The sequence below is a fragment of the Motacilla alba genome, chromosome 3 (assembly GCF_015832195.1).
Source record: "Motacilla alba alba isolate MOTALB_02 chromosome 3, Motacilla_alba_V1.0_pri, whole genome shotgun sequence".
NCBI lineage: Eukaryota > Metazoa > Chordata > Aves > Passeriformes > Motacillidae > Motacilla > Motacilla alba.
In genome coordinates, this window is record NC_052018.1 from 23,528,131 (window position 1) to 23,754,902 (window position 226,772).

The window sequence follows — 226,772 nt, forward strand, 5'->3', positions numbered from 1 at the left end:
GGATTTCCAACATAGTAATTTTGACTGGGTTTGACTTAAGCTACTAGGAGAAGACAGAAGCCACTGAATGTAACACTGAGTTTTAATGTCAACTATTTCTACCATGTGGCTGCACTCTCACAGCCAAGGTGCACTCTTACACTGCCCACACGTAGCATGGCTTTTCCCTATCTTCATATCCTAAAGGAGAATTGGGCAGGAAGCCATAACAAAACCATGATGTCAACCTCTTCCCTACTCTGGCCCTCAATCTCACACTATTCCTCCCCTTAGCCTGTATCCCACCTTCCCCTCAGACTAAAAACTGCAGTAGCTGAGAGGTTTCATTACTTGAGTAGACAGGCCACAAAGCTTTCCTCCCTCTGTCCCTGGTGTCTCCAAGCAGGAATCATTGCCTCATCATTTCTAACTGACTTCCTCTGTGCCTTTTCACTCAAGAGCTATACAGATTTACCAGGGCTCAGCAGTCTGCAGCAGTTTTCAGTTCAGCCACTTGCTAGCCATTTGAAGTTTCTCTTTCCAAGGAAATGGCATTATGCAGAAAAGTGACATATGTGACCTGGGAAGCATTGACCTTGCCTTGATTTCCTGGCAAGGTCATTGCAGTATATATTTGTGTTTTTGTAGTACTTTCCTTATATAACAGTACTTATTTTGCTACGCCATCTACTTCCAGTGCTGGGTAATGTATTTATCAGTTACCTGGGGGAGAGGATCAAAGGCACCCTCAGTCGCTTTGCAGATAAGACCGAGTTGGGCAAGAGTGTTGATATGCAGAGAGATAGGAAGGGATACAGACAGGCTGGATCGATGGGCCAAAGCCAATTGTCTGAGGTTCAATAAGGCAAAGTGGTGTGAGCCTTGGGTCATAGCAACCCCGTGCAGAGCTACAGGCTGGGGCAGAGTGGTCAGAAAGCTGCCTGGTGGAAAAGGACCTGGGGATGCTGGTTGATAGCAGCCGAATATGTGCCTGATGCAGGACATCTAGCCCCCTCCCCTCTCTACCACAGGTGCTTTATGCACAGATGGTGAAAAAGAGATAACCCAGGCTGAAAGGCCCAGAAGGGAGTCATCTCTGGTGCCAAAAGGGCTCAGACCTCTGCTAAGAATCAACATCTTACTCTAGAGAGCTGCTGTTGGAAGAGATAAAATAAACAGTCTTGACTAAGAGACACTGTTTTATAAACTATAAAACACACACCAATTATGACAGAGGCAGAAGCTTTCTACACACACACATGCTGAAAGTGTTTGAGACTTCTCCCTGGAATCTGTTCCGTGGTTACTTCCCTGGGGACTGAGGGAAAGGATCTCAATGTGTGCCCCACCAACAAGTGAATGGTGAGATACATTGAATCCTATGTTACATTACTTCTTCACAAGCTGTAGCATTAATAGGTACCTTTAACCTTGTGCTGTATATATCTACTAGTAGTTTCCTTTTTGTCCTTATTCCTGTGTAGTATTTAGTTTGTTTTAGGTCTTATGTCTGTTTGTTTTCTGTCTATTAAATAAATAAATCATTCTATAATAGACCAAATCAGCCATTACTAAAGAACTTGTGTACAAGGGTGGGTTTTGGGGTGCTGGCTGCCAGAGGCCTGGGCAAAAGGCAAGGACTTATCTAAAGCCCCATATCCATTCACAACAGTGCCCAGGTGGCCAGGAAGGCCAATGGCATCCTGGCCCATATCAGCAATAGAGTGGCCAGGACACTAGGAGGACAATAGCAGGACAACAAAGTGATTTGCCCCTGTACTCAGCACTGGTGAGGCCACACCTGGAGTGCTGTGTCCAGTTCTGGGCCCCTCATGACAAGAAAGACATTTAGGGGCTGGAGCATGTCCAGAGAAGGGCAATGTGCACTCTCCATATGACAGCTTCTGATCACCACATCACTCACCAGTCCTTCTCTGTTCACAAACAGCAGGTTCAGAGGGGCACCTTCCCTTGGCTCACTCATCAGCTGTGTCAGGAAGTTCTCATCCATATATTCCAGAAGTCTCCTGGCTTGTTTTCTCTCTGCTGTGTTGTATTTCCAGAATATATCTGGTAAGTTCAAGTCCTCCGTAAGAGCAAGTGCCAGTGATTGTGAGACTTCTCCCAGCTACCGAAAGAATTTTATAGACTATTTTGTCTGCCAGTATTATAGAATATTTTGTCAGTTGCTTAAGCAAAAACAAAATACTTGAAAAATGTCTCTATTAATGCAAACACACATAGAGGAAATCACATATAATGGATACACATCCACAGTGTCAAACATCTTCACATTGCTCTATTATGAGTCATACTAAAGTACTGTCCTCAAACCATGTTTTCCTAAAATAAACTTCAGTGTTGTCTTTGTGAGCTGGAGAGCAGACATACTGATTTCTAGCAGCATGAAACATGTTAGGTTACAGGTCATTTAAACAAATTGCTTTTGACTTTTGAAATGTACAGACTGCCTTTGCTGAAGGACCTGTTGGCATGAGAAGGCATTTTTGGGATGCATTAAACCTGCTAGTTATACAAAAGAGCATGATGTAATTGTTACATTAGTACATGAAGGCACAGAGGTGAATACGAATATCATTCTCCAGATTGATCAGTTAGGATTTTGCATACCAAATTTGACCCAGAACACAAAGATCAACTTATTTTCCATTTCAAAATAGCAAGCTGTATTAATCTATCATCAACAATCCAAACATATTATAACTAGCATCCTTAAAAGCAAACTGAACTTTTCATGTGAATCTTACAGGATGGGTTAGATAAGCTAAAGTTTTAAGACTCCTTTTTCTTTTCACTGTCAAACGGTCTTCTCAAATGACAATATTTAACGCATTCAATCTCATCCTGGAGAAATGTGGTAGATCTGATAATATATTACCTTTCAATAACTTTCCATCAAACTATTTTGGGGAGCATCATTTTCCTGAAACCATCAAGAAGGGAGCCTTGCTGCTTCAGGCCAGTCATGAGGCAATTGTGTTGGAAACACAGCTTTGGACTATGTCATTTGCTGGGACAGTGACCAAGCCACAATGCAGCTCAAGGAGATCCATGAAGCAGAAGAGGACGGTCATTATGTTGATCAGCACATGGCTATGTTCCTGCAGAAACTGCTTCAATTTTATATTTGCCCTTGTATCTGAATCTCATCAAGGATGTTCTCCAGGAATAAGTTAGCATGGCTATTGCTTCTTCATATTCTCCTTCTATGTTCTCTTCTTGTTATTGCCTTGAAGAAATCAGGCAACTACTTGTTGAGGAATACATCTGAAGTTTCCTTAACACTACAAAAGGTTAGGTTATACAGCAATGAAGAGAAACAGATGCTATTTGTTTATGAAAACAAATTTCCAGATGCTTCAAGATCACCACATTGTGCGAAGCTTAAATAACTGCTTGCTTTTATTGTAATTACCCTCTAGCTCCCTTCTGCCATCACCCTCCAGTGTGTGCTATACTTCCTTACTTCAGTTTGGGTTCCAGAGTTTTATGTTATTTAAGACATGAACTTTGTCTGCTAATAAAGTTTCTAGAAACATCTGCAGCAAAAATGGTAAAATAGAAATTGTAATAATGGATCATAATAAAACCATCCCCATTTCCAGAAATACAAAAGCCCAACCAATCAGGTAGTATAACACCTATTAGTTCTGAAATTGCTTAGGAATGAAGCAGCTATGCTTTTAACAAAAAATATGTACTTTCTCATAAATGTCTTACCCCAATAGCAGGAAAATGTCAAGTTAATGCGTTGGTCACAGCCTGTTGTTCACACAGCATGTTTCCACACAGCAACAGCTTCTAAGTCCCCAGAAGGAATTTTCTGCCTCCATCTGATAATGAAACACTCTACACACAACACATTATTCTCCCTCACAGAACAGTACAAAACCCTAACTGCGACCTCAGCAAAATGACAAGTCCTCAGCCCTGAGATGTTTGCCAAGATCAATTGTGCAGTGTTATACTCTAACACCTGTTACAGTACAAGTCCCTGACAGACGCTTGGCACAGTAGTGTAAAGAAGACCTGCATGTAGTTAGTGTCCATGGAAGATATAAGGCCTCAGCACCTTGGTAAGTGCAGATCCAAAAGAAAACTCGGTGCAGCAGTTTCCCCATCAGATATAAAACACCCGTAACTCAATCAGGTTCCCACTGTCCTGAGAAGAGCCTGATCTTGGGCATCCCATGTACCTCTGTGACTCTTGTTGCATGGAATGTTGGGTACCCCTTAGAAGGCTTGATTTCATCAACAGTGACTGCATAGGTTGATTAACTTAAGGACTGACCAGACAGATGGTGCTACACTTGATTGCCCCAGCCATCTCTTACAAGGTAGTCATTTTCCACAGGATATGCAAAACTTCATAATGCCTGTACCTGCTTATGATCATGGATGCAATATGAATTTGAGACTGAATATGACATGAGTTCATGCTAAGAATGTTGTGTTGATCCCCCTGATCCTATCCACTGTGCTATTACAGCTACAGAGTGCTCTTCAGAGTAGTGCCACTGAAGCATGTTGGATACTATTAACTATGTCTATTGAAAATTCACTCTGGCATTCCTATGCCTTGGTGACGTATATACTGTAAAAGCATGCAACAATGAGTATTGCCAACCCTGTTAACATTTTCACCTGGGCAAAAATTATCCTGAAGGTGTTATTTTCAGTGCTGAAATTTTTAACCTATTATTCAATATATCATACAGATAGAGTTATTGTTTATTCTCCTACTACAGTTTTAAGTGGTGAAAGAAAAGGTTATCATTCAGATGAGCTACTTCTCTGAAACTGTGAGACAGCAACCAATTATAGATGCCTCAGACAGATGGGATTTTGCTCCTACTATGCAGGATCCCAATTATGTCACATACACACTGCCACAAGGAACAAATAAAGAACTGGAAAGAATAAGGACGTTGTTTAACAGATGCATTTGTGTAAGTCATTCTGGGCTTGCACCTGAGTAATGGTGGCCTGGTTTTCTAAAACAAGCATACGTCTGCTCATTAGTAGCATTGGAGCACCCCTCAGTGGGAGCAAAATGTTAACTTATCCCCATGTAACAGGATAGCCTAGAGATATGAAGTGTGTAAAACAGTGACTGTGCTTTCCAGGCAACACATGACCAATTCAGCATATTCATCATTCAGGTCATTGTGAACAGCAGTGTGAGACATTAGTAGTAGTACATGCCATCTGTAATTCTGGAGGGTACTACTTCATACAAAGACTTTAAATTCTTCCTTTCACCCATTACTTATAGTTTTGCCTGAATGTTTAAAAAGAAGCATCAATGAACATGAAGGGTTTCCTTCATGCCTTGTCAAACCGGAGACCAAAATGGGACCCACCTGTCACATGGCGGAGATTCTCAGAATTCCTTCATTTCCTTCCTCTGTGTCCCACTTTTTTTTAGGCCTTTTGGAAAATATATTGTTAAGAAGTAGTGCCCTCCTTTTTGATATATGGGCTTTGTATTTCTACAGAACATTTTGTGTATAAGTGTTTGAGGTAGCTGAATCACTCCCAGCCTACACTGTACATTTTCAAAGGGACTATAACCACAGAGAAAGGAAATTACAACTTGAACTTTATTGGAAGTGCTGTACCTGGCTCAAGTTAGTTAGCCAAGTGAATAAATGAATGAGTGTACAAACAACTAGAAGTGACATTTCAGTTACTTTTGCTAGCCTGAAAACCATTAATCTTTTAATTAAAGGGTCTGAGATTTGAAATCTTATTAGAGTATTTCTGTCAGTTTAATATTTCCACAATAGCTCTGGGTTTGGAGTTCAGATAAAAACTATCTTCATCATTTTCTCTCCAGCCAAAGATTCAAGCTGGGACCAGTGTACCCCCAGGCACTCATCACAAGTAATTACCCTGCAGAGGGAGCACAGCCAGAGAAATGTTACAGCATTACTATTATTACTTTTTTTTTTGGATTAAGTAATAAATATTTTAGAGACTAAAGCTAGCCCACATGAAATGACAAATGAGCATACCCCAAATCCCCACCTACTCAACTGTGCACCTTTAGGCCTGTTCTACCTGAGACAAACAGCAAAAATTATTCCCTTCCCCACTGCTGTGAGCTCTTATTTTCCTTAACAAACTAGAATCTCCTTCAAAGCTAAAATCTACTGTGATATTAGCTACTTTTATAAAAGTTTCTAGTCTGTTTGCAGAGTAAGGTTAAAACAACTTCAGACAGCACAATGAAGGATAATTTCCTTTGTAGAGCTAAGGGTATTTCTCAATCTTTTTCAGTTTGCAGATCCCCAGGCCTGTCTGAGATAGGTGCCAGTCTTTGTACAACAAAGATAGCCTTCCTGACCACAGGAGCACATTTTCTATATGCTTTTTCACAGCATTTCAATGTTATTCAGAATCCCAAATATTCATAGACCCTGGAGTAAAAATCAACAAAACTGTTCTTTTTCCACTGCCATGTCATGCTTTGTCTCTCATTTACTAATCACTCAACTGTCAGTACTTTCTCATAACTAATTTTTGTGCCAGAAAATTTGCAAAAATAGATAGCGAAGAAACAATAAAGAACTGTGAGGAGGTTATAAAAATATGATTTTATATCAAAGAAATTATTTTTAAATGACTCCATTATTTGATCTTTCACTACATTTTTTCTAAATGTAGTTAAACAACTTCAAGTTTAAAGCAACAAGTATGGTACAGATTTTGGGAAATATTTAGAGTTTGTAGAAGTTATTTCTAGTCATTCTAATATTTCTCAGTTTTTGATAAACTATCAAAATTCTACAAAAAAAAATAATGCTGATTTTGAAAATTTGCTGAATATAGAGTATATTCTCAATTCCATTTTAAACACTTTTTTTAAAAATTTTATTTGCAGGTGGTAATAATAAAAAAGATCTTCAAAATTCCAAAAATTTTTTGTAGGTTGATTTGGATCAATATTTTATCAGGAGTTTTAAAAATATTGAGAGAATGATGTGTCACTTGAGAAAATAACCTAACAAACACAAAAATTACACAGATGTTAAAGGTCTTTTTTATTTGTCTATTTATTATGTAGCATCAGCAATCTACATATTTCCTGTATCTAAACTTCTTCTGGTCATGGACACAAGAATAAAAAAAACCTGTGTTGTGTTGCCAATATTTCTAAAATGCAAAGACCTGAAACAATTCCCTGAAAGCAGTTTAGCCCCACCTGATCTATGACAAATGAAACTTTGGGAATTAGAGGTGCATGCACCATTCCTCCAAATATCTGCTTTTCATTTTGCAGCTTCTGCTTCTTTAAAATCTTGTGTCATATAATCTGCTCCAACTTTAAACCACAGTTATTCCCTCTTTTTGTCATTCATCTACAACCAAAGGAAACTTTTTACAGACATAAAAAATGAAAACTAAAAATAAGACACTGACAAAGTGTTTTCTCATCTGTTTACTACTAGCATTGCTTTGGTCTAGAAGACTGGAGAATTTCTTATTTCAAATATGTATTTCTGTAAGGAAACAGAACACGGCTTTCACATAGACTAATATCTCTAAATAAACATTATGAGGAAATTCAGGAGCAGTATATGCAAGAATGCAATCATATAACTTATTTCTAACAAAATTTAAAGTGTGGCATAGCAAAGGTGCTGATAGAGACAAGCAGTAGAACTGTAAACTTCTGTAAAGCCAGAGATTTGCCTTACTTTCACTCTAGCCTAGAAATGCAAATGCAAATCTCTTGAGAGATCCAGGTGAAGTCCAAAGAGAGAGCCTGAGTGCTTAGAGGCAGATTCTACTCACTTTTCTAAAAAAGGATATCTTAGAAACTCAGTCTCAGAGGCGTTGTTTGAAAGACACATTACACACAGAACTTGGCTACTCCTTGAAAAATACAACCTCGCAAGATCAGACTAAAAGAGTTTCAGTATGAGAAAATCCCATCTCTAATCTGTTAGAGATGGGCTGGATTCTTGAGGGGCAAGGTTAATAAATCAGATTGTAATGGTAAGTAGTAGATTGTTTCTGTCCATAGAGGAACACTGGAACAATTGATCAGATTCCTTTTTCTTGGAGCAAAACTACTATCTACTCGTACAATAAAAAACAACATACCAGATGTCACTTATAATATTCCCCAGTTTTAAGCCTCTTACCCAGACACAAAGCTTTGGGATCAGTCTGTTCATCCTTGTGGTGTTATCTGTCTATGTAAGTCCAGCAGGCGCTCAACAGAGCTTCCCTTCTCCCAGAGCACCTGTTATGGCCAGTGCTATCTCCCTGAACCATCCTCCAAGGTAACCATGCTCTCTTCTTAATCTCATGTTAGGGTGCTCTACAGCTACACACAGGCAAAACAGGAAAAAAAATTAAAAAAAAACCACAAAAAAACCCCAAAAAACAACTAAAACAAATCCACAAACATATCAAGCAACAAACAGTGTGTTTTCATCTTCTTTTTGTATTTCTATTTTTTTTTTCTTTTGGTTTTTGGTCTTGGTTTTGTTCTTGTCTTCTTCAGATTGTTCAGCTTGGAAAATAGAAGACTTCAAGATGACCTAATCATGGCCTTCCAGTACCTGGAAGGGAGCCTACAAGAAAGATTAGGAGAGACTTTTTACACTAATAAGAGGGGACGCCTACAAACTGAAAAAGAGTAAGTTTAAATTAAATATTAGGAAGAGGCTCTTTACTGGCAGGGTGGTGAGGCACTGGAATCGACGTGTTGTCTAGAGAAGCTGTGGGATGCCCCATCCCTGGAGGTGTCCAAGGGCAGTCTGGATGGGGTTCTGAGAAACCTGGTCTAGTGAAAGAGGGATTGGGACTAGATGATCTTCAGGGCTCCTTTGAACCTAGGCCACTCTGGGTGTGGAGAATTTTAAAAATCAGAGAATTAAAATCCTCTGATTTTTATTGTCAAGGACTAAGTTTTACCGTGAGAGACCTTCCAGGTCCTGAGCAGGCTCAACACAGCTGAGTGCTACAATGACATAAATATTAGGCAATAGTTTGTATCTCCTTGTCCCCAGTGCAGTGGAACTGGGCCCAGACATTTACCTTTTAGAAAAATTGTATACAATGTATTGCAACTTCAATTCATATTTATTTAGTTCCACCCCTCCAATATTGCATGTTCTTTAGAACTAAATAAATCTTGAGGTTTTTTCTGTGTTCTTAAACCTAAATTTAGTGTTGGCTGGGAACAGACTAATAAATTGTTTAGTGTGAATCTGAGAAATTCTGGAAAAAATTTATAATTTCAGGCTAGTTCTGTGAAACTTTCCATCAAAACTGACAAAAAGCCACCAGAAATAACACTTAAAAATACATCAAGCAGCTGGTACAGTAAGTTTCTCCCCAAGAAATCAACACAACTGCTGACATCCAGTGCAATTTTTTAGCAAAAAATGAAGTTCATTCTTATAAACAATAGTTATATCTCTTTAATTAAAGCTAGTTAGACAACTAACTTATATCACCTGACAGAAACTTCTTAGTGGGTAATCTTGCAGTGGCTCAGACACAGTTTTTACTTGTAAATTTACAAATTCAACCAAATCAACAAAAATTCACCTAATTTGAATGTGTACACCACAGAGCATTTGTACCAAGCCACTCAAAGCACTCAGTCACTTCAGACGTAAAAGGATATGGCTTTGTGGTATCTAAGATGTTTAAGATGCATTGAATTTTAGTCAGTACTTTGACCCGCATCCTTCTAAGAATTAATTTTTGTGTGCTCCATATGCCAGAAAAATTTGCTGCATGATCTCTCTACAACAGAGAAGCCAGAAGGAAAGGCACCCTGCTGATTTTGTTCTACTGCTTATGGCTTATTCTTTTACCTCCTTCTCTAGAGAGACCCTTGACAGTAAGTCTGAGCCAGAGTTTAGCATAGTTCTCATCTGTAGAACTCAGATCCAAAACTTTATTCAGGTCTTAAGGCATTTTTTCATATAACTTCAAATATTTAGGCAATATTAAAGGCTTAATAATGAGACTAATAGGAGTTAATAAGAGATAGCAAAAGACTTCAATTTGAGCAGAGAAGAAAGCTCTTAGCTCTGATTGACAAAAGCTGGATGCAGCTTTATTATTGGTGGCATTAACTCTATTGACCAGAATCTAAATCCAGGAATATTAATACATGCAGAAATAAAAAGAACATGAGCTGAAATTCAAATTATTTCAGACATTCATAAAAAGTCTAATTGTAATACCTTGTCAGGAAAGGAAGAGTTTACATTCTGTGGAGTGTCAAAGCAAAATGTATGTCCTTGAAGAGGATCTACTTTAAACTATTCTCTTTTATTATTTCAAAATTGTGGTTTATTAGTTAACTTTTAAGTGCTTTTCTCAATATACTTCTTTGAAATTACATGCTTATAGTTTCAATTTCAATAAACAAACTGAAAAAAACCCCAAAGCATATGTTTGGTTAATGTATGTTAAAATATACCTCAGTACATGAAAACTATTTGACATACTTCTATTGAAAAAAAAAAAAAAAAAAACCAAAAAAGCTCTAGGGGGAAAAAATTAATGTGCTATGGAAAAAAAGTATTTTCCTAAATACAAAAACTTTCACTTTATTATGATACCTTGCAAATGCTGAGACACTGATCAAATGTACTCTTTTTCTGCTGCTACCATAGCATTAATGCATGCCCAAAGCATTCTCGGTTGAATTATATATGCATAAAACTAGTAGATATTTTTAGCAACACTTTGTTCAGAGACCATCCCAGTTTCATCTGCAAAATTTCACAGTCTAATGTTTAATATTCCCACTAAATTTTAGGACAAATTAAATGGAAGATAGACTGTGGGAACTCCAAATTTTTAGAAAGCATAATCTGTCAGGTCTGCTCCCAGGAGCAATCTTGCATTTTTTCCCTTCCCTCTCAAAACACACAGTCCATGAATAGGCAAGATTTTTTCTCAAATGTCTCTACTTTTCTCGAAGAAAGGTAATAAGGATAAAAAGGCTTGGGGACAGGCAGATTTTCACTCTTTCATTTTAATTAATCCCTGAAGTTTCTGTCTGGTGTTACAGAAGCTGGGAGGTCTGACCTTTCTCAAGTGTTCCCAGAGGAGAGGTAGATAAGGGATAGGCTTCAATAGCTGGGACTGTAGTACTCCTAGGCTTATTTCTCTCTGCTGAAAAGGCCAATTTGGAAAGGGAAGGGGGCCGGGGTGGAGGGGGGAGGGCGGGGGGGGAGGGAATGGCACAAGGAGGGGAGAGAAAAGAAAAACAAAAGAATAACAAAGAAAAAAAGGAGAGAGAAGAGGAAAAATCAAAACTAGATACACTTAAAAGCATATTAAAGCCTAGCTCAGCTAGACAGTTATGCTGCTCTTTAGTCACTGGAAGGATGTGTGATGTCTGCTTCCCAAGATGATCATTTCCATTGCAGGAAAATAAACAGAGAGGTGCTTAAGACATGCGGGATGAATAACCTGGGGCAACTCCAGAAGGGACTCCACCATGATGGGCCACCATCTTCCCAAGAGAATCTAGAAAGTGTATATTTGGCACTCAACTCTTTAGCCAGCTATTATAGGAAATGGAGCCTGCTCTTTATCTGATATTCAGTGGATAGCTATGTCTTTCACGCAGCAATTCCCCCAAGCAACACAAAAATTATTCTCAAATTCAGGAGGCCTCTCAGAGAGAGTCAGTCCTATTCTCCAAGTTTCCAAATGATCCCCCTTGTGCCTGCCCCCCACACACAAAAGGACAGGCAGACAGTGCTGAGGGGCACTGTGGTGGCCCTGTCTAGAAGTTATATCCAAAGGGAGCAGATCACAATTCAGGGCACTACAGGAACTTATCTGACTCATGGATGCTTTACAGTTATAAGGCAGCAGGACAGGGTTTCCTTTCTTTTTCTATTTCAAGCTATGCAGCAGCACATAAGAGGTTTGGCATGAACATGAAGGAAATGACTCCAGGTTGTTACCAGCAGCTTTTCTGCTCCTGTGCCATCTCTGTTTTCCTGTCACCTCCAGCACTCTGGCCAAGGACAAAGGCTCATAGTTTGGTTCAACTACTGCCTCTAGGATTCCCAGCTTGATCAGCTGTCATGATAATAAGTAGATGATGGGAACAAGTTACAGAAAGAAATCCATGTTTCCACCCCTGAGCACTGCTGTTACTAGTATCAATTAAAACAATGCTTTGGAATCTACTCTCTCTGTCCAGCTGAGAGCTCCTACCCAAAATTTCAGCCAGTTGTGTCCAGCCTGACTTCCTCTGAGTCATATAAGAATTAACATGCCCAGATTAACCTCCTTCACTGGATTAAAATTCTTGCATTAGAATATCAAGTGTCTATTCCACCTGTTCTGGAAGTATGTGGGAGCTTACTGTGCATAGCCCAGTGTGAACACTTCCAGAAAGCTCTGAAAAATTTGCAAGAAAAGTCTAACAAGGCTAAGGAAAGGTCATGCAGGCAGAATAAGCACAGGGAAGCAATGAAATATAAGGGGTTAGCAAGGCAGTACCATAACAAGAGGCACAGCACGAGCAGACATGGTTTAAAGGGAGGGAGTTTAAAGACATGCAAATATCTAAGCAGCAGGGATCACCTAAGAAGAGGTGTCTGCATTTGGCAAAAGCATATTGTTTTATTTGCGTAGGTGTCGGGATAAGAAAAAAAAAAAAAACAGATCTCTTTTATAAAAATTTTTCACTTGAGAAAAATTTGCATTTTGAATGAGGAAAAAGAAGATAACAGTGTCAAGGAGGGACTAAGTATCACAACAGAGTATAATTAGCACTACAATGGGTAAATGGCCACCCTACTTAGGGTGGAAAGTCCTAATAGAGACAAATAGCACGGCTGCCTGGCATGGTACATGAAAAAATAGCTTCAGCAGTTCACTGAATCATAACAGTTCACCAAATGTAATGACTGCAGAGAAAAGGTATCTGATCTAAAGGAATGTTTTATCTATGTAGGACATTTTTGTCCTGAAAGCTGTCAGAATCACCATCCACCTGAATCCTAGAGCCTATTCATTTGAGTTGAAGAACAAAGAACTGCATCTTGCATATCCTTTGTGTTCAACATGAAAAAGTGTCTTGACCAAAAAACAAGTAAAGTGCCAGTCTTGCAAGTCAACCCAAGCTTGACTTAATTTAAGGGCTTTCAGTGAATATTGGATCAGATGTAAGCTTAACCCCAAACATCTTTCACAAGCACTTTTAGGACAGAAGTAATAAATTAACTGCATCCCTTTCACACATGTCTAGCTCTGTCCCTGCACTAGGAGGGAAAGAGTAAATCCTCTTCTGATGTCCAAAGGGCAGAAACATTTCAGGAAAGCAAAAGGAATCCTTCAGTACAGTTACCACATTGGTCTACCATATCAGTGGTGTGCAAGAACAACTTAGTTTCATGATGGCCCAGTTTTTGTATCAAGGCAATTCTAGCCATTCACAGAACACAACATGGTGGAAAATAAGAGGTTTTGTAAAAAATCCTAAAGTGAAATATACAGGGTAATGGCAGATACGATTTAAAGGGTACTCAGGAGTTTCTCTCAGGTTTTGTGTGTTGGAAAATTAGTCATTAGTCTTCCTCCAATGGATCCAAGCCACTGGTTTTCCTTTAACAGCAGTTCTACAGGTACAGTGAACTGAATCAGTACATAAAGTTACCACTATTCCCCTGAGAAGACAGCTGAAATCACATGCCAATTAAATTTTTTCTGTGTGTTCACCTAATAGAAAAATATTACACAGCCCAGTAGTGTTCCATATATAAAAATAGCTTTCCAGAAATAGCGGCTCTGCTGTATTGGAATTTCCCAGAGGACCAGTTACTGTTGTTTTATATGTTAACACACTTGCTGCAGAGTGAAAGTACTGAAACCAAATACATTAAGCAGTAGTTTTCTTATTGCCTACAAATGGCATTTCAGCAACAGTAATACTGCTTTAGACTTGAAAAGCTTGTGCTTTCAAAATTTTGGCAAGTTGTTGGAATAATTCTGTGCTCCATTCCCAGTGCATAAATCTCAACACAGTAGTTATATTCTCAGTCAAATTACTGCAAGGGGAGGAAGCCTTGCAGTTGTCTGAGTGCAATGAGTTTGGCAAGATAGCTCTATTATTGTACTTTTTAATCTGACTTGTTTTTTCTCCACTGCTCAGCAAGAGCAAGTAATCAGAACAGAAAATGATTCCAAAATGTAAATTAGTGTGTCTGATGTAGGGAACCAGTGCATACAAAAAGTCTTGTATCAAAAACATTTCTTTTCTAGTTCACTGCTGGTAATCCAACCCTTGAAATTAAAGAACTGCTTTTCTAATTCTCCTGTTACATTAGTGTTTCCCTTAACTATGCAGTACATGGGCACACACATTTCATGTATTTTTGTTTAGAAGCTGCAGTTTCTATTAAATTTAATTACTTCTTTCTAGGGTAGTGTGAAAACAAGGGCAGTTTCTATTAAATACCAAAACATTCCACAGAAACATACATGCTAAAGGCATCTGGCAAGATGTGGCTACCAGATGAAGTCTTGCCAAGGCCCTGAAATACTGCATGCACATACATGGAAGATGACAACTGTTGAGGCATCTCAATGCTAACAGCTTAGACTTTTAGCCTAATGAAGCACATATTCAAAACAGTTGAGACCACAATCCTTCAATCACTGCATCTTGAAAATGTCATTGCAGTTATTCTAATGACTGTGATAAGAGTTCAGAACTTGCAGGGTCAAACATCTAAGTAATGTTGACAGGCATTGCTTGAAATTTTGTTCAGTCATCTTCACTATTTTTCTGGCATATGATTTTCAGGTTATGGTATTTAAATAAAATGGAACTAAGAATAGGAGCTAAGCATGTACTGTTAAAAGTTCAGAATACATTACTTAGAAGATGCCTTCCACTCTTGCTTAATAATTAATTTTTTGGGAAAGAGAGTAGATAACATGTATGTAACACCACTGAGGTATAGAGATATAGAAACTACAAAGGATAAAAGTATTTCACTCAATAAATATGGAAGAGTGGATTGGTAGGTTCACAAAGAGTCACTAAACTCTGTAAAAATTCAAATATAGATCTGATTGCAGATGTTGAGCTTCAGCTCCTGCTTTGACACAGTGTCATGTGATACAGGGAAAAGGTCTGACCCTGACCCAACATATCATTAAAATCCCTGTATATCAAGGAATATGTACTGCTTCACTGGCTTTGCTGCAGCTATGTACACTATTATTATTTAATATAGACACTATTATTATTTATTATTTGCATTATGGTAACTGCCTTCAACGACCAGGGCTTTAGTGAGCTAGTCATTATAGAGACACTTACAGGGCTCACAGTTTTCATGAGAGCCAGTATATCAAAAGAGACAAGCATAATTGGGAAGGATGACATTACAAATTGAGCAGGGAAGTCTGCTGAAGTCACACAGTTTCTGTGTGTAAAATTATAATCATCCTAAAGCATATTTCAAAACAACCTTCTGTTGTTGGAGGGAGACACATCTGCACAACAGAAGTTTTTCAGTATTCTTGTTTGAGCAAAGTGCATAAAATTTCTAAGAATTTCTTCACCTTTTTGCACACCTGTCATTCTTCTATGGAAAGTTTTTTCTAAACTCATTTCAGATTGTGACATGTGTTTGGGTCATGGACAGAATGAATAAATTACAGTCACCTAAATTAATTTTTCTATGTGGTACTATCATTTTGCTTGATTTATTGTCATTATGCACATAACAGTTTTAAAAGGTAAGTAACAGATTATTGGGAGAAATAGATACAAAACACCCTTTATGAAACTGGCTTCTAGTCCCTGTTTGATTTTTAATAAGAAAGTATTTGTTGAATAAAAAGGCTTTTAACCTTGAACTAAACAGTGCTTCTTGGAAGAGCCAGTCATTATTTTTATTGGATGTGATCTTGAAAGTGAGGCATTTGCCCTGAATATAGGACAAAGCAAGAAAGATGCATTTCAAGTGCATCAACAGCATGCTTGTGTAACAAAATTGTCAGCAATAATGACTAGAAGCATGAAAAGAGTGGAGCTCTGCATTTGGCATCATGACACCATAAGGAAAAATAATTATTTCTGAGAAATTTTATTCATTAGAACTAGCTATGTTCTTTGACCATATTTTCAGCTATGCTTTATGATCATTTAGGACTTCAGGCTAAATCCCCATATTTAAATTTTCTCAAATATTAAGTGTGTTTGAAATTAAAATTTCAATCCAGAACATAATTTCTGAGGTCAGCACATTAAATCAATAGAGTAAGCCCATATCTTCAATCCAAGCATACCAGTGTAACTTTGAATTGAAATGCATTTTGCAGGTTTTGCCCAAACACTGACTCCTATAAAATGTTTTAAATATGATCCTTAGAACTTACTACCATCTTAGCTATGAGAACTAAAAATCAAGCTTCAAAAATTATTTTAAATTGTGTTTACAGCAAGTATTCATTGTGAAAATGTAGCTAAAGTTATCCAAATCACCAAAAATTCTGTGTTTAGATTACTTTACCCCTGCTTTCAGATGTCATGATTATGCTTCATACGATCTGAAAACTTCAACTATATATTTGCTTTAACTGTCTCCATAGCTAGCAAAATTTTTTCACTCTGCAAATTAATAAGCCCATCAAAGAATTCTGCAGTAGATGGGAAAATAAGCAATATGAAGGAGGAAAGAAAATCAAACAGTACTTGGTAATGTTTCTGATTTTACAGTGAAAATCAGTTGACAGCTGAGCTTTAACCATTATTCCTTGATCACATGAAAATCCTAGTTTTCTTATTTTCCTTTAAATAAAAATAAGAAAAAACATTAGAGCTACCAACTTCCTATTTCTGTATAAATGATTGAAATTATATCCTAAAAAGATTCACATCTTGTACAGCCTTCAAAACAACTGCAAGTGTTTTTTACAATTCCATTGCTTTAAAGCTATGGCCATTTTGGAGAGAAAACCAAGGCTGATTTCAGTAGTTTGGTGATATCCCAGTACTTGGGTGTTTGAAAGCAGATGATTGAGTAGGAAGATCCACTCTGTTCTCTGATAGAGCAAAGGCTCTGCTTTTAGCTTCATTGATATGTCTCACTGAAGACAAAATCTACCAGAAATTTACTGATGCATTATGATAAAAAGTTCTTACAAATATCCCTGTTGCAGTATCTGCAGCAAAGGTGAGATGTTTTTCAAAAACTACTTATACATATGAAACAATACAGGAAACTCAGAGCTTCAGCTTCAGCATTGTCCATGTAACTAAAACAACTATCATTTCTCCAGACATCTTATTAATGATTGTAAATACAGCTGAGTTTTAAGGTGAAAGTCAGAAAGCAGGTGCTGAAAGCAAATAAGTAACACTGCTTTGCTCACCTAACAACACAGCAAGGCTCTGTCTGTGTTTAGGGGGAAGTTTCTAAGAAAGAAACACACAGTAGATAAGGGCTTACAAATACATGAGGGAGAACTCCAAAACATCAGCCTTCCTGACACTGATAATAGTATTGCTTTTTAGAATAACATCAGCAACTGCTAATTCAAATGCTGAAGATTAAGGACATCTGATTTGAAAACAATACTTCTTCCTGCTTCGGGTATTTTCCTTAGAATGGTCACTGCAGGTAGTTGAACCACAATCTATCTAAGAATCTTCTAGTGTAAGGCTAGGCAAATTTGAGGAGAAAGACCAGATTACATGTTTTGCACTCAATAAAACTGTGCAAATATTTCCATAGTGGACAGTTTTGAAATCTGAAACGCTGCTATTCTCTAAGCACTATGCTAAATAAATGGTAAATTTATATTTCTAGAAATTGAAACATATCCTGTTATACTAAATGCTCTTAGCACAGTTACATAGCAATTGCAACAGGGAAACATTTCAGTAGCAAATTAAATTAAAAAAAAACTTCCAATTGAGTTTTCAAAAGGAGATCTTGGGTGCTTTTTATTTTTGTAATGGGAACAGACGATCCTTTTGGATATTCTCTCTGAGGCTGAATATCCAATTCAATTACCAAAGAGCTGAATTGGAGAAGTTCTTATGAATAAACAAAAAAACATTTCTTTTGACTCTTAAGCAAAACATACTAGAGAAGCACTCAGACTTCCTGTGTAACTATAGTGACATTGGTTGGTAGCTCATTTCTAAATATTTCCAGGAACAAACACCTATCAGGATTAACCTAAAACTCGAGGGAAGTAGATTAGGATTTTTTGCAATTCTGTGATCATTGTAACACAGGATCTTAGGCAAAGGAAACATCTATTACTTTCTTGGGCATGCTTATGCAGACTTCACCATTAATTGAAATGGAGAATATCTATTTGCTGAAATGTAACAACCTTGAGATTTTTAGCAATATCAAACCACTGCTATTTTTATTACTCTAAAAATTGATATCTAAATCCATTACATATTTGGACAGATTAGAGCAGAATAAGCATCTTCAGTGCTGTCTAAACCTCTACTGAATTGTTTCCAGCCACATTCACCTCTGCTATAATTCAATTGATAGGAATGTTTCTACAATTGCACCTAAATTTAAATTTAAATTTAAACAGCTTAATATTTTGTAGTGCTTTTTATCCAGTGCTAGACAAAGAAGGAAATTCCTACAGGAGCTATTCTCAAGTTTGCCAGGTTCTAGCTGGCAAAATTACTTGCTCGTGACACAAATCTTTTCAAATGTGATGAAGGGTAGAGAGAACTACTGGAAAGTCAGTTTCTAGATTTTAGCAATTGTGGAACTCTGCTGTAAATGGGCAGAACAAATATTCTTTGACTTCTTCCTATTATCGTGCAGTCCAAATCCTCCAAATACAAATCCTGATGTGACATCTGAAAAAGTAATCTAAAATCAAGTATGAGGTTCCAGTCTAGTTAATAATTACCAGTTATTTTATCTTTGTGATGATCAGCCATATAGAATCTATAGCTATATAGATCGGCCATATAGAATATATATAGCTGTATCTATGTACATCAGCTCAAAGTATCAGAAGAGCATTTCAGTTGCATTTCTGCTTTCCTCTTTTGTGAATTCTTGTCTCTCAGGTCTCACAAGACTGTTAATTACTAAAACGACTCACACGAAAACTATTAATGATAACCTTGCAGTGTCTCTGCCCTTGAGAATGTGTACAGCCTATCCAGAAACTTTTCCATGGGTTTCATTACCTTTCCCAGCCCCTGTATGGGTTTTAAAAGAGCATTGGAGTCAGATGTAAAAAAACAAAAGTTTTCAAACAAATACTTTTCTCCATTTCTTTTTCCCTCTGGGTCTGTTCCCAGACTATTGTATGAATTACTGGGTGTATCCTGCTGTTATTACCCTCCATGGGAGAATTGTCATTTACTTTGCTGCAACCTGGATCAGACTAAAAGTTATATAACCGAAAGTTTCTGCAAGGGGGAGAATATTTTATTGTTAACAAATGAAACTTCCTCACATAGCTCAAAACAAAACTAGATAGTAGCAAATAGCAACAAATATTTAGTTCTTATTATAACTTTTTCTCCTCATCACAAGGTCACCTCTAATAGCCATTTACTGCTGCCCTATAAAAAAAAAGTGTAAAAAATTATTCCCCAGAATTGATAAAAATTTGCCTCCAAGAAATGCCATGAAACATGGGTTCCCACTTTACAGGGAACTATACTGCTTTTTGTCTGTAATATTAATAAATCCTAAATTCTGGCAGGAAAAGAACTAATAACATGACTTGTTTCCAAGTTCCTCTCCATGGCTTTGCTATTGGGGGGTTGGCTCAACATCACAGCACTTTGTAACAGTTTTAAGCCAACCATTTACTCATCCCATGCAAAATAGGAGCCTACCACTGCCTCCTCCAGGAAAATCTTTTTCTCAGTGGACTTCTGGCACCAGCAAGGTGGAGATACACTGGTGCTGTAATGGAAAACATCTAGTTCATTTGATAGGAAAAAAAGAGGGAACTGAATTTAAATTAAAATCCTCTTGAAACTTTGAACTGCAAAATAGCATTTGTGTTCTGTTGAGAATTTAAGAAACCTCCTATTTATTAATTTGAGATCTTAAAAACTCATGATAAATAAAGCATGTTTAAAAAAATTCCTGTTGATGTGGTATTTTATTTACTTGGAAGTCATCTTTGACAAGAAAGAGGATTATGAATGTTTTTCATTTCCCTTATTTATGACAAATATGTTATAACTGGTGGAAGAATTATTTCAAAGGGAATTATGGAAGCAGGTTTACTAAAGATGGAAGTGAGCTCCAGGAAAATATAAAGAGCAAAAAACCAAAGAAAACATTTAAGTAGTGCTGGATTAAGGCAACTGAGACTGTTTGAAACCAGGAAAAAGTCAAAGATCAGAGCATGAAAAAATTGAACCTTACTGGAATTACAGAAGAATCTACTGAAGGGATTAAAAAATGAAGGTAATGAGGGGCATATAAGACATTTTTTAGCAGCATTTCAGGGATTGGATTCTAAAAGGCAATTGCTGTAATGTGGGACCACAATAAGTCCATGTAGTGAGGGTAATGAAGATTGCAGAGGTAGTTTGATAGGTAATTAAGTATAACACTTAATTCAAGAGCATTGGCAGAGGTCACTTATAGGAAACCTTCAGTATTGTAGCGCCTTCAGGAAAATATAAAAGCATAAATTTTATTTGTTTTGAATCATAAAGACTAAGATTTTTATTTAGCACTTAAGTTTACCATTAACCTTTTCATTACTCAGAGAAAAAAATACTACTTTTCAATACTACTTTTTCCATGTTAAAAAATGCCATGACTGAAAGTGATAGGTCCACAACTGATATATGTGTATGCCTGAGAAACTTCCAAGGGCTGCCCTGAAAAGGATTTGAGAATCAAGTAACCATGTAACTGAAGGATTATGAGAGAGAAGCTGAGTACAAGATAGACTCTGAGTAAACAACTCATAAGTAGTAAAAAGCAATATTAAAAAATATCACAAAAAAAACATTATCAATTAGTGAGCCAAATCAAAACTCATTGACACAGAAAAATAGGTTTACTGAGTAACTTACACCAGTCTGGTGGGTTAGCTGTTTCTACATATTTGCATTAATGAATGTATTTATGTCTCTACCTTTTCTTTTTCCTTCATGAAAAACAAGATCTTTCTGTAATAGAATTTCTTGAGACCAGCAAAAGAAGCAAAAGTCCAAGAGAGAGAGGTGGGAGTCCACAGTGACTCATCACTACAAAGCAGAGAAATAATCAGGTGAATCAAGGGAATACAAAAAGAAGAAAGGTAACAGGACTTGTGGCTGTTAAATAGGCAGTTTCACAGGCAGTGGCAATGTGACATGGGGAAGAGATACTAAGTAAAGCAAAAGACCCCATAGCAGCATTCTGAGATCCTGAATATTATCTTCTGCATTGCTTTGTTTTCAATACAGACAATATTGTGAAAGAGCTACCAGTTTATACCACAGAACTGCACAAGATGCAGAAGGCTGAACACATGGATGAAAGAAATTATAAATAAACAGTAAAAACTGTAGGCAGAAAATGCAGAGAAGATATGGCTTGAGATTTACACAAAGAAAGCAACATTAAATGAAAGCACATTATACATCATTAGGTGTAAGCTGAGGGAAATATAAGTCAATTATTTTAGGAGGAAGAGTAAATAAATAATGAATAATACTAATAATGTAAAAATATTTACTACCTTTTTGGTATGAGCCTTTGGACAAAAAGGTTAATAGCAAGCATGCATGTAACATAAACTTAATAATAGAGCAGTTCAGGCGAGCATACAGGTTACAAAATACTTAGAAATACGGGACGTAATCAAAACTGTAAACGGGATGGATTTCAATCAACTGTTTTCAAGAAAGCATCAAAAGTGATTTGTGAATCACTTGGAATTAGTTACCTAAGAGAATTTGAAAGGAGAGAAACAGAGGTGTCAGTAAAAACTGGAGGATTGGAGAACACAAAGTAAAAATTTAGTCTTTTTTTTCCCTTCAGAATGAGGAAACTGTAGGACTGGACATAATCAACCCAAAAAGATATTGTGGAAAAGTCTTGAACAATCATTCAACTAGCCCCTGAAGGAAATGTGATAGGAAACATCCCAAAAGGAAGCACAAAAGCATACCCTGTCAAAATAATCTCATTTTACACAGTGTAGAGTCAATACGGAAAGCAAAAGGTATTTCACATCTTTATTATGGAAATGCACTGCAGCTAGGATTATCTTACAACAGTGAAAAGACTGGACAATAAAGCCGATTAAAGTGTAGTGTTCAGTAGTTTCTAGCTGTACCTATCAAAATCTTTTATAGGTTTGTTCTGGGCTTTCACTAATAGCTTGAATGCTGGAGTAGAGAACATGCACAAATAATTGCGCTAAGAGCAAGCTGGGTGAGAGGAAGCACTTCAGGAAAAACAACTACCTCCAGAATTTTTTTGCTCAATTTACAAAACAATCTAAAATTAGTAAGACAAAATAAACTAAAGAGGAACAAAAAAGGCAGAAAAATGCTAATGATGGGTTGAAAGTATAATAGGAGGCTGAAATGAATTCAATATATATTGTAATCTAACATGAATCAATCATGCCCTTATAAGAGTCTTGTTTTTCTGCTGCCACACCTCTTCCCTTCTTCAAGGGAAGACCACTGGTATATAAATTCTGCAAACCATATCAAAGACACAATGTAGATGAGAAAGAACCTCTTTTGGCAGATTAGTTTTCAGTTCAAAGGCAAGAGATGAGGACAGAGAGAGGAAGGCTGCAGAGGACTAACTTATTACAAGTTTATTCACATTTAAATTGGATTAACAGTTAATTCTAAAATGTTCCAAGAGGAAGACCAGATGTAAGACATCAGAGACAGCAAGTCACACGGATGAACGAACACCTGCTCTCCAGCCCTCCACTGCAGCTCAGGAGAGCACACCTAAGAAAGGGGTAGGTGTTGTGAAAGGAATCCAGAGGAATGCAGTGAAGATAAGTCTTTGAAACAACTGAGGAACTCCTACCACTGATGGGGATGGGTTGGAATCAACATTTACAGTCTTGATATGCTGGAGCCTATTTCAAGTACCTCAGGTTCCTTATAGGCATGTTTTCATATAGTTTTTTAATTTATTTTAAACATTTTATAGTTCAAAATTTATAATTTTAAAAAACTTTGCATTTTTTAAAAAACACTTTATTTTTTGAATTTACAAAACTGTATACCTGTATATCTGCTTTATCATGTCCTGTCATCTCTATTCTATGTAACAAATTCTATGTAACACAACTGTCTGTGTAGGTATGAGTTACATTCCAGTAATCTGAACCTAATCTAATCTATATTTCTTCATTTTCTGAGTGTTTTTCAAAAGGTTTCACATTTAGAAAACCTTTTCATTTTAAAATAGAAATTAATGCATTTTCAAATAAGGCTGCTTTCAGTTGTTTTCAACAACAGAGGTGCTGGCAAAATTTCCATAACTAAGTCTTCAAAATTACTGCAGAATTACCAGAAATCTTCAGGGAAGATGGTGATATGAAATAGTGGTATAGGCAGACTCATGACATTTTGACTTTTACAGCTTCTAAGAGTATATTCAAAAGACTGTAGAACTCCACTGAAAGATAGTTTGTTGCCACCAGTAAATTTATTTGGTATAAAATCACAAGCAGATGCCTGGAAAGATATTTTTGTGAAACCCTAAAAGATATTTTTGTGAAACCCTAAAATCAAATTTTAGCTTACTAGTCTTAGTGTATTTGTGGGACTCTTGGGAAAGACAAAAAGAAGAAGTCCTTTGACACGGTCCCCCCTCAACACACTTTTCTCTAAATGGAAAAGACAGAGATTTAAGACACTAACCATTTGCTGAAGGAGGAATTGGTTGTTGGTGGTCAATAATGCAAAGTCCAGATGGGCATCAGTGACAAGTGGTGTCCATCACAGGTCCATATCAGGGTAAGTGCTGTTTGATATCTTTATCACTGCCATGGATAGTGGCACCCAATGCAGCCTCAGCAAGTTTACCAAGCTGAGTGGTGCTGTTGACATGCCTGAGGGACTTGATGCCATGCAGAAGGATCTGGACAAGCTCAAGGGTGGGCCCATGGGAACCCCATGAGGTCCAACGTGCAAGGTTCAGCATTTGAGTCAGGGAAATGACCAGTTTCAGTACAATCTGGAAGATGAACAGATTGAGAACAGCCCTTTGAAGAAGGGCATGGGGTACTGGTAGGTGAGCCAAGAGTGTGCATTCACAGCCCAGAAGGTCAGCAGCATCCTTGGCTGCATCAAAAGCAGTGTGACCAGCAGATCAAGGAAAACCATTCTACCCCTCTGCTCTTCCCTTGTGAGACCTCAGCTGGAATATTGTGTCCATCTCCGGAGTTCTCAGCACAACAAAGACATGGAACATGCTGGAATGGTTCCAGAGGAGAATCATGGTGATAAACAGAGGGCTGGAACTCTTCCCCTGTGCAGGGAGTCTGAGAGAGTTGGAGATGTTCAGTCTGGATGTGAGAAGGCTCTGGGAAGACCATATTGCAGCTTTAGAGGGGGATTATAAGAAAGGTGGGAACAGACATTTTAGCAGAACCTGTTGTAAAAGGACAAGCAGTTATGAGGATGGTGAAACACCAAAACAGGTTGTCCACTGGGAGGTGATGGATGTCCCATCCCTGGAAATACTCAAGGCCAGGTTGGATGGAGCTTCAAACAATGTGATCTAGTTGAAGATGTCCCAGCTCATTGCAGGGGGTGTTGGACTAGCTGACCTGTAAATGTCCCTTCTAACCCAAATCATTCTATGATTCTATGATTTGATGAGACTGCTGAAGGGCCTCCAAGGGCTGAGGTGTGGGAAGGAAGGCTGGGAGGAGCAGTTTTCAGTCTTGGGAATAGTCAACCAGTTATCTCCTCATGCAGAATGTAAAAACCGGATTAAATCACATCATATTGTATTGGAATTATTTCTCTGGTCATAATTTCAGCATCCCACTTCAGTGTAACATAGTTATGGCAATTTACTGACTCTGGTGGCTGAAATTCTAGGAAAGCTGTACTCTCTTTTGTGAGATGAAAAAAAAAGGAAAGGAAAAAAAAAAGAAAGAAGAAAATAAAGGCTTATGAGCTTCCCTAAGGAAAAGAGGAAAAATAGTTAATCCCATCTCCTGTTTTACTACAAAGTGAAGGCGATAAGTATATATTAAAGGTTCAGTCTCCAATTTCCATTTCTTTAATTTGAACCACAAAGTACAGGAAAAATAATTTTTCCCAGGCCAAATATAAAATGTGTGCTCATTCCCCAAAAAAGTTCAGTATTTTCTTGCCTATTGTTCACAACTCTGTAACAAGCTATTCTGTTGGCAGTTGTTAGGGCTGGATCAATAATTATCTTTGTCCTAATGTTTTGCTTAGATGGAAGCAGAATAAAGAGTCATTCTTGCCTCTGAAGTGAAGAAAACAGTGAAAAAAAGCAAAGGAAAAAACAAAATTTTATTTATCAGAAATATTTATTTAGCTGGTGATTGCCATAATACCACCAAGCATTATACTAATATTAAAAACTCTGGAGGATCACTGGGGTTTTGGTGACCCGGATAGGGAGGAGGTTCTCTCTCTCTTCTCCATTTCAAAACCTCTTGCTGCATGGCTGGTCTCAGTGGGGGTGCTTGTCACTGAAGGCAATGGAAGCTTGCAGATCCCAGAGGCAGCCCCAGTCCCTGACACAAGCACCGACTCCACTATCCCCATGACAGGATTCCTCATCATCAGGAAAGCTCTGCTTTGCCATTTTTGCTGGTGATTTCTGTCAGCAGGGAAAGTGAAGAGAGCTGGAAAAACAGAAAAGAAAGTGGTGAAAGCACCTAATAACTATTTTCTACTAAAGGAAGCGTGCCTGGAATCTGTGCAGGTAGCCCACATATCTATTCTCCCTTTAGTAAAGGCAGTGTGAGTGATTATTGAGTTAGTAATTCTGCATCTGTCTTTGTGACTGCTCTGGGCTGAACTGCAAAACCCAAAATGTAGTTTAAATGCTCAGAAGTTTGAAATAGTCCAGGATTCTAAATATCTCTGTCCAGCTTTCCAGAGATCTCCCCCTCATCCTGCTGACAGCACAGCACCCTATGCCCGTCCCTCAGTGCCATCAGCCCGTGCCCCAGGATGCCGCAGCGGAGTTGGTCTCTAGCTTCCCACAACCCAGCGCAGCCCTGCTGTGGGGTATGAGCCTTGCTAAGATGCGCCCAGCCTCTGTCCAGCCTCATCCCCAGGGAAGTGTCCAGTATCTGGGGCTGGTGCTGTCTGGTGTCCCTGCCTGCTCTGCTCCCAGCTGGGATGGTGAAACGGGCCAAGTTGCCCATCCCTGCCTCTGCTGAATGAGATCTTCAGTGACTTGCAAGGGAACTCATACCATTTCCACCCCTGCATGCAGACACCTTCATTGCAGACAAATAAATGCAGATGTTTTAATCTGAAGCTAGCTCTCATTCCTGGAGGTCATTTCAAGAAAACATCTGGTATGAGGTTTCCTGGAAAAAAAATCTGTTTGACTTTGACTAATGTGAAGTTTTTATTGGTGATAAGGAATTTTATATAGCTCTGTACTACTTCATAAAGCCCTGCAGTTTTCCTCTGGGTGAAATACCTGGACTTCTGAATCATTCAGCAAGATGAGTAACATGACCCTGTCAATCAGCTCGGTATCTCCTAAAAATCCATAAAAGTTTATTAAACTTTTGAAAGGCAATAGTTGCTCTGTAATTCTATCAGAGGCTTTGTTTCTCTGGAGTGACCAGCAAGAATACTGGAACAGAAGGATCTCAGAGGTGCAGCTGAAGAAATAAATGGATAATTATGATTTTTTTAGGATGCCCCATGTTTTCTGACTAGTTGTTCTTAAAGCCTATAAGAGCCCTGTATTTCAGGGTTCAGTTGTATATTGCTACTGTCTGTATTTCATTGCATGGAATTATTTTATAAAATAAAAATCTTATCTGGAAACCACAGTCTGCTCTTAAATGCATTGACTCTTGGGCAGAAACAGACCTAACATATATTTTAAAACCTGAATGACAAGAGCTTTGCTAGTATTTTATCAAGAATAGGTAAGAGACAGCATTGATGATTTTCAGTCTGACATGTCACCTTTTCCTTGTGTAGAAAAATAGCAATTGTACTACTATAATCAACTAGTGAGGTGTCATATTCCCAAACAGATACAAATCACAGTTTATGTCCATGAATAAATGCTGCGGCACCATAATTAAGAGGAGCAAGAGGCAATGCCTTTATGGTCTGGTGAGCAGGGACTTGAGCTGATGTATAGCTTTCTGATTTCTTCTGAAGATGGTGCTGCTGCTAGCACTTGAATTGTCTCTGCCTGTGTTTCTTTTTTTTTTCCTCAATTGCCCTCTGCAGAAGGTTAATAATAGGTTTACAATGCCCAAGTTTTGTAGCCAGTGAATCACCATTTCAGATTTGTCAGTTAGTGATGTGAAACCAGCTGCTATTTTAAGTGGAACACTTACACTTCCCCCCACCTCACTCCACAGATGCTCTTCAGTTGTATGAAGAAATTGATCATTTTGTTTCTTCTGCAAGCTTTCAGAATGTCACTAATTTCTTATTTACCACAATTTTTCATCTTGTGTAAGTAACACTGTAGAAGCATTACAGTTACCCTATATGCTCTTCACTGTTCTCACAGCTGGATAATGAAAGAATGAATGATATCCAGCACAGAATTAAAATTCATAAGTATGGAACTTGATGTAGACATAAAACTGCATTCTGTCTATAAATATCCTGTAATGATGCTGTGAATTACTATACTTAAGTTATTTCCAGGTTAAAAATTCATTACTCCTGCTATGAAGAACAATTACAAACAGATTAGTAAAACCAAGCTGATTTTACAATTATTATTTTCTTCTGACAGTCATGCTATTTGCATTTTGTATTTCCCTCGACCTAGACAACTTTTATTAGGAAATGTCAGCCTGAAGCAGCTGCAGAGAGTCAACAGCTGAGATTTGCATTGGTTTCTTTATGTCTTCTGGAGATTTTCTGCTCCCTGTTGCACATTATAAATATTAACATAAAGGAGCAAGAAGAAGTTTTAGACATTTTAATCAACCTCAGGAGGAGTCACTGTCAACAGGATTTGACCAAAACCCTCTATTTCCAGACCAAAGAGGGAAATGGCTGTCACTACAGAATAGTGACATTTTTAAGCCTCCTTGCTCCTCTTTTTTTTTCTACCCTATCATTACAATACTACATCATATATGCTCCTCTGATCTCCAGTTTCTCTCTGCTCACAGATCATTCTAAATTCAGCTTTTGATAGGTCATTGCAACAGTGAAGAATATGCACATAGTTCAACAGCTACAGTGTCATTTTTATTAGTAATGAAAACACAACTATTTAAAAATAAACTCTGATTGTACAAAAAAAAAGTATAATTTAATTGATTGCTTAAGAAAAATAAGAAAATATCTTCCCCAGATAATAATTTTAAAATTATGGCTTTAAGTTAGGTTCTTTGTTTTTCATGAAGAACATTATAACAATTACTCAGCTTGAAATAACTCTCTACATGATGTGAGAGAAAAAAGGATCTCATAAGTGGAGAGATTCATGTACTCTGTTGCCAGTGTTGCCAACTCTTGTCTTTCAAACTATATATCAGTTGCAAGTAATTGAAGCCCATTAACTGATGCTTTAATGTATCTTCCAAAATTTAATCCAGATTTCAAGAATCCATTGTTGACATCCTTTATTCAATAGAAGAGCTAAATAATATACATTACTGTCTTACATCCATCATCATGGTACCTAAAATCATGGATAAAATTTGTTATTCAACCTGAAGACATCCTTGCTAATTCTAAATGCTCAACAATGCCAAATAACAGGAAAATTAACTTCTATCCATGAACATAAAATTAACTCTGATAAAGACGATTTAAAAAATAATGACTAGTATTAACCACTTTCCACTGTGTAATTATATATATTTTTAAATTGTGACTGACACATCTTCATGATCAGAATAAAATGTTTTTTATGCATAATAGCACAGGAATATACAGTACTCCAGCAAAATATTGGTATAGAAAGAGTTGGTATAGAAATAAATAATAACGATTGGAATAGACAGGGTTAAGCTAGTAATTTCATGAAGGTTGAGAATTTAAAAAAAATTCTAAATACTTTTTTCGAGTATATATGTGACTTCCACATATTTAGAATCACCAGATACATCCAAGTATTATTTGAACAAAACAAACAAGTATCTGATTTCTCTTTAAACTTGGCATAGATTAATTCAGCACTTGAATCTTTGTCACTGGTATTGATAAGGAATAGATATCCAAAAGCCATTGGATTGATGCTGCATTTTAGAATCAGCATTTATACTGTTTTTTCATCATTTCTTAAACTTTTCAAATTGGATTACTAAGGAAGTATTATTAAAAACATACCTTTGGAGAAATTCTTTACCTGTATGAACTTTTTTTCTTTTGCTTTCCATCCTCAAAGTACTGATACAAATTAAACAGCCAAGAATAAACTTTTCTAAACCTTAAGAATGTTTTGCTGGATTTGATTCACAGTTAGGATGGATTCTTATTTCATAAAAATGAGTTAATTCCTCTCAATATACCATGTCTGGCAATGTAATACACATTCTAATGGAGACACATGTATTAAAAATATTGAAGTTCAAATTAGTAATTGCTTTACGTAAATAGTTGCTGTGGGGAAGAGGAGGGAATATTACCTGTCAGCTTCCAGAAGCAGCAGAGATACAGTTTGAAGAATGTGTGGCTGATCTGCAATGATTTATTAATACTCTATATTGCCTAGTTGTGGCTGTATTAGCTTGCCAGAATGTTCACTAAATGCATATGTTGATTTTCGTTTATAAGAGAGTAGTTAGAAAACTGCCAAGAAGGGGAAATAAAGATTCTCAATAAGCATCCTGCTGGTAAACATTTCAAAGGCACTACAAAGCAATTTCTGAATTATTAAGCTATTCCAGGGAGCAGTCTGGTCATTTCTTTTGCTAACAGTAAGAGCAGTAAGATAGAGGAACAGTAACATAGTAAAGCAGACATTTTAGAAAGAAAGTGGACGCTTTATCATGCAAGATTAAACTTTGAGCTTCTGACAGTGATAAAAAGAGGCAAAATCTATAGACAAAAACTTTCTACTAAGCATTTTAGCTCTAGTGAGAATGCAACTGACCATAATTAGCTTTTCCGTGATTAAATTAGCAATATGAAAGGTGCAAAATCCTGACCTTACTTGGTACAGACTCTGAAGAAAAAATATCAATTCTAAACTCCCCTTTACAAATCAAAATCTTTAAATGAAGGTCAAACCATCAGTACATGTAGACAACAGTTTTTGCAAAGCTTTTTTTTTCCTAACTTTAGTGATCACTAAAATCGATGACCAGTAAAACCAAATTGCACTGCAATATGAAAGGACACATATTTTTACTGGGTTTGCATTGTGGGGTTTTTTCCCTTCCTGCTGGTTTGGTTTTTTTTATACTCTCCAAAGCTTATAATGGAAAACTGTTCTTTAAATGTTTTTCTATGTTTAAACTTCTCCCTTCATGAAGCAGATTGCTAAATAAAATTACTGCCCTCAAACTTTGAATACAATTGGAATGCATTTTATTGAGTTAGCTTTCATAAATTTTCTCTCAACAGACAGGAGTTCTAAAAAGTTTGTGCCACAGTTGAACTACAGGGAGAGGAGCCTCTCAAAATCATGTAATTAGCAGCCACAGGATCTTTGTAAACAGGTAATGTCAGAGGAATCAGAGGCAAGCTAGCATGAAATAGTAAAAACAAGTGGCTTCAGCAGCAAGTAATCAGCATCACAATAGGGAATATTCAGGAAACAAAGAGAATTAATTTTTAAAGCTTTAGTCCTTCAGACTAAAAAAACAATCCACAAACTTCTGCATATCCTTCAATTTACATGTGTGAGGAGGAACAAGTTGAGTAGAAAGTGCAGAAAGTTAAAGAAATCTTGCAGACAATTCCAGTTGCTGCAGTGGCAACAAGATTAAACAAGCATGCAAATTGTAGGAATAAAGCCATGCAGTTTGCATAGACAAAATTCAAATCAGAAGGAGACTCTACTAAGTGCATGGGGACAGAAGATTGGGATCAGAACATAGTACAGTCAAAACAAAGGAAATGAAAAGGCCTAATATGCTACAGTGACTTTCTGAAGTGCTGCATAGCAGTCTCAGGAGGTAGGCACAGCCCTTTATAAAAGAAGAACAGAAAGACAAAAAAGTTCTAAACCCAAAGTATTGCTCAGTAAGGAAGCTGTTCTGGCCAGAGCAGAAATCAAAGCTCTGTGAAGGCAACTGACAAGAAAGTAGCATATAGGTCATGAGGTGTCAAAATATGTACATTAATTAAACACTTCATAAGCTTGAAAGAGAACTGGGTACAGAAAATATATATCCAAAATTCTTTGGGATTACAGAGGAGACTGAAGTATTTTGATCTCTGTCAAAATTAGGGACGCTGATTCCACAGGCAAACAAACAGCAGGAAACTCACCCTGATTGTACCTTCATGAGAGTAGAGTCTCAGCACTGAGGAGAAGGACTTTGCAAAAGCAGAACTATCTGAAAGCATATGAATAAGGTAATTTAAAACTCAAAGGGATATATGTGACTGAGCAAAGCCTACCTAAAAGGTTTAGCTGAGTCTGTCATGCAGTATTTCAGCAGCCTTCTATAGGGCATATTGCACTGACCTGCATTAACTTTGCTTTTCACTTTTGTCCTGAGTGAGTTCTCCCAAGGAAACAAGACACACATAAAGAACAAGCAGTTGTTTCCATAGGGAAAAAATGAGCAAGGTCACCCCATACTGTGTAGAAAGAGGCATTAATGGCATCTCAGTATCTTCCAAGAACAAATCCATTTATGTATTCCATCACAGTAAATTCTTAGCAATCATAGCACTACAGCCAAATATATCAATATGCAATGTATTTCACTTCAAGCAAAATTTTAGTACTGTTTTTGACAGTACCTTGAGGTATGCTTTGGTAAATGGTAGCTTACTAAAGGTAGCCTAAAACCATAAAAAACGGATAAGCACACTTGTTTAATTTTCTTTTCAAAAGACTAAAGTATGAAACGGAAAAACATATATCATGTTTTACCTAAGCAACAATGTCCTTTTGTGGCTGAGAAAATATGTGGCAGAGGTTTCTTAAAATCAAGTTGCCTGCAGTCAAATACACATAGAAAATGAATTGTCTGCAACTTTCTCACACAGGGAATAACTTCCATTAGGTCAGACTAATGTGATGCCCCTGTTGACTTACAGGTTATAATTTAAACATACCTTCTGTTTCCTTAACTGATTTCAGGCTCTTGCACATAGTGAAAGTAAGTGTGAGGACATTGACTAGAGCACACAGCATGTTCTTCCAGGGATAACTCATTTTAGTAATACTGAATAGAATCCAAATAGAATATGTGTTCAGGGTAGATTGAGTACCTGATCCCAATTTTATGGTGCATATAAAATATATATACAGTATATATAAAAATATGCATTAAATTGACTTTAAACAAGACACTAGTACTTTTGAAACCAATGGACTTATCAGTGTACGTAATGACTTTACACCGAGTAGTCCTTTTTTTCCCCAACAGTTGATGTTATCTTGGTATTTTCTGAAGGCCAAAGGCAACATGTATAAAAGTACATAAACTGCTTCTGCCAGAGGATTTACTTCATATTTGGCTTTAGCTTACCTCTGCTATGGGTTGCTCATGCTACAAATTTGTTTAAGCAGGCACAAGAAGTGTTGCACAATTCAACTTCCTCATGTCCCATCCTCTTTTATCCTAATGCCCAGAGGAATCCTACTGGCTTTCAATAGTATAGGCAAGGATGCCTCAGGATATTCTTTTTATGCCAGGCAGGTCTGTGAAGATTTTGCATGAGCACTGATAAGCAAGTGAAGGAGACTATGTCTTTGCTTCACTTCAAGTCATACAAGTACAATTTACTCATCTATTCACTGACAATTACTGATTCATGCACTCATAATTACTCTTCATGAGTTGGTCTGCATCAATATGCTGTGTTCCCATCTTCCTTTTCCCTATTCCCTACTCCCAGAAGTTTACCTGGGTTTTCTCACTGTCTATATGATATCTGGAAATCTTCTCCCAGAGCCCCAAGATACCTGTCTAGTTCTGAGTCACAGGAAATGCAGATGAGCAAGTATCTCTCCCGAAGTCAGGCTGGAGAGTCAGGACTTCAGAAGACAACACCATCCACACAGAATGCAGTTTCAAGGATCTTCCCTAGGACTGGATAAACAGGCTCTTCTGTTTAGGACTCTGGCTTCAGTAATTACAATAAATAATACATAAGGTGACACCACTATCAATTAAAACCAAAAAAACAAACAAATAACATCCCACCCCCTGCAAATCTCTTTCAAAGACTAATGTCAGATATCTATTGACAAGGTACTGCAGCTGTGACCTTAAACATAGAAAACAACTTGTTATTTTCTTGAATGCTAAAAAAGGACACCAGTGGGAGCTGTGCTTTAGGGAGACACCAACCTGTTCAGGTAGGGCTTCAGGGGGCTGCCACCAATGGCTCAGAACTCTCTGTGCACTTACTTGGAGACAGACAGCCTCTGGTGTGCAGATTCCTTTCAGGAAGCCACAATAGTCTCTGACTGCTGATGCACTTAGATCTTTTACTCGATCGATTCCGTAACCCATAGACACTATCATGAGAAATATCCAAAATAGAAAAGAAAATAATCTTTATTTTTTTGCACATCAACGTGAAAAAGAGAATTTTTATCTTCCTTAATGTAAATCTGAAACAGTAGTTTTACCCAGACACTTTATATGTCATAGACACTGGACACAGCACATTTAAATACCTTCAGAAGTCTTTTTGCTGATACGAAGCATTGCCAATACAGTCATGATACTCTTTATAATTTAAATTAATTTAAATGTGGGAAATAAAGGCAGGCAAAGAACATGAATGGGAACAATTACAACGACAGGCAAAAAGCAGACACTATATATGGGGATCTGTCAGGCTGCTTCCTCTCCCTTTCTGCACTTTTCTTTCTCCAAGCACTACTGAATTATTATTTCGTCAGCTTCTCTTATTTTGTCAACAAGCTCACTTAGCTCATCAGTGCTTTCTATTCCCTCTTCAGCAAAATAATAAAAGATTGTTATGTAATAAGTTTTCAAGGACTAATAACTTCAGCACAGGTTTTCTTGTTTGAGCAACATAAACTGCTTAATCTGGTAGGGCAGAAACTAGGTCCCCAGCTAAATTTCAAAATCTGACTAATAAAGAGATAAAGGATTCATCTCTTTCAAACAAAAGGTTTGTTTGACCACAAGGGAATAGGGGGAAAAGTTAAGAATCTAAGCTAAAGGTACATGAAAGGAAGATAGAAGATGGAATAAAAGAGGATGGAGGTGAGAGAAACACAACCCTTGCAAAAGTCCCAGGTTCTTTCTGAAGCAAACACAGAATAAAGCACTGTATACATTTAGGCCCCATCAATTTGAATAACCCAACTGTGATCAAAGCAATTGTTCATCAGAATTAAATCAAAACCACACAGAAGTGTTTGAAGCATAAGAACTGTTATTGCAACAAGATGCCAGAAAATACAGAGTCAAGAAAAGCAGGGCTTCAGCAGAAGTTTGAATTTTTTTAAGGAAAATTGTACTGCAATAACCAGTGGAGAATCAATATTTTGCTAATTGACTCTTTCCTTTCCAATTTTGAGTCTGTTTTGCCACAAGCATTTCCTTGTAACACAATGATTGACGCAAGGTTACAACTGTAATTTTAATATCAGAGGGTCAAATACTAGTTCACACAAATAATAATAAATTTGCAGCCAAAATCATCAAGACAAACATTGAGGACTGACAAATTCCATGAGGAAAAATGTGATATCCTTCTCTCCTTTAGAGGAAAACTGCACTGGCAAGGTCACTAAAAGGGTCTCTGATTAGCTTAAGAATAAGTCAACAATAACTTTTAAATTTCAAATTAAATTTAAAAAGAAAACACTGAATAATCTAGAGAAAAGCAATTTTTTTGAGCGATGTGGAATAATGTAATCAATTGTGAAGAAGTATTTAGACTAAGTATGCCCCTAATATCAGCACAAGCACAATTCTTAGAGTAATACAGGATTAACATTGTCAATGACTAAAACATCATCACTCTGGCAACAGAATACAAATGGTTTCTCTCCAGCAGGATTCTTTAAGTGATAAACCCATCTCTTGTCAGAATATATACATTACTTGGTCTTTATTTTAAAAACATTGATCCAAAAACAATATTGAAATCTTAAGTGCAGAAAGAACACTGGACTATTAAATTACATGGTTGCAGAAGGGATTGTTGCAATCTTTTGCCATGAGATAATTAGTTTTACTTCCATCTTGTTCAAATTCACTTTAAAATTAAGGTGTTCAGTTCTGAATTTCTGCCAAACACTGCGACAAAACATAGGCTGCAGCTGAAGTATCAGGAAACAGAGAGAGGGAGCTGGGAGCCATCAGCAAAACAAAAGAACATTATATTGTGATTGTGAAAAATTGAAGTAGGAGACAGCATATAAAGAGAAGAAAATATAATCGTTGTTCTGCAGAGCCCTGGGATGAAGCCATTCCACAACAAGCCAAATAGAAAAGAAGAGATGGGAAGAATTTGGTCAACAATCTAATGATGATCTCAAAGACTTTAACACAGACTTGATAAGGTACAAACAGTTGCCGAAGTGGCAGCAAAATATGGTTCAGCAGCACAGAATAGTAATTATGGAACTGAATAGAAGGTCTGGTTTAAAGTAGAGATGCATATGCCATGACAAGTAAGTAAATACAATGAGAAAGAATAGAAGACCTGCAGGAAAGTATAAACAATGTCTCAGCAATTACCCAAAAATGAGAAGGACAGTAGTTTTCTTCTTTTATTGGCATGGAAATGATCTCTTCAATTAACAGATACAGAATGGAACACAAAACAAGGAAGACAGCATATAAGATTACAGAAGCTGGCCTAAGGTGGCAGGTGGTAGGTAAGGCTTGTTGCTGCTCAGTACCCATTTGTATAGCAGCTATGTTGACACAAAAACATTCCTAATGGTCACAAGAAAATAGCCTGAAGTCAACAGTGTGAATAGACAGGGTCAGAAAAGAATAAAGACTAAACAGACAGATAAAATGACGAGCTGGAAAGGGATTTTTTACAAGGACATGTACAGCTAGAACAAAGAGATATGGTTTTAAACTGAAAGAGGTTTTTAACTGATTATATAATAAGAATAGTTAGATAATAGGAAAAAATTCTACGCTGTGAGGGTGGTAAGGCAATGGCACAGGTTTTTCAGAGAAGCTGCGGATGCCCCATCCCTGGAAGAGCTGAAGGCCAAGTCAGATAGGGCCCTGGGCAGCTTTATCTAGTGTAATGTGTCCTTGCCAATGGTAGTGGAGTTGGAACAATGTGACCTTTAAGGTTCCTTCCAACCCAAAACATTAATGATTCTGTGAACCTGTAACATGGAAAATTGAGCACCTTTTCACTCTTGCAGGCACTATATGTCATGGAGAATGCAGCACTTGGACAAAAGCAGCAGGAGGAATTCGTATTCCTGTTGACTGCAGAATTTTCACTTATGCATAATGCAGGATGGATGGTTGGACAAGCACTCTTCCAAATACTGCATTTTGCTTTATTTTGCAAATAAATTTTAAAACTCTTGCATAGCACTTGATAGTAAAATACTAGCAAATACCTGCTACCAAGACAAGAAATCATCTCATCAGCAAGCAGCTGAAGGATAAGTGCCTCCTCTTGACTAGGAGATGGAGAGCTATGAAGTCCTTGAAAGATATTATATTCAGATGCAACAAAGGACTTGTAGAGAGGCCAGCTAAATATCACACACATTTGTGCTGAGAACAGAACCCAGAGCTAGGGAATGACACACTGACTTGCCCATGCAGCCCACATTAAGCAGGATGCACTTATCAAAGGAGTACTTGGTGGCTCCACATTTCATATATTATAACTGCCCTAAGGCTGGGGTGCTCCTCTGGGACAGGGAACCCTAAATTCAGTGTCTCCCTTATCTGGCTGTCCTACTCTCTTTTAAAATTACATGTTGCATGTACATGCTTCTCCAATCTGTGAGGGAAGTCCCATCAAAGGGAAGCCAAAGCAAAAGAACCGTGCCCAATGTCACTGTAGGGAATGGTAGGAGGGAGAGAGAGACTCTGTTCCCTAGGGAATGAACTAGAAGATGCAGGCTTTTTCCTTTAACTTAGCAGGCTTTTTTCTGGGTCTTAGTTTGGGCTTTTTGGGGTTGGAGGATTCTGTTGGTGGTGGTTGAGTTTGTTTGTAACTTGTTTTTCCCAATAACAACTGGAAAAAATCCTGTCATAAGCATCCGATGATGAAAATGCAATAAGAAAAAGTTCTCCCAGGATGTAGACATGGAGCTAGTGTTATCTTTAAAGCAAGACAAAATTAATTTTCAGGTTAGTAGGATGGCACACTAACCATAAAATCACTGCTACCCGTGCACTGAGAGTGCATGATACAAAGACTTTGCAAACACCTATCAAACCAGCCCATTGAGCCTGGTTCTGCAACCTGTTCAACCTGACTCTGGATCCTAACCACTCTTAGTCCTGAAGTAGGTGCTGATCTGCTCAGCACAGCGCATGCTGTGCTACACCTGCTCAGATGAGCAGTCACTTCCTAAAGAATTACATGTACAAGGGATGAACCATTAGGACAGAACACATGGAAAACTTAGTATATCTTACAACAAGAGCAAACGAATTGAAAATGCATAATAACACTCCTTGACTTAATCCAGCACTAAACAAGACATCAGTCAGTTTATTTTCTTTGTTTTCCTATAAATGACCAAAAAACTTTAATATTCGCCCTTCACAAAAACTAGGCATATACAGAAAATTTTGAGTATGGAGCGAAATTTAATAAAATAATCAAGCAAACTAGTGTTTTCTCTTTAAAAAACCCTAGAATTAAATATAAATTATATAAATATAAATTATTATATAAATATCTATAAATAAAGCTGATGGCTGCACAAAGGACGGATCCCAAAGAGTGAGATATCTGCTTTCATAAGTCATACATTGCAGGGCTCACAAAATAAGACAGAATTTAGAGGGAATGTGTTCTCCAGTTCAGGTGAAAAAACATAATGAAAGCGATTTTCCCTGGGTCAAAAAATGTCTGCACTTCAACATCCAGAGCAACAAGCATCAGAACTCATATGGTGTCAGTTGTCTCTTGAAATAAATTACTTCCATGTTCCTACAGATATGGTTACTATTAGCAAATGGAAGTGTAGGATTTTATAAGCTGTCAAAAGTATATACATACATCTTGTCATCTTGAAGGTCATCTAACCAAACTTTATTCTGTTCTTTCCTGCATGTAAAAGTGAGAACAGATTCCAGAAACAAATCTTTTTCTATGGACTAAAATAAAACATTGAAGTTTTAGCCTAGTCAGTGTTTATTTTAAAACACAAATGTTCATACTCATTAGTATTAATAATAATAAATCTAATTTTTATTGTTGTTATCATTAATATTACTTTTTCAGAAAAGGCACTGAAAAATATTTATGTGATTCTGTCCTAAATAATTGCTTGGAGAAACAGGACTAATACATGCATATGTTGATACCATATGAAGCATGAGTAATGCGCATTCTGCAAGTAGTGTTCAATCTGACTCAAAACAGTAACCTTAAAAAGGATGCTTCAGAGTTAGAGAAGGATTTTTTCAAATGTGAAAATTTCAGTTTATTATATGTGGGGGCATAAATAAAAATTTAATAAAATTTAAATTGTATTTTAAAATGTCTTTTGTGTAAAAATGCTAGCCATAAACTTTGCAGCTGACCTTTGGGTAGAAGTTATTTTTCCTAAGTTCAAATAGCTACAGTATGGACATTTACCTCTGAACTTCTCCCTCTGTCCTTCCCACATAATTGATGTAGAGCAACAGGCACGTCCAGGGAGTCATTCAATTGATCTGTTTCCACTGAGTAGGGTAGGATAATACACATCACACCCTAGGGATGTCTTTGCAATGTCTATAAAGGGAGCTTCAGGTGACTAATTCACAAAGATGAATTATATAAAACTCTATTCTATAGGTATATAGATTTGTTTAGATGAAACCCACCCTAAACATGTTCTTGAAGAGAAATGTGATGTATCTTAAGGCAAAGAGAATTACGTAGGATAAAAAGAGCACATTGAAGAAGTAGGTCAGAAAAATAATTTAAATTTCCAGGATCAGTTACTAAGAAATTACCATAATCAAATCTCCTGTAAGTTCTGAATTAAATCTCATTATATTACCAAAAATCAACTTTAAAACAGAGTTTATTAGCTTACACAGCCTGGTAAAATATATGGAGAAAATGTGGAATGGAAAGACACAATCCATGAGGAGCAGCTGGAATAAGGATTGCACAACGAGGTATGAGATATAAAGACCATATACCAGAGAGGGGACACTTGCCTCTTGATTTCTATTTGCAACCTGAAGAGAAAGGTTTTTACATTGCTAAAGCTATCAAATTCATTCTTTGAATTTCCATCACTCTGCTAGGCCAGCATAACCAAACCCCGAAACATTCAGTAATGTATGAATTTCACTGAAGTACTCCAGGACAATGTAAATAAATGTTTGCCTTGGTTTAAACCATGCACACAGGCCTGGTAGAAGGCAGAAAATGCCTGAATTCCTGCTGGCCAGGACCTATCCCTCTGCTGGGGGTGGGACTTTCCATCAGCTGGGAAGGCAGGAGAAGCTTTGAGGACAGCCAAGCTGTCAGGGAAATCAACCAGAGGAGATGTGCTATCCCTGCTTTTGGAGGTTTTCAAGACCTGATGGGACTAAATTAATTTCCCCAGTCACTTCCAACCTACATGATTCTGTGCGCATGTGAGCCTTTCAAATATGCACATATATTAAAAATCAATTATCATTAATTATTGATTGTTATTAAATATTCATTCATATTAATTAGCATTAAAAACTGATTTTCAAGGAACAATGCATAGTACAAATCTTCTAAATGAAATAGGGGCAAATATGTAACACCTATGGAAAATTGAATATTAGAACTCTCTCTGACATCTTTATTTTTCTTTTTGCCTAGCGCTGAAGCTGATATTGCCTAAACATAACTAGAAAAAAAAATGTATAAACATGCTTTTATTACATGTCCACACACAAAGTCAAAATATAAGACTTGTTTCAACTACTTACAAGCTATGACTAATCAATTTCTGTTCTTTGTGCAGATAGAGAGATGGTCCTCATGAAACCATTTCATTTACAGCTACTTCTATCAGAACTACCAAAATTTTGTAAAAATTCTCCTGGTTAAGTTTCTTTCTTTTCTACTTACTTCTTTTAGGTTATATTTATTTTCATTTTTTTGAGAGGACCATTCAGAAATATGCAAAGAAAAATCTATATCCAGTTTATATTCTTGTATATAAATGCTACTTACTTTAAAAGTAAAATCTTGAGCACAGACTAGTTACTAATGTGAAGTCTTAAAAAAAAAAAAAAAAGATATAAACCAGAAATCTTAAACTTAATTAATTAATTAGTAATTACACTAAAAATCTGCAGTAACTTCATTCGGGTAGAGCAGCATCTTTCATAATGGCTATAGATTTTATACATAGACAATCTGTAACACTTGCCAATATTTAATTTAGCAGTCTATGCCTTAATAAAACAAAAAATGCTTTTCTTAGTTTGAAGACTTGATGCTGTAGTGTAATCAATGATATGGAAGGACAGCAGTGAAATCAAAGTACTTCTTTAAATATACTTGATAAATTAAGGGGTTTTAGGAGAGCAGTAGTAACAGTACTGACTTTTGGGGGTTTTTAAATGTACACAATTTCATGGGCCATTGCTCTGTACTCACAAATAGTAAGTCATAAACTTCTGTAACCTCAAAGAAAGGAATTTGCATTTTATCATTGAATGAATTTGCATTTTGTCATTGAAGTTGGGAATATTCTCTGTGGGATCTGATTTTGCCTTAATTCTAGCCTCTATCACTGTAGTTAAACTTCAGTGGTATTGCACTTGATATTTTTCAGTGTGATAACGAATTCAGCCCCTAAACAGTTGCATTTATTATGTAATGGTAGCCCATTAATTAAATCTGAGGGAAACAATCCACTGATCTTTTATTTCAAAGCTAAAAGTCTTTCTGAGGCAACCAGTTTAACCTCTAAAGATAATTTTGATATTGTGGGTATAATTCAGTCCACATTCATTTTCATCTGAAAAGTAATCCAGGTATCTAAACATGGGTGTCTATACCTATTTGAGATTTTCCAGGTCTAAGCCACCTACATGGAGCTAGAAGGAAGGGCACAGAGCTGATTTAGAAACACGTATCTTTCTTTGCAAGAAAGATGGGGATGGGGGTTTCTTGAATTCGAGAGGACATTCAACACCTAAGTTAGGCAACAGAATTCCATTTTGGAACATATTTATTGGTACAAATATTAGCATTAGCTAAGTATTATTTAAGTCTGAACTGTTTTATAATGTCTTTTTATAGGCAACAGGAAGAAGGAAGAAGTAAACAAGTAAACACTTCAGAATATATTGCTTATTTATTATTTTGCATCTCTATATCAAGGTCAAATGACATACCAGAAGCAGTCATTTCTTTGCACTGAGTATAAAGGAAACCCAGTAATTGCCTGTCCCTCTGTGCTTTCAATCACTTTTATATCTACTGAGTATATAAGTGGGCATTATGATATCATATGATTCAAGTAACTTCCTTTCTACTATCTAATCTAAATGGCCTTTCCATTAGTTACTACAGCACTGCATGATGAACACGGAGGAAAAGAGCAGAGAGAGAGAGCTAAGAGATGTCTCTTTTAGACTGATAGCACACTTCAAGAGAAGGAAAATTCCTAACAAGGATGAAGGATGCATTTATTCTGCTTCTCCATGTGTTATGTTATACAAAAGCATAATCACAATGATATTACCAAAAAAAAAAAAAAATACATCAACAGTTGCACAGTATCTCCTGGTGTAAAGTAAGAGTGTGATACATGAGGCAACTGATAGTCTCAAGTGTACCTCTCAAAAGGGGTTATTTCAGATATTCTGCTCAGAGGTGAGCAGTTAGTGATCACACGCTGGTTTGTAAATGGTTTACATTGAAAGATTTGTGTAGATAACCATTTTAACACAAGACATTTGTTCCACCAAACCTTTGTTTAAATAAATTGTGTTTGATAGGTCTCCCTAACTTTCTGTGGCTACTGATTACAATACATCTGCTAAAAAATTGCCACAACTAGCAATCTAGCAAGGGAAGTAAAGCTCTGCTGATGAGTCAGGGATGAGGCTCAGTGAGATAAAATGAACAGTACAGGCTCAGCTCAGGACACTGATTTCGTTCTGCCATCAGATGTACAATTATTGATCTCAGCACTTTAAAAGAAAAGCATGTATTTGAGGTAGCTGGCAGCAGCCTCCCAGTTAAATTGCTTGTCAGCTGGCAGACTATTCTGTGAGCTTTGTTACAGAGCAGTTCAGTAAATGGACACTGGTTTTGTATTTCTCACCGTACCTAAAAGAGTGAGTAATCTGAACAATTATTTAAATATTTTCAGTCATAGCTCTAAAGGGGTGCAAATGCAGACATTGCCCTAAACAGGCGTAAATGCAGCCTGTGTACATGGAACCTGCTGCTTGCCAGCTGATCTGGAAGAATTCACCACACCAATGTAGTCTTCTGTTCAGCTCAAAAGATGTGTAAGAGAACAAATAGAGAAAATCAGTGAGTCCATCACAGATTTGGGCCTAAAATGCTTGGGAAGAAAGTCTTTGGGAATAACATATTGTTGATATGTGCTAAACTTTGGCTTAGGTGTTTCATAAATAGACTTACACTGTCAAAGGTGCAGTCTTCCTCATTTCTTTTTCTCTTGCCTCAAAGAAATTCAGGATAAGAAAGACGAGAAGAAAGGGACAGAAAAAGCTTTTCCTAAAAATGTAGAAAAGTAAAATATTGTCAGAAAGGGATAATGAAAGAGGTAGATATAAAACTTCAAGCTACTTCTGTGCAGGTTTGTACCTGATCTTTACAAAAACACTCCTGCATCACATGTTGTTAATAGAGTATCTGTAAAGGAATTAAAGCATGGCTTGTATGAAATTATCTCATTCCCTAAAAGAAATCCCAGCAGAGGTCTGACGAATGAGAGCACAAAGAGCTAAAATCTAAGGGGCTGAGAGAACAGAAATACTATATAGGACTATATAGAAAAGGTTGTTGTCTAAAGAGAGATGTAGAGGGTGAGAAGAGTCAGAAGAAAAGTAGCAATCAGGAGAAAGAAAAACCTCAGAGAAGGAAAAGCCCAAAAGACAGAAATAGGTCTTAAGATGGCAGTCCAGCCAAGTGGAGGGATAGCAGTTGTACAAACTCTCTAATGGGGTATATATCTAGTGTCACTAAGAGATTTTCTTGCAGGAAGAGCTTAATGAATAGAGAAGGAATACATTGTGGAGACAAATACAAGTGGTGTCAAGTGAATCAATCTCCAGGGCACACCACTACCCACCCTTCCAGGAACTCCCCTTGAAGTTATAGGTATATTTATTAACACAGTCTACAGCACAGTGACCATGTTTTATTTTGTGCATATATAACATCATATGCAGAGGCCTTGATTGCTTGAGAGCACCTTGATATTAACATGATACAAGTGCTTCCTACAAGTATTAAATGCAGTAAACAACAGAATGGAAGGAGAGAAGGAGGAACTAGGTGACCATACATACTCCTCACCCAAGCACACCCTAAATTAAAAGGACTAAATGTGAACTGTTTTAATGTCTCCCCTTCCAGCTCCTTCCTGGTCAGGAAATCCACACCTAGATGACAGTGAATGTTATTGCAATAGCAGAAAGGTTTTCCTACCTGTTCCAGCTGCTAGGTGGGAATTAGCACAGTGATGTTATGTATTGCATGTTTGTAAATGTTCATAAGAAAGAAACTAGCATGATTATGTCATAAATCACTGTATTTGCAGAAAAGGACGGTGAACTTTGATAACTTAGGAGCCAATTTACATGTATGCTTATCACTGTAAGTACATTGTGACATGTCTTTCAATTGCTCCTCTGCAGAAGACTGAAATCCTTACAAGCAAGGTCTGAAGTTTGGGTTATTCTGATTATATAATGCCCAAATGTGTCCTGCAGCCACTGCTGTTAAGTGGCTGACAAGATGTATGACCCCACCAGGAAATAATAGCTCAGCATGTTGCAAGAAGCCCACTTGAACTCTTCTGGCAAGAACAAGTGAGTCATTCATTATCCCACAGCTGAATCTATTGATGACTTATTAACACTAATTCACAAGAAAGGGGCTTGTTTCATTCCCAGTAGGGATGGAAAAGCTGGACTAGACTGTTATTAAAAGGCACCTGATATTAAGGTAGTACCTCACAAAGTAATACAATTTTAAAGTGGTATTAGTAAGATTGTCTGAAATACATTTGACCTCTCCGTAAATATTACTATTGTATTACCATGTAATTACTGTTCATTGCCAAAACAAACTTGCCTTAACTATAATATTTAGAATAACCAAAAATTATCTGAATTTACTCCAGTTATTCATGACCAAAAGCTAAGTCTGCCTGTTAAAATTTCTTTAGTGCTTATTTTAGGAATTCAGACTGATTACCATATAAAAATCTATCATGAACTAATCCAGAAGGAATTAAAGAACATTGCAGTTTTTCAAGGTATAATCAAAAACATTAAAAACTATGAACGCTTCCAATTTAAACATGGCTATCATAGGAAACCAGAAATTAGAACAGGAATTAATTATATTGATGATGATTTTTTTTGTCTATGGAAGCCAACTGTAAACAAAAGCTCTAGACTGAAACTGGAGACAGAAGTTGGAAATACATTATGTATTCCCTAAGAACTTTGAAAACCCAACTAAACACTTAAGAGTTAGGTTTACTTGTGTATTTGCATTAAAAAAGCAGTTTCCATTCTAGTTGCACTGGTTTCCTCTGTTTAAATCCACATGAAGGCAATATTTTGGGATAAAGCCACCTTGAAATATTTTCTTAGTCAATAAAGATGAACTGAAAAGAATGATAGAGCACTTTGGAAATCCATAATGGGCTACATTTTCAATTTAAAAATGTCTTTAGACCATTAGTTAAAAATACATTTTTAAATATTTGGTAATAAAACCATCTTCATTTTACTTTCTAAATCATTCATTGCCTAATCAAACTTTAACCTTCTCTGCCATGATTGTTTAATACAGTTTGATGCCTGCTGGCATGTTTTGAAAAAAGCTGAAATGTCTAAAATAGAGAGAAATTATAGATGCACAATGTGGATGATGCACAATAATGAAATTGCAAAGTTTAAAAAAATTATCAATGCACCTTGCATTTTCATTAATGGTTTCCCAAATAACTTTTCTGAACATCATCTTTGGATTTCATTTAGTCTTAGGAGCATCCTGGTGCAACACTCAAGACTGACAAGGAAGCATTTATTTGCTTATATTCAGGAACAAAGTATTCTCAGGGTGTCTTTAAATGTAGTTTAGGCTCAGAGTACCCATCTATATGATGTGCAGGTTGGTTCTTTTCTATCTCAGAATCTGAAGAAATAAATGGTCCACAGAATAGGATGGGATTCAGACAGTTAAGCCCTTTTAGTTTCTCATATTTCTTGTGCTCCTTCAGAGCTAGGAGCGCTTATCTTGGCACACCCCTCTCTGGAATCCTGCTCTGCCGTGCCCAGCCCCTGCCCTGCTCAGCTCTGGCAGCCTGACGCGCAACTCTGGCGCCCGCTTCAGGGAGCAGGCTAAAAGGCTCTTTTTGTTTTCAAATGAGATCATTTGCCTGACAAAAGAGAAAATATTCCTTGTAGGAGGAAAACATTTTTTAATTTGAGTCACTGGCGTTTTTTATGTGCAGATACAAAAGACTTCATAAAGATCTTTATCACACCAAAATGTGACAAACAGTGCAGTTGGCACCAGGTTGACAGAATGCTGTATTATGGTATGTGGAGTCAATACCCTGTAACACTCAAAGCACTATTTATGTTGTAGAAGGCTTTCGCTCTTTAAAAGAGACTTTAAAAGAATGATCACTTTTTAAATGTGAATAAATGGTTAGAGAACAACAAAGCTTTTTCTGAGCTGTTAGGAGAGCCTCATAATAAAGTGATTATGTCTGGTTGTCTACTATAATATCTTCCTGTTAGTAAACCACTTTTAATAGCTCATACTGAAGTTGCACACTCAGGACCTACAAGCATTTCCAAAAGTGGCCATGAATTTTCAAACTGATTATAGCAACCTGGCAGAAACATTTTTAAAAGCTTGACCTGGAAAAGTGCTGAGCAGTTTTCTAAAGTGTTGGACAGCCTCGAACCTAATTGTTTTTAGGGAAAGCTGTGGCTACTCACTGAATTTTAGGAATACTCAGCATTTTGCAGGATTTAACTCTGAAGATCCTTATTGAAAGTCAATGAAAGTTAGTTTCCTAAAACTCAGTGTCTCTAAAATATTTCAGTACTTGAAATCAATGTATTCAGCTCCCTAAATGCATTTGAAACTTGGAGTTTTCTCTTTGTAAAGTGCAGATGCCTGACTCCAGTGTAACCGTTCAGAATAACTGAAGGATATACAGATAGATTTGCATCTCTGCCGTTTTCTGCAACATGTTTATAACTGCCAAGGAAACAATAAGTTAGGAAGGGAAAAGGCCTTTAGTAATAAGCCCAGACAATTTCTTAATGTGTGCCATTTGTAGCAAGAATATCTCAATTTTGCAGTGCTAAAAGAAAACAGAATGGATAAAAGGAAATAAAGTTAACACTAGAAGGTAACAATGGAAATTTTATTTATTAATCTAGGTGTGTTTGTGCTCCTTATAAAAGCAATACAGGTGCATTCCAGTTATTTCACATGTAAATAGTATGACACTTTTAAAATTTCAGCATTACTTTGGAAAAAAACATCACTACAGCATTTCTTCATAGGTAATACCAGAACTGGGTATTCAGCAGACACAGCACACTGCCCCAAAGGGAATAAGCATATGAAACTTGCATGCCATTTGGCACAAGACAAAACTAACCAAAAATATCCTTCTGCTATTTGAAGAGCCTGACAAGGCCTTCACTGATGGTCTCAGATCTAAGGCCTCATCTTCCATGACTTCCCTCTTCAGCACTTTGCAAAGTCATCAGTGGGGAAAAGGAAGAGGCCACATCAGCACAGTAGCAAAGATATGGACAAGTTCAAAGTCTCTCCAAAATACAGTCTCTAAGTGTCTATTTGGCAGGTGGACCAAGCTTTGTTCAGAAGTTTCCTCCTCCACCTGCCTCCTCCACACTCCCAGCAGTGTAGCCTCTTCCCCACATCTCTCAAACAGGAACAGGAAAGATCACCATCCAAGTACTGGTAACTCCAGCAGAACTGCCTACAGCAAGGTCATTATTACTCAGAATATGTTACGAAATATTTTGTTAGACTATTATAATAATCCATGTCATACCTGTGCCAAGCCTTAGAGGAACAATTTGGGTGTGAGTCTGATTGTCTCTAATTAACTGATGTGTCCCACACTGCAGCACCAGGAGCACTGGCCTTGCCCAGGCAGAGCCCTCCTCAGCCACCTCCTTGTGCAGACCCTGTGCAATAAGAGGAAGCACAAAGAAAAGACAGCTGTTTTGATGAGTTTGCACTGTGTTTTCTCTATATAAAAACAGAGATTAGCATTATAGATTTTGATTAATTTGGGATAGGCATTTTGTCATGCAATTAAAATGCAATTAGATGACTGTCCTGCAATATTGACTTGATTTATAATCTGCTGCTCAAATAAATTGTTTTACTATCTCTCTTGAGTCTTTCTCCAGATACTACTTTTTATTAATACATGTATTTTAGGAGACATTTAATCTCATTTGAAATAGAAGGAAAAGAGAATTTGAGTGTAATACATATAAAAGCGGATGTTAACCATTTTTACATTAAATTAGTAAACCTAATCAAGTTACAATTGGGATGATCTCAGCAATCAAGGGTTTTCTACATGGTTCTGTGTGGTTCCTTTCTGTCCCCCGGATCCTAGCACCTGGGCAAAAATGAACATAGTCTATAGTCTCAGCAAATAAAACCCAGAACACTCAAAACCAGCAGAAATGCTTGGACACCCCAAGCAAGCAGTGCAGCTCTGGTTCCACCTGCCCTACCTCATCAGCTTGTGGAGCATGGTGCTGGCTGTGAAGGGTTGTGGCAGCTGTCACTGCTCTGCTCTTTCCTTCAGGGACATTGCATTTGATTTTGGATAATTCTCCCACCAGCTGCCACAAGAGCTTCTCTTCACACAATGCATAGCAATCTGGAAAAGTTGTGAAGTTACAATTTATTGCTAAGTGAGCTATTTGTATTTGTAAGCTTAGGCTTATTCTGAAGATGATGAGTCAGTCTTATCCTTAGTAATTCCAGCCTATGACCAGTAATATTTAGGTCTGCTGTATATGTTTGGGATTCACCACACAAACCTCACCTGCTAAAGCTACATCTCATCTTGCAGCCTCATGGGGTTAGAAACTGGGCAGGAAAGAATTCAAACCTTGAATTGTCTGAAGTGTAAACCCTAATTGTCTGAAGTGTAACCTCAGCTAGGTCCACCTCCCTTTCACTTTTAAAAGCAGGACTAAATATTTTCTAATTTAGAAATACTTTTGAGGGTTTCCATTCTTTAATATAAACAATTCATGGTGAAGCACATAAATCTGTACTGTAGTAATATTTTTATTATGTCATGTCCACTTCTACTGATCCTTTTCTTGCATGAACGGCTGAAAATATTTATGTTGTACAAAAACAATTTTTAAAATCCAACTGCATCCATTTCCAGTTTAACACAATATCAGGTAACTGTTAAATAAGTGTACATGCTTGTGTATATACAATTAAGCAAAGCTAAATCTCAAAAGCTTACCAATTCAGGAAAAAAAAAAAAAACAGCATAATTCTTATTGCTTTTTTATTTTTTTTAATTATTTGAGGAAAACAGTTCTCTTGTCTGTATGTATTTACCAACAGTGCACAAAAGTGTGCTTCAGTTGCTTTTCAATGCTTTTATCTATTTTAAAATCAATCTGCTCACCATCACATCCAGTGTAGATGACAAATTCTGTACATGTAATAGTGTAATTTTGAAGCAGCTTATCTATTTTTTAGAAAAAAACAGCCATGCTGTAATGTTGTAACCACTTATGTGTTGTCATGTACATAAAGTATTTTAAGGGTGATTTGAATCACATAGGACCAGCAGGCAGTTCATTGAAATGCCTGTGAAAAGACAGTTAACACACATTGATTTTAACTTCTGCAGTAATAAACACAGCAGAAACTAGCTTAAAAGCCAGTTAAAAGCCAAGATACTACAGAAAAAAAGAATAAAATAAAGTTTAAAAACTAGTTATAGATTTTTTTAGGCTAGAGTTCCTTGCTTCTGGCATCAACTGTATTTCACCATCCAAAGAAGTTTCAATTCTCCTTTAGCTGTTAGCAAAAATCACATTTAATGGAGTCTACAGTCCTGGGTAATAAATGAAAGACTATGAATTTCTAAACAAGCACAGCACTTACAAGAAGGAGTAGAGAATTTTGATATAGCAGTGACTGAGGCAAATGTAGCTGCCGAGAAACAGAAAAGTGAAAAAAGGAGAAATTCAGAAACAAGGAAATAACAGGTTCATTCACCTGAGAGTGGAAGTTGATGTTAGATGGAAGGAAAATATCTTCAGAAATGCCTTTGCTAGATGGATCCCTATGCTTTAAATAAAGCCATAATACATATTATGCTGGGAAACATGTTGAGGGGGCAGCTGAAATAGCAATATATTCCCAGGGTTGCTCTTGAGAAAAATATTTTCAGAATTGAACACAGAAGGCTCAAAATATCATACGTACCTTTTTTATTGGCAACTGAAATCCAGTATTAGATTTACTGTAAAACTGTGTCAAATAATTTCATAAGTTTTAGAAAGATTACCTGATTGATAACAAATTTTGCAAGGAGCTAAAAGCACAATACTCCAAAACCAGATCCAATAGAATATATTTATCTCCAGAATAATATGAGGTGTGGAAGCAAATAATCAGGCCATCAAATTAGATGCCAGGTTTAGAGCTGCCGATTCCTTACTGTCAAAGTTTGCAAATATTGGCCTTTGTCTGTAGTACCACCTAGTGTCAAAAACCCTCATCTCTGAGCTGAAAAGAATTGGATTGCACTCCATCTATGCTCCTTTATTTCCTCCATTCAAAACAACCAAACCATACAGGAAAGGTGCCCAGAAGGCATTTTTCATTATATTGAGCCCAAGGAAGAGTCATTCATACTTTTGTTTGCTTTATGGAAACAGAATTTTGAGGCAAAATAGAGCTTGGGGTTTTGTGACAGGAGACAAAAATCCCCCAAATGTTATGCACAATTTTAAGTATGGGTAATTTTTTCCACAGTGTGAAGTAGAAGAAATGCTATAGGGCTTCTCTGCACTGGAAGTGAGAGAAAAGCTACAGTGAGCAAGGCTATGATGGTGCACTCTGGGCACTGCTTTTGTGGGCAAGCCCCAGAGTGGAATCAGAGAACTCACTAAGAGAGGCACTGCCTGCACACCAGAGAGCCAGCAGCTCCAGCAACAGTCTCAAAATTCACCTTCCCACTCTACACATGTTAATTTGCCCATGTGCACTTTTTTTTAAAAACCAAAATGTTCTCCCCAAGATCCCAGGTTCCCAGATTGCCTAGGGAGGTGGCCATGCATGGAGCCTGCCTTCTGTCTGTCCATCTGGCAGGGAAGCCTGCAGGGCACAGGAGCAGGAGAGCTGGGGAGCCCTGGAGCCAGCGCACCTGCGTGCCTGCGAGGCAGAAGAGCTGCCCGGCTGCCAAGGCCGGGCACCTGGCAGCTCCTCAGGAGCAGAGGCTCCAGGCAGCTGCCAGGCTGTGGGAGTAGGGCAGCCCTGCGCTCCTGGAGCCCTGGGCCTAAGGAGCAGGAAGCAGAGGGAGAGACTTGATGGCCACCCACTCTGGGGGTTGCCATGGAGTTGGGCATCTCCCAAGCTTGGCAGCTGGTAAACAGCCAGGCTGGCACGGGGACAGCTTGCACCTCACTCAGCCCAACCAACTCTGCTGGGATTTCCCCCCTCCAAACCTTTCTAGTGGAAAGTGGCTTTGCCCCAGAATTTCTTGCCCACTCTGTGACTTTCGAAAAACAGTGTGTAGAAGAAAAGTTCTTGAAGTGTCTGTAAGTGCAGACAACTCACACACAACATGAATTCAAATTAAGCTAAATCAGATCCAGCAAATGTGAAAGGATACGCAGCAGGTACATTTACTAAACCAGAACGGAGTGTGTTGACTGTGAATTCCCTGGAGATGCAGCCAGCCTTTGTATAAGGGCCTCATGTTACTAATGAGTAGATGCCATGGCAGCTCAATGTATAGCTTTAGGTTTAAAGACAAATTTAATACAGGAGCAGGGCAGAGAAACAACATAAAGATTAAATATACAACAAAAATTTGCAGCAATATCAGTTAATTGCAAAGCTGAGGCAGGAGGTGTTAATTACAATTATAGATGAGCCATTTAGTAATTCAAATTAGTGAGCATAGAGCAATTATCAACCTGCTGGTTTTCTTGCTACTTATAATATCCATGTTTTCCTATTTTTTATGAAACATAATAGCTGTATTGAACAATGTAAAATAACAGTAATGGATATAATGCCTTTTTAGGTAACCTACAGCTGTGATGCTCAATATTATCACAAAGACATTCCATTTGGAGTAAGACTCTATCCAGAAAGCTAAGTGTTTCTGTTGCTAGAGTCAGGTAGAAAACACATAATGGGTATTTCACAGATGGACAGATACACTTTGTTGCATTAAAATTTACACATACAAATTAACCTTGACTGGACCTGAGACAAAAGTACAGTTTAAATTATACACCAGTAAAAAATTAAATCCAAGAGTTTCGACATCAATACATCTGCTCTGGGGAAAAAAATCACCATCAATTGATTGAAGAAATGAAGTCTCTAAGCCTGGCAAATATATGATTCCTACAAGATTCCAACTGACTTGGTTTAACATGGCTTACCCGAGAGAGACCATGCCATCATTATATTAGCATCTTTATCATATAATATATCATCATGTGGAGTACTAGAACAAAGGTGTTGAAGACAAGTGACCGTCTCAGGAAAGGTCACTTAGCGCTTACAAGTCACAGCCATGTTCTTCACCATGGATTTACTTCAGCATCAAGGCACTTGTCACACTGATAGTGCACAGGTTCCCAGAAGAAGACAGAATGCTGGTATAGCCCAAAGGTCCTGGAGATAGAAGACTGGCAAAACTAACCTTTCTCAGTGTACTGAAACACAAAGCTCTGTTTTATGCTACTAAGACCTTGTGCTTTGTCCTGTGTACACACTATAATGAAAATCCTTTCCAGTCAAAGGGGAGCTACGCATCTGGAACCAGGCTTCCTTGGAATGAGCTCTGCCCATTCAGACTTACAGGATGCTCCACTGGTATATTCCTGACAGTGCCTTACCCTTGATCAATCAAGCCTTAAGAAATGTTATAAAACCAGTTATTCTGCTTCATACTGAAGCAGAACATAAGCCACATTTTGAAGAAGTAACACTGTTGTTTCACATGCATTTCATGTATTTATGCCATTAGTTCTGTCACACTGGAATTCAATACAAGGATATCAAGCAACTACACAACTTGTCTGAAAGACAGTACCTTTTTTGGCAGATGTTTATCAACTAACAGATATAACTAGGATATTAAAACTAATTACTCATTTTCTGCTTGTTTAACAGTAATTGAAGCTCAAATCATTGAGCACAAATGACATTCCTCCTTGGTTAATGTACAAAGCAAAACTTCGCCCCATTAGCAATATTATTGTCTTCCTATTCATGTTTTGAAGTATTTGTAAGCTTCAATGCAAAGAATAATGGTTCAAACTAACTAAATATTTTTAACTAATTCCATTACTATTTACTCATATTTTAAAAGAAATTTGAGTTGCATCTGCACCATTTCTGTGTTTCATTTCTGGATTACATTTAACAAAACCACCTGCCCAGCAGAAGATTTGTGTATTATATGAGTCAACATGGCTGCTATTTTGAGAGCTTAGCCGAAATAGAAAGGAGCCTACCCTTCATACTTTCTATGCAGCAGAATATATACCTAGAGATATGATATATCTATGTGTTCTTCTTCCTCCATTATGAAATAGACTGTCACCCTGTCTTAATCTGGGGCTCTCTGATCAGCGTTTGATCAGATCAAATTTCCAGGAGAGACATTACCATTTTCAAGCCTTTGAGTCTGAATGTGTTTCAAAGAATGTTTCCATCCTCCCCAGCCTGAAATTTCCAGTATTTCTGTGATGGCATTGGGACTCATGTGATGCCAGAGCAGAGCGCTACAAACAAATTATGATTTTCATCTTTATTTCTTCCTTCTCTAAAACTCAGCCATCAGAGGGAGATATGTAAATGGCAAGAAAGCATAGAGTCATGTGTGACTTTTCAAAGAATTTCTGAATCATAACACATCTTTCACTTGTGAACATCACACAAAAAGTCGGAAAATTATTGCAAGGATTTTTGGGATTGAGAATACATACATTGTTAAGGATAGGTCAGTGTAATTCTCATGCTGTAACCTCATAGATGACACCAATTTGTGGGACAGTCATAATTCATATTTTGTTTGTATAGGCACAGTTGCATTTGGCTTGGCATGACTAAATGCTATAAAAAGAAGTAGTCCAATTACAAGAATCTATACCATACAGGAGAACTGAAGTGAGGTAGCTGAAACACTGAGCACAATCCACTTCTAAACAGAAATTGACTGTGTTGGGGACTAGACAATCTTTAAGGTTCCTTCCGACCCAAACCATTCTATGAATCTATGATTTTATGATTTTATGTCCTAGTTACAAAAACCAGCAAAGACTTACCAATCAGACTTTTAAAGCCCTTGATGTTTGAGGTTACAAGTGCATCCCTGAGGTGATCTTGCCCTGAACAGCATTGTAACTCATAGAAATATTGATCCAAACAACATTTAACCTGAGTGGGGGCAGGTCTGTGCTCTGCTATTGTGTCTGTAGACCCTGGCCTTTGGGCTGTTGTGCTGCACATATCCCGTGGCTGCAGGGCAACCTCATTGTCACAGCAGAGCCCGTGTGCAGCTCCCACACAGCACCAGCATTTACATCACGTCTGTGACCTTCCCTTTAAAAAGTGCAGCAAGATGGTCTCATGTGAGCACCCTTTTTTTTTCTGACAGTAGAAATTCATACAATTGTTTTCTTTTGAGAACAGTGTGTAAGATCTCAAATGATCAAAAGGAATGTACTTCCCATGGATAGGATCCACAGAGTATGCACCCTGGTTGGAGACCTGTTTGATGCAGTGCATCTAGGGTTTCCCAGCATCTGAAGGTGCATAAGATTATCTACACCATCCTCTTTTGCTTTATAGTGTTAATACCAAGAAAAAAAAAAAAGGGGGGGGGCGGGGGATTTTAAATAACAGTTGACAGACTCTGAGTGCCTTTCATTCTGGGATCATAAGATATCAGCACCTTCTGCTGCAAAACAATACCATATTTTCTTTCTAAAGCCAGCAATAGGAAAGTAGAATTGGTTTTTATTCTTTTAAGTTTATGGGGCTTTATTTTGCTTCATTTTCAAATATCTTAAAATGTATCAGAAGCTAGTTACTGAAATAAATCAGGTATTAAGGAAGACTGATCATCCATGTTTTATGAACATCCAAACATCAGTTTTAGCAGCACTAGGAAATAGAAATGTCATTTTGTTGTAGCTCCTTGGCACTTATGATCACAGCATGTCCAATTGCTGGCAGAAAGACAGGCAGCTGAGAAGCCCTGACACACCACAGTGCAGGCATCCATCATCATGTCACCTTTTGCTATCGCCTTTTATTAAAAACTAAATTAGAAGATTGACTTAAATGTTATCAAACTCGGTCAAAAGCTAACCCTTGGCCACCAACCTTGCATGCAAATTTTGAAGCAGAAAGAGCAATTTTTAAGGGTTTCTTAGGATAAAACATGGAAGGTAGGCTTATAATGACAAAGTACTACACCTTTTCAGTGACAGTGGTGTAAAGCATTATTAACAGCTCTATTTATACCATGGGGAAAAAATAGACCTGAAAAAAGAAGATGCAGGAAGTTTCAAATAAAAGATAATATGAGTTTTGTACCTAGGATAACTCTCTATTTCACTCCATAATTTTTAAAGTGGAAGTTAAAAGTGGCTGCTAAAATAGGCATTCTTTTGATATATGACAGAGTGAGAGAAAAGATCTAAAGTACAATTTTTTTCAGCTTTTCTGGAGCTTACCATGGTATCATTTTTTGCTATTAATACCTATTTAAAGATGCACAGCTCAGACACTGAAACCCTAAGCACTTGACTGAATGTGCAGAAGAACATAAACACTGTGTCTCTGGCTGCTCTCTTTCCTTCTCCCTTAGTTCATGGGAAAAGAAAATTAGATCTGCTCTGGTAGCAGACTCTTAGCTCTTGATATACTTGTTCACCTGTTCCAAGCAGGACTCTGTGGGCAGAGATAACACTTTGACTTGTAAGACAGAGCCCCTGCCTCTACCACTGATTATAATAGTGACATAAAACTCCAGGACCATTACTGTAGCTCTAATAGTTTGGCCCAGGTAGTTTTATAAAGCAAGTCTGAGAGAAATATGATTTCATTTGTTTTATGTACTTCTTTATAGAAAACTGATTGTGACATAAGATACTCAGGTCCAGAAACAGTTTCCATCAATCACTGGTGTTTGATGGGGGTGTTTTTAATTGCTATTTTTAAAAATAAATAGAAATTTTATATTTTAAAATAATTAAAAGCATTGGAAACAAAAACATTTGTGCTACCAAATCTTTTCTGATGCTCTGTAAGAAGAAGTGAGAGAAACAGTGACAGAATGAATGGCATCACATTTTCCTTGGCTCTGCAACATCTAACAAAGGGAAGAACGAAGGTTCTGCAGAAAGGTTATTTTCCTTATTCAAGGTGTATTCATATGGTTACATGTGTAGTTAGCTATTACATTCACTAACACACTGGTTGGCTAACCACATTTTTACATGCAAAGTTACCTGTACTTCAAAGTGGACAACTGGAACACAGCCTAAGGTTCTGTGCCTTAAATTAAAGCAGAGTAGGGATCACATGAGATGACAGCCTCGAGATGACAGCCATTACCCAGTACCAAGGATTCACTTTAATGTGCTAGCAATAAAAGTTAATAATAAAGAACAAAAAAAAAATCTTTTCAATTATCTCCTTCTGATAATCAATCCACTTTTTTTTTGGGGGGGAGAGGGGGGAGGGAGGGCCAGTGAGAGGGGAAAAAGACAAACTTTTCTCTACAAAAAATAATCAGAATTTATAGTCACTTAATAGTTTCTCTCAGTCACAGAAAGCACACAAAGTTTAATGATCAGTGAAATATTAGTCAAGAGAAAAAGTTGAAAGACAAAACCCATATTGGATTTTGTTACTCCCATCTATTCAAATGTAATGCACACACTTTACATAATATAATCAATAGTGATTTATTTTCCAAAGGTCCTAATGATAGCAAGAGAAAAGGCATGCTGTTGTCAGATCTTATGTTGCTCTAAATAAATGCCTAATCTATAAGCAGCTCTAAAAATGATCTGCTTAAAGGAACTGGTCCCAGAATACTATTTGGTAGTATGTCCTATGTGCAGGTCCTGTCCCTCTCTGAAGTGCTACAAATCCAATATGAGGCTATAAAATGTAGTTTCTCCTTTCTAAATAGGGCACACAAAGCAACCAAAGTCACAGAAAGCAATCTACATTGTCCTAGTGTTATCACAAAGAGCACTTTCAAAATGACCCACTCAGAAAGCTAATGTTCTCTATGATACAGGTAAAATATAATTAACTGGAACCCTATAAAACATTCTGATAAATATCTTATTTGTTAGACTTCTTCAGCAGGATCAATCTAATCAGAAATCAGGTTACTTTCAGAATTGGCTAAAACTGCCACTACCTGGCCACAAAGCAGTGAGAAACAGACTATGTCATTTAAGCACGAAGTGTCCACTGGCTTCCGTGCATTTCCTAGAAATATGACCTGAGCTTCTGGAAAGGTCTTCAGCCACTGTTTCCCTAAAACAAGAGCAAATAGAAGGCAGTTTTCATATGGCTGCTGATTCCACTGAAGGACCCATTACATGGCTTGCTGCTTGACCTGTAATGTGTGATAAGAAGTTTCTTTTTACAGCTGAACTGTCTCCAGATCACATTTAAGGACTATTGTAATTTTTTCTTAATGAAGGCTGCTCCATTCCACAGACTCTGTACCATTAGTTATTCTGGTGCAACAGCACTGGAAACCAAACACCTTTCAAAGGAGAAAAAAAATCTGTCCAAATTAGCAAGTCTTTAAGACAAATAGAGGGTCAGTAGAATGAAACAGTCAGTGCAGATGGGGTCTTACCAGAGCAGAGCAGAGCAGAGGGGCAGAAATCCTTCTCTCTTCCTGCTGGCCACGCTACTTTTGACACAGCCCAGTCAGTTGGATTTCTGGGCAAGCACACATTGTAGCTCATATCTGGATTGTCATTTTTTCCCCCAAGGCTTTTTCAGCAGAGTTGCTCTCAATGAATTAATCTCCCAGTCTGTGATCATATCTGGGACTGTCCCAACCCAGATGTAGCATCTTGCAGTTTAACTTGTTGAACTGCATGAGGTTCTCAGGGGCCCACGGTTTCGTTTTTTTTCCTACACTCCAGTGGATTGCTTTGAGCATCCTGACATGTGCACACATCTTACTTTGGAGACCACAGAACAAGAGTACTCAACTCAAAGATATAAGTCTGAATCCTTAATCTGAATCTAAAAGTGCAAGGACTTGGTTTTTCACAAAAAATTCTTCCTCGTAGTCTTGACATTGCTTTGATAGTTAAGATGGTATATTCCTTTTGTTTGAATTCTTCCCTCTCACCACTAGCAGGAGCATGCATTGTCATTTCAGCTATCATAAGTCTTGATCATGTGAAAGACAGCTCACTAGAATTTCAGTATGTAGTAATGACATCTATATTCAGCAAAACTGCTGTTATCCAATAGAATCCTCAAAAAGTTGTCTGCTAGTACTTCTATAATAGTGCCCAAGTTACTCTCAGATTATTCTTGTTACCCAGCCACCTTTCATACATACTCAAATAACTCTCAGACACTAACAGTCTTAAAGTTGCACACAAGAATGCTTATTCAGTCTTGTTTAAGCTCTTAACATAATTGCTTAATACCCATTTCTAAGACCTAAACACAAAGGCCCCAAAAGCATACTAGTCTTTCTTTACTGAATACCTGTCTCTGCTTCTCTGATTTCCCAGTGGCTCCATTCAAGCCACTAATACATATGCAGAGTGCCTTTTCCAGAAATATATGAACCTCTTTCTTCCCTAATGGACTGCTGCTAACCAGGTTTAGCATGTGGGAACCAAATCTCTGCCCATGCTGTGGTAAGCCTGAAAAATCTGTTGCAGTCAACAACACAACTAATTTAGTCTGCTGTGATGGTAGGTTGTACACCATTTGTATAATGGCAAGCTCTTCGAGAACTCACATAATGGTTGGAAAATAGAGCTTATCCCAGGAGATGTGGGATTAACCATATGGCTTTCAGTTATTGCGAGGGGCAAGGTATGCCACCTGCCTTCAAAACTGATCTGCTGAAAGCAGCAAATAGTCAGAAGGTTGGCCAGGCTAGGTCTGGACCCCTAATGACTAAACAAATCAGGGAACAGAGACATTTAAAGCTCTGCTTATGGTCTTGATCCATGACTAAAAAGTTTCTTTTTAATAAAAAGCATTCTCACTGACACAAACAGACTTATTCCTGCTGGGTCTTCACCTGCTCCTGCAATACTTTTCACTATGTATGAGTTCAAGATGCAAAAGAAGGCACAAAGAGTCCATTTATTCATATGGGAAAAGAAAAAATAACATTCCTTTTACTCAGTAAATTTAAAGACACCTAATGCATTAATATGAAAACCTACTGGTAAGACTATAACTACAGCTACCTTTTTAATACATTGTTGTGAAATCCCAGATATTATGCACAGTCCTAATTTAATCGTGGCAATAATAACATTACCTTTAGTAATCAATGAACACAATGACTTTTACATTGCTGATAGAAAATCTTTAATATGTCTTGTCATTCCAGTGCATCAGCAGGTAGTTCATTTTGCAACAGAGTCATCCTACTATACCAGTTAAAAGGAAGCTCAGTCCAGGGCTGTATTATTCATATAGAGATCTTTCTCCCAATGGAGAGACAGGTTCCGGTCAGATCCTGGGTGTTCTGCCTCCCTCTTACATATGCAAAATTGTAGAATTTTAATTCAAAATGAAGAAAAATTATGCTATTTAAAAATTAAATTCTGCTTCACAAGGTTCACATTGTGTTTACCACTCCTTTTTCTGGACATTTGAGTAAGAAAAGTTTCATCCATACAAATGCCCACAAAAAGCCATTTCTGAATCTAAAAAATGTATGTGTTTTAGTTTGGTTCCAAAACAATAACTGTCTTAAGTGGTAATGGGAACTGCTTATGCTTCAGAGTGAATTGAAAACAGTATGATAGGCTTTGCCTGACCAGCCACAGCCTGCATATGAGATTGTGTTTATGAATTCCTGAAGGAAGAAGACACTATTCTAGATCTACACAAACTGATCTTAATGCTCTTTGACCAGAGCGAAATATTAAGAATCATGTTTCAAACCATTGGTATGTACAATAAATAAGTCATGATTAGGCAAAGTGTGCCCTTCCAATAATAAATAATCCAGAATTCATTCTAGGCCAGAGAATCTTGTTTAAAATACTATCATTCAGAGAAGACTTTTCAAAATACATATACCCACATTCCTTTCTCAGGGCAGGAACCACATTCACTTCACAGTCTGTGAAGCTCAAAGAAATCCTTATTGCTGAGGAAAAAAAAAGTAACTATTGACACAGTCATGTCTAGTTGATTTCTTGGAATTATGATGATACTTGGTCTCACTGACTGCAGTAGCAGCCTTCACTGAAGAACTGTTAAGAAATCTAAATTTAGCACAAAGCCTGGTTTGTCAAAAAATAAACATGGAGGGGAAAGGGAAAAACAAAGAGAGCAGGACAGAAGAGTCAGATCACTGCTTTAGCATTCTCCTGAGCACTCAGAGAGACAGCTCGCCAGTACACCTGAAACCTAGACTTGAAACCATCCATGGGCCCTGTATAGTGTCAGTGCAGATATTGATGACTTCTTTTGAACCTGGTCAGGGATATGTGTCGCAATATGGTCTCCTCAAATTTTCATGGGTTACATGTTCTTTCTGTTTGCAATGTCACAGACACATAGTAAACTAAAATGGCATTTTTCTGATTAAAATATTTCTCCAGCAGCAAGCTGCAGACCTGCAACAATACCTAGCACTGAGTTTTTTTTTATATATCCATTTGCAGAAAATTAAATATGTGGTTTATGTCCACTTTTATGCTTAAATTAACAGCAGCTATATAAAAAAGTTGGCATAGATCTGGTCCAATCTTTCATATATTATTCTGCAGATGACAGAATGAAATCCCATAGAAATGTTTTCAAATAAACATAAACATTTATTTAAAGTAGTTACTCCCAGGACAGTTACTTTTTCCCAGAAATACTACCTGCAGTCTGTTTCTAGAAACATCTTTGCTTTAAGTTGTTTCTGGAGTGTTTGCAAAGCCTCCAGACATACAAGCCATTCAGAATACAGCTGACAGTGTGCGTTGTCACACCTTACAGCAGTTTGTAGTGTTGCCTGCAAACAAAAGTAAAAGTCAGACCAATTATGCCTTGAACACTACCTGTGTGACACTGATAACCAGCTAACATTTTTCTTTCCTGTATTTTTGTAATGCCTCAAGCATAGGATATGCTTCCCTTTCAGGCTCCACCCACTCCTGACCTAAGAGCCCTCATTGAGGTTAGGGTGACTTTCACCTCCATTTGTTCCACAAGGTCAGGCTCACTGTCTATTTACTTTATTTTCTATCAAAATTTTCAACTTGTCCTATGCAAGCTCATAGAATACTCACCAAGCATTGCAGATTTCCTTTCTCTGCCTTCAAGTCTCTTATTGAAACTTTGATTTATAGCTGAGACCCCTGGCAGCCATGCTAACCATTATCTCAGTGTGTCCTCATGCTCACTCATTTTAGGAAACAGCTCTCCTGTCCTGAGCATAGACTGTAAAGTGCTTAGGAAGTGTATACTACCTGAGACACGGGCTATGACCAGCATTCCTATGTGCAAATAGAAAGATAATATAGGATAAAAAATAGTAATTTTTGTAAGAAACATCAAGATGAGAAGCATGGGAAAAAGAAGAGCAGTACTTCACAATGCACCACTGAGGCTTTTGATCAGTATCCACCCAAAAAAGGAGAATGACATCCACTAAGCTGGTAGTACAAATAAATCACTAAAAGCATCCTGGAGTCGTTTTATGGTAATCATTCAATTTCAGTCAGGTAAACCTACAAGATATAAGGGGAAGGAAAGTTCAAGACAGAAGATACAGAGGGGTGGGGGGATTTTTAAGAAGGAATACTTTTGTTTATCTAACATACAATTTCCCCATAAGAAGTTCAATTTTTTCCACAATGGTTACTCCACCTTTATACCAAATTACTTGGAACATGAAGTGCTCATTTAATACAGGCATTTTTGTTTACAGTGTTTAAAAATTCATAAACTTACTGCATAAGCCCACTTGTTGAGATTCATGCTAAATATTCTTCCCTGAAAACAGTGTCATACTTGCATAAAAGAAAGTTGGTCATAAAATACATAAAATGGGGGGGGGGGGGGGGGGGGGGGGGGGGGGGGGGGTGGGGGGGGGGGGAGTGCAAAAAATTATGTGCAGAACTACTTAGAATATTTAACTCCCTCAATTTACACTGAAGAAAATACAGTAATTAAATAATTATGGAGCTTATAAGAGCAATATATATTTTTAACATCCTTTCCATTAGACAAATAGTGGTTCCTAACAAGAAGCAGGATGTGCCACAATGCCTACTTGCCATGAAACCCAGTTTGCATATATGTTATATAGATTTTTCTACAGAAATAAAAAACAGATTCCTTGTTTGGTTGTGGGGTTTTTTTCCTAAAAGGAACATTCAGGAAATCAAGCATTCTTTACAGAAAATGAAAAGAAAATAATATTTGAGGGCAGCATAAGAGAGGAATAATCAATGAAAAAAACTAAAAGTTTTTTTTTTTTTTTTTTTTTTTTTTATGATAGCATTTGGGGACCTTACCCTTGGATCAGAAAACCTATGTGTTTGGAACTGTGCAAGAATATTTTAAGGGAAAAAAAAAAAAAAAGAGAAGAAAACATTCCTGTTCTTATAACCTGAACTTCATCATAACTTGATTCTGATTTTATAACACTTAGGTACACTGAGCTTTATACTCCACTCAGAATGCAAAGCACACATGCACTTTGCAGTCAAGTGCAATTTTTTTACTTTATTCAAGTTATAATAGGAAAGGTCTGTTTAGGTGTACAAGTGCTCACAAAAGCTTAAGATAAAAGCATCTCTCTTAGGTAATTCAGAATATTTTTTACATAACAAGATAAAGATGAAAGAAATTTAATTCCCAGAAATGGGACAAAATAACAAGAAATCACATAGATTTGGTTCTGTATGCTATCTGAACAATTTTTCATCATTAAAAGTCATAAAAATCTTGAAAATTTCTGATATGTTCAAAAAATCAGGGTACATAACCACTTTTTTGGAACATGATATTAGAAGAGTTCCAGCTGTGGTCAACCCTTGACGTTGTGATGATACAGAAAAACTATTGAAAAAATAGTGGTGTGACACCAGCCTCAATGTCTTAGTATCTATGGACATCAAACTTGGTAAGGACAATTTACCAAGCCTGGGATGTGCATGATGGCAGAAACTTTTAGGAAAAGAAGAATGTAAGCACAAGAAGTTAGTCATTGTGTTAGATTGAAAGCATCCTCTGAAAGTGTCATCAGGAATTCTGTTTGCTAAGACATTTGCTAAAAGGAGATCTTGGAGCTTGAAACATTGCCCATTCTATGCCTGAGTGATTCCAAGAGAACAAGATTCTCTGCCTAATGATCTCAGAAAACATGCAAAAAATTATTTTAATTACTACTCAATAAATAAATATTCCATTTTGTTGTGCTTTCCTTCATGCCTGCAATACCCTGATGGCAAATACTGCTCTATCTTAAGTACCAAGTGCCTTCTTTTCCTTGTCTGTATAAATTTGATTTTCAGTCTGGCCACCAAGAGGAACTGACATTAACTTCAGTAAGTAACTTAGCATCAATAAAAAAGATTCTTTTTGGAATCTGGCACAGCAAAACATTGAAACCATCATCCTCTGCAGTGGCCATAACCTGAATCAGAAAATCAAGATATAGATATAAACAACCACCATAAATGTATGTATGACAGGTTTATCATTTCATTCCTACACTCAGCATACTAACCCATGCACAGTTATGAAGTTCATCTCTTGTTTGTGATTAGATAAAATTAAAAAACTGGATTTGTGATATTACACATTATTTTAATGATGATGCTAAAAGCATCAATATTTAACTCAACAAAATCTGTCCACTTGCCTACTCACTAATTAAGGGAAGACACATAAGTAATTGTGGTGAAGCGTATTAATGATAAAAAGAGAATGCAAGGCTGCCTTAAAATCATAGGAGTTGCAACAGTCAGATGTTGTTGCATCTCACAGTTTTCCAAAAGCAGCTTTTGCAATGCATGATGCTGCAATACCTTCTCCTTGTGAGTTAGGAGATTGGTAATTATTTTTCTGGTCAATTCAACCAGTCAGGTAGCCAAGTTTGCAAAAGGTAAATCTTCTTTTCTTGCTGCTTGTCTCCCTTGTCACCTTATCTTGGCTCATTTCCCTTTCTCTTTCTAGCAAACAACTCTTTGCATAACATTCTATTGCAAATCTCAACGAGGGTTTTTTAAAAATTTTTCAGAGGTATTTGTTATTTTTCTTCTGCTGGTCAGACAAATTAATTTGCATTTTAAGCAAGATGAGAGACTGAGTGAAAAAGAAATCCAGCGTTAAAAGTGTGATTAGCTCTGATTTCAAGATAAGCCAATTTCTTGCTTCCTGCTCTGTGAAACTGATTGGCCATACAAAAGATTTAAAAACTAATATAGTTGTTTTGATCAAGACTCTTCCTTGGGAGCTGGTAATGACACTCAATGATTCATTCCCAATGACACCTGGGATGACTCCAAAGGAATCAGCAAACAGGTTGTGGAGCATTCTCTACTGGCTACATTCCACTAAAAAAATGGGAATATCTGTCACACACTTTTCTCCCTAGTATGAAACCCAAGTGAAGCTGGGGTAGCAATGCTTCATGGCAGGGTACTTCTCTGGGATCCCAGAAATGGCAATTTTCACCTTACAAATCTGCTGTGGCACATCCTGAGTTCCATGCTGAGCTGTTCAAGTTTAGTTGAGAATATTTAGTCTCCACTGTTAGTTTAGTTCAGTTCAGTTTAGTCTCCACTGTGTATCTAGTGTTCTCCAGTAGGTGCCATAGTCCAAGACAGGAGGAGGAGGAAGATGCTGGCACAGCAGATGCCTGTTCACACTCAGAAAGCCATCTCCAATAGCTCCCCCTTTTGCACATGGATAAAGAGAGGCAAATGGCTGGATCACTCATAGTTGCGCACTTTGACAAAATTATTCAGTCAATGAAGTTGGATCAAAGCCTTTAAGAATGATGTAGACAACAGTGCAAAAGTTAACCTTTTGGGTGAGCCAAAGCTATGCTTTCTTCATATGCTTCTCAGGGAATTCAACCTGAATACAACCTGAATATTCTGTGAATACATCAGTTAGTGAACTGATGTTTCACTGCAAATGTATATTCCTCAACTGATCTATCAATATCAAATAATGTTGTGAAAGTACTGCTTCCTCTTTTGGATTACTTCTCATGCCTGATTTACATCTTTTGTAGCTACTAACAAAAATAACTGTGGAGTTTCAAATATTGCAAAGATATGTAATTCAGAATTGCCATTGTCTCTCTTGCTTTGCCCCTTTTTCTCTAAGACCATTTCACTATCATGTTTAAAAATATCTGTTGTGACCACAAAAACTGCATTAGCTATTGCTTTCATTTGCCCTTCATTTCCCCATGCTTCATGAATTTACAAGAAAAGTATTGGAGATCAGACAAAGGCATATATCTGGCACATCTATTTCTCTTTAGCTCATACTAGGAGTGGAGAGTGAGAAGCTCAGTGATAAGCATTGGACATACTGCATCTGAACCATTGTTTTTGAAAGCAGAAAATGAAAATCTTCCCCTGGATTTGTGAAACCTTTGAAAGGATATCAGAAAATACAAAAAAATACCACACAGTCCTCACTAGTATTTTATTTTGTTTTTCTAAAGATGTGATACTTGATCCATCCTTCTATCCACAATCACACACACACACACACACACAAACCTGTATTCCAGTACAATGATGGAGTAAATCTTGTGGCTAAAAAAACCAATATACAGCTGTGAGCAAGTGATAAAGCTACCTGCCAGCTCAGCTGTAAAGGCACGTAGGAGGGGGGTTTTTTCTCCCTTAGGAACAATGTGAATAGGTTTGTGATTACTACCTGTGGAGTTTTATGACATAAAACAAAATGTCCATGTTGTGTTGCAACATTTCATCAGTGTCTCATCACTCTTTATTGGATATGTAATGTCACTTGAAAACTGCATGGCAACCTGCCTTTCAAACATGATATCAGGAACCCTGACACCATGCTAGTTCCCTCCATCCTTATAAACCTATCCTTCAGAAGTTTCAATATATAAAAAAATCCAAATGCAAGGGAAGGATTTTGTCAAAAATGCCAATTCACTGAAATAAAAATATTTTTACAAGCATTTTGGTTTCATAAATGCACAGCACATACATAGGCAGGCTTTGGAGCAGAGGAACACCTGTCTCTGATATCTATTCTTTTCCTAGCTAACCTCAACTTTGACCTTGAGTCACAAGTTTAATGATTTTAAGACGGTAGCAATATCCTTATGAAAACTGGAGATTCTACTGTTTCCAGGCCTGGAGCAGCAGAAGACCTCATTATATATACAGGACTGGGGGCAGAGATTGTGACAATGCATTTGTATCACAACTAGACTTCTGAAGTTGGTGAGTGCCAGTTTACAGCGCAGAGACAATGAGTAGGGACTCAAGACTTCTGCACCTCCTGGAGGGAATTTTTGAACCTAGAGTATCTCAAAGGAACAGTCTAAGCCAAACTTTTCTACGTGTCTACGGAGTCCAAATAATTAGAACTGGATTTCTTAGTTTGAAAGGAATTTCCCAAGCTGTCCTCTCTGAAAACAACTGTAAAAATTGTTCACCATGCCAGAATGTCTAATGAATCTTTTTCCTGGGCAAAAACCAAGGTGACAGTGTGCTTCCTCAAGCTGGGAACAAGGTTGACAGAGCCTGCAAACCTGATCATTACTCTTCTCAGAATCTTGCAACCTTGTATTATCTATCATGATTTGATGAGTTTCTGAAGATTTTAGATGTTGATAAACTCTTGCAAAAAAGATTGCTTACTATATATTGCCTCTTGGTGATTTCTATGGACTTAATGTGAGGGCCTAACGTGTTTCTTGGTTCCTAAAACACTTAAAGTTGTCCTCATTCTGTTCTGTAAACCAAAGGGAATGAGAGAGATAAAGTCATGGAATCATAGAGTGAATAAGGGTGTAAAATACCTTTAAGGTCATCGATTCCAACTCTAACTTTAGCACTGTGAAGTCCACCACTAAATCATGTCCCTAAATGTCATCTCTACACATCTTTCAAATACCTTCAGGGATGGTGACTCAACCACTTCCCTGGACTGACTGATCCATTGCTTGATCCATTTCTATGAAGAATTTTTCCTGCTATCCAACCTAAACCTCTCCTGGGCAAACTTGACCTCATTTCCACTTATCCTGCCAGTTGTCACCTGGGGAGAAGAGGCCAACCCCCACCTGGCTACAACTCCTTTCAGGCACTTACAGAGAATGATAAGGTCTCCCCTGAGCCTCCTTTTCTCCAGGCGAAACCCCCAGTTCTGGCTGGGAAGCCATCCCTCATAGCACTTACCCTCTAAAGCCTTCTTCAAGCTCCATTGCCCTGCTCTGGACTTGCTCCAGCACCTCAATGACTTTCTTCTAGTGAAAGGCCCAAAACTGGACAAAGGATTCAAGATATGGCTTCACCAGTGCCGAATAGATCACTGGTCCACACTATTTCTGATGCAGGTCAGGATGTCATCAGCCTCTGGGCTCAGCTGGGCTCACTGCTGGCTTACATTCGGCTGCTGTTGGCCAGCACCCCCAGGTCCTTTCCCCCTGGGCAGCTTACCAGCCACTCTACCCATAACCTGTATCTCTACATGGAGTCATTGTGACCCAAGTAAAGGACCAGGCACTTGGGCTTGTTGAACCTCACACAATTGGCCTCAGCCCATTGATCCAACCTCTCCAGATCCCTCTGTAGAGCCTTCCTACACTCCAGAAGATCAACGTTGCCACTCCACTTAGTCATCTGCAGTCATCTGCAAACTGACTGAAGGTGCACTAGATCTCCTCATCCAGATCACCAATAAATAGATTAAACAGGGTTGTGGCTAATACTGAGCCTTGAGAAACCTTACTAGTGACCAGCCACCAGCAGGATGTAACTCCATTCACCACCACTCCCTGGTCCTGGCCATACAGCCAGATTTTTATCCAGCAAACAACCCTCCAAGCCATAAGCAGCCAGCTTCTCTAGGACAATGTCAAAATCCAGGTAGACAAAATCCACAGCTTTTTCCTTGTCCACTAAAAGGGTCACCTTCTTACAGAAGTGGGTAGGCAGCACACAATTTTCATAAACCCATACTGGCTGGCTTCATCCCCTGGTTGTCCTGCAAGTGCTGCATGATGGCATTCAAGATGATCTGCTCCATGACCTTCCCTGGCACTGAGGTCAGGATAACAGGTCTGTAGTTCCATGGAGTTTTCATCCAGCCCTTCCTGTAAATGGGCATCACTTTGCTAACCTCTCATCACTCAGGACCGGTTAGCAAGGACTAACTGAAAAGGGCTTGGTGAGCACTTCTGCTGGTTCCCTTAGTATCCTTGTGTGGATTCGGCCATCCCTATGGACCCGTGTGTGTCTAAGAGATGTAGCAGATATAGCAGGTAGCTGACCATTTTCCCTTCGATTATGATGACTTCATTCTGCTCCCCATACCTGTCTTCCAGCCCAGGGGCTGGTGCCCAGAGAAGAACTGGTCTTACTACTCAAGATTGGGAGAAAAAAAGACATAAAGTACCTCATCCTTTTCCTCATATTTGCCACTATGTTCCACTTCAAATCCAATAAAGGATTAAGATTCTCCTTAACTGTCCTTTTGTTGCCCTCAATAGCCCTCTATACTCTTCTAACGATGTGGTTAGCCATCATGATTGTGCAAGAATAAAGATTTTACAGGCTAGAACCTATCTATATATAAATGATATACTGAATTCCATGCAGCAAAATTGCGTATAAAATGTACATAGGCTCCAAAGAGAAAAACTCATCATTCAACAAGGTATCACCTCATGTTGGTTCCAGGCAAGTTAATTCTTACACTGGGAACAACAGGTTGCTTAGCAACAGGAAAACACAAGATAGACAATCTGATCTATTATATCCAGTGCTTCAGAAAGGCTAACTTTACAAAGCTCAGGAAAATTTGAACACAGATAGGGCTGTTTAAGAGGATTCCAAAGGAAGGTCTCACCAGTGTAGTGCACAGTGGCTCTAATACTTTGCTATCTCTACTGAAAATAGTTACCAGATACAGCCTGGTGCTAAGTTTCCTTTCCACAGACTTGTCTTATTGCCATGCTGCAGCCGACCCAGATGATTGTCCTTTGCTGTCATTTCTAACTGATCAGTCCCTAGCTTCTGGAAGAAATTCTAATTATTAGTCCCTAAATGCATTACCTGGCACTTTTCATTATTAAATGTAACACTATTCTATTACTGCAGTCTTTTAGGTTATCCAATTTCTTCTTTGTATTGATAATACTTCCCAAATTTTGTCATATGTGAATTTCATTACCACATTCCTACTGCTTCTGCCAAGATTCTTAATTAAACAATTATATGAGATCAACCTCCAAAATCAATCCTTGAGGAAATCTACAGACAACTTATTTTTCATCAGAATTTTTCTTTCAACCAATGTGTTGTCATGTTGTCTTTAGCCAGTCCTCCTGTATTTTTTATCTCTTTTGCTGTTCTTCATTTTAACTAGTATCTTCCCAAATGGTGATGTATTGAATGCTCAGATGAAGATCAGATAGAATGAATGAATTTCCATTTCTTTTCGTATCATCTGAGACTGATAAAGAGGCTTACAATAGACATGTCTCATAGTTAGGAGTCTTAAAATGATTAGTTGACAAAGCTTGTATGATTTACATACATATTAAAAACACTGGGAAGTAGGGAAATTTCAGAATAGATATGTGATCAGCTAAGGAAACATCTTTAAAGAAATAAAAGTTTTCAGCACACCAATAACTAGGTTGTCATCATAACCAAGAAAAACTGTGGAGAAACACAAAAACTTAAGACAAGAATGCAATTAATGTCAAGAATTTTGCTTTTATAGGAAACAGGCCTTTTCAAAGAAACGTGATTTCATTCTTTCACAAGACTGATGAATGGAATTATATACCCTTCATATATAGACTTGAAAACAATTTGACATGCACTACATTACACTATGATTAATAAATGAGCATCACATGCTATCAATGAAGCATGTGGTATACAGTTTAAAAGTTACCAAGGACATTATATACTTGGAATCCTAGATTGACTCCTGGAGTTATCTAAAAGGATGTGTACTATTCTCTCTCATCTGTATTATATTTTGTGCCACCGAGCAAAGCAACCCAGGTTATAGGGTAGCCTTTTTTGGTTTTGTTTTTATATTTCATGAAGTGGAAAAAGATGAAGAGAGATGAAGAAAGATGAAGTAGTATGAGAAGATTCCAGGAATCATTCTTATTTGGAATTTTTTAATATGCAAAGCTTGCCTATGCAAGTGAGCCTCAAATACCTTTTGAAAATGTATTAACTTATTAACCAAGCAAAGTCAGATTCATCCTGGAAAGTCAAGGAGTCTCTGAAAAGGGGATAGACCATTCCTGTGATCATGCTAAAAAACTGACAGACAAGGAAGGCTAAGAACTTGGATGCAATGGCAATGTGGTTAAGAGTCAGTATTTGATTCTTCCTTACTGGAATATGCCTTCAAGAACTCTTCTCACTGAAGAGTTTTCCATTGACTGGAAGTGTTTTTCAGGCTGTCCCAAAGTCACTGGTTTGAGGCTTAGTTCAAAATGTTCATTAGTGAGCTAGTCAAAAATTATTACATGACCATGCAGTAAGCAGAATGATAAAGAATGATGAGGAAAAGGAATCATGCAGAACAGCCTCTCTCACTTGCTATGTTTGGCTTCTATTTAAACAGTATAGAATTTACTAATGCAAAATGCAAAGTTCTATTTGCAGAAACCAAGAGTACAGGTACAATCCAGAAGCATGATGGATTGTATCCTGAAAATTAGAGACTAAAAAGCATGTAAGAATCATAATAGAGTGCCAAAAAAACATAAACAGCTGGTGCATGCTACCACTATCCAAGAAGATTGCATCTAGGTCTATTCTACTCAACAAATTCAGTCATTGGGGAAAATGTGTCTCTTCATTTGGCTTCTCATGTGCTAATCAATTCCTAATTATCTTCGAACATATTGACCTGCTCTCACTGTTTGTGCCATATAGATTAATGAATGACATTCTAAAGAACACAATATTACACTTGGAGAGCAAGGGATTCATGTATTATTCACTCTGCATAAATATATACAGTTACCTCTTTTTTGATCTAAGCCAGACTTTGGAACTTGCAGGTTGTTTGTATGAGGAGATGCTGATAATGCAATCTTGTTTATTTACATCAACATTTAAAAACAGGAAACAGAGAACTAAACAAGTCTCTCGGTTTACAACTCTGCCCTGGAATTCTCAAATAAACACTGAATTTGAAGCATGTTGGTATATCAAGAATGGATCCAAGTATTTTGCACAACTTAGAAGGTTAATCCTGAAATATACATATTTTCAGAATTTAATACTTTTAATACTTTTTAAACATCCCTTATCAACTATCATCTTACTCCAAACCTTGGACTTTGCCAAGCATAGATACAAGACTTTATTTGCAGAAACATGAACAGTTATAGCACAGTTTACAAACCCCTCTCCTAATAAGAGATTGTATTTCTTACTGTGGATTTTCCAGTATTTTATGTATGCTTAGGTACTCTGCATCATATGGTTAAACCTTTACAAGAACATGTGTATAAAATATTCTTTACAGGAAAATATATAACTGTATCTGCATCAGGGCCCATATGCTTGCTTACTTCATAGGAGCACGAATGTGCTATTTTAATTCTCTCTTTACTGCTTTTATCTAAAGAACATTTTCTCCTTCTGGTCCATGACTAAACACATAACCACAGTTATTACAATATGAAGAGAAGTAAAAGCCAGGGGGAAGAAGAGAATGTGGCCAGAAGAAAACATGAAGGGGGAGATTCTTGTACTCTGCTGCTGTGAGTATCATGAATGGGGGCCTGTAACAAGTGCTTCTACACAATGGACACAAGCGTGAGAAACATCAAGAGAAATTACCAGTTCTTGTGTATCAGTAGAGAAATTGTATCAGGTAGAGAAATGTGGTAGAACAGCTCCCATGATTACGTGTTCCAATAGCTTCTCATGCAAGTTTTTTTCATCAGAGGACAGATCAACACAGGTGACATTGTTGTATGTATCTGTTACATATCACCTGATCAGAAATACCAAGACAAAAGCTTCTTTAGACTTTACATTTTTGTGTGCCCTGGTAACATGGGGACTTCAGCCACTCTGCTATCTGCTGAGAAAACATACAGCTTGGTGCAAACAATCTGTGAGATTTCTGGGGTGTGTTGTCAAAAAGTTGAGTTACTCCTAATGAAGAGGATCAACTAACTACGGATATGCTCTGCTGGACCTAGAACTCTCACAGAGCTAAGAACCAGCCAAGGATGTGAAGGTCAAGGGCAGCCTTGGCTGCAGTGACTTTAATATTGTGGAGTTTAAAATTCAGAGAAAAAGTGAGCAAGACAAACAGTAGAATCACAACCCTAGACCTAAGGAAAGCAAATTTCAGCTTGTCATGAATCTGCTTGGCAGGGTCCCATGAGGAACATTTTCAAATGAAAACTGAAAACTTGATGAAATACATACTTGTGTTTTGAAATACTTATAAATTCATGACACTTCTACTGTTTAATGTTCATACTTTCACTAAAGTAATAATAGTAGAGAGAAGAGAGAGGATCATTAATCACTATATACCCAGCTCTTAAAAAATGTGACTTAAAATTAGAAGATTGGGCTACATAGAGTCTAAATATGAAGACTGAGTGGTGATTAACATTTGCGTAACATATGCAATATGGGCATATTATGCATATATTTCTTATAATGAATATCTAATATTTGTATGATGATTTTTTAAAATCTGATGTGTCATAATTAGGCCCTAACTACATATACAACCATGTATACCAAGGTGGGAAGTCTATCAAGAAAATATGACACCTGCAAATGTTCATCAAAATGAATTTGGGGCTTTCAAAATTTTTGGAAGTCTATCCATTGTAAAGTACAGGAATTTGGAAACATAACCTCAAATTAACAAGTAGAGACAGAGGGTAGGACAGGATATGCAGGAGCCAGAAGACTTCAAACAAGGGAGAACATTTTCTCTAGAAGGCACATCAGAAAAAACTAAACTAGGCTCCTACTCTGAAGCATTTCATAAATGATCTCTACTAAATACTGAGGAAGTCTAGAGAAATTAACCTCCTGTGCCTGAAGCTAGTCATTGTAAATACTCCCTAATGTCCTCCTTGATACTATGTCTTTATGTAAAAGTAGGTGAAATAATTGGACAATTATAAAAATATGGCAAAGGTACTTGGGCAGAGAAGGAAGGTTTCTTTGATGTAAATTTGAATTTTGAACTTCAAGAGATGCATGATGACATTATAATAAATCAGATGGAATCCTTGTGGTTGACAAGACAAAGATAAAAGTAGAATATAAATTTACTCTACTTCCATTTCTTTCTCTTTGACCATTAGCTGGAATCCTAAACTAATGAATAAAGGAAAAAGCACTAATGCTAATATTTAAATATTAACATATTTTTTTACTTTAAAAGAAGTAGAGTCTTTTTTTCTGTCCTTTATTTGCCATTTAATTATTCCATTCTGCAAGAAATATCTAGGATGACTCATTCTAGGATACTTATGAAGGCAAGAAATGCACATTTAAAATTTGCTCAGGTACAAACCACAGGATCAGATTCTTTCTAAGTCAGAATTTAAAGCAGAAAAAAAATCTTCTGGATATAAGTTAGACAAATGTCTAATGAAGCTTGTTTACACAGCACTATAATAAAAATATAGATGTTATGTATGAGCATACTAAGCACGTCACACCACCAGTCTAAAACATTTTATATCACCTTGAAGGTCCTTTAAACAACAGTTTGAAGACAATTTTTGCTTACTCTCTTGGATTTGTTTCCTATTTACATTTCTTGAATATGTACAAGGTTAACTTTGAAAGAGCTGATGCATTCCCTCTGTGCTTTCCATATTGGGAAAGGTATTTTGGATATGTATCTGTTTTATCTTTATTTGAAAGGGTTTCACAAATAGATTGTTTTATATTTCTCGTCATGATCAAAAGAGAAAAAGACCTGGATAAGGCATGATCAAAAGAAAGTTAAAAACAATCCCATAATACTTTATTTGAGCATAAATAAATAAATAAATGCAAGTCAGATAAGACTGAAGAAACAGATGGCAAATAAAAATGACACACAAATAACAATTAACTTATGACTCTGCATAAGACCTTTCATGCAGTACAAAGAAGCTACAAAGTCAAAATCAGTAGCAAGTAGTGGGTTTATTCTTTCTACATAAAAAATAAAAATTCTGGTTAGAACTGAAAAGATATTTTAGTAAAGATATCTTGCTTCTTCTATCTTGCATAGACTTTTGCATATCTATTACAGTTTGATATGCAGAATGATCTTTACAAAGGTAAAGCCACAGAATAACTAGCATCCATGTCACAGGAATATCTTTGTATTCAAAATAGAAAGGAAAAGAAAAATTTTGAAGTGCCAGCCTCATTAGTGCAGTATTTGGTATATTGAAATTAAAATATTAATAGTATTTAAGGCTAGAAATTGATTCAATATTGAATAATCTTCAAAAGCTATGCCTTTGTCTTTAGGAAGACTTTTAACTTGTAAAGATTTGGGGATATATTTTTAGTGAACAATGTTACAGAATTGCATGCAATTTACAGGATAGAAAAGTGTATTTTTCTTATTACAGATGCTTTAAGGCAAATACAGTGCTGTAAACATTCAGTAATTTATCACTGGGGTAAGACAGCAATTAATTAAATCCACATGGCAAAAAAATCATTGACCAGTGTTTGATTAGTATTTGAAATAATTATGAATATTCCGTATTATGACAATCACCGAATCATGACATGGAATTCACTCAGCATCAAATAGGGGATGACTTATTCATATAAAAGGTGAGTTTAAAAGCTTTTTGAGAAAAAACTCTATGGGCTCTTTCTAAAATCAATGGAGAAATAAAGTTCTTCAGTGAAAAAATCAGAACAGTTTAATTAGGGTACAACTCTGAACCATCCATAAAAGAAGCCTTTCAATTAGCTATAACAAAAGCTGAGGGGAACCTGGGAAACATAAGCACTGTCAGTATAAAATTGGAACTGTGGCTCCTGAATGGTTATTACACCTTAGGGTTCAAAACTTTAAATTAATTATCATTAGATCTAAAGGAGAGAGGAGAAAAAAAATCCCTAAGGTTATATCCAAATGGATTAAAGTAGAATGGAAAATAAATGGTTTCTCATACACCTTCTAGTCCTGAACTTCAAAATAAGGACTAGGGAATGTAATTCCTATGATGTCCCAAGTGATTTACAGATTTATCATTATTCCCCTATATTCATATTACCACTGAACGCTGTGGCCACTGCCAGACTGTCCAAGATAGTGTTTAGCATCTTCACAATTTAAAGACAAGGAAGACAGGTAACATTAGGGTGGGGGGTTGAACACTAAAGGATGTATGTTAAATTACTCATCTACATCAGGCAATTTCTTGCTTTTTTATAGATAAGAATAGTGGGTCTGTTAATTATTCACTTTGGTTGACATTTTCCTAGCATTCTGCACTTAGCTGCATATAATCTTGCAAAATATTCACAGTCCCAACTGAAACTTTTTAATTCAGAGAATAAATTCTTTGGGAAAGTCTTTGTCTAGTTTAATCAACTTGTCCTGGGAGTAAATTATATTATAAACTCAAGGAAAAAGTATTTTGAGGGGTATTTGTCCTGTGAAGATCTGGTACTCAAATGCTTTGACTTAAGATGTATTTATAAAAGGTGTCTTATCCAACTTCACACAAATACATTGTCAGCCAGCACAGAGAAACACTTTCTGATAATTTGGATGGCTGTGGACCATGAGGAGTCCAGGAGCACATCCTGTTCATCTGTACATAGTGCATGAGCACTCTCCTCTGCAATCACTGAGAACTGCGGAATTGTAGACATTCAAAATGGGAGAAGAAACAAGATGAACCTAAATGGGCATGAGAGAGTGAATTAGGACTAAAAAAACACAGCCCACCTGAGGGAGAGCCGTTCAAAATTGAAACCAGAAGTGCTGTAAGTAATAATAATCACACAATGGTAGAAACTAGAAAGGGAAATCACAATTGGGTTAGAAAACATGGCAAGACAAGGGAAAAAACAAGAGCTGGGGGACAGGATGCAAGTAGAAAGAAAAAAAAAGTGGTTAGTGTGCAAAATTAGCTGCGAAGGCATTGGGACATTGAGATTGGGAAGGGATCTGGAAAGGGCAAGTGGTGAGGCAGTGGTACAGATCTCACGAGGAGCTCTGCCACTAGAGAGAACTGGGGCAATGCACATACTGTGCCACGGCTGCAGGAATGCTTTACGTGTGGCAGAATTCTGGAGTGAGAGGAGTAGCTGGATAATGCCCTGGTGCATCCTGTCACTATGGAAAAGGCATAGGAAGTGTTTTGCATAAAGCCTACCTCATCAGTTGGAAAGTCTGCTGATAATTCAATAAATTACTTAATAAAGAAGGAATCAGCAGATAATACAGTCAAGTGTCCAGAGAGGGAAAGCCCATTGTTTATGTGCTATTTGCAAAGCTCTAAGCTTCTCAATTTGTAAAAAAATTCTGGATCCCAGTACCAAGAGAGGCGTCTACAAGATTGAAGTTCACCTTATTCTCTACATCTGGCAGTGACAAATGAAACGTATGGCTAGAAAAACTTAATGTACTATTTAATCACATACTACTATAAGCCATTACTCTGGGGTCACTAAGGAAAAGATGATATCAATTTGAGTTTGATTGGTTTATGAACATGATTACTTGACATGGTCATCAGTAAAAACAGGAAACTGCCTGAGTAGCAGCTTGAAAAATTCACCATCTTCTGCTTTTAGTAAAATTATACAGAGCTAACCTTTTCTGTTGGAAAATAACACGCTTCTCAAGCCCATGCAGTGATACAGTAGCATTTTGTCACTTTTATGGGGGATGTATTTATCTTTCAGCATGATAAATAACAAGTTCAACAGAACTATGCACATTAAATGATGCCAAAGCATAAAAGTGGCAATGCTGCTTTGTATTGCAAGAATATAAGTAGATAAAATGTACGATAGTTCAAAGTATTTTCAGGACCTTTCCATTTTGTTATTGGTATGTATATAAGTGCTAAAATATGAAGAAGATAAGGCAATTGTCAGTGCTATAAAATTTATACAAACTAAATTATTGTTTTAGATATGAGTGAGAGGAGACGAGGCAATGCCTCACACATCAAACACATTACCATGACTTTTACATGCCCTATGATACCTACACTGACATAGTAAATTTCATTCACATGTTCAAAATATTTCAGCTTTCTGGAAAAGAAAGCTGAAAACGGCTTTGCAAATTTCTCTTTAAGATTTCCTTCCAAAAGACATGATAATCTTCTATCATGAAAAAAGAAAATGGGTGGTTGCTCATTACTAAACAATAACGTTAATCTTTTTCTACTGCCTTTCATCAGTCTGTTTTAATATCCTGGCCCATCTGTTTTTCATCTTGACTGTTAATCTTGCCACCAAATATCAGCAAAATCTGAAAAAGTATGCACAACCTCCAAAGTCATAACGTGGACTACACATAACACATAATCAGGAGCACATACCAAATGATCAGAAAACAGACAAAAACTGTCCTCTCATCTTAGGCAGTCCTAGCACTTTAGGAGATACATAATTTTAAATTGCAGTTGTAATTGTGAAGTTAATGGCATGCCTTTGAATGTCATATTTTACTTAAAGATAGTTTAACTTTTGGGCTTCAAATATTCAGATATTGTCATTGTTCGAGGATTTTTTCCCTCTTTGTGGCTGTCATTGCAACTAGGATTGCTTTTCAAAGGTAATATAACTAACTTGCTAAAATCCCTTAAGAATAAATTATTTTAAATTTTCTATTTTATTTTTAAAATTAATGGCATTGTATTGTATTTTTTTAAATGCTATTGTATATATTCTATGTATTATACTTCTGTTACAAAACATGTATGTGGATAACTACCTTTCAAAGAACTTGCTTTACTATAAGAAAACACTGTAATGTTTTGCAAAGCAATTTTTCCATCTTAGCTAAATCACAACCTTAACTGTAAGTCAGCAAATGTTTCTAGGCATCTGTAACAAACATCATGAACAGGATGATTCTGATTACACAGTTTTTCCTAGAAACAATATCTTCCTGCTCTAAATCACCCGTGCGCAGCCCTACAAATTCAAAAGCAGATGAGCACCATCTAGTTGTTTCTATATCAAAACTGCTGTCCTTTCCTTTAAAAGTATGTACTAGTTTTGATAGTATTCTTTTCATAAACAATAAGATGTTAAATAATCATAAATGGTTTAGGTGTATTTAAGCATGAACTTCCTTTGTACTGTTTAATATTTATTGCTAAATGAATGCAAGAAGATATTCTAATAAACCAGGAACTTAGCAGATTTGTCTTGCTTGGCTCTATTGTGTGTATTTGCAGGTAGGAATTGTGGCTAGACAGAGGACATCTCAGCATCACTCATAGCAGGAATGATCTCAGGAATTCATTTGCACAGTTCTCAGAGATGTGAGTGAGACCTGCTAGTACAGTCAGGCTCTGTCAAATTCCTTGGGAAAGAGGAAAGTAGCAGATCTATGAGATATGGCTTCCTAATGTGGGATACACAACCACAGCTCCTCAGTCTTTCCTAAAAAAACACCTATCAGTCAGGTGGATTTCACTTTCTCAACTGCAGAATGTTTTACAGTGTCTGGGGAACACAATCAAGATTTTTAGTCCTAATTTTGGCAGCATTCTCCTTGTTGAATACAGCAGAAATATTTCACGCAGACTGCATGAAAGTGCAGAGTCAGGATCTTTGTTGTAATCACCTCACCTGCAGACTAATGCAGCAGACTATCCACTAAAATTTAAAATGGGTAATTTTATGTATGAATTCTTTAGCTTATCAGCATGCTTGCATGCAGTACATATATAGCACCAGAAGAAAAAAAGTATTTGGCAAAAACTTAATACCTAATGAGACCTACATAAGCCTGCCTATAAAAAAAGTCTGGCAGGAGATCTAAGAAGGTCATTGTAGCATTTTTACAGTTACCCAAATAAAAATTATCTTCATGCTTTAAAACCTCCTAAGGCTGCATATTCAAAGGCACCTGGAGACCTACACTATATTCTAGTCATTAATTTAATAAATCTAGAAAGACAGTCATACACAGAGAAGACCTATCCTGAAATATGCGTATTTCTTTGCTTAGGGCTGTTAAAAAAAATCTCCAAGCTACAAACTAAACAAGTTCAATCATTGGACTGGGATGAATAAAATTACCTATTCTTAGAGGCAACAGAATATGAGAAATCCAAAGTTGAAGAATAGTGTACAGGTCTATAGACCTAATGAGGGAGTTCCTATGGGACAGCAAGAAAAAATAAAGCACATTTATACATGTCTTCAGTGTTATGGTAGAGCTTGTAAAGAATTATTAATTGGCTGAAGAAAAAAAAAAAGTACTAACAAGCTGGACAAACAATGATTTAACCCCTTAAAAGTAGAAGTTTGTTTTAGCCAGTTATATAATTCACTTTTATTAGTTGGTAGGCTGGGAAACATACAGCTGCTAGAAATTCAATTCTTCATTAGAAGCAGCTTTCCATGACTTTCCATGAGGTCAGATTTAACACGGAATGAACTAAAGCATTATAATATTGTAAAAGAACATTTAAAGTTAAAATCATCAAAATTTGCTTTCATGACCTAGTGCTAATGGCAGTGCTTCTTTGGCTTTGTTTCTTCAGGAACCAGTAAGCTAGAGAAATTTCAGAGACAGACAGAAAAAAATACTTTAAAACTGCAGATGGTACCTAATTTTCTATTTGGATCCTGGAATATTGAACTATCATAATCTGGATCCTGAAAATTACTCTGATCTGTCAGATAAATACAATTTAAAATAAATAAAGAAAATAAGGACAAACCCAGAAGAGCTGGTAATTTCACATTCAAAAAGTTAAAATACCCAACACATTCTCTAGACCAGTATTAGGACCATGATGCCAACCAACACCTACTATGCTTCTTAAATCAAAATGTGGTAATCCTGAAAGACAGAAAAATAAACAGAAGAAACAGTTCAATATCTCTTTCAGTCTGCTACCCCCACTGGAAGTGGAACAGTGTGTCAGAATCTTAAAACAAAGTCACTGGCAAATTTCCAAGGTAACAGCTGTAACATACCCAGCAAAGTCATAAATCATGACAAACAATGTCTGAACAAAGACAATCTAAACAAAACAAAAAATGGTTATGATTCTCTGTTTCTTGGGAAGATCTATAATCTTAGCCAATACTTAGCTAGGTTCTTGATGATCAGCCCATCCATGGTGCTCCAGATCACTATGTGCTTTCTGCATCCATGAAGCAAATCCTTTGAACATCCAATCTAAATCTACAGAGTTGGGTGTGCTTGTACGTGCAATCTCTTTCACAGATATCTGTAAGATGCCAAAGGCATTCCTATTGTTTTTTCAACTCCTTTTTGTCTATACCTCACAAATTAGTTCATTCACTTTACTGTCCCAGATGGTCCTGCCTTTCATCAACCTCACTGATCACATTGTATCAGTATGCGAAAAAAAAGAGGCAGTTTGTGAGACTGGGGGAAGTTGAGAAATAGTCTGAGCCCCAAGAGAGATCTATCTACAGAGAAGCAAAATCCACTCTGGTAATGTCCCATTTTATTCCACTCCCAGTCTTTATTCACAGTGAAAATTTTGAATTGTTCCATGGATTTCCAAGGGCAGGTTCAGTCCACATCTACTGCCAAGTTAAGGAATGAATATCAACCTTCTTGCAGACAAGAAAAGACTACAGTATAGACATTTCAAGCACTCAGAATTGCCACAGATATTTAAAAACATTCAAGCCCACTCTGTGAGCAGCAGTTTCACACCATGGCATCAGGGTTGCATTTGTTTTGAGGAGGAGAGCTGTCACTCCAGATGAACTATGAGAGAACAGGACTCCAGAGCTATGTCTAGAACTACATTTTCTACCTGAGCTATGGGTACACTTATCACCAGTATCTCACTTTCGGTTCACATGACGTGGACTCCTGCAAAGTTGCAGTCTTCTTTTGGATCCAGAGAAGCAGCCTGGGTAAGAAGAATGAATACTGCACAACAACCTCCTCACTCACACATCTTCCTCTTTGAATGCCCCAGTCAGCCACTGGCCAAGAACCAAGGGGCAGGTATCTGCAGACTCTGGCATTTCTGCAGCTGTTTTTCCTGGTCCCAAATTAGGCTGCTTTGGTTTTGGGTTTGTTGTTGTTGTTGTTGTTGTGGTTTTTTGTTGTTTTGTTGGGGTTTTTTTCCCATTTTTTTTCGAGAGAAAAGGCAGGACAATGGCAAGGTCAGAAGAGCAGCAAGGCAGGTGTTATGATACTGTGTCAAAGGAAAGTACACTCAGCATCCTGGCATCAGGGATTAGTCTTCTCTGTTAGGAACTAACACTAAAATTTTTGGTTGATTTCTAAGCTTGGGTGGGGGATTTTTACAGTCTGTACAAATCCCTGTTTACTTATTTACATATGGCTTACTGCTACAATATTTGTCTAAGGACAGATTCAGTTTAGACGTCAAGTATACATTGTAGTGAGCAGAGACTGACTTGTTTTCAGGTGGGAGAGAGAGGTGGCATTGCTGGCAGGCAGGAAGCATCAAGGATATCATTGCTGGTGCCAGGCAATATTAGTACATGCAATTTAACACTTTTCATTTCCAGTACTAATGAAAGTCCTATTTTCTCTTCCTTGTGTAATAGAAATTTAGGCCAGGCTGCATGGAGCTCTGAGCAACCTGGTCAAGTGAAAGATGTCCCTGCCTACAGCAGGGGGTTTGGAACTGCATGATATGTAAGCTCCCTTCCAACCCAAAACATTTTCTGATTCTATAAAAACCCACAGTCCCTAAGCAGTAGTTTTGCTTTGTAAAAGCCATTGACCAATTCACTAAGCAAACTATATGGCTGATGATTCTCATTACTGTTTTTTTCACAAAAGATTTTTCTTTCTTATGTTTATGAAGAAGTGTAGTAGCCAACAGCCTTTGCCAAAAATCTGCTTCCTTCCTGACAATCTTACCTGGACCTCAGCCATGTTCCTTCCCTGTTACTGTCTCATTTCCCTGAAACTGTTTTGTTCACTGTGCTTCCTTTTGGTTTCAAATACTGTTAATAAGAGAGTAAAGCTCTTTCTTAAAGAACATGTAAAAATCTATTATTTTTACTCCATGCTCTGATGAAAACAGCAGAGCTGCACCATTTTATCACAATTAATTACAGACTTTTGAAAAAAACTAGAGTTGAAATGTTTCTGCTGAGTTTAACAGGACATAAGGGCACCCAGGAAAAAAGCAACGAACAATTGGTAACAAATTAATTCTGATAGCATTCCTTTGCTTCAGGGTAGTAGGAAGGATTAGATCAGACTAAGAAAACAGATGCCTCTCCTAACATGCTGAAAATATATCATTGCAGGTTTCTCACATTAAAAAGTCAAAATGTTTATATGAGCTCCCCTATGATACTTTGTTCATACCTGCTCATACTCAGAAACAAAACCCTTTGGTCCTTATCTATGAATCACTTTGGTTAGCCTTGAATTTATTAAATAATGTCTTTATCTCTGTTGATCAGATAGCCTAGTTTCAGATCAGGAGAACAAGAACAATGTTCCTATGATGTAAAATAAAACTATTGCAAAAATTTCCTTTTAGTTTCTAGGTGACTTCTAAAACTCAGGTAATACTGAAAAGTGATAAAAGAATTGTTTTAAAAAATTAAGGAACTGATTTTTTTCTTTGTAACCAGAAGCATTTATCAGCTTTGATTTAAGCAAAGATCCTCTTCCGGCATGCTTCTTTGTTGGGATGTAATGGATACAGACTACTTTTCTAAAATCCAGTGCGCTTGCTTATTAGCAAAAGATTCTTCATTCTTGCTCCACCCCAGCCCCTGCCTCCCAAATATGTACATTTCCTGTGTTCAGCAATCAAATGTAACTTTTGCAGCAATACGTGCCAGAGCCCAGCTTCATAGTCAGGGTGTAGTGATCCTGATGTTATGATTACAGACAGGTCTGGGACTTTGACATGATTTTCCTTTTTCACACTGAGGCCAGATATGAACGAAGTCCTGAATTCATTTCTCATACAATGTAAGGTCACAGTCTGGAAAAAACAAGGATCACTACTGAATAATGCAAAATAGAAAGGCCATGCATAACACCAGTGTCAAAAAGGAGGCTGTATGAGGCTGTAGTTGACAATATGCTGTCTTTAATAATGAAGCACACTTAAGTTCCTCCTCCTGAAGACATCCTTCTGCCCCCCCCGCCCCTTTTCTCCCCTCCCTCTCCAACTTTTTCTCAAACAGATCACTAAAATAAAGTAACATTGTTAAAATAAATGGTCCTTGGAGGAGAAAGTTACCTTTAGCCTGGACACAGATTAGGCAGTGTGAATATCAAACGGCTTACTGCCACTAAGAGGAGACAGCAAATAACAATGGTATTATCATTGTGTGTATGAAAGAGATAATTTCTTAAGCCTGTTTCACCTTCAAAGATATTTTATCATGGATATATTGTATGAAAATTGTGTGTCCAACTACTTAAGGTCTCTGCATTTAAAACAAGAGGAGAGAAATGTTATCCTTGGTGTAGCTGTAGAATTCAGAATGCCCTTGACATTTATTACATTAGAATTATGATAAGTTTAATTTGTAGTAGACTTGTCAAACTGTTGGAAAGCACACATCATTCCAGTAATATTTTCTCTAGTTTTCTAATAAGATATCCACATTCTAGATCCAAAGTGCTTCCCTTAAAGGAAATAGAAAGGACATAGACCTCACTCATTCTATTGTTTCTCCCAAGCTTTGCTGCTCCTGAATTTCTTTCTGTAAGAACACCTTGTCTCTTCCTCAGCCCTAAGAAACATTAAAATACTTTTTATAACCCAATATACTGCCTGTAAGAACTCCTTGTTCCAACTGGAAGGCAAAGCAGATGAATTCCACATCACTGAGTATATTCCTAGAGTATGAATACTTTTACAATCCCATTTGAGACTCTATATAGTGCTTTTTATTCGAGCAAGTCTAGTGATGCAACTTTTTTTCCAGTAATATATTCAGTCCCTTATTGCCTGACACATTTTTGCTGCTACCTGCAAGTCCTACATGAGAGTGCCACGAACTATTTCTTGCCCCGATGTTCTGCCATTTTTGAGAATTTTGTGTTTAGGCCTCATTTTTATAAATCCTTTAATAGTTTGAGGTGTTCAACCCAAACCTCTCTACATGTTTTGTTTCAGAAGAAGGATATTTTCTAAGACTATAAGCAACTCACCAAAACAAAAGAAGTTAATATAGGCCATGAACAGGCAATGAATTTATAATTCAACTGAACAATTCATGTACATAGATTGCCTCTTGTGAATATTTTTTTTTTCAAGACTCAGTGAGAAAGGATCATCAATCATTCACTTGCTTCTAGGTAAGAGCTGAGGTTTTGGCAGCTCTTGAATCTGCTATGTTACAAATTAACAGATGAATTCCATTGTGACTTTGCTATAGGTCCATACATTAATAACAAAAATGCTCTGTATTTGCCACCCTGAAAGATAGGCCAAATTATCACAAAAAGTTTAGTCATGGTTCTGAAGCCTACTGCTCCTGCCCGGTGTTTCTATGGCTAGCCATATCATCATGAACCTCAGGCCTTAATTTCCAGCCAACAAAAACCAATGTGAAAATTTCAACTAGATGAACAGAAATTATTTTTGGAAATGTTATGCAGTGCTGCTGGACTTCATAAAAGGATAGATTTTTAAGTTTTTCAATAGGCATATGGAAATGTAACATACATGTGGCAAATTAACATAATGCAGTAAGAACAAGGTAATCTCTTAGTTCACATGATGTTTGGCTTTGTGTTACACTGTATCAGAACTACATGAGGTGAAAGAATGCAGAAATTTAAGTACTTAGATAACCACGTCAAAATTATCTCAAACTTTGTAAAACAATCTTTGATCTAAAACTTTGGGATGCCTTATTAAAGTCAAATAACAGTCCTGTTATCTGTCTCTGGGTTTCAGTATCATTCAGTCTGAGGATCTCTTCAGCTTTTTCAGTAGATCTTTGTGTCACTTTAAATTTTCATAACCACTGGGTTATTGCATAACAAAGACTATTCATATTCCAAATCCCTGCTAAGTGATCTATATATCTGTAGCTCACTCTTAACTGCAGAGCACCCTTTTATCTTGTTTTGCTATGTTTTGAACAGTCTGACAAAGTTGCTGACTCTTCTTATAGGATTCATTGTATTCTGATGATACAAATATATTTTATCTCTGCCTTGATGAAAGAGAAATTAGAATCCAACTTCAAACAACTAAAAAGCAAATGGGTTAATCTTTAGCACTCCCAAGTCTCCCACCTGCCATTTACCTTCTATCTTATAATCCATTCCTGAATTTTTTTCCATTTAATATTAGCTGGCCTATAATCATTACTAGCTTCACCTGAATTGCATATAAGATTTGTTTGGTCTCTCATGACCAAAACCATATGATGAGCAATAGAAACAATCAAAATGGGTTGGCTCTACTTGAACATAAATGGACCTTTATCTAACATTTGTCATTTGTTCCTTTGCTGCTTGCCTACAATCTACTTTCACATGTACTGTGACTACACTTTGTTCTGCTGCACTTCATCCACCCATTTACTGTGATAACAGGTTAGCTAAGCAGAGCTGGAAGCATGCAAAACCTTTTTGTAGTTCTTAGTCTAGATGCTGTTTAAACATATTTGAAAAAGAGGAGAGAAATGGACAAACAGAATTAAAGCAAAGCAATTTTTAGGATCAATCATTTTATTGGAATGTACAACACAAAAAGGCATTAAATTATGAGAATTTCAGTTTACTCTATCAGTACCTTTCATAAATGCTGCACTAAAAACTAAGTGCTTTGTAGCATTCTGGAAGATAGCATTCCTAGTAGTAAACTATTCACAGAATTCTATAATACACCAAGTTGGAAGGGACCCATACAATCATTGTGTTCAACTCCCTGTCCCTTGCAGGACTACATAAAATTAACCATATGACAAAGAGCTTCAACCAGGCGCTCCTTGAACTCTCTCAGGCTTAGTGCTGTGACCACTTCCCTCAGGAACTGGTTCCGGTAACCAACCACCCGTTCAGTGAAGACCCTTTTCCTAATTTCACTCTGAACTTCCTTTGACACAGCTTCATTCCGTTTACTTGTAACATATTGCCAGTCACCAGAGAGACATAAGCATTTCCCTCTCTGCTGCCTGCCTTCAGAAAGGTTTAGATTGCCATGAGGTCACCTCTCAGCTTTCTCTTCTCCAGGCTGAACAAGTCAAGTGATCTCAGCTGCTTCCCCTAACTCTTGCCCTCGAGAACTTTCAGCATCACGGTCCCCCATGCCTGGAGACTCTCTAATACTTGGATGTCCTTCTTATATTGTGATACATAAAACTGCATGCAATCATGTGGAGGCTACAGCAGTGAAGTGCTGAGGACAATCACCTCCCTTGACTGGCTGGCAGTGCTGTTCCTGATGCACCCCAGGACATGGTTCACCCTTTTGGCTGCCAGGACATTGCTGACTCATATTCAATTTGCCATCATCAGTGTTTAAAACAAGCAAAAAAGGCATTAGACATCTCTGCTTTGTCTATGTCCCTGCTTAGGAGGTGACTGACCCCAACAGCAACAGACCAATATTACTTCTGATTCTCCTTTTGATATTAACATATTTTTAAAGCCCTTATTGTTGTCCTTCCCAACTCTAATCAAGCTTTGGAAACAGGAATTTTATCCCTACAGTAATGACCAGCATCTCTGTACTCCTCCCATGTTGCCTATCTTTGTCTCCTACGTCCATATATTTTCCTCCTCTTCCTAAGATCTAGAAGATCCCTGCTCAGCCAAGCCAGTCTTCTGTGCCACTTGACTTCTGACATTTTGGAATTGCCTGCCTACTTGTCCTGAAAAATCTATAACTGTCCATTACAGAACCCCATCATAGGACTCATCCCATCATTTTTGTCTTATGCCAATGATGTCATAGATATGGGACAGAGCCAAAGCTTCTAGTTCTTATTTTTTATTCCTCATGCTATGCACATTTTTTTTTTATAAGGACATTTCAAATGTACTCCATGTAATGAGCACATGGTGGACCTCACTAGCACATGATCCTTCAAAACTTGGCATGCCACCCCCACGCTTATCTCTAGGGAACCTGGTTTTATCCCCTTCCCATTTTAAATCTAGTTTAAAGCTCATTCAGTGAGCTCTGCTAACTGCTATGTAAAGATCCTTTTCCCCTTTGAGACAGGTGTATCCCATCTGCTGCCAGCAGGCTCAGTGTCACATAGACCAACCCATGATCAAAAAACCCAAAATTCTGCCAGTGACACCAGGCTCACAGCTAGGTACTGATTTGCTGGTTCTTCCAGTGTCTTCTCTCATGATTTCCTGCAACTGGAAGGATAGTGAACACTACTTCTGTTCCTGATCCCTTAATCTATTGCTACAAGGCTCTGAAGTCTCTCTTGATTGCCCTCAGGCTCATTGTTGCAACTTCACCATTGCCTACAGGAAAGATCAGTAACTGATAATAATCTGAGAGTTATACCAGAGTATGAAGTTTTCTTATCATGTCTTTAACTGAAGTCCCAGGAAGGCGGAAGGCCTGTTCTTCTCTACAAGATCAGGTTGCAGGTGGTTTTGTTCCAGGTGTTTTGTTTCGCATTCAGAACTCCACAGTCCTAGTCTGCAGGGGTGAAAGATGGCATGGACCAGTTCCACAACACCTTACACTGGTGCCAGTCAGACGAGTTTCCGCTCCTCCTTCGATTATGTGTTCCTATCCCTGCTTCTCACCGGCACTGTTGCTCAGAAGTCATGCACTGACTTAATTCAGGGAGGTGATCTAGCTGAAAATTCCTAGAATTAAAGGATTAATCAGGTTGGAAGGGATTTTGGGAATTTGTCTAGTCAGGTACAACACTGAACTCAGACAATATTCGCTTGGGTCTTTGTGCACTGTGTTCTTGAACACTTTCAAGAACAGATATTCCACAACCCCTCTGGGAAACCTGCTCCATTTCTTGGCCCAGTTACCTCAATCTCTCCTCAAAGGACAAATGTTCAGTCATCCTGATGGCCCTTCACTGAACTTATTGCAGTGTCTCCATATCCTCCTCCTACAGAAAGAACCCAAACCCTACTTTAATATTGTCATAAGTTTGTCATGTCCAGGTACAGGATTGTGAATATTTGTTGAATTTAACAAGGCTCCAATCAGCTCATTCAGGTCCCTCTGAATGGCAGTCTTAAACTCAGCAGTACGGACATTACCCATCAGTTGGAGTCACAAACTTTCTTACAGCATCAAGGCTCTCAAAACTTGAAACTTTAGAAACATAAAAATATGTATTCTCAGCCAGAGTTTATCTAACCCAGTAACTTGTCTCAGAGTTTCAACCTATTTATGGTTTCAGGATTTCCTGAACTAGGCATAACTGAAATACTTAGTAACCCACCTAAATTCTGTCACCAGTTCTGCCAGCTGCAACGCTGAGCTGCTGGGTGTTCTACAGTTTAAGTCCCTCTTGTGTTGAAAAAAATCACATTTTCTTTTTGTTACGAATATGACTTCTCCTGACTTCTTTGAATGCCTGTACTTTATTGGGAAGAGAGAGCAAACAGCCTCTCCCCAGTATCCCTCTGCAGTTCACTCATCAGTCTGCACATCCCTTTTTACACATCTGCCCTCACTTAGCTGTTTTCCAGACAATATTGAGGCCCACTAAACCATATGGAATCTATCACGTACTTCTGCTCACACCAGTCACCATTCTCTGAGCCTGAACCCTACCATATCCTACTTAATGTGGGAGACAAGCTCTGCTGACAGGATGTAAGCCGACTATAAAGTATAGTAATATTCCTTGTTTTGCTGCCTATTCCCAAAGAGACAGTAACAGAAAGCTCCTTTCCTATGTATACCATGTCATCCTTTAGACTAGTTAGAAATTCTAGTCGGCAAGTAAAGCACTTCAGATACTTTCAAATGAGCTTTGATCATTCATGTCAGGGCGATCTAAGTTCACACCATCGGTCTCTTTGCTGTGCCCATTGCTGCTGGATGAGTCAGCTGCAGCAAATGTGAGTCCTGCTTCAGTTCACGGCCTTAACTCCAAATTTACCCTACCATCACTTTTCCTGAGACTCAGGTAAGCTGTGGATCTCACAGTAGGGGATGGAAACCTTAAATTGCTCTCACATGTTCAAGCAAAACCTGCCTGAACACACACAAGAGGACTGTGTTTTTAAACAGTATCTTTTGGGTGGATTTGCCGAGTGAGAGTAGAATCATGAAGCTTTGGAAATATTCATTCTTAATGCTGTGTTCCATAGTCCAGAGCTGCATATCCACGGACATGTATGAAAAGCAAGAAGCCTGTGTTCAGTAGTACAGTTCTACATTGCTTGGGAAAATCACAAACATTCACAACTGAATTTTAGTACAGAGGTGAGATAAACTGGCTTTTCAACCCCTTCAGTCTCAGCTTGAACTGCAGGCAGTGAAAACTGCTCAAAGGGGAAATGCACAAGCCTTCCATGCCATCATGAATGACACAGACACCTGCTTATTAGCATGTTGTTGAGTCATACTCTCAATTACATGATGAGCTGTTATTTTTCAGCATGTTGCTGACTTTTTCTTCCATGATAGGCCTCTGGGGTCACAGTGCATAAAATACATTGTCTTATTGGATGAATTAAAACAAGGATAGATCTCTATCCTATAATCACTGTTTCACAAAAGCAAAATAAAGCTGGTGCTGTGTCAGCACATTAGCTGTGGATGTAAAAACAGTGATTTCTTAATTACTCGGTAGAAAAAGAAAATAAAACTGATCACTGCCTCACTGAAAGTAAAAATATTAAATGCTTTTTCATTTCCTGAACAAGGTCTCATACTTATTTCATGTCATTTTCTTAATCATGAACTTCACATTGGAAAATGAACAAAATCATCTCATTGATGAGAACATTCAACAATTTTGTAAGATTACGCAATCCATAATGTTACACTTTCTTTATGGCAGGAAATAAACATCCCTCATAATTTTTTCCATGTTCCACGAAACACAAATAAGGACTGAGAGTAGCAGTAACATTTTTTTGACAATGACAAATACACATACACCTCACAAGCATATGCAACTTTTTTTCCCAGCATTGTTCGCAATGGTTATTAAAAAACTGCTTTTTCTGTTTGTCTTTTTTTACTAATATCTACTAATAGTCTACATAATATACACTAAAATACATAGGAAAAATATGAGATAGGAATTTCCTCTTGTCTATTTAGAATGAACTATTCTGCAAAACAGAATTGGAAAGTTAAAACATGCCTTTTTAAGCATCGGCCAAAGGAGGAAAACAGGAGAACAAACAAGCCACTGTTTGTTATCTCAGGAGGCATTCTGCTTGTGGAGAAGCAAAGAGACTAGAATGCCTCTGAGGCTACTGAGATGTGACTCCTCTATCTCATCATCCTGGTTTAAAATACAGGTGTCTGCCAAGGAAGGCAGGAACCTTACTGGAACGGAAAATGTGACCCCCTTCCCTCCAAATTCTCATAACTTTGAAATTATGGGGCTCTCAGGCAAAGATATTGGCAAAGGAATACCAGTTCTTTACTAGAATATATATATAACAAGACAAGCAAACAACAATACCAGCAGCAACACCAAACAGAACCAGAGACCCAGCCCCAGCCTTCTCTCTGCCTTTACCCATTACTGCAGTTCCGGCCACAGCCGGCAGGGGCGCTGGTGGCTCCCGGTGGGCAGGGCAGGTGCGGTGATTCCTCCGCGGCTGCAGGGGCGCTGTGGCGCCAGCTCGGCGTGTTTAATGGCGGGCGCAGCCAGGGGAAAGGGTTTCCTTTGTTAATTGGAACTAACAAACAAACAGTTATAATCCCAACGCTCATGAGCTTGAAATATTAGCTCATCACAGAATAGTTATGTAGTCCTGAGAAAAGGATCCTAGGGTGGAGTATGTAAAGTATATCTGTCAGTCTAGTATTAATGGCACAGAACGCTGCAGCCAAAACACTGCACAATTTTATATACTGCTTTAAAAATCAACATTCAAACTGAAAAAGGCACAGACAAGAACTGTTAGGCTTACCGAGAAAACAAGAAGTTTACCTTGTCAGAGTAGACAATGACAGTTAATGTGGGCAATCAGAGCTGATTTCTTGAGCTTCCTCCATGAAGGCAGCATGCAAGTTTGTACCTGCTCCAATCACTTCTTCCCACCTACCTCTGCATCTCTAATGGTCAAGTAGCATTGTAGAGATGATAACTCCAGTTTTCATACAAGTGTTCAGGTCTTAAATACACAAACTGATTGACTGGGATTTACTACCTTAGAGGAAGCAGCTGTTTATCTGGAACATAATCCACAGTTGGAAGTTTAAGATTAAAAAAAAAAAAAAAACACAAAAAGTTAAAGCTGTTGTTTGCACAAATTGGAAATAGGCTCATAAATCCACCCAACCAAATAAACAAACACTACTCAATAATCAATATACAAAATCTAACTTTACTTAATAATAGCAAACCTCCTTATTTGTTCTAGGAATCTTCCATATGCTTAATGTCAAGTCCCAGGGAGTAATACAGATTCCACCATCTGAACTCTGTGTCTGAGAACTTGTCTCTGTGATATAGCCCTGCGATTACCATCCCAAAGTTCACATCCAATTTACATCAATAAATTAAGGGCTGGCTGAGAAGGAATATTTTGAATTACCAAAACAATGCAGCTCTTTTTTGTATTTTACCTGGAAAATTATTGCATTGATGGATTTATTTTTTTTTGTTTAGTTTTTCAAGACTTTTTGGATGGCTGGGAAACATTTAGGTGTTTATAGGGCTTTTACTTTTTTTGAGCTATTACTTCTTTTTGATTAGGAGGTCAACTGAAATGTAACTTTCACAGTTCCTTCCTTTCTCAATATAATTAACCTGTAAAACTCTTTCTTCCTAGAACAGCATTCTATAACCTGTATGTCCTAGTAAGTACTGACTGTTGAGAAATCATGTCACTATAACAGTTAATGCTATATTCCTAGCTTTATAGACACCATGACATTACATATCATCAAGCCAAATTACAAGCCTATTTAGAGGGCATTTACATTATGTTTACTTAATGTTAGCAAGCCCCATTCATTGTCATTTTCAGAAGTTCATTGTGGCATGAAAGCTAAAACACCCTGATGTATTCAAACTGGCAAAATAGCAGCTGTAAAAATATAGTGTTGCATTCTGTAAGTACTAGACGATGATAAACTCTGAGGAGTAACTGACAGCATGACAATACTGGCACAAGAACAGACAACTATTAACTACCAGAGGAAGTTTAGACACCATCTGAGAATTAAGTTCCTAAATTAAGTTCTTAAATTAAATCCTAAAGTAACTCTAAGGTCAAAACTACAAGCGTTTAAGAAAAAAAAAAACCTGAAAATTTGTTGGACAGTTTCAGTATTCTGTGTATTCATTTCCATGATAAAAAAGGTGGGCATCCCAAACCCAGTGTTCTCATAAGTAGTCCTTGTCTGCTCTGATAATGAATTACATCTTCTTGCAATTACTACTTTTCATCATCTCTACCAGTGTAGAATCAGAACATGGAGGTGTAATTGCACATTTCAGCACATTTGCCTTTAGCATCTATAAAACCTGCTACCACCTTTCAGCTAAAGGCTCAAACATAGCCTGTGGAGTTTTTTATTGAGAGTGTTCAATGCATGATTAAATCTTCCCTACCTCCACTTTTGGACTTGCCTTCTGATGAATGTTTATAGACTCTGCATTAGACAAAACCCCCTTTCCTTGAGGCACAGTTGAGAACCTTGGTAAAAATATTTTATTATTGCCTATAACATACTGACAGAAGCACAAAGGATAGGTAAACAAAAACAAACATATATATGTAGATTGACTGGTTACTTTATACACATAGTGAATACATAAGTGAAAGGAACACATTCAGCAGAGGAAGTACCCAAGAACTTATGCTCAACACTTGCCACAGATCTAGTGCATCACCAATGCCCTGGAACTGAAACAAACTGTATCAATGCCAAAATATTACATACTAGATTAACAGATCTTAAAAAGCATTAGTAAAGCCATCTGCTCAGTAGACTCCTAGGAGTCAAGATCTGAGTCTCTCCATGAAAGTACGAATGTGCATAACGTACCACACCAAAACCTTTCTAGGTCAGTATTGTCTCTCCAGTGCAAAATGACCAGGAAAAAAAAAGAACAAAAGAAAAGAAAAACATGAAGTGTTTCCTGTACCTTCTCAGAGTTCAGCAATATACAGTTCAAGGCTCTGCTAAGGGAGAGGTGTTTTTTTACATTTTTGATAGTCTTAAACTGGTTTTCATAAATTTGCTGGATTTGCTTCAGAAACTGTGCGGTTTGCCAGCACTCTGAATACTTCCACAGCCTCATGATGCACAATATGGAAATATTCTTCTCAGAAGACCCCATCTGGTCTTTTGGTACTAACTAGCTGTTGTTGGGAACATACCTCTCCATGTTCACCTTCTGCATATACTCATGATTTTAAGACCTCTAGTACATCCCCCTTCCACCGTTTCTTTTCCAAGAAGACAAGTCCTTGTCTGAATAGCTATTTCTCATATGGAAATCACTTAGTATCCTTGTGTTGCATCTCTGTTGTTTTTCCATGTCAGCTGTATTATTTTTCAGATGATGAAATTAGCATTACATATTGAAGATTTCAGAACAGCACCAATTTGTACAACCATATAGTAGCTCCTGAGCTCTGTGAGTTGCATAATAAAGCTATGCAGCATCATTTTCCTCTATGTGCCCCTTCTTTCCCACAACAAATCTCCTTACACTCACTAATTCCCTTATTTTATTATACATTTTATCATTTTTCTCTGGGAAAAACATTACTTTTTCACTAACTTCCCTCTGGTATCACATTTGCTACACACCAGCCTTTGAGCATCAAAGCCAGCTCCTGTTAAGGTTCCCTAACTATAGTTGATAGCACAGTTGCTCTCAAGAAGTTTTACATGTAAATACTGTCTCACAGTGCTCTTTACTAACCCCTGTTTTGCTGCCTTTTTCTGTTATTTGTTTTCTCACTTCAGTGAGAAGTTAGGGCCTAACTGCAGTTAGGGCCACCAGAGAGTTTAGAGACCAGCAGTTCTCTGGGGCTGCACTTTCCTACAAACTAAAATTCTTCAGGAATTTTAGCCTCTTTAGGACTCCTTATGGCAAATGGTCACACAGAAAATTCACTCAGTATTTGGCTTTGTCAAAACTTCATGCCATCCTGGCCTCTGTCAGCAGTACTGTGGCCAGCAGGACCAGGACCAGTGATTGTCCCCCTGTACTGAGCACTGGTGAGGTCACCAAGTGCTGTGCCCAGTTCTGGGCCCCTCAATTCAGAAAGAACTTTGAGGAGCTGGAGCAAGTCCATAGAAGGACAGCAGAGCTGGTGAAGGGTCTGGAGCACAAGTCCTGTGAGGAGCAGCTGAGGGAGCTGGGGGTGTTCAGCCTGGAGGAGGCTCAGGAGGGACCTCATTGCTCTCTACAACCCCCTGAAAGTTAATTGCAGCCACCTAAGGGTCAGTCTCTTGTCCCAGGAGCTAGTGACAAAGTGAGAGGACATAGTCTTAAGCTGTAACAGGGGCAAACGGTTTAGGCTGGATATTAGGAAGAATTTTTTAACTGGAAAGGTGATTAGATATTGGAATGGGCTGCCCAGAGAAGCGGTGGAGTCACCGTCCCTGCAGATGTTTACGGAAAGACTGGGTGTGGCATTCAGTTTACAGAATGGTGTCGGGTCATAGGCTGGACTCGACGATCTCAGAAGTACTTTCCAACCTAATTAATTCTGTGACACTGTTTGCAGCAGCATTCGGCCGTGCCAAGCCTCCCCGGCGCCGGAAAGGGCCGGGGCCGGGCCGAGCACGCTCCATTTCCGACCAGGGCGGCCCCGCCGTGGTGCGCAGGCGCGGCGGGGCCATGCGCGGAGGCGGGTTTGAACGGTGGCGGGCGCTGCGAGCTGCCGGGCCGTGCCGCCAATGGAGCCCGCGCTGAAAGGTACGGGCTCGGCCGCCGTGCGGTGCCTTCTCCCGGCGCAGCCGAGAGGAGCCGCCGGGCTGGCGCGGGCTCCGCGCTGCCCCTGTCCCTGTTTCTCCTTGAGGCCCTTGTCCCCGCTCGCCCCTGCGCTTCCCGGCGGGACGGGTGGCGGGCGCTGCGGAGGCCCGGCCCGCGGTGGCGGCGTGTCCGGACTGCCCCGCGGGCTGCTCTGACTCGCCGCGAACCCGGCCGATCCCGGCCGCGGGGCCTGGTGGTCGGCCCCGGGTGGAAGTGGCCTGTGCCCGGGCAGCTGTTCCGTGGCCAGCGGGGCGGGCAGGGGCGGCCGCCTCCCTCCGCTCGTGTGCCGCTGTAGGGCGCTTCCCGGTGGGCCCGCCGACCCCTCTGTTCTTCCTACTCCGGTCAGTCGTGGCTTTCTTCTGCGTCTCAAAACTTCTGCTTCGCTGAGTTGCCCTCTCATGGCCATTTTCCTCTGCGATCACCGCCTTCTCTGAGAACTTCTGAGGCTGACGTTTACAAGAACCGATCTCAGAGCTCTTCTAGTTCAAAAAAGCGCAAAGCTCTTCCTCGTTTTCCTTTTCGTCCACTGTATAAAAACTGCAAAAAGCTTTGCCTTTTGCTGGAATATATTTGATTAGCTAAAATTGACTAATTATTATGTATGTAAAATACACCTTTGATTCTGCTGCAAGTGCATGAAGTTTTGAAGTAGCATCCCTTTAAATTCCTAGTTAGACCTTTACTGAAATGTTCCGATGTGTTTTTCTAGGAGAATTTTAGCTATGAAAGTTCTAAAATATTTGATGTAAGAGGAAGATACTATCTTTAAAAATTCAAGTGCATTGTTTTTCACAACTGAACTATCAAAGAAGAAAGCAACTCTGGCAGAATCTGCCCCAGTCTAGTACCAGAATGAACACAGTTAAAAGCACATTGAAGTAGACTTGTCTTAAACTTCCATTTATATCTGAAGTTGTAGTACTGATAATAAGATTTTTCCCAGTGCTTTGCATGAGGAAGTGCTTTGTTTCACATTTCTCTTGTATGTCAAAAATATTTCTAGTAATTGTAAAAATACTTTATTTTTTATAAGAGTATTTCTATTGTTATGCATAATTGGAACATTATTCTGGTTTTCATTTAGCAAGAAGACAGATGAGATTACATAATAATTAATCAGATATGCTCAATTATCTTAGTAGCTAAGATAATTATGCAATATTTGCTAAGGATGACCCTTTTAAAATTAAACTCTTGGTTTTATTCGTGAGTTCTTAGACTTGTCTGGCCTTTGCATGAAGTCGTTTTTGGTGAACTGCCATTTCTTCAGTTTTTGGAATTTTACTGATTTGCCATTCAATATGGGAAAGTGGCATGGCCAGTGGAACTGTAGGGCACTTTGGTGCCTGTTCTATGTAAAACTAATGAAGGGATTGTTATGAGTTTTATTTGTTTATCCCTCCTTGTCAATACTTCTGTCTTTAGTTACTTGCTTGAAGATATTCTCAAGCATGACTGACTTGATTCCTTGAAAAGTTTATTAATCTGCTTGATGAAGCAAGCTAATTAAATCTGAATATCTCAAGTTGCATGTGGCAACTGATATGAGTAGCCCCTGTTATATGTACTTAATTTGGGGTGTTTCAATATAAATAAAATGAGAATTGAAGTCAGTTGGAAACTGTTAAGTAATATTTCTGCAAAATTTTCTGGGAGTTTGGGCAAGGAATAATTCTATTGTGGTGATGACATTTTGTTCTGGAAGTTGTGTTGTATCAGCTGGTTTTCAAACTTTTAACTACTATGAAGATTCAAAGTGATTACATAATGGTAAGGGTGAGCAGTCATGTAAAGATAATGTATTGCTTGTTAAACTGGTAGTGTGTTTTAAATAGATAAAGTAGGAAGTTAGCTAATGTCAGACTTCTAAGTTATTTCCGTTACAATTAATTTAGGGGACATAAATACACTAAAAAAAATTCTGCTGTTAAAGTCTGACACTCAGTTTACTAAAAGCTGTATTTGCTACTGATTGCAATATGTATAACAGAAACTTTTATTGGAAAGGCAGTTTAACCAGTTTTACCATGGTATATACTTCATTAAGTGTTGTTTTCTGTCTTCTGATCCAGGTGTTTCTGCCTTTGTAGACGTTTGGTCATCTAACAGAACAGAAAATTACTCAAAAACCTTCGAACAGCAGCTTCTTGATATGGGAGCAAAAGTAAGAAGACTTTCAAAATAAATGGAATAGGAAATATCATAATTATAAATTAGCTTGCTTGTTCTACTTGTCACATATATTTCTTTTTAGTATGAGTTTTTAAAGGACAAGAAGGCAGAAAATTAGAGACCTGAGAATAGACCCGTGTGCTGTAATATTCTTGCTACTGACAGATGGGAAATGCATTTAAAGCCTTTTCACATCTACAGACCTCTTTGCATATTAATGTGATAGCATGCTCCTCGTGGGAAGTATTGGGCTTGCCACAGACTGTGGGCGAAGCAAATCTAAGTCTTGAAAACCTGTGGTTTACAAGCATGTATCTTATATTGTTTTGTCTCGTAAGCAGCTGCTCTGTTGTTAGCACAATGTTTCCTAACCCAAGTACCATGGCATTTTATTCTTCCATTCATTCTCCCAAAATTTGGATCAGTTCCAGAAAGTGCTAGTAAAAATGCATCTTAAGAGTTTCAGTATTTTTCAGATTTTTTTCCATACCGGATATAGTTGGTTTGTAGGTGCAAAAGATGTTTAATTGCCAGCTGTAACATTTCAACCAGAGACCAAAGTCAAACTGGCATCTTCCCTTCTTGCACATTGTTACTGGTTCATGGGGATTTTTAAAGCCCAGATTTTTTATTCTAAAAAAATACTTGTGTGGACTCTGTGTTCTTTAAAATTGGCATGTGTAGATGTCTCTTACTATAATTTAGGAAATCTTGCTGCTCTCCCCAAGTCCTCTCTTTCTGTATGAGGTAAGCTGAGTGAGTGTGACAGAACAGTTAGGGTAACTGGTTTTGTTATAAAGCAAACACAACTCTCTATAAATAACTCGAGTAAAAAGAACAAAAAATATTTCTATGCTGTACTGTCAGACCTGTGTAATTCTATTCTTATCATGTAAGACTTTTTTCTCCCAGAAAATATGGCAGAAGCATAAGGCTTCAAAATTCTTCAGAAGAGTAAAAATAACCAAATATGGTGCAGGCAGATGATACAGATGAGCCTATTTAGTATATCCCTATGACTGAATAGGCATGGTCATGCCCCTTCTCTGTTCCAGGCACTTCCCTGTTATTGGCTGAGCACGTGGTACTAAACTGGCTTGGTTCACTGTGTCAGGAACTTAAATTCTAAATTAGTTTTTTGCTAGATTGTTGATTCTGATATCTCTGAGTTCAGCTGAGCAGCAGAAGATGCACAGGGTAAGGGGAGGAGATGGGAAAGGTGAGAGGGAGGTGTAAGGTGGTGCTCCTCCATGATTTGGAGGCAAGGTACATCAAGCATCCTTAGGACATGGGCTGTGAGTCAGATACTGGCAAAAATGAGTAAGCAATTGCATCTGGAGTAGTAATTTATTCTATAAGAATCTAGTGGATCATTTTATACCTAGATACTGAAGTATCATGGGGTTTTGTCTTCTAAGAAGTCATAATCAGCTTGCCACCAGCAATGTTTGGAAAAGCTAAATAGTTTTCTTAAAGCTAAACACAAACCCAGTATGCTGTAGGCAAAGTATAATGATACAACTGATGGTACAACAGAAAGTTATGGAGCTATTTCTATTTGGCTGGGGAGATGCTGCAGTAAAAAATTAGTTCTATTGACGTAATCACATCAACAATCACAACTGATCAAGCAGTTCTGTGTGGGGTGCTTAGTCTCCACAAAGGAAGCCTTGTTTGTGAAAAATGGAGTATCTAGAACTGAAAACATTGCTTGTCAATGGAGGCTGATAACTGAAAATTTGATCACTTGTGCTGACTTCTAATCTTCTGTATTTCTCGTTTTTAAAGCATTCTCATATAATTTTAGTTTGTAAATAGCCTTTCCCTCAAAACTAAAAGTGATTTTTAGTGATGAAAAATTAGTTTAAAAAGTCAGGTTAGCTGCACCCTTTAAGCCTGAGTTTCCTTGCCTAAAAGATGTTTTGTTATTTCTTTGGATAGGTGGCATCTGCTTTCTAGGCTGGCTGTTGCATAAGAAATTATGTTGCACTATATAAATAAAATGTTGCAGAATTAGTGATACATCTAGAGCAGGGAGCTGAAAATGGTAACTTAGAGGAGTCTGGAAACCAGGGGCTATTCCATCCCTTTAGCCTGCATTAGCTTCCCTAATGAGACTGGAGTTTTGATTGGTTGAGGCTTCTTGTGAAGTTGGGAAAGATCAAAAGGGTCCTTGACATAATGTTTAGAATAAATTTTTACACTAGTGGTGTACACACTAAAAATGGACTACGCTAGCTGGTGTCATTAGCATTTTCCAATTATCAGACTTAAATATGAGCTCTCTGTGTATTTCTGCAGGTTTCAAAAACTTTGAACAAGCATGTGACTCATGTAGTCTTCAAAGACGGACGTTTGACTACTTGGAAGAAAGCGCAGAACATGGGTGTAAAAATAGTTTCTGTGCTCTGGGTGGAAAAGTGAGTACTTGTGGTTATAATGAATGTGGCCTATTTCAGAGATAGTATTTTATTAATAATTTTCTAGTATTTTTTAATTGGAAAACTTAAATACAGAAACTGTTTTATTAATGTACTTGAAATAGTGATAAATCTGTGAGTAAATGATAACTTTTCTATGACGTTGTTCCTATTATATAGCATGTGACTTACACAAAAAGATAAAATGCAAACTCTTTAAAATTGAATAATGTGAAGTAATTTCATAGTATATTTGTTAACAGTTCTACTCCTGTGCTCTCAGATAGCATGTATAGACAGTGAATGCCATACTTACATTGAATACAATTCTTCCACTTTCATAGGTAAAAGTACATTTCATCAAGGGCATTGTACTGTTTCTGTAGTTAAATCCTGTAAACAGAATAAATCCTAGCAAGAAAGAAAAAGATCCATATGTATTCTGGTTTTTAAGATATTTGGCAAGTTCAGAACAAAACTTCATGAAGATTCTCTTCTACCATATGGAAAAAGTTAAATTGATTTTTTAAAAAATGGAAGACAAATTTCCTCTGTGCAACCAGTCCTTTAGCATTTGCTAGTCCATAGCTGCTTCTCTGAATTTACAAAGTGCGTGGGAGGCCTAACTAAGATTTCAGATGAAGGGTAAAAACACAGTTTATGAATATGCATGTATCAAAGACTCCAATTGATAAATCAATGTGATGATGGAAAGTAAAATATAAATCAAGTAAAGAGGACCTTACCTATACCAGTTGTCATATGCGTGGAGAGGTAGTGGTAAGTGCAAATATTTTGGACTTGTTTTTTTAAAAAAGGGCAAGGAGGGAGGGCAAATCTATGCCCTACAGACACCTAAATGTAGGCCAGTACAGCCTGGGAACTTGTGATGCAAGTCCACTAGCCAAAAAAGAAATTCATGCAGATCTGCAGACACAGGAGTTTTCTTCTTTTTTTTTTCTTTTTTTTTTTAAAGTATAACAGATGTAGAAGTTACAGTCACACAACCCAGCCAGCTTTAACACCAAAGAAGAAATACCTCAAGTTCCTGAAAATGAGGGTGATGCAAAATTTTATTTATGTGAAAATGTCTTTCAGGGACCTGGTGCTATTTGAAAGTGTGACAGTGATGATGAATTCAGTACTGTTATAAAATTGAATATGCTCTTCAGGTGGCTAAGCATATAAATACAGAATTTGAAATCTTAGTCACATGAACTATATATTATTGATGATTTGGATGTGCTGTAGTAAAAAGGACCTCATAGAAGTCCAGATGAGTACTACCAGCAATGGAAGAATGAGAGTGCCTTACAGGGGACAGTCTAGGAGATGTCATACAGAAATACTCTTTCTGTGATAGCAGTTCCACCACAAGAGTCTTCTCTGCACTGCTGGAAAGCATTGAGTAGATGAACACTGTAGAAAGCTGAGGCATTGAAATAGCTGGACATGTGATACTGTAGGGGACATCATGGAATTTTGAAATCCAGGTGTAAAAGCCTCAAGAAACTTTAACTTTTGCTGGATAACAGCAACAAAAGATGAAGACAAGAGAAAGCATCTAGAGGGAAAACTTAGGTTGTTTGGTAGGAAAGAGAAGGCTAGCATCTTCTAAGTTTCCCTGTTATAATTTTCTGACCAAAGCAAGGTCTTGGTACACGACTTAGAAGATGAAGTTTGTTGGAACTTGGAGAGTCATCTGAAATAGAAGTATTTTATTGCAGAGCAGGACCCAAGCTGTGAATTATGATTGAACTTCTCTGTAATCTTTTTCTTCTGCTCTTTAGTTTAAAGTAAATGCCAAAGGGTACAGAAGAACATACAGCTTAAATTGGTGTATACTGTAAGCAGAATTCATGAGAATATCATATCCTTGGGCAAAATATAGGTCAAGAGCACTGAAACTTGTATAAGAGATAGTAATGAATATTCCTACTGTTCATGGGGTTATTCAAATGAGGCACAGGCAGTACAAAATTAAAATGAGTCTGTGCTAGTATACATAGAAATTTTGGGGTTTTATAATAAGAGAACCAGAGTGCCTGACTACATTATATGTCTAGTACATCCATGTCTCAGACACTGGTAGGCAGAAGATAGAAGATAGTTCATTCAACCCTGGAACAATGTAAATAGGAAGGACTGAATAATATGTACCCATAAAATTATGGTCCTGTGTGAATGGAAACTTAGTTTAAACCTGATAATTTGTGTAGGCAAATCATGCAGAGTTCCTATGAGTTGAAGTTTTAGCATTGCTAAAAAAGATTGCTTGATTAACCAGCTGCTTCATTCAGTAGCAAGTGGAACCTATTCTCAAAATGGTCAGAAAAACTCTGAAATGTTATCTCAGCAAGGTAATAGTACATTATCAGCTTTCTGGTGTAGACTGGGGGTTGGTGACTCCTGTAGAAGTGCAGTGCGAAACCAAGTGTGTTAGTGATTGCTTGGTCTTAATTGGTTTGTGGAGTGCTGTTCAAATTTGTCAGAGAACCTTTTCATAAGTATGTCTACAGTATAGGTGTTCACACTGGAACACCAAACCAAAGAAATTCTATGACAATGCTTAAATTTAAAAACGAGTTTACTTAAAATGGAAGAAGTTCTGTTAAGAAGCTAAGACTGAAGGGAATAAAATTCTTGCTGGTGTAAAGAAGGCTGTTTAAAGTAGTCCTCTTAAGCATATCAGAAAGATGATTATTGCATTTTGGTACTTGCAGTAGACATTTTCATGGTATTGTTACCTCAGTAGTAGTCAAAAATCAAATTAAATAGAACATAAAACTTCATATAGTGGAATGACAGCATTTTATCATGGTTATATTTGGAATGTTGCCAGAGGATGGCAATGAGCTTGACTGAAGTTTTAAAATAGTTTTCTTACAAGATGTGATTGAAGAGACAAGAATGCTTCAGTCTGGAAAAGGAGTGGAGGTGGGAGACTACTTTGAACACAAAGGTTTTTGTAGAGAGGCTGAATGGGAAATGAATTTATATTTTCCTTTCCAGTAGAAAAGTTGGAAAGCATTACATCAATACACGGGGAGACAGATTCAGAGAAAACAGTAAATTATGGGTTTTAACAACACAGGGTTAGGCTGTAGAACTCCTTTCTTGTTGCAAAATCATAGTGAGCAGAGATTTACATGGGATAAAAATTGCTGAAGCAATTGAACATTTCATTTTATCAAAACCCAAGTACAGTATTGCGTCTAACCATCTGACCATCAGAAATCTGTGGAACACAGTAAACTGGGAATATTTGGCTTTTGAATGTTTTTATATTCTTACATGCTCTTGGTAATCTTGATATTGGAGGATACTGCAGGGTGCTACAGTATATGATATTTAATCTGGATGCTAATTTTTGATGTTGGAGCTCTGAAAATGCCAGACAAGGAAGCAAGTAATAAACAATTAGCCCAGCATTTTCCAATACTTCCTCTTTGAAGAAAATACTCTCAGATTTAATAGCTGGTGAACCCCTATACTTCCAGCCTGTTAGACTTGTACCCCAGTGTTGCCTTCCCCTGAGCAGTGTTTGAGCCTCTCAGAGGAATAAGCCCAATGAGCTGAAAAGTGCTGTAATACTTTTAGTTTTCTCCATAAAAGCCTGAAACATTTGAAGGGTTTGTGCAGTATTTAGTGATCATTGCCTTGTTGAATTCTTACTGGATTTCTAGAGCTCTTTCCAATGATTTGCCTCCAACTTTTATTGGAAGCTTCTGCTCTAAAACATGAGCATCTATTTGAGCCTAAACTGTATGCAGTTCTACAGTTTAGGAAGTAATTTTATAAGACAACTCTTTAAGATGAAAATTAAAAATCAGAAACAGAGAAAAGTTATTTTAAATTTTAAAACGATTGTTTGCTTTTTTTCTTTTTTCACTGAGAAAAGTTTTTTACTGCTTCTTCAACACAAATACTTAGGTGAGCAGCCTCAAAGAAAATCAAAACCCAGGAACAAAACCCCATATAAAATGGAATAGCTACAATTTGCCCAAATTAGGCACACTTAATACTTGCACATCAAATGCGTAATTGTGAAGCTCTACCTGTGTTTTCTTAGCAGGATAACTCATCCCACAAAAAAGTTATATAAATCATTTACATGCAGATTTGCCTGCAAAGTAAAAGATTCATAGATTTAATACTAAAGTTTTCTTCTGTTTGGTTTCTCTGAATCAATGAAATCTCTGAATTAATATAACTTTTCATGTAGTCTACATCAGTGCTGATTATTATCCACAATTTAATAACAGTCACTGAAGTCCAGCTTCAGTGGATGCTCTCTTTGATGCTCCTGAGAACTCTAAATTCAGTGAGTTTGACAAATACTTGCAGTGATTTGTCTCTCTCCAGTCCAAGTGGAGTAGGGATGAGGCCATAACTGTACAGGCTCACACCGTGTAGCAGTTCCATCGCTAGGTGTCACCAGAGCCACGCGAGCAGCTGCTGCGAGCACAGTCCTGCAGCTGGGAAGGGTGTGGAAAATAACATGAGTGGGAATCTTGCCCTTCCAGAACAGCAATTTGAAGGGCATCATTGGCAGAAAAATTTGGATCATATTTTGGCATGTAATAAATGGGGGGAAGGGGTAACATTACAGTACTTACCTTAAAGTTACACACTTAGAAAGGGTTGGTGTTTCATTATTGCTGAGCTCAGAAAATCTTCTTGCAATAAAGTTTCTCATTCTTCAAACAAAAACAAGATAATAAAAAGCCACCAAACCTTCTCTAATTTACTGTACAGGTGTCGAGAAACTGGAGTCCATGTTAATGAATCCCTATTTCCTGCAGTAGACACTAATGAAGGATTTCTATTACCAATCAAAAAAGTAAGTATGTGGTTGTTTTTTTTTTTTTTAAATGGGCTTAGAATAGAAATTTTTAAAGTTTGAACTTGACTTTTTGACCTCAAGCATTTGAACTATTTTCGGAATATGCTGTAAACTCTGCCTGTCCATTTGAGTAAGAGTTTAAAGACAGTCTGTTGCTGTGATCATGTGACATCTTATCTGAAGAAAGTATACTACAAATCAAGTTTTTGTATTGGTAATTAAAAATATTAAGATTTAAATTCAAATTATATAACAATGACTAATCAAAAAAACACGACTACTATGTGGATTATGTTTTTCAGAGTTGCAACAAATACCTGTGTTTTTAAAAACTACCTCTAAATCTTTGCTGCAAGCAAAAAAAAAGGTCTGATATGTTCTTTCTTATTTAATATTAAAGTTTACTTTGCAAAATGCTAATTTCTGTGATTACCTGTGACTCTCAAGGAAGTGATAAGCAGCATAAATAGCAATAATAAATACTGTGACGAAGTGGTAGGCAAAATAGGAAGTGTCATTATTTTGGCAGTTTTATACATATAGTTAAGAGTTTTATCTGTCTTGTAGCACAAATGTATGCAGCCAAAAGACTATGTTGAAAAAACTCCAGAAAATAATAGAAAGCTTCAGAGAAGACTGAACCAAATGGCTAAAGAGTTAGCTCTACAAAAGACCGCAGTTAATTCTGGTAAGAACTATTTTTTACTAAGATCTGAAGTTTTTTTAAAGCATTTGATGGGATTTTGGTATCTATTGGTTGGGGTTTTTGTGAGTTTTTTGCACCTTGCCATGAGAAATTAAGTTGATGTCTTTTTTAGAGAGTTCTTTGCAGTTCAGTTGCGTTAAGGCATCTGTAATGATATTGATCAAAAAAAGAAAGAAGCTTCATATTGGCTGTTACAGCATTTAAATATTAATATATAAATACCATTTCTTTGTGCAGATACAGATGTACCAGTTTTATTATTTGAAGACAATGGTTCACTTATATACAGCCCTGTTAATAAGATAAAAGATCAGTGCAATGAAATGGAAAGAAGAATAAAGGATATGGAGGAAAAAAGAGAGAATCTTTCTCCTACTGGTAAGAAGTTGAATCTTACTTAGTTATGAACATGCACAAATGTCTGCTGGTTTTATTGCTGGCTTTTTCATGCCCCTCTGCTCTTGCCTTTAGAATTTTTTTAATCTCTTGATTGAATGTTTGGAACACATTGGTTGCAAAATAATGTTTTGATCACTAGGCTGCTCATGAGGACTAATGTTTAGACTAGACTTTCTAGTCATGTAAATTGATATTGTCACCTCTTGCTTAAACTTTACAGTGAAACTCTAAATCTTATTTCCTGTTAAATTTTAATGTGGATGCTGTGTATGACAAAGATTGTAATGTTATTACTCCCACATCAATTCCCACATCAGGTTTAAAAAGGACACCAAAACTGATGAGATATCTGTCCAGGTACTGAAGGACAGGACTTAATAAATAAATTTGAATAACCTAATTAAATAAATCTAGTCGATTTTAAAATGGATATTCAATGAATTAAATTTCAATTGTAGTTTTCAGATTTTTTCAGTGTTCACATTGTCTTACTGAGAAAATATTAAAGTCTAAGTCATTAGGTTTTGTCAATTACTATAAAAAATGTTGAATGTGGAACATCTTTTGGTGGGGCAGCATCTGTATTATTTGAAGTTTTAACATGTGCACGTTAGCTAGACTGTCAATTTCTAATTTCAAAAACAGTTGTGAAAGTAAAGAAACAATAATACATGGATGAAAAATTAAATCTCAGTTTATTTTAGTGGGGCTTGTATTTATTTTCTCTCCAAATTTTAAGGTAAACCTTCGAACATTAAAAGCATTTCTGCTATATCAAGACGCAATTGCCAATTGCAAGACTTCACAGATTCTTTACTGAAATGCTTCAACAGGCCTTAGAAATATCAGTAATAATTTCTAAATAGTTTTACATTATTCTTTAGATTCAGAAAAATGTGCTGCTGAGTTACCTTGAAAAAAATGCTTACGAATAGCTAATAGCTATCTAATAGCTTTTTTGTATTCCTAGGTTCACAAGTGACTCAAACACTTCCAAGTAGCTCATCAGGAGACTGCCCACTTTCTACTTGCGTCTTAACTAATTCAGAAGATGAGCTGCTACCTGGTAACTAATACAACTTAATATATTACATTAAAATTAATACACAGCTTTTATATATTACTTTGGAAAGTATGTTATACTGAAATGAGAACTGTATCTATTTTCTCTTTTATAATTAAAGATGAATTATCCTAGTTTTTCCTTACTAAAGAAAGTATATTGTACTAGGTCAAGAAAAATGGAGCATGAGGAATACCACTGGGTAAATGCTCTGCCTTACAGCTGTATTGCTTGCCTCACTTCCTCCTCTCTACTCATACCATTCCCTATTAATAACTTTCTGTCCTACATGGCATCAATCTTCACTGCTCTTAACAGTGATTGTATATAGAACACAGAGTGCACACCAAAGAATGTGATGTGGAAAGCTGAAAAGAGATCTGAATGAGGGTAAGACCTCAAAGAACTGAAATGTCTTCCAATTTTTGGTTGAAAAACATAAATTTGAAAGTTAGCTTAATGTGTTTTTCAGATTAAGTGGTCAAGTTTGAAGAAATAACGCGAGTAAAAATAAATCTGCTTTTTTAATGTTTTATGGTTTAAGATGGATTAAAATAATTTGTTAGCAAGTTAAGAACCTCATAAAATTATTCTCATGTATTAGGGGTTTGTTCCTGTGTTTTGGTGTATTAGCAGGGCATAAGAGAGGAGATTGTGAAGTCTGTTGAGCTACATCAGTGAACATCTTAATAGTATTGATTATGTATGCAGTAGGTTAGTGCTTCAGACTTCATGTCATCTGTCAGTCACAGGAGCAAAGAGCTCAAGTCAGATGCTGGCCTTGATCTCAGTAGAAAAGGGAAGAGAAGGGAGTCTTCAGAATTTGTAATAAGGGCCACTAGAGCAGCTTGCCTGCTCTCCGTTCTCCCTCTACAGTAAGCTACACCAAATGCTATTTTGAGGTGTTATACTTTATTGACATGATACAGGAGTTCTGTCACGTTGGCTTACCTAAGAACACAGTGGGTATCTTGCAGCCTGCAACAGCTTCTTATGTCTTCATGCAATATTAGTGAGAAGTGATAGTTGAATGCTGGAAGTAGCATAGCTCTGCCAGCAAACTCTTTTACTTTGATACATTAGTTATGTGCTGATGAGGTAGAACATTGTGATTTGAGAGCTTTGCCTTGCATATGTCCCTTCAGCTTTGCAACTGCACTATATAATTTTACATTAAGAGCAGACCACCAATTCCCATGACAGTGTTCAGTGTAGCTTCCATCTCCAGTACTCTGTGACAGTGTCCCCCATGTTTGTGCGTAAGAGATATATGAGGTTGGTTAATAATGGTTTAGAAAGTTCAAGAAGCCCGGTTAATTTGAGGATTGAAGCTGACTTTGTCAGTTGTCAGTATAAGAGACTGATCGTATAATGTGAAATTTATCTCTATATGTTTTATTTTTCTTAATATAGTTAGCTATGCTATATATTTTAAAATATTATCTATATCTAATAGGCAAATAGCATCAAGAACTTACAGAACAAGTATTGCTGTCATGTTTCACTCAACAGCTACTTAAGCAAAAGCTTCTATTGCCATCATCTTGTAGAACAACAAGATTTTAAAAAATGTATGTTGATTAATCATACATTAACTTGTTTTGGAGGAATTTTTTGTGAAGAGGTATGAGTAGATGCTGTGTAACACCTAACACAAATTAATTTCATAAGAATAGCTATAAGAAATAAGTCTTTATCCACATTCTTATTATTTTTAATACATATTTTGATGTATGTGACATGATAGTACGGTGTTGTATTTAAATCCATCTTAACTGCAAAATCTTCAAGTTGGTACTAATGCTGTGGTAGCAAAAATTATTGATTTTCCACTGTTACTAAAGCTAACTTTATCAGCATATAATCTTGCTTTCTCTACAAATGCAAGAGGAATAACAAGTTGCTCTGTGGCTTTATTTCAAGAAAGCAGAATGGGACTTATGGGTGCTTATGACCAGGTAACATGATGCAATAGCTAGAACTGTAGGTTCTTGTCAGCATAGAATGTGCTTTGTTTCTAATCCATTTTCTGTTCAGTTTTCATTGATTGCCATATAATATCCAAAGAAGTGGCTACATTTTTATGTTTTTTCCAGTTCAGGAATTCCATAGATATTTCACTAAGAAATTTATAGTCTGTTTTGTTCAATACGTTTATCTTGCCACTTTTTTTTGTTTTGCAGCAGAACAAATGGAAGAATGCTTGAACTCAAGTAGTGATTATCTTTGTAGAATTGAGACGTTAAAGAGACAGAGAACAGAGGTAGCAGAACATGGCTGTGATACTTGCTCTGATATTCATGTGTCCATGAGCACATCAGTGAATTCTCCATCACATGGCAATGAGGAGAAGAGGTTAACACCAAAGCACCGTGCCAGAAGTTTAACACAAAAACAGATTATACAGCCGACTTTGGGTGAAAGATTGTCTTTAGGAAAAAACCATTTAAAGTTTCCAAAGAAAAATCAGAACAAGAGCAAGACTACTGTGGTTGCAGATGAAAGTTCTCTTCTTGAGGGTTTTGGTCATATTACTCCTTCCGAAAAAATAGTCCAGTTAAATACTGTTCCTGCTTTGATTGACAGTCTCTCTAATTTGCCTATGAATAATGAAGACTTAAATGCATATTCACTGGATAAAAGCTTCCCTGTTGACAGAAATTATTCTCTTCTTGAAGACAAGAAACTACAAACCTTACCAAGTTTGAAGCTGGCTACCTCAGAACTGGGTGCATCAGGCTCTATGGGGTTCTTGCAAGCGATTACTACACATAGCAAGTCTTGCTGCACTGAAGAGGCTTCTTATGAAGACTTCTTTTCATCATCTAATTCAAAGGAAAATGAAGTACAGATACAAGTATCCAAGGAATCACAGAATCCTCCTGAAGTTTGTTGCAAAGACTCTTTTCCAAGCACGGACCTACATGATGTGAGTTTCTGTGAGCCACATAACACTACTAAGATAAGTAGGAAGACCTCTATTTCAGTAAATGATTTTCCAGTAAAGCAAAAAATCACACCAGCTAAACATCCAGGAAGCATACCATTAAATATATCAGGTGGTGGAAAAGATGACACTGAAGAAGCTCTGGATGCTGATGATGGGAACAGGCTGCCACAGCATGCTCATGAAAAATCCTACAACAGTGTAAATGACTCTGCTCACATTGCTGGTAAGTTACTGCATAGAGCTGGAAAATCAAAAGATATCATACTGCCTTAGATATACTAATGCAACTAAATTGCAAAATGAACTGCCATTCCAAAAGGAAAAATACTTCAGAAACACACCAAAAGAAGAAAATACCATGGTAGTGGCTTAATTACTGAGTCAAATAAATGATGCATAGAATCCAAAAGAACACCTATTTGTTTTCCCATACCTTACAAACACAAAAGTCATAGGAGATAAGGAAGCTGCTCCCTGTACACAACAAAGGTAATGTTGAGCCTTGTTTCTCTTAGTCTCCTAACTTTCTGTTGCTATTCAAAGTCTGTTTAAGTAACCATGGTCTCATCATAAGTTTCCTTGTTCAAACTATTTTTATTTCACAAGTGAAAATTGTTACCAAAATTGCGGTTAGGATCATAAAATCTCTGGTGGAAAAAAATATTTGAGTTATCAATGTGTAACTTGTGCGGTGAAATAAGACCTGCAAGAGTTTCATTGTAAGCATATTTTTCAACCATTACTTTTTTATATGGAACTGATCTTAATTTTTAATTATCATTTTAAGAGTATTTTTATACTTAAGCATTTTCAATTGGGTTTAGCATAAAGTATTTTTATGTAAATGATACTAAAATATTGAATCTCAGGAACTTCTCTGAAAGACGCTCCTAAATTGCATTGGAATAATTTTCAGATTTTGATATTTTGATCTTTGTCAAGCTTTACATGGGGTTGCTATTTGTACCTGTAATTGTGTATTTTAGTAATTTATCTTCCCTAGAAAATTCTGTAGTAGTGCATCAATTAATTATATAAAACTAATTATTACTTAAAGGGCTCAACAGACTTGCTATCAGACTTATGAAATCCAGTGGGAATGTTGAACCGTGACTGTGCCTATACATGTGAGTAATAAGCTGCTGAACTGTGAGCTGCCATTTTGAGTTCATTACACCTGTATTTTAATATCTGGAGTGCATAATTTCTTACACAGTTTAAAAAACATGGATGCAGGTGTATGTTATGCAGGTATAAATGTACACCCATAAAGGACAACTTTCTGCTCCAAGTGATGGATGAACCATGAAGTAGAGGTCCTATGTTGGATCTTGTTCTCCCCAAGAAGGAGGTGCTGGTGAGGAATTTGAAGCTCAAGGACAGCCTTGGCTGCAGTGACCATGAAGTGTTGGAGTTCAAGATCTTGGGGCAGCAAGGAGAGCATACAGCAAGCTTACTCCTGATGTGCTGGACCTAATGAAATGGATTTCCCTAACTTCACCAAAGTATATTATATTATTTCCATAGATTTACACAAAGTGTAGGCAAGTGGGACCTCAAGTTTGACGGCTTGAATGAGCTCTCTTGAAACTTGAAGGAATCAATAATGTAAAAGAAATTGTGTTTTCCCTAATAATGCAAGTTTTGTGGTAGAAAATGAAAATCTTGTATTACACTTACTCCTGTGATTATCTATGATGGAATAATTGATTTTTATTAATTATGGGTTAAGCATATCCTTTTTTAATTAAATGTAAGTTGTTTCTTGTCCCTATTAGTAAATAAATTGTAAATTGGGTCTTTTTATGTTTACTGTACATTATTTGAAAGCTGGTAAATCCAGGATATTTTTAAAAACTAATGAATTGTCTTCATTCATCATATATATATATATATATATATATATATATATATATATATATATATATATATATATATATATGGTTCTGAGTAATCAAATAGCCATATAAAATGTTATCTGTTTTAAATATCAAACATTTTTCTTGCCCATTTTTTTTGTTGTGGTTTTACATCAGTGGCACTTTTACCCATTGTCTTTAATGACATGATTCTTTGATAAGCTTTCTTTCCATAGACTACTTAGAACATTTCATTTTAAAGTAAAATATGCAGGCTAATCTGAAACCAAGTTTTCAAGGCCTAATGCTCATGTGGTAGCAAGTTTCGGTTTCCTTTGTAGGGCGCATTCAAGGCTGCCCAGTTGTTCTGCAGAAATAAATACTGCTACTTATGTTCATCTTACTCATCTACAGGTCATGTGAGTCTTCATCTGAAAGCTACAACAATAAATAATAATGCACAAAGAATGCAAGTGTATACTCCCTTAAGCTTTTATCATGTTAAAATCATTTAGAAATTTGAACTCAGACCTAGCATTACTTCCAGTCTTAAAAATAAACTTAAGGCTTATCTGAGTGAATTTTATATATTTATGCTAATGTGGAAGGCAAATATTATCTTAATTGGCAAAAAGACTTAAACTAAGATCCATTGTACTGTAGTTAATGTAGTTCAGTGTTAAGCTGGAAAATCTAGAATGTCATTCTGTTATTTGGTGCAAGAAATCATTGTGTTTAATTTAGATTATTGAGTTTTACCTGAAGTTCTAGGTGTTATGGGTCTTAATGCTGCTAAAATACTGTTTATATCTTTAAAAGCACACATGTGAAAACTGTGTTTGATGTGCCTTTTGGTTTTTTTCACCTTTGGAAGAAGATAGGCTCACTAAAAATATTTTACAATGTCCTCTATTGAGATTCTGTTATGTCCTATTAAAAAACAAAGGAGGCATGAAGAGGAAAACTGTTTCTTCCTTGATTCCTTGTTTTATTTATCATCACAAAAACTTGAATTATAACTAATTATTAAAATGAAAGAGAACAAGTATTTCTGAGTAGAGGAACAGGTTGAGAATTATTTTGATGTAGTCAAATTTGCCAAAGCCTGATGGCACTTGTCCTAGAGCACATAACAAACTACATACAATTTTTATAAACCATTAACAGGGTCTCTCTGAGGACCTGGGGGGGCACATACGTTTTCAGAAAACTTAAAGAAATTATGTTCTGTATAATAAAAACTTGTTTGCCCATGCTTCAGTAATATCTATAATACAATAACAACACAAGGTATTAAATATTCTGTGAATGTGTACCTGAAGGATTAATGATGGGAAATTTGGACTTAATTCCTTCATGTTGGGGTAAATGCCTCTATGGATAAGTATGAAATAGTAGATACAACCTTAAGTGTCACTTCATAATTTTTGAAGTAGAGAACTTAAATTTTTGTATTTTTAGATAGAGAATATTTTAAAATATTCTCTATAACATATATATTTTTAAAGTAGAAAACTGTACTATAGAAAAATATTTTATTAGATTGACATGAGCAGAACTAGCTCATTTTGCCTACTCACTGCTTTTCCATTCAATGGAAATATCAAATGGAATTCTGAAGATAATATTCTGGTTCAAAACTTCTCATAGGTGTTGAAATTATCATGAATGAATAGAAGCTTAAATTGTAAAGCAAAATCGCTCTAATTTGTGATAATGCTTCAGAGGGCTCAGTTGTTTATTTTGGTGCCAATCATTGAGCAGGGTTTTGGAAGAGGGTTTAGGGGATCTAATGGACTGCAGTGGCAGTAGTTACCTGCATATTTGAACTCAGTTTAGGGAGAACTAACACTGGATGCAATTGCTTCAAAAACTTCTGTCAACTTTATAGTCCTCTAGGAAAAGTTACTAGAGATGAAAACTCATTATTTCTGCCTGACTGCTTTAAAAAAAAGTAATCAGGAAAAAACAGAAAATAGTGAAGCTTGAGACCTATAGGATGGAAAAGCTGGAAAGTGTTTGAGAAGTGCTGCTAGACAGGAATAGAATAGCAAAGAATAGGCCTTATTAATTGTAGTGCCTAAGATCCATGAGCTGATAATCAGAGATAAGGGACATTATCCTCTCTTCCTGCTTTCCTGTAAATATGAAGAACCCACAGGAGTGATCCTGAACTGGAAAGAAGTCCAAGAGTACAGGTTTCAAGACTTTAACCCCAAGTGGAACAAGTGCTGTGGAGCATGAGCATTCAGGCCAAGAGTAGTAAAAATAATATTACACCACTTTTCACTGTTAGCCCCCAACCCAAGCTACTGCTCAAAAAAACCCCAAAAGCCTGAAATAACCTAATCAAAATTAACAGAGACTACTTTGGGTGTAGCAGTGGAGTACATGATCTCCTTACATCCTATGAAGTCATGTAATCAGTTTGGGGTTTTTTTTTAAGATTTGAAATACATGTTTAAAAGTTCTGGTTTTTATGGAAAAAGGTAAATTTTTTCTTTATTGTGTTGTAAGATGTTTTCTCTTCTACTTCATCAGTCTTCCTCAGATTGAAAATGGTTGGCCTCAGTGCAATACTAAATAAAATTACAATGCTATTAGTGATCTCTTAATTACATGACACTTTGTACCTAAATATTGAATTTAAATCAACAATTGTACCTGAAAACCCAGTTTACATTTATTGCACAAAAATTACTGCAATAAATTTTGACCCGTTTAAAGATTATAATTTTAAAGAGAGTAGTCTAATGAATCATAATCTGGTGTTTTGTCACCTCAAGGATTAAGAGTTTAAGTCGCTGTCAGAGAAAAATGATTCCTAGTTATATATGCATACTAAATAGTACCCTTCAGTATTTTCCAAAACCAATCAAAAAAACTTAGTTGGCAGGAGCTAAATTTAGGCCACTTTAATCACTAATTAAACTTCCTTTAATTGATCTCATCCATTTTTTTGAAATGAAAAATGAACAAATGTTCTAAATTAGACTTTATTGAATGGCATTTAGGAAAAATGCTCTCCCTAAATTTAGAGTAATTAAAGCTTAATTATTTAAAGGATAGATCAAAATTTTTCATCTTAGGCAGGCAAGCTTATTTCTAAAATGATTCAGAAGTTTACTATTTAGTTCTTAGGAAAGTCATTGTGACAGAGTTGAAGAATTCATAAAATACATAATGAAAAATAGTGGGTTTTGACAGAGTGCATTCTTATGGATGGTTTCTTTTCATATATAATAGGTCTTATGTGCCTTTATTTGCACAGAATCCTTGCCTGCCAACAGTTTGCTAGATTTGCATGCGAAGTCTTTGAAAACAAGTTTCAGACTTTGTCATTTTAGAAAAGCAAAATGTTTAGCGAAAGCATTGTGTCAATAAGAAAAAGAAAATCTTGCCCCTGAAGCTTCATACCCAAATATCTCTATGCAGAGAAGTTGCACATTTTATAATAAATAGCAATTTAGCAGATTCTCTACTTGTAGTTAATATATAGTTTTCAAAATATAGGAAATTGGGAGTTTTACATCTGGTAAAGAACAGATACTCAAAGATGAAATCAGATGCTTGAGTGTCATTCCTTTTCCCTAACAAATACAGTGAGAAAAGAACTGGTACAAGTTATTAAGAAGTATCTTAAGCATGCATAGTGCTGTGCTATGATAAAATAATAGGTTGCAGTCTCATTTCATAAGATTGCGTTTTTCATTTTCAGTTTCTAAATCTGGTTTCTAGGTGGTGAAGATGAAGTTTCAGAGTGTCACGTCACCGATGACTCTTGCAAAATTTTTAACGAGCGAAAGAATAAGCACACTGGGGGCTTAAGAAAAGGTGGAAGACTCCAAAAGGTCAGTTGAACTGACATTTGCTTTGTTAGGTTCTTCCATGGAGGATCACTGAGTGTCTTTGTATGCACAAAAATTAAAATAAATTCTTTGGGGTATCAATTTTAAAACTTTCCTGAATCTCACTTTTCTTGAAATACTATGCTAATGGTCTTGGTCTATAACCATAAAACTGAGCTCTCTGATAACTTGTAGTGGCTGAGTCCATGCCAAGCTGACATCATGAATGAGATTGGTAAGCCAGTTCAAACTGAAAAAACTGAAAAGCCAGTAGTTACCTGAAAGGATGCCTGTCCCTTTTGGAGGAGTTACTAAATGCAGCAGGTTTTTAAAATTTGCTTTATACTGGATAATTGCGAGTGGATATTTCTGCAGAATGAAGATTTATGAAAGATTTTCTTTTAGGTTCTGGTAAAAGTAAATTTCTTAATTTAGTATCAATTTGGCTATAAAAAAGGGAGAAAGGATTGAGTCAGTACTGAATCTTTTTTTTTAGTGTTTTTCCTTTGTAAAATCTTTTAAGTAAATATAGAACTGATCAGGAAGGAAAATAAATATTAGTCTTTTAATCAGTAAGTAGCAAGTCACAATTGAAATGAGTGGAGGGCTGAGTTCTTTTGAGAATGGAAAGTCCTAAAGCACTAAAGGATGTCTGCTGTTGTTAACAATATAGAATAATTTAGTTGTTTCATTGGTAGATACTGGTGGAGTTTCAAAGAGACTGATCACAAATTTTGAAACTTTTTTATGTAAAGCTTTTGTGTAGGTGCAATTACTAAGTTATTCAACATTTTAAACATCCTGAAAATCACATCTTAATTTCCATGGACCAGTGATCTCTGGATTAAAAAGATTATTTGACTTTCCTGCACCTTACTCCTTTTTACTTTTTTAATATGTATTTCCTTTATTTTATATTTTATGTGTAAAATTAATAACTAGAATGTATAAATCACTCTAGATGCATGTCCTGTAGAAGCATTTAAGATAGTGTTCTCTTTAGGCTAAAGTATCTCTCCAGAGTAGTTTAATTTCCTGGCACAGAAAAATGACTAAAGCTGCTGTATGTAAATCCATAAACCACACTCAATGGCTCTTTCTAAGGCTGTATGCAGAAAGTGTGCTTGGACATTTGTCAGGTTTGTTGGTACTTATTCCTTCTCTAGCGAAATTACTCAACAAGAGCATTATACATCAGTGCTAATTCTGACTCATTTGTCTTAAGATCCCAACATAATAATTATGTACTGAAGAGAAACAAAAAAACAATATGAAATTCTTTTTTATTGTTCCCCTTTTTCAGATCTGACCTTGCAGTCAGAGGTATCTTTAAATGGTTCTATGTGGTGTCTGCTTGCAAAGCATGCTCTGTGAGGTGTTTAATAGTAGCAAAGCTAAGTGGGTGCCAGAGAAAATTCCTATCCAGTGTTTTGAGATGGCTTCTTTTATCCACCCATTTCAGCTTGGTGACAATACCATTTCAAATATCAACAAAATAGCAGTGCATAGTTTCCTTCATGTCATGAATGCCTTTTAAAACTTACTTTAAAGGTTTTCATTGTCATCTTGACTATGCAGATTCATATGGAGACAATTTTGGGGAAGGACAGGGATTTGACTGAAAAGTAAAAAAAAAAAAAAAAGTCTAGCAATGAGACTGTTGGACTGTTGCACTGAAAAGTTTAAATTTTAAGAGAATATTTTTTGAAACAAAATCAGGCTACGTAAATTTTTGTAAATTATTATATTGCAAAGCCCTTCTTGTACCAATCAAAATATGTTCTTGAAGCTTTATAAAAGTAACCAAACATTATACACCATTTTTATTTAATACTTTTTTTCCAGGGGCTATGGCTTAAACATTGCAACTTTTTGCTGACTTTTGGCAATGTAAAGGTTAAGTTACAAAACGTAAGTTATTTTCCTTTGCCTAAGGAAAAAAGTGGGAGAGAAATGGTGCAAATATTTTTTAAAGTAATATTTTATTGAAGCACAGTATTATAAAGAATTTCCTAGCACTTATTTAAATCTTAAAAGAAATTCTATTCTAAAAATACAACTGTAAAATAAATGCCATTTCCTAGATACTTAGATATACAAACATTCCCACCAATGTGGCTATGTGACTCTTCAGACAGACCATATTGCTGGGAATCTGTTATAAGTGTGATCTGTTAAATTCATTACTTTGCTTCTCAAAATAAGAGACAGCTATGTAAATTGCAGCTATCTTTTTTTTATAGAAAACGGGTTTGAAATCTAATGCCCCTTTAAAAATATTTTAGATGCTTGCTGAAAGTAGTTCCCAGATAATTAGTGTGCTTTAGTTACAACTCATTCACTGTGGCATATGCTACAATGAACACTTCCATTCTAAATCATTCAGTACAGTAAATGCATGTCAGTAGGCCTTTGGAGTTCACTATGTAATGGTAAATATTAAAAAAGCCAAAGAAAAATATATTTTAGGAAACAAAAATATTTAGGTCTAAGTGTTAACATTACTTACTTCTTTGGTTCTTTCAATTTTTCATTTGTAGTTTCTTTAATAGAAATCAAGCTATAGTTTCTGTGTTCTCTGGAGTGCTATTGTGATATGGTTTTGTTTTCTTCAAAACCACATACAGGTTGAGTTTCTTGTATTTTCTTTTAGCTGAAGTCAAAACTAAGAATCACTTTGTTCAGATACTTGTATATCACAATTTTAGATTAAAATACCAATAGTTTCTTTATCCATGCTCTTTATATAGGCAGGCCTATTGTACTGTTAACGTGGAAGATGTCTAATCAAATATATGTAAAATTGTACAGTCAACAAACAAAAGCCATGAAGACAGAACAGTTTATAATGGCAGCTGCATGCACATTTGGGGAAGATGAGGAAGATTTTCAGGAACCTTTAAAGGCTTCAGAAAAAAGATTTTTGTATTTAAAAACACATCACTACCACCTCACTACCCCCCCAAAACTAGGATTTTTGGTGTGTTCAAAGGCAGTGCATATAGACAAATTTATAAAATTCACTCTTAGTTTTGAGACAGAGTTGGTAAGGATAAATGCTGTCAATTAATGCTTGTGAATGTCAGCAGGTGGCTTCCCTGGTCTAGAAATCTAAGTTGATGTTAGTGGATTGCAGGGATAAAATAAACCCTTTATGCATTGTGATGTGTTTCTCAATTATTCCATGAAATTGGATGCATAGTTCTTTGTTGCTTTGCACAGGGGGGACAAAGTGAAAAAACTAAAATTCGTCTTAAAGCCAAAGATGTATTCAAACAAGTTATTTACTGTTGAATGCTCATTTCATAGCTTATTGTCACAAAAAAGTTTACATTTATCACAACGCCTGTTGCATGTCACAAATTAAATATTTTGTACTTTAAAAAGATCAGAGACTCATTATTATTAACCAGTTAACTGCCATTTTATTCAAATAAAAATTTGTTTTATAGTTTCAGAGGGATATGAGAGGTGCTGTATGTCTTTTAAGGCATCTAAGAGTCTCACTCCAAAAGTCTCAAATCACTAGAAATACAATTGGAATAAATTGTAAAGTAAAAAAAAACCCTTTAAAATGTTGTTTTCTGAGTGAAAAGAAAAAACTCTTTAACCATGTGAAAAAAACGAGTTAAGCATCATGAGGGATGATTAAAAACATATTTTTACAAAGACAGTATGGACTTAACTGAAATTCCTTCAGTTTTGTTTTTAAAGAGATTCATCTTGGCTCGCATTTCTGTAGCTCTTGGATTTGGGTGAAGGTACATCAACACTAAACTTAAGAGATTTTTTGAGAGAAGATTTTTACAAGCAATCTAAGCTCATGCTGTGGAACAAATAGCGTGAAGCAGGCCATTGTTAGATCCTACTATCACAGTCCTTTTTTAAATTACTTTATTCATGGCAAAACAAATGTTGATTTCCTGAAAAATCTGTAACTATAAAATGTGAAGCATCTTGCCAGACATTCAGGAAAGTGACTTTATGGTCATATTTTATGTGTGCATTCATAGACTTGTCTTAGATTGTATTGGTTTCAGGGACAACATAATTTTATATTTTCCTTCCAGTTTTGATTTGTAGTTGCTTTGAATAGGTACATATTTTAAATACTGATACTTGAAATGTTACTGACTTTGAGACTCAGATGAATAGACAGTGAATTAGACAAGGTGGAAGCATACAAGCTTCATTACAGTTAACAAAGAAAAAACTGGAACTACTTACCTTTGTGGTTTGGGGAAAATGCTTGCTGTAATGGGGATGGTCAGAGGATAGCACCATGGAAGGATGCCTAGGAATCCCATGGTTTGGGACAGTTTTAAAAGTCCTTCTATATGATCAGTCCCATGACTATTGACTCAAACTTTGCAATACAATTCTGGTTCTGGACTTTTTCCAGCTAGTGAATTTGTCCCTCACTCTTCTCCCACATCAAGTGGAGGGCTTCCAGGACAGAAGCCATACCCTTGGCATCTGCTGCTGTACTTTACATTGCATGCTTTGGGTCATATCCTAATATCATCAGCTTTGTTGTCACCCCTTAGGGATGCTACCATTCTTGACAGGATTATCTCCTGTAGATGAACCTGATGGGTTGATTTAGGACCTTGGGTCCCTAGAAATCATTCTCTTTATGACAGGTTTCATACTAGCTATTTGGGCCTACCTACTGAAGTGCTGTGGTCTATTTCTTAATTGTAAAACAGTGTCTTTTAAAATCAGTGCCTTTCTAGGGCAAAAGGCACATGCTCCTTTCAGCTCAAGCTGTTTCCTGTTGTTCCAGGGACACTTGCAGCTGGTGTTCACACTCTTGTATGTGTTGCTGTTTGGAACAGTGGAAATGTGCTGTGACAGTGAAACCTGAGGTGGTTGACTGTAGCTTGTCGTTTTAGAAGGCAGGATAGATCTGGATCCAGGAACTGAATTTCCCCAATTTTTTATATCAAATTGTCACTAAATTTCTGTTTGCTCAACAAATTAACATATTGGTTATTTTTTAGAACCTTCTTCTAAAAGAAGACATAGAGGCTTAAGTAGGTGGAGGGTTTTGAAATTTTTTTTTGACTTCATAGAATTAAGGGGAAAAAACCCCATTTCACTATTTCTTTTTTTTCCCAGAAGATTGGTAGGTTTGGTGACTTTTGATTAAGATACAGTTTATGTGGCTTCACATTAATTCAGAACATGTTTTTATTACTAGTTTTAGACAGGTAGGAAATGTATCAAGATCTATCTACAGTGAATGGTGGATAAGGATAAGCAGCAAGAGTAACATCCTGGAATCTCAAGTTATTTGAAGTACATCTATGTCATCTCCATCCTTTTAAATAAAAGTCTGTGGCGTTCTTGGATTTAATTGTGGAAGGAAGGCTTCGGTGCAAAAAGCAAATGCAGCTTTCTGGCTCTGAGCATGAAGGAACGATACAAAAACATTGTGCAAGAAGCCAAATCATAGGGTCCATGGGTCCATGCTTGAAGCATACCTCATTGAAGATATGTATGTATGCTGTTCTTTTCTGATTTTGAGATGCAGTGTGTTCACAACCATCATGCCAGAACCACATAATTCACTGGACTGCAGCTGGTTTGGCAGAGAATAACTGTAAAACTGAAACTGTTTTCTCTCTTGGAATCAGCAACTGTCAGGAGGAAAAGCAACTGTTGCTTAGATCCTCTTTTTTTTTTTTTTTTTTTTTTTTTTTTTTTTTTTTTTTTTATTCTGGGAAAATGAGCAGCCTACATCAACCTGTTGGTATCTGGCCTAACTCTACAGACTGGAAATCCTTTTGTTAATGGGTCCCCCATCTAAGTTATAGTCTTGCAGCTCTTGAAAATTGTTGAAAATCAATCTGAACAAAAGATTTCCTAAACTCCTTTTCATCAGCATTTGATGTTTCTTCATTAAATTTCTTTTAATAATTAGACAAATTTCCATCCTTTCTCTGGAAATTTCCGCTTCTATTCTCCATTCTTTTCTTTGTTGAAATTAAACATTTGATAGATCATTGCTGTGATCTTTGTAGAATTGAATTATGACAAACAAATCTGTGTGGAACAGAAATATAAATATGCAATCAGTCAAATAGGAAAAAATCTTGCAACAGATTACATATGCACTACAAAAATCTTTTGTGTTTCAAATATTTGTCTGCAAATATAATTAATTCATAATCCTTCAAGATACAAAAAAAAATTATGTGGGTTTTTAAAAAATTATTCTTGTACCCTTCCTAATATTGCTGTTGCACTTTAAAGCATGAAGTAAATTTTGTCCACTTGTTTACCGTATGGTCTAGAAGGCTGTAAAGCTTTAAGTCAGGTTGTTGATTACCATCAAGTGGGTCTTGTCAGCAAAGTATTTACTGAAGTTTAAAATCTTGTGTCTTAACACAAAATTAACATAAATCCTGGACTGAGTCTTTTGGGCTGCAAACATCTTCACCTCAAATCCCACTCATTGTTGCATAGTTTGCAGTGTCCATAGGACTTCAACTGTCCAAATTAACCTCACACTGCTAACAATTGTGCAAACCCACCATGTAACATTTGGAGTGAAGCAAAATGGTTCTTTCCCTCTTAAAATGGTTCCATGCTTACAGCCTGCACAAGGAAAATATGTCTCTATGCCTAAATTCTTCTGCCCAATGACTCACAATAGTGAGTTAATGAGCCACTGATGTCTCCACTGAAGTAGCCGAGGCAAACATTCATTTCTGATGAACATTTCATGAAAGGTAGAAACCGTCATGACCAAGAATTGAATGCTAACGAGGTCTTAAATATCAAGCAATTAATTTCACTGAAACTACTCTACTGTTGTCCACTACTCTTGTGGCTTTTTTTTTTTTAATCTCAAAGGCCATAGGGTAACTCACCTGAAGCTTTATAAAATGCTTTTAAGTGGTCATAAGTCAGCTGTCTGTTTACTTCATCGGATCATTATGAAAGCATAATCAATTTTTTGTTGGAACAGATGAAAGATTCATTCTATATGATACTTAATTTTTTTTTTGTTGGAATTCTTTGTAGAAGGGTAAAAATTAGTTTTCTTAATCTTGGTGAGGTTGGCATTAGGGGGTAGAAGTACATATAGCCTAAAATTTCAGCAGAAAAAAAGTAAACTGCCTGACTTTTTCACAAATCATTTGGGAAGGTGAATATTGGACATTATTTAATGCTAATGACAGAATTAATTTGTGCCTTAGTGGTGTCTTTAAAATGCTTCTGCTTACCTATACAACTTTTCTCTGTCACATAGTGTTACCCTGTGATAGCTCTGGTTCCTCTTTTTCCTATCCTTTTACTTTTTGGGGGTGAACAAGTACCCTTCCTTCACCTGAGTTTTCATCTTGGAATCTAATCATGTTAGAATCTAAATTATAAATTAGCTTTTGGGTCCCCTTAGCATTCCACTTACAGAATGTGTTCACTTCTGTCACACTGGTAATCCTGCTGTCTCTGTCTGATAATAGAAGGTCTTCACCCAGAGAGAGGATGGTCAGGTACTGGAACAGCTCCCCAGGGCAGTGGTCACCTCAAACCTGACAGAGTTCGAGAAGTGTTTGAACACTCAGGCACATGGTGTGACTCTTGGTGGGTCCTGTACAGGGCCAGGAGTTAGGCTTTGATGATCCTTGTGGGAGCCTTCCATCTAAAGGATATGCTATGGTTTTGTGGTTTCCTCAGGTTTCACTTAATAAGGTAAAGACATCAAATTTTCCCAGTAAATTACAGTTAAGAACAGGACTGCTGCTTCTCCTGAGTGATGCTCACCAGAAAGTCAATCCCTAGTTTGTACATGCTGGAAAGGCTTGGGCTTCCCATTGGAATGAGAATTACTACTGCCTGTGCTTGTAGAAATGATAGTAATAATGTCATGCTGATTGATGCAGAAGATTTTTTGTTGCAGTCAAACTATTGGGAAGGAACATCTCCTCTCCCCTTAATTTTAGACTATCCTAATAAAAAAAAAAGTCCCTCTCCAGTTTTGCTAATGATCACAGACAGGTAAACCTTTCTTTCAAAGTTCCAGACTGCTGGGAAAGCTACAGTTTTGCATCCCTATGGTTGGAATTTTCTATTTTTCTTAAATATAGTTGTTAGCTGTGATTGGTTGCATGTGGAAAACTGAACATGTCAGAAGGTCGTGAATTCTGACGCTGCTACTCTGAAAAGTCTGAAACTATTAATTCTCTTTTATCTTGCAACAAAAGTTCTAGGGGTTCCTACGTCTGCAGTTACAGGATTTCTAATTTTTTTCTTTTATTTGGTAGTAAAGGAAAAATGATGCCTAGGCACCTGTCACATCATCTAATTTTTTTGTCTTCTGAAAGACTAATTAGTTTTTTCATCTTTCCACGTGACAATACTGGATTTGCTTAGGATGGGCTCATTTTTTTGCATCTTTCTAGGACCAAAACAAAGGTACTATATTTGGTGAGGAAATTGCAGTTGAAATTGACTTTTGCAGCCAGAGGAAACTTGAAAAATATCAGTATCAAAGGACTGATAAGAGAAATGCCAGCCAGAAAGTAAATTACACCTTTGAATAATTGCTGTTTAAAAATACTGAATAGCTATCATTCATTACAATTACCAGTTGTTTTCAGCTATGAGCCACAATTACTTGAATAAATTAATGTAGTACTACTTATAAATTGTTTCTACAAACAGCTTTAAAGTCTTGGGTCCTCATTGAATCTTCTTAAATACAAGCAGAGTGAAATTAACCTGATTTTTTAATATTGTTAAGCTACATACAGCTTTCTTTTGGTTCATATACTAATAAGACTGAAAATGATTACTTCTGAAATGCAGTTGTAAAGATCAAAATTGAGTATAAGGGTAGTAAAGCAATTTCAAAACCACCTGAGGGACCTACAATACACAGAGAAAAAAAGGGATTTGAAGATTATAATACATATAGTATAATATACTCTCCCTTAAACGATTTTTGCTCACATATCCACTGTTTTCTTCCTGCCTGCCTCCCACCCTCCAAAAGTTCTTTATCCCTGGTATATTGGCCAAACCACTTAGGGTATCTTGTTGAGTCCTGAAGTTGAAGATCTGTTTTCATTCCACTTAAACATGTATCAGAGTTTGAGACTCTGAGGCTTATTTCTTTCAGGACTTCTGTCAGCTCTAGGGCACAAGAGGAGAACTTGGATAAACAATGTAAAATTTAAAAGTGCTTTAGTTGAAATAATTTCCTGAAAAATATTTGAGACCTGGACTCTTGATACAAAGATAAAATGAGATCTAATACACATAGGCTGGAATTTAACCAGTAACAAATCTAAACCTATTCCTATCAAATTAATTCTTTGCATGAATACACTTCATTCTTGAGAGCTAGTCTGGGAAAACATTTTATGGTGTCATTTTTACTCATTTGTCACTTATGAAAAAGAACTCATGACATGCTTGACAAAGCAAAGTTTGAGTTCTTCTTGAAAAGCAGGTTGTACAAAACAGGACTTTTTCATCTTGTCCTTCAGCTCCAAGAAACACCAGCTCAAATTTAGAAGAGAGAAAGAACACATTTTGAGGTTGGATACCTCTTTTGTGGTGTAGGTCAGTTAACAAATAGGAATTATCACTTTTAAGTACTGGGGAGATTTACAAATACTGTTTCCTTCTAGCTACTGAAATGAATGTTCTATATTTCAGATGACTTAAAAAAATCTCGTTGTTGGCAGACACTAAAGAAGTACTTAATGCAACAGTGCTTCTAAGAAATATATAAAGGAAAGCTGAAGCTGTAAGTATAAGCTTCATTTATAATGAAGTCTGAATTCCAGACCTCAAAAATAATTTAGAAAGAAGCGTGTGCTCTGGTTCAGAGTATGGATATGCAATTCTTCAGGATTCAGAGATTAATGGTAAATAAAAGAACCAGTTAACTTAATACCACCTTTTCCAGTGTTTTATTAATAATAATCCTGCTACAAACATGCATTAGAACTCATAATGATGCTCACCAGATGTCTTTTTGCTGGTCAGAAAAGTAAATGCTAGCTCTTTTTTTTCAATAAAAGCAACATGTAAAATAAAACAGACACAAAAAGCACAGAAGAAAAATTGCATAGTAGGGGGTGGGGGAGAAAGCAATTAAGTTGAAAAATGTAGAATTGAAAATTAGAACATAGTTTGGCTAAGTTTTCTACTTGGTAACTGTAATTAAAGAGTACTGCTTGTCTTATTGAAGCAATAAAACAAAATATTGTCTGCTTAGCAAATGACCTTTAACTTGCAAAAATATGCAGTTCTGAATGCAAATGAAATAGTAGCTTGGAAGAAATTAAATTTATTTCCAATTTCTACATTTTGTGTGCACCCTTCTGCATTCTTGAGTCTTTGAACCACTTTGAAGTGCACAGACAAGACATTTGTTCAGAATACTCACTGCATCGTCTTGTACACAATGTGTTGTAATATAAAAGCTACAATTCAAAAGCTGACCTTGCAGGGTAAGGTCAGGACAGGCTGTAGATTTCCTGATTTGTGTGGATCCACTATTTTTACTTACTTATAGACATGGTATTAAGGAACTCCTAACAAACATTTCTGCTCTGAAGCTGAAGAAGCAGCTGTAGGATCTCAAGCTGCACTGGCCTTAGTTTATAGTATTGCTTCTTTTTAAGCCAAGTTTGGCAAAAATAGTGGTATGATTAGTGATCCTTTCATGACGTTTATAAAAAATTGCGAGGAAGGATATTTTTCCGCACATTCTGAACTGACACATCAAGATCTACTTTAGAGCTAATAATACTAGACAAACACTCTCAAAAACCTAGTACAACTGCTGTGTGTGGATTTAACTCCAGACTTTTAGACAAGAAGCTTGATTGTGATAGCAATGAGGCCTGGCTTCAGGTAATAGAGGAGAATGTCATGACCATGCTGAAGCATACAAATTTGATGTAGATGAGTTTTTCCACCCAGAAAGACTGGATAGAGCAAAGCAAAACCTCATTTGGAAGCCCTGTTTTTTGCCTTCCAAGGCTGTTACAACCCAGAGTCCTTTAATGCTCATGAGATTATGGAGATCCTACAATGTGTATTAAGACAGTATGAGGCATATACTTATAGTAATGTGGCCTCACATCTGATTTTAATCATCTGACCTAACCTGTGCAGTTATATGCAGTCCTCTTGCCACAAGAGCCCTTACTCAATATGTTACTAGATGTCTTTCTTTTTTGAGTGTTTATTGTCAAATTATGAGTGTATGTAACTTAATACTAATATATTGATGTTTTGATAGATATATTTGACATATATTATTGCATTGTCGTTACTTCTGCTCAAATTCTTTGCATATAAAAGTCCAGTGTAGAATTGAGTTGGAACTTTCAAGAGCAATTAAATGTGACTGCTTGTTTGGAGTTGGAAGTAATGCAGTAGAAATTCTTTTGGCCAAGAATAGAACCAAATATGATCAAGTGAATATTCTTTTTAGCTATCAGACTAGCAGTAGAGTGAGACATCATCAGTAGGTATTGCTGCCAACGAGTTAGAATTTGGACACTTGTATTTCCAAAAATACTGCATAGAACTTCTTTCAAATGTTTCAATGCAAAAGTTTCATCCTTTTTCTTTTGAAGTTTTATTTTGCTTTATTGTTACTTGGGTTTATATTTTCACATTGTATATATAGTCATTTTGAACTGTTGTAGAGCTTACATAGTGTGGTCTGAGTGCATGTTGATTATTAAGCTTAAAAATTATTGAATGTGCTGCATTATGTTACTTTTGAAGACTTAAATAGTATCTGGATTTTGTGTTTTTTAAATGTACACAGCCACAATGAAATTGCCATATGTATTTTGAAATGACTGCTTGTGTTATCTTTAATCTACGTTGTCAATGGTATCTAAATTGTGTTCTATTTATGCAAAGAGTGTTCATATAATGAATAGTCATGGTGCACATTCTTAGTCTACATTTTGTTAGTCTAATAGTCTACGCAGGTATTTCCAGCTCTTTTCCTAAATGTGAGAGATTACTTGGTTGTTCAATAGAGAACTGTTCTGTACTGATAACAGAGGTCAGATGGAATTGCAGCAGATTTCTCTCTTCTGTTCTGTGATTCATTACTGGGTAAAATGAGTTGCCCTGAATTTTTTTTTTTTTTTTTTTTTTTTTTTTTTTGCCTGTGCTCTCAATTAGAAATATTTTTCTACTCTTACCTCAGTGCATTACTTGAAGGAAACTGAATTTTAGTGGAGACTTTGGGAGCTTACCACTTGTGGTTGTGGTAATATATGGGGGGACAGAAGTGGGAGTTAATATTTCATATGGAGCAGTAGCTATATGGAGGAGTAATTTAAATTCATATACTGATTTTGAAAATTAGAATAAGTGTTTTGAAATCATTGTGTATGAAATTCAGTCTCCTTTTCCTACAAAATCAAAATGTTTGTGTATATATATATTTGTGTGTGTTTATGTAGCTATGAGTAATTCTTAGCTAAGATGATCAAAACCTCTTCTTACATATGTTTTTTAATGGCCATGTTCTATGTAGTTACGTATGTCTCTGATACTGCTAAAATTGATGTTCTGTCCTGCCTTTGTGCATACTGGAGGCTTTCATGGTCAGTGGTGATGAACTTCCTCCTCTTCTGACCTCTGTAATAATAATTCTTCCCAAGCTTATTTTAAGTCTGGGGCAAGCATTCCTGCTTCTCACATAAGCTCTGGGGAGTATTGCAGGAGAGGAGAAGATTGCTGTTTAAGGTGTCTCAGAATTGCTGGTTTGAAGATTGCTGTATTCTTTGAGTATGTCCTGTTTGTGATATTACTTGGACAACTTTTATTCACTAGAAAATACTGACGACTTGAAAGAATGTTTATGTAACCTTGACATGAAATACTGAAGTTGTGCCAAAACCCCCCAAAAATACAGTATCAAAATAAAAACAGAAACATTAAAATTATATTTCTTGTTTCTGAAGCATCTCAGCCAGTTTCTACCTTTCTTTTGTAAGAAACTGGAACTTTAAATTGCAGGTTTTCTTTGCTGTAGGTAAGCTTCCTTTTCCTTTCCATCTGACGAAAACTAAGTAGACCAATGCTGTCCTTATTTCTGTGGCATCTCAGGCTGGAAATCCTTTGCATTTTGCTTTTACTAAAAAAGGCTTACATTCCTGTCTTTTGCTATATTTTATGCTTTGACATAAGGGTTTGATTGAAGGGTTTTCCTTCCTTCCATATCCTCAAAGTTTAGTATTTTTAGTGTATGTGATAATTAGTACAGACTTTTCCCCAGGTGATATTATAGTTATGAAGTAGTTTGCACTTTTTAACATAACATTTTCTAATTTATTAGGGTTTTTTCAAAGGGATTTTTTTCAGATTTTTTAATGTTTTCTTGTTTCTTTCATGTCTCTAGCCAACAAGGACTCTAGTTATGACAAGTATGTCTTCTGAGTAAGTATTAATTATTTTGACTCTTTATTCAGCCTACCATTTAATTTTGAAAATTGATGAATTTTTTATGCTTATAGAAAATTAAATTTATCTTTGGGCTCTGTACTTTATTGTTTTGTATTCTTGCTAGAAACTTGTTTGTACATATATATTTTGTTGTTATTTGCACTGTATATATATGTTTTTGTTGCTCTGGTGGAGACTGAAGTAGTTCCATAGGTGAGATGAACAGGGCTTCAGAGCAATTAAACTAAAATCTTAAGCAAGTTTTGAATTTATGTGATGGAAATGTACATAGTAGTTATATATAGTAAATGGTTCAGCCCAACACAGCCCTTTCAGCATACATTTTAATTATTTCTATTTAAAAAGTCATAATCTGAAACATTAGTTTAAAATGTTTTATTTCATATGAACAGTTGCCGAATAAGTATCAGTTGTAGGCTTTCTAGTGACTTAGTTTCAAAACATTAGAAGCAGCTGCCCACTGCATATTTTGGGGGAGAGTTAATAATTTTCTGGCATGCTCTTATCATTCTCTTAAAAGTCTTAAAGCATAAGGAACATCCAACAAAAACATGATTCCATATTTTATACTACACTTGCTTACAGTTTTTGAATTCTTTTTCAAAACTCAAGATATTTATACTACCCAAAAATCTGTTTCAGGTTTGCTGTAACTAAATGTTGACAGTTACATAGAAATAAATACTCAGAAACAGCATTTAGTGGCTATGCTTTCAGAAGTTTTTTGTAAAAGGTTATCAATAGCTATTAACAAGTGTACTTATATATGTCAGAAACATAAAATAGAATTAATATTTTTCTTCTATTTAATGTGACTGGATGCTGGTAACACCAGGACTATAAAATGAACATTACAAGTCATGTCATGCAGAATCACTGTGGATCATCACTACAGTGCAGATAGTAGGGGAAAACAGAAGCTGTGGTCTGCCTGAAAGAGGAGAACAAATCCTGGCTGAGCTGGGGAAATTTATTTTTTTAACAGGTCATCGATATATGATTCCTTTCATGTTCTTATATGTTGACTTTTCCCACCACCCAGTTACTATTTCATTAAATTAAATTGTCTGGCGATAAAAATTGCTTTTCTTCAGAACCTTTTCATCAAGACTGCTTTTGGCTGACTACAATTGTAGGCATTCATCAGCTTGTAAATGGGTGAAGGGAAAAGAACTGCTTCTGAAACAACTAAAGAACAGAAAACAGTCATCCAAAACACAACCCTGTCATCAAAAGCCAATTCTACTACCCAGTAGCTACAGCCTCAAAAGTGATTCATTAGAATTTACATTTTAAGATGCATGAGTTCAATGGTTTCATGGCATTATGTTTTGAGATTATAATAAAAGCTGCTCACTGATTCACAACCATACAGCTATCTAATTTTCTGATTTAAAAATACAATAAATTTTGCTGTAAATTTTCATCCACCAGTTTTTGCAGCTGTCTCAAGTATAAACTGGTGAGTTTTCTCTGCACTTTGTAAGACATCTTCAATTCAAGACTTACACAACGGAAATTTTTCTTCTCCTTGTGAGGAATTTTGTGTAGACACAGGAAGAATTTAGAAAAGGTTCAGGTAAAGCATGGAGCATGCAGTCTGAGCAGGGCCTGCCCCTATGGGTTGCAATGTTGCAAAAACATTCACTTGTAGGCTATATCAAGCTAAAGCTCACAAAATGAAAAGGGAAAACTAAGAATTCTAGTGCCAGTAAAAGCTATATAGCCAAGGCTAGAATTCATACCACAGAGAGGGTTAGTCATAGGATTTTTTTAAAGTATCTCAACATACAATATCACCTTTTGATTTAATTGTGACATTAATTTGCTGCACTGTTTTCACTATTCATTTTTTTGTTTTAAACTTCTTGAAAAATGATTGCTTCAATTTTTGTGAATAATTTTTTTGCAGTTTTGTTGGGATTCTGTTAAGTAGTGTTTGATTTAGCTGGGATATTTTGGGAGTTCTACCAGACTTCCTTTCTGTGGAGTTAAACGTAATGAGAATGAAGCAACCCCAAAGGCTTCTGGAGATACTCTGAGTGCACTTGCATTTTGTTTGTAATTACCTCAGAAGTTTTGCCTTAAAGGATCACCACTGTAATAGTGTGCCTGTGTTCAAGGTTGCGACCAATTGCTTTCTCTTGTGTTGCATGGACATTTCCAAGTTATTATGGGGAGTAGAGAGGCCACCAGAAGTTTGTTTTATTTTACATATCTTTAAGGATCATTTGTGATTGTAAAAATAATCATTAATAAAAGCAGTAAATTGTTATCATGCAACAGCTTTTCTCTTGTGATACCAAGCTCTTCCTGTTTTCATAATTATATATTTATGTGCTCCTCTATAGCTATGTAGAGAGCTCAAATTAGAATTCCAGTTATAGATGGCCATTCTGGAATTTAGATCTAATTTTATGTATTTCATTATAATTGTATTTAAGGATAAGTGAATTTTTATTTGAAACATTGGCATAAATGTGTAGGTTGCAAGCCAGATAGAACTTTAGAACTTTTCTAAATTTAGATACGGCATTATTCAGATGCTGAAAATTTGGGGCTTCTTAATGAAAACCTGTTAAATGTGCTATGTCTAAATGTTGACATTTCTTGGTAATATTTTTATAGTACTATAAAAGAAACAAAGAATTAGGCTCTGTTGTGTTGGACATTGTACACAAACAACATAATAGATAATTCTGCACTCAAAAGCTTTTATTTAAACATACAAGATAGATGTGGGGGGCTAAAGGACTTTGATGTGCAAGTAGATGTGGTTGTGTGATAATGGAAAAGGGTCTGTTAGGACTTTGGAGAGGCTAATGAATTTAGGGCTAGCAGATGGGTAGAGGCTTAGTGAGAAAAGGATAAAAAATGTTTAGTGGGGAAAGAAATGAGGTGAATTTGAATTAATTTGTGGTGTATGTATGTGCTTTTATAATTCTGCCTTCGTCCATTCAATGTTGCATGGGCTTTTTTGTTTTACCTTTTCTTCTTTTTTAGGGAGCAAAATACAGTAATTCAGGTCGTGAAGAAACTTGGAGACTTTTTGTTCTCAAATGAAGTGTGTGAAACAACAAGTCATGTAGTCACTGGGAGTCCTCGTCGTACCTTGAATGTTATGCTGGGAATTGCTCGTGGATGTTGGATTGTTTCTTATGAATGGGTAAGTAATGCTTTCTAACTTTACTACACAATAAATTAAATTTAGTTTGTATAGCTGAAATAACAACCATGTTTGTGTCCATGCTACCTGCAGTGATGCCAATGTTAAGTTATTCAGGCTTACTTAGAGTCAGTTCAATTAGATGAAATTTGTCTGTGTGAAGACTTGTTAGTTAGTTACTGATTTTCAGTGCTTAATTTAACCGAAGTATTCCTGTGTTGTACCTCATCATCTACTTTAGAAAGAGGACTTATCTCATAGATGAGAAACTCATTTCCCATGCATTATTTTTGGACAGATTAATTTCTGCTCAACATTAGCCAATTCACATTATTCAGATTGAACTTTTTATGTCCTGATATAATATATTTCTACTATGTTCTGAAATATGTATTGTGTTCAGCATTGGAAAAAAATGAAGGGAAATTCTTAGATATTTCACTGCAAATGGGAAAAAATGTAAAATAGGAATAGTGGTGACTGGGTGGGGAACTTATCTGTCAGCCCAGGCTTAAACCCTCTCAATTGCTTACTGTAATAATAGAGATTAACCACTCAATCTGACATTGCAGATGACAGTTTCTCAGCTTTCCTCATGTTTCCAGAGCTATAAAACATAGATGGTGAAATTTATATGGAAATAGCTCTTCGTCTTATACACAAAAGGGTTGTTGAATAACTAAATTTCATGCTTTCCTATTTCTTATAAATACTTTAAAATTTACATGTTGGGTGGAAAATAAACTGCTGCCTTTTTGTTTTCAAGATGTCTGGCACTTACCAGTATGAAGCTTGTCCTATATGATATATATGCAGTTGTCTGAAGTTGTTGTGGTATACTTCAAGTTTTTCAGAAGTTCTTGGTGATTCATTTCCATTGGAATAGAGGGTTTGCATCTTTGGCCACCTTAAAGATCCAGTAATGCGCCTTTGTGGCAAAAGAAAACTAATAGCATCCTTGGCTGCATTAAGAGGAGTATATTTGAGCAGAGGTTTTGGAGAAGAACATCTCCACAGACTCATTTCAGCCTACTATATGATTCCTTGCCACTATTAATTAAATACACTGAATTATCTGTCCCACACTTAGCTTTGCATGGAGCGTTAAACAAGTTACAACGTAATTGTCACAAGTTACTTTTTCATAACAGGGTGCTCAAACATGAAAGCTGCCTTCTTGCTTGAGAAAAAGCTTCAAATAATTACTAAGATAGCTAGAGATAAATAGGGGTAAAATAGATTCCTGTCTTTGTACATAGAGCAGTATGCATAATCAATCATTATTCCAAGTGCTCTCCTAGAATTTCATTGCCCATTTTATGCCCTGCACTTCTGTGAACAAATGCATGGTGAAAATATCTCCCTATGCTCTTCATAGAGCAGTATTGATTGGAAATGTTGTCCTCCTGTCTTACGGTCTACCTTGTAGACTCATCATGGGATCATCTATAGGCCTCATATAATACCAATAAGTAGAATGAAATTGTTCCAAGGATTAGTTTGTTCCTGTAGATGTTATTGGATCAAATGCTGATGCTGTTTTCACTTATTTTATTAAGCTGCTATTTAGATGAAGTTCTGAAGTTACTAGGAGAGATGCATGAGAAAGAACTAAAGACAAACTGAAGATCTCCAGATCAAAAGTTTGTTTGATCTTATAGTATCTGCTTCTCTGGAAGATTGCTATTTTTAATATTTTTAGAACTGTGCTTATCTCTCTCATAGAGACTAGGTCCAACTTTGCCCGTAAATGTGTATTCCCTCAATTTGTTTATTTATTTATTTATTTAACTGAAATAAAAAAAATGCTTTGAACCTTTTAAAAAAATATTTCTCCACCTGTTTAAATCATTGAATCATATGATGTAAGTGCTTCATCGTCTTATTTCATATTGTGTCAATGGCCATTTGGCCACAAGATGACCAAATACTTTTGCCATCTTTTTACCCAAATTGGTTAACTAGAGAAGAGAAAACTGAAGCCTTACCTAGCTTGAACTGAGGAATTCAGTAGAAAATTAGTCTGGAAAATTTTATCTAAAAAATAATCTTCTCCTTTTATTGTTGCTACATAACTGAAGCCTTTAAATGTAATCAATCCTACCATTAGTATTTGCACTGATAAAATAGTTGAAAATGGATAATTAAAGAAAACAATCAACCTGGAAAAATTAAGTAGTACCTTATAAACATGGTATTACTTTTGAGCAGTGATGATTGTCTTTTGGAGATGTTTATCAGTGTTTCAAGAATATATTTCCCTCTGCCTTTTGACTTGTAATGTGGATATAATTTAGGATGAAGTGGATTTTTTCTTCTGAGAAAAACTTATGATGTTATTTTTAAAGATGGATGTTGAAGAAATATCAAATTTACCATCAGACTTTTAACCTTCATAGCATTCCATTTACACTTTCAAGATTAATTATTCAAGTATAAATACCATATGATCATTCATTGTGCCAGCTGGACAGGTGGGAGACCTTAAATAATAACTAACCAAATAGTGTGTTTTCAGACCCTTTGAGCTAACTCTTTTATAATTGCACATTTTAAAACTTCTAGATAGCTCTTTATTCTCAATAGAAATACACATTCGAGAGTATTCAGCTAAAAAAAATATTGCAAATCATAACTTCTTTTTAAATTACATGAATCTGAAGCATTTTTTGGTGTTGCTATGAAAACATAACTGGTTGAAAATTTTCCAAAGTCAGAAACAAACTTTCAGTGACTTGGAATGGAAAGCTCTTGTCTTTGTTTTCATGAAAACTGAATGTTTTAGTGAGTGGTGACCTAATTATTAACTGCAAGACCTGTTCATGAACTCAGTATCCAATTTTCTTTTTATCTAGGGGAGTAGATACAATGCCTTTGTAGTCAATTCCAGAACCATGATAGACAAGCATTAATCCATTTTTTGTTAAGACAAACAAATTTCATTTCTAAACAAAATTCTGTAAATACTACAAGGGTTGATAAAGGTCATTGCTGTAGAATTGGCCTGGAAAATGAAATAGGATTACTTAATCATAACTAATCTTTTGGGTTTATATTTTAATCTATTTAGGTTGTTTTCCAGCTACTTTTGATACAAACATAATTTTGGTACTATAAGGACGTGATGTATATGTAATACAGCACAGTACATCTGTTCCTGCTCAAGTTTATTTATGAAGAGTTTTTTTTAATGTAGTATGTCTATGAATTTTATTCAGAGTTACAATTTTCTTGGTTAAGTTAAAGTTTAGTTATATTGTGATTAAAAGAGAAATTACATTACCAAGTTTATTTTATGTTCAATAAATATATGCAGCTATAAGTATAAAGCCAAGAGGCTTTGATATTCTTATTGTAAATTGTTAAAAGTAATTATAAAAAATATACACAGGTACCACCCTAAAATTTATAACTTACAATCCTAAGTTGTAGTCTTAGCTGTATTTTTTTAAGAAGTTGCATTACTTTTCTTAGATGAACATTGCAATACATTATTAAGTTTTGAATATTTTTTAAAGGTCATTGATTTATTAATGCGCTTAACTCTTATTTTTGTGTTTGGTATGATATAATGACTGTAGAAATTATTTTCTCTTTTTGCACAGCTGTTGCATTTTCAAATATTTGATTGTGCTTTTTCTAAAAGTAAACAGTATTCTTTGGATGTTTTGTAATCAAGTTTAGCAGTAAGTCTTAGGATACGCTGCTTTCTATTGCCAGCAAAAAAATCACTCTTCATTTCCAATAGTCTGCAAAATTGGACACCTTTCCTCACAAGTCAGACATCACTTGTCACATCAGACAAGGCAACAGCTTTTGTAGAAGTTCACATTCGAAGTTGTTGGTTTCCCTAGAAGTCATCAGACATAAAGTACTTTGGACTGAAAACCGTAGAACTTATTTAGAAAATAATTTTGTTATGAAAACTGAATTTGCCATTCACTGCTTGTAGTAACAGATTTGGGACAAAGGAGCCCTTTACAGAAATTTATTTTCTTACAAGCAATTGGGCCATTTTATAAGGTTTACACTGCTAGTTTATGATCAATTTGTTCAGCTTAGATTTTTTCATTAGTGAGCTGTAACATTGTAAAGGATAACTTTACCATGCTCAGTATATACAATGCCAGTTTTTATCTATGGAGAATATTTAATAGACTCATTCCCAATTGTTAAAGGGGAATATTTTATAATATAAATTTCAACCCATAATATATGCATTTGTATGGCAGAATATTTCAGTCATTGTGAATCAAGCATGGGAATGATTTCAGAAACTGATGAAATTGAGCTTGTTCTAAGATTAATAATGACAACTGTTTAATAGTGCATGGCTCTGCTAATGACTTAATCTATTTGAAATGGCTAGAGAGCTATTTAGGGCAGGTATGAGAGAGGTTGAATTATCTTGAAACAGGGATTTGCTTTCTGATAAATTCCATATATCCCATTTAGGGGGGATATCCCATGTATATGTCTGCTTCTTGTTCACTAGTTAGCTTCACTTGCTCTAGGAGCAACAGAATGTCTCACTGGTTGGTAACATTGCTTTTTTTGAACTTAAGGGGTGCCAGATGGCAACTACAGAAGAGACATTGTGAAGCTCAAATACTTGTAAATGGGAAAAGTTGTTGAATTGAATGACAGTGGACAAACTTGGCAAACAAGACACCAGTGTTTTATCTCTGTGAGAAGCTTCATGACTCACCACTTATAAAACCAATGAAAAAAAGGAATCTCATCTTCCATCAGAATAGTCTTCAGAATTTAGGCTGTTTACAAATTAGGAGTAGAATGTCCTTTAATATGACTAAAAGGCATAGGAACTTTATCTTTTTCCATTTTCCCACTAAGACAATGCTTTTACCAATTGAGGAGTAGTATTTGAATACTCTCCCATGGAGCTTTTAATATTATAGTCTACCAACTGCAAGTTATGATAAATTGTTCTGAAGAATGTTTAGAAAATCAATCCATAAAAAATGCTGGATGGAGTAGTTCGGGGAAAGTTTTACTAAAAAAATATTAAAAATATCAGAAATTGGAAATACAACCATTTTAAGTAGGTTTTTTCTGTTAAACATTTGGTGCTGGTTCTGATGGGAACAGGAGTCTGCAAGTGGCACACAGTTTTAGGATTACTGGTCTCCAAAGATCATATTGGTGCAGTGTTTCAGAGCTCAGTTGCACACAAATGGTTATGTGTTTTCTGGAGTGTCAGTGTTCTGCAGTCTTCTTTTGTGCTCTGGAGTATGACACTGACAAAGGAGGTCACCACAGAGCAAGAAATTGAGTTATTCTTCTTTGAAGGATGATTTATATATGTGATGTGGATTCTATGCAATAGTTGCATAATTCTTGTAGTAGTAGGGGTCCAGTATTGTTTGACATCTTCATTTATGATCTGTATGATGGGGAAGAATGCACCCTCAGCAAGTTTGCAGATGTTAGAAAACTGTGAGGAGTGTTTGATACACCAGATGGATGTTCCTGTTCAGATGGACTTAGACAAGCTGGAGAAATGAGCCAACAGGAACCTCGTGAAATTCAATGATTACTGAACTGAGAGAACAGAACTGGTATATTATGGCTTCCCTTTTCAAATTTTTTGCTCTATATATTGCAATTAAAAATAGTTGACTTTTTGAATATACTCACAATGTTTTAAAATGTAATATAGCTGTGCATAGAAGTATAACTAATATTTCAATGGTTTTGTTTTGTTGTAAAAATTGTTTCTTTCTTATTTATTGATTTTTCAGCAAATGATTTGGTTTGGGTAAATGAAATAGTAAATCAGGTATTGTAACTGCACTGTCACTTCTAATTACACATTCAAAAATGTCTTTTAAGAAATTTTAAGATTCTGCTTACCACTTATTTTATTTTAGGTTCTGTGGTCTTTGGAATTAGGCCATTGGATCTCAGAGGAACCATATGAGCTTTCATCCAGCTTCCCTGCAGCTCCTGTAAGTTTAATGGTCCTTTAGGCTTGTGAACCTTCTTTTGTTTATCTGGGAAATGATTTGCCCTCTAAATAGGTTTGGTGAATAAGGAAGCCTACTAGAAAAATATTTTTTTAAACCAGATACTGTAAGGAGTTATTTTCTTCCTCATCCAATACTTTTTGAAGTGTGTGCAAAATCTTTAGTACATGTGGAAAATGCAAAATGTTGATTCACCAATTAACACCTGAAGAAACCAGCATCTTACTGAAGTATAAATGTACTTTAATTTTATTTCTATTTGTACCTGTGTACAAACTGGAGAAGCATGTTATTGCTAAATGGAAAGATTTGCAGGTCAGGGACTCAGATTTTTTTTGGCCCAGGAATTACTTGGGCAATGGAAAATTACTGTGGTCTTCTAGAACTGCTAAGTGGGAAAAAATGAAGCATTTTTCCTGCCTCTAATAATCATTATCAAGTACTGAATTGGGAACTAGTGCACAGGTGGGTATGTGGGGGCATAATGTACCTGTGTAGACCTCAGTGCACTTGATGTGTTGTGATTGATTAAACAGGAATTTTATTTTGGTTTTAAAACAAGTAGAATTCTAGCTGGTTACTAATCAATCATTCCAATAATTTTCCCTCCACTAAAATTAGTGTCTGCAATTTATTTCTCAAAGTTTCATACCAGCTTTGAAGAAAGTTAATGGGGTATGAAATTTATTTTTACTGTAATTTTATCGACTGGTAAGGAATTCTGTTTAGCATTCTTTCTAAATCTATAACTTATGTAAATTTACATATCCAACATTAATATGTATTATTTATTATGTGTATTATTTATTTCATGATTGTAAGGTGTATGTTCTCAAATTTAGGGAAACTGTAGCCGTTATTCTCAAATAACCTTTAAAGAAATTAATTATCCATTATAATTTCATACTTTTTATAAAATTAGAAAGTAGGTTGTTTTATACAGCAAATACAGTAAGAATGGTAAAACTTAATGTGAAAAATAAATAAGAAGCATATTCTCTTTTTTTCCCCTTTTCTGTATTTCTATGAAAAAATCTACACTGAATTTCATATTAAGTTGTTTTGAGTTTTCTGTTTCTTTTCAGACTGCCTTGATTAATAACAAAGTATGCTATCAGTAACAATGTACGTAGCATTCTTTAGAAGTGATTCCTCTTGGAGTTTTTTGGGGGTTTTTTTGAGATTCCATTTAGAGGTTTTATTCCTGAAGCTGAAGTAAGGAGAATTTGAGAGATGGTGAGAATGTAAAATTAAGGGAGGTTAGGGTTGTGCTAAGAACCTGAATCACTTCTTTTTGCAATGTGCTGTTCTTGCAAAGGAATGAAGCTGGAGTCCAAGGCAATATTTCCTCTACCATTCCTTATTCAGTCACTCTAATTTCTTACTGTAACAGATACCTTATTTTTTTTTGAAGATGCGATTATTATTTGAGCATTAATTTATTCATGTGGTTTTATTTGCACATTTTTTTCCTTGTTTCTTTCCTGCTTCCTACAAAGTGCTTAGAGAAAATGGAAGTCCATTCTAGTTTCACATACTGTTTATTTGATTACAGGAAGGAATTAAAAGCAGGGGTTACCTTGCTGTTATGTTTTACTTGTTTGCACCAAGTCGAAAGCAGTTTTTGCAGCCTTCTGTTTCCTATTATTGCCTTCCCTCTGACATGTCCTCCTGTTGCTTCACTTTGGTGCTCAAGCCATGCAATCTTCTTTAGATGAAATGTCATTTAAAGACATAGCCTCTCCAAAATGTTACATTTATGTTGATAAATTGATCCCTTTTCCCCCAAAACGAAGTCTCTTTAAACAATTGATCCATTCAGTGTCCACATCAGTATTTTTGATCACTTTCCCACAACAGTCATCAGAAAGCCTCCAATTTTATGAACTTTTTTTCAACAAATCAAAACTAGCCATTGAATTATTTTAGTCATACAGGGTGTTCTTACTAAAATAAAGAAAGTTATTGTCAACCAGAAGTTAGCACTGCTTTTCTTTGCAGGGTGAGCATTCAGATGCCATCATGGTTTTTAAGAACATTTTGGAAGATTTTTGTTTGTTTGTTTTGTTGGCTTTTTTTCTCTTTCCTTTAATTATTGGTGTGGATATGCTTACCATCTCAAATATTGGGATTATTTTCTTTAGTTGTCTGATTAAATGTACCAACACAGGAAATGCAGTAATGTAGACTCAGCATTTCTATTAAATTTCATAGCATCATAGAGTATTTTAGATTAGCAGGGACCTCTGAAGGTTGTCTAGTTCAACACTGTGCTCCAAGGGACTTGTCCAATCCACCCTGCTGGTAACAAATGAATAAATGAAAAGGAAAATTCACTTTCCCCAATTCCAAACTGTATTTACTGCCTGTTGTCCCTGTCTCTTGTCTCATAGTAGAGCACCTCCAAGAAGGGTCTGGCTTTGTCCTCCCTATGCCCTCAATCAGGCACCATTAAGGTCTCCCCTTCCCTTTCACTGTTCCAGGCTGAAAAATGACAGCTCTTAAGGCTTCTCTTGGTATGCTGTGTGTTTGTTGGTATGTGTGGCCCCTCTACTAGTTAATGACTCTTCTAGACTTCTCTCTAAGACATTTCTTGAAAATTCGTGAAAGCAATTTTGGGAAGTATCTTTTCTTTAGTTTGGGATATGTATATCCTTACAAGTTTTCTATGAAAAACAATAGAATACTAAACAGTAAATTCAAATACATAGATATTATTTTATGGAACTCTTCAGACAGTGACAATTTACATTGTTTAGGTTTATATAAAATCAGATCATGAAGTAATATTAGAAATATTTTTTGTCTCTGCTACACTTAGTAATGATGACACATATTCAGTGAAGAAGAATGGTGGTGGAGTGAGTGGCGGGGTACTCTGACAGCAGCTTTAATGATTGTCAGTATAAAATGGAGAGATTTATTCAATCTTTATCAAAACTATTTACTATTTTCAAGATAGAAACATAGGATCATCAAGGTTGGGAGAGACCTACAGGATCACCCAGTCCAACCGTCCACACAGCACTTCCACTGTAACCTGTAAACAGCATCGCTCACCAGATCCAGATGCCTCTTGAGCGCCTCTAGGGATAGTGACTCCACAACCTCTCTGAGCAACCTGTTCCAATGCCTGACCACTGTAACACTGATTTTTTTTTTTTTTTTTCTAATATTGAATCTGAATTTGCCCTGTCTCATCTTAAGGCCATTTCTTCTGGGCTTGTCACTGCCAGCAGTGTAGAAGAGAGATCAGACCCCACCTCACTACAGCCTCCTTTCAGGTGATTGTAAGGAGTGATGAAGTTCCCCCTGAGCCTCCTCTTCTCCATCTAAACAACCCCAGATCCCTCACCCCTCCTTGTACAATATTTTTTCTAGGCCCTTCACAAGCCTTGTTGCCCTAACAACACCTTTTGTTAAGTTAACTTCTGGAAATATATCTGGGGTTTTTGTTTTGTTTTGGGTTAAGTTCTTGCATTGTAACTAATTCAGTCATCTGCTGAGATCAAAGTTTTACAAAAATATTAGGCAGAGAATAAGCACGAGAATTAAAAACTAAACATAATTTGGAGAAAAACCTCCACTAAATTATTGTGATGTATGAAGAAATATCTTCCCAATCTGATTTGCAATTTTAAAGCATATAGTAATAAAATGAAGGGCGAGGGGAGGAAAGGAAAGATCACCTAGTAGAGTAATTTATTCACATTGTGGTGTACATTGAGGGCCTACCTACAGAGAATTTTTAGGGAGAAGTCCTAACCTTACTGAAAAAAAAAACCATAGTGTGACCTTAGATAATTTTCATATTATTTTTCTTCCTGTTCTTAAAATGTAGTAATTTGTATCTTAAGTCATAAGCATAAATTTAATTGTATCAAAGAACATGCATATGTTTTTTCAGTTAGGTTATTTTTACAAAACATATAGTTATATTACATCACGAGGTGATACATGATTGTCACAGACAACTGGACATCTGATGTTAATGCCGTTGTCTTGGTTTACAAAGTACTGGTCAGTTATTTTACAGGTAAATGACAAGGGAAGAAAAAAAGTGCAATCTTCATTAAAATGTATAGGAATACATGCTATATTGTAATTCATAGGGATTTTTTGTAATTTAAAGACAGTGACTGAAACAGACTGATAAAAGGATGACTTTTGTAAATGGTATTTCCCAAGAATAAATGCAAACTATTAAATGCTATTTGTCCTCTGTTAAACACAGTCATACAGGCTACTGGAAAAAATTCTCAAATAAGTGTAAAAAGTTGTTTAGGAGACTATGGGGGAAAAGAATGTATTCCCTAACTATAGGATTGAGCTAATTACAGAAAAGTTGGGGTTTTTTTATGTACATACAGGGCACACATGACGCAAATGATAAATAGTTCTAGATCTAGCTAGAACTAAGCTAGAACTAGCTAAGTGTTTTATATTAATGTTTAAAGTTCAGTGGTGAGGTGAAATGCGTATTCCTAAAACTATTTTAGGTTTTTTTTCACAGTTCCAGTTATTTACTAACACATACATAACATAAATGATCAGTAAAACAGAGTCCTTAAGTTGTCTGATGGTTTCTTGGATGTTCTTTTTATTGAGTCATTTGGCCAAATCACTGTTATATCAGGTCAATGCTTTAGACATTGTGTCTGGTTGAATAATAATGAGCTTTAGCTGATCAAGGCGATTGCAGTTCAGGAACTGTACTGAACTGACCCCTTCAGAACACTAGTGCATGTTTCTGAGCTTGAAAAAATGAGACAAGTTGCTTGGTAAAATAAGTCTTTGAGGACTATACAATACGTAATTCACATAATGACAAAGCATTTAGAAATCTGCTGGTCGAATCATCATCGTTGTAGCTTTGAGAGAGTATCCCGAGCCCTTCCAGTAGTACCACTTGATCCCGTTAAACTTGTTGTTGTTCTGTCGTAATGGATAATACATTCCATTGAGGTTAGAAGGACCACATGCGTCAAACCACCATCCTGCAAGACAGAAGACAAACATCAGCAGAAGTAATTCTCAAAATAGTATTTAAGGTCACTTTGTTGTCTGGAAATGAGAAAGGAATCGAAACCCAGGGTTTTTTCTTATGATTTGGAAGTGTCCATATAAAATATGTGCCCCAAACTCAGGACAGAAATGCATTTGTGTATCAACTCCATATTCTTGAATCTTATGCAGTACATTGTATTTGAAAAGGGAAAGTGCTCAATCAATTTATTATCCACATCAAACATTTCTGACAGTCTGAAGCAGAACACAACTTAGTTCTGAAGCAGAACTATAATGATACTGAGTTGCCTTTGGTCTTATCTCCTTTTTAGTAAACTCCTGTTTTCGCAGATTTAAACTCCTTTCTTAATTCTTTCTAGAGGAATTATTCAGTTCTCTGGGCTGTTCAGTTCAAAACCTCCTGAAACTTTGTAAGAAGGAAAAGGAGAAAAAAACAGCCCAAATGTGCTTTGTATGTGTATAGTCCTGACTTTTTAGTGGGTCATAAGAAAAAATTATTTTTATTAATAAAGTAATATTTTTATATTTCTGTTATGGTGGCAATAGTGTGTGTGTTCTGTTTTGCAGGGCAGTATTCCAACTGTCCTTTTGGATAAACTGAAGCTGTCTTTTTTTCTTAGAGCTTGTGCTATAGGAAAATGAACAACTGCTTAAGAGATAACAAGAAGAGAAGCCAAATTTACAAAGCACTTGTTTACATTCAGAAATTGGAATTCTAGATGAACAAATTATATGGAATTACTTGTGTAGTTGAAGATAAAAATACCACCTAGAACTCAAATATAACTAGTGAACAATCATTAGAAAAATGTAGATATATCTGTGGTGTATCTTTACCACTTCCTAACTATATTGAAATTAGGAATTAAATTCTTGTACACTTCTGTGGCACTTGCAGCACACAGCAGCACTTGGGGGTTTTTCTTCTTGGGTAGTTAGGGAAAGAGCTTATGCCTAAAGAATCAGAAGCCATTTCACTGACAGCTGAATCTGTGAAAGTGTTTTGGTTTTTATTGCAAGGAGTTGTATTGTGATCTCTGAATGTACCTTATTCCTTGGAAGAGGAATCTGCTGTGTGTCTGATTAGTTCCACAATTAGAGACTTGCTTTTACCCCAACTTCGGGGAATTATCTTCCCCCCAGTTTTCACTTCTCTTGTTTTATTTTAACTAACTTTTGTCAAAATACTTCATCTAGAGTCACCATATAGTATTTCTGTGAGTTTTGAACTTTTTTAATAATCAAAATTTACTAAGTCAAAATTATTTATCTCGTAGACAACTTCAGTGCCAATAAAAATAGGAAGACTGAGAAACATAAAAACATTCATACCTCCTGTTAGCATTTGTGAACATTTGCAAATACATTTGTCATTGTCTGCATCCTTTGTGCTAAAATCATTTCCTGGTTGGCTTATACTACTTATTTTGCCCGCTGTCCCAGTAAGTCCTTTAAGGTAAATCCTGTAGAAGTGAAAAATGGAAAAACAATTATTACATGGAAGTTGATGGAAGATGTCTGCAAAATAATAATGGAATAATTTGCAATAAATATCCGGTTCAAATAGTTTAATTCTCTTCTGGCCAATGTGCTGCTGTAAGCTGTTTTTCAGTACAATGTTTTCATGTGAACAGAAACAGTCAGCACAATATTCTAATGAACATGTGTTTGTTCATGTCATATTAGAAGAAAAAGAGAGCAAGTAGGCAGTAACTTCTAGGATTTTTCATGCAGATCATGTATTTATTAATGCTGAAAGTGCATTGTTGTACTTCAATGCAACAGTACATGCAATTATTTTTATTACACTCAACTATTTTTATTAAACTCACTTATTTGGTTTAAACCAAAACTTTTTTGATTCCTATTTTGCTGTTAGTACAACACAGCAATTTAATATTACAACCCCATATATATGAGATGACAGCCTTACTAGGAGTACTAGTTCTGAACTAGTAAATGATATTTTAGAAGTTTCTCAATATTTACCTTTCTATTGTCCTAGTTACTTATCCTTTTCACATCATTCATAAATTTTAGTGTTAGCACATCACAGTTTGCTTCACTCATTCAGTTTGCTTCAATTCCCTGGCAAGGTAAGCTTTCAGTGAGGCTGCTGCTATAGGGATCTGCTTGCATGAGTGCCAATGCAATCTCAGTGGGGACAGACACAGGGCACTGAACTGGGCAGGACAATTACCCAGCTGTTCCTGTGTTACCTTGAATTGGAGGGACTTCAACCCTCAGCTCCCACAGTATCTTTCTGGTGATTGCATTTCTGTATCAAATAGCTCATGCTTCTCAGAGGTATTCTATTTGTTTAAAGAGGAGATCTGATTGTCTGAGGAGAATTAACTTGTCCCCCAATCAGTCTTCATCTTGCATGTAATTCTCTGCTTATGATAGAATTTGTCTTTGGTAGTTTAACAGATTATTTTAACCCATTTTATATTCCCTATATTTCAATATAATTAATTAATTAATTTTTATTCATTTCACTTTCAAAGGATTAGTTCATTACAGGTTTTCTTTAAAATATCTTTTTAAAAATTACTGGTTTTTCTTAAGATGAGTTCAAAATTATGTAAGCCAATTTCTAACATAAATTGTATTGAAGATTCCAAGTATAAGGTATGAGCCTAGGCTGGATCTTCAAATATCATCTGTAGTCTAATATAGGCATAGTGTTATTTATTGATCATTGATAATAAATGTTTAAAGGTACAGTTTAGTATAAGAGAAGATGAGAGGCAATGGACGGAGATTGAAATGAGATGTTTTGACTGCATATCAGAAAAGCTTTCTACCATGAGGAAAGACAAGTAGGTTGTAACCTTGGGAGGTTATCAAGACCCAAATGAAAAACCCTGAGCAACCTGGTTTGACTTCATAGTTTTGAGATCAGGAAGTTTGATTCAAACAAAGTCTATTCTGATCTCAGTTTAATATGAAGAAATTTCCGTTTTATGGCCCAACTCATAATCTTTCCAGCATTCAGAATGTATTAATCTTTTTAATGTAATGGATCACAGAATCAAAGAAGCATTTGAGTTGGAAGGGACCTTAAAGATCATCTAGATCCAACCCCTTTGCCATGGGCTGGGACACCTTCCACTTGATCGGGTTGCTTAAAGCCCCATTCAGCCTGGCCTTGAACACTGCCAGGGATGGGCCGTGGAAGATGTTCTTAACTGAATTTTTTCTTTGGATTTTTTTCTTTTTTGTAATGTTAAATATATTATTTAAACCACTCAGTTTTATGATGAATTCCTTGATTGGTTGCCTATTGTAATAAAATTGCTTTTACCATCTTAGTTTTCAGTGATTATCTTTTAATACTGTAAATGGACAAGGGTAATCACCCATTTTGCAAAAGTTGCTTTTCTAAGTATTTTAAAGCATTGCTTTCAAAAAGTCTCTGCTGTAGATTCTGACTGTTTCCAGATGAAAAAATATTTGCTTTGGAGTTGAGACAACTAAAGACTACCAAGGCATTAAGATCTAGTATTTTGTGGGGGGCAGATGTTGGTAGTTTTGAATTGCTTTGTTTGCATATAAGACCTGAATTGAAATAACAGCATCAGGTCTCTCAGGTGTCAGGTTGACTTTATTTACAACAATTTGTTGCTAGAGATCTTGGAGAGAATCATCTAAATGTAGACCATTTTTCTGTCCAGTCACTCAAAGCTCCATGAATCTGCAAGATTCTTACAAAGAAACATTTCATGGACCATGTAGTAGGAAAGCATCTGTTATACTGTGAAGTGTTTAGTTTGTCTATAATAAATCAAACTATTTATTGCTTTACAGAGAGCCTGGTGAATGAACTATGAAATGCCCATATATTTCAGCTGTGGCTGGTACTGTTTCAAAATGTGTAATACTATGATACTATTTAAGTATATGATAATACTTATGATAATATTTCTATAAAATATTTATTTTAAATTTGTATTATTTATTATTTTAACCAAGAATTTAGAAGAAATTGTGAACCTTTACATTTTACAGGATTAGAGCATAAATAATAGGTCCATTAAAATTTGGTCTTTAAATTGACAAGTTGGTGGTGGGTGAAATACACATTTCCTCCATTTTCACAGGCAGGAGAGTTATTGAGAATCTTAGCCAGTGGCTCATGGAAGGATAAGGCCACCTCACTTCAGTGTACTCTTTATGACAACAGAACAGTTCCTAGAAGCCACTGACAAGGAAAATCCTTGCAGTATGATTCATCTTAGTCATCCACCTTCCAGAAATGCATTTATTGCAGGGAATCAGGATTTGACAGCAACTGCAGACAGATTCCTGTTGTCCTAATGACTGTGCACTCTTACCCACTATATTGGCACATGTATCCTGTCTTATTCCATATGATTTTGTTATCTTTGTGTTTTGTGTGTTATACTCACTCAGGATGCACTAGTAAAATACGCTTTTTCTCCTCTGGAAAAAGAAATTATTGTTTTAGGCAAGAAATGAAAAATGGAGAAAACACTACTTTCTGAGTGAACTGGAAAATAGTCATGATTTGTATGAAATAAGGCCGTGCATCTACACAGTTTAGAAAGATTACTATCAGAACATTTTTTTAATTAGATTTGATTTTACTGCTTACCTGTATTTTTGTTCTTCACTTGCTAGAGAGAAGTGGTCATATAATGAATATGCCTCATTTCCTTCCCAGTCTTTCAGTTGTATTTTAAGAACATAACGCTTCTGATTAGTCAGTTGAGAAACAAACTCATTTCCCAGCCAGTACTCCCCAGCAGGATCACCAAATCCCTGTAATTCAAGTTGTATATTTAAATAGTTTTGTTTGGGTGGGTTTTTTTTTTCCTTTGAGTTTGAAAAGATCACTTTATGAGGTTTTAAGTTGAATAGTTTTCAGCCTGTCAACTAAGAATTTTACTGTGTCCACAGGGATTATTGACCTGTAATGTTTCAAAAAGTTGATTTCAGCAAGGACAAGCTCAGGAATCTGAAACAGTGAATCAATACTACTTAGTAGATTTGGAGCAGTTCCTACTGTCGCCACTAGAAACACAAATATAAACAATTCAAAAAATGTAGACATACGATGGAACAGTTGATTAAAAAAAAGTAAGGTTTCTCTTTAAAAACAAACATCGCACTTGCAAGTCTGCTTAGGCAAACAACTTACACTATTCTGACATTTTCAAAATGAGCATCTGAGGACAAAGAGTACTTTTAAGGTTGCTTACATTCTAAGGATGCTATTAATATAAATTTAGCATATTATATTTCAGATAATAATAACAGCTGATATTAAGGCTGCAGAGAACATTGTTTACCATCTTGTACTCCTTCCACGTCCGGTGGAAGTCCACACTGCCATCTTCTCGCTTCTGAATAACTGTCCAACCTCCTCCACCAGTTTCCATGTCACAGTAGGCCTACCAAAGTAAGCATGTAACAGACTAAGTGCATGCAGTCACAGCAAAACAAAACTAGAAATCATGTCATTTGCATCATTCTATATAGTGGCAAGTCATGTGCAAAATATGAGTTCTCCTAAAAGTGCAAGTTTTCACAGCTTTCATACAAATCAGTCGTGGTTGTCCACAAATAAATGTGATTCCTCAGTATATATCACACTTAACAGAATACCTTAACAAATGACACCTTTCACTTCTCCATCTTTTTTGTGAGAAATCCATTCAAATTTCCCATGACTTGTCAGAGCATAGATACTGTTAAGTTCAGGCAATGAAGAAACTGAAATATATTTTTATTATCACAGTCATTGTTCAGAGCCTTTGCAAATGGTCTGACCCCAAAGTTAAATCTAAGTGTATTATCTGAAAGTTGTATCTTATAGCCATGTTCTTATACAGGCTGCAGTGAACATCTTCTATGCCTGAACAAAAAGGAACAATATGATGTTCCGAAACATTCATACATCACCTTTGAATTTACCAAATTATTGCTAAAAATTTGAAAGAACTGACATGTAATAAGCAGTTCACTGAATTCAGTTTTTGAATACCCAATAAGTGCATCCCTGGCACAGTAAAATTCAAGTTTGTAGGTGACTTGTTCAATCAGTCTCCCAGATTAAATCACTTCAGCACCAGAGGTGAAAGGTATTACTGAAAGTGCCAATATACTGCAGAGATGCTGATGGGGAAAAAAGTATTTTGAAAATTAATTGGAATTTTGGAGTGACATTTGGGAGAAGTAAGGTATAAATTAACAATAAAATTTTGTGAATATAAGAATATCTAGTACAATTTTTCATGAGAAAGGATTTCAAATTGTTGCATCTAATTCTGCTTTTCCAAAACTAACAGAACTTATAACTAGATGTGTGAAGTCAGTGGAGCTAAGCTGGTGTAAGACAGTACAATGAAAGTCAAACTGAAGTCAGTATCTCTTTAAATTGCATGTTAGTACTTATAATATCTTCAAGAAATAGATTGAATTTCTTGTACAAGAATTCTGTTTGGAGAATTCTCGGTTAATGTTTTCTCATTTGGAAGTTTAATTTTTTTGACCACTTTCTGCCAAGATATTGAAGTTCAAAGCCTTCTTCAGAATCACTTCACATCTTTGAAAATTTTTGAATTCTAGTTTGAGTACTGAACTACATTAACTTCTAATCTGTATTCTAGATCTTTCATCCAATAAGTGAAGTTGTGTCTTCCCATTTATAGTAGTAGAGGCGAGACCTGACTTCTTCACTTCTATAGGATATTTCATCTGTAATTAAATAAATAATTAAAAAAAAAACTAGGCAAGTATGTCATTATTAATTTGGATGTTTCCTTGTTTAACAGTAGTCTTACTCTCTCAGTAGTCTTAATTCTTGCCCAACTGCTGCTTTTCACAATATGCCTGTAATTGCCCCAAATCATGACTGGGTGGGACTAAAGCTGTAATGTCTTTTTCATCCTCTTCTGTAGGAGACTGTCTTATCAGGGTTAGCAGTTAGCAGATTTGAACTCTTTGAACTGTTAGACATCCTGAAAAAGACTTCATTGAAAAAGTATGACTGCAGTGAAGCCAGTTTCCTTCTGTGCTGTGGTGAAGTGTGTCATTTTGGGAAGTAAAGTGTACTCTTTACTAAGTTTTCAATATCATTCACTCTTTTAGGGTATGTGTATTGTACGTATGTTATATACTCACATCTATATATTTATATAGATCAGAGCATTTACAGTTCAAGCAGTGTCATATATACTGTTGAAAGGCATCAGACCTTTGAAAGGAAAAAAATCCTTACAGCTGAAATATCAAATATATTAGTGTTTCAAGAGGCTGTTGCACGTTGGAAATCCAAAGCAGATACTGTACTATAAGTTTGCAGTAGACTCTGGTCAACGTCAGAAAATCACAAGACATTCAGTTGGAGATTTTTTTGGAAGATAAAATAAATAAGGAAAAAGATTTGATAAGTTGGATAAAAGTTAGATACCTTTTAAAGTATGTATTGTGAATGGAATTTAATTGAAACCTCAATTTGTACTGATGTATGCAATTCCTTACACCTCAAAGCCTGTTTTTTGTTTGGCTTTACTGACATCTGTATTTAATGACTGGTAAAAATGTGATGATAGTGTATAAATTAATTTAGTTAAAATAAAAATTCCCTTCAAAGGAAAGGCTGAAGATAAGGTATTGTAAGAGAAGATAAATCTGGTTTAGAAGGCTAACTCATGATGTGTAATGTATATGTGAAAACTAATTTCCGCAGAGGGCTATGAAGAAGGATACTAGGAAATGGCTAAAGCAGATGCAAATACTTTTTTTAAGCATCAATACAAGTTAAAAAGCTCATTTAACTATGATCAAATATCACTGGTTGTAGATGAAGTTGTTGACTCTGAAGCTTTACCCCACTTAAAAGAACAGTATAAGCAACCAGACGGACAATAGGACTGTTTCACTCTTCTCTGAAATATATAGTGGGAGGCCATGTATTAATTTATTTGAGCTGTGGGTTCAGTCTGATATTGCTATTGTAGTTGTTAATTGACAGTTTTGAATGTTATGTGCAATTTCCTTTATGCCTGTTGTATAAACTTCAATTTAGTTGGAATTAATACTCTGAAAAAATCAATGCCTTTAAATAGTACTTTATTTTGTTCTAATGAGATTAAAATATAAAAATATAAAATATAAAATATAAATAGCAAATGACTGTGAATGTCTATCATAATATATTCCTGTTACAGTTAGTATCCATTTTTTAAGTGAGTGGTAAGACAACTAGCTTTAATAGACACTATAGATTCTTTGAGATAAATGCTGGGGTACTGCAAATTAGTTCCCAAAGGAAAAAGCAACTCACTAGAAACTGAAAAACATAATGAGAAATTGAAGAGATGACCATAAAAACCTCATGTGGATTTTTCTTACCAGTAACAATTTTTAGAAGTTTACATAAATTTGGGAGTATAATTTTTCCACACAAAAAAAAAATTCATGTCAATCAACTCTAAGTCTTTCTCTTAACACCATTACTAGAAGAGAACTCTTCTGACCTTTCAACCTATTCTAGGTTTTATATTCAAAAGAAAGAGATGTAACATTTCATAAAACTAATAAAAATAGATACCAAGATTAGGCAGGCAGCAGGAGTCTTCAAACAGATGCCAAAAAGAATAAAGAGATTAGCCTCTCAAGTTACAACAAATTGGAACAGGGAGTATTGGATGTATCTTGTGAAGTGCTTCAGTACTTACAGTTCTAGCAGCTGTAGCACTGTAAGAGGGTATTTGGGGTATAAGTGTTTTCAGACCTGCTTTGTGAATGGTGAGGCTCAGGCTTAGTTAACAGGATAAAGAGCCACTGCAGTTTTTAAAGCAAAGCAAGTGCAGTCGCCACATCTTTGCAGTGACTCTTTGCATCACTTTCGGCTGTTGTCTGAACACTTTGGAGTCATTGTGTCAATGATTTTTGTATTCTGCTATCTCTATCTCCTAGAGATGTGACTAGATAAGAACTACAGTCTAATTGGTTCATGAGGTTGCTGTAAGCATAAAACTATTGACTTTTCATAGTTTTGCCTCTGCCATTTTTGCTCGTGTCAGCAGTCTTTTACTGTTTTCCTCGGTGTTTTTAAAAGGAATTAGCTTTTGTCCTGTTGCAGAACAGGAAAGTTTGAAAATATTAATGGAATTAAATAATTGTTTTCCTCTCACTGGTCGTATGCAATTCTTTAGTTTTGGATTATGATGGGAGACAAATTAGTAATGTGAGATCAGTTACAGATTACACAGAAGTTGTTTATATGCCTGTTGGGTCAGAAGGTGTTACAAGAGGAAAAGACAAAAACATAAACAGCAGTGCAGCACTTTTGGCAAGTAAAAAAGGTCACTCTGTTTCCTGGTCTGAGTAGCTATCCACATCATAAACAGTTGAAAATGGTGTAACATGTTGATTGTCCCTAACCTTCACTTCCCTTGACAACTCCTCTTATGTATTTATATTTGTATAAAAAAATCAGCATCAGGTTAAAACTTTTTAGTCTCTTATTTTCAGTGTCATGGGGTAAGTAAAACCTTACCTGTCTTTTTCTATCTGAAATGGACAGAATAAGATTTTAATTCTTTAATATTATTAAATTACTGATTTAATACTAAGTGAAATTATTACATTTTAACTACTTTTTTTTTAACATAGTAAATTACCAAAAAGGATATTTGCATTAAGCATTTAAAACCTCCATATTCTAATGTAAAGCATTTAATATTTTATAGTCTAGGAAATTTGTACTTTTGAAAATACAAAGTGTTAAAGTTTATGACAAATGTTTATTCTGTAATATGTCATGTATTTGTGTCAGTTTTTAGAAACTATGCATGCTCTGTATACTATATTTGACTGTAAAATTAAAACCCAAGATAAAAGCTTGAGACAAGTCACAGTAAGAGATCCAAGGAATGTAATTCCTGAGTTGTCTAACAAAGACTGCTGCATTCCATTACTTTGGAGATGCAGTAGTTTTCATCTCCTTTAGCTCTTAAAAATTGTGGTTGTAGATACCTATGCTATTTAAATGCCATTCAGCTCCATTTACAATAAAACATTTCATTGCATCTTATGTAACTCATTTTCTTGTGAAATTGATGTATTTAGACTAGATTATTCCGAAGGAAAGCCAGCTTCTTCTTCTGTTTTTTGTGGGGTTTTTTTCCCAGAGAAGCAGATTGCAAATAATTTCTCTGGATTATATCTACAAAAAATTACAGGTTTTATCTATTGTATTTTATAGATCTTACCCAAACAAATTCCTTATTTCCTTTAGCTGTGAGCTTCGTAAGTGTAAAGATCACAGTCTGGCTTGGGCAAAATGAAGTTCTGGCACTCCAAAGTCTAGTCACCGGTGAACTTCATTTCTAAACCTTTGCTTGGGAAAAAAAAATGCTTTCTCTGTCAGAGCTTTACCAATTCCTTTTCCACATTGCACCTCTTTTTCCACTGCTTTTTTACATTTTCTGTTAATTTTTCTAATGCAAAAAAGTAGAGCCTTAGGAATTCTGTAAAATATTTAAATTTTTGTGTAAAGGAAATATCTACAGTAGAAATTAGAAAATAAAAACATAATAAAATTATTTTGGGTTTGTCTAAGAAATATATTAAGCATTTTTTAATATTCATATGTCCCTTAGCCTCCTCAGCCTGCTGTGCCTTTATCATGGGAGCCCCACTCCTCCAAGTACTTGCTCCAGGTTTTTGGTTCTTTATCCTCACAATCCACTTGCGACTTTTTTCCCTTTAGGATTCTATTGATTGTTTCAACTAAATTATACTCTCTGAAGCTTTATCATTTTATTTACTTCAGTAGGTGGAGCATCTCTGTCAGGTATCCAATGTATCATCCAATGAGTGCCATTTTTAGCTCAAGGTCTTCTCTACAGAGGTATAGCATACTGCTTTAACTTAAACTGACATTGAAGTTCATTTCAGTTAAACACATAGGGGAAAAAATATCCATAGAGGAATTTAAACTGATCTAGTGAAGCCCCTGCAAACTCACCTTTTATATTAATCAGTAGTAGTATTTTCCAGGGCAGTATTTCCCAGAAAAGACCTCTCTGTTAGACAGTGTCTAATTGTTAATCTAATTGTTACACAAATGTTCTTAAAACTCTGTGAGACAAAGAACTGAAACACATACATGAGTCCAGTACTACGAGATTGCTTTCCTGAGTATAAATCCATGAGTAATCTTTCATGCCCCAGGCTTTACCTCCTTTTGCCACCTGAAGACCCTTGGGCATATGAAGGAACTAAGAACTCAAAGGAGACAGGAGTCTGCTGATCATGCAGAGCAACTCTGTTGGAGTTACAGATTTTATAAAGAAATTACACTACCTTATTGATTTAATTAAATTAATTATGTGGAGAAAAGAATGAAATTCTTGCATGATGAAGCACACAACAAAATGGTATTCATTTCAACTGAGCCAAGATTTCACCTGAAGGACTTTTTTCTTCCTGTGAGATACTTGGATCTAGGAGTGATTAAAAGCTTATAAAAAAACTTGGTAAGTAGTAAACTTCACTATTAACTAGCCTTTAAAATAGCATATTTGCTAGATCAAATAACATGTAACATGCAGTACAGCTAGGTAGCTCTTTATAGTCGTCCTACCTTCTTCTCTTGTGCAGTGTTTGAAACTGTTAAAGTGTAGATTCCACTTGTTGTCAGTCCAGATTTGAAAGCTTCAGCACAGTCTTTGAAGCTGATTTGCTCCTCTTTGGCTATGAATTTGTTCTTAGCTATTAAAAATACAATAGAAATTGAAGACATTAAGAGGAGATGAATGAAAGTTACAAAGAATCAATTTATGGTGTAATTGGCTTAAAGAAGTTCCAAAAAAGATGTCTGGTCCTGAAAGAAATGACAGATCAAGGTACTTATTATGTGTGATGTTACTTTGTATTATTTAAAGACATTATGCTGATAGGACTGTGGTTGTTTGATAGGTTGAAAAGTGCCAACACTTACTATTATGTTGAATGAGAAAACTCAGGATATTGCATCTCATTCAGTTGAACAGTTTTTGCTTCCAGTCATTGCCCTGGCTGGACTCCTATATGCATTACAACCTAGGCATGCATTAACTACTATTGTATACATACCTAAGTAGCAAATGATTAGGTTAATGATGAGTTTTGGCCAGTACTCTTATATTATGAAATGAGTTATGAAACCTTTTATAATGCAACAGACTGTGAAACTACCCTTAAGAGGTTTTAAGCTTTTTTTTTTGCCCCTGTGCTGAGCAGGAACAATTTTGTAGGTACCAAGCTGAAGCTTGATAGGTCAGCCCAACTCACTAAAGATACGTACCTTCTGGAATTCATTTGTGTAAAAAATACATTTTCTTATGTCCAAGCCTTCTTATTCAACAGAACAATCTAAGGTTCATCTTTTTGTTCAGTCCTTTATTAACTATGGAGGTTGGAATTTCCTGGCATTTCGCCTGCTGACTGATATTTCATATTTGACCCTTCTCGGGTTGGTTCTGTGTATTTTCCCTTTTAATTTAATCTAACAATCACAGTCAGTTACTACAAAGGTTTAGGTGCCATATAAATATGTGCTTATATTACAGTTGCTTATTATGTTCTCTTTGGCTTGCTTATTCATTATTTACCTGTTTAAGTGCTTTGCCTTAAATAGAAAAATAACACATTCAGTGTTTTAATTGCTTTTCCACACTCTATTGTTTGCATACTGTCTTAGAAGCTTTCCCTGCTAATTTTGTCTTTTTGGCAAACACTCATTATTTTTTCCACTCTGGGTTTAATGGTGCTGTAGCCAACATGACTTTGACTTGTTTACTTATTTGTGCACTAGCATAGCAGATAACATCAGCAGGAACATGTACAGCCTTGGTATTTAAGGGAATAGCGTCAGTTATGAAGACAAAAAAACTTGGAATTTACTTTGTTTAGAAACACCTACAACCTATGTTATGACAATAACATATAGGACAATACCAAAAGTGAGGAGTTCCAAACACCCTTTTCCTTTTCTGTGATCCACCATACAGTAATGTATCATAGACCCCTTCTAATGTCTTTTAAATTCTAATGACAACTTTTAACATTTTTTCCCATTTTTCCCAGTATTTCATTTTAAATCCTTTCTTTAGGGGTTCTGTATGCTTCTGTATTTTCAGCCCTGAGAACTTTACAGTCAACTGTGCCAGATTCTACAGACTTTTAGAACACTTTCTTAATCTATCCAAGTTCCATATCAGACATGAAATTCAAGGCAGGGAATGTTTAAATCCTGTGTAGTCATAACTTTTAGTTTATGGTTTGTGTGGGCTTTTTATGGCACATGTGAATCTGCATAAATCTGAAAGCTATTCTTGGTGACTATGATCTGTTGCAGTGTTGTCAGGCATTTAGGGGTAAGATTATTGCCTATAAGGTTTGCTAGGCTTAGGGATTTTTAGGATGAACAAGGATACCTTGGTGAAAAACTTGTGGGAGTACCTGCTGCCCAGGCCCGGTGCTTTCTGGTTTTGGGGGCTAAAAACAATGCCTGTGCTTATTCCTTTGCCTTTGGTAGCTGCTATAATTCATCCTTTCTTTGATAAACTCCGTGTGCATAAAGCACTGAGAGGTGGCAGAAACAATCTCTGTGAGCCAGGAAGAAAAGTTGCAGACCTACAATATGCAGTCTCACCTAGATATCTGGTCAAGAAAGTGTATACTGCCACATATGTGAATGCCGTATGAGATGAATAATACTTGGCTTCTCTGTATTTTCTTGAGCCACTGGAGCATTGGTTAAGATAAATAAACCAGAGAAGATAAACAAAATGTTGAAAAGAAATCACAACAATGTCGTGGTTTCTTCCACCTCCTAAAAAGTAGATTAATTAACTCAGATGCAACATTTAAGGAAAAAATACAGACTTTATGAGAAGCAGAAGTGTGTCAGAACTAGTTGTAAGACTATAGGTACCAGTGTACACAAATTAGGAAATAGCAGAAATGATATGTCTGCTTTGACTTACAGTTTGGTGTCGATATCATAGTAAGCAAGCTATGAACCGTCTCCATCAGATCATGTTGCTGTTTTTGCAGAACTGAGTTGTTTACTGTAGCTGTAACTAACTGTTTTTCTAGTTCTTCTATAATAGAATTCTGTCTGGCTACTAGGACTTGAAGCTGATCTTTTTCATCTTTTATTGACTTCAGCTGAAGCATGTGCTTGTCTTCCATCTCAAGAACTCTTTTTTCTAAAAAGCTAAATAAAAGATTACAATTAGGCTCTCCAGAAACACTTTTGAGCTGATGTCAAGAGAATCAAGCATGTTGTATAAGTTTCTTCATAAACACTCAACTTCATTCTCTAATGCTATGCAAGCAGTAGACAACTAAATGCAAGTTTAGTTTGATACAAATGCTTTAATTTATTCTGTAAGTGCTCTAATAAACAACATTATCTACTGCAGTGTTTATTGCAGACTTTAAAAGTGTAACAATTGGGTGTTTGATAATTCAACATTATTAAAGGAAAGGTAAAGTGACTAAGTTGTCATGGGTTTACCCTATTAAAAGATGAAACTTATTTAAAGATGTAACTATGAACATTTCAAATATCCTATAACAAAATACATGCTTAACATAAATGTTATGGCATTAAGACAGGGAAATATGCAAATAGTTACTTGAAGATGGGTTACCCTTCTCCTGTTTTGGAGCTGGTATTATTAGGTAACTGGTCAGGAACATTACTTCACTGCTAATTGTTCTGATATAGACTCTGAGAAAGCAGATGTTAAAAGATGCATAGGCAGAAGAGAGAAGTTCACTTAAAATCCATTGCTGATACTGAAAAAAAAATCCTGAACCTTATATATAATTATGTTTCAAATAGATTAGTTCAATGCAGTTTGTATTTTGTTAGGTGAGAAACAATGCTTTTGTGTTTTATGTGGATGGTTACAAGGGTAGTCTAAAGTCTGCTGAGTTCAACACCAAAAAACATGACCTTTTAAAAATCAGTATTTCCTTTACTTTCCATTTGATAAGGATGCTTGTTTTTCTTAAGTTGGTAGATAAAGCCTTTAGGGAGCATATATAAATGTAGTAGAGTAGTGAACAAAAATGTCAAAACACGTCTCCTGGGTTTCTTAAGCTAATTCTTTCAAAGCAAAAGCACTTTGCACATATGGTTCTCATTGAAAAACATTGCTTTGAAGGAGAAAACTTACTGTTATTGCTGCTTTTAGATTCCTCTGTAAACTATTTATTGCCAAAAGTAAAATAAGACTGTGGTGATATGGAAATGAAGCTAGCTGAAAAAAGGTATGAGTCTTTGGGCCACAGCCGAGTACAGAAGAGGATAGGAGGAATAGTTGGATATTGGTCAATTTCAAAACATGGACTCCTGAGGAACATTGAATATGATTAGTGCTTTATTTTTCTCACTACATTAGGTAAAAAAATTGTAACAATGACCTGGTTAATCATTAGGATAGCTATGTGCTACATGGAAATAAAATTTTGGAGATGTGGTTGCACTCAATTAGTTTGAGCTTACATCAAATTCATATGAAAAAGTCTAAAGAAGAATATAAATTGGATACAACAGAAGTACTGTTTCAGTTTTAGCCTTAAGTTCCTCATCATATAAAGGAGAACTTTAGATAGTGAAGAACAGCATATAAACACAATACAAGAATAAACCTTCATGAATCTCCTAGGCTTTAAGTAATATATGACTTTTGTAATGAGTGTGGGTAACATTTTGTAATCAGTTTGGAGAGCTTGTGTACAAACCCTTTTTTTCCTACTTGAGTACATTTGCTTCTAAAACTATTAGAAGGGCACTTCATGGAACAGCATTTTATTGGGCTGTGCAAACTTACCTGTTTTTTTCTTGTAATTTAGTTATCTCATTGGTCTGATCTGAAATCTGTCTTTCTAGTTTGTTTGTTGAAACAGAGTGTTCCAAAAGCTGAAGTTCAAGTCGGGTTGTCTGGTTTAATACCTAAAAAAAATTTACAAAAAAAAAAAAAAACTTCTTTTAAAAGATATGTCTTTTAAATAAATTGTAATTTTGTTATATTGTGAAATCATGCCAATCTCTATGTACACCTATGATTAAAAAATATTTTTCAACACTTAATTTAGGCACAAATGTTCATAGAATCAGAATGAAGAAGAATACACAGAGTTGAACTAATTTTGTTTTTACACTATATCATTGGGAATATTTCAGTAGTATGCTATGTTTCTGATGAGAGTTACTGTGTACTTTAGCTTTGATGTTATACCTTCCCCTCTGTTACGATAATTCTTATTTCATTACTGGAACTATGACGGTTGTGGCTCAAAGAAGGAATTGAGTTGTTTTCCCCATTTGTGTTGAAAGTAAGTCTCTCGCTGAAATCTTGGCACAGTCATACAGTCATGAAATCACTTGATAGTTCTCTCCTAGCTATTTTATTCAATTCCAAATTATATTTTGAAGTGTTTATCATGTGAAACACATGACTAATGTTTCATGAAACACATGAAACAAATCAACTAAAGTGACAACACTTCAATCAATTCATTCTTTGCATTTTAATATTACCTTTTTTCTATGTATTGTTTACAATTTGTTTACATCTTTAAATGAAGAAATGCAGATACTAGGAAACATATATGATACTCTAGGGTTTGTATTGCACTACTTTAAGGCAAGTTTTCTAGAAATTCTCATTGCTTTAAAATAGCTTTTTTTTAATTCAACAGAGTTTGGCTTTCCTTGACAGGAAGAATTGATTACTCATGTCCTTCATGTTAAACAGTCATTCAGGACATGATTTCACACTTAAGTGTAATTGAAAATTATTGCCAAAAGTAAGTGTCCTTGAGAGAGCAATTGTTTGGTTAATTTCCTTATGTTGCTAATTAAGCCCTTAACCCAGTCACCAGTAATTTCAAGCAGAGAAGGAAAGTTACAGTGATGATTTTCTTCCTGTAAGCAGAAAATAACTGAATAATTTCCATAAAGACATTACTGTGAATTAATAAATACATTGTCTCAACATGTGCAAAATATTAGGCTCCTGAATAATACAATGAAAGCTGAGCTCAGCATGCCTATAAGCTATGAATTATCAGTTTATCAAAGAGTTCACAAAGCCTTGATTTAGGTAAAAAAACGTAATTTAATTCATTGGATGAATTCTACAGATTGTAAAGTGTCTAACACAGATTTTAGGCTTTGCATACTTTTTATATTATACAAAATATTATGTGCTGCATGATATATCCATTATTTGTTTGGGCGATTAAAGATCTGCACCTTCCTACCATACCTGCAAAGCTGCAAATACATAACCACTCTACATGGATTGGACTTGTTCTTCTGCTAATATCTGCATTCTGTTTAACAGAATGTCTTATTGTACTTAATGCTTTTCAATTAAAACCCTCTTTTTTTTGTTTGAAGTTAACAAATGTATGGTAGACAAGTTTACTTCTGTGTGAATATACTTTTCTAGCAGCCTCCTAATTTCTTTTTTCTTTATTTATCTCAAATTTATGTATCCCTTTGTTTACCATAATGCAGTGCATTGTGCTGGAAATGAACTATTATCCCACTTAGAGTTATCTGTAAAAACATTAATTAAAAAGACATAGTTCTTTTGAGAATTTAAAAAAAAATAAAAAATGAAAGATTTCATTTTTAAAAAGCAATTAAGCTGGTAAATGGAACAAAAACAGTTTGAAAAGACTCATTTAGCTAAGATTAGTAATGAGAGTAAAGCGCACTAGGACCCAACTGATGCCTGAATATAGTATAGTAGTTTTAATACATTCTCTTTAAATATTTATTTAACGGTTGGCTGTCTAGACTTACTTAAAACGCTACTGTAATGAAAATCACCCCAGTGACAACACTGGGCTTGAGATGGAACTATGTATTACCAAATACTAATGTTTCCTTAAGCTGGGTAAAACTGTGGGTCACAACAATTGACTTCTAATTGTTGAACAGAAGCGTGTAACACTTAACAGTGTTAAATGTATGGCTGTAGTATTTGGGAAGCAGAAGCATTTTGAGGTTGAAATTCATTACTTACTTGTGCTTCAACATCTGTTAATTTGCGGGTCTGTTCAGCTGTTTGATTTAGCAAGTTTGTGCCTATTTCAATCATTACTGCAGTCTGGTTCTGCACTGCAGTTTGCTGGATCTCTACCATTTCTTTCTTCATACTGTCTTGGATGTAATTCTCAAGCTACATGGGAAAGGAAAGAGAGAAGATAGTTGCATTCCTTAAATGTTGGAAAGGGGGTAGTACAGTAAGCCTGCTGGCAGCCTCGCTAAACAAATTTGGTCCTTGTCCTTGTCTGTTATGTATTTATGTTAAGTTTCCCAACAATAAGCTCTGTGAGAGGAAAACCAAATGTGACAAGGAATGTGTGGCCAGTCATTTTCTAAAGGCAGGAACAGAGATTTGCAGGAGGTAGGTAGTAGGTACAGTGATGAAAGTGCTTGTGGGCACTTGGATGCCTTTCTGCACTAGTGCTCCCACCACTGTAACCATCAGAGGAGCTTCACCAGCTTTGGCAGTGATGGGAATTTTTTAGAAGATAAAAGTTTAGGAGTTTAGTCATCTTCCTGTATTTACACTTAACTATTTTAAAAGCTATTATTCATCACATGACTAGAATTCAAAGAGGTCAGATGTCATTTAACACTCTTATGAATGCATTTTTATCACAGAGAATTTCAAATAAAGACACAAAACAGTAGAAAAACCTATAAATACTTTACATGCTTAATATTAAGGAATGCAAAAGTTGTTTAAAATACTTGACTCTGAAGTAATTTCTGTCTAAACTAATATGGCTTTTTAGTAGATATTTTATAACGGAGCACCCTGGTTTCTAGGAAAGAGAGGAAAAATAATAGCAAGGAGAAAATTAAAGTAGCCTTTTGCATAAATCTTTATTTCTACCTGCTGGGTTATGAAAAAGCAGTCTGGTTTTTTTCACACTTCTTTATTTCTTGTCAGTAATTGCAAATATCTCACATTTCTTTGATGTGTCTTTTCATATGTTTGAATTCATGAAAGTCCGGGCCTTTCAAGAATTCATTTTTTATCAACTGAGGAAATTTCTAGAATCAAGCTTCTACTTCACTCCAACACAGTTCTATCAAGAGAACCATAATAAATTTTGAGCTTCTTGCTCTACCTACAAAGAGGATACTAGCTAATAAAAAATAGCTAGTGTCATTAAGCACAAATGGTAACACATCACCAATTCCTAATCTAAGTGAAATGGTAAAACAGGTTGATAACTTGATTGTTTTTAAAATAATATTTTGATAGTCTTATCTTTAGATGAATGGTGGCTTGTAGTAGTGAGACACTTTGAACTTTCTTTTATGGCTACTTTCTATATCAGTGGGGGAAAAGCATCTTGTGATTTAATATTCTATAAACAATTGTTCAGATATAACCATTCCACTTCCAGTCAGCTAAAGATGGATGGGCAGATCTATCAGCTTTGAAGATTTAAGGTTTTTCCCTTAGATGTTACTTGAGCAAGGACTGGGTTATTTTTTCTTACTTCAGAGCTGTTTTTTAAAAGTGGTAAATGGAGAAAACAGGGTATATTAAGAAATCAAAACCTCTAAAACTGGTAGTATATTGTAACATTTGAAGTGACCACTATTTCTTGACGCCCAGTGTGACCAAACTGTCAAAACAGTATTTGTTTGTTCACGCCAGTCTCTCCATGCAGCTGGTGAACTGCAATGCACAACAGGGAGATTTCTGACCTGGCATAAATTTTGACCCACATCTACTTTTCTGCTCCATAAACATACTTCTCTTTGTACCACAAAGATTTAAAACCAGTCTTTAGGCAGCCTTTGCATGCTCTTTGCACAATGATCTTTTTGAATGCTAGAATAAGCATACAGTCAACTGGGTTTTGGCATAATAATTGAACATGGGTATCTTCAATTGTCATCATACTATGGTAATTAGAGTTATTCACTATTCATAGGGTTAAATCTTAAGTGTTACCTTTTGCTCCATGCTATTCCTAATTTTCAAAAGCTTTTCCACCCGGAGACCAAATCCACCCAAATCTAATTGGACCAAACATGTTGGAATTTTTTGAATTCTTTGGTGACATCTTTCAGGTCAGCTTCTTCTTTTACGTTGGACAACAATCAGTGCCTTTTAATTGAGTAGTGATAGTAAGGTATCTTTAGTCCTTGATCATTACACTGTGAGATGTCAGAGTATAGTGATAATGTATTTTAAAAAGCAATGCAAATTGGTTTCTGGTGCACCATAGTCAAAGGACATTTGCAGAATTCTGCAGACTTTTATATAGATAAAAATAAGTAAATTTTCACTGAAGTGAGATGAAGACCAAGAACAACAACTAATATGTCTCCCTCTGAAAAGGCTAGACATCTGGGAATTAAATTATTTATGAGTCCAAATTAACTTTAGCAACTGAATCTGGAAGACTGGACATCATTATAGATAACATTGAAAAAAACTTTGCTCAAGTGCAGCTCTATTAAAAGAATATGAAGTGAGATCTCCAGAATGCATTTTATTCGCCTCAGTATCACAGTTAAGTATGGAAATACCTTTATCAAGATCAAGGATGTGGCTTCACCTGTCAGACTCAGTGCATTGAAAATATTGCATCATCTTTAATTTAGAAAAAAAAGCCCAAAATAAGAAGGAAGACAGTAATAAATAGATCAACAAAGAAAGATTGTTCATGAGCTTTGATTTTTCATGAAATAGTTGTGAATATTTAACCTCTTTCTTCAAGAGTCTTTGTACACCAAAGAGAGAGCAGAATGAGAATCTGAGGAAAGTCATCTCTGTATATGGGATTGCAGAACTACATGACTTCTTTGAAATTGTTATCACTGAGTTATTCCAAAACACACTACTAGAAAAGGAGTTAATTCTGGGCTTAAAGGTAAGGTAAACATTTTATGGTGGGCTTAGGCAATTGCCCAGTTCAAACACACAGATGTAAGGTTGCTCTGAATACAGTATGCAAAACCCGTGATTACAATTTAAGGCATCTGGTGGTTCTGGTTGCAAGATTTTTATACCCCTTGTCACTGTACTTGTAACCTTGGAAAGCAGTTTTGTTTGGACACACAGATCTGTATTTTCATAATTTATCTTATTTGAATATCTGTAAGTATAAGCATATCTCCAAGTATCTGATCTCTTTCAAATAATTTCTCATTTATGTGGGGATTTCCAAATCACTGAAGTATTCTCTTGACTCCAGTTTCACGTTTGTCTTCACATCTGTTTTTTAACTTAAAAAATATTAACTATGTAATTTAGGGAATATGGTATCTGTCCTTACTTGAAAGCATGAAATGTGAATACCAGAAGGGATTTAAAATTTAAAGCCAGTTTTATTATCTGACTCATTTATTCTAATTTGTAGCAACATGAAGCATCAAAATTATAATGACCTATTAAGTGGCTTTGGAGTTTCTTGGGGTTTTTTCCCTAAAAATCCTATAAAGCATGATTACATAAAATCCTTCTGGTTTTTCCTTCATATTCACTAATCCTCTCCCACTTTTGGATGTTCTCTGCATGTACACATCATAAAATCTCTTTTTCTGTCCTGAACCAAGATATGCACTGATCCCTCTCTGCTTATTTCCCCTCTTTTTTCATCATACAATGCAAAACTGTAGAAAGTAGCACTTTTTACAGCTACAACATCCTAACTTTTTCTCAGTGGCAGGTGCTTACTTTCATCTTTCTTCAAAAAGGAGTACAAGAATGACTTTCATCCAAAATGCCCCACCATCTCCCACTGACCTAAGTGACACAGAACATGTTCCCACTCCTACCCCTGGCAAGCAAAGCCCTTGGGTTTCACTGACAGGGTGGTGGAAGAACTTTTTAAACACGGGCTCCAGTTCCCACAGCTACACTGAGGATTAGCAGCCATTTTTGCAGGACTGCAGTTCTTTGTGGCACATTTCTTTGTAAAAACTATTCATCAGCTCCTGCCAAGGAGCCTCCTTTCTTTGTAAGCAGTAGCACACTCAGAGTTTCTGAAGGGGGAAGAATAGCTTGGGTAAAAAAGAGGTTTAAAAGAGGGAAGGACACGGGAATGAATGCCTCAGTCCCCATCCATCAGTCAGGAGGCTTGGTAGTTTGAACAGCATGTCTGTCTTCTTCAATATTTTGCACAAATCTGGAAGGTGAAACAGGAATTATTTGTCAGATTTCCCCCTTGCCACAGCACTAGCTATGGTTTAATCTCTTTTTGATTCAGATAATATTTGACTATTATAAGAATTGTGTTAACCATGATTACATTATTGTTATTGTACAAAATAAATGTTAAAACCCAATAGCTGACTCTTAGTGATGCATTTTCAGAAATTTTGCTTTTGAGGGAGTAAGCTGATCAATGACTTGATGGCTTGATCAATGACTATCTTAAAGATAATACAAGGGAGAGGGAATATTTGAAAGAAGGACTATTTAATTGATAGCATTTCAGTGATTCTTGGGATTTTTTTCTTAAACATTCTATCTTTTGTGTAAGAATTTGGCTGGCATGTATTCTTGAACACAGTATAAAAATGAAAGCACAGATGGGAAAAAACATGTCTCAAAATATGCTTAAATTGCAAAAACAGCTGGGAAAATTGAAATACTTTTACAGTTAACATTTGTTACAAAGTTACAGTTACAGATGCATTTTTAGAGAGAAAAAATTCTCTAAGGTCACCACTTTGGGGCTGCATCATGCTTTATTACTTCAAATCATATAAAATCATAAAATTTGGCAAAAATGCTCGAGCTAAGTTGCCAAAAAATCAAGGACAGGTCAATAATATTGGAGCACATTCCAACATTGCTTTTATAGTCAAGGCTTTTTTTTTTTTTTTAACAAGCTTTAAATTGGCAAGAAAGGAAAGACAATATGTAGAGTATGCACTAAAAGTATGTTTTCTAACCATTGGCAGAGATACTATTAATCCATTATGAAGGGTTATCAATACCCAGTCAAATGAAAAACTTTTGTATAGTTTGTGTCCATATTATGGAATTTTTCAAAGAATCAGCAACTTAGTTGTGCATTTTATAGACATTAGACTTACCATTTTTTCCATTTTAAGTTATGAATGATGTCTAGGATTTGTTGTTTACTGCCAAGTGTTTAATCTATACTAATTAAACAGTCATGTTCCTGGCAGCATTTATGCTCCATGAATACATACATCCCTCCTTTGCCAAATGCTACCCCATATAAATAGTACAAATAGTACTGGATGCTTGTTCTATTTTACACAATTTGTCAGTTATTGGAGCAGGCTTTCCAAATAAATTTTGGTGATTTTCTTAATATTTATAGTCTGATCCTGTCAACTCTAACATTTATTTTCAGCAAGAGGTAAAGTTAATTATGAGTTTCTACACAGTGCTGTGTCCTGTGTGAACAGGTTGTGTTACAGCACATATTGCATGCTTAGTCATCTAATGTAGATACAGAGAAAGCTGCAGGGCTAATGACACATATGTAGTGATTTTCCTCTAAATTTTGTTTTGGATTTACAAAAGTAGAGTAGATCCAGTAAAAAACCTAGCAACAAAACATACATTTACAGTTAGGTGCCTTTTAAATATGGTTGAAGCTACAGAGTTTGGCATATTGTAGAAGCCTGGGCAGTAAGGGGTTAATGCGTTGTTATGCCTCAAATGCTGATGGTTATTCAAGTGGGCAAGTAAGAACAGGATGTGGCTAGAAAGCAGGACTGTCAGAAAGTAGGGCAGCACCTTTCTGGAACCCACTTCCTACTTCTGGTCTATGGTGACATAAAGGACAGCAGATAGGCAGAAGTGGGGTCAAGAATTAGGCATGAACAGTCAGCTGAGGGTCAATCCACTAGAGGGGGATCAAGACCATCAAAAGACCTTCAAAGACCCTGAACCCATTTCCAGAAAGGTCCAGAAGAATGGCCTGCACCTGCTCACTTATTTACATGAAGAGTTAGAAACCTAAGTCCCAGGAGACAGAAATTTACCTATAAAACGGTACCCCTACAAAGCTTGGGTGGCACCACCAGGACCTTGGACACCCTATTGGCTGGATCGGTGCTGGACCCAGAACTGGTGATCCCCTTTCCTCTTCTATCTCATTTTTCTCTATAGGGGCAAGCATATTTCCATGCCAAGTGTGTCATCTGTTAATAAAACTTTGTGAACATTTTTCTTTTGGACCCCTTTGGCTTTTGCCACTCTTCTTTGACCAAAGGCATTGAGGAATTTTGGGGCCTCCCTTCCACAAAGAAGTAACGCCTATATGTTATATGTTACACCTATATTAAGCTGTCAAAACTTTGAGATATAGTTCTCACATCCCTAATAAAAATGTCATGTGCTTTATTTAGATCTTATCTTTTCAAATTTAAACCACTTGAGTTTATTCAGCTCTTCCAATACCTGTGTTCATCATCCTGGTGCTTTATTCACCAAGATGCTCATTATACACACAAAAGCAAGCAAGATGGAAAATGTACTTAAGCATCCATAATCAGATTTGCTTAGTTTTAGTAACAGGTCAAAATAAGAAAAGCTGAGTCTCATTAGTTCCTTTGGGAATATTTTTCAGAGTATAGATGTGACCTTCCTGCTTCTCGTACTCCAGATATCTTGAGGTATCTTTAACCTAGTAATGCTTGGTCTTAGTTGCCCTGCCCTTTTTTCAGAGTGGCAGTGTTCTTTGGATTGTGGCCACATCTGATTTCTTCATGAGTCATCTGAAGTAGAATTTAGCCCATAATTTGGACTGGGTTTTTTTAATGGTGTAGTGCTGTGCCAATGTGCAGTTTTCTGATTGTAAAAGGTTATTCTTATATGCCACAGAATCCTTAAATTTCTCATTCACAGATACATTTTTTTAATATAAAGACAAAAATGTAGTTTTTTTCACAGACCATTTTAACAGACTTAATTTTCAGTTAAAATACTAAATATTTAAATTGTTTATTTGTAGTATAATTGAAGTCTGTACACTAGGAGGGTTTTCTTGGTACGAGCCTCCTTGGATCCTACTGGATCCATGAACAGTGAAATATAATGTACTTTTTAAAAAAGAAGGAAGCACTTCCTCAATTTCATCACAGCAGTTCATGGAAGCAGCAGGTAATACTTTACCAACATATATATGCTACATGTGCTCCTTGATGTGCACGTATGTAACCATATTGACAGGCACTCCATGTGTGCTTGTATTTGTATTTCCACATCACATGAATGCATTGGTGTTATGAAGGCAAAATGCTGTCAAAATTTCAACTTTGCAGGCAGTTTTGTTCTCTTTAAAATAGCTTTTCGTACTTATTTTCAGTCTGTCCTTGTTCCTACTGCTTCAAGTCAGGATGGAAATAGTAGAATCACTACCCTTTCCAAGAGTCATTTATCTTAAAAGACCTAAGGGAACACATTTTTAAGGGCATTGCATCAAATCCCCATCAATCAGACCTTAAGCTATTTTAAAACAACTTTTAATAAAATAATTTATTTCTCCACGTTTTCTGGAACTAAATAATCAATTTTAGGAGCCTGTAACTTTTGGAAAAAATTAGTACACTGCAGAAATAAAATGCAATCATGTCTGGAAAAGAGACTTTTAAAATTTTTTTCTTTTTTTTTTTTTTTTCCCTAGAGCAGGAAGTCCCAATGGTCTATGAGTTGTTTCTCAAGAGAGGGGAAAAAAATCTTTTGGGAATGTATATGGGAATGCTTGAGATGTCTCTATGCCCCATCAAACATGTCTGCCTGTCCAGACCTCCAGCTAAGATTTTTCTCTTATCTCATTTTCCTGTCAGCAAACAAAAGGTGAAAGTAACGTCATAAATGAATTCTATCTGGAAGTGAGCTGTGATTTACTGGAAAATATTCAAGCTAAAATTTTGTAATAAAATACTAAAGATTTAAATGCTAACTCTTAAAACAGTAAACACACACTTTAAAGTAAATGATATGCAGATGGTTCTGGTAGGGATGCTTGTGCACTAAATGGAAGTTTACCAGCCTATTCTCCTGTCTGATTGCACTACATTTAGAGAAAACTGTTACACTTTTATAATTTACACTTGCTAGCAGAAGAAAAATATTCCCGCCCTCTCCTTTACTGGCAAAACTCTACTTAAATAAAAACTAAATTTTCATTAATGTAACATGAAACAAAATGTATGAAATGTCTTCCTTTTCCATACAAATATTTATAAAGAATGACTTTCAATCTATGTTCCTGAATGGAAGATTCTGTATCCAATTCTAAAAGTTATTACAGGATGATTGAACTTTCTACTGTATGTTCTGAACTATGAATGTTACAATCCAAGTGATGATGTAGAAAAGGCAAAGGAGCACATAGGAAAAGGGAAGAGACTTTGACGGCTGAAACACTCCCAAAGGCTGTCATAGAGTTGAGCTCCTACCATTCCAGACACTGAGCTTATTTTGTACATGTCATTCTACACTACTGCTTTCCTACCTACACATGTGTGTTGTCACTTGGAGGATGACATATGTTCTTTGTACTGTATGTGATGCACGTACTTTCTATGGTGCATTTCTACATCAAATTGCAAATGAAAACTATTCTTTGCAAACAGCACTGTTAATGGAAACTAAGTAGTCAACTTGACAAACCACTTAACAATGTCAATTTCTATGTAGGTAGGTAAATAATTTTATAAAAACAAAATTTAACAAGAGTATCTTCAAAATTAAAATCAATTATTTGGTGATTACCCATACTCATTAAGAGTTACGGCTATTCATTAGGGCAATAATTTAAGATTCTGAATCACCACTTTTCTGGACCATAGCTGCTATGGTATTTCTCTTAAAAATCAGGGAAGGAATTCATAAAGTTCCCATTAGTCTAAAAATAAAGAATAAATAAATAAATAGTGTGAGTCATGAATGGCATTTTGCCGAAGTTCAGTAGCACTGAAGCCAGGAAGACAAGAAGCCAGTGATGCTTCAGCCATTCACTGAAATGCATAAAATATTTTTCATAATGTGCAACAAGCCAACCAATACTCAAAATTAGGGTTCTATATTTATCAACAGTGTAGGAAATACTGCTAATCAATATTTAAATTTTAAATACTAGGTTATGGCATTGGGCTATAATTTCCCAAATTGAATATTCAAACCTTTTGGAGACAAGCCTATATGTTTTTTCAATCAGGTTTTGGACTTGCATGCTAGCATCAGGGAATCAGGACTTTACCAGACCAGTGTAAGGACAAGATTGTGCCCTACAAAGATGACATCTGAATAAACACTTGCTGTCCCAGATCTTATTTCTCATAATCCTTTCTCATTTGTCTATTTTTTCCATTCCACTGAGCAACTGAAATAAACTTACCATCAGATATGCTGGTGACATTTTTCATGAAAAACATTGTCTATGTAGCCTCATAAACTTTACAAAATATTTAGCAAATGTATCGGTCACAGTTAAAGCCATTTATCTTTTTTTATCTCAAACTATATCAAGTGGTTTTTTTATGAACTCCTCTTTCAATGGGACAGTCTATTTTAGAGAATAGCTCATGATGTGGTAAAGCAAATCAGAGATCAAGTTTTTGATGAATATGAAGCAAGTTCCACTTTTCAAAACATGTTACTGGGGAAGTAAAAAAGAGCTAGGCATTTACAGTTCATTCTCAGCATTGCTTTCCAGGGAAGCAGTCATCTTGCATTCCATTTCCAATCAGAAGGAAGAATGATTTGGAGTTCAAGGATCAAACTAGTTAGGAAGCTGTGGTACACAGTTAGTCCCTTTTGTAAGCTATAAAACTGGGTGTCTCTGGTTTCAAAGCCATGTTCACAGAGCATCTTTCAGCATGACAAAAATTAGATTCTTTTTTAAGTTCACAGGTTAAGGAAACTGAAAGCATTTTTAGTAGTTCTTAACCTTTGCAACATACTGGCATCTAATTGTAGTTTATTGAGTTTTTATGAGATTTTTTTTCTTGTAGAAGAAGCCTCAGTGATGCTACCAAGTGACAACCAGTCATTTTTGCTGAAAACCTGACAAAGTTTGAATGCTCAAGACTTTGAGAAAGCACATGTCAGCTGCTGATATCAGTTTTGAGGGACTGAATTTCTTTACTAAGAACCCATTCACTGATTTTGGAGGGGAGAAAAGAAAGTAATTTGCTCAAGTACTGTAGCTCTTTTTTTAAGAAGTGCTGCCTCTTTCTCACTGCTGTTTTAATTGATAATATGCTAGATGGACTGGGGAGGTAAAGAGTCTGGAGAACTCTACATTTACATCACCAGCTCGAAAATTTCTCACTTGCTAGACCAACCCTGTAAGAGAACTTCCTGAACTTTCCAAAACACTGGGCAGGGGAAGCAGGGCCCAAAAACCAAACTAGCCTTAAATATGACTACAGAAAGCACTTAAGGCTGCCTTAAAAAGAGAAGCTCAAGTGGTCACCTCTGCTTAGTTAAAAAAATTAGCATCCTTATATGTTCTTGTGAAATGCCACTTATTTATTTCTCTGCACTGTTCCATTAGCCCAGTTAAGAGTCTTGAGTGCAAAAGCTTCTGAGGAATTCCATGCTTGAAAGATAAACCAGGAAGCTCCTGTGTTAAAAGTGGACAAACAAATATTTGGAAGCAAAATCAGAACATATAGGCAGCATATTGCAGAAACAAAACTTAGTGTGTGATGCAGGAAAAAATATTAAATTGTGTAATCATGATGTTTTTGGTTTTTTTGTTTTTGTTTTTGTTTTTTTGTCTCAATAGCTGGAATTATCCATCTAAAAACAGACAGTTTAGGTTTTTGGAACAGAAACATGAAGACAGGTCTTTGCATCCATTGCTTCCAAAATTTTCTCCTTTTCTCTGGTACCCCCTGAGCACTCAGGTGGTGGTGGAAAGTCACCTCTTGAGCTGAGTTCCAATCAGTGCTCCTGAAAGCTTGATACTAGGCAGCTGCCAGTATGTGCCCTTCTAGAAAGACCAGAAACCAGATCTTCTCAAAACAAATGATGCTATTGGCATTAACCTTAAGAGAAAAGGAGCAAGTGTCAGAAAAAATGTCTGAGAACCAAAGCTGTACATTATAGGATGGGTATCTTCTGAGAGGACACTGTTCCCTGTCTGTCAACATCTGACAAGGAGGGCCACTGAAGTGGGAGACTTTTAAATATGCTTTCCAGAGACTCTCTTGGATGTAAAACACTGCTGTCAAGATGGGTAAGCACATCAACAGTGGAGACAGTACAATGATATCTATACTACATGCACCTAGCCAGAAAAGAAAGCTATCTGTCTTACATTTGAGAGGTGGGCCTGTGCAAACATCGTAAATTTCAATAAGGCCAAGTGCAAGGTCCTGAACCTGGGTCCCGGAAATCCCAAACATGAGCACAGGCTGGGTGGTGAAGGGATTGATGGCAGCCCTGACAAGAAGGACTTGGAGGTGCTGGTGGATGAGAGGCTGAACATGCCCTGGCAGTGTGTGCTCACAGCCCACAGTTGTATCCTGGGCTGCATCCAAAGCAATGGGCAGCAGGGCAAGGGAGGGGATTCTGCCCCTCTGCTCTGCTCTGCTCTGCTCTGCTCTGCTCAGGTGGGACCCCAGCTGGACCATTGCTGCATCCAGCTCTGGGTCCTGCAGCATTAGAAGGGATTTGAATGGGTCCAGAGGAAGGCCATGAAGATGATCCCAGGGTTGAAGCACCTCTTCTATGATAACAGGTTGAGAGAGTTGGGATTTTCAGTCTAGAGAAGGTTTTCAGAGACCATAGAGCAGATTTCCAGTACCTAAAAGGGGCTTACAAGAAAGCTGGAGAGGGACTTTTCACACAGGCATGTAGTGACAGGACAAGAGGGAATGGCTGTAAACTGGAGGAGGGTAGGTTTAAATTGGATATTAGGAAGAAATTCTTTACAGTGAGGGTGGTGAGGCACTGGCACAGGTTGCCCAGAGAATTTGTGGACACCTCATCCCTGGAAGTGTTCAACCCCAGGCTTCATGGAGCTCTGAGTAACCTGGTCTAGCAGAAGGTGTCCCTGCCTACAGCAGAATAGTTGAAATTAGGTAACCTTATAGGACCCTTCCAAGCTAAAGCATTCTGTGAATACTCAGGAAAGTATACACAGAAGGTTAAAAACAAATTTAGCTAAAAGGACAAAAGAATCCAGAACTGAGAATTCTGAATGAGAAAGAATGTAGAGGAAAGGGGCAGCCAGGAAGCTGCATAACTTTAATAGAAGGAAAGAAATAAGGGAAATGAATCTGTGTGAGCAGAATTTTAAAAGTGGATGTGGATAGGAATAGGGTAGGAATTCTTAATGACAGTAAGCTGCAAAAGGGGACTGGAAGGCTGATCTTAAAGCCAGCTGAGGGAATGAATTCTCTGGCTTGTTTCAAGTTTAAAAAACATGAAGTTGGAAGAAAATTCACTGAGGAAAATGGTGAGTGCAAAGGACTTGACTGGATGAGACTCTTGGGAAATGTTACTCCCACATGGACTAGAGACGGACAAGAAAAAGAAACTGTTTATTTCCTTGTGAAGAAAATTATTACTCTTTTTTCTATTCCAGTAGCATCCTTACTTTGTTAGAGGTAGTCCACATGAATTAAGCCTTAAAGCACATATCTGATTTACTGGTCTACTCCATTAACTTCAAATACTTTTTCAGTATTGTTTTATTAATATTTAGTTATTGAAACTAAGTATTTTTAGTTTCACTAAGAAGTCAGTGGGAATTTTTCTACTTGTTTGGAGCAGAGCTAGGATTTTGTACATTGTCCTCAGAGCCTTTTCAAAATAATAAAGTTTACCATAACAAAGAAGCTGAACTCAAGACATGGCTAAGTTTTTTCTAGATTCAAGTCAAATAAACTTACGTGTCAGGGGAAAAAATTAGAGTATTTTTAACTATATGTTTAAACTTTCTTGCCTAGCTGGTAAACTGTAGTTGACAGAATCCTTGCTTATATGTGCTAACGTTTCAACAGGGTCAGATTGTTCATATTTGATGCAGTTTATACTCTTTCTAAGGGCTAGGTTATTGGTCATGGGGCTTATTTTCTAGTTATTTGAACTTTGTTTCATCATGTCAGAGTAGTTTTCAGAAAAAAATTGCCGGTAAGGTTCCAGTAGCAGTTACAATAGGGTTTTTTAATTTACTATTACTTTATAGGCAAACATTATATCTGACAGAAAATCTGGCATCAGGATGACAGTTTAACATAAATGAAAACACAGAGATAGTTAATACGGTCAGAGTTCAGGCCTCATGCAAGGAAGCTTGGGGGTTTTTTTAAGTCAATTCCTTAGAAGCAGTAAAACACAAGATTTTTGTATTTTTTACTTATTCATTTAAGCTGTCTTTTGCCTACTTTATCTGTTTTTTTAAGTTGCACTAAGAAACTGGAAACTAGTGTTTCATTTGAATAGTTGAATTACCCTGTTTGTAAAAATCTTTCTGAAAACAAGAGCAAAAATATGACAATTTTTTCATTAGGTCTTCACCAGGGAATTTTCTTGAGTAAGAAAACTGTCTGACTGGATAGGGTATCTGTTAATGCAAACTAAAGTATGGCAAGTGTGTTTTCTATTGCTACATGTATTTTAGTCTTGATATGCAGCTTTTTCATGTTTGAATGTTATGACTTTGCACAGCTGAGATTGTCAGTTGACAACTGATACCCTGGAAAAATGAGGCTATTGCTTCTTCACTGAATGGCAGATTCTCCTTAAGGTGCTGGTTTATATTTCATTCTGAAACTGTGGGTTTGAATTAGTATCTTGCAGGTAGTTACACCTTGTAAATGGAAAATGAGGAAAATTGTTGCATAGAACACAATGTAGTGCATGGGAAAAGACCTAAAGCAAATATATAAAGCGTCATAACATGATGTCTACAAGTTCTGTCAAGGAAGAGAAAACTAAAATGATTTTTAGGTACCAGGGATCAAAATTAAACCTCTCAGCTTATTCAGGTACCTCAGTGTAAGTCTGTCCATCAGGTCACATGATGAGCAGAGCCCTGCAGCGCAGGGATGTCACATCACGTGTGGGGGAGCTCTATGGGGGCTATGGTTATTGCCCAGGAAATGTCCTTTCCACTTAGCTGGGTGTCTCCCCATTCCCACACCCTGACAGAATGGAACAAAGAGGCTTTTTCCTTCCAGGATCACGCACATCAGGTGCAGGCCTGAACCAAAAAGCCAGCATAGCGATGAAGCTGATACCGTGAGTGCAGGAGGTGAATGACTCTTAGTGCCTGCAGCGTGAGAATGAACAGGTCTGCAGAGCTGTTGTTTGGACAGGGCTTAAGACACTGCTTAAGACTTTTTATACTAGAGATTTTCAGAAGATCCTACTATTTTTAAATGGATACAATTATTTTCTCCAAAGATGAGAACTTTTAGGTTTTCTCCCTGTCAAAAAGTTCTTTTAAATGGAGTGATAAAGATCAAACGTTTGCTCCGTGTGTTTTCCTGTGGTTTTGATAAACACTTTATTCAAAAAACATACTAAAACTTCGCTTCTGAAGTACACAAATTATGGCAGTTGTGTAATTATGCTGTACCACACTAGAATGCTCCAATAAGATAGTTTTGATTTTATACTGAACTACTCTGGTCCTCATCAATGCTTTAGTACAGATTTTAAAGTGCACATGGCTAGTTTCAATCCCTTCTTATTTATATTCCTAAAAGGTATTACACAGTCTAACACTTTAATGCCTGTTAGAAGAATTTTAGTTGCTAATATTGAGAGAGCAGTAATGAATCAAGCAAGGTTTTTTTTCTCCTTTCTGGAAATAATAAGCTCTTAGTCATGTCACCACAACACACTGATTTTAATACCTGAGCAAAATCAATGATACAAATTTGATATGTTGTTCCCTAGAGGGTAAAGGAACTCTGTATAGTTGTGGTTTTTATTTTAAAACTCTATCATGAGGCTTGAGACCAGAAAACAAGTACAAAAACTAAAAGATATTTTTTTCCCTGCATTATTAAAGGGAGTTTGAGCAAAGCTATGACATTTCATGCTGCGTGGTTTTAACAAGAGATCTCCAGAGACAGCTGAATTGGAAAAAACATTGCTGTCATCTAAGAATTCTGAAGTATTTGCTTGTCTAGAGAGGAAAATGTTTCCTTTCAGCTTCTGTGAATGGTGAATTCTGTGAAGAATACTGGATTCCCATGCATACTTTTATTAACAGAGAGAGAAGTTAGCAGAAAGAGGGTTGCATATTCTAACAGCCTTCTCTTTTTAGTAGTTTTTATGACCTTAGTAGACTCCTGGAAGATTGTTAGCTAAACTGATAAAGCTTTATATGGGCACTATAAAGACAGCAGAAAAGTTCATGTAGCTCTCTCTTCCGACTAAGCCATAATGTGCTGGAAGTTGGAAAGAGAATAGATAGATATCATTTAATCATACAAATTGCAGGATACATTTGCTGAGCTTTATAAACAACATCTTAATTTTAGGGTTAACCTGTTCCACAAAGAGATTAACAGGATTTTCAGCAATTACTTGGAAGACAGTAAGAATTTCTTCTAAAAAAAAGCTTTTTAGGAGTAGTAATGTCTTTTCCTTGGCAGCTCAAGAACTGAATCAGTGAGTATTTGCAGAACTATCTAGGTGCGGGATTTTTTTTTTAATACAAAACATATATCTGGATTTTGTAACCTGAAGAATTCTTTAACATCTCCTCTGAGCCTGGTTTACTTGAAATAGACATCAGGTTCACTTAAAAGTATTTCTTTTTATTCTCACTAGAGAATAAATAAAATTCATTTTTCCTCTGCCCCATTGCCTAGAAATATGTCTGGTCAAGGAAATTAAATGATCACAGTATTTTTAGTTGCAAAGCACTTTTTAACTTACTGTGTGCATCAGGTTATTTGGTTTAATGCTGTGTAATGTGCCATATCTTTAAAACATTTCCAGGTGTTTAATTACTGTGCTATACTTTTTTCTCCCCAAATGCTTTGTCTTTTTATGTTATCTGACATTCATATTATTTTCCCACCTCTAGTTTATATTTGGCTAGTCTGAGAAGTTCAAGTAATTAAATGGCAGATAAAATTGTCAGTGCATATTTCTGAAATTTCTTATTCAGTGCCATAGAAACTCTCCTTTTCCTGAAGGATCTAGTGATACTCACAGTCCACTGACACATTGTTTTCACTATTATCAGTGAGATATTTCATAGGGTGCATTTGGACCACCTAAATCTTTCCTGTGCATGACATCCTTGTTTCAGGTACATGATTTCCACCCCCACCCCTCCAAGATTCATCTCTTCCCATTTTCCCTTATGCAGTCTGTACAAGTATCCTCAAGGCTCCCATTAGTATCCTAACATGCTAACTAGATGCAAGAACCATGTCTCTCTGAAGTACAACTTGCATCTCCAGTTGCAGGAACTTTGGGGTTTTTTGTTATTTTGGTTTGTGTTTTGGTTAGTTGGTTTTGGCATGGTTTTTCTGTTTTGTTTTGGTTTGTGTTTTGGGGTTTTTTTTACGGGAAGAGCAGTGACACACACACTGGAACAGGCTACCTTGAGAAGTTGTGGATGCCCCATCCCTGGAAGTGTTCAAGGTTTGGCTGGATAGGTCTTTGAGTGACTTGATCTAGAAGACAGCCCTGCCCACAGCAGAGGGGTTGGGAGTAGATGATCTCTGAAGATCCCTTCCAAACCAAACCAAACCAGAACAGTCTGTGATTCTCTCAGGCTGTGGTAGTAGGGAGACACCAAAGTCTTATGGAACAACCATCAATCCTGATTTGACTCTTGTACTCAAGCTGCTTTCTAACAAGTGGGAAGTATAATGTTTATTTATATATTCATATAATATTTGCAGTCTAGTCCACAGTTGTACCTTCTACCTATTGTCTCTGAATTTTCAGGCCTACAAACTTCAGTGCTAAAGTAGCATGTTAGGATGAGAACCATGCAGCATGCTGGCTTTTGTAAGTTCTTCAGCAATGCTGGCAAATCTGCTTCATCAAGAGGGATTTCTTTTAAGTTTTCCATTCCTCCATTTGTCTCCTTGAGGCTGAAGAGGCTGATTGAGCTTACTCTAGGAGGCTAATTAATATAAACTGAGGCACCTTATGAAACTCTGGGTTTGCAAAGTTCCAAAGATCCAAGAGTGGCCCCTCCCTGTTGTAGACACTAATGCAAGATGTAAAACTGTGTCTTCTAAACCAGTTGGCAACATTTTGCCTGTCTAGACCTATAACAATAGTAACAGTGGGGGAAGACCATCTTACTTTGCCCCTACCCTGGCTTTCAGCCAGAGCTGTGTAGAAGCCCATGAAATGACAGGTGCAGCAGGACATTCTTGCATTAAAGTATGTAAAAAGTTATTAAAGAAATAATGGTCGACTAAGCTGCTTAGCATTGTAAATCAAAGAATATGGTATGTTTTCAAAAGCAAATACTGTAGTATGTAAAGGACAGTATTAAACAGTCACTAAAGGTACTAGTTGTCATATTTTGAAAGCTAGAAATGGGTCTAACCAATTTCTGTGGGCTTCAGAATAACTTCCATTCTAAGCAATACGTACATGATAACTTAGGAATCAAGCAAATTTTACTGTTTTACTTGGTAAATTTGAGGTGAGATGCAAATTGTTGATTTTTTTTTTCATAATTAACAAGAAAAAAGGAGCAGTAACAATAATTGTCTGTAAAAGAAACACTATTCTCAACTTCGGTCTCTCTGACAAAGTATCAAAGACATGTTAAAGGTCATGCTGTTAAATTTCAATATATTAAGAGGGTATGCAAATAAAAAGAACTGGAAACTGGCAATTCAGGCATCTTCAAGCTCATTTCATATATGTACACTTGAAGAAAGAAAGAAAAGAAAGCAAAAAAAGAAAAGAAAGAAAGAAAGGACATTAAAGGCTTGCTGTCGATAATTGATGGAGAAAATCTCCCTTTTTGCTGTTTTGACCAGTCAAAGATAAGTTTATTGTCATGTTAATAACAAACAAAGCACAGAAAAATATGTCTTGAATGCTAGCAAGAGACTAGTTCTGTAAGCCTTTCTTTATCCCATTTTTTACTGACAACCTCTTGGAGAAGGTGAATTCTCAATTTCAATTTTGTCTTTTAAATCTGTACAAGAAAATCTCATTTTCTTTGTTGATTTTGTACAATTTCATACCTGGAGCACCAATTTGGTATTGGCAGAATGATGCAGATATGGTTTCTACAACAGTTTTTAAACACATGCAATAGCATCATTTCAAATCCTTTCACTGAAATTTACCTAAAGGAAGTACAATAATAAACTGCATAATTATATCATCCAGAGTAGTGTGGAAACTTTATCTGGTAGCATGCTAGTCTGAAAGTAAGAAAGTATTTTCTTTTGAGTCCTACCAGTTTTCTTTTGCTTAGCAAATAATCATTGATAGACAGAAACAAGCACTTCTCACAATAAGTAAAAACAGATGCATTACTTAAGAAAGGAATGTAGAATTCAGGGTCAGAATCATTTCTTGAGTACTTCAAAATCCAATTCTGTTCAATATATTTGTCCTTATTCATTGTGTGCAGATGGCTTTGAATGGCAGCATTTCAAAGTGTGTTTTTGTATTTGACAAATGACATTCAGTACAACAATAATTATTACCTTTCAGGGTTACAAGACAAGGGAAAATGAATCTCAGTTAAGTGTATACAAAGATACTGCATTTCTCTCAGCAGCGCATCCCCCTCCTAGTCTGCTGGGATGATTCAGGATGAGGCTCTGGAAATGGGTTTAAATGTTGACTCCTGACACAGATTTTTATTTGCCAGTCTTTTGATCTGCTGATAAACTACAAGTAAATTCCAGAGGTTATCATCAATTTGATCATACATTGTTTTCAGCTGTTTGTAACAGGAAAGACTAAGAAAATATGACCTGTTTCTTTTACACTATTGCTGTGGACAGTCATATCTCCTGAGTCATAGGATCCAGTCAATATATTAAGAAGCAAATTCAAGTCAGCATTCAGTTATTTCAGTGTCTTAATATCTGAAAAAAATGCAGTTCCTTGAGTACAAGTGCTGTGATCCAAATGGTAAAGCTGCCATTTATTCACATAGAAATAGTTAAATTGTTGAACATAAGGGATTGCCTGTCTTTTAGGAATATCTGGAAACCTGGTGTTGTATATTGAAAGTTCCAAAGTATAATAGCCAACATATATGTTTATATTTAAAATTTCCAGTCTTGTATCTCTCTTGCATAGCAGCCTGCTATCGTCTCAATTAAAAATTTTATTATTGAAAGCGTTACAAGCTCTCTGCTCACACACACATTAGAAAAAAAATCTTACACTTCAGTATACAAATTGATCTCAAGATAGGAAAAGTCAAAGAGGAAAGTTCATTTCAGGTATATTGCAGCCCAGCTGATCTAGCGTTTTGGCCTTTGCTTCGAAGTATCACTTACTGGCTTACTGCTAAACCATGGATTAGGTGAAATAGGGGTTTGCTCTAGCTTGTCATCTGAATGCTTAAACATAATCTGCTTTTCAAAAGACATTCTCCAGTTTCATGTATGGCACATACAGTAGTGGCATAATGCATTATTTAAGTTCTGATTGAAAAAAGATGTGTTTTCATGAAGAAGCAATTTGTAGGAACTGTAGAAAAAAAATCTTTTGCTTCCTATGCAGGAGCAGATCAGAAAAGAACCTGGACATATCTAACTCATTTTCTTCCCATTGTGTTTGTCCATTAAGCAGATGAAGCACACACTTCCCATGCTGTTCCATTCATACAGCCCAGTGTTCATTCAGAAACAGAACGTTTCCTTTAGTTGATGGATTAAAGGCAGGAGAGGGGGAGGTGTGTAAAAACGTTTGGGGATGTGCAATATTTCAGGAACAGCATTTAATGGTTAATTCACACTAGAAGTTTGTAATGTATGTTGCACACAACTTCAAAATAAAACAAGTTCTGCCTCTTAAATGAACAAAAAATACTTTTTAAAGAGAAAGACCTAATGAAGGTTTTTGTGCAATTGCTGAGAAGCTAAATGTCAGCTTATTTTTTAAAAGCATTCTTGAATTACACTTTCAATACACCAAAAAAAAAAAAGCAAATACAATTTTTTCACCCCACCTTGACTGACCTTGCACTATGTTTTGGGAGGTTGAAATATGAACCTAACAATGTGTATTAGGGACCTTAAAAAAACAGCAAGTAAACTGTAAGCAACTTTAAAGGTTATTGTTTGCTTTATCTTCACTCGCAGACCAGGTGTCTCTAGCAAAGTAAATCTGAGGAAAAGCTACTTTTTGTTGGAGCCTCTTTGTGAACAAAACAGATGACAGAGAGCAGGTGTTAAAATAGTGAAAAAGGCAAACAGTAGATATTTTACAGGATGTTTAGCTGTGGAAGAGCTAGGAAAAAAAAAAACAACAGGCTGTTCTAAAGAATCTTATTTAGAAGCCTTTGCTCAAATACGAGAAACGTTTCTCTGTCTTGTAAATCAGAATCTATCTTTTGATCCCCCAAAGAATGGGTTAGAGATACTTATCCTATTCCTCTTGGCACTGAGCTCCCAGGGACGGACAGGAAAAAGCATAGTTTTTACTAAATAAGGATGCTCAGTGGTTTCTGTTTACCTGATGCCACTTACAATACTGTGTTTGTCTAGTTAAGTGGCGTTTAAGCCTGAAGTGTTGTGTGATTTCCTATTTATGTTAGGAAATTGCTTAGCAGCTGGGTAACTTAGACTGTTCTACTCTGTGTGGTTTTCATCCTGCATTGCACATCTGTTAATTGTGGTCTTAGCATTACAACAGTGAGCATTGTAAATTAATAAGTAGAAGGGTAAGTAAGTGGAGAAAAGTAAGTTTGCCTGTTTAAAAACAACAACCAAAAAAAAAATACATAAAAAACACCAAAAAGTACTCAACTGACATTATTTGTGTCTCTAAATTAAGCATCCTAAACCTGTAAAGAGAGATTTAGAATTCCACACTGGAGCCTTCAAGTGTATGCATTTTGGATTTAAGCTTCAAGGCTCACTTCCAGGTTGATGAAAACCCTCTGCTGTTTGTTTTGGAATGCAAAGTTTAACACTGACAAATGTGCCAGCAGGTTTCATTGGTTGTATCACAGTAGCTCTGTAACTTTGTAACTGATGAGAGTAGTGAGTCCTAATGCAAAATTATTTTGTAACTATGTATGAAATGGCTATTCTTTGTAAAAAACTGAATTCTCTCTATTTGCAACACAAATTTTTTCGCTATGAAGAAACCATTATGCCATTACTGGAACACTTATTTGGAAATACTGTGCCAAGTCCTTAAAATATTTATTGCTTAGAAGATAGACATGTTGGTACAAAACATAAAGGCTCATAAATTTACTATGCAATTAGATTATACTATAACACCTTTCCAGGTAGTAGTGAAATAAAGGGTTTTTAAATCAAAATCTGTTGAACTACATAGAATTTTGAATCAAATTAATTTCTGTAAAAATGTGAAGTAGTGATCAGGTTTATTCTCCAGTAATAATGAAAATATATGCTGCAATTTTTTTTCCTGCTCTTTCAGGTACAAATGTTGCCACTTTGGCAATAAACATGTCAATTTTCCCTTAGTTCCAATAGTATTGCATTAAGGGAAGCTCTGTGGTATCTGTAACACCTTTTCCAGGCTATTTTTTCCCTTGAATCTTGTACATTTCACTGAAAATGTTACAGGATGCAAAGGATATCCACTGAAGAATTTTCTTGAAATTCTATTACTTCACAAAGCTGATTTCACTGCAAGTCTGACTTGCAGCCTTTGCTGGAGCTACAGTTCTTTATCAGTGGGGTTTAATAGGTTAATTTCTGCATTCAAGTTTTGAAATCACACTTCAGATAACATTTTTCAGGAATGCCTCAGATAGACGTACATTCTATATTCTTTAAATAGATCTAAAATAGCCCTTGCCAGTTAATTATAAATTAGAAGCTGCTTCTCTCATGTCAGAAACTTCAGACATGCTCACAGTCCATCTGTATATGTAATTTATCCAAGCAACTCAAATGTGATGACAAACTTTAAGGCACAGTCTCTGCAGAACTGAGCAGTTCACTCTTCTTTTCCAGTTAATATTATGTTCCCAGACTTCCAAAGAACTTTTTGATTGAAAGGTAATTCAGAAAATGAGCTTAGACAACGCACTCTGTGAATTTAGGAACTGTTCAAGAAAAAAAGAAATCACACTGAAAGAGATAACAGGATGTTAAGTTTTTGGGATAGAAATTACATTACCCTACCTTCATTAGCCACTGAGTGTTGTTTTCCATGATGTTCTCAAGTAGCTGCAGTCTTTGAACTGAATCATCATAGTCCAGAGGTGCATCCCTTTGCACCGCGTTGGACACGTACGGAGTCGAGGAGCGGCAGTTGTCCGCCTCGGGCAGGAGGAAGGTGTAGCTGCACGACCCGTGCTGAACCTGGTACTGCTTCTTGCCTATCGTCTCCATGCTCTTACTGAAGGAGTTGTATCCTGAAGCTAAGAATATGCCGCAGCCCAAAAAGAAGCAGGCGGCCAGCTGCATTTTAGTCCCTGCGGTAACTCGGCGGACCTAGAGAGCCTGGATGCGCTGGCCGGAGCCCGGCCCTAGCTAACCTGCGGCGCAGCCGAGCGCTCCGCTGCCATGTGCCGTGAGGCGAGGGCCGGGCTTGCCTGCGTGCCCCGGGCGGGCCGGGGAGGTGCGGCCGCTCCCGCCGTGCCCGCAGCTGTCAGGCGCGGGAAGCAGCTGCAGCTGCGGCCGCCCCGCCTGGCCCGCTGCCTTCCTGCGCCGCTCCCCGCCGAGCCCCCGCGCCGAGCCCGCCCCGGCACTCGCTCCCCTGCCCTTATAGCAGGAGTGGGTAAGAGCCGGCACACGTGTGGAGCCGAGCCGCTCCTCCCTCCCGGGCTCGCCGGGGCCGGGGGGCAGCGCACAGCGGCTGGCGGGAGCGGGGCGGCGAGAGGAAACCCCAGGGAGGAGCCGGCAGCGGCAGGACCCCTGCGAATTCCTGCAGCACGGCTCTAATTAAGAGTTCCTAGACAGAGCAATCAGTTCCGATAGCCTGCAACTATGCTAGTAAATTATTTGCGATGGTAATAATTTTTAAGATCTTTACCCTCGACCATCCCCACTAAGCACGCACACGCACATACGTACATACATACATACATACATACATACATACAGGCATACATTTGTCCCTGGGCTTGTTTGTTCTGAATTTATTTTCTTTAAAATGTGCTGAACCAAGATGCAATTTAGTTGGTGTATAATACATTGTGGAATTACGGAGAAAGACACTGTCCCATGCACACAAAAGCAGGCTTGGGTACATCCTTGCAAAGAGAACATGAGGGGCAGTAATTAGAGGTTTTCAGTTGAACACAGAATTTGCATTTTACTGAATCTCTGAGATTAACACTCATTTTTAGGCATATCTTTCAAGAGTTAAGTACTTACAAGCTTTTTATTTATTATTTTAAAGGCACTTTTTTTTTTTTCTGTATGACATGGCTAACTTTGGAAGTGCTAATGTTAATGAAAGAGTTAGAAATCACAAGATAGCTGGGACTGGAAGAGGAAAAACCATCCAGAGGCAGTAAGGCATAGCTCAGGAAGTGGCATGGCTGAATAGGAATTACCCTGTTAGCTCTCCCTAGCCCAATTCTGTGCCCTTGGGAGTGGGAAATACCCATAAAAGGGGAGGGAAATTCTAATAAAGTATTTGAAATTTATATGTGAGAGTAAAAAGGACTACTTCCCAACTGCCATGGTCTCTGCAATCATCGGTCATTTTGAAAAAGCAGAAAATTACTAGCCTTACCAGACCCTGGGAAAGAGTCCATTCCACTGAAATTTTGGAAAAGTTTACCTCTCCATAAGGAGAAATTGGCTTCTTGAAACCAACATGATAGGATACTGACTCCTGAGGACAAACTGCCTGAGATTTTGGCTAGGTCTAGATCTGGAAACAATAGATCTTTCTTAATTAAAATAAACAAAGGGAATGCCATGCTAGTCAAACTAACATGAATTACTGACCAAAGTTTCTCATATTCAAGGAAAATCCCAGCATGTCTCAAGAGCTCTTAAGACAGACTCTTACATAACTTGCTTTATCTCATATAGTATATTAATGAGGCTTACTTTTTTATATCATGGAAGTTGTGTTCAGGGGTTGTCAAAAGTAGTTGTAGCAGCTAAAATTCATATCTTGGATTGTTGGAAGTTGCTGATATTTCTTTACATAGTTACCTCTGGAAAGGAAAATCTCTAGACTTTAATTCTGGTGAATTCCAGAAAGATTCTATTTGGACTGTGATGAATGAAAACAATTTGGTGGATTTTTTCCTGTGGAGTATTTGTGTGCCACTGTCCATCCTTCTAACCAGAAGAAACAATGGAATATGTTTTGAACGGTCAAGATTATTTGCAACAAAATTTATGTATTTGGAGGGTTTGGTATATGAAGTATGCGTTCTCCATCCCTTCAATTTTGTCTTGCAATAGCCAAGCAGATAATGTGACAGCTCCTTGCATTGATAACAAAGTTTCAAACTTGTTGTATACTGATTTCTAATTTTCAATTAATTGAAGTCTTTGAAAGAATGTTTAATTCCATGTGAATAGCAGTCTTTGCAAGTTACTTGACCAATCTACTATGATCCAAAGAAGACAGAAAATAGCATTAAATTAATGCACTACACTGTGTGAAGCATTTCTATCTAACCGGACATTCCAATTCAGTATTTTCTGTTATTTGAGTATTTTAATTTATTTTCTGATTTAAATGAGAATTTCCCATTGCAACTTGCCCTTAAGTTGGTCTGCTCCCTGTTTTTCTTGCACAGCTAGCCCAAAAAAATTAAGGGCCATATGTACTAGTCATCCTTCCTTTCACCACCTCGTGTGTATAGTTAATAGAGTAGTGCTAAAAATTAGATTGCTCCGGCCCTGGAAACATCTGTCTCTTAACGAGGAAGAATTGGAGGATAATCTTTATTTTCTGATTATATTTTCATGGATTTTTAAAAATTATTTAGTTACATATTAAATGAAAATATGAGACTGAGCAGTGTAGTCTTTTAGAAGTTTTCTTTTTAAAGTTCTCCTCAAGGTACTGAACACATATAAAAGACAAGATGTAAGGGAGAATCTGCTGAGAGTTCATTAGACAGGATCTCCATGAGAGGCTTGATTAAATCAGTAGTTTTTGAATGGCTATAAAGCTTGCCATCTGTATGCCACCCTAATGAGTCGCAGCACCGTTGTAATCTGGCAGCTCAGTTTTGCTGGGTTTTGGAGGAGAGATGAGTGTCTCTAAAGGTTTGAACTGGAGTCTGTTTTCCTTTATGAAAGGCCAAAGCATGACCCTGGGAGGCCCTTGTGCTGTAATGAGGCCAGGAGCCAAACTGAATTTGGAGACTGCCTAGGAAGCCTTGCTGTATCTTGGGCCTCCACTAGGGAGAACTGTGGTTGTAGGAATACTGGAAAGAGAAACAAGTTTACCTTTTGCTGTGTTTTAAGCTGGGCTTGGGTTTTGTGTCTTGGTTTTTTGTTGATGTTGTGAATGAATGAATGAGTAAATGGCCAGTTGCTATGGCAGCTGGCTGCAGTTCGGGGAAAAGGTAAGGAAAGCACAGGTATTACTCTGAGAAGTGACAACAAAGTCCTAATGGAAGACTCTCACCAGCACAGCAGGCACCACCACTTAGCTTCTACTCACTGTGTTTCTCATCTAGGTCTTGCAGTAATACCCTGAGGTGCACCATGGTAAAGTTTGCCCCGAGCTTTCATTGATAATCCCAGGCTGTAGGAGCAGTAACTGAAATACAATCCCCCAGACACACGTAACCAAGAGAGAGTTTTGCTGTTTCCCCATCTGGGTCCAATGGACTCATATTGCTTTAATGAGGTGCTCTTTCCCACTGTCCAGGAAAGTTAGTGATTGTTCACCTTGCCAACGAAATAAATACACATCCCTTTAACCCTTAGCTGCAGCTTAGTGCCGTATTTGGTGCATCTTTTGGAGCAGTAGATTGTGATCCTTCACCCTTTCTGTCCTTTTGGGAACAGCTTTCCCAGCTGTGGAGGAGGAAGTGGTCTTCTCTGCCTCTCCAGAGAGTCAAAGCCAGTCAGAGTTCAGGGGAAAAGAAAGTAGTAACAGCTAAATTTAGAAAACTGGTGTGAAAAGTAAGGCAAGTTAAATCCATTTTTGTCCTTGAAATCTGAGGAAGAGGAAGGAAAATGCCTGCATACAGCCTTTTTACTTAGCCTTAGAGGCATTTTAACAAGTCTACTTGAAAGGGAGGACTTATTCTGAAAACTGAATGACTGAGAAGATCTGTCCCCTGTCAGTTATAAGAACGACCATTTCTTTGTTAGACATGTTGAAGTAAAGAGGAATTTAAATAATTTGGCATGGAGTCTTATAAATGTCAGAAACTGAGTAAAAAGTTATAATTCAGGCTAGTCACATCCTCTCAGTATTTCTTTCATGTTTGTTGCTCTCTTCATCTTTCATTTCTGCTGTCGATATGGAGTGTTATATTTACATTCATGAGACATTTTTCCTGTAAACTAAAATACAGCTTTCAGCCTGTGAGTTCCTGCTTGCTTTAGAGCTAAGTGTATACAGTATATGCCATAAAATACCAAATAGTGGATTGATATATATGTAAAGTACAAATTAGATCTTTCTCTTTTTAGAAAGAAGACACCCACTCTACAGAACTCACCTTATAAGCAGAGATGAAATGTGTATTTTGTCAAAACTAAACATTTAGAACATTTTACCAGATGTGTGCAGGCAATTTCCTTTCCTGGGAAACAGTGAATTCCCTTACTCAGCCAATCATGGGTTTCTTCCATGCAGCAGATGACTAGGCTGCTCTGAGAGAGATGCCTGAATTCTACTAACATTATCTTTCCAACTACCATTTTACTTACAGCTGCACAGCTTCTGTTTGACAGGCAGATACAGAGATCTTGTGAGATCTCTGATAGAAAAGGAAGCATATAAACTTAAGAAATATAAGAAAATGTTGACTTAGCCTTAGTCTGATATCTGCAAACTTTGCCACTTTAAAACTTTCAAGATTTTCCTTCACTGTAAGTAGTTTAGCATTTTTCTCAGGAACAAATGTCAACAAGGACAAGACTCATGAACTTATAACTTAATAAACAGGATCTAGGACCCTATTGGATTTTTAGGCTGCTGAAAATCTTGTCTGTTTTTAGATCTTACACTCTTTTTCAAAGAGAGGAGTGAAAGGTTATTATGTTTTCCTATAAGCCAAACAATTTCTTTTCATCCAGACCCATAGGTCAGATTTTTAGCACTTTAAAATTAATGATAACATCTTAACAATCATTCCTGCTTTCCCCACCATTTGCTCATTTTTATTCCATCTGAGCTTCTGCACCAGTCTCTCATGACTTCTTGAACAAAGTCTCAGGATTCCACTCACTTTCTCAGCTGCAGTTTATTTCTAATCACTCAGAACATCTGGTGTAACATCTTGTGAATTCATAATCAACTTTATGTTCCATCTCTGACGTTCCATCACGTCTCCTTTGAGTGCCCTTCCTTACAAGGGAGGGCATTTGCCCAATAGTTCTCATATTGTACTTCTGCTGAAGGGACAAGAGGTCAATAATCTGATCTACTGAAAATTTCAGTTACCACTCTGTCTTAGTGACTCAGTCTGGTTTTTTCCATCTTGCCTTGTAACATCCAATCCATCATTTCAGTACACAGTATTTTTCCTAGATGTCACAGCACCAGTGGAAGCATAATGCTTCCAAAACCAGACTTTGTGTATTCCCTTGGAAATTCTTCCATTCTCGCTTTTTATCTTTAACAATTGACACTGCCACCATCCTTCAATGCATTTAAATCTATAATCTGCAAGTTATGTTTCCTTTATGTCTATGATGTTTTATCCTCTCCCTTTCTTGATGCTATGCTTTTATTAATGTGTCTAAAACCCCTATCTTGGTCCTTATCATCAACATACTGAATTTTGTAACATAATCTCTCTGATTCCTCCATAACATTTGAAATGTGACTTGCTTATGAAGCTTATTATATTAGTTCTGCATTAGTAAATTAAGTTCAACTTTGCTATCATAAGGATAGATGGTTAGACAACCATTAGAGCTTCACACAAGTAGATTATATACTTAATTGCTTTGAATTTGGAAGATCTAAATTCAGCACCTCTCCTACCAATATGTCATCTTCATCGCTTTCTTTGTAGCCACTGGCTGGATTGGCTTTCCTGGACTGTTTTGGGTTAAACTTGGGATATCTTTTCTCAGACCCTCAGATATTTAATTTGATCATATTTCCAAATTATAGACTAATTTTGGTGTTCCACTTTTTTTTATAGTAATACGATATTAACATTAAAAGACATTATCTGTATAAGCATAATTATATTTGTATATATGTCTGTGCCTAGTATGTTGTTGATGCCACTGTACCTAAAATATAAGTGGTCATTTTAATTTACCTTGGGACTTCATGATATCACATCCTGAGTAATAACAATAACATGAATTAATGGGGTTTTTTTTAAATTCCTGTCATTATCACTTCCACACTCCAAAACCTTGTTAAATACAAAAAGCTTCTTAATTTCTGCTGCTTCATTGCTTTTATAGTAATTCCCTTTTTCAGTCCAAATTTTTAAGTGATATCTAAAGTAGAATTCACAAGTATCTACCAAACTCTAGTCTATACAAGTAATGTAGGCTCATATCTAAGAAGACTATTACTGTGCATTAATGAAGTTCCTGTTTGCAGGACAGATGGTAGTGTCTTTCACTGTGAGCATTTTCTAATAATGAATGTTATTTTAATCTTTGAAAGATGAGTCATACACATACAGAAGTAGGAAGTTAGTCCCAGGATTATGAAGAATAGTTGCCACATGTCCTTCCTCCTTAACATTTTTATATAGTTTGGCTATAGTGCACAAAGGCTGTGCTTATTCTCTTCAGAGTTATGTGATGACAACAAACTTTAGCTGGTTGCAAGTGTAATTACATCTTAAATAGCACAGGTTCAAAACTAACATCGAAATAGCAGCTAATGTAAAGGATCTTACAATTGCACTGCTGAATATCTGACAGTGTTAAGTGCTGTGCCCTGTCTATTTCCCATCCTGGGAAAAGCATAATAAAGCACTTGTTTAAACAGGTTATCATTGGTTGAAACTGAATGAAATAACTTGTGTGCTAATATGTAGTAAAGCCTTTAAAACCTGTTTTGAAAAATTGTTCCCATAGCACTTTTGTATTTACTCTTTACTGTAGAATGATAAGTTAAAAACTTAACAGATGTCGTTACTCTGCATGCTTATATACTGTTTCTATGCTTTGAAAAATGTCTTTTAAATTACAGTTTTGTGCATTTGGACAATTTAAACCTAAAATCTTTATGAGAGTTTTGACTTTTGTTATATTATGTGAATGCTGCATTATGTTGATGTGAAAAGGCAATAGACTCTGAAAGAATCCAGAAGGGTTTTGGAAAATGAGAAGTCTGTCTTATTGCCTTCTTAAAGAAAAATGTATATGCTGTTTGTTTAAAGGAATGTATTTTTAAAAGTCTAAGCAGCTGACAGTAAGATAGCCTTACAAATCACCCCAGTGCCTGTGATTTAAATCCTTCCTCTTGTAAGCAGTCAGTCAGGTTAGCGGAAGGTTCTCTCATCTGGTCATAGCGCACTTATTTGATAATAACAGCGTGTCACACTTCCGAAGAGCATGTTCAAGTTAAGATCTGAATTCAAAGATAAACTGGTGTCAAAGAGGGAATGAAAAGGAAGTGAAAAACTGTGTAAGAGGAATAAACAACACTTTCAGAGAGGGAGAGGACATTTACGGCCACAGTAAGGTACCTAGTTCCTGACATCTGTTTCCCTCAAGAAAAAAATACAGTACATGCACTAACCTTTTTATGGAGAGTGCAAGAAAAATATTTGCAGCATGTTTTCATATATTCATATTTGTTGAACTGTATAATGGATGTGTAATTTGAAGTGGACAGAGCAACTGCAAACTATTTTTGCACTCCATAAAGATAAATATTTTCTTTTTTTCAGTACTAATAAACATAGTTCGGTAAAAGCTCTCAAAAACATTGCCCACCCTCTTGCTGATTCTGCCACAGAAACTGGGCATTCTTTTCGTTGTTGGTTTTACTGCTGTACAAGCAAAGGAAGGAATTAAAGTGGGGTTTTTTCTCCCCTGATTAGTGAGGCATCAGAACCCATGATGGGACAGCACAAAGATTAGCTGCATACAGATACCAAGATTAGGGCTTCTGTGAGTTTGGACTCCTTGTCTCCGTACAACTTATTGCTCTGCAAATATTAACCTAAGTACCTCACTGGCTGAGTAATATTCTGTTCTTTATCTCTCCAAATAAATCCTTTGCTGGAAAGATAATCTCCATCTCCAGTGGACTATGTAGACAAGACCAAATCTCTTATAACTATCTTATAATTAAAGTGGTATATTTTCTTCCCAACACAAACCAATGAGAAAGTCCTTTTACTGGACTTTTATCTAAATCTGAATTATTACTTGAGTAATTTCCCTACACAGAAAATTCAGCCTGAGCCCTAATAGCAATGTCCACTGAATAGCATTTGTCTTGAACATAAATAACTTTATTTGTAGTTCATCGAATTAGTGATCAGCTGATGTTTTTCTACTAATTTCTGCTTTCCTTTGCCTGTTCACCCACTTGAGTATCATTTTTAGGAGGCAAAATCCATATGTTCAAATATTTACTAAATGATGTCCTGAAATGACGTCTCCTAACTCAGCCAGCTTAGAATATTTTATGTTTGCATTAATTAAGATTGTATCCTTGTGTAGGGTGTTAAGGTGCCCTTCTTTGATTAAATGCATATACCAGGGCAACCAAGATTTACTTGTAGAGTCAGAGAAATTTCTCTCTGTTGATCCCAAGGAGACTCTTGGGTAGCAAGTTCAGATGACAGCACCAGAAGTTAGGTGAAATGAATGTCATGAAACTTATGGAAATAAGTGATGGTTATTCAAGATTTCATATGTGTTTCATTGTCTCATCTTAAAGTGCTGTTGTTAGTATATTATCAGTATTTTTTATTTTATTATAGTTATTAGACTATTGTATCCAAAGTGTGTTGTTTTGCCACTCTTCAGTAATGGATTCAGTAATTGGACTGTGAATTGATTAAAAAAACCAGGACAGTAAGAAATTTGGTCTAAATAGATTGTTCACCCTGGAAACATAATTCTTTTACACTGTAGGCACATTTTGCAAGGCTAAGAGCACTATACCTTTGGTAAATGTCTGTTGAAATGTTTAAGCAGGGACTGTGCTGGACCCCCAGTGCAGCCCATGGTGAGGAAGGATGGACTAGCAATGGATTGAGTTTTCAGCGAGCTGGGAAGTATTCCAGGCAGGACTACAGCAGGCAGGGAAACTGCATGGAGTCATAGCCTAAAATTTGTTTTAATTTCATACAGCGTATACAGAGATATCTTCTGAAGCTAGATCTTTGAGACTGTAGAAAAGCCTCTCATGAGAAGCAATGGAATCCCTGTTGTTTGAGTAATACATATGGCAAAACACTGAAAAATGTAAAGGAAAATCCCATGCTGGCAGCAGTATGAATTAAGTGATTTAATAAGCTTTTTCATCTCTTCATTTCTCCCATCAAACCTCATCACTTTGATGAAAGAAAGAAAAATGTTTATGTTGGACCTCCATGTGAAAAGTGCTTTTAGGAAAAAACATCCCTCTTCAGATGATAAAACTATAATTAATATAGTTGAAATAAGTCTTGCATTTTCTCACAGACATTAAATTAAACCTATCAGGCACAAGCTAATATTAATGTCTGCAAACTGTTAAGCACAATTATTCCAATATAGGGCAGCAGTGGGTTTAATATTGGAAATTGTTATGGTTTCAGATTTCTTTGCAATATCGGGACAAGTTAATTTTATATTATTAATTCCATCAATGACATGCAAAAGAACACTGTTATTCCAATTGCTAAAAGCATCAGAGTGAGACTGTGCTTCATAGACTATTACTGCCCACACAAAAACCTTCTTGGCTGAGAAGTTTGCAACCAGACAAATTATTCTCAATTATTCTCAATTATCAATGGCTTGATTGCTGTTTTTGCTTTCAGAATTCTTTTAAAAGAAAATTTATTTAAACATAATATCTGCAGTGAATAATTTTTTTTGAAAATGCATTTCATGGACATCATGATCTGAAAAAGCCATAAATTTTACATCAAAATCAGATTGCTCTTCATTAACTTATGATAGCTTAATTTCTCTACTTTTAAAACCTCCATTTTTGAACATTTATTTGATGTGAAGTGGGCTCCTTTGTATTCATATTTTTTTTACCTTGCTGGTTCTGCAATGGGGGCAGAAAATCTGTGCTTACTTCGCTCTGACCTAATCTGCTGGCCCACAGTTTTAGACTACAGTACACCCAATAAAGAAAAATAACACATGCTTTTAGGATAGCTATTTCAATAAACTGATAGCCTCAAGGACTCAAAAAAAAGTGATGCTTTAAATCAGTCAAAACCTTTTTGTGATACATCTGTCATGGAAAATGATCAGAAGCTGCTGAAGTAAACAAAATGTGGGTCTGTTCTGCATTATTGTAATTTGCAGATGCCCTGTGCCTGCCTACAGAGGATGGCCCGAGGCTTTTAAAACTGTTAATGACATGAACAGTAGCCAAGAACTGTCTTTATTTGAAATACAAGTGTATTTTTAAAATAAACCAGAATGTGTGAATCCTCACACAGTTGCCATTTGCATTAGCTTTACACAGTGAGAATTTTTTTAAAGAATACAGATTTCTCAGCAAACATCCTGTGGACTAGCTAATTAATTGGAAGCATTTTCAAGAGGTGTTACCACTAGTTCAAATATTGGCTTTCGTGGCTGATCCAAATCAGGCTTTACAATAAGTGAAACTTGGTTCCCTTTCACTGATTTCTCAATGTTCATAAATTCATTAAATGTTCATTCATCAAATTCTATCTCTTTTCTGGCTCTTCCATGTCAGAAGGAGGCACCTGTTTCCAAAAAAATGAACTGGCAGATGGCTTAGTAAGTATTGCACCATATCACAGCTGGTGTAATGAAGTAATTTTAATGAACAGAAAATAAACTGAAATGAAAGTATTCTGAATGGGAAATAAGGGAGAGAGGATTTGTTATATTGTCCTTTTCTTTTTCTTCTTGTTTTTTTTCTAGTTAATATTCTTCTATAAAGGTAGAGTTGTGAATCCTAAACCCTAAATACTAATTGTTGAAATTCAGGACAGTTTGGGACCATGTAACAGCTCTGTACATGGACATCAAATACACTGTAGCTGGTAGTGCATCTGCTGTACATGAAGGTTTTATCCACTTATGCATTGTGTCATTTTTCCAGTTTACCAGGCATCTGCAAATCAGCCTGGCTTCAATGAAAGTATGTAGAAATCCATACTCCATATGCTTTTCATATGAGACATCAGACTTGACGGTGTAACACTGGACATCCCCCCTTCTGTGGGACATCTGCCAAGCTCAGCAGAAATAAAAGTTACAGGCAGGAGAACAAAACCAGAGGAATAAGGGATTACAAAATCCTTATTCTGTTTTTAATTTTTATATTCTGCTCCATTCTCAGCTGTTAGAGTCAACTTTTACTGGAATAGCCATGTATTCTATACTTTAAAATGCTTTGCGGTTAAAACTTTAAAATGTTTAATGTTCATAAATGAATGACAGATTTTCAGAGGTTCTCAGTGTAGGCTTAGAGACTTCCAAAAATCCCAGTATGTCTCCCTTTGCATCTTTAGGTAAGAATGTATCTCTGATCTATGAGCTTGGGAAAGCCTAAGAGCCTTTTAATGCGTTCTATGCATGAGTAGTTTAGGTTGTATTTGAAATGTAAACTGCAGCTGTTACAAATTTTCTCAAGAGTTTTGGGGTAAAAGATAAATCTTGCCTTGTTTTTGGTGTTGCCAGTGATTATGTTACTCTGTCCTTTTGGTCTGTTATGTCCTAGATTATGAACTAATTAGATTAAGAAAGAAATGATAGCTTAAATTTAGGGGAAATAATTCTATTCCTCATGGTTACAGAAGCATGAATATGTTTCTCTGCAAAATGGCAGTAGAAGGCAGCAAGTAAATAAAACCCATATTTTTTAGCATGATTTTGAAAGCCAGAATCCTGGTTGATGAATAGTTCAGTTAGCAGTCCCAGAAATGTAAATTCTAAAGTCCCATTGTAAGACCTTCCTTTCACATTTCCAGAATATGAAAGTAAATACTGATAACATCAGCCTATTTGGCATTGCTTTCAAGATGTTGTTTTCTTGTATCTATTTATAAATCTAATACCGTTCAACTCCTTTTTATTGCCATGTGTGTGTTTATGTACCTAATAAGAAGCAAGTCCTCTCGATACCTTACATACTGTAGAAAACTTCAAAGTAAATTAAAATTTGGTTCCTGTCTCCAATACAATTCACAGTTCACTTCCTAAAACTTACTGTGGCGACAGGTAGAATGTTTATAATGTTCAGGTTAATGCATGTGGAGGATTTTTTAAGCATTTCAACTGCCAGTCTAATGGAAAGAACCCTGAGAATATTTACCTTCATTTATCATGGTTTCACTTTTAGTATTAACTATATTACAAGAGAGAGCATAAATCATCTCAACACTTGGCATCTCACTTTACATCCCAGGTTAAAAAAGGTACTACCAAGCTATTACTTTCTGCAAGTTACGTGCTGCTTTTGTAGTATTCTAGTCCTTCACTGCTGTTTCTTTGTCTGTGTTACATCTGTGAAACTCAGAATAATCCCTGCATTCAATACATTGCTAACAGACAAGAAAGGAAAGTTTACATATTCAGGATGCGTATGAAAATTACTATTTTTATTTAATAAAGATAGATTGTTGAGCCTGGCACTAATTTTATCCTTTATTACCAGTGAAGACATGAGAACTTGAAGTACATCCTGCTTCCATACTAGGGAAATTGGCTCAAACTGGAAGGAGGAAGACATAGCATCATTTTTTGTGGAATAAGTCCTTTAAATGTTAGTTCACAAAGACCTGCTGAGTCAAAAGGCCAATTTTATCTAAAATTTGTTTTTAAAAATGTAGGATACTCAGATATACATAGCATACATGACAAAATAGCCAAGATAAAACAGTTCTGGAAACGTGTTAGACTTTATGGATGCATCTGATTGTTGCTCAGGAGCCCATACTGGGAAGGACACCCACCTACTTCTGTGCCTTCTCTGGCTGATGTACTTAATCTATGCACATGTCTATAATCTAGGAGCACATGATTATGTTCTGCAATGACTTACAAATAACTTTAACACCCCATTTAGCTCCTAAAAAGAGCTCTGTTTTATCTACATAGCTAATTTTCCAAGATAAAAATCAGTTCTGTAATTCCTTTTTACCTCTCAGTGGTTCTTGCTTATAGTACAACGGCCTCATACAGTACAATCGTCTCTGACTAATAGAATCTTGCTGCCTTGCTACACTTTGGTCAGAAAAACTTTTCACTGGTTATTTTGCTTGTAATTGTGATGTATGTCTCTAGTTTCCTCTCTGCATTTGACTAGTTTGGACTAACATGAAAATGAAAAATGAGTGAATGTAAACTTTTTGCTAAAAGAAGGTTGTTGACAGCTTGTTCCAGTCCAGAATTTTCTCAGCACATAAACATAGGCTACATTTCATAAAACAAAACTGCAGTTTTGTTTATTTGCTTTGGGGTTGTTTTCTGAGTTTCTTGAAAAGATGTGATTCTTAAATGAAAAGAAACACTGGAAAGTGTTTAGAAGGGGATAACAAAGTACCAAAAAAGCAAGCAAAGACTGCAGTAAAGAAGCTGAAACTAGTATACAGGTGATAAGAACAGACCCAGGCCAATATTAATTGCAAGGAAGAACCAATGTTTCTATTGCTCTATTGATGTAGATTTGGTAAATTTCTACTTTGCTGCAATAGTAGCACATTATGCATGCACTGCACATGCTTTTACATTATCATCTGAACTGTAATCTTGCACTTCTAGAAAATCAACACTTGGGTAAACTGTGTTATCATTTAAAAACACAATCAAAGTTTTACTTTGATCTTTTTTCCACGGTAGAAAAAAACATAGTCAAGTTTATGTGCCTTTGTCTTTTCTCTTCTGGTGATGTTGCACTGTGATTGTGTTTGTCTGTATGATTCATTACAAGCTCACTGGCAGATGGTCACGTACACTTTGCAAAAGTGCTTGATGCTAATAATCAGCTTTTAGCTTTAATATTCTTTTCTTACTGTAAGTAATGTATATTATCATAATGCCTAGAAATATCATGGTTATTTAGTCACTGCCATCTAAATACTTTTATCCTTCAGTAAAAAAGGTTTCTCTGTACATGTTCAGTATTTTATGAGTGAAACCTACTGTATGTATGGATGGTAGTGACAGAAAAATTGGAGTTCTGTCTTCCGTATATGAACAAAATGGAAGAATGAGAGTTTCATGAGACCAGGGTGTGCCAGAAAGCCTCCTGCCTCCTGCCTATAATGGTTTTTTTTTGTTGGTTAAGCCATTGGAGCCCCACAGGGGTTATACAGCTAAAGCTTCTGAAATCCTGCTTTGTCTTACTTGATCCTCACACTTGTTAAGGTCGAAGGAAAGTGTTTATGTGTATTTTATTTGTTTATGTGTATTTCATTGCATAACAGTAAATCAGGCTTATATGCAGTGTTTATCTGTAATAGTTAAAATGCTGTCAGTCCAAAATACATTCCATTTATTTAAAGGTGAACTTGTAAAAACTACTTCTACATAGCACAGAAGAATGTATATATCAAGAACTGTTGTTTTATAAGAGCAAAAATGTGTTGAATTATGAGTTCTTATCATTATATTATCATTTATTTAACAGTAGGTCAAGATGGAATAGCTGAAGAAGCCAAAATATGGTGGAACTTTGTGGAGACTCTTTATAGCTGTGTTGAGAAGGGAAAATTTCTGGTCTGACAGTTTTAGTGGAGCTGTTGAGATGAATGGTTCCAGCAAAAGTGAATCTTGTTTATTAAATTTCCCTATTTTTAATAAATTCCTTGCTGTTTCTTCATTTAGTCATAAGCAAAAAGTTGTACTGCAACTCTATTCATGTTCTCGGAAGAGAATATGACACTGAAGTCCATGACAGTGTCTTTACAGGGCAGGATCACAGCCTACAGACCTGATATTTTTCTGAGTGTATTTCTCAATTACATCTCCTGAGAGCTTTAGAATGTACATTTTAGTTGCTATAGCTCGTCTTCTCAGGCATTTTAATAAGTGTGTCTAAGGTACAGTCTTAACTGCAGAATTCTGTCCTCCAAAATGGAGACTGAAGTAATTCACAGCTAATATGAAGAAAATACTCCATGAATATGTGCCAGATTTTGTCCTGCTAGTCTTAGTTTCCCTGATATAAGAATTTAATAGTCTTCTTTGATTCCTAACTCCTATACCTTTACTCCAACCACATAAACACTAAAAAAAATCAATTTTAAATGTATTCTTAAAATAGTTGTCAAACTAAATTCCATCATCAGCTGATTTACTTTGCAATGGTGATTTTTAGTTACTGTGATTGTGAGTATATGTTTTTATATGTTATATAAATAGAAGTTTACTTCAGTACTTGTTCTTACTGTTTTGTGTTTTATTATGTGTTGATGAGGTTCTGTTGTAGGACCTTGGAGGTTTTTTCAAAGACAAGAAGTTCCATTGTCATGTTTTTCTTGCAATGATTTATCTCTTGTTGAAGTTATTTACAAGTATCTTATTGAAGTTATTTATCACAAGTACATAAAGGTGGTCTAAATTCATCATTTTAAAAAGTATTATTTAATATTTGCCTGAAGTTGGTCCCAGAGGCTGCAATCAAAAAAGAGCCTCACTTTGCTAGTCAGTATATTACTATTACAAAGGTAGTATTTCTTCATTATTTTCCACTGAATATGAAAGGAGACTTTGTATTTCAATACATTGTTCAAATCCAGAACAAACGATAGTGTCTGCACCAGGAACCTTTTGATCTTCAGAAGAATATTTCTGTCCTTTTTTTTCCCCAATCTGACTGAAAGGTCACACTTTACCCATATTTCATTCTACCAAATTTATTTGTGGCCTGGAGGCTTTATCAAATGCATTTCAAGCAGGAAATTTTGGCAGTGATTCACATGAGAGGCTTTTACCTGTGGACATGAGGCAGCCTGATTCTGCTCACCTTCAGTAGTCTTTGCTGCATGTCATACCTACTTTTAAATCTATGATAGAGAGAGAAATCTAACAGCAGTATGTTTGCCTGAGGGACAGGAATTTTATGGGTAGTCTGAATGGGGTGGATTTTTGTTGACTGTTTTAACAGTAACTATTAATTAGTATCTATGTTTTAAACTAGTATGTTTTGAACATATTAGGACAATCCAGGGGAAAAGTATAAAAATTCTGTTTAGTACTAACTTTCTAAAATAAAAAAATACACATTTAAGAATTAGTTTAAAGGTGTCCTTACTATCATGTTAAAACTGAAAAACTTGTCCCAAAACTTCAGTGATCTACCAAAAGTTTTGCCTAGCCTCAGATTCCTGCCTGAATCAAGGCACATTGTAAGAGCCTTGAAACAGCTGCAGTTTGCAAGCTGCAGTTTGCAAGCTGGCCTGCTTGCAAAACAAAGCAAGGCCAAACTCCACAGATTTTATTGAATACTATTACTGAAGTTCTGAGTTTAGTCTAACCTGAAGGAGGTAGATAACTATGACATTAATTAAGTTTTGCACAAAACTTTACTATGTGGAACTACATAGTTGAGTTGATTGTGTCTTAGAAGAAAAACTGTAAAATAGGAATGGCATAAATAATTGAAAGATCTGTTTGTCCCATCCCATTGGGTTTTTGGTCTGGCTAAGCTCATACTTATGAAATGAAAGATGTGCTTCTTGAAGCAGTACCATAGTGTGATCCCATTATTATTATTATTATTATTATTATTATTATTATTATTATTCTCTGTGTCATGTGGATTGGACTGCTTGCTGCTTACTCATGTAGGAGATGCTGAAGGACACATAGCAGTTCATCTGATATTAAAAATAGAAAATATCTTTTCTTGGTTTTTTGCTTCAGGTTTGTTTGTTGGGTTTGGTTTTTTGTTTGGGATTTGTTTGGTTGTGGGTTTTTTTCTGGAGGTTCATAAAATCATAAAATGGTTTGAGTTGGAAGAGGCCCTAAAGATCATCAAGCTGCAACCCTCTCCACCATGGACAGGGACACCTTCCACTAGACCAGGCTGTTCAAAGTCCCATCCAGTCTGGCCTTGGACACTTCCAGGGATACATCCACAGCTTTGGGCAACCTGTTCCAGTGCCTTGCTACCTCTCAGTAAAGAAATTCTTCCTAATATCTAATCTAAGCCTACCCTCCTTCCTCTTAAGGCCATTCTGCCTTGTCCTGTCACTACATACCCTTGTAAAAAGTCTCTCTCCAGCTCTCTCGTAGCCCCTTTAAAGTACTGGAAGGCTGTTCTAGGATCTCCCAGGAGCTTTCTCTTCTTCTAAGCTGAACAATCCCAACTCTGTCAGCCTGTCTTCATAGGACAGGCCCTCCAGCCCTCTGGTCACCTTTGTGATCTCCTCTGGACTTGCTCCAAGAGTTCCATGCCCTTATGCTGAGAACCCCACAGCTGGATGCAGCTCTCCAGGTGGAGTGTCAAGAGGGCAGAGCAGAGGGGCAGAATCTCCTCCCTTGCCCTCCTGGTCACACTGCTTCTGATGCAGTCCAGGATAGGTTTGGCTCTCTGGGCTGTGAGTGCACACTGCCATCCAATCTCCTGTTGTGTGCTTTCCCCAAGAGCACCTCCCCACTGCTGTAGGGCTGCTGGCTTCTTCTCAACAGCACTGCCAAGTCATTCTCCTTTTTGATGAGATCATTCCTCAAACGTAGGGTTTTTCCAGGATTAACTGCACTATTTCTATTTTCATACTGCCTTGGGAGGGTGTTGCAGACATTGTAGTGGTTATTTCTTTCATCAGAAGTTTTCAGTATCCTCCACTGGCTTTAGCCATTTACAGTGAATGTTTTTTCTCCTGCATTCCAGATTTGTCTAGAACACAACCCCGAGCAGCTGACTGGGGTTTTAGCTTCATTTGCTGGAAGCCTTTGGTTTAGAAGACAAAGAGCTAGTGCTCTCCACAAAGATACAATGTGCACATAGACTTATCCAAAATGACATTTGTTTGATTAATTATAACTCCTATTATAGTGTCCTTTTAAGTTTGAGCTTCTGCCTCGGTGAATCAGCACTTCCAATTCTGTGGTTAAATACATTTAGGAAAGAAACCACATATGTTGTAATATATAGGCTGTATTGTACTTAAGCAGACAGTTACATTATGTTGTGTTTGCAGGTCTGGTATTTACCTTTTCATGGGAATTTGTCTTTCTCATGGTTAATTGCACATGAAGTAGACAGAGGTCAAAATTTGAAAATTAAGGAGAGAGGACATTGGAAAGGATTCTTACCTTATAGATTGTACTGGCGACAACACAGGAATTTCCACTTTAAAATGTTCAAATGATATGTTAAAGAATAGTGTATTTAAGGTATTATGGTGTTCTAAAAATATTTTTAATTACTTTACACAGGTGGTATTATATTTGTATGGCATTGGAGGAATTATTACCTTGAATAGCTTTCACAAGACACTATTAGTGGAAACCCTGCTACCCATGTTTTATCTCAGAGAACTGCATGCCATAATTAAGTGCACTTAAAAAGCCAAATTAAACTGAATGAACAAGTAACCAGTAAGGATGTTCTTTTGAGCATTCATTCTTACCATGATGAATGATGCTTGTTTTTCTCTTCTCTTTAATTAGAATGTTTCTACATTTGCCAAAGAAAATGTTGGAATGAGGACAAAAACTGAAATTATAGGAACAGGGTTTGATGTAATAGCTTATTTGTAAAGGAAACACAACTTGTTTGGTATTTTATTGAAACAGGAAGTTCAGAACCTTAGTACACACAAGCACAACAAATTCTCAGGTGCTAGTTGAGTCATCTGTTGTTGGAAGTAGCCTCATAGAAGGCTTCCCCTTTATTTAGTTTTAATCTTCAATTAACAAAGGGAAGGAAATTACATACAGATTTAGTTTTAGATTATGTGCGAAGCTCTCTGCTGCTTTTTAGCTGTCACCCTGATGTGCATTCTTTGTGACCGTATCATGCTGGCACTAAAAGTGTGTCTCAGTGAATATATTCAGCTTTTAATGAACATAAAAAACCTGATGTATTCCTTTTATTTATAAAATAATGTAAAACTTGCCTAGTCAGTGTTTTGATTTTTCCTTCTCTAGTCATCTCATATCTAATTTCAGTAATCAGCTGATAAAGTTGTAATTGATAAAATTACTGGTTTAAGTTTATTATGGGATCACTTAATTTTTAACTGTCATATTTGTTTGTAATCTATAACAGAGAATGTTACATATTATACAGCATTCTCTGTTAAATAGCAGAGAAGAGCATGACAATGCCATGTAGTTTTGTTTAGCTGTGAAATCATTAAAAAACACTTTGGAGTTTATGTGTGTATCTTCTCAGGAGAAGACTTAACTTTTCCCTCCCTTCAAAGTCTGTAGGACACTGTCCTCTCTTTAATAAGAAGAATTTATTGAATTCCCTCCAAATCACATCATTACTGTTTCTCTATTTAACCCCAGGTGTATTCCAGTGTTGTGCAGTGAGTTCTTGCCTCCATTAACAGTCTGTGCAATGTTGGCTTTATGGCTCTCCCAATATCAGTCCACAGCATAAGGGCAAATACATTACACCTGATTAGTAATGTCATTTTTTAAAAAGTATTCCATGGGTAGCATTAGAACTACCATGCTAGCTCCTCAATTTTAAATTTAATAGAATTATAAAATAAAAATACACACGTTATCCAGTGAGTGTGCAGGACATTTTAAAACTTTTTTCCCTTATGCAGCACTAGCTGGATTATATTCTTTTTCTTTGTTCTCTTAGTTTATATACTTTAATATAGTATGTGTGCAAGCAAACAGTTACCTTCAGGAGAGTTTGCATTATTATAGGACTAAAGCTGTATTCCTGATACACTTACCTTATTCCCATGGATTTTAGTGGGGATTATGGATTGGGGCAGAGCCAGATATGATAGATATTTTTTTACATACATTTACTAGAAAACTAGTTTGCAGGAGAGAAGCATTGAGCATTTGTATTTTATCTAAGCATTGAGTATTATTGAGCATTTGTATTTTTCCTAAGATATCCAGATATGTGACTAGAAAATAACTAGTTTTGTTTGAAGACTGTGACTGTGCTTCAGGGTATTTATCTTGCATTTAAGCTCAAATATCAGTTGCTCAGTTGCTCATATTTTATGGACAGTACTTGCTGACTATCCTTTGGTTTTCAAATTGGAACTGCTTGCATATGCAATGACAGCCCCTTGAAAAGGCTTTCTGCTTTCACGAAAGCAAAAGCACTTCAGGTAAAATCCAGATAGACTAGAAAGTGGTAGACACTCGATCCTGCACCATGCTTAGACGAAGAACAGCATGAATGTAGGAAAGGAACTCAGAAAGGAGGACAGGGTCAGGAGTTTGACCCTACAAACTTTGCCCAGCTAGCATGAGAAGTCACTGAAAGTCCACTACCATAATAAGTCTGCCTAGTTCTCTGTATTTAACTGTGTCATAACTGGCAAGCTCAAATTTAAAACAAACCTGAATTCCATACAGAATTTACAAGAATTTTTTTAAGGTTTTTAGAAGATCAGTATTAGATTTTCAGTTAACAGAAGTGGGCTTTCTTGTGAATTGATTTTAGATTGCCACTTCAGATTAGCACTTCAATAGCTTCACCTTTAGTGTCATGATTTTATTTTATCTTCATTAAGACAGTTCCTGCAAGACCAAATGCAAATATCAAGTAAGCCAAATTAATATTGTTCCATTATCTTTGTCACTGAAAAAAAGTTAAATCAGAAATAAGTCATGAAAAAAAGCAAAAAAGCAGAAATGTTATTACATGTCAAAATCCCAAATGCATCTGAAATCCTAATCAGGAATAAGATTGTATTCCAAATAAGGTTTATGTTTCAAACTTCTTTTTTGCAGCAACAACATGTTAGACTTCTGTTTTCCTCCAGCATTTGGTTAGGTTACTGACACAGTGTCTGCTCTGCCTCATGTAGACTCTGGAGAAGAAAACAGTGGGGTGATCTGCTGCAAATGTGTTTGGTGTATTAGCTCACAAGTTCATAAGTGTCAATTCCTTAAACCGGTACTGGAATTGGTTACTTTTAGAAGAGCATCATTTGTTACCATGCACAGCGTAGAGCTGTGGTTTGTGAATTCATTTCTTTCACTTTATTAAAACAAATCCTTTTCAAATGCTTATCCTCAACTTGAGAAATAAGAGCAAAGACAATAAATTTAGTGTCAGGTACTCAGCCATTACCCCACCAACTATCATAGCTTTAAACTTACTCTGTATTCACAACATAAATATTTCTCCCTCAAGTATACAGAAGATAGTCCCAGCTTGCTGTCACGATATAGTCAAAGTTCTTATATTATTGTCATGCAAAAAGTACAATCATACATTAAAATAATCTTCAAATAGAAATCGTTAGTCATGTCTTGTGTTTAGCACCTATGAAGAAAATGGTCTTCTCCAAAAAACATTTTTTGAGTAATGGTAATTTTAAAGCATGATTGATAAAAACCACCTGGTCAAATATTTGAATACCTAGGTTGTTTTTTTTTTTGCTCTGTGTGTGCTGGCAACTCCACTTGCTACTTTTAGTGCTGGAGGATTAAATGTCTCTGCTTTCCATTCTTCCTATGGGATCTTCCAATTTGTGACATAGATTAAGTGAAGAGGAGATGTTATTACACATAAAGAAGTATTCCTGCCAAGGAGTACTACTCAGGGAAATTATAGAGGTAATCATGATAGCAGTTCTTTTGGGAGTTTCTGAAAGCAGCTCAAATCAGGTCTAGTTTCGCAGTGGGCAGCATTCCACAGCAGTTGCACCATGTATGATGTCAGGTAATGTCTTTGAGTGGGTTCATTTTTGTGATTCTCAGACAATTTTAAAGATTTTTGCTGTTGAATTTTGATGTAATTTCAACTCACCATTTAATTCATATTTTAAAAACCAAGAATTCCCTGCTAATTATCATTGTAGTGCATGTGTTTCCCTGTAAGTAGAGAGTTTGCATGGGACTTCTGAATGCAGCTCTCCAGGTTTCTGTTGTGCTTAGTCATTATGATGCATCTTTTTTAAACAATTTAAGGAAAAAAATCTTTTAATTATACATCACATTTTTGTTAATATTTTGTTTGGTATGTTGTAATATATTGTGTACTAAACAGAAATGTTTTGTGGTTGTTTTGATGAGGGAATACTTTAGGCTGCCCTACTTAGTTTTTCCCCTGTTGATACAAAAAAAATTAAAATAAGAAAGCAACTTTAAAAAAATCTAATTTGCTGATGCCTAAGTTTTTAAAGCCAAGTCCTTTTTATTTGTTTCTCTGCAGCATATCAGAAAAGATTGAGAAGTCAGTCCTCAGAAATTTGAAGGAAAACGAACTCACTGTGTTCAAGATTTGACATATTTCATAAAGCTGTTGAAAACCCAAACATGAAAGCCAGATTTATGAGCTTTTTTAAAGTTATTTGTAGATTCCCAAGACGATTGTGTTCCCATCACTTACTGTAGCCTCTAAAACTCAAATGACGCTTAAAAATATTCATGTTTGGCACACACTGAGTTACTGCTGGGCGTTGCAATGGCATTCAGCTAAAACTGAAGAGTAGAGAGAAGAATGTATTCTGTCTTCATGTAAAACAATTCAGTCTGCTGAGACACAGCAAAAGGACTCACATTTTCATGTTTTAAAGATAAAACTAGCAATTATTTTAAATGTTAAGATTGCGTTTATCATGGGTTCATACAATTGTTTGGGGAATGAGCAATTTGGGAACATCTGTGTAACCCTTCACATTTGCCAGGCTTTTCCTTTCAACAAGATCACTCACTTTGTTATTACTGGAATAGAAAACTCTTTTATTTATCAAAGTATTATTCATTTGCACATTGCCAGGTATAGCAGATCTGTTGACAGCACTGGATTTATCATTTACAGTTAAAGGCAAATGGAAGGATTCCCCACTTCCCTAAGCCAGCAAAACAAATGTCATTCTTGAAACTCACTGCACAATATCCTGTGCTGATTAAAAAAAAAAAAAATTAGACTGTCCAAAATGATCCAATATCTGAAAAGCTTAAGGTAGTTGAAATGAGCTTATAATTTTGAATTTTTTTTCTTTAATGCAAATACTGGGCTTCCATGCCTTGTGTCTTCATCATTTGTAGTATTTAATCATGGGGAGTATCAAGTTGCTCTCCATTAAGTGCAGCATGTTATTAGCTCATGGAATTTCTGTTTCAGTGTGGTCTTTCATCACTGAAATATAGTTATCTGGAAATGTATTTTTTCAGTCTGTGAAAATGGAAGTGTTTACTCTCATATGATTAAACATTGCTATTTACTTCATTAGTACTTCATTCCTTAAGCTACTCTGCTGAAATTAATAACATACTGGTCTCATGCACTGGTCTGCTTGAAACAAAAACCCAACAAACAATTTGCCTTATGTGAGTTGGGAGATTTTGGTAAGCCTAGAGGAGACCTTACATGAAATATGGGTAAATGGTTGCAATATGAGGGAATTAATGCCAAAATGCAGCAATCTTCCTCCTTCTGTGGCTGTATAAGAATGAACTATAAGACACCAATATGGGCAAGTTGCAGCTGTAAAAAGATAGCCTACATTTAGTTGAGGCCATTATTTTTGTGCAGTTAATAAATCCATTTGAAAGAAGCATCCCATACCTATATCACTACCCCATTACATCTGCCAGAAGTGACTCCATGCTCTCTGGTGCCTGTGTCTAGGAGTCAGTGATCCAGACAACTGGAAAGGGATCTGCAGAGTGCGTGAGTGAGTGACAAGAGCACCATGCACACCACACAGGCTTCAGGCTCTGGGTTCATTCCAGCCTGCTCCCATGAACTGAGCCCATCTTCTGAGTGTATTCCGTCCAAATGGAGTACAGTCTGTGCCCTGATGGCTGCTCCACAGTGAGAACTAAAAGTACACTCCATGGGAATGACTAACAGATTCATTTCAAAATTGCATTAAACTAGACCAGTAAAAATTTATCTTTTCGCCAAAGATCCTGTGAGGATAGATCCATCAAGAATAGATCTTTGTCAGCTGTGAGGAAAAACAGGTCCATCTATATATTACATAACTTTTAAAGTCATGGCTGGTTGTCTAAATCAAATTATTTGGAGGCTAAGATTTTCTTGGTTTCAATATGGTCTCAACTGCCTTTGTTCAGCTGTCAGTTGAATTAAGGGAAGAACCTTTCTGTTATTTTTCTTGCTTTGTGTTTTTGAGACATATGGACTTGCATGCATCTACAAACTGTGTTGGGTGGAGAGTCCTACAAATAATGCCAGATATAAAATGGTAGATTCAACACTGCTTACTTAGATCTCCTGCACAGAAGATCCATAAATAATTGCATGAGCTCTTTGTCATAAACATGAGGCCACCACACCAGCACATGTGGGAACCTTTGGCATAAAATGTACAACTATTCCATCCATATACTGTATTTATTATCTAGGCTTTTGCTAAGCTACCAGGCTATAAAGTGTGATTAGTCAGGACCTAAAGTTAGTAGAGCTAGAGATTCACTCTGTCAGTTCTTTAATTACTAAACTGTCTTCATCTCACTTCATGACTTTTCTCACTTTCACCCTTGTGAATTTCCTCTCTCCCAACATCCCGCAGAATGGGGAAGCAAGTGGTTCTGTGGTGCTTATCTGCCACCAGGGCAGAGCTACAACAGACTGGAATTAAAATAACCTTGAGAGATAGAAGGAATGGTCAGAAATAAGTATGATGGAATTCAGTAAAGACAAGTGCAAAGACAGAGAAATAATCACCTACAGAGTGACAATGCAATATTTCTGCCCAAAGAGCAACTCAACATTTTAAGGATCTGAACCAATATATGTAACATCTGTCATACTCCGATAAAAGAAACAGGCGTTCAAGGATGTGTTAACAGGAATGCTAAGCATAAGACACATGAATTTTTTGCAGTGTGCAGAGAGCAGTGGTGGAGCCTGAGCTGGAATACCATGTCTAGTTTTGGGCACTGCACTTCAGGAAAGATGTGGGATCCATTGGCAAAAATCCAGGGGAGAGTAACAAAACTATCAGAGGTCTACAAAATATGACCCCAGCACAAAGACTGAAAGAACTGTGTTTGTTTAGTCTAGAGACCAGTGGAGACATGATAACTGCCTTCAAATATTTAAAGGTTGTTGCAAAGAGGAAAAGAAGAAATTGTTCTCCGTGTCCCTTGGCACTAGGACAAGAAATAATGGGCTGAAAATGCATCAGAGGCAATTTAGGTTATATAATTAAGGAAAGCTTTCTGACTGTGAGAGGAGATAATCATTGGACTAGATTGTGTATGGACGTGGAAGATTTCTATCTTTAAATTTTACAGGGTTTCTTGGGGACTTGTCACATGTATTACATGTAACCCTCATGGTATGCCAGTGGTGCAGGGCTCAGAGGTGCATGTGCCATGCTCATACATCACTTTGGCATGAGGCATGGAACAGGGCTGCTTTATTGATATTCTGGTGAGGAAAACCCTTCCCAATCATAATTTGCAGAACTTTGATATCAATTTGCGATTGCAATTTGCATTCTTACCATTGCCTTGTAGTCACTTGAGTTCTCTTGAAATAAGATGAAATGGAAGAAGGACAAGTTTTGACGTATTTTAGAGGAAAGGTTTAAATTTCTAGTCCTGAAAAATCTTTTCTCACTTAGCTAATTTGTAATTAAAGGACTTTTTCATTTCAAAAATATTTAATTTGTGTTGAAACCAAATGCAAATGATTTATTTTAGAATATTTTTGAAGTTCTAAGCAAGTAATTATAGTAAAGTGACCCTATCTTACAATATTATCAGAGTGTTTTTAAATTATATATATTGGTAATACAGCTCCTTGATCTGCAAGTCATAGTTATTCTCAAAAGGGAAAAGACAATGCTTTACCCTGATTTGGTTTTTATTAATCTATAGTTGATTACATTGAATTATGGAGTTTTTAAAAATAGTTCTATCTCTAGAAAACAAGGAAATTAAACTAAAAATAAGTTATTTTTTTCTTTTCCTGCAAAAATTTGCTATGCCGGAAAAAAAGGGTTCAGACATCTTCCAGTATAATTTTGAATATCCGCCAAACAGTAGATTTATTTGCCAAACATTTTCATACAGTATTCCCACTGGGATTCAGTCTTTCAGAGTATAAATTGGTGAAATTAACTTTTCTTATCAGTCTGTTGGACTTGAGAGAAGCACAGTTGTCTGCCAAAACACAGTAGAAAGAAACAATATCAGCTGAATTGTCTGGATTCAAGTGTTCTTGCCTTCGCCCTCGCCTTGGCCAGGAAACTCTTATATGAAGGAGTCTCAGAGGAGGGGAAGAAACTGTTTTGAATAACTTTTCAGATAATACAGTTTTAACTGTATGCCATTTCTCCTTTTATTTTCCTTTTTATTTTCCAAGACCAGACATCGAAACTTTCTTTTTTCTAGACCGAATTTCCTACTCTATCCTCTTCCACTTCTGGCTCCTGGCTCAGAGCACTGGCTTTTCTACTGCAGAAACCTACGGCCTGTTTGCCTGTATACAATCTGTGTGTGCGTGCATGTGCTGGGGGGCTGATGTAGCCTTATCAAGCATTCAAAATGTTCTCGCTTCTGGCTGTCTGAAGTCTTGACAGACAGGGAGCTTCTTTTTCAGCCAAAGGATATCAATAACCAATGAGAAAGCATTGTTTCAATAAACAGAGATAAAGATGCATATTGTAATTAATTTGTATTGCATGAATGTTGCAAGCTGAGTTTTGCTCTGAGAATGGAAAACATCACTAGCAATGTCATGCCCAAGAGTGGAATGAGGTTCTGGGTGCTGTTGAGATGAAAGGATGGCAGTACTTCCAGAACCAGTTGGGGTCCTGCATCAGTGTGGTGTTCCATTTACTAAAACAGCATTCTCGAAAGCTGAGGATCTATTTTTTTGTGAAACTGCTGAAGGAAGTTGTTTCCAAGTCTTAACATGCTTCTTTCATGCCAGACAGCACCAATTTATTTTTCTAGTGCAGCATTTCAATGTAATTTTTAACGTTTTTAGTGAATACTATTTCAATTTTAGTATCACTAACATGTTAAAAAAACTCAGACAAGTGCTAAAATAATAAAAAACCCCAACAAACTAAAGTGATGAGCTTTTAATTTAAGTTGAAAATGTATGGCACAAGTTTTTCCTACAAAAATAGAGTTGCTACTATCCTATTAAACCTGATATTTAGAAAGATGAAAAAGAAAGCATTTCTTCTTTGTCTTGCAGCAGTACTGCATTGTTAACACGAATCACTCCTTGATCCCTGTAGGGTCCTGCAGATTCTGCAAATTCCTCACTGCAGGATAACTGTACTTTCAGAAGTCTGCTCACTCCAATATTCTCCTTTTCATCAGAAGCAGGCTTATGGTTCATTTGTGTGGATGTAAGCCCTTGATCTCTATGTACGTGGGGCTCCACATATGTGTTTTTCTTTTAAATTTTTACTAAATGACAATCCAAAAATGCATATCACCATGCAAGTGTAATAGTTCCTAACAGGGATATAATTTTGATTTTATTCCTCACAAGGGCTTCATAAAGAATTATAGCAACTGAAAATGTAAACATTACTTAGCATATTGATCCATACTGAAATAATGTGAATATTAAAATCTTAGATCTTAATATTTCCCCAGCAATACCAATAAACTATATTAAATTAATTTGCTATTTTATATGTATTTTATTGTTAAATTTGTACATCATCAAAGCATAAAGCCTGTGGGGTTTGGTGTGCATCAGTTTTCTGGGGGTTTTGTCATTTAATATCTGTGGAGTAGTGAACTAATCCATAACACTTCAACAGTCAGTTTTCTTTTTACTGAAAATGAGCAATTAATCAATTTTTGATCATCCATTTCAAATGAAATAATACTTAGTCTTTGGATAGATATAAACCATAAAATATACAATCTTCTCTCTTAAAACTTGTGTCTACAATTTTATTTTCTGCTGTTTGTATTTAATAGAATATATTAGTTATTTTTTTAAGTAACAATAACCAAGACATTACAGCTTTCCATGTTTTCATAAATACTATATCAAATGCTTAAATATTAATTATAAAATAAATCATAAGGGGCTTTTTTTAGATTTATATTCAGTCAATAATTGAAATTAGGAATGAAGATTAATAATGCATACATTGACTGTACAGTGCATGCACAAATTTTCAGACGTGTGATCAGTAAAGATAGCTACATTATGTATATTTTTGAGGTTAGAACTTCACATTATCAATTCTAGGCTACAAATACAATTTTTATTAATTATGATAAATCATAACCATACTTTTAGTTTCATTTTTGTGAAATATTATTATTCTAATAGCAATTTAGACTGCACATTTCTTCATGTGCTATTTACTGCAAATTGGACACTGAAAATTGAGAGCTATATATAGGAAATGAGCAGTTTCAGTACTTAAAAATTTCAATGTACATCCAAAATATTTATTTTCTTACATATTACATGAATTCAGTTATTATTCAGAGATAATACCTTTGTAGCACTTGATAGCTGTCTTCTATGGAGTTTATGGAGTTTTGTGTTTTTTCTGGCACCTTGCCCAGCAGGAGGTATTCTCATACAATCCTAGACAAAACTATAAAGTTTAGGAGTTTTTATACTATATGCTCTTTTGGCTTGGGGGAATTGAAAATGAGTCACAGGAGGGACAATAGTTGGTGAAGTTTTTTTGTGATTTTTTTACTTTATAGCAAAGAAAGACTTTATTTATTTGTAATACACTCTCCTTAAGTTTTACTTCTGTCAGCAGTATTGTTTTTTCCATTGAAAACTTAGGTTCAAACAAACAACTACATTAATGGTACATTTATGAGAAATGTATGCATGTAAAAGGTGTCTTCCTGCTATTCTTCCTGCTAGTGAAAGGATGAGGTTCATGGTTAGAGTCTTACCAAAAAGATTAAATAGATGGGTCAATAGCACTTTGTTTTAGCGCTCATCTGCTAAAGAATACCATTGGAAATGAAAACCAGTGCTGTCTAATAGGTACTAACACAACTGTAACCATAACTACTGACTTATAGATCCACAATTTGTGGAAATAGTTGCTTTTGGGATTTGATATTTTCCCAGGCTAGGTCTCTGCTAAGGAATTATTTATTTATTTGTAAAAGTTTGCATGAAATGGGTATGGTTTCAAAGGACTGGGAGCACCCCTGGAGTGCCACAAAGGCTTTGATGTTGCAAAGGCAGCTGAGTCAATTCAGGGGTAAGAGCTTGATAGTGCCCTCTCGTCCCCCTGCCAAAGCCTGTGTGGTCAGCCGGCTGCCCTTCAGCAGCTGGCCAGCAGTGTAACTTCCAGGCCAGTGGGCCAGCAAGCAAAGTTGACCTTCCAGACTCCTCTCTGAGCTCTGAATGTAAACACTGTGATTTTTTGCCTCTCTGTGGCCTGTGAGGGGATCCAGTGTGTTTGAGCAAATCCAGGCACAGCTGATTGGGAATGTGGTGGTGGTGCTCCAGACAAAGGCAATGCAGAGGTGACAGTCCATGTTGAACACTTCCTTTGATGCTACCACTGCGATGTGCTGTGTTCTTACCCTGTCCTCCTCTCAAATGCACTGGTAATGAACCCAGATGGAACTGTAAATGCAGTTTAAGAAAACCTGCTCTGTAGCACAGCAGCATTTCCCTTCTCTGGGTGCTCCTACTATGTACTGAATGCATAAGTAAAGCATGCTGATTGTGGACATGAGCTGAGATGAGTGCTGTTAGGTCCTTAAAATTTGGGTTTCCTGATTTTATGATTAGCTATGTACACATTTGCTTTAATATTAATTTCATCCAACAGCTGTTTCTATAGGAAGATGTGTAATATAAATGAGTTTTCATTACAATGGCAGCAAATAAATCCTTGCAGGGGATTTTTTTTAGGTAGCAGGAATGCAATTAGCCCTTTTGAATAATATTCCCTAAAATATGCAGAAAATAGCAGATTGCAACAATTTATATTTGGTGTCTTCTATCTAACACAAGTCCTACTGCCTTCTTAAGATAAAAACTTATCGATTCTAATAATTTTTATGTTTAAAATCTTAGAGTTTCAGGTTGACAAAACCGGTGTTATTGGAATAAATTACCAGTATTACTGAGGGACACGCCTTGGCTTGCCTGGCCCTGCATCTGAACCAAAGAGCGGCAACTGAGGTGTCTTACCTCAGAGACACTACTGGCTAGCTGGATGTCATGGCAGGGCAAGTGAGGACAAGTCCAGGCATGCCAGAGCCCCAGGTAGCAGCAGGATGGAGTCTTGCTCTGGCAGAGGGTCCGCTCTTGCTGACGGAGATGCCTTAAGGCAATGGCGAAGGAAGGAGTCGGTTCTGATAGAGGGTTTCAATCCAGAGATTTTATTCTGGGCTGTATGGCCCCTGAATCTGGCAACAGCTCTAACAGAACTCACGAACCATGTGGTTGCTGCTCCTTTTAACCCCGGGGAGAGGGGAAGGGAAGGGGTAGGAATCCCACCAAGCAGGCACAGGGCGGGCAGGTCTCAGGTGAAAGGGACAACTGGATGGGCCAATGGCCCCCAAGGGTGGAAGGCATCTTTTGAACTCTGCCAATCACTCGACGCCCTTCTGGAATGCCAGGACTGACAGACAGCGCTCAGCAGGGGTCGAGGGGAAAGGAGCCAATCAGCTGGTGAAGGACCAGGATAACTGAAGCAAGCTATGACATCACACCGCAGCACAGTGTGACTTTTGTCTTTTCTAGTTAAATCTAATCTATTGTAGATAAACTAGCACTATACCCTCTTTGGAATTGTCTTTTTTCAATCAGTTGCATCTGATTTGTGCCAATAATTCCAAAGAGCTCTGTGTCAGATGAACTAAGAGGGCATAGCATTTGTCATGAGGCTGCTATGAGGTCAATACAAAAACATTGTTATTTTTGACTGTAGTGCACACTTTAATTTGTTGAAAGTGCATACAACAAGCACTTTCATAGTTTCACAATAGCACAGTTTTTAAATGAAGATTAATGATTGCAATCCTAGTAATACCAAAATCACACTGCTCTTACATCACAGATTGCAAAATATTCTTCCCTTAGTCTCCTTTTAAGACAGTGATCATGGTCTCTAAGCCTCACAAGACCCATCACAAATGGTACTTTTAGAGAATCCCAAATCTGATACCATGCATTAGTACAATTATTAATTTTCTGGTTTTGTTGACACCAAGATGCCCAGCAGACAGGCAGTCCTAGAAGAGTGTTCTGCTCAGATGGAGATAGGCAATACTCCACTGAGTCCAAATCCACAGTGCAAGCCATCGGGTGCAGGAAGGGCCATTGGATATATTCAATAAGTTGGGTCCTCCAAAGTTTGAAATATAACTGCAATTATACTGTGATCAACAAAATTGATTAGCAGCTATGAGACAGAATTCAATGTGCTATGCTATTCCTAAACCTAAGTTTACAAAGGAGTAGAAAATATAGGGTATTTCTTGTGATTGAGTCTTTTTGGTCTGGTTCATCCATAGCAGTCACTGTCTTTATAACTTAGTGAATTCACAAAGCAAAGAATCAACCTAATTTTATCCTCAGGAGAGCCACCAAGGAATTAGCAATCTGAGAAAGCTGAATTATTTATTGATGGAGGAGATCTCAAAATTCAGGTTGATATGGATTGACATGTCCCAGAACAGCAGAGGCCAGTGACACAGAGCCACTGAGCTGAAGCCTCATGTTACCATGGGTTTCAGGCTTTGCAGAATCTTCCTCCAGCTCATTGATCAGAAGTGCTAAGGCAATTCACTTGGACTTTTATCTGTGAACATGTCATGGAACCATTTGGCTTTATAAACCCCTGCAAATCAGGTGGAGATTCTTACTTTGGCTGCACATTTGCCAGGCACATACATTAGATTCTTAAGTGCCTATGTTTTCACAGCATGTTTGTGTGTTGAGTGGAAGGAATCCACTCAACAGCTAATTTTTTCCACTGTTCCAGTTACACCTTCTCACATGCTACAGTTTCGTATTCAGATGTCTCACAAACCAGATATATGAAAAATTACCTTGCCCCCATGCTCATGTTGTCATCTGTATAAAAAATTCCAAGCATCACATAATATGAAACATTTCTTTTTGTTCTCATCTTGCAATTAACTCCAGTCTCATTATAAATTTTCCAAACTTTGACTAGCGATACAAAATCAGAGCTGTTACCTACATTGCTCTGGCAGGTCAATGGCAGCCTCACACTAAGAAATGCAACCTTTTTTTCTTTATTTTTTGTATGAAAACTTAATTTTGCATACCATGCTGTGTACACTTGCTGTATGCACTGCTTTCATGCATATTACAGCTAAAGGAAATGCCTTTAATTGCTGCAACACTGTTCTGCCAGGTATATACTGAGAAGAAAATTTGCCTTATATAGATCAAGCAGGTTTTTGCTATAATGATCAAATGTTACAAGCTGCACAGCATTCACAGAGAACTTCTTTTGGTTTTGTGAACACAAAAGGGTTTACATTAAATGTTTCACTCTGAGTGCTGGTACTTTTGTGTTACTTCATACATCTGAGCAAAAATATAGTTTGTTTCTGTGGAACACAGGAGGGGAAAAGAGGCCCTAAAGTAGTTTAAACTCAGAGTTAGATATGTTTCTAAACTCCTCAATACAAACTGACAAGCATTATATATTAGCAAGGCTATCACAGTTTGTATTTGTGCTGCAAGACTGTAATAATTTATAATTCCCTTTAAGATTTCTGTGTCATGGCAAGTGTTATAAATGTGAGAATGCAAGACTATGGTGAAAAATTATATTGTCAAGCGCTTTAAGTTTGATAGGTAAAATGTCATATAAAAACGAAATAAAATATTTTCATATAAAATAAAATAATCTCAAAATCTGGTTTGGGAATTGTATTGATCAAGTAGAGCAAATTCTTTGTATATTTTACCCAAGAATTTCTGATACACCTGAAAAAGTAAAGTTCATACTAATATTTTTTCCTGAATTATGAAAAACAAGAATTAGTTTTACTTTGAGTGGAAATGTAACACATTTGTTAATTAATTTTCTTGTTTCCTTAAATACAGATCTGCAGGCTTCAGCGTCATCTATCAACAGGAAAATACCAGCAGAATCTCTTTTCAAACCAGCCTGTCATGTTTGTATCTCCTACCAGTCAGCCCCCCTGCCAAAAGCTAATTGAACTTATACAGCTGGCAGGAGGGAAAATAAGTAAAGCCCTTAATCAGGCAAAAATCTGTATAGGAAAAAAACCAAGCAAGAAGCACCAGGAAATAATATCTTTATCAGAAAAATGGATATTAGGTAAGGTATCAAATTTCAACTTATATAAAATATTGCAGAATATGTATTTTAAAAGTTATGAAAAGTATTTCACTGAACTGAGGTTATGAAGGGAAGAAAATGGAATCAACTGCTACAGCTAGATTTTCAGGAAAGTTGTCTCTATGGTGAGATCTTTCTCTTACAGCTAAGAGAGCTTTATGATGGTTCTGGTACTCACCATTTTAATTTTTCCTAGAACGAATATCATCCAAATAGTTTCAAATGTATCTTTTGTATGGTATGGTGACTGGCACCCTCTGATAAATTTTCCTGAATGATGTACATATGAAAGACAATTTTTGCAGTCTCCATTTTACTTGCAAAAAGTTTCTTTTTAACACCTGTTCTTATGTTTCTGAGTTTTTAGTCTATCATTTTTCCAACTCATTTGCCACCCATTCTGATAGACTCTATTTTCAGCAAGAGTATTTTCCAAAAAGGGACCTTCTTTAGAAAAAAAGCAACTTTAATTTATGTCATATGCTCTGTCAAACTTCTCCAGAAAGTGTCTCACTCATACTCTAGCAATAAATGTACTACAGGAGTTGATGTTATATCAGAGTAGCCAAGCAAGTCCTCATCTCTTGACCTCAAATGTTGTCAGATCATAAAGACTTAAAACCTGAATGAAAATACCATTAAAGAAGAAAGGAAAAGTGAGCCATAAGGGAAAAATACTCATCTAAATGCACATTTTATGTCATAATTACCTAAAGTATAAGATAAAATTGTGAAGATTGGCGAGAGAGACGTAAGAAGGTGATATTGTTTGCTGTACCTTTCTCCAGTTTCCAGGAAGACTTAGAGAGCAAGTGTGCAAAAAAAAGTGAGCAGGTAATGAGACCAGAGGTTTGTGCAGGACTAAAAATAAGAGTAAATTAAACACAAAAGTTTCCAATAGTAGAGCGCCAGATGGACAAACGCAATGATCTAAAGCAGTGTGTGATTCATGTGTCCCACTCTTCTACTGGTCTCATGGAGGTCTGCCTTATCCCAGGTCAAGGATCTCATGAGCTCCCTGCAGCTGCACAGGCCACCTTTAGCCCATCAGTGGATGGAAGGAATTGCATATCCAGGTGCTAACAAAAAAGACTCTAAGTTTTTTGTGGCGTTCACAGATTTCTCAGCTCATTTTTGCAGTCTGATTTCTAATCACTACACCCTGCTCATGAGGCATGGTCACACTCCAGTTAATGGGTTTTAATTTGTTTTGATGAACCATCCACTCTCAGAAAAAAGTATTTCTATATGATGCTCTAAAGGAATTATACAGTGTTTTGAAGCTCTGCTCCTTTCTCAGCAACTGTGTGCATAACAGTATGAACAGTGTCGCCTATAAATTGCTGTCTTAATCAAATAAATCAGACCTGTAGGTGTTTCTAATCTTTCACACTCAGCTGTTGCAATCCAGTTGGTTTGTGGCTATCTGCTTTCTGCTATTAGTACCAGCTGCCAATTAATTCACTCAAGGTTGACCAGAACAAAAAGCACATAGTTCAATAATACAGCACCCTTTTAAAACTTAAGTAAATGGTAAGTGCTTGCACTATTTTCATTTGGCTGTTTACATTTATTTCTCTCTCTGGGTTCTCAGCTTCACCAAACTGCTTTATACCAGTAACTGCTCTGAAGTACATTGTTGCTTTATCATCTGTTTCTTTTGCATTTTATTTTAACTAATCCTGAATTTTTTAAAATTTATTTTAGATTCAATCACTCAGTATACAATATGTCCTATGGAAAACTACATTTTTCAGATGTGAGCTAACTCAAGAGTTTCCATATGGTTGTAAGGAAACACGCCTAACTTGGATTCAACAAAAAAATGAGCTGTGAAGGAAATTCCAAAGAAAATGCAAGTCACAGACTTATAAATACAGAGGAACAATTTCTATATTTTTAATATTTGTGCAAGTGTTCATCTTGTGAAATTTTTAGGTTTTGAAATAAAGTATTTCCCTAATAAAAGTCGTCTTCCTTTTGTTGATTTGTTGAAGACTTTTGGAACTAAAAGGTGAAGGAATATTCACCGGAAGGGAGTGGAATTTTCTAGTCTTCATGCAAGGTTGGTCATGTTGCAGTGCAGTTAAGAGATGTGCACTCAGCACGGGTGAGTGTGCCTGAGCTGGGTGTGGTGCAGTCAGCAGGAGCTGTGATCCCAGGGCAGGTGTTGGAGTCCTGTTGGCTTTTCTAGTGCAAGTGCCTCTGCACACACCTGAAGGGCCATGTTGCCACATCTTCACGACCATTGCTAAATACATTTCTTTGGTAAAAGGTTGCCCATGGTGCTCAACTCACACCTGCTGGTGTAAAGTTGCACTTCTAAACTGAATTTTCAAAAGTAAATGAAACTCAGTAATTATGCTCAGATGTGCAGTTAAGGTATTGTTTTATTTCAATGCCTTTAATTGAATCTCAAATGGTGTCTACCTTACACCTAGGCTGAAACCACTGGTTACTGACTCTGAGTTAAATGCATTTAGACAGCACATCATTCAAATGCTAAAATCTGTTGCAAAGGGAACATGCTATGAAATCCTTTAGGTATGCTTGCAAAATGTATGCAAATGTCTTACAGATTAAATTCCTCTTTAATCTGTGGATTTGTTTTTAGCAGGCACAAAGTGAGGTGTATATGTAAAGTATGTTGAATATCACCTGTTGATCTATAAATGTACAAGCTCCTTTAAAGATTTCCAAGTACCAAATAAGTACCATACATCAAAATGATGTATCATGACAGAGAGTAATGTTATCAAATAATTTAAAGGCAGCCCATAACCCACACCTTCCAAACTCAGTGTTTCCCTCAGAGTTCCCTCGGCATAAGAAAATGCCAACTCTGTACAAAAAAATATTATTTTGAGTTAATATTATGAAAAAAAGAAAAATCAAAATATAATAATTGATTTTTATGCTATCTTTACATTGCCATTCTATTGCATTGTTCTAATTCTTGGGCTCTTGAAGAGATTTGAATGTAAAAGTTCTGTAAACAAGGATTATACAATCTTTTTCTTCAAAACAAGTTCAGCAGTATCTGTGGGTGACAGGCTGTTTCAGGTACAAATTGCATTTGTATAGTTTCTCTGCAAAATGTTTAATATTGGAAAAGCTCCACACTATGATTCTTCTATGGAAAATTAAACTGATTTTATTTTCTGAAATGCTAAGCACCTGTAACTCAAAAGGTTAAGACTTCATTTTCAAGTGTTACCTAGCTGGATTTGGTATGTAAACTATAAAATCTAACTTCCTGAGGCATTCTCCTTGCTTAGTTTTCTGATCTGGAAATTTTTAACAGTGGAAAGGAAATAGTAGGAGAAGTATGTTTGATATAAAAAGGAGGAAAAGTAGGAAATGTTTGATATAAAACCTGTCATGTTTCGTACAAAATTTGGTAATCGTGTCTGTCTACAAATTTTAGAGTTTATCATCAAAACTATTTACCTGTTCAGTGCAGAGCACTGGTAACGTGCTATCACTCTTCAGCCTTGACCTTATGAGCCCCCTTATTAAGAAGGCAGTTGCCAAGTATTATATAGTAAAATAAAAATACTTGTATAGGTTGTGGCATGTGAACATATGATTGCCAGTAAGTAACAGAATCATTTGTTTGAATTACACTGCTTAATTTTGACTATAACAACCTCCTGGTTTTATTTTTTAGTCATTTCCTAAGTGTACTACCCATAAAAATCTGTCACTATTAATTTATAGAATATAGCACTCCAAATCAGCTTTCTCATAAATCTTCTTAAGATTAGTCTCAGCTATTTCAGTTGTAAATTCTTGGATCATCTTGTTGGTCTTTATTAGTCACACATGTAACAGACTTGACAGTGAAAAGTCTAATGTCCTTTTTTTCCTAAACTAAAAGGTTTCCAACAAAACAATCTGCCAATTTAGATAATTCCATCTTAAATTCTATGGTTAATAGAAATTCCTATCTATTGGCTCTCCTTGCAGAATTTCTAGTAGACAGGCAGAAATAGCCAGCAGGAAATTGAATTCCAAATTCTGGTCTCCCATTCTGAGCAATAGGACTGCTGTCCACCCTGACTGATTGCTTTCCAAGAGTACACCCAGCACCAAGAAGCATCAGTGATTTCATGAGTAGTTCTGAGTTCTGAGATCTTTCTAACGTGCAGTGGTCAGTGAACATTCTGCCACAGCACAGGCGTGTGCTCTCTCCTCTGCAGACAGGGACTGGATCTCCTTATTTGGAGGATCTACTTAACTTTTACTAATTTCCTTTATTGCTTGCTTTTTTGTTTTGGTTTGTTTTGGTTTTTTGATGGGGTTTTTTGGGGGGTTTTTTTGGGGGGTTGGGTTGGTTGTTGTCTGGGTTTTTTTTTGTGCAGGAGAAGTTGTCTTAACCTTACCTTTTTCATCCTGCAAGAACACTTTTGCCATTCATTTGTGAAAATGACTCAGCACAGCTGCTGTGTCTCCTTCTCAGAGAGTTTCTGCTCCCCTGCTAAAGGCTCGCTACCTCAATCCCATTAGTACAATTAAAGGTGTTTCTAAGATAGCCTCATTTGATTAGGAATATGTTTAAACCAAAATACATTGGAAAGTCAAAATAAGTATTATTCCTCTGTGAGATTCACATGAGCTGAGCTAATTTGTAAATGTAGTTTAACTTCTGACACATTTTAACTCATTTTACTTTCATCAGTGCTATAGGTGGTACCAGTTGGATGCACAGACCACCAATATCCCTCCCACCCTTCCTCTTCCAGAGATAAGAAGAGCTTTTACCACAGTTTGCATAATTTAGTTGGGACTCACATTGGCAAATACACAAACACTGAGGACAAACACAGGCATGGCCTTGAAGAATGTGTTGCTTAAGCTTTGTCAGAATGGCTGCAAAATTGGTCTCCTCTTCAAACCATATATCCATAAAAAATAGTTTAGGATCTAAAAAACTTTCTTAGTTTCAGTGACAAATAATGTGAGATTGGCTATGGATGTGTTTGAAAGGAAGAGTGGCAGTGAGGTAGGTGAATCTTACATCTCTTTTTCCCCTTTCTCTGTTTTTGTAATCAGTTTTAGATTGTAACTGCATTTGTGGTAAGTATATCAAGACAGTAAAAAAATCTCTAAATATTCACAGTGGTCACAATATATGAACAATCTGGTATTGACTTACTAAACTACAGATTTTTTTTGAGCTGGTTTTATGTTTCTGGATATCTTCCTGACTCAACTGTAGTCAAATTTTTGGATACAGTTCCTTTTAAAATAAAAATAACTAATAAAAACTGTTGCATCACTTGATCATCTGTTTATAGTTCCACTAAAATAAACTTGTGTTATATTAATTGGTCTGTATAGAATGTAATTTAGGACTCAACTGCATTATGTGCTGAAGTGTTACCAGGACGTTCAGTGCTAGGAAGCTGCCAGCACACACACACACTTTTTTTTTTTGGTGAAACCTTAGGGACTGTGAGGCAAAGGTGCTCTAAATTAGTCTTTCTGGGCAGGAACTGTGGCTGTGTGGAGCAGTGTTTCTAACACTTACAAAGCTTAAAGGTGAGGTATACCAGTAAGACTATCTAGAAAACTGATTAAACTAATTATTTTTTCCTCCAAAGAAACCCACAACAATTTAAAAAAAAATTAAATATTTTCTCACACTGAAAACTGAAAAGTATTAACAAGCCTCTGTCTGTGCCAGCAGTCATCTTTAATGACAGCTCTCACAAAATAAAATCAAATGGCTGTGGTCCTATTGCAATAAACAGGGTCTTATTTCTGATCTCCTTTTATTGCTTTATTTCAAAATTAGCCCTTTGCATGACAGGACCAAACAGCAGGCTCTGGAAGAGTATCGCCTGTACTACAGCATCATGCAGCAGCTGATAACAGCGTGGTTAAAAACTGCCAGTGGTAAAAAAATAACCACTGTTATCAGCACAGGTGTCTGCTGAGAGCTTTTGCTGGGACCTCGCAAAGCAGGGGTTTCCTTCTGTTGGTGCAGATGTGAACCAGCCTCTAATTACCCAGGAGTGGCTCAGGCTCCTGTGCACTACCGAGGTTTTAAGTGCAGCCAGGTGTGATGCAGGACTGCACGTTTCCTTGAACATCATTCAAAGAGTGATTTGTGCTGGAGGCACCGCCCTCCCAGCCTGCCAGCACGTCCTCACCTTCCTCACTCCTGGCAATCTCGAGCTCACACTGGCTGAACCTTCCTGCGACCTCTTCCATGCTGCCTTGTGTTGTTTGCCTTGTAGCTTCTGGAAGGCACCTGAGCTGTGACTAGAGAAAAAATTGCCAAAGGGTGTTTATTTTTCAAGGGGATTTATCAATGCCCACAATGTCATTCACATTGTTTTAGAGATTTATTTAAAGGGAAAAAAAAAGGTGAGGCTACATGTGAGTTGGTGAAAAGATTGGTACCACCAGTCCAGGCAGGTTTCGGCTTTGCTTGGAGTTTGTTTTTCCCTTCTTCATTACAGATTTTATGGAGCTATACACTCAAGGCTTTTAGGAGAGAAAACCAGGTCTTTAGGAGGGAGTGTGCGAAGGGAGGCAGTTTCACAATATTCTAGAGGTGACATGTGCATGTGACAGAGATGGCAGCTGAAGCTGAAACTTGGAAACTCTTCTGCAAGTGGTTACTTTTTGCAGTACATAGATCTCTCTTAAGACCTTGCTTTATTCAAAACTTTAAATAATTAAAGAAATACACTTTAAAAATCAGAGGAGGAGATAGCTTCATGATTGAGAACTGTTAAGGAGACGATCTCATCTCTAAATTACATTTTTAGTTGTTGGATACAAGTTGGACTTGGATGCAAGTATGGGGAGAGGTAAAGAAGAAACATTTTCCAGATTTTCTGCTCTGGAGCGAAGCATTCCAGCTCATTCACTCAAAACTGAAATTTGTCCAGGAGAAGTTTTACTAAGTAAGTAGTCCCATGGATCTAGAGATAAGCCTACATCCAGGATGATTTTTATGCATGCAGTATGGAAATTGTCATGACTTTAAACGTTCTGTGCAACACATTGTGGATAAAACAAAACCAACGTCCAAAATTCTGCATTATACTTTTTAAAGATTAAGTTGAGCAAACCCAAGATTTTTGCTCTTAACATTTGTGAGGAGGGCAAAGGTTTTAGTTCAAGAAATCAACAAATATGGACCTGCTCTGATTACAGCCTAATGTGTCAATTCATATGAAAATCAAGACACTTGGGAACCCTGCTAAAAGCTTGCAGATACTTGACCTCTGTGAAGAGCCTGGCTGGTCCCTTTGCCACTTTTAATGTACACTTAAAGAAATCTGGTGCTCCTCCTCCTCCCCACCGATGACTGAATATTTCTGAATAACTTGAAATTCACACCCACTTGAAATGCTGACTTGGGAATACACTTTTTTGGACACATGCTTCATCATATTTCAGCTGTACACAAAGATAAGCATTTTAGAAGTTGGAGGAAGAGCATTTCCTCCTACAGAAGAGGATTTATATTTTCCCTGACATTGCCCAGGCAACACAGGCTTGAATAAAAAATTGACGCTAAAAGCAGAGTTCTCTAGTCTGGGAATCAACACTGTTATTTTATTCCCAGCTACACTCAGTATCCTACTTGATGAAGAGAAGAATGTCCTTAAGTGCAGGGATGCTGAACATATTTTGATGACCCATATAGAAGCTATTAAAGGGCATAGCTGCAAATAAAAGAATTTGAAGTTATAGAACTTGAGATTCACTTTGCCCTGATTTTATCCAGCCTCTTCTCCCTCTGTGCTTTCTTGTCTTCTCTTTTTCCTTGATGTCAGTGACATTTCATATATATTACATTTTAGGAGTGTTGTATGAGAGACAGAAACCCATAGTCTCTAAGCAATACTCTCTCGCACAGTATCACAGCCCCTCTGTTACAGAATCAGATCTCCTCTTCTGCCTTCCCATTTGGAATCTTTTGCATTCCTAGACCAACAGCAGTGAGATACACACAAACTATGAAACTACAGCACTCATGGGAGATCTGACCCTGGATCTGCCCAGGCTAACAAGGGCCTTGTACCCAGGTCTTCAGTTCTCTGTATACCTCTGTGAAGGTTACTCATACCACTAAATTTGCTATCTGTGCAATTTAGAGCATCTGAGTTAAAAGTGTAGGTGGGCACAAAGACAGCGGAAACACAAAGACTCCTAATAAAGATTGTCTGAATACCCAAATGAAGTTTTCCAGGAGATTATATAATTAATGAAGAGAGGTTTGTATCTTGGGAAGCTTTGTCTCATGCCTAAATAAGAGAGCTAAAGGCCTAAGTAATCTAAAAGGTGACTGCCCATTGAATTCAAGAAAGGTTCTTTACTTCCTGCCAACTAGCAGCATCTTCCTTTGCATTTCCAAGCACACACGTATTCAGTTCTGTTCTCCCTTGTGTCTAAACAGATATAGGATATTTGAGAAGGTCCAAAAAGCGGCAGCAAAATCAAACCTACAAAATGTGCTCGTATGAGAAATGATTGCATAAACTGGGGAATCCCCTGCCTTCAAAAGAGATGGCTGAGAGGGCAGTGTTACTCTTCACACCACATAGAATCAAGCTGTGGAATTTAGTGGATGTTAAAAGTTTATATGGATTTAAAAACAACTGAGGTAGAAATTGTTGGAGTCTGGACAATCTTGCTGAATGGCATGGTGACTCCCTCAATCTTGATGGCACCAATTCCAGGCGCTTCCTGGCCTTTTTGCTGCCAGGAAGAAAGACACTATGCACCTTCCAAAACTAGCTGGAAGTGATGGGTAGATTTTCTACAGTGGTTTGCAGTACTGCAGAGAGACAATATCTGACAATGGCCCATGACATCCAGTCAGGGCAGCAGAGAAGGTGTGTGTTGCATTTGTGGCTGTGACAGTTCAAGGAAACTAATGGCACCAAAGTCTGCTACAGCTTCAGTTGTGACTGTCATAGTCACAACTTGAAACAGTGTAGGTTGAATCTTAATCTTACCCATCCTAATTAACCATCTCTTTTCCAGCCCTGGAGGTGGAAGTCGGCATCCAAGTAATCTTAGCAATCCAACTTTGTGGCCCCACCAAATAAGGGGTATCTTCCTTCTTTTTATGTCCTCCCTACACTGCTGAAAGACTACGCTTCCAGTGTTAATAGCACAAACCTGTCTCTTTTCATGGACCAGACTATGAAATGAGTACATAAAGATAGGAAATGAGTAGCAAAGGGTCAGCTCTGCCTACTTTCCTGGCACAAATGCCATTTCTTTGTGGCATGCAGTCAGTGGGAGAGCTTGCTCACTTACAAAGACT

General features: G+C 36.5%; 2 protein-coding genes and 1 long non-coding RNA gene across 7 annotated transcripts; 1 reads left to right on the forward strand and 2 right to left on the reverse strand.

Moving 5' to 3' along the window:
- Nucleotides 1-31,567: 31,567 nt before the first annotated feature.
- Nucleotides 31,568-36,089, reverse strand: LOC119699917. The gene is made up of 3 exons (XR_005256593.1): nucleotides 36,025-36,089; nucleotides 33,709-33,818; nucleotides 31,568-31,677 (listed from the first exon to the last, which is right to left on the reverse strand). It is a non-coding gene; the product is annotated as an uncharacterized LOC119699917 (long non-coding RNA).
- Nucleotides 36,090-95,561: 59,472 nt separating this feature from the next.
- Nucleotides 95,562-219,442, forward strand: MCPH1 (microcephalin 1). Of its 4 annotated transcripts, XM_038131615.1 has the most exons (16): nucleotides 95,562-95,652; nucleotides 97,782-97,873; nucleotides 100,183-100,301; nucleotides 105,060-105,144; nucleotides 105,715-105,835; nucleotides 106,091-106,231; nucleotides 107,223-107,318; nucleotides 109,499-110,488; nucleotides 115,863-115,975; nucleotides 117,818-117,883; nucleotides 129,375-129,412; nucleotides 132,443-132,605; nucleotides 138,497-138,574; nucleotides 217,216-217,453; nucleotides 218,472-218,550; nucleotides 219,182-219,442. In XM_038131615.1, the coding sequence occupies exons 1-16, from the start codon at nucleotides 95,634-95,636 to the stop codon at nucleotides 219,240-219,242; spliced, it is 2,499 nt and encodes an 832-aa protein (XP_037987543.1). In that variant the 5' UTR covers nucleotides 95,562-95,633; the 3' UTR covers nucleotides 219,243-219,442. The 4 variants fall into 4 exon arrangements, with proteins under 4 accessions (XP_037987543.1, XP_037987545.1, XP_037987544.1 ...); XM_038131617.1 differs by lacking the exon at nucleotides 218,472-218,550; XM_038131616.1 differs by lacking the exon at nucleotides 117,818-117,883.
- On the reverse strand, nucleotides 139,556-184,832 carry ANGPT2 (angiopoietin 2). 2 transcript variants are annotated; one of them, XM_038131619.1, is made up of 9 exons: nucleotides 183,954-184,832; nucleotides 161,698-161,853; nucleotides 159,490-159,611; nucleotides 157,630-157,862; nucleotides 155,244-155,371; nucleotides 148,936-149,037; nucleotides 148,239-148,405; nucleotides 144,953-145,083; nucleotides 139,557-143,589 (listed from the first exon to the last, which is right to left on the reverse strand). In XM_038131619.1, the coding sequence occupies exons 1-9, from the start codon at nucleotides 184,236-184,238 to the stop codon at nucleotides 143,429-143,431; spliced, it is 1,485 nt and encodes a 494-aa protein (XP_037987547.1). In that variant the 5' UTR covers nucleotides 184,239-184,832; the 3' UTR covers nucleotides 139,557-143,428. The 2 variants fall into 2 exon arrangements, with proteins under 2 accessions (XP_037987548.1, XP_037987547.1); XM_038131620.1 differs by lacking the exon at nucleotides 161,698-161,853 and having other exon boundaries at nucleotides 139,556-143,589.
- Nucleotides 219,443-226,772: the final 7,330 nt, after the last annotated feature.

Bases quoted from the DNA above. Each gene is read 5' to 3' on its own strand.
- ANGPT2 (XM_038131619.1), bottom strand. From the start codon at position 184,238: ATGCAGCTGGCCGCCTGCTTCTTTTTGGGCTGCGGCATATTCTTAGCT. The intron at 159,612-161,697 runs GTAAGTAATGAA...AATTTTTTTTAG, and splicing joins TAACAGATGTTGAAGCACAA to GTATTAAACCAGACAACCCG. The intron at 143,590-144,952 runs GTATGAATGTTT...TCTGTCTTGCAG, and splicing joins TTCACAAATGCTAACAGGAG to GATGGTGGTTTGACGCATGT.
- MCPH1 (XM_038131615.1), top strand. The intron at 110,489-115,862 runs GTAAGTTACTGC...TCTGGTTTCTAG, and splicing joins TGACTCTGCTCACATTGCTG to GTGGTGAAGATGAAGTTTCA. The intron at 138,575-217,215 runs GTAAGTTTAATG...CCTTAAATACAG, and splicing joins CCAGCTTCCCTGCAGCTCCT to ATCTGCAGGCTTCAGCGTCA.